Consider the following 264385-nt stretch of genomic DNA (forward strand, 5'->3'; position numbering starts at 1 on the left):
GACTTATTTGGACTCGATAATTTTGTATAAAACTAGATCTTCCTTGTGTGATTTTACCCAAAAAATCGAATGTGCGCTCCGATAGACTTCATTCGATTCCTCGAAAAGAAATCTCATAAGATTGGTATCATTTGGTACCAAATTTTCATGTTCGAACATCTCCTTCTGAACTATTTGAAAAAATGTAGGGCTATTGAGGGTAAAAATCCCATAACTCAATTTTCCGAAGCGTGCGGTGGCAAAAAACAACTTTAATTTTTATTTCTCGAAAGAAAAAAAAAAAGCACAAGGTAGGTCTTATTTGGCTCAAAACTTTAATGTCTGAAACCCTGTTTTTGCTGAAATTCAGCAATCAGCAATAACTGGATTTTTCAAAACTTGCGGCGACTAAACTTGGGTTGGTCGATCTTGGATTGATCTTTGGGGGATCGATCTTTTCAACTCAGATTTTTTATTTTTTGATCGGTTCTTTAGCATGAATTTAGGTTTATTTTCGAATCGATCTTTCCATCTTTTGGATTCTTTTTTCGCTGAGTCGAGATCTTTCTATGAAACAGCCCGTGAATACACTTGAGATTATGTTTTGGTATAAAAATCTGCACCTGTTGAGCAAAAAGGAAAATTTTGATGAGGTTTTCGGCATAACTCATTGATTAGTTTCTAAGCTGTTATCAGCTATGGAGTCCTTTACCCATTGAAGGCTCCATTGAGGCGCCGAAATTTTTAAATAATCTATTGTTTCTTCGAAAGTTTTGAAACCCAAACCTACGGAACGGTTGCTCAATTGTAGTTGATGGTGTATTATCATCATTATGGGTCAGATAACTTCGTTCCGTATTATCATCGGATGGCGAAGTTTCGGAATAAACGCTCAACATAATAGATACATGCAGCAAACTACCATTTTGGGTTCTGTTCTTTCGAGGAGAAATTCTCCCTCATGAAATCTATAGCACGGTATGTGTATGTGTGGTGCAATTTTGGCTGCTCGAAAAACGCTCCCCAGGAGCACTTTAGCACAAAGCGCACTAGCTGGTGCAATCCACCTTGGAAAGGAACCTCTTCTACACACCGGTTCAAATTGTAAATATTCTAAGTGGGGTGGAAGAGAAATTGAAAAATAAAAACAACAAACTGCAGCTTTAAGCCAATGCCGAAGCTGGTATACTTATTTTGATGGGGATGAAAAAAAAAACAAAAAACAGGAAGGACTGCAACCGGGGGGTTGAAACACAAAAAAAACTTCACCGACTTCATCCAGGGAAAAATGTTCCCCCCATGGCGAATTTCGATTAGGAACAGTCAGAACGGAACGGATTCCGCTATACTTTACTCTGAAATGTTACTCAGGAATTATGTCAGAGAAAGCGTATATATTTGTAGGGAAGCAGCCGTGGAAAGCTTCCGGCCATGGTTTGTAATTTTTTTCCGTTTTTTTACCCTATCCAGATCGCTCTTTCAGTGGGATTTCACTACTACCTACTAACTATGCATGGCAAAACTAAACCGAAGGAAGGCGAAGGCTAAAGATAGAAAGAAAGTTGAGTGGATTTGATACGAAACGTACCCCAACAGTAGGAGTAAATGGCAATAAATATTTATAATGTTTTAGCTATGCAGCTTCCGGGGAGATTACAATTTTACCCCCCTCTTCCCTTGGTTTACTGGGGGTTTTAGTGATCCTCGCCCCCTTTTGCTAACTATTTGCCATGACTTATGGGTTTATCTGGTAGTCTGCTAGTTAGCTTTTCGGGGCGGAATGAGTTTTCACAAATGATGATCATGATGATGTTGATGCTGATAGTTAAGCTCCTCCGTAGGATATGAATTCATCCCTTATTTTACAGATGCTCTAGCAAACAAAGGTCGGCAACGCTTTGAGCCAAATGACTGAAAATCACCAAAACTTTCTTCTATAACTTGTTTTAAATTGTTAAACGGCTAAATCAAGCATAAGTTTAATTTTTTGGTTGAAGCATTTGGCGTTGAGAACCAATAATATGGAAAAAATTTATGTATATATGTTTATAATAATGCTTCTTTAAACTACTTGAAAAGATAACTGGCGTTTTCTAGTTTTCTAAAGGTTGAGCTACAAAACTTTATCAAACTGCTCAATTTCTTCATTAACATTCATAAACATGACGTAAAATGATGCAACATAGATTTAAGGGTAAATTTGAATTTTTAAATAGTCAAACACTATTTCTCCAGTTTTAAATCATAGATGGCAGCACTACCTTTCTTTTAAACGGAGTTGTGACCCATTTTCGAATATCCGGGATTAATTATGGTGTGCTGGATGGTTTTGGTCAAGAAATAAGAACTTGGTACCAGCGATGCCAGAAAAAATCTAAATCATAAATGTGTCCTATTATACTCGTCCATAATAGTTCCAATGAAACAGAAAGAGATACACAAAAATATGACATCGTTGCTTGGTACCGTGTGAACGCCTTCGAAATTTTAAGATCACTAAATTAAAATATTTGAATCGCAACAAGGTCATCAAAAAGTTAATTTCTTGGACCGATAATCAAGATAATGTTATATGTACTTTCCCATAGAGCTTGATGGACCCAAAGGCGAGCAGTATTATTGGTATGATTTGCAATTGAATCGGAAGTTGAGATGAGCAGGAACTTTGGCTGTTGTATATTAGCACGAACCTAGTTTGAGAAGTCTCGCTTAACCATGTAAACATTTGTACTGTCCTCATCATCACCATCCTATTGTTCTCTGCAATCATCAATTGCGAATTGGACATATAAAGCAAGAGGAACCGAAACAAACAATATTTTGGTTCTGCTCGTGGTAGGAACCGGAAGAACCGATCGGAAATCGTAAGGTTCAACAGCTCTGAGCTTCTTCTCGCTACTAACATTTTGTTGAGTCTTCTTGAGGTTCTGCTTAACTACCGTCCAATATTTTTCGATTGGCCGAAGTTCTGGTGTGTTGCGACGGTTCTAATTCTTGGGCATAACCTTTTTTTATAAGTTGATTATCCAGGTGGTAAATCCTTTTTACGGAACTTCATTTCAAGGCACGGCGAGCCACCGCGTCTCCCCAGTACGCTATTCTGGGTTCATGGGTGTAATTGGTCGACACTAGATACTATGTACCTCTACCACCTGAGGCCTCTGGCGGTAATTCCCATCCGAACCGGTAACGAAGGCTGTAACCGTGATGGGAGACCAAGCTCGCGTTTCTGCGCTTATCGGGTTACTTGGTCTCAAGTCAAAACTTCAGCATATATACCCTGCCTCTTGTTACGATTCAAAACAAAGGACCACTGCTCTGACGACTCAAGGTCCGGCCTTTACTCGTAACTCGAGGCTCGCTTGGTTTACACGGCTATCTTGTGCTTCGCATATGTTCGAGACCACTGCAAGGGACTCTACTCTTGCCTGTCCGTGTGCCGAGAGCAGCTTAAATATCCTAGACTTGCGCCTGTCACAGCTCACGTCCGGAGCTTTACGAAAACTACTCGGAAAGCTCCCGACGAAGACGTCATCCTACACTGACTCGAGTGACTCAACCACCGACGACGTTAAGTCAGTCTACCCGAGAGTATTTGGCAGCGTGAATACTCTTCCCCCTACGAGTTCGACTGCGAAGAAGGTATAGTCTTATCCCCACAGCTTCCGTCGTAGGGAGCGCGTTCTACTCAAATACTCCGCGGCGATGGAGGTACCCTATACAACGTTCACGACGTACCCAACAGCTCGACATACGCAGAAGGTACAGTCTTATCTTTTTATGCTTAACTGCTAGGATAGGATGCACACTACTCGGATGCACCCCGCCGAAAGGGCATTCTAATCCGACCGTGGTCCGGTCTTCCTCCTTCCTTTGGCTGGCAACTTTGGGGCTAGCAACCTTAGGCTTTTTGCCCGCCGTGTGCTGAATCGGGAGCAGCTCATCCAAGACTCGCGCCTGTCACAGCACACGTGCGGGTTTTTTACGATTCACGGTGGTGTCATCCTACCCGACTTGAGTGGCTCATCCGACGGCGACGTGAGACCACTCTACCCGAGAGTATTCCTCGACGTGAATGCTCTTCCCACTAAGAGTTCGACTGCGGAGAAGGTCATGTCTTATCCCCACAGCCTCCGTCGCAGAGGACGCGTTCGTCTCGGATGCTCCGCGACGGTAACGGTGGAGATATCCTACACACACACGCGCGTCGTACCAGGCAGCTCGACATACGCAGAAGGTATAGTCATATCTTTGTATGCTTTACTGCCAGGTTCAGACGCACATTACTCAGATGCTCCCCAACGAAGGAGTCACCCTGACCGGTCGCGGACTGGTGCTGGTCCCAACAACATACATGGAATGAGAAACACTGATAAGCTGTACACATAATCAAACGAACACTGTACCGTTCAAAGCAACGTACTGAGCATAGCCGCTCTACTGCGATAGCCTCTACTGATCTCCGACTGAATTGTCACTCCCAGTTCCGCCCAAAAAGCAAGTGCAAGAAAATCCTCAACTGAAGATCACCCACCAAAACCATCTAGCAGGAGATTTCGATTCCGTCAGGCTGAAAAGAATAGTAGTGATCCAACTATTCGCTGACGAGCGTAAGTTAATCCCAGAACTAAAGATCGACGCTTTCGTAAAGAAAGAACCCTGTATTGTAGGCACAAGTAACACGAGATCAAGATATTCGTCTCACGCTGAAAAGACGAGAATCACACTGCACCCAATTGAGCTTGGAATTCAACGAACAGAACTAGCCAATTACTCCAGTTGAGGAAAAGAACTGTCGAGAAAACATCGAACTCAAGTTGAATCATCGAGTCAAAGGTAAATTGAACTACGAATCACTCGTTGGAGGTTCTTAACCTCATTCATGTATCCGCAGAGGAAAATCAATCCCGTCAATCCGGAAAACCACACCTCGGTTCAAATGTGTCGAAAATCTGCCAGCGAAGAGAGAATGAAAACAGAAAGTCTCGGAAGCATGTTTGGACTTTCGGATGACCGCAGCATAAACTGGGAGCCGTGATAGTGGTAGTGTCAATACACTCGCATGCCTGCGAAAGAAAAACGTGAGGAGTGAATGTATTCGAACATAGTAGTGTTTGATCCGAGGTCCCGTCGATGATCTGCAGCAGGGGTGAATTTGTTGACAGCGATAGAGGTTAGATGTAGCTAATAAGTATTCATAATACCAATAGAGTTTCCAGAATGAAACTAATTATTTCGTGCCATTATTCGTTGTTGAGATGTTAAGGCCAAGTGCCAAATGATTTGTAGAGCTTATTTATGCGCTTCTCAAGCAGAAAACTTAACGCTTGCCGACTGAATGTCCGGCCTATTAGGCTGAATAAAATTCTTGTTGCATCAAACACAAACACGTGTTGAGTTTTATGCACTCCGGGTAAGGCAAAAACGTTACACACTGCAGGGCAGTCATGATCCGGGTGAACCCATCGCTGATCACCAAGTATTGGCATCCTCACACATTCTCCGCACGATGATGTCGGCTGTCGTGTCTGGTCCGCAGGTGGCAAGCATGTTAGCGCGTTCCCCTTCGAACCTCGGACAGTTGAATACTACGTGCTCTGGTGTTTCAACTGTGTCACTGCAGGTTGGGCAGAATGGCTACGTGTCCAAACCGATGGTGGTACTGTGTCATGCAGAAATCCATCTCTCCATGTCTCCGATCCATCCAAAATCCGACGTTTGGGATTAAGCGATGGTTCCACCGGCCGCGTTCCGAGCTGTCCCACTGGTGTTGCCAGCTGAATATCGAGGCCTCTCTGGCATATTTCCACGCATCGGACATGTGCCTTTGCTCGTAGAAGAAGATATTTTTCTCTAACAAGACCGAAATGGGCATGACCCCCGCCACAACATCAGCTGCTACCGAGGACACCGTTCGGTATGCGCTGATAACTCGCAGGTTCATCAGCCGCTACACGCTGCAGAGCTTTTGCAGATTACACTGCCTGCTCAAGGCTGCCTTCCAGGCTGCCGCTCCGTACCGCTAGATGGACAAGGTCAATCTCGGCAGGACCCTCCCCATTGTCGCTCTTTTACAGGCGTAGTCAACGTGAATCGTTAAGCTAACCGGTTGTTCATCATCACCCCCAGGTTCTTGATTGCACGCTTGATACCGATTGCGCACGGTCTAGCTGCAATCGTCCCTGATTGTGCAGAAATCAGGTTGGTGAACAGCACCATTCGGTCTTGTGGTGAGCCAAACGCAAGCTCTTGGAGCTCATCCAACTTTCCACTTTCTATAACAGTATACGAAACGGGGGTAAATATTCAGTTTAACTACTCCACTTTGCGCCAAGCAAATGCGGGAAATCACAGTTGCATGTGGAGAAGCGTGCTGTGATATGACCGGCGAGACTCCCCAAGACGGGTCTCTGATGATTGAGTAATATACTCCCACTGATCGCTCCACGACACATCAATTCAGTATCAACCCGAAATCAAAGAACCAATGGGGCTTAGTATAAGATTCCGAATGCCCTCAATCGAACTCCTAACTTTCGTTTCACGGTTTCAAAGTTTAGCCCAAGTCCCAATTTTATGGATTTCCACCCTTGCATTTGGTTCGCTTCGGTTCAATAAAATATGTTCACCGTAGAAAAGTTCGATATCAAAGAGATAAGTAATTGGTAGATCTGAACTGCTTGTTCTCTGCGGCAGTGAAGAATTCTCTCTCGGCGGCTACTGATCCGTCGCAATCGATGGCGCCCTCGGTGTCCCGGCTACGTTGGTGCACTTGAAGGCGGCTGAATTCGAATTCTCCCTAATTCAACGGCGGCTAATTTGACACTTAGACTGTTGCTCGCGCGAGTCTTGATGTTGGCACACGTCCGGTAATTGACGACCGGTCTCGGGAACCGGGAGGATGCGGATTGACCTCCAATGACCCGTAGGTGCTCTTGGTCCGAGGGACTCTCTTAATTAGGCGGCGTAGACTTTCGCGGTCCCATTCACCTACCCTGAACAAACACCTTCACTTGAAGGATTTGTCCTTCAAGTGAAAATTTTTCGTTTTAGCACATAGTAGTTTTAAATATTGAACCAAAATTGTTTTACTAGAACCCTGTAACGATTTGTCTTGGGTGCTTGAAGTTGTATCGTAAGCACCAGTTTTCATTTTAGAACTGTAATATGTCATATAGGGTTTTATTGACCTTTTTTGGGACTAATCAGCGTGTATTTTTTTACTTACGGAGAAAACTTGAAAACTTCCGCACTGGGCCTAGCTTGACGTAGGTACCAAAAATAATATTATAGATAATATTGACGTTATTATAAAATGACCGCAACTGATCTCCACTGTAAATAAAACTCCATTTAGAATTGCATACTGCATAGGTCAGCTTAATGCTACTCACGACAACGTGTTGGTCGGCTATCTATATCTTTTAGAGTTAACACTGCAGATATCTACGTCTGCCTCATCCACCGATCAACTAGAGAAAGGAAGTTCATCTGGGTCGGTCAAGCTATCAACCAGATTCTAAAACCCGATGATTGCCTCCACACACACACACACACACACACACACACACACACACACACACACACACACACACACACACACACACACACACACACTGGTTTATGTTTTCTTTTTCAATTTTTTTTTACTTTACAAATCGGTTCTTGGACTTTTGGTAGGGTCAGAGCCGATGTGCACTGCTTCACGACCGATCAAAAATGGTCGGTTTGGAACCGACCGATGGAGGTGCTGATGTCGTCAAAATGTTGTTCCCTAAAGCTCTACACAAGTAATTGCGTTTCTCTCATATATCGATCTCGAGAGTTGAACGTGAAGTTATTCCCATTTGTAACATCGTTACAAATCGCTACTGTGGCGAATAGCTGGACCTCTCCGATGCCAGGAGAACCACGTCGTAGGCGAATCCCACAAGCCTCACTCCTGTGGGGAGACGCATGTTCCACAGTTTCAGGCTTAGTATCGATCCTTGTGGAGTTGGCGTGGTAGTTGGCGACTACGGAAGTAACACTCCACCATCCTACAGATATATGCCGGAATCCTCATACGAAAGACGTTGTTGAAAGCGTTTCTCACGTCAAGGGTAACCACTGCGCAAAACCGGTCTTCTCTCCTCTTCTTCAGCCTGGCTTCGTCTGCCCCTTCAATGACTAGTCGAATGGCATCCACCGTACTGCGGCCTTTCCGAAAACCGAACGTTTTATTGGATAGGCCGTTCTCAGTGTAGAGCTGGATCATGCTCTGTACCACCTTCTCTAGCACCTTTCCAGCAGTATTCAGGAGAGTTATCGGGCGATAAGCTGATGGGTCACCTGGTGGCTGTAGGGTTCTGATAAAAGAATGTCTGAAATTTACCGACCGTGTTTTAAAATAAGGAATGGATAATGAGTGTGTAGAAGTGGCGGGTAATCTTCCGTGAGTGTGAAAAAGAAGCGGACGTGTAAAAGTGGAGACGCCGGAAGATTTACGCAAGTGGAAAACTGAAATTGTAAGCGACGGAAACTCCCCTTCACTCTCGGAATCGGAGACTCGACAGTGGCTTACGCGGTTTTGACAGGAGCACCAGTCGCTGCCGCTTCCACACGACTGGGAATACCTTCTCATCCACGTATTGTTGCAGTGATGACCGGAACATTTCAGAATATTCCATGAGCGCGGCCTGCACTGCAACGTCATATGGACCCTCGGACATGAAACTTCCACTCTACGCTTCGCTCTCGTTGACGGGGACCTCTTTTTGTTTTTTTTCCTGTTGGGAAGAGTGTCCACTGCGAACATTAAGTTTATCTATTGTGGTATAACACCGCGTTACAATTTTTACTTTGCTATGCTACTTGACACCCCTGCACAATTGGTTGAAGTTGCAGTTGTGTACCGGTAGCACTACGAGCAAACACCCTTAACTAGGTAGGATCCCCAAGTGCAATCTAAGTTCCCTTGAACTTGGGATTCGATCTCATGAACGTTGGCTTAGAAGACAAGGATGCTATGCCCTCGGCCACGATCTGCTGGCGACGGGGACCTCGCTCTCTGCATTTATCGCCTAGCCCGTAGGCAGCTAGTACGTTGCGATTTGAAGTCGCTTCCTTCTTTTAAGTCGATAGTCCGGATCGCTTTTAAGCTTCATGCACGATTGTAGATGATATTCGCTACTTGTTTGCGACATCTCAAATGGAGAGGTTGGGGTTGCGCTTGATTGTGCTAGCCACTCTTCAGTTCGTCACTACGTCTCGGCTTTCGATTTCCCACAGATTCAGGCTTCCTAGTTGTTGACAAACGTTCCTTGAACACTTTTATTACTTTGGTAACGGGTGGTTTGGCCACATTTAACGATTTAGCTATTTATGCGTACGTTAAATTTGGATTTTCACGACGTAAGTATAATATTTTGATTCGTTGCTCCGCTTGCTTGGATGCCTTTTTGACATAGTTTATAGTGCCGTGGGAAAAATTCGATTCCGGGAAGGAATCAAATAGTATCGCGCTAGCCAATAGCCAAATCGGACCATAAAACAGGCCAAAATCCGTACTCAGCAGCTATACGACCAGGTGCCGACCAAGTTCGACGGGTGCCTTCGGATGGACGACGAAACCTGTGTCAAGGATGACTCCGGGCAAATCCCAGGTCAAAAATTGGCATTTGCAGCTGTGGCAAATAAGGAAAGTTTTCATTACAAATAAAAAAAATACGTCTGAACTATACCAAAGAAAATGTCTCCAAAAACGATTTTAGCCGTTCATTCGATGCCACGACCGTCCCCTAATGTTTTGGCCAGATTTGGCAAGCTTCCATTACAGCTAAGTCGTTCAATAATGGTATGCAGAGAAAGGGGTTCAGTTTGTTCCGAAAAACCTTAACCTATCCAACTGCCCCCCGTTCCGTCCTTTGAAAAATACTAGGCAATCATGAAGAGGGAAAGGTAAAGCCCTAAAATAAAAGTGCAGCAGACTGTCACCGCGGAGTTCCAATCGAACTGTCAAAAGTCGTTCCAATCGAGCATAACCATTTTTACCTTTTCAAGTTCGTGGGAGGTATTGCAATCTGTGTGACTGTGACTTTCAATTTTTTAATTGAAATTAATCAAGAATGCATAGAAAATTCATTGGAGCAAAACGGAAAGAAGTATTTCATTTTTATTTTAACAATTGACACAACGGAGAGCAAATAAAATAATATTCACTAAAGAAAATCAACTTCACAATCTGCGGCACAGCTGCACATCAACAAGAAGTCATGCGTATGTTTACGTTATTGGCAGGGTTGAAAGATTATAGAAGCATTTTCAGTGCTGCCAAATCGGTGAGAAATTCAGTCTGCCGCACTTTTACTGTAGGGCTTTAGGGAAAGGTTGTCAAAGACATCAATCAGATGAAGACCTGGTGGAATAAGATAGCTAAAACGATGGACAAAGAAGGTGTGCGCCGCCTAATGAGCCGTGTTACAGAAAAAAATCGAGAATTTCTTCGAAACCGTGAAAAATAATTTTATCAGCTTTTTTTCTTAAAAGAATGAAGAAAACGCTACATTTGTATAAAATAGATCTTGAATTCAATTATCAATAACTTCAATACAGGCAATTGTTTTTGTTCCAATTCTATCTGAAGCAAGCTTCAGAGTACAGGGCTAATTGCTTCAATGAAACCTCCTGACACTACTATCTTTATTGCCTTCCCCTAGTTCAACAAAAGAACAATAACAATTTTAAAGAAACATTTTTTTTTTAAATATTAGAAAAACATATACATGTGAGTAAGAACATCTTTTGCAGTTTCCTTCATATTGCGAAATAATGTCACCCATTTAAAAATTATTTTAGGTTACATTTCAAAATTTATTTTTTTCTGTGCACCATCTCGACGAATTAGCCGTAGGTTGCCGACCTCTGCTCTTTCAAAGTCAAGATATAGAATAAAATAGTCGGAAAGTGATTGAAGTTTCCTGTTCCATCTCCATCTCGTAAATGCAGCATATCAAATGCAGAAGCAAAACCTGGAGAGTGGTATCATTTTTATTAACTGCTGAATTGAGTGTGGCAGACGAATGCTAGGGCCCTGCAATATTTATTACGAATCGTAACACCAGTAAGACCAGTTTCGGCTTGAGGTATTCCGAATGATGATTAGACTTTAGTGGAGATTGCATCGTAAAGGTTTTTCTTAGCAGAGTTTCAATTTATAGAAACGAACGGTTCTTTTTTTAATTTTCATACACATTTTTCGAAATTAAAATAAAACGCTCCTTGAATATTTTTTTTTAACTTTCCAAATTTTTCATAATCGAGTACATTGAAATTCATCATCCGTTTCCCCTACTTGAGCTTCCGGAACAGACGCCGCGGGTTCTACTCCAACCGGTTCCGGAACCATCTCGCTGTCCTTTTTCTTCTCTTCGTCCGGTGGCCTGGGAGGCGTTAATGAAAGCGGGGAAATGACCTCCGGTTCCAGTTTTACTGATGACGGTGGCTCTTCTTTTGGTTCAGCACAAGCATCATTGTTCGCAGGCACCTGCTCCTGCTGATGCAATTTAGCGGGGGCCTTTTTTCGGAACACCTTTGGTTCGACCCAAAGTTGACGTATCACGGAGAACCAAAGCACCAGGAACACAACAAATCCGGCAACGGCGAGCAGCGGCCAGCAGCATGCCATGACTGAGAAGCTGCAGGTTGACGACAGATTTTTCGCCCATGATTGTAAACGTGTGTGTTTGGTTTCGGATTAGGAACACTTTGAGCACATTTGCTTCGCAAAATTGGAAACGTCAGTCAAGGTGATAACAAAAATTGGAATGGGGCCGTGGGGTTATGTTGGTGGTCAAGGTGTATTGATTTAAGGTGTATACGATACTTCATTGAACGGAACTATATAAGTGGAGCTGCTCGAGAAAATTTTTTATGATAAAATTAAACATAAAGCAAAAATCGTTTGTGATTCAAAAAATTTGATTTCAAATAACTTTCCAGATTATAACCCCAATAAAATCTGGGTAAATGCCTGGTATTATTGTAATAAAGAAAAAAAAAATATAAAAGTGAAGACAATCTTTGAAAAACATTTAGAAATTTAAGTTTTCTTGAGCTTTGCTGGAAACAAAATTGATTGAACTGGGCTATTTGGAATGCTCAGTTTATAAGCTAAGTTAGAGTATAAATTTGTTCTTACAAATTGGCTCGACACTAATTTTCATTTGAGATACTGAATTAAGGTTCTTAATAAAATCTAATTTTAAATTTTGAACTTTACTATTGAACTATCTGTATCTCCATGGAATATGAATTTGATTCTATTCATTTATACTTTGAATTTTGAATTCTTAATCTGAAATCCTTTGTTACTTCCCAATTGTCATAAGAATCATATTTATTCTAATTTCGATAAAACACATACCAACCTGTTAATTATGAAGAATGAGAAACTAATTTTAAAACAGAGCGTTTTACTTAGTTGGTGACGGAGTTATTCAATCAAATGCATATTGAGTTTTGCATTCGACAGCTCTTATGTAATATTTGCACGTTATCTATGAAAAATTATTGTTTGAAGTAACCTTCAACGCAGACATAATCATTAAGAGTTCCTTTCCAGTTCTTTTGAAAATTGAATACATTATATTTTCTCTAGGATGGCATGTGAAAACTGATTTCCATAGATCATTTCGCAAAGCCCGGAAACTTTACAAGAACAATCGACAAAAACAAATCGATTTCATCTCGTTCAGAAGCTCTGCAAAATAATGCCTTTAAACGTTACACATTAAACATCAAACGTAACGATAAGTAAGATCCATCTAGCTTTTGGAAGTTTATGAACAGCCGCCGCACACAGGGGATAATCATAAAAAAGGCGATCAAAATTATTTCGTCAAATTGGTCAGTTTTGTCAATTTTGTCAATTTTGTGAATTTTGTCAATTTTTATTCGAATTGTCAAAATTGTCAAAATTGTCAAAATTGTCAAAATTGTCAAAATTGTCAAAATTGTCAAAATTGTCAAAATTGTCAAAATTGTCAAAATTGTCAAAATTGTCAAAATTGTCAAAATTGTCAAAATTGTCAAAATTGTCAAAATTGTCAAAATTGTCAAAATTGTCAAAATTGTCAAAATTGTCAAAATTGTCAAAATTGTCAAAATTGTCAAAATTGTCAAAATTGTCAAAATTGTCAAAATTGTCAAAATTGTCAAAATTGTCAAAATTGTCAAAATTGTCAAAATTGTCAAAATTGTCAAAATTGTCAAAATAATTGTCAAAATAATTGTCAAAATTGTCAAAATTGTCAAAATTGTCAAAATTGTCAAAATTGTCAATTTTGTCAATTTTGTCAATTTTGTCAATTTTGTCAATTTTGTCAATTTTGTCAATTTTGTCAATTTTGTCAATTTTGTCAATTTTGTCAATTTTGTCAATTTTGTCAATTTTGTCAATTTTGTCAATTTTGTCAATTTTGTCAATTTTGTCAATTTTGTCAATTTTGTCAATTTTGTCAATTTTGTCAATTTTGTCAATTTTGTCAATTTTGTCAATTTTGTCAATTTTGTCAATTTTGTCAATTTTGTCAATTTTGTCAATTTTGTCAATTTTGTCAATTTTGTCAATTTTGTCAATTTTGTCAATTTTGTCAATTTTGTCAATTTTGACAATTTTGTCAATTTTGTCAATTTTGTCAATTTTGTAAATTTTGTCAATTTTGTCAATTTTGTCAATTTTGTCAATTTTGTCAATTTTGTCAATTTTGTCAATTTTGTCAATTTTGTCAATTTTGTCAATTTTGTCAATTTTGTCAATTTTGTCAATTTTGTCAATTTTGTCAATTTTGTCAATTTTGTCAATTTTGTCAATTTTGTCAATTTTGTCAATTTTGTCAATTTTGTCAATTTTGTCAATTTTGTCAATTTTGTCAATTTTGTCAATTTTGTCAATTTTGTCAATTTTGTCAATTTTGTCAATTTTGTCAATTTTGTCAATTTTGTCAATTTTGTCAATTTTGTCAATTTTGTCAATTTTGTCAATTTTGTCAATTTTGTCAATTTTGTCAATTTTGTCAATTTTGTCAATTTTGTCAATTTTGTCAATTTTGTCAATTTTGTCAATTTTGTCAATTTTGTCAATTTTGTCAATTTTGTCAATTTTGTCAATTTTGTCAATTTTGTCAATTTTGTCAATTTTGTCAATTTTGTCAATTTTGTCAATTTTGTCAATTTTGTCAATTTTGTCAATTTTGTCAATTTTGTCAATTTTGTCAATTTTGTCAATTTTGTCAATTTTGTCAATTTTGTCAATTTTGTCAATTTTGTCAATTTTGTCAATTTTGTCAATTTTGTCAATTTTGTCAATTTTGTCAATTTTGTCAATTTTGTCAATTTTGTCAATTTTGTCAATTTTGTCAATTTTGTCAATTTTGTCAATTTTGTCAATTTTGTCAATTTTGTCAATTTTGTCAATTTTGTCAATTTTGTCAATTTTGTCAATTTTGTCAATTTTGTCAATTTTGTCAATTTTGTCAATTTTGTCAATTTTGTCAATTTTGTCAATTTTGTCAATTTTGTCAATTTTGTCAATTTCTTCAATTTTTTCAACTTTGTCAATTTTGTCAATTTTGTCAATTTTGTCAATTTTGTCAATTTTGTCAATTTTGTCAATTTTGACAATTTTGTCAGTTTTGTCAATTTTGTCAATTTTGTCAATTTTGTCAATTTTGTCAATTTTGTCAATTTTGTCAATTTTGTCAATTTTGTCAATTTTGTCAATTTTGTCAATTTTGTCAATTTTGTCAATTTTGTCAATTTTGTCAATTTTGTCAATTTTGTCAATTTTGTCAATTTTGTCAATTTTGTCAATTTTGTCAATTTTGTCAATTTTGTCAATTTTGTCAATTTTGTCAATTTTGTCAATTTTGTCAATTTTGTCAATTTTGTCAATTTTGTCAATTTTGTCAATTTTGTCAATTTTGTCAATTTTGTCAATTTTGTCAATTTTGTCAATTTTGTCAATTTTGTCAATTTTGTCAATTTTGTCAATTTTGTCATTTTTGTCAATTTTGTCAATTTTGTCAATTTTGTCAATTTTGTCAATTTTGTCAATTTTGTCAATTTTGTCAATTTTGTCAATTTTGTCAATTTTGTCAATTTTGTCAATTTTGTCAATTTTGTCAATTTTGTCAATTTTGTCAATTTTGTCAATTTTGTCAATTTGTCAATTTTGTCAATTTTGTCAATTTTGGCAATTTTGTCAATTTTGTCAATTTTGTCAATTTTGTCAATTTTGTCAATTTTGTCAATTTTGTCAATTTTTTCAATTTTTTCAATTTTGTCAATTTTGTCAATTTTGTCAATTTTGTCAATTTTGTCAATTTTGTCAATTTTGTCAATTTTGTCAATTTTGACAATTTTGTCAATTTTGTCAATTTTGTCAATTTTGTCAATTTTGTCAATTTTGTCAATTTTGTCAATTTTGTCAATTTTGTCAATTTTGTCAATTTTGTCAATTTTGTCAATTTTGTCAATTTTGTCAATTTTGTCAATTTTGTCAATGTTGTCAATTTTGTCAATTTTGTCAATTTTTAAATTTTGTCAATTTTGTCAATTTTGTCAATTTTGTCAATTTTGTCAATTTTGTCAATTTTGTCAATTTTGTCAATTTTGTCAATTTTGTCAATTTTGTCAATTTTGTCAATTTTGTCAATTTTGTCAATTTTGTCAATTTTGTCAATTTTGTCAATTTTGTCAATTTTGTCATTTTGTCAATTTTGTCAATTTTGTCAATTTTGTCAATTTTGTCAATTTTGTCAATTTTGTCAATTTTGTCAATTTTGTCAATTTTGTCAATTTTGTCAATTTTGTCAATTTTGTCAATTTTGTCAATTTTGTCAATTTTGTCAATTTTGTCAATTTTGTCAATTTTGTCAATTTTGTCAATTTTGTCAATTTTGTCAATTTTGTCAATTTTGTCAATTTTTGTCAATTTTGTCAATTTTGTCAATTTTGTCAATTTTGTCAATTTTGTCAATTTTGTCAATTTTGTCAATTTTGTCAATTTTGTCAATTTTGTCAATTTTGTCAATTTTTGTCAATTTTGTCAATTTTGTCAATTTTGTCAATTTTGTCATTTTGTCAATTTTGTCAATTTTGTCAATTTTGTCAATTTTGTCAATTTTTGTCAATTTTGTCATTTTTGTCAATTTTGTCAATTTTGTCAATTTTGTCAATTTTGTCAATTTTGTCAATTTTGTCAATTTTGTCAATTTGTCATTTGTCAATTTTGTCAATTTTGTCAATTTTGTCAATTTTGTCAATTTTGTCATTTTTGTCAATTTTGTCAATTTTGTCAATTTTGTCAATTTTGTCAATTTTGTCAATTTGTCAATTTTGTCAATTTTGTCAATTTTGTCAATTTTGTCAATTTTGTCAATTTTGTCAATTTTGTCAATTTTGTCAATTTTGTCAATTTTGTCAATTTTTGTCAATTTTGTCAATTTTGTCATTTTGTCAATTTTGTCAATTTTGTCAATTTTGTCAATTTTGTCAATTTTGTCAATTTTGTCAATTTTGTCAATTTTGTCAATTTTGTCAATTTTGTCAATTTTGTCAATTTTGTCAATTTTGTCAATTTTGTCAATTTTGACAATTTTGTCAATTTTGTCAATTTTGTCAATTTTGTCAATTTTGTCAATTTTGTCAATTTTGTCAATTTGTCAATTTTGTCAATTTTGTCAATTTTGTCAATTTTGTCAATTTTGTCAATTTTGTCAATTTTGTCAATGTTGTCAATTTTGTCAATTTTGTCAATTTTTAAATTTTGTCAATTTTGTCAATTTTGTCAATTTTGTCAATTTTGTCAATTTTGTCAATTTTGTCAATTTTGTCAATTTTGTCAATTTTGTCAATTTTGTCAATTTGTCAATTTTGTCAATTTTGTCAATTTTGTCAATTTTGTCAATTTTGTCAATTTTGTCAATTTTGTCAATTTTGTCAATTTTGTCAATTTTGTCAATTTTGTCAATTTTGTCAATTTTGTCAATTTTGTCAATTTTGTCAATTTTGTCAATTTTGTCAATTTTGTCAATTTTGTCAATTTTGTCAATTTTGTCAATTTTGTCAATTTTGTCAATTTTGTCAATTTTGTCAATTTTGTCAATTTTGTCAATTTTGTCAATTTTGTCAATTTTGTCAATTTGTCAATTTTGTCAATTTTGTCAATTTTGTCAATTTTGTCAATTTTGTCAATTTTGTCAATTTTGTCAATTTTGTCAATTTTGTCAATTTTGTCAATTTTGTCAATTTTGTCAATTTTGTCAATTTTGTCAATTTTGTCAATTTTGTCAATTTTGTCAATTTTGTCAATTTTGTCAATTTTGTCAATTTTGTCAATTTGTCAATTTTGTCAATTTTGTCAATTTTGTCAATTTTGTCAATTTTGTCAATTTTGTCAATTTTGTCAATTTTGTCAATTTTGTCAATTTTGTCAATTTTGTCAATTTTGTCAATTTTGTCAATTTTGTCAATTTTTTCAATTTTTTCAATTTTGTCAATTTTGTCAATTTTGTCAATTTTGTCAATTTTGTCAATTTTGTCAATTTTGTCAATTTTGTCAATTTTGTCAATTTTGTCAATTTTGTCAATTTTGTCAATTTTGTCAATTTTGTCAATTTTGTCAATTTTGTCAATTTTGTCAATTTTGTCAATTTTGTCAATTTTGTCAATTTTGTCAATTTTGTCAATTTTGTCAATTTTGTCAATTTTGTCAATTTTGTCAATTTTGTCAATTTTGTCAATTTTGTCAATTTTGTCAATTTTGTCAATTTTGTCAATTTTGTCAATTTTGTCAATTTTGTCAATTTTGTCAATTTTGTCAATTTTGTCAATTTTGTCAATTTTGTCAATTTTGTCAATTTTGTCAATTTTGTCAATTTTGTCAATTTTGTCAATTTTGTCAATTTTGTCAATTTTGTCAATTTTGTCAATTTTGTCAATTTTGTCAATTTTGTCAATTTTGTCAATTTTGTCAATTTTGTCAATTTTGTCAATTTTGTCAATTTTGTTTTTTTTTCTGTTCTGTAAAAATTATGAAATTAATTTATTTTTGATAATTTTCCGAATTTTAAGCAAAATTTTCTTTTTTGAAAAGAAAAGTTGATAATATTGCTTTTCTCCTCATTTGAACTTTAAACAAGCTTAAATTTTCTCTCCCATTAAGCCCACACCTGTTCCTCCTTATTGTTGTTATTTTTTCCCGTCTCAATAGCAAGTTCCAGCTACGAGCAGCTAAATTAAAGGTCAATTGAGTGTACTTGGGTAGAGACTCGGGGCTCAATGTTTGCCTTCCGCTTTCTGACTGGAAAAACTGCAAACACAAACTAAGAGCCACCAACAACCGACACAGAACGATTCTAAACAATTTTAAAATGCCCCGCACGCTGCTTTCCTTCAGCGAAACCTAAGAGCCTCATTTAGTGAGGGGTGGGTGGAAGAGGGAAAAAAAATGGTTTCAAAAATGATGATAGCAGTTCTGAGCTGTGCTGCTGATGATGGTGTCAGGCTCCAGCTCCTCTTGAATGGTCCTCATGAAAGTGTCGTATTTTCCTAGTAGCACCTGGAGAGTTTTAAATGACCCTCTTCGCACAAACGACTCTCGGCTTCTGCTGGCTGGCCACCCACTTTTCCCCACCATTTACTTGGTTCCTGGTGGGGGGCCCAGCTGGATCCATTCACACACTTACAGGAGAAAAATACACACAAACATTGTTACTTTGCACCGAACCCAAACATACACACGCACACACAAACGTGAGCAAACTTTCTAAAATGCGAGAGGGCAGCCATTGAAAAAACTTTAAAAAAGAATGAAAGAAAATGCGATTTGATAAAAATATCTTTCGTTAATCGAGAATAGGTTGAGCTGTGTGCTTTTCTGACGCTCCTAATAACGCCCAATGTCGATCGATGAGGTTAAAAGCTTAAAGCAGAATTTCTGGTTCTCGTTTTCACAGACAGACAAACATTCAATTCCAAAAGAATGAAGTACATCGCTAAATGTCACCCTTGATAGGAAGTTTTTTTTTACACCCGTATCCGGAAAGCATTCTAGCATGGGATTTTTGTTTCTCGTTGGTCATAATTATTTGTGACATCCTGGGTGGGGGAGCTGGACGGTCGATGAAAGTCGAGCTTCTTTTTTGTAACCAGCTGAGCGCACTGATGGATGAGTGAGTAGACTGAATGAATGTATTTTTTCTCATTTTGTATATTTTTTTAAAGAGCAAAAGGATCAATGACGAAAGACTTGAATGGTTAGAGACTCTTCACATTATGCATTCAAAAAAGGGTTGTTGAGGAAAAAACTCGTGCCTTTGAGCAAAATGATTAAGGAGTGGTTAAGCTGGACTTCCGAGGATTTTCGAGGGTTATAACTACTTTTGTGAAGTGTAATAGTCCTTGACTGACGCTTATTACGAGTCCGGAGGAAAAGATAATACATGAATTGAATTTTCATGCACAACACAAATTTTGAATCACTAACCAGAAAAACAAACCTTATGTATACACAAAGTTTTGATAAATATTAAGTTTTTTTGTAGCAGCAACTTTAATAGACACATTTATTTGTGATACCATTACTTTGGTTGCCAGATTGCCCGGTTTCATCCAGGTTTGCCCGAAAAAAAGACCCGAACAAAATTTCGGGAACAGTTCGGCACAGCCCGATTGTTCAGATTTCATTAAAAATTACCGGATTTCGCCCGGATTTATTCACTTTATTTGCAAATCAAATAAAAAAACAAATTTTGACGTAAATTTTTTTTTATTATGCCTCCAAATCGAATTTTTTTGACCAAGTTTTATAAACTAATCATGGTAGGCGATGCTTTGTGGAGCCGCACGCGTTTTTTTCTCTCTCCGTTCGCGAAAATTTTCCTCAAGATCGAATTTTTTTTAAATTGATCCGAAAGAAAATTCCCAAATAGTGATCGGTTTATTGATTTAGTGGTGTTATGTGATTTTGATCCAGAAGAAGACAAGTTTCGAGTTTTGATTGTTGGAAAAATTAAAATTATTCCTTGTGAAAGAAGAGGAGGGGCTCGCACTGCGCCCTCCGGACCGACAAAGGATTCAAAATACCTAAGAGTAAATTTTGAGATGGAGGCCACGATTACCTGCATTTTGAGCTAAGTATTTTGTTTCATCCTTAATTAATTATTTATCCTTAATTACTTTAAACTTTTGCATATAAATAAGCAAAACTAAATTTTATCAATTTTTTTCAAAGATTTGTCATTTATAGGCAGATGTAGACAATGTTGTGTGCAAGGTTTTTCGTGAAAGGAAAGCTTTTTTGTATCGACATAATTCATTTATTTAAGCGTTTGGTTGCTGCAACATCATGAAAAATTACTATATTGAACCATTTACTATCTCACCATATCTCAATGTCTACGCATTCTAGCAAAAGTTATTCTACTTTTTTTTAATGTATTAAGTTCTCCATCTGTTTTTAGTAAAAGTTTTTTTTTAAATTATTTAAAGACGAACTGAGTGTATTAGATTTTCTATAAAAAAAATCCGTAGATGATTGTGTGAATTTAAGGAACACATTTTCAATACCTTCTGGCGGCTGATCGCCCATTCTTCGAATCAATTTTTTGATAGTCCGAAAAGCTAGGCTTTGCTTATTGTGAATGAAACTCGAAGATTTTTCGAAAAATTTCGTGAACATTACCTTTTTTACTGTCTTTTTTTTTTATAAATATACAACAACAAAGTCTGGACATTTAGTTTTATGAGGCTGAGTTCTAGGGACAAATTTTTCTGATCATTAACCTCATACTATCCACAGAGTGGACGGAAAGATACGAAGGCAAAATAGCTGATCTACAGAAACCCGAATGTAATATTCTATATTCTAATTATTATTCCGGTGAGTATAATGTTGGTAAGTATCGTCATTTCCTAATTGCTTAACAGCAGTTAATGTATCAATGCTCCATATATACTTTCCCAAATGACATAAATTCATATTTAGGTCTTTCATATTCAAAATATTATATGAAGCGTTTGGTAGGGATCTCCACGCTTCATTCCTCCCCTGTATCATGTATCTTTCGCGGTTTTCATCACATGGTTGGCCTGGCCGTAGTAATATCTGCAATGCATAGGAATATGTAACAGATATTACGCTGAAAAGAAAAATGAAAGACGCAAGTCTTTTGTAATTTTTGTAATTTTTGAAATTTTTGTAATTTTTGAAACTTTTGTCATTTTTGTCATTTTTGTCATTTTTTAAATTTTTGTTTTTTGTTATTTTTGTAATTTTTCTAATTTTTGTAATTTTTGTAATTTTTGTAATTTTTGTAATTTTTGTAATTTTTGTAATTTTTGTCATTTTTGTCATTTTTGTCATTTTTGTCATTTTTGTCATTTTTGTCATTTTTGTCATTTTTGTCATTTTTGTCATTTTTGTCATTTTTGTCATTTTTGTCATTTTTGTCATTTTTGTCATTTTTGTCATTTTTGTCATTTTTGTCATTTTTGTCATTTTTGTCATTATTGTCATTTTTGTCATTTTTGTCATTTTTGTCATTTTTGTCATTTTTGTCATTTTTGTCATTTTTGTCATTTTTGTCATTTTTGTCATTTTTGTCATTTTTGTCATTTTTGTCATTTTTGTCATTTTTGTCATTTTTGTCATTTTTGTCATTTTTGTCATTTTTGTCATTTTTGTCATTTTTGTCATTTTTGTCATTTTTGTCATTTTTGTCATTTTTGTCATTTTTGTCATTTTTGTCATTTTTGTCATTTTTGTCATTTTTGTCATTTTTGTCATTTTTGTCATTTTTGTCATTTTTGTCATTTTTGTCATTTTTGTCATTTTTGTCATTTTTGTCATTTTTGTCATTTTTGTCATTTTTGTCATTTTTGTCATTTTTGTCATTTTTGTCATTTTTGTCATTTTTGTCATTTTTGTCATTTTTGTCATTTTTGTCATTTTTGTCATTTTTGTCATTTTTGTCATTTTTGTCATTTTTGTCATTTTTGTCATTTTTGTCATTTTTGTCATTTTTGTCATTTTTGTCATTTTTGTCATTTTTGTCATTTTTGTCATTTTTGTCATTTTTGTCATTTTTGTCATTTTTGTCATTTTTGTCATTTTTGTCATTTTTGTCATTTTTGTCATTTTTGTCATTTTTGTCATTTTTGTCATTTTTGTCATTTTTGTCATTTTTGTCATTTTTGTCATTTTTGTCATTTTTGTCATTTTTGTCATTTTTGTCATTTTTGTCATTTTTGTCATTTTTGTCATTTTTGTCATTTTTGTCATTTTTGTCATTTTTGTCATTTTTGTCATTTTTGTCATTTTTGTCATTTTTGTCATTTTTGTCATTTTTGTCATTTTTGTCATTTTTGTCATTTTTGTCATTTTTTGTCATTTTTGTCATTTTTGTCATTTTTGTCATTTTTGTCATTTTTGTCATTTTTGTCATTTTTGTCATTTTTGTCATTTTTGTCATTTTTGTCATTTTTGTCATTTTTGTCATTTTTGTCATTTTTGTCATTTTTGTCATTTTTGTCATTTTTGTCATTTTTGTCATTTTTGTCATTTTTGTCATTTTTGTCATTTTTGTCATTTTTGTCATTTTTGTCATTTTTGTCATTTTTGTCATTTTTGTCATTTTTGTCATTTTTGTCATTTTTGTCATTTTTGTCATTTTTGTCATTTTTGTCATTTTTGTCATTTTTGTCATTTTTGTCATTTTTGTCATTTTTGTCATTTTTGTCATTTTTGTCATTTTTGTCATTTTTGTCATTTTTGTCATTTTTGTCATTTTTGTCATTTTTGTCATTTTTGTCATTTTTGTCATTTTTGTCATTTTTGTCATTTTTGTCATTTTTGTCATTTTTGTCATTTTTGTCATTTTTGTCATTTTTGTCATTTTTGTCATTTTTGTCATTTTTGTCATTTTTGTCATTTTTGTCATTTTTGTCATTTTTGTCATTTTTGTCATTTTTGTCATTTTTGTCATTTTTGTCATTTTTGTCATTTTTGTCATTTTTGTCATTTTTGTCATTTTTGTCATTTTTGTCATTTTTGTCATTTTTGTCATTTTTGTCATTTTTGTCATTTTTGTCATTTTTGTCATTTTTGTCATTTTTGTCATTTTTGTCATTTTTGTCATTTTTGTCATTTTTGTCATTTTTGTCATTTTTGTCATTTTTGTCATTTTTGTCATTTTTGTCATTTTTGTCATTTTTGTCATTTTTGTCATTTTTGTCATTTTTGTCATTTTTGTCATTTTTGTCATTTTTGTCATTTTTGTCATTTTTGTCATTTTTGTCATTTTGTCATTTTTGTCATTTTTGTCATTTTTGTCATTTTTGTCATTTTTGTCATTTTTGTCATTTTTGTCATTTTTGTCATTTTTGTCATTTTTGTCATTTTTGTCATTTTTGTCATTTTTGTCATTTTTGTCATTTTTGTCATTTTTGTCATTTTTGTCATTTTTGTCATTTTTGTCATTTTTGTCATTTTTGTCATTTTTGTCATTTTTGTCATTTTTGTCATTTTTGTCATTTTTGTCATTTTTGTCATTTTTGTCATTTTTGTCATTTTTGTCATTTTTGTCATTTTTGTCATTTTTGTCATTTTTGTCATTTTTGTCATTTTTGTCATTTTTGTCATTTTTGTCATTTTTGTCATTTTTGTCATTTTTGTCATTTTTGTCATTTTTGTCATTTTTGTCATTTTTGTCATTTTTGTCATTTTTGTCATTTTTGTCATTTTTGTCATTTTTGTCATTTTTGTCATTTTTGTCATTTTTGTCATTTTTGTCATTTTTTTTTGTCATTTTTGTCATTTTTGTCATTTTTGTCATTTTTGTCATTTTTGTCATTTTTGTCATTTTTGTCATTTTTGTCATTTTTGTCATTTTTGTCATTTTTGTCATTTTTGTCATTTTTGTCATTTTTGTCATTTTTGTCATTTTTGTCTTTTTTGTCATTTTTGTCATTTTTGTCATTTTTGTCATTTTTGTCATTTTTGTCATTTTTGTCATTTTTGTCATTTTTGTCATTTTTGTCATTTTTGTCATTTTTGTCATTTTTGTCATTTTTGTCATTTTTGTCATTTTTGTCATTTTTGTCATTTTTGTCATTTTTGTCATTTTTGTGATTTTTGTCATTTTTGTCATTTTTGTCATTTTTGTCATTTTTTGTCATTTTTGTCATTTTTGTCATTTTTGTCATTTTTGTCATTTTTGTCATTTTTGTCATTTTTGTCATTTTTGTCATTTTTGTCATTTTTGTCATTTTTGTCATTTTTGTCATTTTTGTCATTTTTGTCATTTTTGTCATTTTTGTCATTTTTGTCATTTTTGTCATTTTTGTCATTTTTGTCATTTTTGTCATTTTTGTCATTTTTGTCATTTTTGTCATTTTTGTCATTTTTGTCATTTTTGTCATTTTTGTCATTTTTGTCATTTTTGTCATTTTTGTCATTTTTGTCATTTTTGTCATTTTTGTCATTTTTGTCATTTTTGTCATTTTTGTCATTTTTGTCATTTTTGTCATTTTTGTCATTTTTGTCATTTTTGTCATTTTTGTCATTTTTGTCATTTTTGTCATTTTTGTCATTTTTGTCATTTTTGTCATTTTTGTCATTTTTGTCATTTTTGTCATTTTTGCCATTTTTGTCATTTTTGTCATTTTTGTCATTTTTGTCATTTTTGTCATTTTTGTCATTTTTGTCATTTTTGTCATTTTTGTCATTTTTGTCATTTTTGTCATTTTTGTCATTTTTGTCATTTTTGTCATTTTTGTCATTTTTGTCATTTTTGTCATTTTTGTCATTTTTGTCATTTTTGTCATTTTTGTCATTTTTGTCATTTTTGTCATTTTTGTCATTTTTGTCATTTTTGTCATTTTTGTCATTTTTGTCATTTTTGTCATTTTTGTCATTTGTGTCATTTGTGTCATTTTTGTCATTTTTGTCATTTTTGTCATTTTTGTCATTTTTGTCATTTTTGTCATTTTTGTCATTTTTGTCATTTTTGTCATTTTTGTCATTTTTGTCATTTTTGTCATTTTTGTCATTTTTGTCATTTTTGTCATTTTTGTCATTTTTGTCATTTTTGTCATTTTTGTCATTTTTGTCATTTTTGTCATTTTTGTCATTTTTGTCATTTTTGTCATTTTTGTCATTTTTGTCATTTTTGTCATTTTTGTCATTTTTGTCATTTTTGTCATTTTTGTCATTTTTGTCATTTTTGTCATTTTTGTCATTTTTGTCATTTTTGTCATTTTTGTCATTTTTGTCATTTTTGTCATTTTTGTCATTTTTGTCATTTTTGTCATTTTTGTCTTTGTCATTTTTGTCATTTTTGTCATTTTTGTCATTTTTGTCATTTTTGTCATTTTTGTCATTTTTGTCATTTTTGTCATTTTTGTCATTTTTGTCATTTTTGTCATTTTTGTCAAGAAAATTCAATCTTTAATTGAAAAAGTTCAACTTCTGACTGATTTTCTGATTGTAAAATTGTTCTTTTCAGTATTCCTTTGAAAATTCAATTTTCGTTTCTTGTTTTTCGTTTTGGGAATATGTACTTAAAAAAAATCCTAGAGGAAAAGATTAAATATTACAGAAATTAAGTGTTATTATCGTTATTATGTCGATATGGAAGGCTTTTAGTGGAGCAAACGATGTGTGTGGTGTGGATTACAGAACAGCCCGACTGTTATAAGCCGTTGCAGCAGTCAACAATTCCGAGCGAGCTAATCAAGCGGCATGAAGTTGTTCCTTTCTGCCGGTTGAAGTCTTGCGGTACAGCATTGATAATTTCTGCATACCATGTGGGTCCTTTCAAGCCTGGTTCAAACATGTTCTTGGAGGAGTAGTAAGAGATCCTCAAGCTAAGTATTCAGTATTTTATCTACTTTTAAATCCTTAGTTTTATCTGTTGAAATGGGTATTTTGTTTTCATTTAACCCCGATTTGAATTTAATTAATATTACTTTGCGGTTTCATCTTTATTTTGAGATTATAAAATATAATTTTAACTACTCTTGTATGAGATTAAATAATAAATTGAGGCTAGCTAGAAATTGTTCCATGAAATTTCAAATCAATTATGTAATCATAATTTTAAAGATCGAGTTTTCTACTACTTTGCTCAGGTAAACATTAAAGTTTCTGATTCATCATGAATATGTTTAGCAAAAATTGATTTGAAAATTTATGAGTTTATCAGGGAAAATAAATAATAGATTTCGATATATGTAATATATAATTATTTTTTCGGGGCTTCATTTATGTTTTCTTTGTTTTTAAAGTAAAATAGGTTGTGCGCTTTAGAACGCTTCTTTTTATCATTTTAAAATACTAATGCGTTTCATAAAATATCACTTTTTCATGTAAACGTCTCGAGATTGTTGTTCATAAGCCTCACTGTTAGTTGTAGGAGTTTCAGTAGGAAACTTTAGGTGCATAGGAGGTGTAGGACGAAATGATCACCCGCAATGCATCTCCCAGGGTTTACCTTCCCCAAATTTAACCCCTCTAAAACCTCCCCACGTTTATGGGTGGATCGTAGAGATCTCTGCATCTACCGTTTATGTAAACGTGAGTCACTTAAAGCGACTAATATACCCTTCCCTATCCTCACACAGTCCGCAGGGTTCGGCCAGGGCACCTTCAACATTCTGTGGGGGCAAGTTTTTCAATTTAAGAGATTCTATAATCTGAGGCAACGAATTGGAAGACTTTGCTTCTTTTGAAATTGCAAGTCAGGAAGTGTAACGCCATCTAGAGAAGAAGGTGATGCAATTTTTAATGACAGTAATTTCATAAAACGGAGAGTTGACGAGTAGCGCCAACCGAAGTTTTAGGCGACTGTTTCTGCGAATGCGAATGCGAATGTACTTAAAAAAAATCCTAGAGTCTTTTCTGAATTGTGTTAAATCCTTCACGGGTTCCTTCACGTTTTTTACTCCAACAACAAATTTTCATTCAGAATCTTTATAGTTGTTTCACACTTCGGTCGAGGATCAACAATATCCTAATAACGGCGCTGAATAGATCTTGCAATTGTCTTCTGAATTAAACTCAGATGTCTTGATGTCTGATGTCAGATGTCAGATGAATTCTTGACATCTTTAAGATGCCCTAAGAACTTTAGAAAATCAGAAAAAAAAACTCTTGAATTTTAGGAAGCAGAGAAGCTTCAATTGTTAGTCAGTCATCTTCCTTCGTGAAGTTCCATCGAAATCAGTTCAATACAATTTTATCAAACAATTTTTCGACTTCTCCCACTTTCTTTTTCCCATTCCCGGACACCTTCACATGCCGGAAGAATTGCGGAAAAAAGCGGGCGGATTCCGTGTCGATTCGACTGTTACAAATTGACTCAATCATCGCAGCTGGCAATCCTCCACTCAAGCATCCCGTCGTAGTTGTAATAATGTCCCGGAAAAAAACTCTGCTCCCCAAAAATTACGACTGTTGAACATTTTCTTCCCGCCCTTTAATCGTAAAATTTCTAACGAAAAGAAAGCTTGAGAAAAAACGACAGAAAGAAGGTCCCGGCCCGCGAAAAAGTTGGCTAAACCTTTTCAATCAACCCAATTTCGAACCAATTCAATTGATGAACCGGCGATGATGATGATGGTGGTGGCTTGGCGGTTCGATTGTCACCGACCCAAAAGGCAGAAAGCAAAAAAAAAAACAGGAAAAATTTGATTCAGCTTTTTCCTTCTCCCCGAGCTAAAAGACTTACCGGCATCGTGGTACTTGAGATTTCGCGCCAAATGTGTCAACTGCAGGGGAATGTAGCGGGTATCAGCTCGCGGAGGTGATCGAGGGGTCGCAGCCGGGGGTGAAGATGCTCCCGGCCCCAGGGGACACAGGAAGGCTCGCTGCAGCTCCCAGCCGACCTCGGAAATGATGCTCGCCTTCCGGAAGTAGGGTGTCACCTCGCGCAGGAATTTCACTGAAAAGATAACGGGAAAAAATCGGGAACGAACGTTAGTGAAAGTTGCTATCTGCGATTTGAAACATTCTTTAGCTTTTTCATCCTCAAATATTTCTCTAAGTCAGCTTTGCACTTTTTATCTTTATACAGAAATTGTTCGAGTCATGTCCATACAAACAATCTTTTGATTTTCTGAAAAAATCTTGCTTTTTGAAATTTTGAAAATGTATGTATGTATGTATGTATGGTTCCCCCATCGGTAGCAAGGTCCTGCCTATGTCTGTGTGGCTTGGCCTTCGAATTTCTTCTAGGGCTTCCACGGTCCTATGGTTCGTCGAAGGAAGGCATCCAACCCTCAGAAACTTACAATGGCCGGCTACCCGTGCCGCTTGCAATAATTTCTTTGAGTTATCCCCAGATGCATTCCTTCTTAAATTATTTGAATCTGGAAATGCAAGGAGCAATATAATATGAGAAATATTTATTTATATAAAAACATGGTAAAATATAATATTGAAAAAAATTGACAAAATGTAATATAATGTTAATATAATCAAATTATAGCACGAAATGATTGCGAAATGATTTTTCCTAAAGAAGAAATATTATTATTACTATTTAAAAGGATACAGCACAGAACAGTGAAGACAATAATTTATCATCTCACTACCAGCGACTCGAAGGAACATTGATTAAATTTAATGTACAGTAGAAGTATGTGAAGAAGAAATTAATTTATTTTGTTCTTGGATTTTATTGAGATAAAGGCTGAAAAGGATTTGAGTAACCAGTTCATAAAGTAACGATAGTAACCAGAAAATGTCATCTGCAAACTATGGATGAATTGTTAAGTAAACTGACACAGTACTATAACAAATTTCGCATAACAGGAATGATCTCACCGCATTTGTTCCGTCGAGTCCGCATATTATCTTTTCTGCTTGAAGTTGATTGTAGAAGTATGTTCTTGCCGATATGTCATACCACGATTTGCGTAGCGTTCCTACTGTAACCTAGAAGCAAGGCGAAGCTTTATCGCCCCAGCACGCCACCAACCGCACTCTCATCACAGGTTACACTCTCCCCCCATCGAAGTGAGAGAACTCTCAATTGCGCATGCGTAACTAGCGTAACCCACTCGCTGAGTTATATCCAACACACGCACACACATCCTGAAGCCCGCTTGCTTTGCTGGAAGCAATTTGCAGCACCAATAATAACCCGTGCGTATAAGGGCGCCATATTTAATGGATTGAAATTCACTTTACACTCCCGGAAATATCTAATATCACATTATTTTTTATATCACTTCTTTTGTTTGTTGTTCGAAACTCTGCATAAAGAGGTAAGCGTCACACCGAACGAAATTACGAAGGTAAATCGTTCTATCGCCATGTTTTCTAACAAGCGTACCGCAGACGTTTCCGTTTCGGCGTTTATTTTAGATTAGGTAATTCACTTTTTTCAATCACTGATTTGGCTGACAAGGCTAATTGTATGCATTAAGAGATGAAAATTAAGTTCGACAACCAAGCGCGAAACGACAACGACGATTCCATGACTCGCGACACGTTGCAAAACCGAAAACGAACCGCACTCGACGTTTGCTCGAACCAAACTCGTGATCTTGCTTTTTGAAATTTTGAAAATGTTCGTAAATTTATTTTTCGGCATATCTGTGAAAATTTATATTCTTGGAGAAAGATAATCAAAATTGGAAAATGTTAAAGATGGACAGAATAGTGAAGAGATAATTTACAGAATTTTTATATCTGGATAAAAAATGCTCTTTCGCTCTTTTCAACTTTATGACCGTAATTACCGTAATTTTTGTTTGTTACTTTGATTTATCGGCCCAGCGGTGAAAAGGTATGGCCTTTTTAGTAGGGACATCTATAGATTATGAAATGTTTTATATAGATGGATAGAAGGTTAGAAGAAGTAAAAGATGGTGAAAATGAGCGGGTAGAATTTGTTTAGAAGCATTACCATCACATATCAAATTTTTGTTCCTCACGAGCCTACTACTATGAAGTGGTAGATACAGATAGAGTTGCATCTACCACAACACATTAGTAGGCTTAGCGTGGTCCGCCCCACAAGTGTGAACTTGTAGTGCGGACGAACAAAAAGATGATATGTGATCGCTCAGATAAGCTCTCTTTAGCTCAGAAACGCATCTATCGATGTTTAGTCTTCTCAGTTTGTTATCTTCGCATTCGTAGTAGGCTCGTGAGGAACAAAAATTTGATATGTGATGGTAATGCTTCTAAACAAATTCTACCCGCTCATTTTCACCATCTTTCACTTCTTCTAACCTTATATCCATCTATATAAAATATTTCATAATCTTTAGATGTCCCTACTAAAAAGGACATCACTTATAAATCAAAGTACCTCTTTTCAACATCTGTTTATCTTTTCCTCACTTTTCTATCCATCTTTATCAATTTTCAATTCTGATATTCTTTCTCCTCTCTCTTACGAAAATTTTCAAAATTTTAAAAATTTCCAATTTCATTTTCGAATTTTATTATTTAGAATTGCAAAAATTGAGGAAATTGTCAAAATTTAAAAACTGTTAAAATTAAAAATAATATTCAATAGTTAAAATTGTATAAATTTAGAAAATGGTAGAATTTAGTTGTAGGTAGTTGTTTGGAATAAACCAGCAGGTTTCCAGTTTACTTTCAATAGAATGTGTGCCACGTGGAAGACGTCAAAGTTTAACTTCTGAAACGCCAAGCTCGATTCAGCAAACCGAGTCAGAAGCGTCCCCGTAAGCGTATTCACCGTTTCGTTGATGCTTTCAAATCCTGCGTGCGTACGTGCGTGAAGTTGCTTCTTGCCTTCCATCACATCAGGAAAGACAAACTTCCATCCAAAAGCTAGAAAAGAGATTCCGTAGCTCTTGCTTGCCGTATTTAATTCCGAAGAAGATCCTCCTCCCAAACGCAAGTGAAGTGATGCTGCTATGTCTGTCGGGATGAATTACGTCCCGCACCAGTGTCCTGTGGGTCCTGGAAGCCAGTTTTAGTTTGTAGCTGCCGGAAAACCGTTTCTTCCCCTCAACTTTTACTCAAATCCGTTCGAATAAATCCACACAGAACAAGTGCCGGAAAATTTCAAACAATAGTTCACCACCCACACTCATAAAGTTTCTACTCAGAGCAACGGCAGCTGGTCGAGTTGGATCGACAAAATCTAGAATGATAGACGGGCGACGGAGGAAAAGTTTTCTGCTCTGAACGGAAGTCGCAATGGATGATCGAAAAGTGCTGACAAGAAGAACAGGAACAATCCACAAGCAAAAGTGATTCATTGCATTCTAAGAGGTCATTTAGCGCGGGTGGAATTCTACTGCTGCTGAAAGCGTCCTCTGTTTGATTTGGTTTGCTGCCAGGATGAACACAGATTGCGAAAGTTTTCCGTTTGGGTGCGGAAATTGGCTAAACCTGTTTCATTGAAATAATTGAAGAGTTGAAGCTAGCAAAAATCTTAAGCGTTTCCAACGAGTGAACATATTCTATAAGATTCTGACATCGAAAATTCAGACTCTCTGGAGCCACTTTTGAATTTTCAGATTTCGATATGACGATCACAAAATAAATATTATCAACTTGAAGAACAGATAGACGACGAATATGAAAAAATTTACAAAAATGACAAAAATGACAAAAATGACAAAATCGACAAAATCGACAAAATCGACAAAAATGACAAAAATGACAAAATTGACAAAATTGACAAAATTGACAAAATTGACAAAATTGACAAAATTGACACAAAAATTATAAAAATTATAAAAAAAACCAAAAAAACCAAAAATTACAAAAATTACAAAAATGACAAAAATTTCAAAAATTACAAAAATGACTAAAATGACAAAAGTGACGAAAATAACAAAAATTACAAAAATTAAAAAATGACAAAAATTACAAAAATTACAAAAATGACAAAAATTGCAAAAATTACAAAAATTACAAAAATTACAAAAATTACAAAAATTACAAAAATTACAAAAATTACAAAAATTACAAAAATTACAAAAATTACAAAAATTACAAAAATTACAAAAATTACAAAAATTACAAAAATTACAAAAATTACAAAAATTACAAAAATTACAAAAATTACAAAAATTACAAAAATTACAAAAATTACAAAAATTACAAAAATTACAAAAATTACAAAAATTACAAAAATTACAAAAATTACAAAAATTACAAAAATTACAAAAATTACAAAACAAATTACAAAAATTACAAAAATTACAAAAATTACAAAAATTACAAAAATTACAAAATTACAAAAATTACAAAAATTACAAAAATTACAAAAATTACAAAAATTACATAAATTACAAAAATTACAAAAATTACAAAAATTACAAAAATTACAAAAATTACAAAAATTACAAAAATTACAAAAATTACAAAAATTACAAAAATTACAAAACTTAAAAAATTACAAAAATTACAAAAATTACAAAAATTACAAAAATTACAAAAATTACAAAAATTACAAAAATTACAAAAATTACAAAAATTACAAAAATTACAAAAATTACAAAAATTACAAAAATTACAAAAATTACAAAATTACAAAAATTACAAAAATTACAAAAATTACAAAAATTACAAAAATTACAAAAATTACAAAAATTACAAAAATTACAAAAATTACAAAAATTACAAAAATTACAAAAATTACAAAAATTACAAAAATTACAAAAATTACAAAAATTACAAAAATTACAAAAATTACAAAAATTACAAAAAATTACAAAAATTACAAAAATTACAAAAATTACAAAAATTACAAAAATTACAAAAATTACAAAAATTACAAAAATTACAAAAATTACAAAATTACAAAAATTACAAAAATTACAAAAATTACAAAAATTACAAAAATTACAAAAATTACAAAAATTACAAAAATTACAAAAATTACAAAAATTACAAAAATTACAAAAATTACAAAAATTACAAAAATTACAAAAATTACAAAAATTACAAAAATTACAAAAATTACAAAAATTACAAAAATTACAAAAATTACAAAAATTACAAAAATTACAAATTACAAAATTACAAAAATTACAAAAATTACAAAAATTACAAAAATTACAAAAATTACAAAAATTACAAAAATTACAAAAATTACAAAAATTACAAAAATTACAAAAATTACAAAAATTACAAAAATTACAAAAATTACAAAAATTACAAAAATTACAAAAATTACAAAAATTACAAAAATTACAAAAATTACAAAAATTACAAAAATTACAAAAATTACAAAAATTACAAAAATTACAAAAATTACAAAAATTACAAAAATTACAAAAATTACAAAAATTACAAAAATTACAAAAATTACAAAAATTACAAAAATTACAAAAATTACAAAAATTACAAAAATTACAAAAATTACAAAAATTACAAAATTACAAAAATTACAAAAATTACAAAAATTACAAAAATTACAAAAATTACAAAAATTACAAAATTACAAAAATTACAAAAATTACAAAAATTACAAAAATTACAAAAATTACAAAAATTACAAAAATTACAAAAATTACAAAAATTACAAAAATTACAAAAATTACAAAAATTACAAAAATTACAAAAATTACAAAAATTACAAAATTACAAAAATTACAAAAATTACAAAAATACAAAAATTACAAAAATTACAAAAATTACAAAAATTACAAAAATTACAAAAATTACAAAAATTACAAAAATTACAAAAATTACAAAAATTACAAAAATTACAAAAATTACAAAAATTACAAAAATTACAAAAATTACAAAAATTACAAAAATTACAAAAATTACAAAAATTACAAAAATTACAAATAAATTACAAAAATTACAAAATTACAAAAATTACAAAAATTACAAAAATTACAAAATTACAAAAATTACAAAAATTACAAAAATTACAAAAATTACAAAAATTACAAAAATTACAAAAATTACAAAAATTACAAAAATTACAAAAATTACAAAAATTACAAAAATTACAAAAATTACAAAAATTACAAAAATTACAAAAATTACAAAAATTACAAAAATTACAAAAATTACAAAAATTACAAAAATTACAAAAATTACAAAAATTACAAAATTACAAAAATTACAAAAATTACAAAAATTACAAAAATTACAAAATTACAAAAATTACAAAATTACAAAAATTACAAAAATTACAAAATTACAAAAATTACAAAAATTACAAAAATTACAAAAATTACAAAATTACAAAAATTACAAAAATTACAAAAATTACAAAAATTACAAAAATTACAAAAATTACAAAAATTACAAAAATTACAAAAATTACAAAATTACAAAAATTACAAAAATTACAAAAATTACAAAAATTACAAAAATTACAAAAATTACAAAAATTACAAAAATTACAAAAATTACAAAAATTACAAAATTACAAAAATTACAAAAATTACAAAAATACAAAAATTACAAAAATTACAAAAATTACAAAAATTACAAAAATTACAAAAATTACAAAAATTACAAAAATTACAAAAATTACAAAAATTACAAAAATTACAAAAATTACAAAAATTACAAAAATTACAAAAATTACAAAAATTACAAAAATTACAAAAATTACAAAATTACAAAAATTACAAAAATACAAAAATTACAAAAATTACAAAAATTACAAAATTACAAAAATTACAAAAATTACAAAAATTACAAAAATTACAAAATTACAAAAATTACAAAAATTACAAAAATTACAAAAATTACAAAAATTACAAAAATTACAAAAATTACAAAAATTACAAAAATTACAAAAATTACAAAAATACAAAAATTACAAAAATTACAAAAAATACAAAATTACAAAAATTACAAAAATTACAAAATGACAAAAATGACAAAAATTACAAAAACTACACAAATTACAAAAATTAAAAAATTTACAAATATTACAAAAATTACAAAAATTACAAAAATTACAAAAATTACAAAAATTACAAAAATTACAAAAATTACAAAAATTACAAAAATTACAAAAATTACAAAAATTACAAAAGTTACAAAAATTACAAAAGTTACAAAAATTACAAAAATTACAAAAATTACAAAAATTACAAAAATTACAAAAATTACAAAAATTACAAAAACTACAAAAATTACAAAAATTACAAAAATTACAAAAAGTACAAAAATTACAAAAATTACAAAAATTACAAAAATTACAAAAATTACAAAAATTACAAAAATTACAAAAATTACAAAAATTGCAAAAATTACAAAAATGTCAAAAATTACAAAAATTAAAAAAATTACAAAAATTACAAAAATTACAAATAGTACTAAAATTACAAAATTACAAAAATTACAAAAATTACAAAAATTACAAAAATTACAAAAATTACAAAAATTACTAAAATAACAAAAATTACAAAAATTTCAAAAATTTCAAAAATTACAAAAAATTTTAAAAGAACAAAAATTACAAAAATTACAAAAATTACAAAAATTACAAAAATTACAAAAATTACAAAAATTACAAAAATTACAAAAATTACAAAAATTACAAAAATTACAAAAATTACAAAAATTACAAAAATTACAAAAATTACAAAAATTACAAAAATTACAAAAATTACAAAAATTACAAAAATTACAAAAATTACAAAAATTACAAAAATTACAAAAATTACAAAAATTACAAAAATTACAAAAATTACAAAAATTACAAAAATTACAAAAATTACAAAAATTACAAAAATTACAAAAATTACAAAAATTACAAAAATTACAAAAATTACAAAAATTACAAAAATGACAAAAATGAAAATTACAAAAATAACAAAAATTACAAAAATTACAAAAACTACAAAAATTACAAAAATTACAAAAATTACAAAAATTACAAAAATTACAAAAATAACAAAAATTACAAAAATTACAAAAATTACAAAAATTACAAAAATTCCAAAAATTACAAAAATTACAAAAAAATACAAAACATACCAAAATTTTAAAAATATTAAACATTTATAAATTACAAAAATTACAAAAGTTACAAAATTACAAAGATAACAAAAATGACAAAAATGACAAAAATGACAAAACTGACACAAAAATTATACAAAAATGACACAAAAATGCCACAAAAATTACATAAACGACACAAAAATGACAAAAAAAAATGGAAGAGGTAGTTATTAAGCTGCGACCGCTAAACGTAGAATTACGCAATTCTTTTTTTCAATAATATAAGTTATGGTGTTTTTTCCGAAATGGCCAACATATGACAGTTAAAAAATGGCAATATATGACTGACAAATTTCAAACATATAACAGAATTTAACCATGTGACATAAATTTACCACCAGAAATAATCTGAGCAAGCAGTCCATGAGACATAATCGGACCATGCAACACCATTTGAATATGCAATATAATCTCGACCATGTGACATAATCCGACCATGTAACACAATCCGATCATGCAACGTAATCGACCATGTGACAATCCGACCATGCAACACAATCGACCATGTGACATAACCGACCATGTGACATAAACCGACCATGTAACATAATCCGACCATGTGACGATCCGACCATGTAACATAATCGGACTATGTTACAAAATCGATCATGTGACATAAATCGACTTTGTGACATAATCCGATCATGCAACATAATCGGGCCATATGACATAATCCGATCATGTGTAAATCGACCATGCAACATAATCAACCATGTGACATAATCGGATCATGCAACGTAACCGGATCATGTGACATAATCCGGCCATGCAACATAATCGGACTATGTGACCGGCCATGCAACATAATCGGACTATGTGACATAATCTGACCATGCATTATAATCGGAACATGTGACATAATCCGGTCATGCTACATAATCGGACTATGTGACATAATCCACCCGTGCATCATAATCGACCATGTGACATAAATCGACCGATCATGCAACATAATCGGATCATGCAACATAATCGGACCATGTGACATAATCGACCACGTGACATAAACCGAAAATGCAACATAATCGACCATGTGACATAATCCGATCATGCAACATAATCGGACCATGTGACATAAATCGCCCATGCAACATAATCGACCACGTGACATAATCGACCATGTGACATAATCCGACCATGCAACATAATCGCACCATGTGACATAATTTGATTATGCAACAAAAATGTCAAAAATGACAAAATCTACAAAAATGACAAAAATGACGAAAATGACAAAAATTACAAAAATTACAAAAATTACAAAAATGACAAAAATTACAAAAATTACAAAAATTACAAAAATTACAAAAATTACAAAAATTACAAAAATTACAAAAATGACAAAAATCTCAAAAATTACAAAAATTACAAAAACTACAAAAATTACAAAAATTACAAAAATTACAAAAATTACAAAAATGACAAAAATGACAAAAATGACAAAAATTACAAAAATTACAAAAATTACAAAAATAACAAAAATTACAAAAATTACTAAAATTACAAAAATTACAAAAATGACAAAAATGACAAAAATGACAAAAATGACAAAACTTACAAAAATTACAAAAATCACAAAAATCACAAAAATTACAAAAATTACTAAAATGACAAAAATGACAAAAATTACTAAAATTATTGAAATAACAAAAATTACTAAAATTACAAAAATTACAAAAATTACAAAAATTACAAAAATTACAAAAATTACAAAAATTACAAAAATTACAAAAATTACAAAAATTACAAAAATTACAAAAATTACAAAAATTACAAAAATTACAAAAATTACAAAAAATTACAAAAATTACAAAAATAACAAAAATTACAAAAATTACAAAAATTACAAAAATTACAAAAATTACAAAAATTACAAAAATTACAAAAATTACAAAAATTACAAAAATTACAAAAATTACAAAAATAACAAAAATTACAAAAATGACAAAAATCACAAAAATCACAAAAATCACAAAAATTACAAAAATTACAAAAACTACAAAAATTACAAAAATTACAAAAATTTAAAAAAAATTACAAAAATGACAAAAATTACAAAAATGACAAAAATTACAAAAATTACAAAAATTACAAAAATGACAAAAATTACAAAAATTACAAAAATTACAAAAATTACAAAAATTACAAAAATTACAAAAATTACAAAAATTACAAAAATTACAAAAATTACAAAAATTACAAAAATTACAAAAATTACAAAAATTACAAAAATTACAAAAATTACAAAAATTACAAAAATTACAAAAATTACAAAAATTACAAAAATGACAAAAATGACAAAAATGACAAAAATGACAAAAATTACAAAAATCACAAAAATCACAAAAATTACAAAAATGACAAAAATGACAAAAATGACAAAAATTACTAAAATTACTAAAATTATTAAAATAACAAAAATTACTAAAATTACAAAAATTACAAAAATTACAAAAATTACAAAAATTACAAAAATTACAAAAATTACAAAAATTACAAAAATTACAAAAATTACAAAAATTACAAAAATTACAAAAATTACAAAAATTACAAAAATTACAAAAATTACAAAAATTACAAAAATTACAAAAATTACAAAAATTACAAAAATTACAAATATTACAAAAATTACAAAAATTACAAAAATTACAAAAATTACAAAAATTACAAAAATTACAAAAATTACAAAAATTACAAAAATTACAAAAATTACAAAAATTACAAAAATTACAAAAATTACAAAAATTACAAAAATTACAAAAATTACAAAAATTACAAAAAATACAAAAATTACAAAAATGACAAAAAATTACAAAAATTACAAAAATTACAAAAATTACAAAAATTACAAAAATTACAAAAATTACAAAAATTACAAAAATTACAAAAATTACAAAAATTACAAAAATTACAAAAATTACAAAAATTACAAAAATTACAAAAATTACAAAAATTACAAAAATAACAAAAATTACAAAAATTACAAAAATTACAAAAATTACAAAAATTACAAAAATTACAAAAATTACAAAAATTACAAAAATTACAAAAATTACAAAAATTACAAAAATTACAAAAATTACAAAAATTACAAAAATTACAAAAATTACAAAAATTACAAAAATTACAAAAATTACAAAAATTACAAAAATTACAAAAATTACAAAAATTACAAAAATTACAAAAATTACAAAAATTACAGAAGTTACAAAAATAACAAAAATTACAAAAATTACAAAAATTACCAAAATTACAAAAATTACCAAAATTACAAAAATTGCAAAAAATACCAAAAATTACAAAAATGACAAAAATTACAAAAATTACAAAAATTACAAAAATTACAAAAATTACAAATGTTACAAAAATTACAAAAATGACAAAAATTACAAAAATTACAAAAATTACAAAAATTACAAAAATTACAAAAATGACAAAAATTACTAAAATTACAAAAATGACAAAAATTACAAAAATTACAAAAATTACAAAAATTACAAAAATTACAAAAATTACAAAAATTACAAAAATTACAAAAATTACAAAAATTACAGAAATTACAAAAATTACAAAAATGGCAAAAATTACAAAAATTACAAAAATTACAAAAATTACAAAAATTACAAAAATTACAAAAATGACAAAAATTACAAAAATTACAAAAATTACAAAAATTACAAAAATAACAAAAATTACAAAAATTACCAAAATTACAAAAATTGCAAAAAATACCAAAAATTACAAAAATGACAAAAATTACAAAAATTACAAAAATTACAAAAATTACAAATGTTACAAAAATTACAAAAATGACAAAAATTACAAAAATTACAAAAATTACAAAAATTACAAAAATTACAAAAATTACAAAAATTACAAAAATTACAAAAATTACAAAAATTACAAAAATTACAAAAATTACAAAAATTACAAAAATTACAAAAATTACAAAAATTACAAAAATTACAAAAATTACAAAAATTACAAAAATTACAAAAATTACAAAAATTACAAAAATCACAAAAATTACAAAAATTACAAAAATTACAAAAATTACAAAAATTACAAAAATTACAAAAATTACAAAAATTACAAAAATTACAAAAATTACAAAAATTACAAAAATTACAAAAATTACAAAAATTACAAAAATTACAAAAATTACAAAAATTACAAAAATTACAAAAATTACAAAAATTACAAAAATTACAAAAATTACAAAAATTACAAAAATTACAAAAATTACAAAAATTACAAAAATTGCAAAAATGAGAAAAATAGCAAAAATGACATAAAATTGACACAAAAATGACACAAAAATGACACAAAAATGACACAAAAATGACACAAAAATGACACAAAAATGACACAAAAATGACACAAAAATGACACAAAAATGACACAAAAATGACACAAAAATGACACAAAAATAACACAAAAATTATACAAAAATGATACAAAAATGACACTAAAATGACACAAAAATGGCTCAATAATGGCACAAAAATCATAAAAATGACGCAAAAATAACACAAAAATGACACCAAAATGACACAAAAATGACACTGTTATGACACAAAAATCACAAAAATGACAAAACTGATGAAAATTACTCAAACATTACACAAAAATTACACAAAAATTACACAAAAATTACACAAAAATTACACAAAAATTACACAAAAATTACACAAAAATTACCCAAAATTTACACAAAAAATACACAAAAATTTCACAAAAATGGCACAAAAATTACCCAACAACAACACAAAAATTTCACAAAAATTACACAAAAATGACACTCAAATTACACAAAAAATACACAAAAATGACACAAAAATAAAATAAAAATTACACAAAAAAGACACAAGAATTACACAACAATAACACAAAAATTACACAAAAATTACTCAAAAATGACACAAAAACTACACAAAAATAACACCTAAATTACACAAAAATTACACAAAAATTACACAAAAATAACACAAAAATTACACAAAAATAACACAAAAATAACACAAAAATAACACCTTAATTACACAAAAATTACACAAAAATAACACAAAAATTAATCGAAAATAACACAAAAATCAATCAAAAATTTCACAAAAATTTCACAAAAATAACACAAAAATTACAAAAATGATACAAATCTGACATAAAACTGACTCAAAACTGACACAAAAATGACACAAAACAAAAATTAAACTAAAATTAAACATAAATGATTCAAAAATGACACAAAAATTTAACAAAAATGATACAAAAATGGCATAAAAATGTCACAAAAATGAAGAAAATTACAAAAATCATTACAAATTACAAAAATGACAAAAATGTTAAAAATGACAAAAATGACAAAAATAACGAGGTTTGCTTCTTTTTTCAGGATTTCTGGTTGATCAATTTGACTTACAACAATATTTTCGGTTGTTTTCAATAAATTACTTATTCAAACACCCAAAGTTCCAATGTTTATCCTGACTATGCAAGCTATGTTTGTTCGCATACCTTAACGATAATAGCGTACATTTTGTTTGATATATATGGGAAGCTTTCAATATTTGATGCGGTTAGTGAGAAGATGTATTTTTCATCCGGAAGCTGGTCATTAGAATGGTTCAAAATGTTTTTAAGCTTTTCGGAAATATCAAATATTTGAAACGAATATGAAAAATGACAAAAAATTTCAAGTACTAGGTACATAAGATACGAATACTGGAAATATAAAGTGATTCATTCCTGCTGTAGTTGAACGAGGCCATTAAAGGAGAAAGCTGATCAATTTCCTTTCTCGTTTTACTCGTAGCTTCCCGGGAGTTCAGCCCGGATGTTTACGGGGCAAATCCGATGGGAACGGTCTGGGGTCCCGTGTTGATTTCTCTTCCTCGATATTCCCTTCCTTTCGGGAACAGATTCAAGATGGGTGAAACCAAAGTAAGGACGGAAGATGGCAAAGCAGTTTGGGGTAATGCGTTCCATGCTTGAGCTCCAACCGGCAAACACAATATGTATGTTGAGGTATTTTTATATCGTGGTGCGGCACATACCCACTTGAAGAACAACAACATCCATCGAACTTACTTGAGCAGAATAAGAAGAAAGTGTAACGGATAAACACGTGTAATTCAATGCCGCTTGGGTTAGAATCGCTTGGCGTTGAATCTTTTGTGGGAACAGAAAGGTATTCTGTTACTCGGGAGCTCCCTTTTCAAGTGCCAGGTCTTAAAGAGTTAAAGATTTTCCTGGATTTCCTGGAGGATTACACCTTACGGATCTGTGTTTAAATTTCACGATAAGTGGTCTATTTAAACAATTTCGGAATGAAGAGAAAAATGAGCTTCATGATCATAAATAATTTCTCTCCAGGTTGAATCGGATACACACATTCAACACCCAGTTGAAGCAAAGGTTCACATTTTCCTCAACCGGAAACGACCAAAAGCAAGCCAGTTGTGCAGCACCGGTCTCTCAACCGGAAGGTGCCAGCTTAAGCACCCGGAATGGTATCGATGATGCAATTTGAATCATTTCTGGAACGTGAGGCGTTAAAACTCGTGCTGAGCTTCCGGACTCCGCCCACGACTCAACACGGCTCGACTTTCAGCCACCCGTTCAGTCAGTTTCTGTGTTTGAGAGGAAGAAAGCAAGTGTGAATGGGAATGCTAAAGTCTTGGTTAATTCCTTTGGCAGGATTCCGTAGAAGTAAAAGCGCTGGGAGTACATATTATGATTTTTGATAGCAAGACTGGTAACATCGTTTTCAAATAAAGATATTGGAACTTTGCTTGAGAATGCCAAATGAAAACTAATCATGCAGATTCAGATATCTGTTTTTGACTGAGTAAGCGATGACTTTTGCTAATCGCACACGTTTTTCTTTCCATCCGTGTACAAAATTTTAAATTTCAATAAGTAAAACAACTGGTTCTTAACTAGATATGGCTTAAAGTGAAAGCTGGAAGAAAGTGCAAAAGTGTCCACCGGAAGATCCGAAAATTTAGAGGTTAATAAGTGTTGTTTCATCAAAAGATTTGCAAACCGGTAGCTGCAAAAACAAAGTGTGTACACATTGAATTTAGATTTCATTCTTGTGTGGAGTTGTTACAGTTTAGACAATTTTGTCAACTTTGACAATTTTGATAATTTTGACAATTTTGACAATTTTGACAATTTTGAGAATTTTGACAATTTTGATAATTTTGACAATTTTGACAAGTTTGGCAATTTTGACAATTTTGACAATTATGACAATTTTGATAATTTTGACAATTTTGACAAGCTTGACAATTTTGACAATTTTGACAATTTTGACAATTTTGACAATTTTGACAATTTTGACAATTTTGACAATTTTGACAATTTTGACAATTTTGACAATTTTGACAATTTTGACAATTTTGACAATTTTGACAATTTTGACAATTTTGACAATTTTGACAATTTTGACAATTTTGACAATTTTGACAATTTTGACAATTTTGACCAAGGCGGGTAAAGCTTCAGGTGTGTTCTTATACCAATGCACGGAATCGTCCATCTTGTGACAGGCAATCGTAATCGTAGGCATGGTAGACGAACAATTCGCTGTCAAAAAACGCTCCGTCTCCACCCCCCACCAATGAGAAACTTTTGGTACCCCTTGCCTACTTTTCCTCAATATGAACCCACCCTACTGACCCACCCTGATTTTGACAATTTTGACAATTTTGTCAACTTTGACAATTTTGATAATTTTGACAATTTTGACAATTTTGACAATTTTGACAATTTTGACAATTTTGACAATTTTGACAATTTTGACAAGTTTGGCAATTTTGACAATTTTGACAATTATGACAATTTGGATAATTTTGACAATTTTGACAATTTTGACAATTTTGACAATTTTGACAATTTTGACAATTTTGACAATTTTGACAATTTTGACAATTTTGACAATTTTGACAATTTTGACAATTTTGACAATTTTGACAATTTTGACAATTTTGACAATTTTGACAATTTTGACAATTTTGACAATTTTGACAATTTTGACAATTTTGACAATTTTGACAATTTTGACAATTTTGACAATTGTGACAATTTTGACAATTTTGACAATTTTGACAATTTTGACAATTTTGACAATTTTGACAATTTTGACAATTTTGACAATTTTGACAATTTTGACAATTTTGACAATTTTGACAATTTTGACAATTTTGACAATTTTGACAATTTTGACAATTTTGACAATTTTGACAATTTTGACAATTTTGACAATTTTGACAATTTTGACAATTTTGACAATTTTGACAATTTTGACAATTTTGACAATTTTGACAATTTTGACAATTTTGACAATTTTGACAATTTTGACAATTTTGACAATTTTGACAATTTTGACAATTTTGACAATTTTGACAATTTTGACAATTTTGACAATTTTGACAATTTTGACAATTTTGACAATTTTGACAATTTTGACAATTTTGACAATTTTGACAATTTTGACAATTTTGACAATTTTGACAATTTTGACAATTTTGACAATTTTGACAATTTTGACAATTTTGACAATTTTGACAATTTTGACAATTTTGACAATTTTGACAATTTTGACAATTTTGACAATTTTGACAATTTTGACAATTTTGACAATTTTGACAATTTTGACAATTTTGACAATTTTGACAATTTTGACAATTTTGACAATTTTGACAATTTTGAAAATTTTGATAATTTTGACAATTTTGACAATTTTGACAATTTTGACAATTTTGACAATTTTGACAATTTTGACAATTTTGACAATTTTGACAATTTTGACAATTTTGACAATTTTGACAATTTTGACAATTTTGACAATTTTGACAATTTTGACAATTTTGACATTTTTGACAATTTTGACAATTTTGACAATTTTGACAATTTTGACAATTTTGGCAATTTTGACAATTTTGACAATTTTGACAATTTTGACAATTTTGACAATTTTGACAATTTTGACAATTTTGACAATTTTGACAATTTTGACAATTTTGACAATTTTGACAATTTTGACAATTTTGACAATTTTGACAATTTTGACAATTTTGACAATTTTGACAATTTTGACAATTTTGATAATTTTGACAATTTTGACAATTTTGACAATTTTGACAATTTTGACAATTTTGACAATTTTGACAATTTTGACAATTTTGACAATTTTGACAATTTTGACAATTTTGACAATTTTGACAATTTTGACAATTTTGACAATTTTGACAATTTTGACAATTTTGACAATTTTGACAATTTTGACAATTTTGACAATTTTGACAATTTTGACATTTTTGACAATTTTGACAATTTTGACAATTTTGACAATTTTGGCAATTTTGACAATTTTGACAATTTTGACAATTTTGACAATTTTGACAATTTTGACAATTTTGACAATTTTGACAATTTTGACAATTTTGACAATTTTGACAATTTTGACAATTTTGACAATTTTGACAATTTTGACAATTTTGACAATTTTGACAATTTTGACAATTTTGACAATTTTGACAATTTTGACAATTTTGATAATTTTGACAATTTTGACAATTTTGACAATTTTGACAATTTTGACAATTTTGACAATTTTGACAATTTTGACAATTTTGACAATTTTGACAGTTTTGACAATTTTGAAAATTTTGACAATTTTGACAATTTGCACAATATTGACAATTTTGACAATTTTGACAATTTTGACAATTTTGACAATTTTGACAATTTTGACAATTTTGACAATTTTGACAATTTTGACAATTTTGACAATTTTGACAATTTTGACAATTTTGACAATTTTGACAATTTTGACAATTTTGACAATTTTGACAATTTTGACAATTTTGACAATTTTGACATTTTTGACAATTTTGACAATTTTGACAATTTTGACAATTTTAGCAATTTTGACAATTTTGACAATTTTGACAATTTTGACAATTTTGACAATTTTGACAATTTTGACAATTTTGACAATTTTGACAATTTTGACAATTTTGACAATTTTGACAATTTTGACAATTTTGACAATTTTGACAATTTTGACAATTTTGACAATTTTGACAATTTTGACAATTTTGACAATTTTGACAATTTTGATAATTTTGACAATTTTGACAATTTTGACAATTTTGACAATTTTGACAATTTTGACAATTTTGACAATTTTGACAATTTTGACAATTTTGACAATTTTGACAATTTTGACAATTTTGACAATTTTGACAATTTTGACAGTTTTGACAATTTTGAAAATTTTGACGATTTTGACAATTTGCACAATATTGACAATTTTGACAATTTTGACAATTTTGACAATTTTGACAATTTTGACAATTTTGACAATTTTGACAATTTTGACAATTTTGACAATTTTGACAATTTTGACAATTTTGACAATTTTGACAATTTTGACAATTTTGACAATTTTGACAATTTTGACAATTTTGACAATTTTGACAATTTCGGCAATTTTGACAATTTTGACAATTTTGACAATTTTGACAATTTTGACAATTTTGACAATTTTGACAATTTTGACAATTTTGACAATTTTGACAATTTTGACAATTTTGACAATTTTTACAATTTTGACAATTTTGACAATTTTGACAATTTTGACAATTTTGACAATTTTGACAATTTTGACAATTTTGACAATTTTGACAATTTTGACAATTTTGACAATTTTGACAATTTTGACAATTTTGACAATTTTGACAATTTTGACAATTTTGACAATTTTGACAATTTTGACAATTTTGACAATTTTGTCAACTTTGACAATTTTGATAATTTTGACAATTTTGACAATTTTGACAATTTTGACAATTTTGACAATTTTGACAATTTTGACAATTTTGACAATTTTGACAATTTTGACAATTTTGACAATTTTGACAATTTTGACAATTTTGACAATTTTGACAATTTTGACAATTTTAACAATTTTGACAATTTTGACAATTTTGACAATTTTGACAATTTTGACAATTTTGACAATTTTGACAATTTTGACAATTTTGACAATTTTGACAATTTTGACAATTTTGACAATTTTGACAATTTTGACAATTTTGACAAGTTTGGCAATTTTGACAATTTTGACAATTATGACAATTTTGACAATTTTGACAATTTTGACAATTTTGACAATTTTGACAATTTTGACAATTTTGACAATTTTGACAATTTTGACAATTTTGACAATTTTGACAATTTTGACAATTTTAACAATTTTGACAATTTTGACAATTTTGACAATTTTGACAATTTTGACAATTTTGACAATTTTGACAATTTTGACAATTTTGACAATTTTGACAATTTTGACAATTTTGACAATTTTGACAATTTTGACAATTTTGACAATTTTGACAATTTTGACAATTTTGACAATTTTGACAATTTTGACAATTTTGACAATTTTGACAATTTTGACAATTTTGACAATTTTGACAATTTTGACAATTTTGACAATTTTGACAATTTTGACAATTTTGACAATTTTGACAATTTTGACAATTGCGACAATTTTGACAATTTTGACAATTTTGACAATTTTGACAATTTTGACAATTTTGACAATTTTGACAATTTTGACAATTTTGACAATTTTGACAATTTTGACAATTTTGACAATTTTGACAATTTTGACAATTTTGACAATTTTGACAATTTTGACAATTTTGACAATTTTGACAATTTTGACAATTTTGACAATTTTGACAATTTTGACAATTTTGACAATTTTGACAATTTTGACAATTTTGACAATTTTGACAATTTTGACAATTTTGACAATTTTGACAATTTTGACAATTTTGACAATTTTGACAATTTTGACAATTTTGACAATTTTGACAATTTTGACAATTTTGACAATTTTGACAATTTTGACAATTTTGACAATTTTGAAAATTTTGACAATTTTGACAATTTGCACAATTTTGACAATTTTGACAATTTTGACAATTTTGACAATTTTGACAATTTTGACAATTTTGACAATTTTGACAATTTTGACAATTTTGACAATTTCGGCAATTTTGACAATTTTGACAATTTTGACAATTTTGACAATTTTGACAATTTTGACAATTTTGACAATTTTGACAATTTTGACAATTTTGACAAGTTTGACAATTTTGACAATTTTGACAATTTTGACAATTTTGACAATTTTGACAATTTTGACAATTTTGACAATTTTGACAATTTTGACAATTTTGACAATTTTGACAATTTTGACAATTTTGACAATTTTGACAATTTTGACAATTTTGACAATTTTGACAATTTTTACAATTTTGACAATTTTGACAATTTTGACAATTTTGACAATTTTGACAATTTTGACAATTTTGACAATTTTGACAATTTTGACAATTTTGACAATTTTGACAATTTTGACAATTTTGACAATTTTGACAATTTTGACAATTTTGACAATTTTGACAATTTTGACAATTTTGACAATTTTGACAATTTTGACAATTTTGACAATTTTGACAATTTTGACAATTTTGACAATTTTGACAATTTTGACAATTTTGATAATTTTATCAATTTTGACAAAATTGTACATAATCGAAGACTTCTTTGAAAATTTCAAATCTTTTGAGTTTGAAGAGGAAGTGGCTCCAGAGAGAGAATTTTTTTTCCTTTTTATTTTCCGGGCTTTTCATCCGGAGAGCTAGTTCTTCGTAGAAATATGAGGTTGGTGATAAATTATTACTCAACGACACGGCACTCAAATTGACAAAGCTACTTAAGCTGCGGATTTCAATTTCGGTGCGTACTCTATCCGATGCTTATTTACAAGTACCCAATTTTCTTCCGCCAATTGCCCGGAATATATTTCTGGGCTGAAAATTCAAACGACGACAACGACGGTTGATTATAATGTGCGTTTTCTGAAGCGGTGGTGCTGATGTGTATGATCTTCTTCGAGGCTTTTGATACGACGACGGAGACGCGTTTCCACCAAATGATAATATGCTGGAAAGACGATGTGAGACTCTATCAATCCGATTGTTGCGTCTTCAGGTCTTTGCTGGTATGTTTGTTGCTGAATGTTGTTTGCTGTTCATTCTGGTATTGAAGCTGCCTGCCGGAAATGAGAGCATTATGAGCTGTCATTAGCATTGTTGGCGCCTCTTTTTCTTTTCTTCGTGCTGCCGCGGCCTGTTGACAGTCAGTGGCTTTGTCGTTGATGTGTACACACATAATCCCGGGAGAAAATGGGGGTTTCCTCTTTTTGTCAATGGCATTTTGGGTAACTTAATCCGTTTTCGTGGAGCCCACGACGATTGCTCTTTCGCGTGTACATTTTTGAGTGCGAAATTTGTCTTTCTTTTGTTGGCGGGAAATCTGACTCCATTCAAAAGCGTTTAATGTCTAATGAAGTGAATGGACTTTGAATGAAGCAATTGTCGGGATAGACTCGGTGATTACTTTTCACTTTTTGCTCCTGTAGAAAAATTCAGAAAAAATTTAATGAAATGGAAAAAATATATAAAAATTACACTGATTGATGAACAAGTAATGTGATGATATTTTAAACAAACATTAATATTAACGTTATTCAAATTAGCTTTTTTTTGGAAACTGGAGTCAAACAAAGGTTGATTCCATTAAAAATGCGCTAAAAATTATTCAAAATACCGTAAACTGGGGGAACTTTGATCAGCGGGGTAACTTTAATCAACATGAAATTTTTGCAGATAATCATCATTAACTAGGTATAAAGTTAAAATATCTGAAAACTGTTTACTACGTTTGGAAGCCTGTAAATTGAGTTACAAATAAGCTAAATTTGGTTTGTTTAAGGAGATTTTTTATATTACTAAAAATATGATTTTAAAATCTTAAAATATCTGATTTTTTGAAGGCTCACACAAACATTTCTCCTGATCAAATTTAAGCATTTGGGAGCTAATGGGCAGTTTAATGTGAAAGTTCAACTTCTTTCTTGGTTTAGTTTTGGTTTAAATGTTGTTTTTATGGTCATTTGATGATAATTTTTCCATGAAAAAGCCCGTATAGAAAAAATGGCTAAAAACCCTATCATATGGTTAAGTTTGAAGAAAAAAAGAACATGGAAACAGTACGAGGACTTAGGGAATTGCATGAAGGTAAAATTTCATTTGTTTTTGAAGCAAAAAAATATTGAAAAATGTTCATAAATTTTGCCCCTAAATGTATTCAGCAACATTGTCCATCTTTCGAGTGTATTTGTTTTTGAAAGAAAACGTTGAAAAATTCAATTGAGTCCAAACAAAAAAATACTGTTATCGATGTTTTGAGCCTTCTGTGCTTAATGCCATCAAAATAATAAATTTGAAGATGTTGAGATACGTAAAAACCATAGTGATCAAAGTTATCTCGAAACTCGAAATCTGGTTTTGTAACAAACATTTAAATATAACCACCAATTTCGTTTGAATTTACAGCAAACAATGATCATGTTTTATACTCCTCACCTCAGTAAGGGTTTTAAAGCTTTTATGTATTACGAAAAAGCAACCCCTTCCAAAATATTGAAAAATGAATGAAAAAAGTGATCAAAGTTCCCCCAGTTTACGGTACGGAAAAAGATAATCCCAAATACCAAGCTTCTGGTGACATGTACCTAATAATCATCTGCTCTATTTGAAGCAATGCGCATTTCTAATAGGAAAAAAAACTCCCCAGCCCACTCATTCATGTTTGGCTACAATTTGTTCATCGCTGCTGTCACTTGTCAACTGTCATCGGAAACCGACAACCATTTTTCGACATTCAAATCGAACTCAAAGACTGTGCAAGGCTCTTGGCAGCAGACAGACAGCAGCAACGTGTGGGAACCCATTGATAAACAGGAGTCATTTTTCAACAAAAGCCTATTCCAGCAGCCATCTTCAGATGGTTTTGTAATAGAAAAAGAACGAATGAACGAGGGCACACACCTGCTATCTGGCCCCGAAAACATCACCATCACCATCATCATCTTCGTTGCCATCGCCATCATCATCAGCATAAATAACCCGAGAGATACCTACCGAGATACAAGGGGGAGAAAAGCTTTCTTGAATCATTAGTGAAACGAGATATCGTTTCCATCGGAATGTGTTCCGCTGAAGTCCTTTTTTTTTGTCCTTCCCTCCCCCCGAAACATTCCTCCGGATCCAACATTGAACCACAATCGAATACCTTTTTACCACTCCCTCCTCCCAAAAACCAGCAGCACCTCCTGGAACTAACGATGCGCCCCGGAAAGATAATGTCTCGATGCTCGGTTCAAATCACCCACCTTCTTCGGTGGGAAAAAACCCTAAGAAAAAAATGTATCCAGCCAGACAGCAGCGCCCCTGCCGGAACCCAAATTTCATAAATATTCAACTGAAAAGCCGATTTCATCATCAAACCAGCGAGATAGGTATCTCTACCTGTACCTACCTGAAAGGTGAATTTCAGAAAAATAAAAAATGTCGATTATTCTTCGACGAGCAGCTTCGCCAACTCAGCGCTTTCGATGGCCTGGGACTGCTAAGAAGTGAGGCTCGGTTTTGATGAGACAATTTATGAAATTATTATTGCTGATTTTTTGTTGATTTCTGTGAGAAATTTGGATTGAACTGATTTAGAGACTTTGATGAACGTTAGTAAAAAATAGAATTCATTTGTTTGCATTTAAAAACCAGTTGTGTTAAACACCATCATGTTCTTGAATTGTTTTATAAAACTCATTATTTTTAGTGTTTTAAAAAAAACCAATTATTGAAGCTAATGTTCATTTTCATCTGAAACCTTTTTTTTCATAATTATTTACATAATTTTGAACCTAAACATCATATTTGCGTCAACTTGGTTTCGATACATTTTACACAGGCTGATTTTCCAATTTCTTAGCAAGATTTATATCGTCTTCAGGGCTCAATTTTTAAGTTTAACTGAAATATTTGATAATATGACGAGCTAATGTATACCTTTTTGTATGAATTTTTATCTAAAAATTTTTATGGCGTTTTCGAATTTAATGATGCTGATTGAACAAGTTGAAAAAATTGTAAGAGACAAATAACACAAATTTCCAAGTGTATATTGTTATATGTAACTATTTAACTGAATTTTGTAAAATTTAACGCTCTAAAGTGAGGTAAGTTTATATTACATAGAGTTTGAAAACTAGTTTTTGGAACCTTTTTGTAAAACAGAGTATCGAAAAACTATTAACGTAAAGATTTTTTTACAAGTGCATTACTTTTTTTCCAACAACTCTATGGAGCCACCTTTCAACAAGTCTTTTATTCATTTATTTATTTATTTATTTATTTATTAATTTATTTTTTATTTATTTATTGTGCATAAACAGATCACATATTGATCAAAATGAATTATTAAAAATTAAAGACCCTCATCCGTCCCTGAAATGTGTACCCCTTTACAGTCCCTGGAGTGTCAATTTGTCACTCCTGACTATGACCAATAAATGTCTCTTATTTCCCAACCAGTTTTAACGAAATTTATTGTTCTGCGAACCTTGAAATGTAGCTCAAACATGTTTTTTCAGACAATATATTTACCCCTACAACACTTCAGTTTTCAGTTATTCAAACTGTAAGAAAAAAAATCTAATAAACATGCTTCAGAAAAAAAGACTGTAGGTGAGCCACGGAATGTTCTAAAATATGTGTGTCCAAGAAAGCTGAAGCTAGAAGCATAAAGATATATTTTCTGAATTTTGTTATGATCATGTCCATTTTAAATTGGTGTTAATCCGTGCTATTCAATTAATGAATCGTCAAAATTGTTTAAGTCACACCAGAAAAATCTTGAAACGACTATTGAAAAGTTGACGTAATTTGATAATTTGAAGCATTTTTGCATTTTAAGATTGTCAAAATACGAAACACCGAATTGTCAACGAATTTTCAAATGTAGCTTTTTTTGAACCTTTTATCAATTTGCAATTTCTCAGATTTTCTAGCACTTAATTTCAGCTTTCCACTGGATTTTGAGTATACAGTGACAGAAACAAGAATAGTACCACTTTGTGTTTTGCTTGTTAAATTTTGAATGATTAAAAATTTAAAAAAAAATGTTTTTAATTGTTCCACGGAATCCGCATATTTCTCAACGACTTTGTTATACGTTTCATATACATAATAAAATGATCGTATGAAACTCGAAAAAACAGCATTTACCTACCAAAGTGGAGGCAATAAACATACATACATATTTTCAACTTCTGGCTAAAGCGATAAGAGTTTACGATTTAGACGATATTCGACACCGCATTCATACGCAGTGATGTCAACCTTCCAGATTTTTTGCTGGATCTTCCAGACTTTTTGGACTTTTGTCAGACATTTTTTTTAGGTTTCCAGACTTCCAGACTTTTGTCATTTCTTCCAGGCATTTCAAGACTTTTGAATTTCGACATAAATTTTCCTGCAAAACATCAAAAATTCAAAATTTTTGTTGCAAAATGGCAGGAAATGATTCGAATTAGTAATTGAAGAGTGAGAAATGCCACAAAGATGGTAGTAAAACAGGAAGTAAAGCATAAAACGTAGTACCGCTGACATCACCACAATAAAACCGGCATTGGTATTGTTTTGGGTAAAGAAACTATAGTAAACAAAGAAGCGCAATCTGATCCATTTTGAAATAATGAGCTTGCAACCCTGCTGTAGGGCTGCCTTTAAGACTGCTTGGTTTTGCTCGATTGGAATGACACTGACAGAAAATCAAAAATTCCAATCGTGACATTTCGTCTCTTTGTTTACTATAGGCTCGTTAGTTTTGGGTAATCACCTGTGATTCCGGCTGGTGGTTCTCGATCACCTGACTACCTCCAATGTTGTTTAACGCCGACAGCTGGTTCTTCGGGACGGATGGGTTCCACTGGGCAATTTCGGATCACCTCCAGATTACTCGCTCGATAACCGCAACTTCTCACTACTTGGCTGGGATCAGTCTTCCGAAAATCACTCGGAAGAAACGCTCATGACAGGTTTCTAGTTGGAAACATTCAAAGCCGATTGCTGCTGCCTGTTGTTCCCTAGAGAATCGGCAGAGCGACAATGCGAAGTCAATGTAAACAAGATTCAAAAGCGAGAGCGGACTCGCATCTAAGTCGATCTCTCAAGCTCACTACCTGGTGTATCAGAAGTGATTGAGACACTGACTGATACAAGATCCAATTCGAAAATCCACTCACTCACTCACTCAAACTCAATCAATGCGGCCTTGCATCGGTTCATACTGCCTGCGTTCTTTCTGGCAAAGCGGCAGAAACATATGTTCATACGTACTGCCTGCGTGTTTGAATGACTATTTTAATCCTCCCCAACAACAGCAACAACAAAGCAAGATGTATCAGGCAGACAGCATTCGATCATCGATCAGTAAACGAGTGAGTGAGTGAGTGATTGAGCAAGAAAAGTTATTGACTGAAAAAAGAAACTGAAAATCAGGTAGCTCCTCACTCAGTTGAGAATTCCAACTGGAGAAGAAACGTCTCTCTTTCAAATTTTATTTCTTTGATTCTCGGAGCAGCGCTGTCGAACACAATCTTTGCCCCACTGGGAGATAAACCAACCGACAATTTAGGTTTTGCTTTCGCTGTTGAAAACGTTTCAGTGTCTCTCATGAGAATTGAGTGATATTCGGAACACTGGCTGGGATGTTGTCTCCACGAGTGCAAAAAATATTGTGTGTCATGGTTTTCCCTAACTTTGACATTTCTCATTTCAGGGATGCCAGTATGACAGAATTCATGGTAAGTACCAAAGTAAGTAGGTATTTGAGGTGTGTACACTTACCTATATGTATGTATAATGTAGGTGAAATATTAATTTTGTTCCAAGGTGAGTATAATTCTAGGTGAGGTAATGTGTAATTCAGTAATAATTCAATTTTCTTATTTTTAGGTTTAACTATTTTGTATAGGTAATGTATGCCGCAACAGGTATTGTAAATTTATTTATTTATTTATTTCACACACCGTCTTGAATTCAAATGTCCTACAGACTGATCTTAATATCTAAGGTTCTTAATCCTATCTTTAAACATCATTTTGGACATAGTAAAATCAAACAAATTGTTCACAACATTAAAACACTGAAAACAGCTGGTCAGAGGATTCTTGTGTTCGTAATTAGTGCAGTGCATGCCTAGTGCTAAAAGTTGTCTTCCTCGCAGATGTCTGGATGGTGCAAGAAAGCATACTTCATTAAATAGAGCTGCACAATCCACGTTGCCGGTAACAAGATCAAACACAAAAAGTCGTTTTGAGTTTACACGTCTGGAGGAAAGGGTTTCTAAATTGATCAACATGCACCGACTCTCATAATCCGGAAGATTGATGGGGTCGTTCCACGGAAGTGACCTGAGAGCGTAACGAATGAATGATCGCTGCATTCTTTCGATTTGCATCATTATTTCGTCTGTCGGCTTCGCTCTCTGACCAAATCATCACCCACCGTACCTACTCGGAGAGCAAAGAAACACGTTTTGCTGGACGCGGTGCTTGTAGTTCTAGAAATTCAGGAATGATTATACGTTTATAATTTTCATATTTTTGTGAAATCTCACAGCGTGAATTGTTGCATCTCACTAGAATGTAGATTAAATTTGCTTTCCAATGAATATACTTTTTATTGGTCCAAGCATAGTAAAAGCACTGAAAATCCGGGTACAACCTGACGGTGGACCACAAAAACAGATTAAATTTCAATTGTATGTATGTATGTAGGTAATCCACCATGGGTGCACGGATTCACTGCAGTTTCGCCAACGTATGCGTTTATTTGCATTCTTTAGATCAATTGTTCGGCCTATCTACAATGCAAACAACCACATACCCGACACCATGGCTTCGTATGAACTGTTATGTAATGAGTGTTACGTGTATGTGTATGTGTTATTTGTAGAACGATACAATCACTGTCGCAACCGTATAGAATTCATAACATTCTAGTGTTATGAATCTTCGACAGGTATTCCGCATACGTGTAGATACCTGCCCAGCTGGCAAATGAGTGACCGTTCAAAAATAATTTATATAATAAATGAAATGGTTGAAAAATTATGAAATCTTACCACTCCGTGAACTCTTACCTTTTCATACTCAACCTTAAATCTTACCAGTTGTGTTAAAGCTATAGCTCTATTTACCGACTTATAATCCGTTTCTAAAAATATTAATGAAAAAATCATATTATTTTGTGAATGATCAGTTAGGATACTCAACTGCACTTACAAATTTTAAGCTATTGAAAGCAATTAAACTTTATAATTCCAAGCTAAATGATGATAATTTTATTCTATTTGGTAATAAATTTCTATTTAACGGAAATTCTGGTTGTTCTTATATTTAAAAAAATTCAATGAACCTTACCATTTTATGAAACCCAAATCTTACCATTTACTGCATCTACCTTATCTAACCTTTACACATCTCAAATCACAACGCAGCTTTAAACTCAACCCCATTTGTTGACCATACTCCAACCTTTTTGGAATTTTTTTATTGTAATTAAAATTCCAAATATTATGTTGAGTTAGGGGGCAAAACAGATGTCATGGCTTCTGTAAAGAACCTCCAACTATGATGTTTAATTGTTAATTTAGGTTTTCTGATGACATTTTGGAATTTATCAATTGACGTGACGATTACTTTTTTCAAATTGATCAAAAATTTCAATAAAGGAAATTTACGAAAAAAAACTTACATATTTCATAATATTGCAACATTTAAAATATAATAAATCTTAATCGAACAATGCAATAAATAGGCAACAAATGTCGGTTTAACATATATGGTTCCAAAACAAAATCACTGAGGATCAGTGTCTTTGCTGCCAATATGTTTTAAAAAGTCATTTTTCAGGATTTCGGTTTCCTGAATACGTAGCATTTGTCAGATTTAGCATAAAATCAGTTTGAGTGATATATCGAAAAAAAATCTGTCTACCTTAGCACCAATATTTGAATAACAATTTACTCTACAATATTAAAAAAATATTTTTCTCTTATGATATGGAGAGCATAATAGCTTACTTTATCTTTGCATACTAGCTAAATTTTCAATTGTTAAAACTTAACCCTGGTAAACCTGTTAAAAACTATTTTTAGATTATGTTTCAAAATTAAAAAAAAAACTTCAGTTAATATTTTGATTCAACATGAATTAAGTAAACAAGTGAAGTTATGTTTTATGTGAAATGATGTTTTATAGTGCTTCAGTATGGTGTTCGATTATTTACACACGAAAATAAATTATATTTTGGAATTTTTCCTAAAGTATCTTTAAAATTATTTTACATTTATTCGCCTGCAATTAATTGACAAAAAAAAATGTGGAAAGAAGTTTTATACCAGGCGGAATCACCCTAGCATGAAGTGAACAATTACTCAATCCGAATGTCAAATTCGGAACTCGCAGTATCTATTCGAAGTCGTAGCAATTTTCCAACAACATATATTACGTGTCTTTTAAGCAAATTTAGTTCAAATGATTCCTAACAGCAACGTTCTATCGGGCACATGAAACCATTAGCAACCGGACGTTTAGCTAAATGAACAAAGTACCCACCTGAATAAAATGGGAAAGAACAGTAAAAAAAACCCACTAGGTATAACTGGTGATGAATTTCAAAAAATCATCGATTGCTGCGATCAAACCATCATGTGGGTGGAGTAAAGAAAAATAAAACATTGAGCGTTTAATTGGAAGGTAGCTCTTTCCGTATTCTTCGTTAAAATATTTCGTGTCCTTCTATACAAATCTTTAGAAAACACTTTTTCAGAAGCTCGAATAAGGAAATGAAAAGTGGAAAATTCCAAAAATATTAAGGAACGAGCTCAACGGATTCTCCGTTTTGTTGAATTCCGCCGCTCGCGCGCTTTTGGCTGCTGATTTGCTTGCAATCGATTGGCTTCATCATCCGATTTCTTCACAATTTTTGCACAACAACTTTGTTTCATTAATCACTACCCAGCAAACCATTAAGCACTGTCATAAGCCGCTTAAAAGCCACATAAAAGCATTTCAGTGCCTATAGGCTGTATATAGTAGTTTACAAATGCCAGTAAGCCCTGTGACATTCAGTTGACATTTTAGCCCTACATAAGCTAAGTGAGAAATATTAAAGGCTTGGCAGGATGACATTGAAAAAAAAACAGTGGGTTATATTGCAAATCCATCTTAACAACAATCGTAAACTTCTCCGGTCTAACTGCTCATCTACTCACGGTTTCTATTCGCGGAACGGAAATTAAAAAATAGAAATTGTTAGCGGTTCAGGAAGCTGGCGACCAAGCTGCACAATCTTCGATCAGCCGATGGCGCCGATGGATCCTTCGAAGCTGATGAAAATCCGTTTGAACCGTGAAGCAATCTCCCAGGTCAAATTTCTTTGCCTAAAACAAAGTGGATGGAATTTTTCAACTAAATGAAGTGCAAACCAACAGATTCGCGCCCGCTAGAAACCTAGGTTGTGGCTGACCCTTCTCCAAAGAGTGCTACCGATTGACCCTGGGGAAACTATAAGAAAACAATGGATTTTCAAGGCGAATTTTTTACAATTAGAAATAACTTTTCTGCTGCTGGTAAAATTTGTAGTTTCTTTTAAAAAGCAATTAAGTGAAAGTTGATTTGTGTTTTTGTTAAAAACTGAGAGAATCGGGGGGAAATTATTGAAATATACATATGTATATAGCTAATAAGAAACTAAAATAAATAAATAATTCATTTACAAATCATTTGAAAGTTTTCTTTCTTCTTTCGAAAAGCTGTTATGAAAAATGTTTCTAAACGAATATCAATAAAATAAGGCAAAGTAATATCAGAAGGATATCAAACCAAAATTTTAATTTAAATATGCCAAATTTACCATGGTCGGTCCATGCTTCCGAAAATCAATCATTTTCACTGAACCATGCTTGACTACATTCAGAGCCAAAAAATCAAAGCAGTCAAATTTTCCTTCTTCAACCAAATCATACAAACAATCATGCATGACAACGACGCTTCTGTATTTGAAACACTTTTGCGATACATGATGAGGTAAAAAAGGACGCAGACTATCAGCAACGAACGTCTCGATGCTGATTTTCTTCCCCTAACGACTTTCAACCTTTAGGATCATAACTGATATGTATCAGTTCTGAGCGATCTATGTAGGCTATCAGATGATTTTTTATTTTTCGTTTTGCCTAGAAGGACAAAATCATGACTAGGTAACCGCAATGAACTGTCCAGCATGTGCTACAGCTTTTTTGAACATGTGGTCCTGGTATTTATTCAGATTTTTCCTTTTGAAACATTAATGATCGTCTATCAATTACGAGCATTATCAACAATGATGCGAGGATAGACGTTCGGGAATGATTGAGGGAGCGACGTTCAAAATGTATCACCAAGTATGTCGATCACCGTCGATTAGCCACGTGATGAATAGCAACGGTAGCCTCCGGTGGGGCATGGTATATCTTCTTGGTATCAAGTTAGTGTTGATTTTCGACATATATTCAATGGGTACTTTTACCACGTGCGTATCACAGCACTCGGAGGTAGCATCATTCTAGCTAGAAACCATTCCTGATTGCTTTTCTTGAGCGATTTTCCGACCACTGGGTCGGTCTATCGGTGAAATGGTGGAAGGGGCAGGGCGGTGATGAATGTTAAGATCTGCTTGGTCAAGAGTTCGATTCCTATGTTTATACAATAAAATTCCAATCCACAAAAAAATCAACAGCCGGGAAAAGAAGGAGTGAGGGAGATAAGGGAAACAAATAGCTAAAAAAAAGACAAAACATGAACTTCTGCTTTTTTTGTTTTTTTTTCTACCAGTGGGTTGTACCCACTGGAAAAATATTTTGACAGATTTCGACAAGCAGTATATCGGCCGAAATACACGCCAAAAGTTGCTTTTGGGCAGCCCTATAGTTGAATATAGAGCTTTCAGGCTTTGTAAGCAGGTTCTATATTCGACTATAAGGCTGTCCAAGGGCAATTTTTTACGGCCTAATGGTTACTTGGGTATGCTTCTCAAATAGATTAGAAGAATAGCAATATCTTCATTTATCACATGATGAAAATAGTTTCATTCTGTTGTACTTTATTTCAATTTCACATGAGAAGCAACCATAAACGACCGAGATTTCAGCCACAAATCACACGAGTACTTTTAAATTCACTAGTACCAATTCTTCATTTTTTTTAATTTTATCCTTGAATCATTACTCAAACCACCAAGTATATCAATGAGAGAAAAAAAAATGAGAAAAACAGATTAAATTTCAATTTGTGAAAAAATCACGCAAAGTAGTTAACTTTGAAAAATTCCAGTAAATTCAATTTTCGTTGCATCAAAAATCTGAAGACAGCAGAATGTTAGAATTTTAATAAAGTTGTCATATTTTTTTTTTAAACTCTACCATCGCTCAAACAGTATTTACTAGCAATCGAATGAAAAGTAGGTTTTTTAGACCACTTATTTGAACTTTTTGTGACCATTTCATTAAAAAAAAATGTAAAAAAATATTTCTTGTCTTCATGATGTAGGCATTAACTTCAGCTTTCATTTGCATAAGAAAAATATTTTTTTGGACGTGTAATATATGAACTACAGCAGTTTTCGTGAGGCATGTTTTTTTCGGATTTTTTTTCTTTCATGCTGAATAACGAGAAAACTTGTAACTTTAGCTGTGTATAATGTTCTAAACATATTTTACTTATATTACAAGGTTTCTTTTGATGTAAGCTTTGTTTAGATCGATAAAACACGCCAAAAGTTATAACGATTTGAGCTTGTGGAGGTGTCAAACTGACACTCCTAGTGCTGACTAGGGTAATGAAATCTAATGCGGATGAGGGTTAATATTTATTTTCAAACTTCAAACTTCTGGTTTAGAATAAGGATCATAATTTTGAATAATTTATCAATAATTAATCGTATATCGCAATTATTGAAAAAATTGATTTATTGATTGATTTGAATCGTATCAGTTAAATTTATTATTTATTCTAGTCATACATGAGTCAGAAAACGGTTTTATTGAGGAATGGACACACTGGTTAAGTTTATTTTAACACATTTTTTACGGCTATCAGTCTCGGAATTTTTAAGTAAAATCGACTGTTTCTACTATAGTCGTTTTTACTTAATAAATATGAGACTGATTGTTGTTTAAAAAATCCTTAAAAAATATGGTTTTAGAAATCAATTTGCTTATTTGTTGTGCATTTTTGGTATTGTTATAATTCATAGCTGACTTTAAATTTCGAAACTGCTACCCGATCATTTTCACTTTTTTTTCTTTAAACTTTCTATCCGTCAATAAAATTTCTAATTCTTAAAATGTTCTTACAAAAAAGGGCATAACTTTTCACCGATAAGGCCGATGAATCAGGTAACATTATATACAGCGTTCATTGAGATTTGACACTATTTGGCCTATTCCGAATAATTATAACTTAAATTAATTAACTTGAATTAATAAATTAAGTGCTGTGGTGATGTGATAAATTTCTGAACTAGCGCTAGTGCTAAAACAGCCTTTCATCATCATCGCGTTGTCAGTCTTCACCATCTTCAGTCAGCCAGAAAAGCACCGGGGCACACGTGTTTCGAATTTGTCCTGATTAACATAACGACCCCAAGACGACTATTGAGCCGTACCGACTCACGCCGTACACAAACATAAACACAAATACCTAAACAACCAACGTTAGGAAGCACCCAACATAAGCGATGTTGAGCTCAAGAATCGTCCCATTTTTCGGGGGCTGGGGTTGAATTGGTGAAATGGTGGGTTCCTGGAAAATCAAAGCCCAACTCCGCCCGGGTTTCGCTTTTCGCACATTTGCACACACAATCAACCGAGAAAAGGAGCTCATTACTTCCGTCCGCTCGAACGAGTCCGCTCTTGAACCATTTCTTGGTTGGAACAATTTCAATGCGTTGTTGGGTCCTACAAGTAGCGTTTTGTAAGAAGAAACTGGAGGAGGCTCAACTTTCTAAAAAGGCTAAACTAAAGCTATGGGAAACAGAAAGAAAAAAAACAACACACAACATATCAAAACGTACTTCTGCTAGTGAAGATTCGTTTATCGTATGGCGTTTGAGCTTTCGACTGCCAGATACACACGCCATGCCGGGATCCTCTTAGCCCCTTTAGCGTTTCACTTTTTTTTTCCACCAAAATAAGCCATATTATATCCTTGAGAAAACATGACGTTTTGGTTGCTTTGCATTGCCCGAAGGCTAGTTGAGAACGAATGGACGGAAAACTGACGCAAATACTAGTCTCAATGATTTCTCATGTCTGTTCATTGGCATAATTATTTTTAATTTTTTTTTATTTAGCGTTGTAGAATTTTTTTTAAATAAGTTATTGAAAATTAATTAGAAAAAAAAGCACATAACATATACTAATTTAAGTGCAGTTCATCGTCTTTTTCATATTCAAGCTTGAAAAAAATTATAAAACAGAATATTTAAAATTTCTTTATAACCCATCTTAAGTCAGTTTGCCAAAAAGCTCCCCTTTTTTAAATTTTCCTAGCTTGTTACCCAAAGAAACAGTCGACACAAAACGCGATACGATGATTAGAGACCATTTGAAGCGTATCGAAGGGGAGCCAGGCTGGACTGGCGGAAATCGTGTGGGCTCGAGACTGGAGGACACTCCGGAAACCGAGAAAAGGATCAGAAGTTTGCGCCACCAATTCACCGCCTCAGGTCTTTGTCGGAATCTTTGTGTGTCGGTGTGTTTGTCCGAGTGCGTTTGACTGTTTGTGTGTGTGTGTGCGCACGTCTACAAAGGCACCGAAAAGTTGAATTTCCCGGGCCAAGATTTTCCGGTTGACTTAGAACGCGAGTACCAACCCTCCTTTCTCAAATCCCCAAATTTCACATCAAGAAATTGGGGGTAATGTCGGCCCAAATTGTGGAATTGGTGTGGCAGTCTGAGGCAGAAAATCAAAACTAAAGCTCGCATCGCACCGACCCCGGTTCCAATTCTCGGAAGCGAAACTGAAAAGGCAGAACTGAACACAGAACATTGGCCAAATGTTTTCGCTAACGAGCCGGAAAACTAAAGCGTCGTCGTTTACCTTCCTCCTCGCGCTAAGTTGACTTCAATTTTGCGGTTAAAGCCGTCAGCGGATCGGATGCTTCAGATATGGTCATCAGGATAAAGGCGGGTAGGAGAGGGACTGTTTGTCAAGCATTTTGGAAATTTGATTATAGCAAGTCTGAATTTGGGAAAGTGAGTTGGAATCAGAATGTAATATCTTTGGAAGTGATTTGAAATGTAGATATGCTCGAGGTTCATAGTAAAGAAAATGTTAAAAAAAATTATTATGAAGAAAAACATAAAATTTCATTTAAAAATTCAATACAGTTTGTAGAATAAAAAAATAAAGAAAAACATTTATAGAATACACTTCTGGATAATGTTTCCCAAGGTTTGAATTAAGGGAAACAAGTTCCTACGGAATAAAGTTGTCAAATCGATTAGGAAATGACTTACTGTCAAACATGAAAGCGCCAAGGTGAGAAAATTCTACTCAATATTTTTTTTTTTGTACTTACCACCAATCCACGTGTTATTAGTTGAAACAGGAAATGATTTTTCTTGGTATGGATCGTTTATTTTCAATTTTAAAAGACTGTACTTGAGTGGATCTTGAGCGTGGTTTTAGCAGAAACAGATGTTTGCGATTCTATTTTTTGATCCAAATTAAGGTTGGTCAATAGAGTGCCTCAAATGACCCGACATTTAAAAAAGTTATGCACTGCAGGCTTAAATTAGCTTAAACTAGGCCTAGTGCACGGTCGCATGCCAAATTTGGGCCAGATCGGATCACGGAAAGGGGTCGCTCAACGAGCATAAAGTTTGTATGGAATTTTGGGACATTTTATTCGGGAGGAAAAGGAAAATCCAGTTTTTCATGAACAACTTTGGTTTCGGCTCGTTGAGCGACCCTTTCCCGTGATCCGATCTGGCCCAAATTTGGCATGAAACCTTTTACTATAGCTAGGATAAATTTAAGCCTGCAGCGCATAACATTTCACAAGCTTGACATTTCTCATACAAGTTTGGGGCAGTCTAGTGGTCAAGTTACCAAAATTTATCCTTAAAGAGCTAAGGTTCGTACCATTTAGTTACAAACTTCATCTTATCTTAAATTAGTACCAAGGATTCAATGACTGCAACTCCTTACTTGTCAAAACTCAGAAACCACTAAACCTGATATACAGTGCTCCAAAACTTGATAACTCTCTGGAGCCACCCTTTATACCGGCAAAAATCGACTGACTCCTAAATTGTGTCTTTTTCAAAAATATTAAACTTATCTAAATATTAAAATATTATCTTTTAGTACTGGAACGCATTTTGAGGCAGCTCATTAATAGCATAGCGCACGAATTTACGTTGAATCGCTTAAAAACGCGCTACCCATACAGCTTAACCAAGCCACCTCACCAGGTTTGCGGATTCTAGAATTGAACGCCCCAGACAGCAATGAAGAGCTCGTAGGCCGACAGGATTTGAAAATTCTTTACTCAACATTCGTTCGGCTTTTTTAAGTGTGACCCAGCAATGCAACAACGCTGAGGTCCTTTATTTGGTTTACACGTTGTAAAACTTCGCCTTGTGTATTAAAGTCGTACAAGAAAAGATTTTTTTTTCTGCCCAAATGTTATGAAACAGCACTCCGAAACACTCAAAAATAGTAGGTTTCCAGCGCACCAATTCACTATTCATCACAATTCACCAATTCACGTATCAAGAAATTGCTGTAAAATATGACAATTGGCTAAACCAGTGGTCGGCAACCTTTTAAGTCAGAAGAGCCAAAAACTTCAAATTTTCGAAATTTCGGAGTTTGAAAGAGCCACATTGAAGATTCATTGTTTCGTAAAAAAAAACAAGATATATCAATGATTAGTGCACCGAAGTTTTACAAAAATCCCTTTAAAATCATAAAGAGTTTATTCTTACTCTTGGATATTTTTTTATTCTGTTTCTGATTACCATGGATTCTCTTAAGGATCGGCAATTCTTTGAACATGGTGTGATTTTATAGCACTTTTAATGCGTCGGCAAATATCGGGACGAGATAATTTAAAATCCATATCAAGCTTAAATGAACACTTAGCATGATGTTAAAGTGAGAGAGTTTAACATAAGGTTGCCAGAATTTTCTCAGCACGTACCCGGGCCGAAAAATCAGGGCTATTTTCATATAAAAACCTGGCAAAATCCGGGCAATTGATTCCAAAATGTCGACCAAAAATCCAGCAATATCCGGGAAAATTAGGTCCAAATCCAGGAATTACTCAACACAAATCAAGGAAAAAATATGAATTTTTTTTTCATCAGCACTTTTTAAATCATATTTTACGCTTTCAAAAAACTTCTAATGGATATTTTTATAAAACTTGATAAAAAAAATTAGTTTCAGACACATAAATAAACAAATTTACAACACAGTTTTTTTTATTGGTCCTGGCAAATAAAGTGAATAAATCCGGGAAAATCCGGGCTTCTCTAACTCAAATCGGGGCAACCGGGTCGGGCCGGACTTTTGTCAAATTTTGTGTTAAATATTCGGGTAAACCCGGGTAAAACCGGACAATCTGGCAACCTTAGTTTAACATATTTACATAATTTATAAATTCTTCGACAAAGAAAAGTTTACCATAACAAATAACAAAATAAGAGGAATAAATGTTCATAAAATTTTCAAGCTATCTTATGACGAAATTCCCCAGAATTAGTTTGTCCTTTCATAAATCCAGAAGAGTGAGGATAAATTCAACTGAAATTATTGTAGCCAAAAATTTAAACCTTCAAAATCTTGCTCCTGAAAACTGGTTTCATATGTCATTCTAAACTTAAAAATTTTGAAACTCATGACATCAAGTGAACGAGTGTTCACAATTTTATACATCTTTAAAATTCAAAAAATTCATTTTATGTCGCATGTGATATCTTCAGCATTGTTAACATTCAGCAATTTAATTAGGAATGAAATTTAATAGCCTTGGTGAAAAATCTACATTGTAGATAATTCATCAGGGCTCACTAAAGCTTAGATCATCTACTGAAAAAAATCTGTGGTTTCATCAGTATGAATCTGTAATAATGTGACATGAACCCTTCATTTAGATTCGTGACAAATAATAAAGAAACAGTACAATTTAACTGGCAAGATTAGTTACTTTTGAAGTTTCGAAACTAAAATGAATAAAAATAAATGAACGGGTAGTTCTTAATCTATAACGAAAAAAAAATCCGTTACTGAAACTTCGCTCAAAATATGTGTGCTTTCGGTAAATTTGGCTGCAGGCATCACACTTGAAATTTTAATTGTGTTGAAAAGATCAAAGGTTTACTTTTTTAAACACTTACAATTTAATTATCAAAAAAAAACTGGTACATTAAGTTATCGATTTCAAGTAATCAACCTGTGACTAAGTCTATAAATATATTCAAAAAAATGAAATTCCCATTCTTTGTTAACGCTGATTCAAGTTAAAAAAGCTGTCCAACTCTAATTTGTAGATCTGAATTCTTAGATTTAGAATTTTGTATTTTAATTTTATGCATTTTTTCACTTTCTAAAACGTTATTTATTGAATAAGCTTTCCAAATTTTATACTGTACGTATCCAGGCCGGGAAAATTCAGGCATTGGGTTTCTAAATTTTAAACTCAAAACCAGGTAATAACCGGGCAAATCTAGCCAAAATCCAGGTATTTTGCATCAAAAGCACGAGAAAAGCTGCAAAATAAACACACGAAAAAGGATTTTTACCAAGGCACATCGGCGTTATTCAAATCTTACAATTGTCTCACAATTTCGATGAATGTTTTCTTTTTTTTCTCTTAGACAGGTTTAAAATTTGGAGTTTAATAAAAATTATGTATAATCCTGGAAAAAACCGAGCCCTTATCCTCGATATTTGGGCAACTGGACCGGACCTGGCATTCTTAATTTTTTCTTTGAAGATCTGGGCAAGACCGATAAAAACCGGGCTATCTGGAATGCTAATGAGGTATCTGTACTGTATTCAGATACAATAAAATTATCATTTTCAATTGAAATAAATAAGATTAGATTGAGGTGGTTTTTCCGAAATTTGTATGTTGTTATGTGTCAAAGCTGTAAATATTTTGGCGAAACGGTTGATTAATTTTAATACGATTTTGCAAACTTCAACTAATCAAATTTCGTAGAAGGCAATTTAAGAGTGCTTAAGATATAAAATTTGATGAGGGTTACGTTGTTGGGTAACAAAACAGAGGCTGTCTCAGGACTACTTTTTGCTAAATAACAAACTTTGATTATTCCCCTCCAGCTGAACTATTTTGTTTGATTCACTCAAAAACATACACACGTTTTAAAAATAAATTAATACAAAATTTAAGTTTTTGTTGTTTAAAAAACAGTTATTCAATGCAATTACGGTTAATGATAAATTTAATCTTGATCTATGCAGTGGAAAGCAAAAAATGTAGAATTAGGCTTCGAAAAAATGCAATTTTGTAGTGCAATTGGCTTCTGGACCTATGTAAATTTGTGTGCCAGATTACAACACGCAATTATCGCTTTAGCACGATTTTCTAAATATTTTATTCAAAAATATATATTTTTTTTGCGCAGTGAGCTAAAGAGCCGCAGCTTAACATCAAAAGAGCCGCATGCGGCTCGCGAGCCGCAGGTTGCCGACCTATGGGCTAAACTGTTTGTGATCAGAAATTTTTTTTAATTTGTCCGAGTACTAATATCTTTCACATCCAACAAGCAACAAGTTTATGTCGTTACAGAGCAGTGTGAACAAAGGCGGGCCCAAGTTACTACCCTGTGGTACCCCTGAAGTTAGAATGAAATCTGCAGATTCAGAAGATCCAATTTTAACAGCTAGACTAGCTAGCTCAGTGTTCGGCAACCTTATGAGTCGAAAGAGCCAAAAACCTCAAATTTTCAAAATTTTAGAGTTTGAAAGAGCCACATTCTAAAGCCACAGTCACTGAAACTTCGTTCAAAATTTGTGTGCCTTTGGTAAATATTGGCTGCACGCATCACACTTGAAATTTTAAATATTTTCGAAGACTCAAAGGTTTACATTTTTTTTTTCAATTCATACAATTTAATTTTTAAAAAACTGCTTCGGGATGATATTGTCAATTAAGTCATTAATAACAAATATATAGCCTGTGATTAAATTTTCAAATAGATTTTCAGAATTGAAATTTTCATTCATTCTGAATGCTGATTCGAGTTTGACAAGCTTGTAATTCTCAAATCTAAGATTAGGAAAGTTGTTTTTAATTTTTTTAACCAGTTATTTATTGAGCAGGCTTTCCAGATTGTTTTGTACATATCCAGACCGGGCATTGAGTTTTTAAATTTATTTAAAACTCAAAATCGATTAATACCTGGGCAAATCCAGCCATAATCTACGTATTTTCTATAAAAACGAAAGAAAAAAGCTAAAAAATAAACACACGAAAAATAATTTTTACCAAGGCACATCAGCGGCGTTCAAATCTTATTTTACAATTTCAAAAAAATGCATGGGAATTTTTTTCGTTAAAATAGGTTAAAAATTTGGAATTTCATACAAATTGTGAATAATCCTGAAATAAACGAGCCTTTTTCCTCGATATCCGGGTCATTTTTTCTTCAAAACTCTAGGCAAGCCCAGGGTTAAACGGCAAACTAGAATGCTAATGAGGCATGGTCGTAGGAACGGGAGACGTTTTGGAGTTAAACCCTCCATCATAAGGGTCCAGGGAAAGCAAGCGAGGTTTTTTACTCTACACTCAATTTTCAATTCTCAATCAAATTTGATGATTGAGTAAGGTTATTCAAGAGTTACAAACTTGACTTAAAACTGATGCCAAAACCTCAAAAACTAATCCAAGGTTCAGAATTCTGCTATAGTTGCTTCAAGTTTTCCCACTTGTTGATTCAAGCTCAGTTCTTTTTATTGAGTTTTAATTAGATGAAATTCATTCCGGAAATTCTGGTTCCATAATGTAAAAATAATTGTAATCTGTTTTCATATTTTGGATTCTTTATCTAGTTTAAATTATTATTTTTTAAATTAGAATAATCATTTTAAATAAGGCTGGAACAAATATCAATTTCTTCTTTTGTCACCCCCCCCCCCCCCCCCTTCGAAGTTTCGAAAAACTCGAAGGGGGAAATAAATAAAGTTTGAAGTATTTTATGTTAATTTCGTAAAAAAAAAAACCGAGTATCAGAAAGATTACAAGACCAAAAAACTAAATTTTGGAAGATTATAGTTATTTCACTGTTTGTATTTTTGATTTTAGAGTATTTTTTGATTAAAAATTACTTGATTTGCAGGTTTTGTGCAATGATTTAGTTTGTAATTTTGTTGCATACAAGATTCCGTGCAATTTATTCCAATTTATTTGTTTTTCGCATTATTTTTTATTGTCCCCCCCCTCGCTATGTTCCAACTCCGAGTGACAAAAGAAGGATTTGAAATTTGTTCCGGCCTAATAGCTACTTTGATAATGTTTTGAAATCCTGGTTCAAGTGTTGTCTTGCATTTCATACAAAATTTGATCCCTGAATCTCAAAATGCATATTCATTTTCAAAATTTAAAAGATAATTTTCAGAATTTGAGAAGAAAAAAAAATTAGAAACCACCCTGAGTGTTTGTTTCGTTTTTAGATTTGAAATTCTTGAACTTAATTCTTATGCGAAATTGAGGTATAGCCAAGCTTCAAAATGGCGATCCAGAACTGAAAGCTCGGATCCAGATCTTCATTCTAAACTCATATGTAAATTCAGATTCACAAGACGTGGTTTGTGATATAGCTCAGTTGGCAAGTCTATTGTCTCCTGAGCCGATGTCCGCGAGTTTGAGCCCAAGAGTAAACATCGAACACAGTTGTACCGGATGAGTTTTTCAATAACGATCCGCCAACTGCAACGTTGATAAAGTCGCGAATGCCATAAAAATAGTAAAACGACTATAATCGAAACAAAAAAAAAAAGGATTCACTAGTCGGATTAAGAAAATTCAATTAATGATTGAACTCCAAAGCATCAAAATTTTGATTTTAGATTCATGGTTGAGGGCTCTAAAAAATATTTCACATCTTTGTTCATTATTTAATTCTGATCTGGAATTAAGATTTAGAAAAACGTATTGAAATTAGGAAACAGATTCAAAATTCAGTTTTTGAATGTGGGTGCAGAATTCAGATTTAGGATAGCTATCAAAAATTAAGTTACGATTCAGATGATAAATGAGTTTTACAATCATCATAAAACTATCAAGATAACTTTTCCATTGAGGAATTCAAACATCAAGAGATCGCAAACTTATGATGTTGATCGGTAACTTAGTTTCAAAATTTCAGCTGAAGATCACAAAAATTTTGTTTTAAGCAAAATTGGATTTTATTTGGAAGTTTGTTTTATGAAAACAAAAACTGATTTCTATTCATGAGAATCCAAGTAACAAATTTAGCTTTATTATGGTCAGCAAAATTTCGTTTGGACTATCGCATTAATCTTCATAAAAAGCTAAAGCGCATTCTATAACATCACCTGGACTCTAATAAAGCCAAAACCAGGCTATTTGGCCCTTCCCTAGAAACGTCATCAAGACATATCATTGTTGGTTATCAATGTTGGTCACCAAAGCTTTTAAAAAGCTATTATAAAACATGTTAGAAATTTTTGTTTTTTTCGGTTCTGTGAGCTCTCAGAGTTTTTTTTTTCAGCAACCATAATGGTTGATGAATGATGATTGCATTATTCAGATATGATCTGGTAAAATTAATAGCTAAAAAACCAATGTTTTAACCATATAATGAGCGTCTTTTCTACTGCCAGTCAAGATTTTAGGTAAAATGTGTATGAAATAGTATCTTAAAATAAATGCGCCTCGTCAAATCTGATGGTCAATCATGATGTAATTGATGGAAAAAAGGCCTGAAAAAATATTTTCCAATGCTTGCATTGTCAATCCATCAACATGGCGTCATTTTGTGCCCTTTGATTTTGCAACCAACATGGCGTGAGCCAATTCATAGTTTTATTATGGTTTAATGATGACCCCAAAAAAAGCTACGATTTGACGTTTCTCTCGCAAGCCAACCACACACGCTAAGGATGAGTTCCTCATTTCTGAGTTGTTAATCATTAGTACAGTAAATGAGGACAGACTATTTGAATGAAAAGGGATTGGTTGTGAATGACCCGTGGAATAAACCATGAGTTGAAGTCAAATTTCGTTGTCTGATGCCATCTTGAAATCCAAGATGGCGGCTTCCGCTGAACTTTAAAATGTTGTAAATGACTTGAATTCGCATGAAACCCCAACAAAATAGGTATCGGGTGAAAGGGTTAAACGAGTAGAAGTCGAATTTCGCTATCAGACGCCATCTTGAAATTCAAGATGGCGGCATCCGCTCAACTTTTAATGCTTTAATGCTGACAAAAAGTCGCATTAAACCACCACTATACGGGTATTAAATGAAAAGGCTAAACTAGAAGATGTCGATTTTTTTTCTTTCCGAAGACAGCTTCCTCTGAACTTTAAAATGCTGTTAATCAATAAAAATCGCATGAAAATACCACAATATGAGTATTGGGTAAAAGGATCAAACGAGTAGAAGTCGAAATTTACTATCAAACGCCATCTTGAAATCCAATATGGCGACTTCCCCTGAACTTAAACTTAACTGAACTTAAAAATGATTTAAATCACTGAAAATCGCATGAAACCACCACATTATGGGTATTGAGTGAAACGACTGAACTTGACGAAGTCGAATTTCGCTATCTGACGCCATCATCAATCCAAGATGATGGCTTTTGCTATTCCTTTCAAAGCTGTAAATAACTGAAAATCTCATGATACATCCACAATACTGAGTATTGGGTGAAAGGGCTATACAAATAAAAGTCGAGAATCGTTGTCCTATGCCATCATGGAAGCCAAGATGGCGGCTGCCGCTCAACTTTAAAATACTATAAATAACTGATAATCGCATAAAACCCCCACAATAAGGGTATTACTTCAAAGCTATCAACGAGTAGAAGTCGAATTTAACTATCTGATGCCATCTTAAATGCGAAGATTGCGGTTTCCGCTGAACTTTAAAATGCTGTAGATGAGTTTAAATCTCCACAATATTGATATTGGGTAAAGGGGTGGAACCAAGAGAAGACAATCTTGAAATACAATATGGTGGCTTCCGCTGAGCTGTTAAATACTGTTTATCGCTAAAAATCACATGAAACGCCAACAATATTTTTTTGGGTTCAAGGGTGAAACCAGTAGAATTTGAATTCCTCTTTTTTACTTTATCTTGAAATTCAAGATGGCGGCTTCCACTGAACTGCAAATGACTAAAAATCACTCGAAAGCTTTACAATAATGGTATTGAGTGAAAGGGCTAAACAAGAAGAACTAGACCCTGTTAGTTTTAGGTAACATGCCCGAACTTTTTGTGTTGCCAAAATCGAACGATTTTTTTATCAACTTTTTTTCCACATAATACAACAATAAAACTACTATTTTTAGAAAATTTAGATCATTGTAAATCACTTTCATTATTTTTTTATTATGTTTCTAATGCATTTATAAGTTTTCTTGTATTGTTTATAGTTTTTGATTTTTTTGCCATTTATGTCATTCTATTATTCCTATCATACTATTATGTCTAAATTGTATTGGTCTTATTCTAGCGAAAACTATAAGGTTATGTTGATTTTGTTAACCGTTTGATTTAGGCACATGTGCCAAATTCGATGTTGCCAAAAACGAACGGGCTCTGTATTGTGGTGGTTTTTGTAGGATTTTCAGTCACTTACAGATTTTCAGAAAAACGCGAAAAGAGATATTTGACTTCTATCATTTAGCCTTATCACCCAATACAATATATTTGGGAGTTTCATGATATTTTCATTCATTTACAGTATTTTTAAGTTCAGTTGAAGCCACCATCTTGGATTTCAAGATAGGGTCAGAATGCAAAAATAAACTTTTTATAGCTTATCCCAATTGACAAATACCCATATTTTGGAAGTTTCGTGTGATATTCAATGATTTAGAGCAGGGGTGAGCAACCTTTTTAAGCAACGGGCCACTTTTAGTTTGAAATTGTTTCGGCGGGTCGCATTGAAAATAAAATTTAGGTTATAATGGATTGCAGAGCTTTAAGTTATTTTTCATAACGATAAATTTTTGACAAAAACAAAACTGAAAAGAATAAATAAAAGAAATTCATGTTCTTGCATAAACTTTTTTTTAAGTATAAGGTGATTAAACCAGCCGAAATTGAATTAGTTTTATTCTAAATCTTGATCATTTTCAATACTGTTTTAATTTAGCGAATATTCATTTTTGTAAAAATGAAAATTATTTGCTTTCCTTCTATTTATTATAAAGGAAATTTTATGAAAGTCCATCTATGGTTTGTTAAAAGATTTGAACATTTTTCTGAGAAAAATCCTTTTTTATTGGAACCGATGAGATGGTATTTTCCGTCATCACTTCCATTTAAAATTTCCACGGAGATTCACCATAGCATTTATTCCGTGCCCATTTTTTCACAATTTGTTTAAATTTTATCTTGAAGCTTCCTTTTTTATTGAAACGGTGATTTTTTTTTATTTGAAGTTCCGTTTGAAACCGCTACATTGAGATGTTGAGCAAGGTTTCAAAATCATGATAAATTCATTATTTTACAGTTTTTAACAAGGTTTCTTAATGTTACAGCACAGACAAAGTTACAGTTAACATCTTTGATTCTATGAATGTTTCACAGATTTCATAAATTTTCTTCATTCAATTTAGATACATTTTGGATAAGCTGTCTAAGGCTAAATTATGAAAATCTCGTGACTTTAGTAATGTAGTTTGCTTGTTTTGAATTAAAATGACTAAATTTAATCAATGTTTGGCATGATTTGCATATGAAATGTCACACATGTATGAAGCATCACACATAACACTAGAAAACAAAATTTACATTTTTCTTAGGTTCAAGGAACTGATTTTAAATTATTCGGGGCGCTGAATCAAAATATTCAACTCTTATACAAAACTGTAAAATACAATTGCTTATTGGCTCAATGATCAAGTTTCCCAAAGACTACGAATAATTTTATTAATTTTTTGAAAAAAGTTAAGCAAGTTTTTTTTTGCTATTTTTCCTTAACTTGCAAAAATACCGGGAATTTTGACGACATTTTAAAGAAAAAAAAACTGAATTGAATCTTTGATATTTTTCAGATCGTAAGTCAACTCATTTGGCAGTTTCAACAAAGCTGTTGGATGAATTAAAATCTTTAATATACAATATTTAAAAATAACGGCAATTTTAACGAATTTATAAGAAAAATTAATCTTGATTTAACCTTTGATAATTTGAGGTGGTAAGTCAACTCGATGATGCCAGACGAAGTTTTAATCCTATTTTTGTAATTTCTATAAATTGTAGAATTGAATTTTTTGAAAGCGTTGTACATTTGATCCAAGAATATCTTGACAATATCTGAGTCCTTGGTAGAATGAAGAGTAGAAAATTGATTGAAAAACATTTTGTTATTTATATGCAGGTTTATTGGTTTATCAGTTGTGAAAAAATCGACTTTACACCAAAACGAATAAACTTAAAAACTATTACACACCATATCACCGAAACTAAAAGAGATATTTGAATAAAATCTGTGAATTTTGAATTCAGAACACCAAAATCACTCAAAATCAGTTATTGAAACATTAGCACCAAAAATGCTGATCCCATGAGTTAAAATTCCAAACTTTTTGGATTAAATCGCAAAATTACAGATATTGTTTTTGTTGAAAAATCAGAGTTTGGCTGAGTCATGTCGATAAGAAATCTATAATCGTTCACCCAGTCTTTATCATAAAACTTTCCTTATTTACGTCAATAAATCAAGAACAACAATATTTCACTTCATCATACATCAACTTTGCTAGAAACAAAAAAAAACTTAACTTATTCTTGTATAACGCATTTCCAATCAAATATATTTCACCCATGTATTGGAAAGAACTTAATAAAAAGCTTAAATCCTACAAAAAAGTCAACAAATTTTATGAAAATGATTATGATTACAACTGCAAACAAAGTGATGTGCATATATCATCAAGTTGTTGATGTATCCTTTTTTTTTTGGTTTAGTAGAGACTGCTTTTTTATGATAATTAACAGTCCATCGTAGAAAAAAAATCGTGGAATAAATTTAATTTGATATAAGCTTCGCGGGCCGCACAAACATGTCTCGAGGGCCGTATGCGGCCCGCGGGCCGCGGGTTGTTCATCCCTGATTTAGAGCATTTTAAAAGTTTATCGAAAGCTTTCCATCTTGGATTAAAAGATGGCGTAAGATAGCAATATTCGACTTCTACTCGTTAAGCCCTTTCACCCGATACCAATTTAGGTTTAATGTCATTTCAAGTCATTTACTACATTTTAAAGTTAAGCGGAAGCCGCCATCTTGAATTAATGATGGCGTCAAGCAACAATTTTTTTCCTACTATTTGGGCCCTTTCACTCAATACTCATATTATAAAGATTCGATGATTTCAGGTTTTCAAAGATGTATTTTTTTAATTTTAACCCAAAACCAACACGCATAACTTACCAAAAATGTGTAAAAATGGGAGTTCCAATTCAAATATGTGCTATCTAACCTGAGCGTGTCTTGTTTTGACATCTTGATCGAGAACTGTCACTAAGTTTTATGGCGGTTTAATAATCAGGCACTGAGTGCTATTATAGAACATGCAAAAAAAAGTTTGGAGCAAACTTCTAAGTTTGTGTTTTATTATAGTTTAAATAGAGCATTCATAACTCTTTCAAAATAACTAAAACAGTATGTTTAATAAAAGTTTCATTAGCGTTTTCAAAACCATCTAAAAACATATGGTCGAAAAAAAATATAAGCATTCTGCATGACCGTAATAAAACCGTCATAAAACGAGCTGCACAAAAAAAATGCCATAATTAAACCATAATAAAACTTCCTAATGCTAGTTGGCATAATCTGTGTTACTTGGGAAACCATCCTCAGGATTTGTGTTTTGGAATTGATTTTAAATGAAGAATGTTTGCTGATAAAGAAACATGTAATCTTCACGTGAAAAAATCAGCAGCGAATTTCATATTTTCTCGGTGTATTGTTGATTTTGTTTTTAAATCTTAGTTTTTAGATACTTAAATTTCGATCTAAAATTTTGAATTTGGAATGGCAAAAATCAGTCTTGAAAAGCAAAATTTTTATATTCTACTTCCACTTTTGAATATTTTATGTTTTGAACATCTACGGTTGAATCGAAATAGATGATCAATTCTATTAAGATTTTGGAAATTTCAGCTGATCAATTTTCATAAAGAGCAAAAAAAGTGATTACGTGTGCTTAAAATATAAAATTATATGAGGACTCTAGGCCATGATCTGCTGGCTTTAAGAAGCCATGGTTGTCCGCAAAAAAACATCAAAAAGAGCCCTAAACCACGTTTTATGGACCAGTGATGACTGGAAAAAGATGATTTGGTCAGATTAATCGAAAGAAATGCTAATTGGGTCTGATGGTATCACAAGAAAATAGGGGCGACCCGGTGAAAGTTGTAAAAAGGAGTGTTAGCGGCCTACTGTCAAGCATAATGGTTGATATTGATTTTTCCACCAACTGAGCATGACTTTGATTTTTCTCTGAAGGTAGAGTCATAGTGTGCGGATCTATGGCAAATCCAACGTTGGAGAACTTGAGTGTATCGATAGAATCATGACCATGGAGGTTTATATGGATATTTTGAAGCGGAAGCTACCAGCGTCTCTGGTCAAATTTAAAAATTAAGGTTCAGGAGCAAAACCCAACAAGCATCCAGCAGCGATTACGGCGGGTAATTTCAACTGAATAGTACAAAATTACCCCAGAAACAACTGCTAAGCTTGTTGAATCGATGCCACGACGATGTCAAGCTGTTGTTGAGGCCAAAGGAGGTCACACGAAGTACTAAAGCTATGCAAACCAGAGGAGTGGATTAACTTTTTTATTGCGTTATTTTTTACTTTTTTCAGGTCTTCAATGCAACAGAATATGTTTTTTCAATTTAAAGTTGGATGAATTGACTTAGATTGTACTTAAATAATGATATACTGAACAACAATTAAGCTGGTTTTAATTTTCTGGTGAGTTTTCTGGAAGAAATCTTATTTTTCACTGGGGGGTGGATTAACTTTTTTCGTGCATACTTGTAACGGCCCGTAGTAGGCAAAGTGGTAATATCCGTTGTATCTCCAATGCATAATTTGAACATGTATCATGTCAGTTTTATTGAGAGTGGATCTTTGTGTAAAATTTCGGTAGGACTACGCAATAACTTATCGTTATTCTGACAGTCATCATGAGTTACCAAAGGTGGCTTTTCTATGGGAGGATGGAAAATGAAGATTTCTTGGAGACCAAAAAGAAAACCTGGAGGTCTTGGCATTTAGATCCTGGAGTTGTTTGGTCGGTTTTTGTAAAAGAAGCTGCATTTTGAGTAAATCTTAAAGGTTTTTTTCCCAGTAAATTCGCCCTAATAGTAAGTGCCGCGCAAGTTGTGAATCGAGTCTACGACAGGGGTGAGCAACCTTTTGAAGCAACGGGCCACTCTTGATTTGAATTTTTTTCGGTGAGCCGCATTAAAACAAGATTTAGGTAAAAATAGTTTGCTAAGTTTTACGTATTTTTTCTTATAACGAAACAAAAATAATATTGAAAAAGGATAAATAAAACAAATTCATTTACTTGCATAAACATTTCTTTTCAGTATAAGGTGATTAAACCAGCCGTAATTGAATAATTACTAAATCTTGATTAGAGATCCATAATATTTTTGAACTGATTTAAAATGTTAAGCGAAAATTTTTTTCGACAAGGGGGGACAAGGGAAACACCATTTGCTTGCTTTTTATTTATGAATAACGAAAAATTTTGAAAGTCTTTCTATGGTTCGTAAAAAGATTGGAATCGTTTTCTGAGAATACCTCGTTTTTGTTCAAACAAAGACGATGGTATTTTTCGTCATCACTTCCATTTAAAAGTTTCATGAAGCTCAACCATAGCGATTTTGTTCTGTACCCACTTTCGAAAAGTTTTTTCACAATTTATATAAGCTTCAGTTTTTTTTCTATTTAGAAACGGTGAGTTTATTTTTATTTGAAGTTCCGTATGAATTCGTTGCATTGAGATATCGAGCAAGGTTTAAAAATTATGAAAAATTCATAATTTCACAAATTTTTATAACGATTTGCTTGTTAATGTAGCAATTTACATTTTTGATTTTAGAATTTTCTTGCAGATTTCATAAATTTTCTTAGATAATTGAATTTATACCTCTGAGATAGATCTTCTAAGGCTGAATCAAGAAAATCTTATAACTTTCAAATGGCTTAGTTCAATCAATGTTTGGCATGATTTGCCAATGAAATTTCTTAAAATAGCATCACAACGAGCAAGACATCGAAATTCACTTTTTTCCAAGGTGCAAGGAATCTCAGAATTGATTTTGACTTAACTGGAGGCGCTGGATATAAATATACAATGATTTTTTTGTCAGCTCTAGTTTTTGGAATAACTTAAAAAATAGGTGAAAAATAAGTGATTCAGTTTGTATACTTATTTGTTAAAACTATAAAAAAAAACAAATACTTATTGACTCAATGATCAATTTTTCCGCGAGTAATTTTTAATTCTGAGAAAAAAATTATGGAAGTTTTCTTTTTGCTATTTTTTCCAAACCTGCAAAAACGGGAGTTTTGACGAAATTTGAAAGAAAAGTTAAACTAAATTGAATCTTTTATATTTTTAGGACCTTAAGTCGAATCATTTCGCAGTCTTTATAAAAATTGTCGAATGAGTTAAAATCTTTTAAATTCAATATTCAATGACTTTCTGAAATGATGTCAGAAAAAGTTGTAACATTTTAGGAATTTCTATAAATTGTTGAATTCAATTGCGTTGTATAGTCTCTTACAACAATATTTTTTCAAAATCTGAGTCCTTGATTGAATGAAGGATAGTAGATTAATTCTTGGTTTTATGAAGGTTTATTGGTTTATCAGTTATAAGAGATCGATTTTACCCAAAACTGATCAATTTTTAAATTTCCACACGCCATATCACTAAAACCAGAAGTGATAGACAAAATCTGTGAAATGTTTTGAATTCAGGACTCCAAAGTTATTGAAACATAGGTACCAAAAATGCTGTTTCCCTGAGAAATCGTTACAAACTTTTTGGTTTGAATCACAGAACTAATATGTATATTGTTTTTTTTTCGAAAAATCATACAAAAAAGTCTACAATCTGGATGATTATGGAGCAAATGAAACTTCAAATAAGCGACGTGCATATTTGATCGAGTAAATCGTGAAATAAATTTAGTTTGAGATAAGCTTCGCGGGTCGCACAAACATGCCTCGAAGGCCGCATGCAGCCCGCGGGCCGTGTGTTGCTCATCCCTGGTCTACGACAATCTTGGGAGTTAACGGCCTGGCTATACGTTTTGGCATCCAACCTCAGCAAGGAAAGTTCTCTGGCGGTAGCTTGTGTGAAAGTGAAAGTACCGGTATGTTTGCATTTTAGTTACCTTTGTGAACCTCTTTTTTAAGCATTGTGTTCGGTCAAACTTCCCTCATTTCACCAACACCACTTTATTTAGTCTTCTTTGGAAGCTCACCCCTGGAAAGAAAGTCCGGGTTTCAAGAGAGTTCAGCACATCAACTATTTAGTTGTGGGCGTTTAACTGATGTTAAGTTGAACTACGCGATTTTGCTAGAAATTTTTTTACTTTCCTTCAGCACAAAGTGGGATCCAGTTCTGATTGAAATGAGTGACTGTTGATTTTTGAGAGTTTTTTTTTCGTCTTGTTTCAGCTTCGACATTCGAAGGAAATCGAGACGAGACATGTCGTTTTCTTGTTAAGTTTGATTCGGCTCATCTTGAACAACTATCAGCTTGGTTGGTCTGTTTACACTGGAAGGCCAAATCAAAACCAACAATCAACAGCAGCAGCAGTCTTAAAAATCGTCGTTCCCTGTGCCAAACCGTTTTTCAACCGGGAGGTCGAATCAGAAGCATGTTTTTCATAGCAGTAGCCATGACAATCTGTGCTCTCAGTGCTTATTCTACCAACTACGACGTTGTAATGGTATAACGATTCTTATGAATCTCCATTCAGAAATTCACTCAGTCACGGTAGTCGATCTGAAGAATAGATCAATGATTGACTTTGTTTTGATATTTTATTAAATTACAACAATTCTGCTTATCCTTCATCTCATCTCTACATTTGTTTTTTTTTAATTTTTTTAGACACTAACATATATTTGTGTATGTTGAGTGTAATATATCTGCATCTTTTTTTATATTCACTGATGATGTTGTTGTTTTGATGTGGCAGAATGTATTTTACTTCTATGGTGGCTCCAGAGAGTGATGCCATATTTTGTATTCAAACTTGTTCTTATAATAAGTGTCAAATGAATTTTGCAAGAGTCTACCTCTGTTTTAATTTTTAAGCAAAACATTTGTAATATTTTAACAATTTATTATTTTTCATAACAATTTCCATAAAAACATGGACATTTTTCACTTCAAATATTTTTAACCGTAGAACCAGTCAACTGAACTCGTTGATGGAAGATGTAACTCTCTTCTAAGCTAGACCAGTTGATTGATGCCTGGATTCATGCAAAACTTTGCTGTAAAACACAATGTGTATCACATCGAAAGCGGTAAGGTACGATAGTTTTCACAAACTTTAAATACCTCTAGACATCAATTTGCGAAAACACTCCACTCGTTCATTAGTATGAAAGTGTATTCAACTTTCCAAGAAATGTGTCGAACATCTCAACTTTCGAAAGGGACCAAGGTGGAAGCTTCAAGATTGTTCTGACGGTTCGGAACTTACTTGTTACAAAGTGTGTAGCCAACATGATGTTCTAAAGTAGGTTGCACTGTTGTTGGACGACGTCGGTGAAAAACTTTCAGGAGAGAGCTTTTATGATTCCGGTTCCGGTTTGCGCCCCGTCAGCTTTTATGCTCGAACATTGTTCCCAATTGTCGAACCTTAATTGCTTCTTTCCAGGCTTCTTGCTTCTGGAAGGCTTGTTTCGGTTTAGAATGGAAAATGAAAAAATGTTCATTGAATATTGCAAAAATTTAAAGTTAGTTTAAATTTAGTACGACATCAATAAAATAAATATTGAACTGTTGATATTTTGTGAATAATATTTACAAGTACGAAATCGTTTAAATTAGATCCATTTATCCCCATAAAGGGCTAAGTAGGGCAGAAATTGTTCTGGCTGCCCGCAGCCAGCAGCAGTAAGCAGTAACTAACGAATCATGTTAATTGTTCGCTCAGCCGGAAGCTCCCAGATAAGTGCGGCTGTATTTTGCGAAACCATGTAAGTCAGTATGTATGGAAAGCTCATGTGTCGTTTATATTTTTTCTCGCCGTAAATTTTCCGTCTCTAGATTCCTGGGGGCCAACTTTGGCTGACCTCGTTCTAGGGCCCACGACAAATGGTAAGCTTAACTAATATGCAAAAAAAAAAATGGATCTTCCCTCGAAGGAAGAAGATTTGAATAACGCGAAAATATTACGCTGTTTTTCATTGCTAGGAAAAGTTTTGCTGTTGGGGTTGCAAAATGAGAACGATTGGGCGAAGAATTTATTTCTATTTAGCATACGAGGTTGAAAATGTGCTTGTACATTTTGTACGTTCATATGTCATATGATATCTAAAAACAAGTAAAATAGAGAAAACTGTATAAAACTATCTCATATTTCGTTGAAATTCTACAACCATTTCTATGAGTTAATCACATTTTATTGGTTAATTCGAGAAGTAACGGAAACTGCTTATAGTCAACATTCTGGAGCCACCATAAGTGTTGTAGTTGGTGTAGCTGCGTTTCAGATTACAGCAAAACCAGTAGAAAAAGAATAACTCTGAGAAATATCTCCGAGAAAACGGTGGCTCCAGAGAGTTAAAAAAAGCTTAAATTTTGAGTGATCATTATTCATATAAATGGACACATTCCAGCAGTTTTTGGCACTCTAAATGTTGATGATTTTTATCAAAAACTATAATTTGACATTGGAAAAACTGTAATCTACGTGGTTTTTACTAGAAATTTCAAAATTCATCTAAATATACTCATTTATAAAGGAATATTCTTAGTATGTTAAAACGTCTCATTCTAAAATCCCACTCATAGGCATTTGTCTATCAATGTCAACCTGTCAGCAAATCGTTTATCACTGAGCCGGTATCGTCACTGTGATGTCATAGAATATCACAAAGTTTTCCCAAAGAAAATATTGGTTACGTTTTTTCTTCGTTTGAGAATCCTCATTTTTTTTTTGTTTTATTTTCTCTACCCTAGCCCAGGCCAAAAGTTTTTCCGGAACTGGAAACGGAAACAATTTCTCATCGTCATCGTGCGCCTAAGCTGATGCCAACTACTGGTCTTCTATTTCGAAAGAAGGTACGTGGTGAGTTTGTGAACAGCTGAGGTGCCGCTGTTAAGGCTTATGAAGTTTGAAGGCTGTGCCATCAAACTTTTGGCATTCCAGGCAGTCAGCCGGAAGTTTTCTTGCTACTCACGGAATCGATTTGAATCCAACCGCGGCGGTAGGCGCAAATCGTAATTCAATCAATCAAATCGCTGTCAGGAGCTTTCGGGAATCTAATTCGTTAGGCAATTCTATTTCCGGTTCCTCGCGATTGGTAGTTGATGAAAAACAAAGAAATAAGTTCCTATGTTCATTAGATAGAAAATTTTTTTGAAAAAAACAATTCAAAGCTTTATTAAAGGTATATGAAAGATATTTTACTCTACCAAAATCAGAAAAATTCTGATTCAAGAAGAGCAACAGAAAAAAAACAACTTGAAGATAAAATCATCGTTCCATTATTATTTTTCGCAAACTTCTCATTTTTTCATCTTTTCATCCGTTGGGTTCAAATACTGTTGAACAAAAAACAAAGAATAACAACTTGAATTATTTTTCGACGCAAAACAAACTGAACGAAAATCTTGAAGGAGAAAAAATCCAATTTCTGTCTCTATGGAGCCTACACCGATGACGATGGTGGCTCCATAGAGCAGGCAGCCAGCCGAACCGAAAGAAACTTACCCAAAGTAGACGGATGAAAATCCGGAAGGATTATTCATTCTCTTAATTTACTCTGGATTGTGTAAGAGGAAATCTTTTTTTTCCTAGGCTGCTAGTTCAGCCTCTGTTGGTAGCACAAGGTTGACTCTGTTTGGTCGAATCTTATAATTTTTGTGCGTTTTTTTTTGTATCGGTTTGATATTCTTTCCTTTGCTGGTGCTGTTGAGTGCTGGTTTCGATGGACGGGAAATTGAGCGCGGCTCAAGATAAAAAAAAATTGGACTTCCCATTCAATGAAAAGACGCAAACGGAAATTTTATCGAATGAATGCTGGAGCTTTTGCAGCTGAGTTGTTTTAAAAAGTTTATTCACCAAAAGCTGAATCTGATCTTAAAAAAAAAAATCAGATAAACCGAAAACGAATAATTTTGTAATTTTTGTAATTTTTATATTTGTAATTTTTGTAATTTTTGTAATTTTTGTAATTTTTGACATTTTTGTCATTTTTGTAATTTTTTGTAATTTTAGTAATTTTTGTAATTTTTGTAATTTTTGTCATTTTTGTAATTTTTGTAATTTTTGTAATTTTTGTAATTTTTGTAATTACTGTAATTTTTGTAATTTTTGTAATTTTTGTCATTTTTGAAATTTTTGAAATTTTTTGTCATTTTTGTCATTTTTGTCATTTTTGTCATTTTTGTCATTTTTGTCATTTTTGTCATTTTTGTCATTTTTGTAATTTTTGTAATTTTTGTAATTTTTGTCATTTTTGTCATTTTTGTCATTTTTGTCATTTTTGTCATTTTTGTCATTTTTGTCATTTTTGTCATTTTTGTCATTTTTGTCATTTTTGTCATTTTTGTCATTTTTGTGATTTTGTGATTTTTGTCATTTTTGTCATTTTTGTCATTTTTGTCATTTTTGTCATTTTTGTCATTTTTGTCATTTTTGTCATTTTTGTCATTTTTGTCATTTTTGTCATTTTTGTCATTTTTGTCATTTTTGTCATTTTTGTCATTTTTGTCATTTTTGTCATTTTTGTCATTTTTGTCATTTTTGTCATTTTTGTCATTTTTGTCATTTTTGTCATTTTTGTCATTTTTGTCATTTTTGTCATTTTTGTCATTTTTGTCATTTTTGTCATTTTTGTCATTTTTGTCATTTTTGTCATTTTTGTCATTTTTGTCATTTTTGTCATTTTTGTCATTTTTGTCATTTTTGTCATTTTTGTCATTTTTGTCATTTTTGTCATTTTTGTCATTTTTGTCATTTTTGTCATTTTTGTCATTTTTGTCATTTTTGTCATTTTTGTCATTTTTGTCACTTATGTCACTCTTGTCATTTTTGTCATTTTTGTCATTTTTGTCACTTATGTCACTCTTGTCATTTTTGTCATTTTTGTCATTTTTGTCATTTTTGTCATTTTTGTCATTTTTGTCATTTTTGTCATTTTTGTCATTTTTGTCATTTTTGTCATTTTTGTCATTTTTGTCATTTTTGTCATTTTTGTCATTTTTGTCATTTTTGTCATTTTTGTCATTTTTGTCATTTTTGTCATTTTTGTCATTTTTGTCATTTTTGTCATTTTTGTCATTTTTGTCATTTTTGTCATTTTTGTCATTTTTGTCATTTTTGTCATTTTTGTCATTTTTGTCATTTTTGTCATTTTTGTCATTTTTGTCATTTTTGTCATTTTTGTCATTTTTGTCATTTTTGTCATTTTTGTCATTTTTGTCATTTTTGTCACTTATGTCACTCTTGTCATTTTTGTCATTTTTGTCATTTTTGTCATTTTTGTCATTTTTGTCATTTTTGTCATTTTTGTCATTTTTGTCATTTTTGTCATTTTTGTCATTTTTGTCATTTTTGTCATTTTTGTCATTTTTGTCATTTTTGTCATTTTTGTCATTTTTGTCATTTTTGTCATTTTTGTCATTTTTGTCATTTTTGTCATTTTTGGCATTTTTGTCATTTTTGTCATTTTTGTCATTTTTGTCATTTTTGTCATTTTTGTCATTTTTGTCATTTTTGTCATTTTTGTCATTTTTGTCATTTTTGTCATTTTTGTCATTTTTGTCATTTTTGTCATTTTTTGTCATTTTTGTCATTTTGTCATTTTTGTCATTTTTGTCATTTTTGTCATTTTTGTCATTTTTGTCATTTTTGTCATTTTTGTCATTTTTGTCATTTTTGTCATTTTTGTCATTTTTGTCATTTTTGTCATTTTTGTCATTTTTGTCATTTTTGTCATTTTTGTCATTTTTGTCATTTTTGTCATTTTTGTCATTTTTGTCATTTTTGTCATTTTTGTCATTTTTGTCATTTTTGTCATTTTTGTCATTTTTGTCATTTTTGTCATTTTTGTCATTTTTGTCATTTTTGTCATTTTTGTCATTTTTGTCATTTTTGTCATTTTTGTAATTTTTGTCATTTTTGTCATTTTTGTCATTTTTGTCATTTTTGTCATTTTTGTCATTTTTGTCATTTTTGTCATTTTTGTCATTTTTGTCATTTTTGTCCTTTTTGTCATTTTTGTCATTTTTGTCATTTTTGTCATTTTTGTCATTTTTGTCATTTTTGTCATTTTTGTCATTTTTGTCATTTTTGTCATTTTTGTCATTTTTGTCATTTTTGTCATTTTTGTCATTTTTGTCATTTTTGTCATTTTTGTCATTTTTGTCATTTTTGTCATTTTTGTCATTTTTGTCATTTTTGTCATTTTTGTCATTTTTGTCATTTTTGTCATTTTTGTCATTTTTGTCATTTTTGTCATTTTTGTCATTTTTGTCATTTTTGTCATTTTTGTCATTTTTGTCATTTTTGTCATTTTTGTCATTTTTGTCATTTTTGTCATTTTTGTCATTTTTGTCATTTTTGTCATTTTTGTCATTTTTGTCATTTTTGTCATTTTTGTCATTTTTGTCATTTTTGTCATTTTTGTCATTTTTGTCATTTTTGTCATTTTTGTCATTTTTGTCATTTTTGTCATTTTTGTCATTTTTGTCATTTTTGTCATTTTTGTCATTTTTGTCATTTTTGTCATTTTTGTCATTTTTGTCATTTTTGTCATTTTTGTCATTTTTGTCATTTTTGTCATTTTTGTCATTTTTGTCATTTTTGTCATTTTTGTCATTTTTGTCATTTTTGTCATTTTTGTCATTTTTGTCATTTTTGTCATTTTTGTCATTTTTGTCATTTTTGTCATTTTTGTCATTTTTGTCATTTTTGTCATTTTTGTCATTTTTGTCATTTTTGTCATTTTTGTCAGTTTTGTCATTTCTGTATTTCAAAATCATGGATTTTTTTTATTCATTTGTGAAAAATTTAATCGAACTAGTTTTTTTTTTCAATATTTTTATCATGCTGAAATTGATATAGAAACATTTTTGCAAGTGAGTATTTTGGGACGAGAATTTCTTTTTTTTTTAATTTTAAAAGTTTTCAATACAACAATTCATTTTGTTATGTAAAAAAAAACTGAAAGATAATTTCGCGTGGGAAGTTTCCTCAACCAATAATGGAAGTAGAATTAATATGAATAAGATTGGTCCTTCAATCAAAATATTCTTCAGCCTTTTTGATAAGGAAATTACCATTAAGTTAAATGTTAAATCTACCAAAACTTGTATGCCAATTCAATCAATCATCTAGTTAAACACATTGAATCGATTTTTTTGAAAATCGTTCAAATTGAGATTATTATTTGATTGATTTAAATTGATGCCTCTCCTTATGAAAACTGAAAACGCCTTAAGATAAAATCTACTCCTAACACTCCATTTTGAAAATCATTCTATGTTCTGTTGACAAAAATAAATTCCAATAAAAAAAAGGAGGTTGTAAATTCAATAAAAGTCGAATGACCATCAAAATTCATAATCACTACCTATAAAAACAATCCGAAAATATTCGTTTATCTCCAACAAACAAATCTCGCCCAAGACCGTCGCTCCCAACCATCCATTCGCAGGCTACCAGCTGACGCACCACAACATGCCACTCGAAGTCCAAAGAAAACACACACACTTTCCCACCCACTGCCCCATCGAAATATATGAAGGGCAAAGAAAACCGTTAAATAAAATTTTCTCTCCCACTATCGCAACATTTCCAATGTGCTGGGCTATGACAATCGAAAACCCCCAATGTTGATTGTTATTACGAAAGCTTGCCAGGCACGCCCGGTCATAAAACGTTCTTTTTTGGTCGGTTGTTTCCAATATTTTTCTCGGTGAATTGGATTCTGATTTTTCGAATTTTCGATTATATTTATCCAGAAAAAAAAACAAAAAATATAATATCATCCCAAGTTTGGGATGGTATCTCATGGTGTGGTTGCAGCTGGAGTGATCGCCTTTTCCTTCCTACCAAAAATGCTTCACGGCATGACGGTCTGCAACATTTTTGCTGAGTTTGTGTGACGAGAATATATTTGCAATGTAGTCTTTCAATGAAAGAACAATATTTTTGGTATCGTGTCCGATTATTGAAAGGGGGGCCATCGGAGGAACATTTTGGATTATTTCAAACTTTGTCAGAGGGTTTTGTTCTTTGTTTTCGTTCTTTGATGATTAGAATGAGCTTCCATAGACACCATCTGCAGATCGCCATCAATTGAAATTTGTGAGGAAAAATCTGTGCAACCTTTAAGAAAATTCTCTAAAATAGGAGAAAACTACCATTTCCGGAAATTCAAGTATAACAGCTCCTAGGAGTCAGAAGCAGCAAAGCTAAGGTAGACAAAAAAGTAAACGAAAATAAACTCGAGCTTTCCGCTGATACACTCAATCGAGGAGAAATCACGGCGCTTTTACGAGATATGATATATTCACCTTCATGTGCAGAAGTGCATATTAAGGTGAGGGAAATTGCAGTTTCCTGGATGGAGTGGAAAAGTCTTGGGAACTTTTCAGACTATCAACCCTATGCACCATGCACACAACAGGTATATACCTGCATCTAACTTACGGGTTTGAACTTCTTAAGTCGCGAAATCTCCCGGGAGTAAAAAAGTCAAAATACTTGAACCAACTTTCTGTAACTCTTACGAGCAACTTTTCAAGGTAAGTTTCGTCAGAGACCAGGGCTCTGAATTTTTCTGCTTGGTAGTTGTTTCTTTACTTAACTCCCTTTTATGTCGAATGTTGCATCCAAAGTATAACTGTGTATTTAATTAATTTTTTTTAAGAAACTTTAGCTTCAGATTTTTAATTCAAAATTTTACATTATCAGGTTTACCTTAAAAATCAGTATGCAAAAATCGCTATAAAAGGAGTTCATATTCATGTAAAAATTATTAGATATCTTTAATGTAGATTTTTGCCTTGGTGTTGGAATTGCACTTTGGAATCTGAGATTTCATGTCGTTTTCTTGTAGGGTAACGGACTTATTTTGGATCACCTAGCAAATATTTCTTTTATAAACTAAGTTAATCATGAATCGGGATCCCCGCATTTCTTTTTTTGGAAGATATGGGAACAAAATTGTTGGCAATAGGAGACTATAAATTGCCCTACGTTTCATGGATTTTCGACGAAGAATTGAAGAGTTTTCTTCATGATACCGTTGACGTTCCCGACTTGCTCCAATCGAAGGAATAGATTTTGGTTTACATCAAATGGACAACATTTAAAACTCCAACGAGCGTATGTTGGATCTGGCCTTCACAAGCGACTCCACGTGTTTCCAGGTATTTGAATCCCCGCATCCACTTCTGCGTGGGGATTCCCACCACCCCCCGTTCGTAGTTTCATTTACTTCAAACACTTTTGAGGATGTTGACCACGCAAGTGACGTTCGGTACGATTTTAGAAACTGCGACTTCAACGAAATCGAATTTATCATACAGCAAGAAAATTGGACATCCATCCTTGATCCCAGCACGCTTGATGTAGATTCAGCAACTGAGGCTTTTTACTCACGTTTTAACGATATTCTGAGTAGAAACGTACCAGCGCGTGCCCGCCGTAACCCCAAAAATTTTGAATGGTGAAATCGTGAGCTATCGAATTTAAAAAACCGCCTGAGGAAAGCTATAAAAATGTATAAAAACACTTGGCAACAGCAAACTCGTTCAACATCAGCATTCCTGTAATAAGAGTCACCCCAAATGATGTAAGAAAGGCGCTATTAGAAATCAACGAGCGTAAGGGAGCAGGCCCCGATGGTCTGCCCCCGATTTTCATCAAGAGGTGTTGTGACTCTCTGGCACTTCCGGTAAGCATGATATTTAACAAGTCCCTGGAGACATTTACCTTCCCTAAACTATGGAAAACTGCTGCAATCACTCCCATTCACAAATCTGGGAACATACATCTCGTAGAGAAATACAGGGGTATCTCTATATTGAATTGCTTTGCAAAGGTTTTCGAACTCTTGGTTTTCAACGTAATGAGCACTGTTTCTTCACATATTATCGCAGAATGTCAGCACGGTTTTCGCAAAAAAGGTCAACTTTATCAAATTTGATGGTGTATGTTCCCTTCGTCAGCAGCTGTCTTGCAAATAAAAAGCAAGTGGATGCAATATACGTGGATTTTGCCAAGGCCTTCGATCGGCTTCCCCACATCCTTTTAATCGACAAACTTGATAGAATGGGATTCCCAACTTGGCTGGTTAAATGGCTCGAGTCATATCTTCGAGGCAGAATTGCTTTCGTCAGACAGGGCCACATCAAAACCCAACATTTCACTGTTCCTCCTGGGGTCCCCCAAGGTAGCCATCTAGGTCCTCTCCTGTTTAACCTATTCATGATTGTTGTTTATTGTTGTTTATAAAAAAAAGACCATCTGACGTAAGTGTCTTAATGGTTTACTTAAATCTAGGTCTATCTAAACTTACATTTTGAGTTTTCTAATTAGCTATTTCTCAACTGGTCACTTATGTTAGATTCGATCAAGCGTTTAAATGTTGCAGTTGAGAGATTGCAGTCAAAGAGAGCATAATTGCGTGAGAAGCTAATTTTTGCGGAACGTCGTTGCGTGGGTCGTTGCTGCCATAGCGTGTATTTCTCGATTCCAGTGAAAGCCAGTCACGGTTTCGCAGAGCTCTTTCTGGGGCATAAATATTACAGCGGGAGAGTATCCGAGAACAGTCGATTTCGTTTCTGAGAATTTTCGCCACAAATAGTGATTGACCGATGAAATGGCGATCCGACAGCGTGTGAAGGCCAAGCAGAGCGCAACGTTGTGCATAAGGTGGCAGGTTTCGAGGATTATCCCGCAGTAGATCACGCAGAGCATAACGAACGAATTTCCGTTGAACCGCTTCAAAACGCGCTACCCATGATGCTTCAAATGGCCACCACACAAGATTTGCAGATTCTAGTATTGAACGGACCAGGCAGCAATACAGAGCTCGTAGGCAAACAGGATCTGTAAATTCTTTGCTCAGACGTATGACAAATCCCAGCATTCGGTTAGCCTTTTCAAGTGTAGCACAGTAGTGACGCTTAAATGTCATATGACTATCCAAAACAACGCCAAGGTCCTTCATTTGATCAACACGATGTAGAAATTCGCCCTGGATATTGTAGTCGTATTAAAATGGAAGTTTCTTGCGTCCAAATGTTATGATACAGCACTTAGAGATGCTTAAGGCCAGTAGATTTACAGCACACCAATTTACAACCATATCGAGGAATCGCTGTAATATCAAACAATCTGCCAAGCTGTTAACGACCAAAAAAAAATTCAAATCGTCCGCATACATGAGTACTCCGCATCCAACAAGCAGCATGTTAATATCATTACAGAACAGGGTGAACAATAAAGGGCCCAAATTACTTCCTTGTGGTACCCCTGAAGTCGGAATGAAATCTGGAGATTCAGCAGATCCAATTTTTACAGCAAGACGATGATTAGTTTAGTAGCTTCTGATCAAGGCGCATAATCTCTCAGATAATCCCAGGAGTTTTAACTTCAAAAGTAAAATTAAGTGATTCACTGATTCAAATGCCGCAGTGATGTCCGTGTAATGGCGTCGACTTGTTTGACACAATCCATACTGCATATGCAGAATGATGTAAACACAGCTAGGTTTGACGTAACCGAGCATTTCGGGAAAAAACCGTGTTGATTGTCTGAAATCCAGTTCCGGCAGGCTGAAAACATAACATCGTTGACAATTCTCTCTAAGACCTTCGAACAGGCAGCTAGCGATGTGACACCTCGATAATTGCGCACCTCTTGCTTATCACCTTTTTTAAAGATTGGGCTCATGAAGGATCTTTACAAGTTGGCAGGAAACTGATGTTGTTGTAAGGACTTATTGAAAATACAAATAAGGGGCTCGACCTGATCGACCTTTGTCAATTAATTGGTTCTGAACTAGTGTTTCATGCAGACGATTTGAAAATGAGGGTGGGTGGGAGCAGGGTGAGATTACCCATCTGTACACAGCTGTTAGCGTTTCTCTTCAAAAAGTTGAGTCTATTAGGGATCTTGGTGTGATTATATGGATAAATCTCTGACATTCAAGGAAAGCGCCGATGTGGTCTAGCGGGTAGGCTGGCGCGAGTCTGGTATTGGTACGCCAGGCGTACTGGGTTCGATTCCCGGTATCGGCAATAAAAACTTTTGGGTTCGAATCCCATAAGCGGACCGACATGTAAGATGTGTTTCATTATATAACTGACTATATAATTGGAATGTTCAATCAGTTGCCAGCTGGCCAGGTATATACACGGATGCCGGAATACCTGTAAGTAAACTAGCCCACCTGATTGATTCGTTCTTCCAAAATATACCTACATCAACACACGCAATACATTCACCACATAACAGTTCATACGAAGCCATGGGGTCCGGGTATGGTGGCGCGCTGCATTGGAGATTTGTCGAACCTAATAATCTAAGGAATGCATGTGAACCCATACTTTGGCAGAAACTGCGGTGAATCCGTGCACCCATGGTGGATTACCAACATACATAGATACATAAATCTCTGATATTCAAGGAGCATTTAGCTGTAACCGTGGCCAAAGGAAAAACTGTGCTGGGATTTCTGGTAAGGAACACCAAAGGATTCGGTGACATTACCACTCTCAAAGCATTATACTGCTCACTCGTTCGCAGCGGTTTGGAGTACAATATCCAAATATGGGCACCTAATTCAATTGGAGGGCTGAAACTACTTGAGTTAGTTCAGAGGCGGTTCCTGCGATACGCGCTTCCAAATTTACCATGGAATGAACCTTAGCGACTTCCTTCCTACCATGACTTGAAATCTTGAATATCGAACCAATCGGCTCACGTGTTGTGATGCTTCGTCGTTTGTTTATATTTGACGTCATATCCGGGAATATAGATAGTGCCAGTCTCATCGAAATGATACCGTATCATGCCCCATTTCGTTCCCTTAGAAATTTCGAGCCGCTAAGATTAAACAATTATGCAAGAAATGAATTGAATAACCCATTTGACATCTCTTGTAGATTGTTCAACCTAGTGTATGTGTATTTTTATTATAATGTATAAGTAAGGATAGTTTTAAGCGTAGTTTAAGTAACCAGTCTGTATGATATCGAGTTATCTAAGACCATGAACAATAAATAAAAAATAAAATAAATAAAAATGCACGACTAAAATTTTATAATTTTTGCTAATATTTTTTTCTTTCTAAAAACATTAATTTTTTTGTTGAGCCTAGATGTGTTAAGATTCCTTCGGAAATAAATCAAAAATTTTGTGCAAAATATTGAATTCTGAAGATAATTTTAAAATATACTATAAAAATTATCTAGAGTTAGCCTCGAAACTAACTGGCAACACTATTGCAAATTAGAAATGCTCGATAAGTTTAACAGTATATTGTTGCCCCCTGGAAAACTAATGAAACTGATTCACTTACTCGATTTTTGAAGGGTCCTGAAATGTGACGATTTTCTTTGTGTCAGCCACAAGTTTGCCAAATCACAGAAAAATCATTAATTTCAAAGAATTTTAAGAAAATTTTCTTCGCAGAATCTGTGCCAAAGATCACAGAATTTTGAAAAAAAATCACTTATTTCACATATTTTGTTCGTGTTTTAAAATTTTGATGACAATATAAATTTCGTCTTTTTTACTTAAAATAGAGATATATGATAAAATTAGTAATGTTTATTGATTATTCTAAGTTCTTCTAAGTTCTAAGTTAAACACACATAAATTTAACATGTTCTTCAATTAAATCAAAGGAAAAAACATCACAGAAAAGCAGCCCAAAATTTTGGGGAAAATCACAGAAAGTCAGATTTTTTTTTCGAAAATACACAGAATTTATTTTGGCAACCTTGGTCAGCCATGACCGTTGAACATTTTGGATTCAAGACTCTCCCCATGAGGGTTCAAAAAATGACTCAAAAATAACTCAAAATTCCAAATTTTAAATCAAATTTAGATGAACGATCAAAATGATTCAAAAGTAACAATCTCGCTTTAAAAGTAAAGCAAACACCTCGAAATCTATTCCGGGTCCACAATTTTACCATAGTTTTTCGAAAATTTCCTCACTTGTTGATAGAAATTTTTTCCCAAATATTGTATTTCAATAAGATTAGGCTTGTCAGACTGCCCAGATTTTGCTCAAATTGTTTTACTTTATTTTCAGCAAAAAAAATCAAATTAAGTCATTCGAGTCATGTTTTTTCTCACAAATTTTTTGAGCAAATAACATTAGAATTAACATTAATAATTGTTGAAATCTTAAAATAAAATTTAAAGTAGGGTTGCCATACGTCCCTCAAAAGCGGGACATGTCCCGCTTTTTTAGGAAACGTCCCGCTGTCCCGCTTTTTCCTCAAAATGTCCCGCTTTTTCTTGAGAAAGTTCTTGTGGAAGACTCAACCTTCTCCGAATCTACCACTTCAAAATAGTTCGTGCTTGATGAAAACGCTTTTTATAGAATCTCTCCTCGATCATTTCAACTTCTGTAATTTTTTTCTAATATTCTATTATACTGTTATGATTTTCGAAACTAAAAATGTCCCTACTTAAAGAACCTGACCGATAAGGCTGTAAAAATTTAATAGGTACATTAGACTGCCCCAAATGACCCGACTTTTGAAAAAGTTATACGCTGCAGGCTAAAATTGATCCTGGGCCTAGTACAAGATCTCATGCCAAATTTGGGCCAGATCGGACCACGGGAAGGGGTCGCTCAACGAGCCTGAAGTTTGTATAGGATTTTGAGACATTTTGTTCGAGAGGAACATGAAAAACCAGTTTTTCGTCAACAACTTTTGTCTCCTTCGATCGATTTCTTTCAAAAACGTGTTTTCTTGAAGCCTAAACTATGACAAATATTTCATCAGAAGGTTGCATTTCAATTAAATTTAAGATAAAAAAGTTATTAGCTTCAAAAATTGGCTAACTTTTTTAAGGGTGACATTCATCAGTGTTTTGATGAGGCGACTAAATGTCCGACCAGGACACTCAATGTGAAATGCATGCCGTTTCGTCAAATAATGTCCGATTTTAACCATTGTTGTTGCGCTCGATTGCCATTTTTAATGTTTTTCTATTATTTGAGTTTGGACGATATTCACTTGATGGTTTGGAAAAAAGTGAGAGCGGAAAAATGCTTGACAATTTAAAAAAAAATGCATAACCACAGGGGCTAAGGAACATGACTGGACGAGGCTTCAAGTTATTGACGAAAAACTGGTTTTTCATGTTCCTCTCGAGCAAAACGTCTCAAAATCCCATACAAACTTCAGGCTCGTTGAGCGACCCCTTCCCGTGGTCCGATCTGGCCCAAATTTGGCATGAGATCTTGTACTAGGCCCAGGATCAATTTTAGCCCGCAGCGTATAACATTTAACAGGTTTTAAATTTCCCATACAAATTTGGGGCAGTCTAAGGTACATGTTTATTAAGTTTCACTGACTAACACTGGAAAAACCAAAATTTAGCCTGAATGTAAATTCATTGGTGTAACACAGAAAGTCATTGAAATAAAAGCAGCATATATAGCAAATATAGCATTTAAAGTTGCCATAATACCGGGCGAATCCTTGCAATATTATCTTAAAACAACGCTAAAACAACGGAATTATTCATTAAAAATAAAAATAAAACACTTAAAATTTTATTTTTACATCAAAACACATCAGCATATTTTGAATCATATTTTAAGCTTCCGAAAAACTGTTCATTATTATTCAGATTAAACTTTCTAATTCCAGATAAAATAGAACAGAACTAATGAGCGAAAAAAAACATTTTGAATCAAGCAATGAATGAATCGAAGAGCTAAATTAAATATACTTGTTAAATGATCAAAAGGAGCTGTTTAAAAAATAAAAACTTTCTTGAAATTTGTGATTTTTAATTACTCTGAACTACAGCATTTTCGACTGAAATGATTGCAGTTTACAAAAATGAAAATTTTCTTAAGAATGCAATTTTTAAAACAAATTTATTTATCCATATTTTATTACTTTCTATGCCCTATTTAAGCTGAAGGAACATATACGTATGTATGGGAATGATCATAAACATTATGTTTTTAAGAGTTTCCAGTATATCCCGCTTTTCTTTCGAAAAAAAGTTCCGGTTTTTCAAAAAGAATCTGGTAAGCCTAATTTAAAGTTTAAATTCTATTTAATAAAAACAATTTTTTTAAGCGTTTTTCTTCAAAAATTTTTATATTTGCGGATAATTAGGAAAACAGCAAAAATTTGCACAATCCGGATACTCACTGAAAATATCCGAAAAGTTTAGGTTAGAATTATTCCAGATTTTTTGGTTTCGAGCTGCTCATTAACATTAAAATTCGATCAGATTTCGGATGCAGTTTATTATTCAGTTTATTATTCGTGAATTTCAGTTTTTCATCATTGTAACAAAACCATAATTTGAATCTTGGTTTCGCATTTCAAACTGAATTATTAATTTTTTAATAAATAAAATAAGGATGCAAAAGTTATATTTACTTGGAAGTAATCCGCTTCGAGATGTCTAGAATCAGTTCTGATGGGTGAGACTGATCATCAAGAATGTTCCTAATTGATTGGATATATAGCCGATTTGTCCTCTGACCGTTCAAGAAGTGCATAACTTATTCCATAACTGTTCTTTATTTTGCCTGCCTCAGTAGTGCAAAAATAAAGAAAGCGAAATTCTGTCCAGTCAAAAGCAACTTTTATTGCATTTAACTAGCAATTAATTATGCCTTTTTTAAAAACTGGGCTCTTGGAAATTTTATCTGTAACTTTTGAACGGCGCAACAGATGGCACTGTTTCAAGTCAATTATCAACGTATTTTTTAGGTGTCAGCATTTGAAATTTTACACACTTTTTTGAAGATTTTTTGTTCGAGCTTGTACGTCTGTTCTCTGTGCAAAAACTGTTACTTTCTTCACTTAACTCTTAACCACAATCTGTCTTCGAAAAAAAAGTACAGAGTTATGAGTTATGTTATGATTTTTACTATTAAAGGGTGATACGGTCAAAATTTGGTCAAGGGAAAACGCGTGTAAATCGGTGAAATCGTTTATTTAAAAAATAAAACTAAATTTCATTTTGAAGTTTAATTAGTATAAAATTCAGGAAAAATATTCAGTTAGGCTTCCGCTTTTCCAAATCCGAATTGCCGGGCCTTACGCTTAACCCCTGCCATCAAATTTTGTACAGCCACCTTGTCCACCTTCTTCGCCGTAGAAAGCCAGTTTGCCATGAACTGCTGCTCGTCCTTAGCAGTTTTTTGGTCTTCTTTAGGTTTCGCTTGACAATAGCCCAGTATTTCCCAATTGGGCGGAGCTCTGGCCTTTTTACCGTAATGGCAAGATGCCAAATCCGGCCAAAACAGTACGGATGTTTATTCAGGAAAGGCAGCAGACGTTTATTCAAACACTCTTTCAAGTAAATTTCTTGGTTGACAGTCCCGGAAGCTATGAAAATGCTGCTTTTCAAGCCACAGGTACAGGTACAAACCAGATATTTCTTCGCGAACTTTGACAGTTTCATGTGCTTGAAAATATCTGCTACCTTTCCCCTTCCTTTTGCCGTATATAACCCCTGTCTCGGAAGCTGCTTGTACTCGGCTTTGACGTAAGTTTCGTCGTCCATTACCACGCAGTCAAACTTCGTCAGTATCGTCGTGTACAGCCTCCGGGATCGCGCTTTGGCCTTCTTTTTTTGTTTATCATCGCGATTGGAGTCACTAAATACCTTCTTGTAAGTCGATATTCCGGCTCGTTTTTTGTCTCAACGCACGGTTGTAGACGATACACCCAGCTTATTTGCGGCATCTCGGAGAGAGAGAGGTTAGGGTTTCGCTTGAAACTACCGGCAACTCTCTTTGTCGTCTCAGTGGCTTCCGGTTCTCGATTTTCCCCCGATCCAGACTTCCTGGCTGTCGACAAACTTTCCCCAAACACTTTAATTACATTTGTAACGGTTGATTTGACACATTTTAGCGATTTTGCCATCTTTGCGTGCGAGTAGCTCGGATTTTCGCGATGCGCGAGCAAAATTTTGATACGCTGCTCTTCTTCCTTGGACGGCATTTTGACAACTGAAGAGTGAATTCCAAAATCAAAATAGGAGCAACATTCTACACACACACCTTCAAAATGAGGGGTGTTCAGGTTTTTTAAATGCGAAATTGGTAGAAATACGTCAAATTGATATTGACCAAATTTTGACCGTATCACCCTTTATATTTGCATCGTCCCGGGTGACGATTCTGTTGGTTTATTCAGGAAAAGATTTGCCCCGCGCCAGTGGAGAAAACGAAAAGTTCAGTCAGTTAATTTTTTGCGATCGACGCGCACTCTAGTGCCGACATTGCCCATAAATCTTGCAAAAACTGAAAAAGAGTGTCCTGTATGTATTAGTCTGTGGTTGATGTACGATGCAAACCAAGATGTAATCCATTCAGGTTGTTCCCAGCGTCGGATTTACTCTTTAAGTAATCTGTGAGGCACTCGACGGTGAGGCACGGTGAGGCACAAACGGTGGATTAAAAACATCGAACGAGCATACATGTCACTGAAGAAAGCGAGATCAAGTAGTTTGCCATTTGCGTTATAGGGTGATTTGCCAATCGTTTCACAGCTAAGCACATGATTTTGGTTTTTATGTTGTATTTTAGTCATTTCAACCGAATTCACTCGACTTTTTGTCGTTTGCACTCATGCAGGATTGGTCAACAAGATCCAAAAGTTCAAGTGTTTGAAAAAGTGACAGAAAAATTAAAAAAAAAAATCGTTTAAAACAGCTTGTACACGCCCAATAGTTGCACACGCAAATTTTATGTCGTGCTTAACATTGTCCGATTTTTTTTCCAATGGTTGCACATTTTGAAAACTTTCCTAGTTGTCGTTGAATCGCTTTAATCCAGAACCGATATTTTTTTCAGTAAGATAGCATTTGGATTCAGTTGATGCGTTGTTCGGGATGAGAGCGTCTACATCTTCATCAAAGGTCCATATAAGGTGCGGTAGATTGTAGTCACCCAATACCAGAATGGAATCCTCACTTACTTGAAACTTTATAGAGTATTTGTTGAATGGCTTTGGCGTGTAGATTGCAGAGAACAGGACCACTTTTGGGACGCACATAAACGCAACACACACAAATAGCTCCTGACGACCAAGTACGATACGGACGACGACTTGTTCCAGTCTGTTGCAATTGACTAGGTTGACGGATTTGCAGGCAATTTCATGTTTCTCAGCTATTTACGAGGACTCCACCACCACGGGTCAGGCTGCTGGTTTCAGGATTACGGTCGCATCTAAATACTGAAAGTTGGAGGCAAATTCGGCATTATTGATTTTGGGGTGAAGCCAGGTTTGGGTCAAAACAACTATGTCATAGTCGCACCGTTTATAGAGAAGAAGATGGTTTGTTTTTGAGCGGATTCCACGGATGTTTTGATAGTATATAAGGAATTCGCGTTTTTTGGCGTGAAAGCGCGGTTCGCTGTTCGATTAAGTTGACAGGAAATGAGATTGTATATTGGGATGCTAAGCAGAGGTCATCGCACAATCTATATATTAGTAATAGCTTGCTAGAACACATCTACGAAAATTTTCAAGAAAAGTTGAGTTTTTTCACAAAAACTTTTTGCGCCCGTCAGAAACTTTCTCATATGAGTTTAAATTTGGCCAGAGTTCTTGAAATAGAATGAGGATCAACCCCTGTAAGTCCCATTGCACACTGGTATAGAACATCAATCTAGCGGAACTAAATTAATAGCGCCCAGGGATGAAAAGATAGACTTTTGATGTCTTCGACAGTATTGCATAATTTTATAAGGCGCATACTTTGAAATAAAATATAGAGTCAAGGGGTTCACCAATAGCAAGATAAAAATGCAAACTTTTTTGTTAAGCATTTTAGAGCTTTGATTTCTTCTACAAAGTTGTTTATCTTAACAAAATACATAACTTTGCTGAACAAGTCAAAGTTCTACAATTTCATTCTAAGGAGTTACAATGAAATTTAAAATAAAACCTTGAAAAAACAGTTTTTTATATCTGGATCGTTGTAGGTAAGGCAAAACCATTTTCAGTCTTCGAAACAAAGTTGAAAAAAGTTAAGATCTACAATCTTTTAGCACATGACGACGTGTTTTGAAATTGCTGAAGCGCTGTAGAAAGCATTTAGTGAAATATATTAACGATTTTCAAAGAGAAGTTTATCAAATTGCGCAAATTTTCGCACCATCAGCCAATGTGGATTTTATTTTTGGTGTTTAGAGGAATCATTATCATATAAAACTAGCGTGGAACTCGGTGGAACTCGAAGCAATTTTAAGATTCAAAATCTAGTTTTTTTTTTCACAAATATCACTTTTTTAGACACTTGTTTTTACAACATTTGCTTCGGTCAGGAGAAAATGGCGTATTTCAACGTGTTGACAGCTCTGGTTTCAAAATGGTCATAGATCTTTTACTCAAATTGAGTTTGTAATCCAACGAAAACTTATTATCTCAAAAGTGTTTTTTTCGTTAAATAGAGCAAAAATTGGACTGCCACCAGCTACTGAAAGCTGAAAGCTACTTTACTTTTGGAGTTAAATCACTTTCACGTGTTACAGATATCATTTAAATAATGATGTACTAGAACAGATTCTATTGATAAATTCGAAACGGAAAACTGGTTAAATCATCTAATTATTTCTTATTCTCAAATTCTGCAAGTTCATTGCATCAAATATACTAAGAAACTAATAAAGTTTCTAAAAAAAGTGATATTTGTGAAAAAATACTAGATTTTGAATCTTAAAATTGCTTCGAGTTCCACCGAGTTCCATGCTAGTTTTATATGATAATGATTCCTCTAAACATCAAAAATAAAATTCACATTGGCTGATGGTGCGAAAATTTGCGCAATTTGATAAACTTCTCTTTGAAAATCGTTAATATATTTCACTAAATGCTTTCTACACTAAATGCCTACAACGATCCAGATATAAAAAACTGTTTTTTCAAGGTTTTATTTTGAATTTCATTGTAACTCCTTAGAAAGAAATTGTAGAACTTTGACTTGTTCAGCAAAGTTATGTATTTTGTTAAGATAAACAACTTTGTAGAAGAAATCAAAGCTCTAAAATGCTTAACAAAAAAGTTTGCATTTTTATCTTGCTATTGGTGGACCCCTCGACTCTATATTTTATTTCAAAGTATGCGCCTTATAACATTATGCAATACTGTCGAAGACATCAAAAGTCTATCTTTTCATCCCTGGGCGCTATTAATTTAGTTCCGCTAGATTGATGTTCTATACCAGTGTGCATTGTGATCAGCGAAGAAGCCAATAACTGAACTTTTCTAGTGGGATTGACGTTAAGTCGAATGGGTTATCCGGACGAGGGTTATCCAGCCGAGGGCTGTTAGGCCGAATGGTCGTTAAGTTGGATGGATGATAGGCCGATAAGACATATAAACGCCTTTATGCATGTTAGGCCTAATGGTCGCTAATCGGCCTTATATCCATTCGTCATTATGACCATTTGGGCAAATGGCTATTTAATCTAGCGACCATTCGACCTAATATCCATTTGACCCTATATCGGCGGCATGATCAATTAGAATTCATGATTCCGAAAAATGGCCGCTATCTCTTTTGTGTACATGTTGCCGATGAAGCGTAAACTGTACTAAATACTGCATTCTTTATGTTAAGGTGAAGGTTGGAGCTCACACACACACACACACACACACACACACACACACACACACACACACACACACACACACACACACACACACACACACACACACACACACACACACACACACACACACACACACACACACACACACACACACACACACACACACACACACACACACACACACACACACACACACACACACACACACACACACACACACACACACACACACACACACAGAAAAAAATCCTTAAAAACCGTAAAAAAACCCAAAACAAGCTGCTGAAATTTTTATTTTTTTTATGGGTCATACTGTACTGCCCCTATATAAGCCCCATGTGCATTTTCATCGTTTTTGAGTTATCGATGGAAAACGCTTCTTTGTGCTCCAATTTACCTATAAAACAAGTTTTTGTTCGAAGTTTGTTCCCAAAATTTCGAAAAATATATGACCCCTGATGTGTCCCATGTGAAAAATATTCGCATATGAGTCCCATGACCAAAATTCAGCGCCAGAGTTTACAATTGAAGGAAAGTATAGATAGAAAATGAAGTAAATCAATAGTTTAATGCTTAAAACATTAATTTACATAAAAATTGAACGTATAGTAGCAAAATGATTCCGAAGAAATCTGGTAACCAAAATTATTTTTCCGACAAAAATCAACCGATGAACAACGCTCAATAGATCAGTCTTCGGTCAGCTTGGTTCCTTCGTGGGTGATTTCGACGTTCTAATGTGTGATCGGGTGGCTGGTACTTGAAGTGTTTTTTCGGTAACAAAATAACGAACTTTTTTAAATTACTTTTTTCTATATGCACAACAGTATCAATACCACTGTTTTCGTTTATTACCTAGGAAGATGTTTCCGGAAGAAATCTCCTTCTTTGTCTTGAATCCAGTAGACTCTTGGTCGGTGTTATCTACGTATCCGTAACACACATTGAGTTAAATGATGATGATATCTGATAAATTCGCAGCAATTTCACACGAACGAAAACAAAGTTTTGGAAAAACACTGGAACACACATCCCGCTTGACGAAAAAACCTTTATTGAAATCAGTTTGGAATCAAGATCTTTCGATAACTTTCTTCTGTCATCAAAAAGAATGATAAACAAATAAAAAAATTAGTTAGAAAAGTACTTATCGCTTGCCGATAACTTTAGCACCAGAGACTCATTTGCGAATAATCACTGTTCGAGGGTTAAAAATATTCGCATATGAGGCACATGAGTGTTTTTTTTTTAAATTTCTCCGTAATTATTAGTGAGTATAACCGCCAAAGTAAACAAAAGTATTCTTTGAAGTGTTTTCTATCCGAACTATTGATAGGTTTTGCCAACAAATGATGCATACGATTGTTTTTATGAAAACAAGTTTCAAACTTTACAAGCGTTTTTCTCGGTTTGCAGTTTTTACACATGGGACTCATATGCGAATAGGGGCAGTGTACTCGATAAAAACAAAAATCGCAAATCCAATTTTTATCATCAAAATGAAGAAAACTATCATTACAGTACTACATTTTTTGAATGCGTCCATGAAGCTTCAATGTCTAATATTTGTTAACAAAAGTTTTTTTTCCAGAAGATGTTTTTTTCTAAAACATCTGTAGTATACTCTTCCATTTTATCTCAGTTTTTCGTTTTATTTGTATATACATACCTACTGCAAAAAAATTGATCGAATAAATTATTTAAAAAAAGTACTCTTCTGACGACAGAAACATGTTCAATGAGCCGCACTTTGTTCATCCCTGGCAAAACTTGACATCTTAAGAATTGTTCCGACAAGGAATATGAATACTACATATTGGTTACCTTTTTAAACCATTAATCGTCTAGTTACCTGTAACGAAAAGGATAAAGAAGACTTATTATTGTTAAGTTTGTTTTTAAATTTAATGATCATTGGGTTAGGTATAAACATTCTTTTAATTTGCTGCTGCAACAAATTTTAGATGTAATGGAAAATCTTGAGAATGAGAAGGAGAAATTTAACGCCCGGATTCTAATTTTCTGACCCCTTTTTAAGCTTGAAAGCCTTCGAATATTGCCAAATCTGCTGATAACCAACCTTTTGTGAGAACTTTGAAAAAAAAAACAGTTTTTTTTTAAAAACAGTCTTAGAAAGATAAAAGAATGGCAGAATCAACAAGATAGTTCATTTTTATCGAGTTTTCAACTGAAAACGTTTTTTTTGTTTTTTTTATCTTACACAAAATTTCTAAATGATTTACGAGAATCCACTTTGAGTGACAAGAGCTTTACTCTTCCAAAATTTCGTTCATTTCCTCCTACAACGACAACGACGGAGAACGTTTAAAACAAACATAACCCCAGGCATATCGCGTGGTTACCCGGAATGGGTTTCGGTCGAAAGGTCTCTCTCTTTGGGCCAAAAACCATTCCGAAAGCGCAAGTAAGTAACCTTTTGGACGGACCTGGCCATGCCATCCTGTTGCTTCGAGCTAGTTCGTCTTTTTTTTTTCGCTTTCCTTAACTTCTTTCGTCATCTTGTTTCCCAACATTATTCATTCTGCTTTTGTGCAAGGTGATTACTTATGCCCTTTGTTGGGGTTACTTTTTTTTTGTTTGAAAGAGTGGGTGGACCATGGCCAGTTTCTGCTATCAAATATTAAGTTGGGTTCCAGCTGCCAGTCAGCCAGTCAGTGAGTGAGTGTGGTGGGAAGTAAACCAGTTGGTTTATTTTTCACGACTTGGTTGTGGGTGGCATTTTCCAGTCCGTCAGGTTTCGGATTATATTTTCCAACCCCCACCGTCAAAAAACGGACTTATCTGCGACAGGAATAAATGACCGCAAGCTGATTCCTGAATATCGTTATTACAATTTTTCCTTTATGCCATTTATTAAAGAAGGTTGTTTGATAAGAAAAAAAAAGAAAAACGTCGTTCATCTAATCTTGGACGGATTTGGAACTGTTTTATCACGAATTTTGACATGGCACCTGTTATGCTTTATTGAAGGTGTGATTTCTTCCAACCCTCCAATTATTTTCATGTCCCACATTCAAGGATGATCCAATCAGCTAAGCTGAAAAATGGAAATATATTCGATGGCGTGCGAACTAAATCAAACAAGAGTAGCAGCTGTAGAGCTTGTTTGGTATGGATCAGAATTTCTAAGTTTGTTTAACAAGTTTTATTTCAATTATTGCTGCAGAACAGGATCTTGATAGGAAAAAAATAGCAAATTCATTACTGATTTTAACTCAAAAATAAAACACAAAAAATTAGATATAATAGAAGCAAAAAAAAGATACAAAAATGACAAAAAAGCTACATGAAAATGACTTGAAAATGATGCACAAATAACACAGAAATAGCACTAAATAAAACCAAAATGACACAAAGATAACAAAAAAGAAAAAAATTACATAAAAATAATACAAGAAATCAACAAAAAAGACACACAAATGATACAAAAACGACACCAAATTCCACAAAAAACGCACAAAAAATGTACATAAAAAGAAAAGAAAAGACATGAAAGGAAAATACAGGCAAAAAATTCCATAAAATGAAAAAAAAGTGTGCATGTGGCATGAAAACGACAAAAAATAACCAAAATAATCACCAAAAAGTTAAAAATAAAAAAATGACAAAATGATGATACAAAAATGTAACAAAAAATGACACAAAAATGAAAAAAAATTGATTAAAAAATGGCAGAAAAATCAAACGAAAATGAAAACAAACTTACAAAAAAAAAAATTTAAAAAAACAAGACGAAACACACATGACAAACAAAAATGACACAGAAATGACCCAAAAAACACAAAAATCATACAAAAAAAAATGCAAAAATATTAAACCAAATTCACACCAGAATGACCAAAAATAACTGAAAAAAAAACAAATGAATTGAAAAACAAAGCAAGAAAATAACAAAAAAATTAAATAAAAAATACCAAAAAAGTAATTAAAATTAACAAGACAAAAATGACAAAAATGACAAAAATGACAAAAATGACAAAAATGACAAAAATGACAAAAATGACAAAAATGACAAAAATGACAAAAATGACAAAAATGACAAAAATGACAAAAATGACAAAAATGACAAAAATGACAAAAATGACAAAAATGACAAAAATGACAAAAATGACAAAAATGACAAAAATGACAAAAATGACAAAAATGACAAAAATGACAAAAATGACAAAAATGACAAAAATGACAAAAATTACAAAAATGACAAAAATTACAAAAATGACAAAAATTACAAAAATAACAAAAATGACAAAAATAACAAAAATGAAAAAGATTACAAAAATTACAAAAATTACAAAAATTACAAAAATTACAAAAATTACAAAAATTACAAAAATTACAAAAATTACAAAAATTACAAAAATTACAAAAATTACAAAAATTACAAAAATTACAAAAATTACAAAAATTACAAAAATTACAAAAATTACAAAAATTACAAAAATTACAAAAATTACAAAAATAACAAAAATTATAAAAATTACAAAAATTACAAAAATTACAAAAATTGAAAAAATAACAAAAATACCAAAAATTACAAAAATTACAAAAATGACAAAAATTACAAAAATTACAAAAATGACAAAAATTACAAAAATTACAAAAATTACAAAAATGACAAAAATGACAAAAATGACAAAAATGACAAAAATGACAAAAATGACAAAAATGACAAAAATGACAAAAATGACAAAAATGACAAAAATGACAAAAATGACAAAAATGACAAAAATGACAAAAATGACAAAAATGACAAAAATGACAAAAATGACAAAAATTACAAAAATGACAAAAATTACAAAAATGACAAAAATTACAAAAATAACAAAAATGACAAAAATAACAAAAATGAAAAAGATTACAAAAATTACAAAAATTACAAAAATTACAAAAATTACAAAAATTACAAAAATTACAAAAATTACAAAAATTACAAAAATTACAAAAATTACAAAAATTACAAAAATTACAAAAATTACAAAAATTACAAAAATGACAAAAATGACAAAAATGACAAAAATGACAAAAATGACAAAAATGACAAAAATGACAAAAATGACAAAAATGACAAAAATGACAAAAATGACAAAAATGACAAAAATGACAAAAATGACAAAAATGACAAAAATGACAAAAATGACAAAAATGACAAAAATGACAAAAATGACAAAAATGACAAAAATGACAAAAATGACAAAAATGACAAAAATGACAAAAATGACAAAAATGACAAAAATGACAAAAATGACAAAAATGACAAAAATGACAAAAATGACAAAAATGACAAAAATGACAAAAATGACAAAAATGACAAAAATGACAAAAATGACAAAAATGACAAAAATGACAAAAATGACAAAAATGACAAAAATGACAAAAAATGACAAAAAATGACAAAAAATGACAAAAATGACAAAAATGACAAAAATGACAAAAATGACAAAAATGACAAAAATGACAAAAATGACAAAAATGACAAAAATGACAAAAATGACACAAAAATGACAAAAATGACAAAAATGACAAAAATGACAAAAATGACAAAAATGACAAAAATGACAAAAATGACAAAAATGACAAAAATGACAAAAATGACAAAAATGACAAAAATGACAAAAATGACAAAAATGACAAAAATGACAAAAATGACAAAAATGACAAAAATGACAAAAATGACAAAAATGACAAAAATGACAAAAATGACAAAAATGACATGGCACAAAAATGGCACAAAAATGCAAAAAAAAAAATGACTCAAAAATGACACAAAATTTCATCAAAATTACACAAAAATGACACATAAATGACAAAAATAATAAAAAATGACACAAAAATTAAAAAAAAAAACCCAAAAATTGACCCGAAATAAATCACAAAAATGAGACAAAAGTGACACAAAATTGACTCAAAAATGAGAATAAAATGACACAAAAGTAAAATGACTCTAAAGTGACACAAAAATGACATAAGAATGACACAAAAATGACACAAAAATGAAACAAAAATGAAACAAAAATGACACAAAAATGACACAAAAATTACACAAAAATTACACAAAAATTACACAGTAATGACACAAAAATGACACAAAAATGACACAAAAATGTCACAAAAATGACACAAAAATGACACAAAAATGACACAAAAATGACACAAGAATGACACAAAAATGACACAAATATGACGCAAAAATGACACAAAAATGACACAAAAATGACACAAAAATGACACAAAAATGACACAAAAATGACACAAAAATGACACAAAAATGACACAAAAATGACACAAAAATGACACCAAAATGACACAAAAATGACACAAAAATGACACAAAAATGACACAAAACTGACAGAAAAATGTCACAAAAATGATACAAAAATGACACAAAATGTCACAAAAATGGCACAGTAATTACAAAAAAAAAGTTACAAAAATACACAAAAATAACAAAAAATTACACAGAAATGACACAAAAATGACAAAAAACTTCACAAATATTTCTGAAAAATGATACAAAAATATTACGAAAATGGCACAAAGATGACAAAAAATGGAACAAAAATGCCAAAAATTTATTAAAAATGTATACAAAAATGACAAATATTGACAATAAAACAAATCAGAATTGACAACGGATCAACGAAATAGAAATTTAAACCAACCAAAAACAGCAAACTTATTCTTTCCTGTTGGGCGCTCTCGCTAGTTTTACGATTTGGTGATTTATTTTAGCTCCAGACAGTTAAATCCTGTCTGTTGATCATTGCAAATGGAGTCTCACAAAACTAAACCTAGCACTTGAGGCAATAATTTTGATGATGATAAAAATTACTGAACCCTATAACAATTAACAATTTCAAAATGTCTTCAAACCTAGAGCTAAACATTTATCTCCAGGATTCAAAACACCTCAACGCAATTATTCCAGAAAAAAAACCATGTCCCTCAAATGTTCCGCCATCATCCTACTTACAGTCAGTTTTATGGAGACGCCAAAGGAACATAAACCGTCACCCTTCCTGATTTTATGATGGGACCTACCACAATCCTGACGGAGAGAACATTTCATGAGGTTCCAGCAGTTACATGGCGACCGTTATTGTTCCACCATTACCTCACCCTAGGAAGAGGAATTAATGGCGTCGTTCGTTCCTCCGTTCCTTCGTTTGTTACCCGGGGGAAGATGGCTGTCTGAGAAATGAACTGGAATCTAAGCGTGGGTCTGTGTGTGATTGTAAGTGTGTGGTGCTAAGCAATCAATTGTACAACACGGGATGGGTGCCATGTTTATGCTTTATGGCGCTTAAGGTGGTGCCAGACTGGTTTTATAGCTTCCAAGTCTCGGGACGATGCGTTTCCCTGGGTGTGATGTTTGTGTGTGCTGGAATACTGAAAATCGACAGAATTGAGTTGCTTCTAAGCTCGACATGGCTCCCCGGGGAGTTGTTTATGGGCGTTGAGATTGGATGAGCAGTTTTAAAAATGTTGATTAATCTCAAGGAACGGGATTTGGAATGGCAATCTTCAATAATTCTTGACGATGCATGGATAAAGATTTTTTTCATAAAAATATATGTATCAATTTTGTTGGATTTAAATAGGATTTCAATTTTGATTTACGCAATTTAGAATGACGAAAATTGCACACGAAAAAAAAATTAAAACAATTTCACCTATTTCAAACCTGGAGTGCAAGCGGTTTTCCGAAAAACCTCAAGAGAGGAACACAATTTGAAGCTTGTTTTCCCAGCTCCTCGAAATTCAAATTCTGGAATGGCACCCAGGCTGTGGGAAAGGTGAAAAGGGAAATTTTATTTGCATTTTACAATCACATTTTCACTCCACGGGAGGAATTTCTTTCTATTGTTTCCAAGTGTGACTAAATTGGTTGGCGACCTACGTCTACGTGTGGTTTTCCAGAGGGTGTTTATTTCTGTTCACGATGGCTTACTGTACTTAGGTAGCTCGTTTCGTTCTCGGAAAACAACTGGTAGAATTGGAATTTCGAGTTTCGATCTGGAAGGCGAACTACTGTAAAGAGAAGCCATTTGTACTCCGGCAAGGTGACAATGGGGATTTCCATTTTCCGTTCTTCTTATGTGGAGTCTTTTCTCCAACGAAAAGAACAAAAGGGCCTTTGTCTTTAACAATGGCATAGGAATGAGAATCGAGAGCTTTTAAATACCGAAATAGGGTGTTGCAGAATTTGAATAGGGTAGCTTCTTAGATTGGAGCGTTGTAAACAGGCATAGAAGAAGTACTAAATCTGAATTGAGCTGGAATATCCCAGCTAATAAAACTATTTAATCAGTGAAAAATATTCCACACCTCATTTATTCGAGCAAAATTTTAAATTTAAGAAATTCAACAAATTTTACAAATTTTACAAATTTTACAAATTTTACAAATTTTACAAATTTTACAAATTTTACAAATTTTACAAATTTTACAAATTTTACAAATTTTACAAATTTTACAAATTTTACAAATTTTACAAATTTTACAAATTTTACAAATTTTACAAATTTTACAAATTTTACAAATTTTACAAATTTTACAAATTTTACAAATTTTACAAATTTTACAAATTTTACAAATTTTACAAATTTTACAAATTTTACAAATTTTACAAATTTTACAAATTTTACAAATTTTACAAATTTTACAAATTTTACAAATTTTACAAATTTTACAAATTTTACAAATTTTACAAATTTTACAAATTTTACAAATTTTACAAATTTTACAAATTTTACAAAGTTTACAAATTTTACAAATTTTACAAATTTTACAAATTTTACAAATTTTACAAATTTTATAAATTTTACAAATTTTACAAATTTTACAAATTTTACAAATTTTACAAATTTTACAAATTTTACAAATTTTACAAATTTTACAATTTCTACAAGTTTTACCAATTTTATTAATTGTACAAATTTAACAAATTTAACAAATTTAACAAATTTTACAAATTTTAAATTTCAATTTCAAATTCAAAATTCAAATTTATATAGAAATAATTACGATACATAATTAAAAAGAAAACTGTTTTTTTACTCATGATCATTATATAAACTAAAAAAAAAATATTACGATTCAAAATAACTTCGTTATACATCAATCTTTCAAAAAGGCGTTCTTTATTTAGAACTAGAAATGTGCTTGAAATTTTTTTTTAAGCAGTCTTGTTTAAGATTATAAAATTAATATATCCACCGTCAGATTACGAAAACATATTAAAATTCCACCAAATTTTAAAGCTTCGGACATAAGAATCAGTGAACAGAAAAAAAAATTGAAATTGTGTACCAGATTACATAAGAAAGTTATTCCGAATTTAAAATCAATTTAAGAGCAGGCCAGCATTTTTACACTGAGTAAACTGAAGATCACTTTTAATGTGAAATCGAGCGCTGAATCCGAAAATTAAATTCAATAAATTTTAAGTCGAACAGTTTTGAATTGTGCTCCAAATATAAAATTTTTAAATAATAAAAAATGTTCTTGTACTTATATTCAAATATCGTGGACTGCACAGCATTAATTTGAAACCTCTTTTTTGCATATTGAAGGTGAACAAATCAAACATTTGAACTTCATTTTTACGTTTGATCATCATTATTATTGATATAAGTGAAACTGTGATAGAGAAAATTTTGTTTTATTGACAGTTTCAGATTCGATGGATTTTTAAAATAAGATTTTCAAGCAAAGAATTCAAGTGGTTATTCATCAAAATCGGTTGAAAATTGAAGAAGCTTTGGTTATTTATCAAAAACAGTAATATTTGCACTTTTGAATAATTTCTCGAGCCGCAGTGTACTAATCTTAATATTGGAAGAATTTAACATGATAACGAGCGAGGTGGTTAGACCAAGTGGAGCGTGATCTGGCGAACGTGGGGTGCCCGAGGATTTGGAGAACGGTTGCCATGGACCGAGTGAATTTTAGGAATTATGTTCGTCAAGTTATGTCGTGAGACGGAATACTATGTAAATAAAAAATAAAAAAAATAATAACATGATAACTCTTACTCGTTCCATGCTAAAATTGATGAATAATTTACCAGAAGGTCACATGTCAAATTTTAGTAAGATCTGACCATGGAGAGGGATTGCTTGAGTCTTCAGCGTGAATGGGATTTCAAGATATTTTGTCCAAGAAAAGCGAAAAATAGTGGTTTTCATGAATAACTTTTTTCTTCATTGATTGATTGCTTTTAATAATTTTTTTTCTTAAAGCCTTAATCAAGACAAATATTTCACTCAAAAACCACATCACGATTGGACTTAAAAGAACACTCAAGTGCAGTCCAAGATATTTGAATGTAAGGTAAGGTTTTTTTACACTGATATACGTACCGCGTAAAAAAACCGCGCACAAAACTTCTGAGGACGGAATTTTGCAAAATTTTGCTCAATTTTGACCTGCTAGAAATTTAGCAATCAAATTAGCAATTTTTGAAAACTAAAATTTTAGCAAACGCGAGAAAAAGTTAGCCGCCGCAATTTTTACTCAATTTTCTGGCAAAAATCGGTGGAAAAGATCACAGGGGTATAAAAATCCCGACAAAAAATGTTTTTTTCGAAATTCATGGAGAACATCTGATTATGAAAAAGAACACATAAATTCTTTCACTTAATTTATTTGAATTTCTTTTAAAATTTCAAAAAGGTTCTTATCTTTGCGCTTCAGGTAGTGGTTTGACTTCCTTCCGATCGTCCACAAGTACCGCCAGAATCGAATTTTCAATCGCACTGATTTGCACGCGTCGACTTGATTATTTTTTCTCATAGCCGGCGGCTGCTGTCTGACCAAAGCGGCTAGGTAGCTTTCATTTTTACTAAAACTAAGCAAATTTAGCTTTTTGCTAACTCAAAAGTAAAAAAATATTTTTGCTAACGGAAAGTAACAGCGAAATTTTGCTAAGTGGAGCCTCGAAAGTTTTGTGTGCGTGTAAAAAAAAACCGTGTAAAAAAACCGTGCTAATTGCGGAAACTGTGTAAAAAAAGACCATTAATAGCTGCAGCTTTGAAACTTGAGACAATAAGACAAGTATTTTGCACTTAAGACCTGAGACCTGAAACCTGAGATCGGAGACTTGAGACTTGAGACTGAGAACTTGAGACCTGAGATTTGACACTAGACACATGAGATCTGAGACTGCGAACTGGTACCTGAAACTTGGGACCTGACAATTGAGGCAACTGTTATCCAGACCTGACACCTGAAACTTTAGACCTGAAACCTGACAAGCTACTTGTGTTAGTACCCCAAGAAGTTAGTTTAGCTCCAATTTAAACTTGCGACACAATTTTTCGTCACCTACAAGTCAAACCCTTCCATTAGAGGGGTCGCAAGTTGAAATCAATATTAAACTAATTTCTCGCGGTACTATCACTAGCAGCTTGTACTAGCGAACTCGCGACACTTTTTTTGTCACCTACAAGTAAGGTGGTCGGATTTACCATTTTTTTCAAATCTGGTATTTCGGTATTTGTAATTTATAAAACCGATAAAACCGGTAAAACCGGTATTTTTCAAAGTATATCGGATTCATGAAAAGGTTTCATTCCATTGCAGTAGTAATGGCATAAAATGCTAAGAAATTTTAACGCAATAGATTCAGCAACATTTTCAATTAAAAAAGATGGTATTCTGCCGTTAAATTATCCCTTTGTTATACATCTATCATCATCCTCATGATAATTATAATATTTATCATCGTAATTTTATCATTATAACTTTGCTTTGAGGTTGCAGAAAAAATAAAAGTTTCATACAAGAATTTTGGGTTTTATACTTTGTAATATAGTATTTAGATTTAATAACAGATTTTACAGATTTAAGTAAAAGTTTTTAAGTTTTTCATGAAAATGATATAAAGTTTGATACACAAAATAATTTTTCGTTTAAAAAGATGATTTATTTAATCAATAAACAAAACTCAAAACACTATTATATAGTTTTTGGTTGACTCACAGAGTTACAGATTATTCTTGTCTAAAATACGGATGTTATTCCGCAACCGTGTTCGTGATCGCAGTTTGCTTTTCCAAAATTAAAACGGACAAATAGAAATAAAAATCTTTAAAAAACCAGTCGAAGTTCGGCAATAAGTATAATTGTTTGGATCTGATCCGTACGCTCTTTGTTGCTATTTGTATTACTGTTGCAAATTTATAAAAACTTTGTAACTGCGTAGTCTGGAAAAAAGGAAATGCTTCAACAGCGTTAAAAATATGAACAACAGAGTTCTATCAAGTAACTTGAAAATATTGATAGAGAAATTTCATACAAACATTCAAACATGTGTTAAAATGCTGACTCTGTTGAAATATCGTATGTTTAAAAACAAAGTAGGAAGTTTTTTATAATTTTTCAACATATTTGGTTTGAAATTTTAAAATGTGGAAGCCCGGCACTGCTTGAAACGATTTTGATAAGCTTGGCCTGTTTATAGATAAAACAATCTTTTCACACAATTCCAGTTTTTCTATGAAAAATGCAGTGATTATTGTGAAGAAATCTTAAATTTCTTGTAGCTGTATCTTTGCCTCAGTGATTGTACACTCGTACAGTATTTAACCCTCATCCGCAATAGGGTGTCATTTTGACACCATTTTTTTCAGAAGCTTCAAAATACAAAAATTTCTTCGGGGACCCTAAATGAATTCAAAAGTTCATCAATATTGCATCTTTACTTTATTTATGGACGAACCCTGGAAGCCTAGACAAAAAAACTCCCTTTTGCAACTTTGGGTGTCATTTGACACCACAAAAGTAAAATCTATTTAAGTCGTTTAAATTATCTTGAACTTCATATAAAACTTATATCAATAGAAACCTTGTAATGTCAGAAAAATGTGTTTAGAACATTATATACAGCTAAAGTTACAAGTTTTCTCGTTATTCAGCATGAAAGAAAAAAAATCCGAAAAAACATGCCTCACGAAAACTGCTGTAGTTCATATATTACACGTCTAAAAAAATATTTGTCTTATGCATATGAAAGCTGAAGTTAATGCCTACATAATGAAGACAAGAGATATTTTTTTTAATTTTTTTTAATGAAATGGTCACAAAAAGTTCAAAAAAGTTGTTTAAAAAACCTACTTTTCATTCGATTGCTAGTAAATACTGTTTAAGCGATGGTACAGTTTTGAAAAAATATGACTACAAAATCTATTAAAATTCCAACATTTTGCTGTTTTTAGATTTTTGATGCAACAAAAATTGAACTTACTGGAATTTTTCAAAATTCACTACTTTGCGCGATTTTTTTACAAATTGAAATTTCATCTGTTATTGTGGTCAACCGTCAGATTGTACCCGGATTTTCAGTGCTTTTACTTTGTTTGGACCAATTAAAAGTATATTCATTGGAAAGCTAATTTAATCTACATTCTAGTGAGGTGCAACAAATCACGCTGTGAGATTTCACAAAAATATGAAAATTATAAACGTAAAATCATTCCTGAATTTCTAGAACTACAAGCAGCGCGTCCAGCAAAACGTGTTTGTTTGCTCTCCGAGTAGGTACGGTTAAAGAGACTGTTAACAAAGAGGCGCCATCTGATCCCTTTCCAAATAATGAGCTTGCAACCCTGCTGTAGAGCTGCTTTTAAGACTGCTTGGTTCTGCTCGATTGGAATGACACTGACAGAAAAGGAAAAATTCCAATCGTGACATTTCGTCTCTTTGTTTACTATAGGCTCGTTAGGTACGGTGAGTGGTGATTTGGGCAGAGAGCGAAGCCGACAGACGAAGAAATGCACGACACACATCGTTCTTTCGCCTGTCAGCTGACGATACACATTCATCAATCGAAAACGTTCACTGAAGAAGGTAGTAAGTTGCTATCGAAATACTGGTATATGAACTTTTCATTTACCGTGGTTGAATTAAAAGGAATCTTTCGATTGCTTTGATTCAGGTCCTTGGTCTCATGTATCACTTTCTTAGTCTCAGAGCTAAGATTTTCTTAGTTTCAAAAAGGTTCTAAGTGTTTTCCTTTAAAAAGGACTTAGAATATTTTCTCTCAAAAACCGTGTTAATTCGCTAAATCCGAGTAAAAAAACCGTGTTAATTCCTGAAAACAGTGTAAAAAAACCTTGGTCTGTCAAGATTTGAGTTGTAACTCAATTTGAAAATATACATACAATTTAAATTAGTTTCCATTCGTTAACGTAATAGAGTTTCGTAAAATGAAATGTCCTATGCTTAGAGTGATATAGCACTGAACTCCGCCAGAGGTGAGCCAATTTTCTGAAATATATGTTAACACTTATTTTATATATTCTTAGTTCTATATTATTTTTGAAACTTTTCTCCAAGATGGTTTCTGACAAATGAATGAGAAGAATGTGTCCTCTCTATTAAGCTGTCTATACTGCCCCTACTCGCATAACAGTCCCATATGAATTTTCGTCATTTTTCAACTACCCTGACAGTTCGTCATTTTGAACATAGGGCTTCAATATAAAACAATAGAAAAAGAGATTTTTTTCTAGAAATTTTGAAAAAAATATCAACTTGTGGCTGTCCCATATGAAATATACCCGCATAACAGTCCCATATGTGAAATATCACGGATTTGGTTACTTTTCAATGCTTCTTTCGGCGAAATAGTCTTTGATTTATTGCTTCGAATCATTCAAAAAAGATTTAAACTCACTTGATGTCGAATTATGTACACTAGTTCTCGAAGGCAGGTCAGTAGAAGGAAGGAATGTCTTTCTGAGCAAAAAACTAACAAATGCAATCAAAATCGTAGATAGATTCAACTTACAATGTAGAATTCACGATTTTTTTCCAAAAGTGTGTTTCTTTTTCTGATAACTGCATTTAGAAGTTCAAAAATGATCAAATTTAAGTTTTAGAAAGTAGCTTGGTTAGCAAAACATATTCTGTATGGGACTGTTATGCGAGTAGATTTGAAAAAGGTCTCAAATATGCTCGCATAACAGTCCCATAACGAATAAAATGGTGCTCCCGCCGTTACCGATGGCCCAATTTCTAAAATTTCAGGTCTTACGATTCATTATGACAACCTAGAACACATTCCATCAAACGATTTTCGTTCATGCTGAAAGAAATGGTCATAATTGAAAAATATATTCCAAAACAGAAAAAGCTGATTTTCTCGATTGCTTGTTTTTGCATATGGGACTGTTATGAAAGTAGAGGCAGTATAGTGCCCTTCAGTATTCTATTAAATTCAATTCAAAATTAGGCCCTGAAAATTATTAGGTTGATACCAATACATTTAAATTAACCATATTTTAGGATGTTTTTTTCATTTCTAGGTAATATTAGAGTATTATTTGAATAAAACAACGTGTACCTATGTTTTTAAACGTAAATTTTAACACAAGTTGTTCTCTAATACTTACTTACTTACTTACTTAATGATCACGCGCCGATCCTCCGGTGCATAGGGCCGTGGTAAAAGACCTCCACTGTTGACGATCCGGAGCCAGCGTCTTCACTTGGTCCCAGTCAAGATTCTCTAATTACAATTTCGCTTGTGGGACGAACCACGCTAGGCCTAATATTGTGTGGTGGTTGCTACAGCTCTATCAGTACCAACCACTGCAAGGTAGTAGCACAGACTAATACAGACAGGACACTCTTTTTCAGTTTTCGCAAATGTTATGGGCAATGTCGGCACCAGAGGCGCGATGATCGCAAAAAATTAACTGACACCATCGAAGCTGGCGATTTTTTTGGTCAAATTTTTGAAATTGAAATGTAGGTTGCCATGGAATGATTGTTTTTGTTGGTTGAGTGTAAATAACTTCCAAAGAATTAAAACGCAAGAACTCATAAAGTGAAAACAAATGAGAAATATTGGAGTGGCAAACATCCTTCCTGCCGAATAGAAACACGGCAGCAAGTGTTGGAGTCTTTTTTTCGCATTACACTGATCCCACTCAAAGGCTCACTACCAATCTCTTCCTGATTGTCTCTGGCAGGGCCACACCATAACGCACCTTTTTTCCTTCGATCCGTTCCAACGGCTCTCCTAACATTGCCAAACCAATTCAAAATTGCACAGCAGAATTCAGCTGCTGCGTCGGAATCCACTCCAAATAATTCCTCGGCAGTTCTGTAATATCCGATCGGATTGAATACTCCTTCTCGTATATCTGCTGTTGTCCCAGAAACAATACCGGCTGGTAATGAGAACTGTTTGAGGAGTCCGATGGATGATGATCGGTTGTCCGATGATTGCTGGTATCCCAGTCGTAGAAAAAAACCGGGTTGAGCGCGATAAATTGACTGGTTTGGAATTTAGGTTGATTGGTACGTTGCCGACCATCAGTCGTGTCACTAGGTTCACCTAAAAAATACAAATTTTGAGCATTGGAAATGTAAGAGTTTACAATTTTGGACTACCCTCATGTATCCTTTTGCTGCGTATTCCCGGAAGATGTTTCGATGTTCCGCTGTTACGGAATCAGATAATTTGGAGTACTTTGAGAAAGGCAACGATGGAGAACATTTTCACTTTTTTCACCAAATTTGTGTTTGTTTATTTTTAGACTGATCAAAATTTTCCATGGCTACTTCGAACATTTTTGAAGTTTTCTATGGTAAGGGCAATGTCGATACCAGATGGCAGTGGAATCACTTAAGTCAACTTTTGCGAAAAATTAGAAAGAATTTTCTATGGAGAGTCATGTCTGTATTAGTCTGTGGTAGTAGGCCCGTGAGGAACAAAACGATGAAATGTGATGAAAAGTTTTCAAATTAAAATTACCCTTCTGCTCATTTTCAACATCTTTTACCTTATTATAATCTTCTATCCGTCTATATTCTTTCAATTCTAAAAATATTCTTTCTCAAAGAATATAAAATTTCACCGATATAGCCGATAAAATAGTTTCATAAAAAAAATTTCATAAATATTTTTCTGATCATTTAGTAAGTACAGAAAATATAGTAAAAGTAACTTAATCGAGTCATAAAGTTTAATTTTCTGGTAAACCAAATTTAGTTTGAAATCATTCAACCAGTTTCGTAAAGGAAAATCCCAATCTTAAAACCCCTCCTTACTACAATTGGTTAGGTTCAGAAACTCGGCAGAGTTTTGATTTTATCGCAAGGAGCGCAATAAAACCTGCCAGTTTATGGGAAATTTTCCGTTGCGGTTCGGTCTGGATTCCAGAGTTCCAGAGCCGTGTTTCTTTGTGTGTTTCTTTCTTTCGTGTTGGGTTAAGAAACCAAACCGAAGCCAAAGAACTCCATCAATGAACGGGGCCAAAGGTAAACAAAAACAGTTGGTACCTTCTCCTGCCTGGCATTTGTCGAATGGGTCCAACCCACGAAACCCTTGGGTGGAAAATTCTCCGGCTGCCAAACTAAGAAGAGAACCACACACAAAAGGTTATTTTCATAATTTCGCCAACTTTAGGATGATTGGGATTTGGAGCATGCCAGATGCCAAGATTTTGAGGCTATGCGGAGATGGGAGCGGGGAGCCAGCTCAAATCGTAAGTTTTCGGCTTGGGAATCATCGGTTATGATTAAGGCAATCGATGAAAATATAGTGTGGCTCCGGTCTTTCACCGGGACACAGACTGCGATAAACTATTGGATGACAGGTTTCGGGTGTCGTAAAACGTCCTGCAGGGTATCGCCATTTGTTATAAGCTTGTGGAACCTTCGGAATTGAACAGTTCTGTGAAAACCGAATTATTTATGTGAAATTTTGTGGAGAAGGTTTTTCTTCAAATAACATTTTAAATGTAAATGTTTTGTTTGAAATATGTTAAAACAAACAAAATAAGCGCTTGTGGAACTTCCTTAAAAAGATAAAGATAGTTTTAAAGATTTCAACATTAACAGAATATTTTTCATTTAATTTATTAATTTTTCATTAAATTTATTTTTGATTTAACTATTTATGATTAATTATTCCATCTTTATTTGACTAAAATTTTTCTCCAAATTTTTGAATATTATTGACGTTTGTTTTTGATCTTAAAATGGTTTTTTTTTTAATTTTTAAATTATTTTTATATTCATTTTTTTATTCTAGATCTTTTCTTCAATTTCTTGATAATCTGGATTTTCCGGACCTTCCTGATCTTCTTGACAAATCAAAAAAATATAAAAAACAAATCTAAAGGAAAACGAAAAAAATAACAAATTTAAGAAAATTAAAATATTGAACAAAATAAAATGCATTTCAAGGTCTTGATTTCTTGATTCATGTTTTGATTTCGTGATTTTTTTTGTTAATAATTTTCTTAGTTTTCTTTATTTTTTTGATTTTCTTGATTTTCTTGACTTTGTTATTTTTGTAATTTTTTTGGATTTTCTTGACTTTTTTGCTTTTTTTTAATTTTTGAAATTTTTGATTTTCCTGATTTTCTTGATTTTCTTGTTTTTTTTTTGATTTTCTTGATTTCCTTGACTTTCTTGATTTTCTCGATTTTCTCGATTTTCTTGATTTTCTTGATTTTTTTAATTTTCCTGATTTTCTTGATTTTCTAGATTGTCTTGATTTTCTTGATTTTCTTGATTTTCTTGATTTTCTTGATTTTCTTGATTTTCTTGATTTTCTTGATTTTCTTGATTTTCTTGATTTTCTTGATTTTCTTGATTTTCTTGATTTTCTTGATTTTCTTGATTTTCTTGATTTTCTTGATTTTCTTGATTTTCTTGATTTTCTTGATTTTCTTGATTTTCTTGATTTTCTTGATTTTCTTGATTTTCTTGATTTTCTTGATTTTCTTGATTTTCTTGATTTTCTTGATTTTCTTGATTTTCTTGATTTTCTTGATTTTCTTGATTTTCTTGATTTTCTTGACTTTCTTGATTTTCTCGACTTTCTTGATTTTCTTGATTTTTTAGTTTTTTTTGATTTACTTGATATTCTTGAATGTTTTGGTTTTCTTGATTTTCTTGATTTTCTTTATTTTTTTGTTTTTCTTGATTATCTTGATATTCTTCAAAGTTTTGGTTTTCTTGATTTTCTTGATTTTCTTGATTTTCTTGATTTTTTTGATTTTCTTGATTTTCTTGATTTTCTTGATTTTCTTGATTTTCTTGATTTTCTTGATTTTCTTGATTTTCTTGATTCTCTTGACTTTCTTTATTTTCTCAATTTTCTTGATTTTCTTGGTTTTCTTGATTTTCTTGATTTTCTTGATTTTCTTGATTTTCTTGATTTTCTTGATTTTCTTGATTTTCTTGATTTTCTTGATTTTCTTGATTTTCTTGATTTTCTTGATTTTCTTGATTTTCTTGATTTTCTTGATTTTCTTGATTTTCTTGATTTTCTTGATTTTCTTGATTTTCTTGATTTTCTTGATTTTCTTGATTTTCTTGATTTTCTTGATTTTCTTGATTTTCTTGATTTTCTTGATTTTCTTGATTTTCTTGATTTTCTTGATTTTCTTGATTTTTTTGATTTTCTTGATTTTCTTGATTTTCTTGATTTTCTTGATTTTCTTGATTTTCTTGATTTTCTTGATTTTTTTGATTTTCTTGATTTTCTTGATTTTCTTGATTTTCTTGATTTTCTTGATTTTCTTGATTTTCTTGATTCTCTTGACTTTCTTTATTTTCTCAATTTTCTTGATTTTCTTGGTTTTCTTGATTTTCTTGATTTTCTTGATTTTCTTGATTTTCTTGATTTTCTTGATTTTCTTGATTTTCTTGATTTTCTTGATTTTCTTGATTTTCTTGATTTTCTTGATTTTCTAGATTTTCAAGATTTTTGTGATTTTCTTGATTTTCTTGATTTTCTTGATTTTCTTGATTTTCTTGATTTTCTTGATTTTCTTGATTTTCTTGATTTTCTTGATTTTCTTGATTTTCTTGATTTTCTTGATTTTCTTGATTTTCTTGATTTTCTTGATTTTCTTGATTTTCTTGATTTTCTTGATTTTCTTGATTTTCTTGTTTTTCTTGACTTTCTTGATTCTCTTGATTCTTTTGATTTTCCTGATTTTCTTCATTTTTTTGGATTTCTTGATTTTCTTGATCTTTTTGATTTTCTCGATTTCTTGATATTCTTGAATTTCTCGAATTTTTTTGATTTTCTGAAGGTTCTTGGTTTTCATGATTTTTTAATTTTCATGATTTACTTCATTTTCTTGATTTTCTTGATTTTTTTTAGTTTCTTTATTTTCTTGATTTTCTTGATTTTCTTCATTTTCTTGATTTTTTTCATTTCCTTATTTTTCTTGATTTTTTTCTGAGTTTATGGTTTTTATTTTATTTTCTTGATTTTCTTAATTTTCTTGATTTTCTCGATTTTCTTGATTTCTTTAATTTTCTTGATTTTCTTGATTTTCCTGATTTTCTTGATTTTCTTGATTTTTTTGATTTTCTTGATTTTCTTGATTTTCTGGATTTTCTTGATTTTCTTGATTTTCTTGATTTTCTTGATTTTCTTGATTTTCTTGATTTTCTTGATTTTCTTGATTTTCTTGATTTTCTTGATTTTCTTGATTTTCTTGATTTTCTTGATTTTCTTGACTTTCTTTATTTTCTTGATTTTCTTGATTTCCTTGATTTTTTTGATTTTCTTGATTTTTTTGATTTTCTTGATTTTCTTGATTTTCTTGATTATCTTGATTTTCTTGATTTTCTTGATTTTCTTGATTTTCTTGATTTTCTTGATTTTCTTGATCTTCTTGATTTTCTTGATTTTTTGATTTTCTTGATTTTTTTGATTTTCTTGATTTTCTTGATTTTCTTGATTTTCTTGATTTTCTTGATTTTCTTGATTTTCTTGTTTTTCTTGATTTTCTTGATTTTCTTGATTTTCTTGATTTTCTTGATTTTCTTGATTTTCTTGATTTTCTTGATTTTCTTGATTTTCTTGATTTTCTTGATTTTCTTGATTTTTTTGATTTTCTTGATTTTCTTGATTTGCTTGATTTTCTTGATTTTCTTGATTTTATTGATATGCTTTATTTTTTTGATTTTTTTGTTTTTCTTGATTTTCTTGATATTCTTGAATGTTTAGATTTTCTTGATTTTCTTCATTTTCTTGACTTTTCTTGATTTTCTTGATTTTCTTGATTTTCTTGATTTTCTTGATTTTCTTGATTTTCTTGATTTTCTTGATTTCCTCGATTCTTTTCAAGATTTTTGATTTTCATGACTTTTTTTTATTTTCTTGAAGTTTGTGACTATCTTTACTTTCTTGACTTTCTAGACTTACTTGACTTTCTTGACTTTCTTGACTTTCTTGACTTTCTTGACTTTCTTGACTTTCTTGACATTCTTGACTTTCTTGACTTTCTTAACTTTCTTGACTTTCTTGACTTTCTTGACTTTCTTGACTTTCTTGACTTTCTTGACTTTCTTGACTTTCTTGACTTTCTTGACTTTCTTGACTTTCTTGACTTTCTTGACTTTCTTGACATTCTTGACTTTCTTAACTTTTTTGACATTCTTGACTTTCTTGACTTTCTTGACTTTCTAGACTTTCTTGACTTTCTTGACTTTCTTGACTTTCTTGACTTTCTTGACTTTCTTGACTTTCTTGACTTTCTTGACTTTCTTGACTTTCTTGACTTTCTTGACATTCTTGACTTTCTTAACTTTTTTGACATTCTTGACTTTCTTGACTTTCTTGACTTTCTTGACTTTCTTGACTTTCTTGACTTTCTTGACTTTCTTGACTTTCTTGACTTTCTTGACTATCTTGACTTTCTTGACTTTCTTGAGTTTCTTGACTTTCTTGACTTTCTTGACTTTTTTGACATTCTTGACTTTCTTGACTTTCTTAACTTTCTTGACATTCTTGACTTTCTTGACTTTCTTGACTTTCTTGACTTTCTTGACATTCTTGACTTTCTTGACTTTCTTGACTTTCTTGACTTTCTTGACTTTCTTGACTTTCTTGACTTTCTCGACTTTCTTGACTTTCTTGACTTTCTTGATTTTCTTGACATTCTTGACTTTCTTAACGTTCTAAACTTTCTTGACTTTCTGGACTTTCTTGATTTTTTCGACTTTTTGACTTTCTTAACTTTCTTAACTTTCTTGACTCTCTTGACTTTCTTGACTTTCTTGACTCACATGAACGATTTGGCTGCTGTTGTGTAATAGTAGTTTCAGAAATATTTCAAAGCTTAAACGATTTCTTGTATTTTGAATTATTTTTAGAAAATTTAGGATCTTTATGATTGCTGCCATTTTGTGTACATGTTTAAAGATGATAAGTCATAAATTAATAGAAGATAGCTTTCCAGAAACAAAATTGAAACTTGAAGAGAAAATACGAAAGATTCATTGTTTGATTTCAATCTTCAAGCATGTAAGACCAAGTATCTGCAATATTCGATCTAAATCATCGAAATGTATCCCAAACACAAGCAGTCGTCGACCGAAACTGCCACTCGAGGGTGGAAAACTACACCCCCGCAACTCCAAAGGGCATTCTCACTTCATAACTTATCAGTCTTTGTGGGCCACCGAAGGATCAGAAACAAAAGCGAAGAAGTGGACGACCAACTTTAAACTTTCTCCCTTCGAGCAGCTTCGAGTCGTTTTCCTTCTTCTTACAAGCAAACTACATGAGCAGGATAGGTAATACAGCAATATAGTCAGCCACATGTAGTCAAGTGTAGACACCTTCGTCTTCCATCTCGTTTGTCTTCCTTTTTCTTCAGGTGGGTTATCCAAGATATGTAGAGTATGATTTCCTACCTCAAGGGATTTGTTCCTCTTGGCTCAGCTCAAAAATAGATGGTAGTTGGTAAGTGACTGTTGAAAAGTTTCACCTTCGAAGGAAAGAGAATATTCCAATACCTATCGATGATTCGACCTTCCCTATACAGATGGGTACTTCAGGTCGAGGGTCGCAACACGTTCGATATATTTTTTGATCCAAGTTGGGGTTGGGAAGCTCGAGAAAGCCAAACTGGGGGAGCGGTTGGGGCGGAAATTGTCTGCAGTCAATAACAGCAACGTCTTACTAGATTGAGTTACAGGTACTGGATATTAGGAAGATAGCAAAAAGTGTTTTGTATGTCTTGTCAGTTGATTCAGTGAAAAACTTTCAAAATTCATATTTCGAAAAAAAAAAGTCGAAAGTCAACATGAAACGTTAAAAACTTAGGTTCTGATGAGCAAAAAAAACATGGAAAGTTTCAGGAAACCAACGAATTGTTTCATCCTCAGCATTTTCGGGTGTTGGAAGTGTCTGGAAGAATATGAATTTTAGAATGAAAAAACATGATTAAAATGACCAAATGTCAAAGATGCCAAAAAGCGTACCCGCATGCAACACGCATTAAGGTTCTGGTTCAGAAGGTTCTGGTTACAAAGTTATGTTACTCATTTTATTGCCAATGTCAAAAAGCAGAATCAGAAATCTTATATCGCAAAATTTGAAGTTCAACGCTTCAGGGACATTATTTTATTTTCGTTCTTTCACTCCGTTGCGTGCCATTTTCAATATATTTCGCCTAAAACAGGTTCTCGCCATCCAATCTGGGCCATCGATTTGGGTGAGGCAACAGCATCTTCATTTTAGAATCAACCGTTGGCAGTTCCACACAGCAGTTTTTCAGAACCCGTTGATCGGGAAGCGTTGTACTTTTTTTTGCTAATTCTTTTTTAAAGTGGTCCATCATGGGTGAGTTCTAAAGATTACTAGGTGACCTATTCAGACTCAAAATCATGTTTTTTTGCATCTTGCAGTTAAATTTTTCATTGCCGGAATCTTGGCTTTGGCTTTGATTGCTATCACTGAGGCGGCCTGTAAGTTTTGTTCTACTAAGGATGTTAAGACGGAAAAAAATCAATTCGATCTCGTGTTCTAGCTTTCGGTCAGTGCCCAGTGGCCTCAAATGTGCAAACCTGTACCCCGAAGTGTTTGAGCGACGTCGAATGTAGCACAATCGGTGGCCAGTGCTGTCCGAATGCGTGCAATTATAAGTCCTGCGTAAGCTCTGCCCAGTTGGCGCAAATCGAGAATAAGTGTGAGTGTTCGTATAAAGAAGCGATTTTTTAAAGTTAACTAGACAAGTTTTTTCCTCGTCTAGATCCATCGGAAGGAACCGGAACTTATTGCGGAAACGTCAAGTGTAACGCCTACGAAAAGTGCGAATTGGACCGAGCCACCAAACGCCAAAAGTGTACTCGTTCTTGAAAAGGTTTAATGGACAAAATAAACATAAAAATAAACAATAAAATAAATGGCAACCCAAGCTTGTACTCCAAACTTTTTGAGAACTTATCCTGATAAATAAAAAATGATAAAAAATAACAAAAATGAAAAATTCAGCACAGAAAAAGCACGAAAATAAAATAAAAATGGCCTAAAAATGTCACAAAAATGACAAAAATGACAAAAATGACAAAAATGACAAAAATGACAAAAATGACAAAAATGACAAAAATGACAAAAATGACAAAAATGACAAAAATGACAAAAATGACAAAAATGACAAAAATGACAAAAATGACAAAAATGACAAAAATGACAAAAATGACAAAAATGACAAAAATGACAAAAATGACAAAAATGACAAAAATGACAAAAATGACAAAAATGACAAAAATGACAAAAATGACAAAAATGACAAAAATGACAAAAATGACAAAAATGACAAAAATGACAAAAATGACAAAAATGACAAAAATGACAAAAATGACAAAAATGACAAAAATGACAAAAATGACAAAAATGACAAAAATGACAAAAATGACAAAAATGAGAAAAATGACAAAAATGACAAAAATGACAAAAATGACAAAAATGACAAAAATGACAAAAATGACAAAAATGACAAAAATGACAAAAATGACAAAAATGACAAAAATGACAAAAATGACAAAAATGACAAAAATGACAAAAATGACAAAAATGACAAAAATGACAAAAATGACAAAAATGACAAAAATGACAAAAATGACAAAAATGACAAAAATGACAAAAATGACAAAAATGACAAAAATGACAAAAATGACAAAAATGACAAAAATGACAAAAATGACAAAAATGACAAAAATGACAAAAATGACAAAAATGACAAAAATGACAAAAATGACAAAAATGACAAAAATGACAAAAATGACAAAAATGACAAAAATGACAAAAATGACAAAAATGACAAAAATGACAAAAATGACAAAAATGACAAAAATGACAAAAATGACAAAAATGACAAAAATGACAAAAATGACAAAAATGACAAAAATGACAAAAATGACAAAAATGACAAAAATGACAAAAATGACAAAAATGACAAAAATGACAAAAATGACAAAAATGACAAAAATGACAAAAATGACAAAAATGACAAAAATGACAAAAATGACAAAAATGACAAAAATGACAAAAATGACAAAAATGACAAAAATGACAAAAATGACAAAAATGACAAAAATGACAAAAATGACAAAAATGACAAAAATGACAAAAATGACAAAAATGACAAAAATGACAAAAATGACAAAAATGACAAAAATGACAAAAATGACAAAAATGACAAAAATGACAAAAATGACAAAAATGACAAAAATGACAAAAATGACAAAAATGACAAAAATGACAAAAATGACAAAAATGACAAAAATGACAAAAATGACAAAAATGACAAAAATGACAAAAATGACAAAAATGACAAAAATGACAAAAATGACAAAAATGACAAAAATGACAAAAATGACAAAAATGACAAAAATGACAAAAATGACAAAAATGACAAAAATGACAAAAATGACAAAAATGACAAAAATGACAAAAATGACAAAAATGACAAAAATGACAAAAATGACAAAAATGACAAAAATGACAAAAATGACAAAAATGACAAAAATGACAAAAATGACAAAAATGACAAAAATGACAAAAATGACAAAAATAACAAAAATGACAAAAATGACAAAAATGACAAAAATGACAAAAAAATGACAAAAAAATGACAAAAAAATGACAAAAAAATGACAAAAAAATGACAAAAAAATGACAAAAAAATGACAAAAAAATGACAAAAAAATGACAAAAAAATGACAAAAAAATGACAAAAAAATGACAAAAAATGACAAAAAAATGACAAAAAAATGACAAAAAAATGACAGAAAAATGACAAAAAAATGACAAAAAAATGACAAAAAAATGACAAAAAAATGACAAAAAAATGACAAAAAAAATGACAAAAAAATGACAAAAAAATGACAAAAAAAATGACAAAAATGACAAAAATGACAAAAATGACAAAAATGACAAAAATGACAAAAATGACAAAAATGACAAAAATGACAAAAATGACAAAAATGACAAAAAATGACAAAAATGACAAAAATGACAAAAATGACAAAAATGACAGAAATGACAAAAAATGACAAAAATGACAAAAATGACAAAAATGACAAAAATGACAGAAATGACAAAAATGACAAAAATGACAAAAATGACAAAAATGACAAAAATGACAAAAATGACAAAAATGACAAAAATGACAAAAATGACAAAAATGACAAAAATGACAAAAATGACAGAAATGACAAAAATGACAAAAAAATTACAAAAAAATGACAAAAAAATGACAAAAAAATGACAAAAATGACAAAAATGACAAAAATGACAAAAATGACAAAAATGACAAAAATGACAAAAATGACAAAAATGACAAAAATGACAAAAATGACAAAAATGACAAAAATGACAAAAATGACAAAAATGACAAAAATGACAAAAATGACAAAAATGACAAAAATGACAAAAATGACAAAAATGACAAAAATGACAAAAATGACAAAAATGACAAAAATGACAAAAATGACAAAAATGACAAAAATGACAAAAATGACAAAAATGACAAAAAAATGACAAAAAATGACAAAAAAATGACAAAAAATGACAAAAAAATGACAAAAAAATGACAAAAAAATGACAAAAAAATGACAAAAAAATGACAAAAAAATGACAAAAAAATGACAAAAAAATGACAAAAAAATGATAAAAAAATGACAAAAAAATGACAAAAAAATGACAAAAAAATGACAAAAAAATGACAAAAAAATGACAAAAAAATGACAAAAAAATGACAAAAAAATGACAAAAAAATGACAAAAAAATGACAAAAAAAATGACAAAAAAATGACAAAAAATGACAAAAAATGACAAAAAAATGACAAAAAAATGACAAAAAAATGACAAAAAAATGACAAAAAAATGACAAAAATGACAAAAATGACAAAAATGACAAAAATGACAGAAGTGACAAAAATGACAAAAATGACAAAAATGACAAAAATGACAAAAATGACAAAAATGACAAAAATGACAAAAATGACAAAAATGACAAAAATGACAAAAATGACAAAAATGACAAAAATGACAAAAATGACAAAAATGACAAAAATGACAAAAATGACAAAAATGACAAAAATGACAAAAATGAAAAAAATGACAAAAATGACAAAAATGACAGAAATGACAAAAATGACAAAAATGACAAAAATGACAAAAATGACAAAAATGACAAAAATGACAAAAATGACAAAAATGATATAAATGGCAAAAATGGCAAAAATGACAAAAATGACAAAAATGACAAAAATGACAAAAATGACAAAAATGATAAAAATGACAAAAATGACAAAAATGACAAAAATGACAAAAATGACAAAAATGACAAAAATGACAAAAATGACAAAAATGACAAAAATGACAAAAATGACAAAAATGACAAAAATTACAAAAATGACACAAAAATGACACAAAAATGACACAAAAATGACACAAAAATGACACAAAAATGACACAAAAATGACACAAAAATGACACAAAAATGACACAAAAATGTCACAAAAATGACACAAAAATGACACAAAAATGACACAAAAATGACACAAAAATGACACAAAAATGACACAAAAATGACACAAAAATGTTACAAAAATGTTACAAAAATGACAAAAATGACATAAATGACATAAATGACAAAAATGACAAAAATGACAAAAATGACAAAAATGACAAAAATGACAAAAATGACAAAAATGACAAAAAAATGGAACAAAAATGACACAAAAATGACACAAAAATGACACAAAAATGACACAAAAATGACACAAAAATGACACAAAAATGTTACAAAAATGACACAAAAATGACACAAAAATGACACAAAAATGTCACAAAAATGACACAAAAATGACACAAAAATGACACAAAAATAACACAAAAATGACACAAAAATGGCACAAAAATGACACAAAAATAAAACAAAAATAAAAAAAAAAGAAACAAAAATGACACAAAAATGATGCAAAATGGCACAGAAATGATTCAAAAGTGACACAAAATTGACTTAAAATTTACTTACAAACGACACAAAATCACAAAAATGGCATCAAATTAAAATAAATTACACGATCAAATTTATTTTAAATTTTGTGAAGGTCATGTTTTTTGAAACTTATTTGCTAATAATGTCACAAATAAAAACTATGAAGTTGCACAAATAGAATGGTTTAAAACCTCTGACTTCGATTGAAATTTTCTGGCGTTTAAATACATTGATTTGAAGTAGTTTCCTTGAACGTAACCTTCCGGGAAAATAAATCACAAAGAACGTTTAACAAAGTTTTGCACCCACTCGCAGGACAATTTTACAACCATTGTGGGTCGAAAAGACGCTTCAAAACTGTAATCAAATAACACCTACTGCTTAACATCAACCCTCGTTGCCATTTTCTTACTCCCACATACAAATCAAGGGATGCTGGAAATCTCTACTCTCTGCTGAAGGAAAAATATCTGCTGATTTGAAAACGACGGACTCGGACTGCAACTTCTGTCCAGCAGACAGAAGTCGGCCCCAAAACGAGACACTCGACTTCAAGATTAATGAAGCTGAAAAATGAACAAACAAAGATATCGACTTGTGTCCGCTGCTGGTCCTGATCCGGGGGGAGGTCCTGAAGTCCGGAAGTTTGTGGGAGGCTCGAAGAATGGTTGGCCGACAAGAATTGAGCATCAATATTCCTGCCACGTCCTTTCGCTCTGACCTTCTCTCTGTCTGTCATACTGTTTCTCGTTTCTGGTCGGTATTTATATGCGAGGTGACGTTGCAATTTGGGGCTTCTTTCTTCCTGATGATACATACATAGGAACGTATCACACCCAGCCGGCCGAAAGTTAGCGGCCAAAAGACGGAAGGCCAACCAAATGGTGCTGCAGTTTGTCCTCCCCCAAGGAAGGACTCTCACTGTTTGCGATGACACATACGGAAGAATGTAAGAACGGGGGTGAAATTCCTGGCTGCGACGACGATTGGCTAAATTTGACCCATACCGGAATAATTTAGGGTGTCTCTCTGGATTTTTTTTTTCAAAAATTTTGTTGACTCATCAGAAGGTCAATTCGGCAAAAAAAATCTCACCTAATTGGAGAAAAATAAAGAAATATCCCGGCAAATAACCTGTTTCTCAATCAGTCCTCTGAACCACCCTTTAAAAAATCGGGCACTGCGACATTCTCCGGTCATCGAAAGCAAATATGGAACAAACCAACCATCCCTCGGCCTGTGGCCACATTCGGGAGAAGATTTCAGATGATTGCAGTTTTTCGTTGGTTTTTTTTTTCTAACTTGGTTCAATCCAACCATCATCGTGACGTTGTCGCTTTAGACAAACATCGGTGCAGATTGGACGGGTTGCCCCTTTTTTTGGGAAAGAAAATTTATAACTTTAGAAAAGAGCAATAGATAGATAGCTACCTTCAAGTGGACATCCATAGCATATTGGCTGGTCGGTCGATTCTGATCGGATGTGGCATGTTGGCAGCTCCGGAGACAAACAGTTGACTAACGGTGTCGTGATGGGAATATTTATGGGATCCAACAAAACGGACTGAAATTAATTTTGAAGGCAGCCTGGGATAAAATAATTTCAAAGACGTATGTATAAAGACATTAAATACTTAATTTTTGACGGTTAAAAGTGATCTTCTAAAATCCAAGACAAAAATTTTTCTCCGAATCTAGACCTCGGAAAATTTGTGTGGGCATATTAATATCTTAAGCCTTTGCAACTGTGAGACACGCATGACACAAGGATCGTAAAGTGATTTTAAAAAAAAAAAATCTTTAACCAAAAATCATTAGTTTGATAAAAAAAAATTGAAAAAATTAATAATCGAATTTGAGACTTAAAGATTATTGTACCGATACTTTTTTTCTATTGATTAAACAACAATAAAAGATCAAGCTGCTTCAAATGTCCTAGTTTTAGCGCTTGAAAACCATTGATTTGATTGAAGGTTTTTCGGTCAAATACATTTTCAGACTAACTTTCAAAAGAAACTTATAGAAAATATTTTAAACTTGAGTAGATTAAGAGCAGTGAATGTCGATAACTATTAAACGTGTACAAATAGTAAAAATTTGTTAATAATAAGCCGCCTTAAAAAAAATTCTTGATTTCAAATTCTTAATAAACTGAATTTTCAACTGATGAGAAAATTTCAAGAACGAAGTGGATAATAGCATCCACACTGTTCCACCGTACCTGCTTCAAATATAAAACTCCATAGGAATCTATTTGGAGAACATGTAAGTAAATATGAGGATAGAGAATTTTCTTTCACCAGATATAAAACATAAGTCTGTCATCGTAGCTCTTTGTACATATAACTTAAGCAGATAGCTAAATTGTATGTTCAGTAAAATAATAATTGATTGTTTAAATACTAAATCTCGAAATATGCTGGCTATGCGTGTGGTTGTTGAATGTAGGACAAAAAATGCCTGCTTAATGCAATATTTATAAAAAAAATTCAATGAATAGGGTAACGGACTTATTTTGGACCAGGTATATATTTTGGACCACCTTGCAGATTTTTCCAATTTTTCCCTCATAAATCATGTTAATCATGAAAATTTTGAACTAGTATAGTTAAAGCTACTTCTTATGGTTCTAATCATATCTGAAATTTCATTTCAATATGCTGATAAGGAAAAGAAAATTTAAAATAGAATTTTGATTTTTTACAGTTGGGCCAAATCAAGCTCATTTCAGGAGGAGGTGCCATTATTGGAGTCAACTTCCAAGAAGTTTTTTGCCTAGCTGTGATGAATTTAACAACTACAAACATGTTCAAAGCTATGAAAAACACTTGAAAACTAGTTTGCAAAGCTCGAAGAACCGAAACATCTAGTTTTAATGCCAATTTGACGCATGTCGAAAATAGGTCCTTCTTCATTCCTCAGGGACTTATTTTGGACCACCCAACATAACCTGAGTATTGAACTAGCTGTTAAATGTTCATGAACGTAATAAACATTGTACGACGATATGAAAAGTATTATGCTTACTATTTCAATCGCTTATAATAAATAAAATTTAAAATTTTGGCATTATTTTATTTAATCAATTCGCTAAATCCCTAACCTGCCTTTAGACGGGGTTCACTTAAATTGGCATAAACCAAGCCAATCATTGTTCTACCTTTCTTTTTATGAACTATGCTTTAAACTACGTTTATCTTACAATCTACATTAATGGAAGTTTGATTAGCAGTTTAAGCTACAGCTTAAAGAAGCTTAAAAACATAAGAAAAACTGGGCATGCACCAATTTTTTATTCAGTCATTATTTCATGCTTTATGAAAAATTATTGACAGTTTGGTCTAATAATTACAACCATTCAGTGTTGATTTTCGAGAAAAAAAAACTTGGTAAGGTAGAAGAGACGAAATATAAACCCCGTCTAAATGAGGGGTCTGAAAAAAACGACAACAAATCGACTAATATGTGACGAGTTTAATTTTTGTAACGGTTATAGTATCTCAATTTCATAGTTGAACAATCTTGACAAAAAATATATATTCAACTTTAGCTCTGAGATAATGTTAATGTGTATCAAAACTTAGGAAATTTTTTTTTTGAAATGTTTAAAATTACAAGTGAAAAAGTACTGAAAGTCAAAAAATCTACTTCAACGATATTTTTTTTAAAAACAAAAGTTGTTTTTTAAAAGAAAAAACTAAACTTTGTGAATTATTCAGTGAAAAAAAAAATACTTTCAGATGGTTAAAAAGATCTGAAGCGAACCAAATGCACTAAGATTTTGGAAGTCAAAATGGATAAATTTTTGTCACGACTTCGTGATGATGTCAGACTTTCTCAACATATCATTGGGTCGCCTGAAGAAGATTGCGTTTTAAAAATTGATCCAAAAGATAAGCCAATTGCCCAGTATCCATCACTGCAGAACAAATTTCGTCGAATTTGCAGTGTGCTGTCGGGACTTGAAAACATTTGAAACACACTATATAACAGAAGAGTATTTCGGTGATTACTCTAATCATTTCGAAAATTATTGTTTTAAAGCAAGTTTTAGAAAAAGAGGTTGTAGAAAGAAATATTCAACAAACTAATTTACTACAAAAATATCAAAATCAACAATAGAAAAAATAGGCTTTGAAGTACAAAAGCGAAAAAAGATGCCTTAATAAATATCGAAAACCAATATCCATTCCAAGTGCTCCTCTTGAAGATCAGTGTGGTACCAAAATGCACACCGTGACAAGTCGATGTAATCATAGATGGGATTATCGAAAACAGCAAATTTAACTTTATAGGTGCAGAGAACTCATACAACCCATAAAGCTGTATCAGATAGGTTTAGGAAAGGATGTTAACATGCGAAATACTCCATGAGAAATATTTAGTATTGATGAGAAAAGTACATATATAAATATAAATATTTATTTAATTATATTAGAAGATCAACGATTTAAAATAAAACAATCTCACCAAAGTCCATTTAGAGGCGATGAAGTAAAAGGTCAGTCTGGGTAGACTTGAATTGGATAATCCAGTTGTTCCAGCAATGCTAATAAACGATTTTTTTTCATCCCTGCATCCTCCTGTAGTTGTTGATGTCATATGAAAAAGGAACATTTCCTTCTCCACAGAAAAACTCTATTCTATGAACACGACAAAAACAAAAATTTTTGATTTACATCAGTTTCATGTATCCGGAAAACAAATTTTGAAAATCCAGCAAGAGCCATTTTTTCGACAGTTTATGCTCATTTGTTTTCCTAAGAGACTTTGAAGGGGATAGATGATGAGAAGTATACATTTTGATTGAGCTAAATATGAAAATGTATTTTCATAGATGTTTCTGTTAACTTTAAAGGACATTGGATTGAGAATTCCAGCTGATACACTACATCAGACAAGGAAATCTGATTTTTTCAAAAGTTTTTTTCATAACTTATCACTTTCAAGGGATTTATATTCCGGGTTGATATAATTTCAGAAATTTTTGGTTAAGACAATGTTTAGATTGTTGCAAGGAATATTCATTGCTTTATCACATGATTCGAATGAAATGGTTGAGTGGAAATTTTACGGATTTTGAATGAAAACAGTGAGGTTCGTTAAAGTTAAGTTTACAATAAATTACAACGTGTTTTAGGTCGCTTTCACAAGGTTTTGTAATTAATTTTGAATCCACTTTCATCGAAAATGTCCTTCAAAGCTTCTACATAAAGTGAATCATTACGTTAGAAGCAGTCCTTTATTTTTTTTTCGATATTGGTAACTGATTCGTGATCATTCAATACCGTTAAACGGGGTATCATGCAACAGTGGGGTTAGATGCAAAATTTGTGTACCACAGCACTGATTCAATGTTAAATTCAATATAATTAAATAATAACGAAATGATGATGATGATGATGATTAATTTGAAAAATCTAGTAATAAATGTACAAATTTTAAGATATTTCGATTCCGCAAAAAACTCTATCCAGAATGACTTAAAGATATCACCTGCAAACTTTTTACTTGTTTTCATCATTCTATACCAACATTGTTGGTCTAAAAGTATTTTTCAGACAATCACCATTTTTTTTTAAATAAACGTTTTTTATGTTTCAGTTACCTGTCTGGGGTAAGATGTAACAAATTCCAAATCACACACACACATAGGATCTCAGTGAAACTTCATGTTTCTTTGAAGAGATCTTCTTTCCTTAACTCTAAGCGTACATTTTTCGAAGTTATGATGGCTAGCATTTTACAAATGCTAAAACCACCAGTCCACAGAAAATGTACTATGTATGCCATGACCGGGATTCGATCTCATGAACTTTAGCGTAGATGACTTGCACTCTAACCACTACGCCAAAGCCACTGGCCGAGGAGGCGCCTCAAATCAAAGAGGCGCCTTATAAATCTCGTGTTAGAAGCTGGAATATTATTGTTTTGCATCACGCTTTTGCCATCATTGTAATCACCAATCCAAACCTTTATTTTTTATGACTTTAACAAATAGAATTTTTTGTAGTATTTTTTACTCCTACATGTATGCAGCATCCTTATAACAGCTGAAAAGTTTAAAAATTATGTTTCAACAGAACCAAAAATTACTGCAATAGGTGTTTTATCCGTAATGGCCTTTTTGTGCCTTGTGCCAAAGATGATCGGTTTGCTTTCGCGTCAGGGGCTTAAAGACCCGAGCTATCGGTTCAAGCGAGACAAGAAAACATTGTCTGGGATTTTCAGCCTATTGGATAATTCGTTGGATAGTTCTTTGCATTATTCATAGTCGGTGAGAATCGAACTCATATCTCACCTATGTAAAAAAAACGGCTTTACAAATGTTGAAGGTCAATTGTTGAAGCATCGCTTTTTTGTGAAAATGCAAGAAACATGGTATTTATGTTTGAAATATGTTTTTCACAGAACTTAGAAAACTGAACCGAATAGTCAGATTTTGAATATATAAAGAAATGCATATTCAAAATCAGCTATTCTTTCAGAAAAATTCCTTAAATTATTTCTTATTTAAGATATTTTTTTTCGGGTAGTGGATTTTTGTTACTAGTTCTAGTACTAGTACTAGTATTAGTACTAGTTAAAAGTTTGGAGTTAACATCTTCCTTGCGTATCCAGTCTCCGATTCACCACAGATCAAACCTGACAGGATCATCCTGACTCCGTTATATCTACTGGGCCTCCAACATTAGGATGAAACGTATCAGGAACTACGGAGATCCTTGAGCCTTCGATTCAGGCGCGCTGTTTCCTGCCGGGACTGAGTTCGTTTGTGGTGAAAGGGTTTTCCAGCCTGCTCTTTCAGGCAAGTACGCTACTATCGATTGTTCTTCTCCGCGTGATGAAATTTGCATTTCCAGGAATCTTCGTTCTTGTTCTGCATCTGGTAACTTTAAGCCTATCAACGTTTCTACTAGAACGTTAGTGGAGTCAATTACGGTTTGGTTGATTACCTCCTTGTCACCTCATGTGCCTGCTACGAAATTATCGCCTTTACAGAAACATGTCTAAACGATGGCTACTTATCCAGTCAAATTATCGGCTAAGACTACGCAGTGTTTCGTTGCGATAGAAGGCCCCTGAACAGCAAAAAGTCAACAGGAGGCGGAGTTTTACTTGCTGTCAAGTCCAGACCCCAGCTGAGCATACCGGAGACAGTTTGTGGAACGATTTGGATCTTCTTTGGGTGCGCATTGATCTCGGTGACCGGAAACTGTACTTATGCGTAGTGTACGTGCCTCCGGGTCTTTCTTGATACCTGGTTGTAGCTGAGTTTTTATGGCGCTGCCTCTCGAAAGTAAGCTCAATTTGCTCTCCCGAAGATGACATACTAGTCATCAGTGACTTCAACATCCCTGGCTTGAAATGGTGCCCTTCTCAAGGTGCCTTTTTGTTCGCAGATCCAATGCGCTACTATTTTTTGGCTCCTTCCAACATATTTCTTGACTCCTTGAACACTGCGACTCTTCGCCAGAACAACATTTTCAAAATCGTAAACGGCCGTAAGCTAGACCTCTGCTTCATAAAAGGAGGCCTCAGGAATCCAACTTGAGACTAAGCTCACGCTCTTCTCGTCAAAGTTGTTTCTCATCACCCAGCATAAGTGATTTCACTCGATTTTACTAGAATTAAGGCCCCGATAGAGGATACTGCTTCCTTGTACCAGGACTCCGAAAACTTCGACTACGAAGCTAAGTATCTCCCTCGTCCTGGGATCCATCGAATGGGAGAACGATCTCGATCTCTCTAATCCTAATCGGCCGCTGCAACTTTTTCAAAAATACTGATCTACAAAATCTACTGAACTACTTCGAAACGTAGTTTACCTTCCAACCCACAAGCTCCCTAGATCACTTATCAACTGGGACAACTAAGACGTCTAAAAACCGTGCTGCTCGGTACTACAGCAAGCACAAGTCCCTCTGCACAAAAAAGAACACCGTAAGCTGAACACGACGTACAAAAAAGCAGTAGGCGTTGCTACCAGAACTGGCTCCACCGGCTTCAGCGCAATTTTAAGACTAACCCGAGATCTTTGTGGAAGTGCGTCAAAAATCAACACTAATCAACAGAAGTCGCACTTCCGTTTCAAATGTTCTTGAGCGGTTACTCAGCGAACACCTATCCCGAAAAAGGTAGATATTCAATCTTATTGCTGAGATATTTTCTAACGTTTTCACAACTGGGTCCATTTCCACAGAGCAACTGCATATGGCTGTAAGAAATATCTCACCTCCTCTGCCTTAAACGGTATTCCATTCGATGACGCTGTCATTTTAAAGGCAAGAGCTAAGTTTAAAAAATCACTTACTAACTGTCTTCTTGAAACGATTCATGCCACATTTGTCTACTCCCATGAGGCATATTTTTCGAGCTTCGCTAAACTTCGCTATGTTTCCCTCGCTTTTGAAAGAAGATTACTTGTTCGGTTCCCTGTTTACAAAAAAAAAGGAGATAAGAGCGATGTAAACAACTTCCATGGAATTTCAGCTCTCTGTTCGATATCCAAACTGTTCGAATTGGTTGTTCTGGATCCGATTTTCTCGTCCTTGAAACAATATTTTTTCAACGATAAGCACAGATTTTTGCCAAAACGATCCGCGGCAACAAATTTGCTGACTTTCACATCGATCATGCTTTGCCATGAAGTCCCAAACTGACACCATCTATACTGATCTTGCTTTCTGAGCCGATGACCGTGAGTTTGAGCCCAATAGCCCAACATCGATCACAATTGTACCGGATAAATTTTTCAATGACTGTCCGCCAATCGCTAAACTCGATTAGGATTCTGTGGATCCCTTCTGGACTGGTTTCAAAGCTACTAAACGAGATGAAAGCCATCAGTTCAAACTGGAAATAACTTTTCAAGACAATTCTCCGCTTGTTCAGGCGTGCCCCAGGGAAGCCACTTGGGACCGATAATTTTTGTCATCTATTTTAACGATGTTCTCAATCTATTGGACGGCCCAAAACTTGCGTATGCCGACGATCTCAAACTTTTCCACACTATCAATGGCCAAGACGATATCGATCTCTTGCAAAGGCAATTCAACACCTTCGCTCACTGGTGTGACACCAACTGCTTGCCTCTGAACAGCAGTAAATGAGCGGTTATTTCATTTTCTCGCAAGCGGAACCCTCGTCACGCGGAGTACACTAATAAATAGATCTGTGAACTACAGCTATGAGCTTTGACATAATAATTTAAATTTTCCTTTACTCTCAACTGATTGACTTTCTAAAAAATAACTTTTCAGCAAATATTTCAAGAGAAATTTGTGATATAAATACTTTTGCCAAATCTGACGTATCTGATTGATTTATATCTTATTTCTCGACAGAATCATGAACTGGAATGGCGACCATTAAAGATCAATTTTAAATCCTATCCAAACTTTTTGGCTTTTCCATTTTTATTTTTATAGCAATTCGTTGCAACAAATGATTAAATTGAGAATCCAGTGTAGCTCTAAGAGCATACAAAATAGAAGATCTATTAGAATTAAACCAGGACATATCAATTATTCAGGACTAGTAGCACAAAACATACGTTAGGCATACAAACTAACTGGGCACAGATGAATGGTCCAGTGAGTGACTTGATTCAACAATGGGTCGTAGACCATCGCACTTTCCAGATGACCCAACAAAAACAAAAACAACAACGGCAACAGAGAGTAGTAGAAGAAGAAAAAATGAAGGAAGGTTAATTAGCCATGAGACTAATCCGATAATTAAGTCCTCCAAACGAGCCAGTTTGGGGCAGGTTTCTTTTTAGTAGGACGATGTGCGTCCATTCGTCCTTTTCTCTTTCACTGGTCCAACGAGCCGGAAAAAAGCGTTTTGTGTATACATTTGATCTCCCTGCCTGACCTCCCCTGTTTTTTCGTCCTTCCGGCATGTGTTGTTTCGTTCTGGTGTTTATCACCCCTCTTCCCCCCGAAATTCCTCGACTTTTTTCCAGCTTTGAGCTTCGTCTCCTGGTAGTTTCATCCACATTTTGTCACTTCCGGCTATTTTAGGGGAGAAGGAGGGTCAGTTTCCTGAACACGACCATCCTCTATTAGCCAATGTTAGCATATTTTAAACCTGAGGGTGTCGTATTTCTTTCTCGTTGCTCATTTGTGAAGCTACAGTTTTTCGACCGGGCCTTCCCATTTGAGTTTCTGATGTGTTCCAAAGCATGAACAATTTTGAAGTTGGAGGCATGACTAAACTCCCCTAATAATGGGAGGCCATTTAGATGTTTATTTTTTTCACTTTTCGAATGGTTCTGGGGGTAGTCCTCATAATTTGGCAGGAACTTCATAAAAATTTATACCCCCAATTAAATGAGTCATTTTGTGGGAAAGTTTTCCACTTGAAAAATCCTATGAATCCAAATGTAATTGATTTCATCATCGAAAACTTGACAACCTGTAAATTTCCAAAAGAATTCCTCAATCCATTCCCAAATTTTCACAATCACCCAACACATCCAATCGATCTTCATCAGCAATCGACCAATCGGTAGAGAATATTGGTCGGTTTTTCCCCAATTTTACTTTTCGACACTCGATTCAACTCGACCAGGACTGAATCTGGCAATTATTTGGTCATGGATTTGTTTCGATGCTCGCTCTACTTTCAGGAACATCAGAAGGAAGAATGGAAACCAAAACTGCATGTTGATTAATTACTGCTAAATTCTCTCCAAACAGTGAAGGTATTCCGTTGAGATGAAACGGGGGATGGAGAGTTAGAATTCCTTCGGCTGAATCAGCAGAAGCAGTTGTTGAACTCTTCGATAGGTTTTACACTCGATAAGGCACGATAATTAAATTTATCGGAATGGCAAAAACCAACCTCATCAATCTTTGCCCTCCACCTGCTTTTCAAATTGATTAGTTCACGGAGGAATTTAAAGTTATTGAAGAAGGTTTTTTCGTTGGTCAGGTGGAAGTTTAGAGAGTTTTTTTAAATACTTAAATCTGCTTCGACTTCTTTTTATTACAATAATTTGTCATTTTTGTATCCTTTTTTGCGACAATATTCTAACAATTTTTTAACATTATTCAGTTATTTTTTGTAACATTTTTGTTCCTTTTTTGTGAAACGTTAGCACTTTTTTTATGATTTTGTTTGATTGTATTACCATTTTTGTAAATTTCGCCATTTTTGGGACTTGAGATTTTTTTAAATTCAAAATCTTGCGACATTTTTGTGAATTTATTCCCTTTCTACTATTTCGTGACATTTTTCATACATTTTTGTTACATGTTGAGTGACATTGTTGTAATGTAATGTTGTTTATGTAATATTTTAATTACATTTCGCGATATTTTTGTGACATTTTATAACATTTTCCTAACATTTGACTTTGTATGTTTATCATTTTGGTAACATTTTTGTAACATTAATTACACATTTTTTCTGATATTTTGCAAGATTTTTCAGACATTTTAGTAAAATATTTTTAATATTTTTTCACATTTTTGTAAAATTTTGAGTATTTTTGGGCTATTTTTGAAGATTTTTTTCACGTAGATCAATTTTCTATTTTGAAGTTGTTAAGCGTTTGAATATTTTAACTGGGTCTTAGATATAAAATCTCCACAATTCATATTCAATTATTATATTCTGTTTTTAATCGTAAATCCTTAAGTTTTCTTGTGGTGTCACAAATGTTTAAGGATAGCGAAAAGATACTATTATATTCCTTCTCGAAATTCACGTCATAATTCATTGTTGGTTCCACAATTATTTTTTTAACATCGATTTATCTCCCGGCCGGTAGCCAATTATCGTCCAAATAATGTGAGTTTGCTCCAGGACGTTTGTCTTTCTGGATGACTCTTTGGTTTGTGTTTGTGTCCTTTAAACGACCAAATGAAAAGAGCAAGAAGCAGAAGCAACAGAAGAAGCCATAAACCAACTAGCGGCGGGCTATAATCGCAAAATGTGGCACGATATTTATATCCCTACACATAGACCTAGACTAGCTGGCTATCTCCATTCAATGCAGCCGAAGGATGGGGACCCGAAAAATCCTGAATGGCTGCCGAATAAATGGTGTGAAACAGAGAAGCATCGCCAATTTTCCCCATCGATATCCGGTTTGGAAGCTTAAGGCGGGTCGAAGAAAAGCAAAGCAAGGACCAGGGAAAACGAAACCACTAAATTATAACTTCCAGGCCTTTAAAATATCCGGTCGTTTTAGCCGTGACCGTGTCGAAGAAATTATCCCAAAAAGCAAGCAAGCAAAGCCCAGAAAGGGCATTTGGGGACAAAAAATTTTGAAATAAAAAAAAAAGGAAATATATTTCATTCGATAATTATCGTTTGTGAAGCATAAATCATAAAACTCTGGGAACAAGAAAGAGGTGGATTCGTTTAAACTTAATCGACCGAGAAAATCGAAGGAAGTTTCTTCGTTGGTATCAACTTTGAATGAATTCTATGATTATATCGTATTATATTATATTTTATCGCAATAAAACTCTTTGTTTACATTTTGTTCATACGACGTAATGAAAACTCACGCGAGATATGAAAGTTTAAGAAACATGACAAAAATTCAAGAAAATTAAAACAAAAAACTTATGGAAAATTATAATTTGGGACAACTTAAGAAAAATGAAGAAACTTCTAGCAAATATTAATACATTTCGATAAATAATAAGATAATATAGGAAAACGGATGAAAATTTTAGAACAAAAGATAAAAAAAAACAAATGAAAATTTAAGAATACAAAAGACAAAAACTGATATTTTTTATGATATTACTGAGAAATCAGATATTTCAAACATATTTGAAAAATTTTTGTATCATCTATGTGACATTTTGTTAATGTTCTTTAGAAATTTGAAAATATTTTTGTAACTTTTTTTTCTTAGTTTTGTTACATTTTGTTGTATTTTTGTGAAATAGGGAAGTAGGCGACGCCTTTTGCGGGCCGCACGCGTTTATTTTTCGCTGGCAGTGAGAACCTCCTTTAAAATAAATTTTTAAAGTGATTTTCGAATGAAATTGAGGAAATAAGTTACCGAGAGTTAGCTAAGTGGAATCCCAATAGTACTTACAGAACGTTTTGAGGAGTGTTTTGTGAATTGTGGTGGAATCAGAGGATTTCATTTTTATTCTGATTAAAATGTTGTTGGATTTCTATGCATTCTAAATTTGGAGGAGTCGAAATATTTTCGTATGAGTTTTGAATGGTTGAAAAAAAAAACAAGTGTTTTTGGTTGCAGTATTGATTTGGCTACCAAGCTGTGCCGCTTTTTAGTGTTTTTTTTTATTATGAAATACGGCAGAAAGGTGCCCCCGAAATTTTTCTTGTGATGCCGTGTGAAGAGAAATGGTGAAATCGGAATCAAAGCTAAGTAGAACCATTTTCATTAGTTCATCTTGTAAGATTGAATTTTGTGTTTTTAATGTGGTTTAGATGAGAGTGTTGTTCAAGAATTTTTAAGCCGTATTATTTGCGATCCAATTATAATTTTTTGAAGTTTTCTAGAGCCTCGTAGAATGGACGCCCTCAACACTTGCCTTTTTGTGTGACTAACCTCTTTCTTGCTATTTTTTGAGCCGGTCTACTTTTATTTTTCGTATAGCAAACGGATCTTGTGTGCGTTTCATTCCGCTGACTGCTTTATTTTATACTCACAACACTTTTCATCATTATGTGAAACGTGGGTGGGTGCTCAGGAGGTGTTAAAGGAAAGTGGTTGTATTGGTTGTTTTTCGATAAACGAAAGAATAATCGTAGCCAGATTCAGAACACGGGTTAGAAACCTTACAATGGTCCAGTGTTATGCGCCAACTGACGTTGCCGATTTGCAGGAGAAAGAGCAGTTTTACAGTCAACTGAACAGCGTGGTAAAGAGAATTCCGAAGGATGACATTCAAATCCATTTGGGCGACTCCAACGCAAAGATTGGCTCCGACAATCAAGACCTTGAGCGCATCATGGGGCGCCATGGCTTAGGACAGATGAGCGAAAACGGAGAGCTGTTTGTAGAATTTTGTGGCAACAACAACATGGTGATCGGTGGATCGCTCTTCCCCCATCGACCAGCACATAAGGTCACTTGGGTATCCCGAGATGGCCGAACAGAAAATCAAATTGACCACATCTGCATCAGCCGAAAATGGAGAAGGAGCCTTCTTGATGTCCGCAACAAACGAAGCGCAGACATTGCATCTGACCATCACCTCGTCCTTGGCGAGATACGACTGAGAGTTGCACGTGTCAAACGGCGCGAGGAGAAAGTCGGGCGTCGATACGACTTCCGCCGGTTGAAGAATTCAGAGGTGAAAAGGGCATACGTTGAACAGCTGGAATCCCGAGCCTCGGAGCTGCCGACAGACGGAACAGTCGAAGAACAGTGGTGTGGAATCTAGAGTGCCATTATCACAACGAGCCTTGGTACTCTCGGTAAAGTGGAAGAAGGAGTGAATGGATGTCGGATGAAACTTGAAGAATGGTCGATGATCGAAGAAAGGCAAAAGTCGGAATTAAGCAGGCATGTACCGGGTCAGCCAAAGCAGCCGCCCGCTTACGATATGCGGAGCTGGAAAAGGCAGTTAAACGAGCTTGTAGACGAGACAAGAGAGCCTGAACAAACTCCCTAGCCGAAGAGGGAAAAAGAGCCGCCGCCAATGGAGATATCCGATTACTTTATGATATTTCTCGCCGCGTCAGTGGTGCAAGGACAAATGCTGGAATATCGCGAAAAGATCGAGCAGGTCAGCTCAAACGATGGACTGAGCACTTCGAACAACTCTTCCGAGTCACGAATAGCGATGGCCAACAGAACCCGCAGCTCGAGGCGCCAACAGTAAGTCGCATAAATGGCGTCAACTAGGAAGCGCCCTCGCTGGCTGAAATAGAAGCGGCAATCAAAAACATGAAATCCAACAAAGCACCTGGGATCGATTGCATCCCTGCTGAAATGCTGAAAGCCGACCCTGCCCTATCAGCACAAATGTTGCACCGTCTTTTCGCTGACATCTGGGATACTGCAACATTCCCGGCCGACTGGATGCAGGGTATCCTCGTAAAAGTCCCGAAGAAAGGAGACCTGACAGAGTGCGGTAACTGGCGAGGCATAACGTTGATCTGTACAACCCTCAAAGTACTCTGCAAAGTGATCCTGAACAGGATCCAGGAGAAAATCGACGCTACACTCCGACGGCAACAAGCTGGATTCCGATCCGGACGATCATGTGTGGACCACATCACAATGCTACGAATCATACAGGAATAAATCAACGAATTCCAGGACTCTCTTCTGCTGGTGTTTGTTGATTTCGAAAAAGCATTCGACCGACTTAACCATGAAAACATCTGGGCGGCTCTAAGGCGACGAGGGGTCCCAGAGAAACTAGTCCATCTCATCGAAGCACAATACGAGGCATTTTCGTGCAAGGTCTTGCACGACGGTGTCTTGTCCGAACCAATCACGGTTACTGCTGGAGTGAGACAAGGATGTATTTTATCACCGCGACTTTTTCTAATCGTAATGGATGAGATTCTGACTGGATCGATCGACTGTGCGCCGAACCAAGGATTGCCGTGGAATCCTTCGACAATGGAGCAACTGAACGACCTTGACCTGGCTGACGATATTGTTTTGCTCGCCCAAACACAACCAGATATGCAGAGCAAACTCGACGACCTCACCGGAAGTTCCAAGGCAGCAGGTCTCAAAGTCAATGTCGGAAAGACCAAGTCAATGGAGATCAACACAGGAAATCCTTCCAGTTTCATGGTAGCTGGGCAACAAGTTGAGAAAGTGGAGTGCTTCCAGTATCTTGGTAGCCAGATTACGCCTGATGGTGGTACCAGAAAAGACATCGAAACACCGATCAGAAAGGCCCGATTTGCGTTTGCGAGTCTCCGAAACATCTGGCGGTCACGCCAGATCTCCCTACGAACAAAAATCCGAATCTTCAACTCAAACGTCAAATCCGTATTGCTGTACGGGTGCGAAACTTGGTGCACATAGGCGGTGACGACGCGAAAACTGCAAGTATTTGTAAACCGCTGCACAGTGGGGATTTTCGAGCCAAAAAAGGTACCCAATTCAGGCAAGAACGCCTTGCATGAAAAAACAACCATTCTTTATGTAAAAAACACGAGGAATCGAATGGTCAACACCGCTTTTTGATTAAATGACTCTAAACGCCTCATTTTGCTCGATTTCCCCTATTTTTTTGGGTGTAAAGATATAATTCCGATTGTAGCCATCTACCTTGCAGCAAATTAGTCGTACAAACCATACTTATTTATGTAAAAATCTCAGCTGAATCGATTGGTGTACTCCAATTGTAGTTTTCACTACGACAGGTGGCTCATTTTGCCTCTTTTCCCCTAAATTAAAGATTTTTTCAAAGAAATGCAGTCAAACAAAGTGTAATCCAACAATTTTTCGTCATGAATGAATATAAATGGCCGAATATCCCCAACTGCCCCTAGCTTTTTTAAATTTATGCATAAATTTCACTGTAACAATCGAGCGATTCACATACTAAATGCAAAAACCAAGTGATTTAGTGTAAAATTTGTCGCTGAATCGAGTGGTGTACACCGCTTAGTGTTCAGCTAACGAAAATGGCTGCAATCACCCCGATTTCCCCTAAAATCGAGCGACATGTGGAAAAAAATCATTATAACAAATGACAATGCATCATAAAATGCACAAAAATGATTGAAACAGGTGTAAAACTTATTGCTAGATCGAATGTTGTACACCGCTTAACGTTCAGTTTACGAGAAGAGCTTCAATCACCCCGATTTCCCCTAAATTCATTAAATTTCTCTGAAAAATACATTGTTACAAACGAGAATTTAATTTAACAGATACAAAAAACATTGAATCGGTGTAAAACTTATTGCTCAATCAAATGATGTACACCGCTAAGAGTGAAGTTGACGAGAAAAGCCACAACCACCACGATTTCCCCTGAATTTATGCAGTTTCTTGGAAAAAAACATTGTAACAAACGAAAATGCAAATGAACATATGAGAAAAACATTGAATCAGGTGGAAAACTTATCGCTGAATCAAATGAAGAACACCGCTTAGCACTAAGTTGACAAGAAAAGTCTCATTTTCCCCAATTTATCTCAAATTCCTTCATAAACTCATACAATATGAACCAAAAAATCGTAGTTTACCATCGTATAATCGTATAAACCATTTATGAAACTAACTGTAGAATTAAATAATGGACACCGCTTAAATTCTGTTGATGAATAAAGTCCTATTTGACTCAATTTCCCCTAAATACTTGCAATTTAAGAACAAAATTCTTGTAACTTTCGAGGATGCATCAGAAAGTGCACAGCAATAACTAAACCATGTGAAAAACTATTTGTTGAACAGGATGATGTACTTTGATGAACGTTAAGATGAGGAAAAAAGCCTGGATCACCCCCTTTTCCCCTAAATTTGAAAAATATTTTGTTGAATTGATAATTGATATTGGTTTAAACGTGATGAGGCTCTTCTCATCGATTCGACAGTAATACTAAACCAATCTCATTAATTACAAGAGCTTTTCGTTTGTTACAATTTTTTGTCGAAGAAATTATATGAATTAAGGGGAAATCGTGGTGGTTGTGACTCTTCTCGTCAACTTCACTCTTAGCGGTGTACATCATTTGATTGAGCAATAAGTTTTACACCGATTCAATGTTTTTTGTATCTGTTAAATTAAATTCTCGTTTGTAACAATGTATTTTTCAGAGAAATTTAATGAATTTAGGGGAAAACGGGGTGATTGAGGCTCTTCTCGTCAACTGAACGTTAAGCGGTGTACAACATTCGATTTAGCAATAAGTTTTACACCTGTTTCAATCATTTTTGTGCATTTTATGATGCATTGTCATTTGTTATAATGATTTTTTTCCACATGTCGCTCGATTTTAGGGGAAATCGGGGTGATTGCGGCCATTTTCGTTAGCTGAGCACTAAGCGGTTTTCGATTCAGCGACAAATTTTACACTAAATCACTTGGTTTTTGCATTTAGTATGTGAATCGCTCGATTGTTACAGTGAAATTTATGCATAAATTTAAAAAAGCTAAGGGAAGTTGGGGATATTCGGCCATTTATATTCATTCTAGTACAAAAAATTACGCGATTAGCTGGAATATGAATAAATCTACCAAAAATGATCAGTCCTGATGAAAAATTGTTTGATTACACTTTGTTTGACTGCATTTCTTTGAAAAAAATCTTTAATTTAGGGGAAAAGAGGCAAAATAAGCCACTTGTCGTAGTGAAAACAAAAAGTGGAGTACACCAATCGATTCAGCTGACATTTTTACATAAATAAGTATGGTTTGTACGACTAATTTGCTGCAAGGTAGATGGCTACAACTGAAATTATAACTTTACACCCAAAAAAATAGGGTAAATCGGGCAAAATGAGACGTTAAGAGTCATTTTATCAGAAAGCGGTGTAGACAATTCGATTCCTCGTGTTTTTTTTTGCATAAGAAATGATAGTTTTCCAAAATTTAGAACAGTTTAGGCGATCGTCGCAGAAATAGGTACCTTTTTTGATCAAAAATCCCCACTGTGCGCTGCCTGCGGAATATCATCCGCGCTTGGTGGCCTGGCAACTGGATCTCAAATGAGGAACTACAGCGCCGGTGTCGTCATCAAAGGGCACTAGAAATCGAGATTCGGGAACGTTAGTGGAGATGTATTGGGCACACGCTGCGGAAAGATGAAAACGAGATTTGCAGAGAGGCGCTTGACTGGAATCCAGAAGGTCATCGAAGAAGAGGCAGGCCCAGAAACTCGTGGCGGCGAAGCCTAGCCGCTGAAATCCGAACTGTCGACGAGAATCATGACTGGGACCAAGTGAAGACGCTGGCTCCGGATCGTCAACAGTGGAGGTCTTTTACCACGGCCCTATGCACCGGAGGATCGGCGCGGGATCATTAAGTAAGTAAGTAAATAAGTTGTATTGGTTTAGAATGATTTGAGAAGCGGAAGTGTTTGAGCGAAGATGAATTAGATACCTAAGGGGAGCGATTTCTTCCGATTCTCAATTTGAATGAATTCATACAGTCGATGAAAAAATTAATTTTGACTGTATGCATAAATTTCTCATTGACATTTTCTTAGGTTTTCTTTTTAACATCACTTTTATCATACTGCCGAACAACGTGACACTTGATTTTCCAGAATTTTGCTACCTTTTATTCATCTGATAGTTCGAGTAGATGCCAATCGAATTGTATAAATATCAATACTGGAAACATAATTATGTATTGTACGCACCGCACGTTGTTTTAATCATTGTTATTAAATCTAATCATAAATAACAGTTTGTAGTATGTCATAATATGTATGTATTCCTTTTGGTGCTGAAATCTTTTGGAATGGAAAATTTGAAGGATTTCGGTGCTGTATTAATAATTTCCCTGCTCTTTCCTATCTTTTCAAAAGCGAGCAATGGCGCTATAACCATGGTCGATGACCTTAAATGAAGGTACAAGGATCCAGAATTAAACAGTGTATAATGATTAAAGAAATTTCTTTAACTATTGTATTGTTAAATTTGGGACTCTCTGTAGAAAAACCTCTTCAAATCTAAATGAGGAAATGTTTCCCAAAATTCTAAATTTAGAATGTTTAGTTTTATTTCGTGAGCAGCAGTTTTGCAAGCCTTTTCTTTAGAAGTTAGCATTGTTTTTGTTTGGACCCGAAAACTAAATTAAAAAAAAATAGATATTTAGTTTCGGAATAGTATTTTCTTCAAGATTAAAATTCTCATTATAATTACGGCAAGCCACCTGTTTTGCTACTTTACGTTCCCATCATGTCATTATTCATTAAGGAAAAAAGGATCTTCCCTGTTCTCATTCAACCCACATCGACACTTACGAGAAGACCAGGACTCTTTCCTTCATATTGCATTGTTGTTCTGAAGGAGATCCGCAAACACGAGTTCTGCTGACTGACCGGTAGCGAGACACCCTTTTTCCTGATTAGGCTGTTTTTTTCTTCATTCGCCCGGAGAAAGATGATCCATTTTTTCTCCATCTGCCTTTCTTGGGATGCTGCCAAGCCAAGCTTAGCCCGCCTGTAGTGCCATTGTCATCATCTTTGCATTTTTTTGTTTTTTTTTTTTTTCGAGCGTCTCATTTACAGGGTGCCTTAATTAGAATCCAGCAGTGTGGCACGAAATTCTGGGAAAAATTATAAAAATTCTGTAATAATTTATAAATACCTCAAAAATGGAACTTTATTTAAAAAAAAACTGTTGAATTACTTGCAGTTAAAATTTTTAAGAGAATAACCTTAGAGTAGAAAGTATTAAAAATGGTTGATATTCCAATTGAATAATGAAATAGCTGATAACGTTTAAGGGAACTTTTGGCAACACTTCTTTTCCCAGAAGTGTCCCGCTTCTCATGCTCTGTTTAATATTCATTTCACAGCTGCTTTTGTGAGGCAGGTCCAATTGTTATACAATTTTTTCTCTGTTCTTCCCTTTCCTGTGTTCTGATGATGCTGATTCCTATACTGAAACCTTTTGCTTTTCCGCCCGTTGGGTATGTTACTTGGTCATATTCTGCACCATGCTGCTAATTTGGATCCCTTTCGGTCATTTCTGATCCCATCTACGACCTTCTTCCTTCATATCATCCAGCTTGCGTTGTCCAAACATCACTGCAGGACGAATTCTCTTACCTCTTTTCTCTGGACGTGATACAAAATGTGTTGTTTCCTGGGTACTTAGAATACAACGTGTATAGTATACTCTTCACATTTCACTCGACCACGTTGATGATGATACGGTATTTGCATTTAATTATTCTTTCTATGGAGCCACTCTACTAAGTTGCTTCATCAGAAGGAAGATGAGAATTATCTTTAAGGAGGATTTTAGATTGCAGTTCGAAGGGGTAACGTTTTATTTTCCAAATATATAAAACTCAAAATTATCGATGTTTTCACACGTTGTAAATTTCCATACAAAAACAACTTTGGTAGAAACCGAAAGCAAACCACATAAACAAGTACATGAGCTGTGATTATTTCTCAACCAACTTCCAACCCTTGCTTCTCCATATTATTCTTCCTCCGACTGTTCAGAGTTCAACTTCTTTTCGAACGGGGGATGCTGCAATCTCGGCATTCGTCGTCGTTAGGTGGTGGTTTCATTAGCATTCCAAAACTTTGGGGCCCATACAATATTCATGCAACATTTTCTTACTCAAATTTTCACCCCCCGTAAACTGTGTAAGTCGGGGTGAGGTTTTTCCGAAGAAAAATAAAGGGTAGTAACCTTCTTGGCTACCTCGAAAGCCCCAGAAAGAAAGTAAGAAGGTAAGTTTGTTTTGCAACCCCGCAGCAGGCGGGGAATTCGGGTAATGGGTATGTTTTGCTTTGGATGTGGTGAAAAGGACAACTTCTTTGCATCCAATCCCACGCGTTCTTCCGAGTTTGCTGCCTCAGGCAATCGGAGAAGAGTTGAAGAAGGGCAAAAACATACAGAATTAACAACAACTGAAGTTAAAGGTAGCCCCGGAGCCAGAATGGTGTAGCTAATGAATGAGAATATGAGAATATTCTGGTGTGAACTTGCAAGGCAACATTAATCGGGTGGTGCAACGACCTAGACCTTAAAGATTTTTACAATCTTAGCTCAGCTCCCCTGGTTTAGAAAGCTTTAGTAAACGCTTGTTTTACCTTGCTATAATTTGGTCTCTGGAGCCACCAGCCAGAATTTCAACAAAGATTTTTTTCTGTTTTATGATTAGACTTGGATTTCAAAAAAGGAAAAAGCTAAATAAGACAAATCTGATTTCACGTTGTTAAGCAGAGTTATATAAACTAAATGCTGGTCGCATTTTGAATTAACATCATTTTAGTACTAACCCAAGTAACATTCAAAGTTTTATAGCAGGCTACTAGATAAAGTTTTGGCTTCATAAGGGGTTTGAGGAGTCTGATAGGGCTATTGGATAGTGCATTAGTATAAGTAAGCAGTTGGACAAACAAAAGTCATAGCTCATGTAAAATGAATACGACTCGACGGAAGAAAGATAATTTTTAGAATAATTTATGAAAACTATTGAAAAGTTTCTGTAGTAGAGCAAAGTTTAGAGAACACCGTATGTTTACTTCTATGTAAATTTGTTTTTCGATTTCGAGTGAGAACGCTGAAAAAACCGAAGATTAGGTAATGGATTCAACCAATATCAATGAAGGCAGAACAAATATTGATTAGGTTTCTTAATAAATTTCACCACGGAAGCTCTTATCATCATTTTCCTGATTGATACCTCTGCTAGATAGACCAGAGTCTACCTAAAAAGAATCTGGGGAAAACGTTCTTAGTGCCTTACATAGATGGTCGGTTTTTTTTAAATTTTGCTCTGTATGTTTCCGGACTAGTTTTCAATCAAATATCCACATAATCATTTTCATTTGATACCAGATAATTCGAAATATACCAATTTTTTTTAGAAAAAATGCGAACATATTCCCCGAAAATACAACATTTTATATACATTTTTTTCATTAGCCGCATATAAAAACCTTTGATGTGTGCCCAACAGATCAGTCCTGCTCTGTCTGGAAACTGCCAACACTACCACCATGAAGGATGTAAAAAACCGCCGAATAAAACAACTAGAACACCAAGTAGCTCAACTTATGGCCCTGCTAAACAAAAACCGAGAAAGGTCCAGGTCAACGATGGAAACCGAAGAAGATACGTCGGATTCCGATGCCACTAGGACATCTGAAACCAGCTCTGCTTCTAACACGCCCAAACGGAACAGATATTGCGGATTATCTGAAGTCCGTAGCCCAACAACATCGATAGACCAGAAAAAGATGGACCAGACCACCGTATGGACCCAAATCGACCTGCATCAAAAAATCCCGAAGCGACTACTAGCCCCAACCCTCTTCCCAGATCGGTGAGTAATAAAATCTTTCAACTATCATTAAAAATGGCTCCACTTATTGCCACTCAGGTGAACCAATCCCCAGCCAATAATACAACTTCACAAGTACTACCCCACTGGTCTTAAGTATCACCACAAATGGAATTCCGACGCCTAGAAGATAAATATGTTTTGCATTACAATGGAACTTACGAAGTCTGAGAGCCCGTACAGATGCATTGGAACTTCGAAAAAATTCTCCCCCATTATACTTGCCTTACCAGAAACACTTACTCATCAAAACCAGATTGCTCAAAACCGTATTAAAGGATAATCTCTCCATTTGAACTCCAACCACGGTCAAGATCACCTTCAAAAACTTGTTGCCATTGGAGAGAACAAAGCTGCAGATTTTATGTGAATAAAATGAATAAAGCTGCATGATCTGCCTCAAAGGTTGCCGTTCAAATCACAAAAAGAACTAGTTGGAGGGATTTTGTGGAGGAAATTAAGCCTGAAACTCCATCCGCCAAAGTTTGGAATAAAATCAAACACCTGAGTGGCACCTATCGCACAATACTCTAACGACCCTGCATTGCTCGCTGAATCATTCTGCACACACTTATCCTATGTTTCTTCTACGGACCCAAGTTCTAACAACGAAAACGCTATCGACTTTGGTAGTTTTTCGAACATCGATTACAACTCCGGTTTCACTTTACAAGAACTCGACATCGCCCTAAGTAATTCTGTTCCTGGAAATACTCAACGATATCTGGGATGTAGACGAAATCTCTACGCGGTGGAAAGAAGGCTTAATCATACCAATTCCCAAACCCCATCCAGACTTTCACCTCATAAACAGCTACCGTCCTATCACCCTCTTGGACTGTGCAGGGTAGATTCTGGTTAAACACCGTCTAGTCTCTGTAGGATAGATATGAGATAGTGGAAAATATAAAACCAAATAATTTATGTTAGAGGAAAAGAACGTAATTTAATAATTCAGAATTTCTCAACACGCACTAATGATTGACAGACAAATGAACAACATGCGGAATAAGAGAAAATCTGGCTACTTCGATTGGAAAATATGTTCATTGCGTTCATTGTTGCGCGGTAACTTTTACTTATAAATAGAATGGCACTTGTGCTAATCGGGTCATTCTTAAAACGAATTTTGGAAAGCAACATCACTCCATGGAAACGACAATCCATGGAAACGAGAAGGCGACCACGAGAAGACGGCCAACGACCAGGACCAGGAAATCCCTCAGATTACGACAGTCTCCTTTCTCGAGTCTAACAACCTCCTCGACACAAGACAGTTTGGCTTTCGCCCTGGATGCTCCACCGATGACCACCTCACCCCATTTGAAAATTTCGTTGCCAACGCCGCCATCAATAACAACTAACACGTGCAGTGATTATGTTTGGACCTCTCAAAGGCATTTGACCGGGTATCCCGTCATCAAATTTTTTCCAGGCTAAAACAATAGGGTGTTCTGGGCAGAATGGGATATTTCATCCGCAGTTTCCTAACCGAACGTAAAGCTAGAGTCTACATCGATGGCAAGCTATCGTTCTCCCACACCATTGCAAATGGAGTGCCCCAAGACTCCAACGTTGTTTCTTATTGGAATGCAATCACTCTTTGACTTAGGTCCAGAGGACGTCAATGTTCCGGCCTAAGCGGCGGGGGCGCGCCGATCGCATTAATGAAATACTGGAGCCAATATATAACCAAGCAGTTCGGCATCATCGGCGGCGCCTTTCGGAGCAGCCCAATCGTTTCTATTATGGCAGAAAGTGGACAGATCCATTTTGACTACGTCATCGCGAAGAACCTTTCCATCAAAACGATCCGTTGGTTATCCTACAACCGAAACCCGAAGTACCTATGGTCCCTACGGAAAACTACTTACAAAAGTATCAAACATCTATACCTAAAATATCAACCCGCCCTGAACCTAGACATCGCAAGTCCAATGCCGCTATCCCAAAAGTGGTTCTCAGCTTGCTTCCTGCGGTGCGAGCTGGAGGAAGCTACTGTTGCCTTGGACAACTATCATCACCTCGTCAACCGAAAATACAAGCAAGTACCCAAGTTTTTCACTGATGGTTCTAAGTTTACTGACGGCCAGGTTGGATGTGGCATATTCAGCATTACCGACAGTGTGATCCTTACTCTACCATCCAAGTGATCCGCTTTCAGCTCTGAAGCCAACATAGCAGCTGCGAAGAAAATAACACTGTGCTGGATTCCTGGTCACTCCAAGATTCTCGGCACAAAGCAGCAAATCGACTGACTTCCAACGGTGTTCAACTTGGACCCTCAACATGTCCATCAATCTCAGATGCCTTCCACTGGCTAAGAAACCATCTGCTCCTCTCTTAGGCACACAACTGGAACAACACGACCGAAAACAAGCTGAGGGAGGTCAAAAATTGCACCTATGCATGGAACGACCGGAACTCCTTCTATGAGCGGATAGTCCAAACTTGAATACGCATAGGACACACAAGATTGATCCATGGGTATCTCATTGGTAAAGAGGATGTATGTAGAAAACCGAAGCTAAATAATATTTTTCATTTTTAGCTTATTTTTTTTTAAATCTGGAGAAACATATTTTTTGACGGATTTCGACACAAACGCGCGCATCACAATTCAAAACCAAAGGTTAAATTCTGAAGAGGCGATTTTGATTTTGAGTATTTTTTGCTATGTATAATCATTGAATCTTACTACTGCTTAAACTTTTACTGAAATTTACTCCTTAAAAACACCTATTTGACTTATCTAATGTGTGCTGTTTTGAATTTAATTAATATAAAATTAAATATCTTTGAAACACCTTAGATCACCGAAAGTGGTATGAATATCCCTACAATATGAGTATTGAGTGAAAAAGTCCAACTAGAAGGAGAACAAATTGGTTGCTTGACGCCATCATTTATCCAAGATGGCGGCTTCCGCTTTTCTTTTCAAAGCTGTAAATTACTGAAAATCGTTTGAACCACCCACAATATGGGTATCAGGTGAAAGGCCAAACCAGTAGAAGTCAAATTTCGCTGTCCGACGCCATCTTGAAGTCCAAGATGGCGGCTTCCGATTAAATTTAATAGTTCTATGAATCTCTGAAAATCGCATGAAAATTCCACATTGTATATATTGAGTGAAAGGGCTCAAAGAGTAAAAGTTGAATTTCGCAATCTGACCCTATCTTGAAATCTTTTCTTTTCCAATCTGTATATTACTGATAATTGCTTGAAACCTCCATAACACGGGTATTGGATGGAGGGGCTTAACAAGAAGAAGTGGAATTGGGGGCTTCCGCTCAAGTTTAAAATGCTGTAAAACACTGAAACGAAAGCCACACTGTCACGACTGTACGTCGACACGTCTCATCTCAGCGTAAAATCATCTGCAGACCTATGACATGTCGAAATGCTGATATGTCGTACAAATAATGTTCGAAATCAAATTAGGATAATAATAATAATAATCATAAAAAGATAAAATATCAAAATCGAAAGTCATATTTTAAAAGTTAAGCGCCAATGTTCACCCAGAAATCCTATTTATTCAGTTCCATGAAATATAAAATTCACTTCGCGATCAAGTAAGGAACATAGTATTCTCCTAAGTAAGTTGCCAAAATATAACATTGGTGCATGAGCTAATTACAAAAAACCGTTGAAAACACTTACAAAAGTTCGATAGCTCGAAGTGCGAAAACCAAGTGAGCAGAATTAATAGAATCTGTAAAGACCATTTTTCGTAAGGTTGATTCTTTATATCAAAATAATATGTATTATCGTGTTTATTACCTAAGTAATATCATCACAACAAGTGCAGGGTTGATTAGACTACAGGCGATAAAAAGATTGTATTCGGGGGATTAGAATCATAATACTGATAGAGTTGGCAAGCTTAGATTGCCCGGTTTTATTCGGGTTTGCCCGAATATTTGATACAAAATTTCGAAAAAGTCCGGTCCGGCCCGGTTGCCCGGATATCGTGAAAAAAGTCCGGATATTGCCCGGATTTTTTAACAATTTTCACAAAGAAACAAAAAAAAATCAAATTTTTTGAGTTCGTTTCAGCAAAATCGAATATTGATATGGAAACTTTCAACGGTTGTTTCAAATAATTTCGCTGATTTACTTTTATAAACCTTTAAATATTTAGGTGTTCCAAAAAGTTGTTGGAAGTCTGCAATTACATTAATAAAATATTAATTTCGATTTTTTTTTGCATTTTTTCCTTGCTTTTATATATAATAACACCTAAATTTTGCCCGGTTTTTGGATTTGAAAAAATGAAATCCATGGCCCGGATGGTAGTGAAAAAAATTCTGGCAACCTTATGATAGAGGTAGAGGTTAATTGGAGGAGTAAAAGTAGAAGAAGCAGTAAACGTAAGTCATTACTATCATAATTAATTAGCAAATAAGTAAACATCCTAAATTGCTCATTGTATATTTACAGAAATATTTTAATACATCCTACGTATTTGTTTCAGATTTTTATCGCCGTTATAATTGTTGATTATAATATTTTTAATGGCATTGCGGCGAGATGAATTCTAAGTAGAAATTTAAGACTTTGTGAAATATATAGGTGGATAGATGAAGCGAGTGCGCTTCGTAGAAGAAGTGAGTAGGCCTAAGCCACTCTGGGCTGACTGTAGAGGGGGGCTGCGATTGCTTCGCCCCCTCTCCATAGTCAGTCGGTGCGCAGCAAAGGATTAACCAACAGCTTTGAGCTTTCTTCAAAAATTTGCCCTTCGCTTACATCTTCACCGCCTACTCACTTCTTCTACGAAGCGCACTCGCTTCATCTATCCACCTATATATTTCACAAAGTCTTAAATTTCTACTTAGAATTCATCTCGCCGCAATGCCATTAAAAATATTATAATCATTGAATCTACGTATATAATCTACGTATTGAAAAACATGCAATCATTTTCTTCCCGAAACTCCACACCACACAATATTCTTATAGGGTGAAAGGGCTTTACAAGTATAATTGGCATTTGGAATTCTGCCGCTATCTTGAAATCAAAGAGATTTTTGATAGTCGCTAAACGATTAGAAGTCGAATTTCGCTTTCTGCCGCCATTTTGAAACTTGAAAATGCTGTAAAAATCACTGAATATCGCAAGTTAAAGTATTTTAAAGATTAGCGGAAGTCACCATCTTGGGTGGCGTCAGATGGCTAAATTTGAGTTTTACTCGTTTTCACTCAATACCCATATTGTGGGGGTTAATTTGATTTTTAGTCGTTTTTACAGCATTTTGAAATTAATCGAGAGCCGGCATTTCGTATTTCAAAATGGCGTCAGAAAACGTACTCCGACTTCAACTCCACAACCAATCCCTTATTTTTTTCATTTGAGAAGTCTGTCTTCATTTACTGAACTAATGATTAACAACTCAGAAATGAGGAATTCATCCTACACTTTTAATTGGTTGGCTTGTGAGATGAACGTCAAATTTTAGCTATTTATATGGCTCTCATAAAACCGTTATAATACTAAAATGTGATTTTTATGACAATAATAAAGCTATTAAGCATTGAATTACCTAACGCCATGTTGGTTGCAAAATCGAAGGACACAAAATGACGCCATGTTGATGGATTTACAATAGGGCTTATTCTACGACGCAAGTGACTTGACTTACGAAATTTAAAATCGTTTTGCTGGCCTAATTAGCCTCTCTAGCCTCAAAATTTTCATTCGGATGAGCTGTTATTGGTCTGCAGAGCTCCTCGGTACACAAACTTCGTTTCTGAAACATTTTAATGCGTTTTCAAACATGCAAGCTTTTGTTCAATTTATTCCAATTGATTGAAAATTTGGATAATTTGTGATCCTTTTAACTTCAAAAGGCAAAAGAAAGTTTTCAAATTTGCTCCGGCCTCATTGGGAAATAGTTTTCGCGAAATATTTTCAATTTTATTTTTCCTCCTAAAAACAAATTCATCATTAAATTGACCATATTCTAAAGATTTGACAAGACGCGTTTATTTTGAGCTAGTATTTCATAGACATTTTTCCTTAAATCTTGACTGGCAGTAGAAAAGCTGCTCAAAATCTGATTAAAACATTGCTTTGGTTCAATCATCGTTGGTCAACTTTCATGGTTGCTGGAAAAAAAAAAATTGGTGAACTCGCGGGATTGAAAAATACAAAAATGTCTAACATGATTTATGAATGCTTCATAAAAGATTTGGTGACCAAATTTCTACAGCATTATGATTTTATCGAAGATTAAAAAATCTGTCATGATGACGTTTCTGGTGATGGTCATGTACAGAATGCGCTTAAGCTTTTTATGAAGATTAATGCTATAGTTCGAACGAAGTTGTGCTGACTATGGTAAACCTACAATTGTTACTTAGGATTTCCACCCTGATGTGTATAGGTTTGTATGCAGAAGAGTGTAAATTATTTCCGGTATGTGTCGATTGAACGGACCGTTGTTGGGAGGATTAACATCGAACAAAAGTTGAACCAGAAAGTTAAAATCCCATAAATTTGAAAAAAAAAATCGAAGTTTGCAAAATTTTAGGTGTTTAAAATAATCCAGAAACTGAATAGAAAAAATAAGCAGTAAACCGGAAAAAGAAAATTGAAGGTTCTGTCTTCAAATCCAGAAAAAAAAGTTTTATGTATGAAATTTTCAAACAAAAATGAACATCATCATCAGGACCAAGCATAAAAAACTTTTAATAGATAATCAAAAGAGTAAGAACGATAAAAACTACGAAAATTTATATAAAATTCTCCTTAAAGAAAGTGCTACCAAAGGACGATGAAACTTTTGGCAAATTTGACACAGGTATCTTTCTAGTTCGTAGTTTTTCAACGCTGTTCAAATTAACGATGCAACTGTTGATCTAGGAAGCATAAGAAGTAACCTGAATATAAAAATTTTGAAAGATAGAACACATGGATTAATTCACGTTCGTCTTAAGTGTTTATAATACAGTTATCAGGTTTTAACTCAATGTTCCGTAAACTGGGGTCAAGTTAATCAAATTTTCATTCGTTTTAACATAATTCGGGGTGCATTATTTCGTACACTTTTAATCTCCTTTGAAAATAATTTTCAATATCTTTTTTATACTGTTCATTCACTAGGACGCGAATACCATTTAAACTAAGGTTGGCAGATTGCCTGGTTTTATCTGGGTTTTCCCGGATATTTAAAACAAAATTTGGAAAACAGTCCAGTCCCACCCAGTTTCCCAGATTTCATTGGTTGTGTCGTTTAAAATTTTTCTAAAAATAACCATAAAAGGTTTTTTTGTAAGCCTAAAATACGATTAAAATTTGCTGATAAGTTCTTATGGAAAAAAATGTTTTCAAGTTATTTCTTCTTGATTATCGTTAAGTAATTCTTGGGGTTTTGTCAAATTTGCCCGGAAATTGTCCAAATTTTTGATTGACTATTTCGAAATTAAATACCCGGATTTTTCCAGGTTTTTAGGAAAAATTGCTTGGATTTTTCCGGTGCGGATATGAATTTATGGGTAACCTTAATTTAAACCAAATTAATTTCTTTAACAGTCCTAATTACCAGTAACACACGGAGTTCAATGACAAAAATATAAAAAGAACGAAACAAAATTTAATTTTACACAGTGTATTTTCAAAGATGATCTGAACAATAAATTCAATACAAACATTTACTTGATTAACTGGTTAATCGCTACGACGAATTGTTTGTTGTTTTCATCGACTTTTTTCGGCGAAAATTACTAGACGTGTTTTAAAAAGTTGGTGTGTCTTCCGGGTAGTATAGAATAGGTACAAGTTCGACCGAATCAATGAATACAGTTTTCGTTTTTTGGAAATGTCATTAACAGTAAAACCAAACATTTAAACTATGAGTTCAATTTCCGAATTTGTGGGAATATCTTGTTTCATCAAACAATCATTCAATCCTCGGCTTATAATTTTTGAATGACGCCTGAATTCAGGCAGTATTTAAAACAGCAAAGCCGACACAAGACGAGCAAACGTCCGGCACCCCAGCAACAATATCTAATCGTTCATAAATAATAGCCAGAGCTCGTAACGAATCCATTTTCATTCATTACTGCATTGGCCGCTGCTTTGCTCTGCTCTCTAGTTGTTGGTCTGGTCATCATCAGGATGAACTGTTTCTGGTCCTGTAAATCAGAGATCTAGCCTTACAACAGCAACTTTGAAAGACAAGCCGAGTCCTTTCAGACCCTACTGAACCCGACCTATTCGAGGACGGAGGCCGGATGTAAAACATGTAAATTATTTAACCTCTCATACATCACGGCTGCTGACTGAAAGGTGGAAGGGATGAATCCACAGACACAGAAGTAAACAGGCCCCCACTCAAATCCTTTCGATGATGGGGTCTCATTCTACTTAACGGGGTAGCCTAGCAGACAGTGCCCTTCCGGTCCTTCCGGGAAACCTGAATGGGCTTGATCCTTAGGCCCAGTGTGTGGGTGGGTGAATGAATTGAAACAAAGGCAACAAAAACCAAAACTTTTGACTCTTCTCCTACTAACTTCTTCTACCCAGTTAAGGTGTGTGTGTGTGGGTGGGACGTGGGAGAGAGCTTTTCATCTTACAATCACAGAAGACCGACGAATACGAAAACGCCGGAAGAGATGAGGGCTTCATTCGAGCTTCGGTCTGTCGGATGGACCGATCCCAGCCAGTCAGACAATACTTTTGAGTACGTTGTGTAAAAACGGTCCATCAATTATCTCTTTCCTGTACGGACTTTGGGCCTCAACTCGGTGCGATGGATGGATGAATGGCCGACCCCACGGAAAGCTTGGACTTTGTTGAAATTGTCAAAATTGTCTAATTTTTAAAAAAATTCAAAATTGTCAAAATTGTCAAAATTGTCAAAATCGTTAAAATTGTCAAAATTGTCAAAATTCTCAAAATTGTCAAAATTGTTAAAATTGTCAAAATTGTCAAAATTGTCAAAATTGTCAAAATTGTCAAAATTGTCAAAATTGTCAAAATTGTCAAAATTGTCAAAATTGTCAAAATTGTCAAAATTGTCAAAATTGTCAAAATTGTCAAAATTGTCAAAATTGTCAAAATTGTCAAAATTGTCAAAATTGTCAAAATTGTCAAAATTGTCAAAATTGTCAAAATTGTCAAAATTGTCAAAATTGTCAAAATTGTCAAAATTGTCAAAATTGTCAAAATTGTCAAAATTGTCAAAATTGTCAAAATTGTCAAAATTGTCAAAATTGTCAAAATTGTCAAAATTGTCAAAATTGTCAAAATTGTCAAAATTGTCAAAATTGTCAAAATTGTCAAAATTGTCAAAATTGTCAAAATTGTCAAAATTGTCAAAATTGTCAAAATTGTCAAAATTGTCAAAATTGTCAAAATTGTCAAAATTGTCAAAATTGTCAAAATTGTCAAAATTGTCAAAATTGTCAAAATTGTCAAAATTGTCAAAATTGTCAAAATTGTCAAAATTGTCAAAATTGTCAAAATTGTCAAAATTGTCAAAATTGTCAAAATTGTCAAAATTGTCAAAATTGTCGTAATTGTAAAATTGTCTAAATTGTCAAAATTGTCAATGTCGTCAAAATTGTCAAAATTGTCAAAATTTTCAAAATTGTCAAAATTGTCGAAATTGTCAAAATTTTCAAAATTGTTGGTAAAATTGTTAAAATTGTCAAAAATGTCAAAAATGACAAAAATGACAAAAATGTCAAAAATGTCAAAAATGTCAAAAATGTCAAAAATGTCAAAAATGTCAAAAATGTCAAAATTGTTGGTAAAATTGTTAAAATTGTCAAAAATGTCAAAAATGACAAAAATGTCAAAAATGTCAAAAATGTCAAAAATGTAAAAAATGTCTGTTGGAGCCGTGGACTGTATTTTGCTCTCAAAATGGGGAAATGAACCGAAAGTCCGAAAACGCAACCAACCGGGGAAGTTCGGAGATAAAAATAAAGCACTTTACGTAAACTTAACTTAAACTATATTTCTCTATAATACAACTATGTACAGATAATTTATTGTTCTTCAATTTCATTAAGCAAAGGTGGAAAAAAATTCTCTTCACTTAAGGGCGCCACGACTTTACACAAGGACGACTTGATTGAAACTGAATTCAAAACTGGCGACTCATTCATTCACACACAGTTTGTGTACGCAACGCAAAATGCTTCCCTTTCTCGCAACATCCAATGCAATTGTTGTTGTAAAAATGCCGGCCGGCATTTGTCGGCTGTCGTTATGTACATGTGTGGCCTTGAATGAACGAAGTTCATACATAAAGGAACCGGCAAAAGAAACATCCTTTCGTGGTGACGCAAATTGCGTTGCGCTGTTGCCAAATTTTCGTGCTGGCGCGAACATACTCCCCGGGGAATGATTGCACTTAACTTGTTGGTTTATGGATGTGTTCAAATTTTACAGGACTTAAACACTTTTTTGATGGATTTCAGGATCGTATTCACCGCCCACCACCCAACCTAGTTTAGTTTCACGTAAGACAGGAACATTTTCCGCCAATGACATAACACCAGGCATTAACAATTTTAGAAACAATTGATTTCCCAGTAGCATGTCAATTTTTCCAGATCTATGGAAATTCGGGTTGGCAAGTACGATATCCGGAGGCAGAGAAAAACAATTTTCAACATCAATTGGTGGAAGGTTTGCTGTTACTTGCTTGGTCAGTAAGCAATCGATGTTTGTGTTGAACGGAGTATATCTTGAACGGACTCGAACAGCAACAGTGCCAGAGGAAATTGTTTTTGTATTATTGACACATGTCACAGTTTCATGTGATGCGAATTGCTCCAAACCTAATTGTGCTGCCATTTCCTCTGTTATTAAATTAACTTGAGATCCACTGTCTAGCAACACTCTACAAGGGCGGGGAGCATCGTTTTCATCCAATGCATCTATCACGGCAGTTAACAAAAACACTTTCGAGAAATCCGATGATGTTCTGCTAAATGACTCCATTTCCGTTTTTCTTAAACCGGGATCATTGTTTGAAACGTTGCTTAAAGAACTCATAGGAACCGACTTCAAGTTTTGTTCAGCGTGGAGGAGGTTGTGATGACGTCTGTTACACTTATCACATCTTCTATTCGAACGACAATGCACACTTCGATGATTTTTCCGAAGACAGTTGAAACACAATTGTTTCTCTCTAGCCTTGGCCAACCGTTTCTGGATTGAGAGTGAATGAAAAATCGGACATGTATTGTTGGCATGATCTCGGTTACGGATGTCACACTTGAAAACTAGGCTTCCACTAGTGACGACCGCTGTATTTATATGAATTTCAGCTTTTCCAGGGAACGACTTTGGCTGTTGCCGTAAGTGGGACGGGGTTTGGGCTTCACATCTTTCGAGGACAAAGCACTGTTCTTTGAGGAACTTAATTGTGGATGGATATGAGGGAAGGCTACCGTGCTTAACTGTTCCCTCCCAATTTCGACGTGTATTTTTATCCAGTGCATTCGTCAGCAAGTGGACCAACATCAATTCTGAAATTCCAGTAAATTCTTGCTCGAGGTACTTTAAGGATTCGACGTGCCGAGTACATTCGTCCACCAGTGATCTTAATTCGGCATAACACTCTCTTGTCATGCGTTTTAAATTGAAAAGGCCAGTGATGTGAGAGTCGATAGCGTGGCGTTTGTTCTCAAATCGCTCTTCGAGAATCCGCCAAGCATGAGCGTAGTCCCCTTCATTAATGGTCTTCGCATCAATCAACCCGGCAGCATTTCCAATGAGGGATTTCTCAAGGTGGTATAACTTAACCGCTGGAGAATCAGGGGACCTATCAACCAGATCTTTAAAAATTGCCTTAAATCTCGGCCAACTTTCATATTTGCCATCAAAAGTTGGAATGGGCATTTGAAGAGGTTGGTGGATAATGTATGCTGGTGGATTATTCAAGGCAGGTGGCTCGGTCAGAGAAAATGAGGATATCTGAGTAGAGTGTTCTTCGAGAGCAATCGATACTTTCAGATAAAGCTCTTCAAACTCGTTGAACTGTTCATAGTGTGACACCACTTCATTGGCAGGAACAAGACCAATGATTTTATCTTGAATGGACTTGTATTCAAGATATGCTTCTTTAACTGATAGTTGATAAGTTTTTATCCTACCTTGAGACATCTTGAACTCTGATTTATGTTGAGGACCCAACGCTTGGAAAATACTGGCAACCTTTCCATGTTCATGCTCCCTGCGGTATATGAGCGCTGTCACTGTATCCATAACCTCCATTTTCTCCACTAAATTTGTTTGCTTCTTGGTGTTCTTCCTCTTTGGCGTGGATGATACTCCTTTCTGAGACATTTTTTCGAATGGACAACACTAGAAACACCGATCGCGATTAACACTTCAGTTGTTGTTTTTTTTACTTTTTCTATCAAACACTAGTTTTTTTTTTCTTTTTCACACTTAAGTTTGTTTCTTATAGCCTTCAATTCACTTAGTTCACTTAAATTCCGGTGCGTTCCGGGTTCTCGGCTCAATTCAAGTTTTTAATCCGGTTCGAATCGGACAAATGTTGGAGCCGTGGACTGTATTTTGCTCTCAAAATGGGGAAATGAACCGAAAGTCCGAAAACGCAACCAACCGGGAAAGTTCGGAGATAATAATAAAGCACTTTACGTAAACTTAACTTAAACTATATTTCTCTATAATACAACTATGTACAGATAATTTATTGTTCTTCAATTTCATTAAGACAAGGTGGAAAAAAATTCTCTTCACTTAAGGGCGCCACGACTTTACACAAGGACGACTTGATTGAAACTGAATTCAAAACTGGCGACTCATTCATTCACACACAGTTTGTGTACGCAACGCAAAATGCTTCCCTTTCTCGCAACATCCAATGCAATTGTTGTTGTAAAAATGCCGGCCGGCATTTGTCGGCTGTCGTTATGTACATGTGTGGCCTTGAATGAACGAAGTTCATACATAAAGGAACCGGCAAAAGAAACATCCTTTCGTGGTGACGCAAATTGCGTTGCGCTGTTGCCAAATTTTCGTGCTGGCGCGAACAATGTCAAAAATGTTAAAAATGTCCAAAATGTCAAAAATGTCAAAAATGTCAAAAATGTCAAAAATGTCAAAAATGTCAAAAATGTCAAAAATGTCAAAAATGTCAAAAATGTCAAAAATGTCAAAAATGTCAAAAATGTCAAAAATGTCAAAAATGTCAAAAATGTCAAAAATGTCAAAAATGTCAAAAATGTCAAAAATGTCAAAAATGTCAAAAATGTCAAAAATGTCAAAAATGTCAAAAATGTCAAAAATGTCAAAAATGTCAAAAATGTCCAAAATGTCAAAAATGTCAAAATTGTCAAAATTGTCCAAAATGTCAAAATTGTCAAAATTGTCAAAAATGTCAAAAATGTCAAAAATGTCAAAAATGTCAAAAATGTCAAAAATGTCAAAAATGTCAAAAATGTCAAAATTGTCAAAATTGTCAAAATTGTCAAAATTGTCAAAATTGTCAAAATTGTCAAAATTGTCAAAATTGTCAAAATTGTAAAAATTGTAAAAATTGTCAAAATTGTAAAAATTGTAAAAATTGTAAAAATTGTAAAAATTGTCAAAATTGTCAAAATTGTCAAAATTGTCAAAATTGTCAAAATTGTCAAAATTGTCAAAATTGTCAAAATTGTCAAAATTGTCAAAATTGTCAAAATTGTCAAAATTGTCAAATTGTCAAATTGTCAAAATTGTCAAAATTGTCAAAATTGTCAAAATTGTCAAAATTGTCAAAATTGTCAAAATTGTCAAAATTGTCAAAATTGTCAAAATTGTCAAAATTGTCAAAATTGTCAAAATTGTCAAAATTGTCAAAATTGTCAAAATTGTCAAAATTGTCAAAATTGTCAAAATTGTCAAAATTGTCAAAATTGTCAAAATTGTCCAAATTGTCAAAATTGTCAAAATTATCAAAATTGTCAAAGAAAAACAACCATTTTCTCTTTTCTATGGTTTCGATTATTCCGTGTGCGGTTCAGCTTGTAAGTTCTTCATTCCTTCTAGCAGGATAGACAGTTTTCAAAGCTGCCAACATTATCCCGGGCCACCCCAGCCGTAAGGATCGTAAGGAGCTTTCCGGTTTTTCAGTTGTCGGATGAACAGCAACACATCTTGTTCTTCTTCTTCTTCCGCCTGATGGCCCCAGCAAGTAAATACGCGGACGGCTGAAAATGATTTACTGAATTCGAGCCCGAGACCCGAGAACCTTAAAAGAGCTTTCTATGAACCAGACAATTCCGGTTTTAGCCTTCATCATCATCATCATCTGTCTCATCCGGAAGGCAGCTCTCGGAGGTTCTTTTTCTAACAAACGGGCTCGCTCAGCTCAATTCAGACGAGAGCTCTTTTGTAGCAATTTGGACCCCGGGGTCTTTCCGGTTTGTAAGCTGCTTCCGGATGTCGGGTCTGCTGGTCTGCTGTCTTTCGTTCTAAAAAGACTGCAGCTGAGCTCTGAACCATTGTCTTCCGCCCACTTGCTAATGATAATTGAATAGTTGCTACTGCTGGACGATTTCCAATTGTAAGAACTGAGCAAAGCACAATTGAATTTTCAATTCACCGGAAGTAGTTTGCTGATCGAATCAGATTCAGATTTGTTTATAAAAAAAAGTAGAAATTTATTTGATAACTGGATAATATATTTTCAATATCAAATTTCCAAATTTCCTTAATTTTAAATGTTTTAAGGAAAACTGATTTCTAATTTTTATGTGTTGCTTCAAATTACAAATTTTTTTTAAATTCTCAAATAATCTTGTTTCCTTTTTTCCAAATAATCCTCAATTTCCTATATTTACTTGTTTCTCTTATTTTCTCAATCAGTATTTCTTGAAATTTCAAAATTTTTCACAGTTTCCAGTTTTCCTCCATTTATAAAATTATCGAAATTTATCTTTCTTTTTTAGTTTTTCCATTTTTTTCTAAATTTCAATCCTTGACATTTTCCCAAATATTCCTAGTTTATGAAAATTTTAAAATTTAAAAAGTTGCATGAATCGACTGGAAAATTATAATGGATACTTATCTTTGCGCTGCATGTCTCCATCGAGCGTTTTGAATGAAGGCGAAAACCAGCATGCGAGATGAAAGTTTATTGAAATTTCATATGTATTACAAATGCACCTCACACAAGCACAAGGAAATTATAAAATTAACTCGTCAGCGATTCCATATCCCATTTTTATTTTCCAAGAATTTAAAATTAGCTATTGACTAAAGAAAAAAAGTCATAGCAAGCCGAAAACCGGCAACGTTTGGAACCGAAAAACATGCGTAGAAGAATGACATTACACGATGCGGGATCGAAAAAAAAAACATTCTTCAATGCCAGCATGCATCATTTTATAGATTTTTTTTTTGTTTTTATTTAATTTTTTCTAGTTTCATTTTAAAACGTTCACCAATTTCCAATAAACTGATTAACTGAAAAACACTGATATAGAGCGCCAGGCTAGTGTACATTTCAATTTTACCTAATTTGATTTTTGATTTCTGAAGATTCGGCGCGGAATTCCCACGTATCTCCTCATTAGAAACTGAATTGAACTAACATTATGCAAACAAACTTCAATTTTTTGAGTTGATTGGAATTTTGTACACCATCTTATTGCCCAGATCACCAGTCTTTTATCCGGGAAAAGACAAGATAAAACAACACATGGGAGCTGAGGAGTTCCGATTTATTTCAAGCCCTCGTAGGCGAATTCCGAAAAACACACAGTTAAGCGGCCCAGGAAACGAAAAGGAACCCTTCCTGGTACAACACATATCTTTGCTATCCGATCCAAGCTTTTTGTCAAGATTCTTAGATAACTTTCACTACAAAAACCAACAAGTTACTCAATTTCCACGGACGGAGAAAAAAACGCGTGCGCCGCTATCAAGTCAACGCCTACTTGTGCCTAGCTCTACCGCTTCATAAGAGCAAGTTCACTGGTGTTGGAAAAAAGTGGTAGAAGTTTTGACACTTATAGCACATTTTAAAAATTTTGCTATGCAAAAACATTTTCAAGATCTGTGGCCTTTTAGTTTTTTTTACAACACGTGTTGTATTTTCGCATGCTGTGATGCAAAAATAGCAATATTTCTACCACATACGGCTGAAATAGAAACAGTGTTGTAAAAAATACAACGCCCCAAGATCTTGAAAACATTTTTGCATGGTAAAATTTTCAAAATGTCAAAATTTCTACCACTTTTTCCCAACACCAGTGAACTTGCTCTAACCATAAAGTGGTTTGTACATTTCTTCAAATATTGCCCCTCTCAGGGTACTGTACTTGGACTCAAGCACTGTACCTCCATCTCCATCAAACTATGTGGACTGCCTCACTCCGGGGTCTGCCCCATAAATCAAAATATTTGGACAGCCTCACTCAGGGGTCTGCCCTATACATCCAACTATTTGGACTGCCCCCCTCAGGGGTCTGGCCCATAAATCAAACTATTTGACTACCCCCTTAGCGGTCTGGCCCATGAATCAAACTATCAGGGGTCTGTCCCAAAAACCAATCTACCCCTGGCCAGACCCTTTATTTAACTCATTTTCACTTTCGCACCGAATAGTCTTTTTGGGACAATTACAAAAAAAATTATGTTATCCCTCCTCCCATCGACGAGTCCAACCAAAACTCACTAGAGTATTTTAACACTACCTATCCTACTGCGGGACCTCTGAATGAAGCGACAAATTTACCACATCTATCCACAATATTAAGTTACTCGTTTTCACAAAAAAATTGATCGTTTTTCGGTCCAACCTCACATCAGTGTGGCCTGAATTTTACACAAACACATCCCAGCCAACATGAAATCGTAAAAGAAATCATCGTCGAACTCGTTTATGGATGCCACTTTAATCGGAATCGTAAATATGTACACTTACCATTCGACCATATCGTATATTCAACGTAAAAGATGCAACATCCCAATGAAATACGACTTATTAGTTACTGTTTTGGGACCGGAACACTTTTTCGGAACTAAATTAGAATTCGCGGCGATTTAACTTAACTCAAAAAACACCAACTTTATTTCGATTCGATTAGCGGGGGGTTTTATTGTCGCGATATGTATAGCACGGCGGATTGGTTTGGACTGTGTTACAAACTGTGGTGTGTACAAAGTGGCGAATCTAAGCACAAAGTAAACTGAAAAACCTATTGGTACATACAGTTTCATTTTGTATAAGTGTTTGTTTAATTTTGTATAAGTGTTGTGATCAGAAAACGAAAAGCTCCTGTTCGAGCAGTGAACAGAGCTTATATCCATCCGAAAGCCTTTTTAGATCACTTTCGGATGGATCTAATTTTGACGTTCTGCGATGTTTTTCTATTTCTATACTAACACTTATGAGCGGGGAGATTTTACACAAACATATGCCGCCCGCCTTGAAATATTATCATTTCAACATTTTCAAACGGTACCTACTTGTTTACATTGATAAGATGTGTGTTGGAATGGCTGTGCAAATCCGTTCTTATATTCTAACGGTAAACTTTAATTTTCTGTTCTGTTTTGCTCACTGTTCGCATATCTAATAATGCTGTTCTAGTGGTTTGTGTGCGTATGTGTTTGGAGACAACTAAATAGAATTAATTCTACTGCATGAGGAGGATGGAAGTGATGTCGTTGTTGCTGGAGCACAGGAATGGTGCCGCTCGCTGGATGGTATTTTCGCCTGTTCTTGAAGAAATTTGTTTTGCTGCCGACCGCTGCTGATGATGTGATGGAACCAGGAACTGCTGAGGTGAGTACAAAGTGTATTATAACCCGTGCAGTTTCGTGCAAAGACACAGCGATGCAAGTTTTTATCTGCCCATTCACGATAGCGAACACCTTCAGTGATGATTTTGTTTTTGCTCTCTCCCCCAGCGTGTGGAACCGCTCAAGTGCAATGGTTTGTCTGCTAAATTCGGCCTTTCCTGCAAGCCTACTGTGGCTGGATTACTACGATAGAGCCGCTGGAGCCGAAGATGTGTTCGTTCACCTGGAGAGAACGATGTTGCTGATTGCTGCTGCCCACGGGAACATATAACCGGAATATCCAAGGTAGGTATCGGATACATCGTTTGTTCAGTGCAATAGTAAACAACAACCAACCGCAGATTTGCAAACTGTTGTTTTCGTTGATGGTGTTTCTTGTTCGACTGTAGTGGCAATAACGATGAATTTTATTTTCCAGTCAGCTTTACCAGTGGGGAGATTGACCCAGTTGACCACAGGAACCATGGTGATGGAATTTAGTTGCGAAACTTCCCGTCGGACACGGAAATTCTCGATTGGGGTCGTGACTCTTGTGCTTGTTTCTTGCTGACTATTTTGACCAGGTAAGCATGAACAACATAAACTGTCGAATTCTGGATTCTGCTCAATGATGATGATTTACTCTTCTCAGGTGAATCATGCTTTCCCACCCGATTTGTGGAATAGTGGAATCGACCAACTCGGTTTTCGGTGACTTCCCACAAGTACGTCTTCCGGCTCAAGAGATGTGTTGTTGACCAAACCGGCTGCTCACAGAGTTCCTTGCGAATGTGGTACCTGGTATGGATCCTTGTTGACCTGGAGGTACAGATACGTTCGACTTAGCTTTGGGAACCGATTGTCCTGAGATTTGTACGCCGTTAACAATCGGTTGGATTAGGTGCTCGATCCGTGCAGCGATGATGGCGAAGATTGACCTGATTGAAGGAAGGTGCTTAATTTTTGGAAATCTATAAAATAGAATAGGGACTTTCCTGAATGCGGAGGCGCTGGGCCTCCGCACATGCTCCATTGGCGTCTGATGACTATTTTTGAATTATGGTGACATCCTTCAAAAGGTCTTCGTGCAGCTTTCATGAACATTAAATCTTTGCCACCTTTTGGCATACTAAGAACTGGGTGTAGCTTGTATTTCCTCTTGTACGACATACGACATTTTTCAAAGTATTATGATTTAAGGCGAACAATAAGCATGTGGACTTAACTACCCATTGATCACAGCGGAAATTTCATGTGTTCATGCATCAATGAATAAAGCATAGCAACTCTTAAAGCGTTATCGATTTTGATTGGAGTGGAAGTTTTTATTCAAATTTAGGAGCCTTGATGCGAGATGAGTTCCCAAATGAAAGATTTTTCAAAAAGCTTCAAAAGATATGATTCAGCGAACTTAAGATTACTTCAAACGATCTGATTGAGACATGATACTTCATGGACATGTTTCTTCAAAATATTGAGTACTTAATACATATGATTTTTTAAACGAAATGGAGTACTTCAGTCGATTTGGTGGAACTTCAAGCGATAAGATTATGTGTTGTTATCAGTCCTGCTGACCTGAACATATATTCCGTTGGATCCTCCATGCTCTCATTCAACACGGATAGCTTAGAGTGAATCTTAAAGTGAAATGAGGTTAGGTTCGAATTAGGGTTAGGGTTAGACTTCTTGAGAATGATCAGGGATACTTAAAGTGTTAGCAACATAAGTCTCATTCTTCGAAACCTTTTTCAATTAATTCTCAAACTCAATTCATTAATTCTGACAGCATATCTGACGCAAACTGACACATTCTTGGATAGGGTACTGACAAAACGTTCTGCTTCATTTCTGACTGTGGGTTCTTCAATTCAGTTTGTGGTCTCAACGTGACATGTTTCCAGCTCCTATAGCCATATGAGCTGCTTCTGTAGGTGCTTGACGAACAGACTGGGGTATGGGAAACTTTTTGTGGAGATTCGACCACTCGACCTGACACAATCCAACCAAAAACAGAGTTGTGAAGCATGGGACCATTCTTCGTGACTTTTCTTCGTTCATTCTTCAACAAATCCAAGTAATACTCGGCACCAATGACGACATCGACCCGCTTTGATTCGTGGAAGTAAGGATCAGCTAGCAAAGAGGAATCGGGAATCGACATGGGCGGAGGATGAAACGATGACGAAGGTAGCTGCAGCGTGAGTTTGGGCAACACAAAGAACTGCATAGTTTCTCGGAAACCAGATATTTTTGGTGAACGTGAGCAGACTTCAGAACGTATGGTTTTCGTTGACACTGACTCAGACGACCCAATACCCTGGACTGACAAAAACGTGGGTGTTTCTTCGAGCTTCAGCTTTCTGGAAAACTCTTCTGTCATTAGACAATGTTGCGAGCAAGAGTCCAGCAGGGCTCTAGCAATCAGAGCGTTACCATAGCGGTCTTTGATCTTGACAAGAGCGGTAGGAAGCAGAGTATTCGATGCAGGCTTAACAGATAGTGCTACGTAGCTTTGGCTTGTGCTTGGCATAGTTGAATTGATTTGTGTGGTTGTGTTTGGTGAATTGTGTGTTGCATTTAGTGGTTGAGTGTGTGTTTCCGTAACTATTGGCATGGTTTGCTGTCTTTGCTGTTGATATGCTTGCTGTGGATTAATATGGGTGCTTTCTTGATTAATAGGTTGTGCATTTGACAGTTGACTGAGTCTCGGATTCGACGGATTTGGAACGGAGGATCGCGTAGCATGCAACATAGTGTGATGCTTTTGTTGACACAACCGACAACTGCTACGAGTGCAGTTCGTCGCAAAATGACCTGGTTGCAGGCAATTTCTGCAGACTCGACTTCGATTGGCGGCTTCAACACGTTCTAATATCTTCAATCGAAGGAATCTTTGGCAGTGAAATGGTGAGTGCCACATTTCGCTACAGAATGGACACTGGTTTGAAGACTTAAACGTTGTGTAGCTCACTGATTGGCCTCTTGGCTGATGATGATCTGCGACATTGTAGCGGGGTTCAGTGGCTGGAACAACTGACTGAAGAACGGAACAATAGCTGCGCAGAAACTTCTTCATGTCCTCGTATCTTGGCACCTCTTTACTGTTGTGTTGAGTTTCCCAGTTTTTCAAAGTGACAGGGTCTAGTCGCGTGTGCAGCATGTGCGCTAGAATGGTGCTCCAGCCATCTGTGTCTTCGCCAACCTTCTGCAGCATCAACAGATTCTTCTCGAATTCTGTAATGAGGTTGTTGATGCTTTCGTAGCCTTCTTTTTTTATCGGTTCGAGTAAAAATAGTGCGTCTAGGTACGCTTTCACTATGAGCTTCTTGTTCTCGTATCGTTCTGTCAGAATCTCCCAAGCGACTGTAAGTATGAACCTACCACTCCCACCGGCGTTTATGGGACTCCCTTTGTTCGGCCTCAGGGCGGCACGCTTACACAAAACCAAAATCGCAGGGAATGCCACTACATCCACAGAAAAAACCCCAAAAGTTGCACTTCTCAATAATTTATATTTTTGCTATTTGCACACACCTCCCTTACTCCCACGTTCTTAAGTTTAGGCCAAACCTGGAGGGCAATGCCCTGGTGTTGCTGCTAAGCTGAAGGCTGTTGGCTTCGTTGGGTTGGTAGTAGGTCAGCCGGGTTGGAAGCTTGTGGACCCCGGGCTTGTAGGACGTCTGCTGCTTCAACGGGGAGGTTGTCGATCCGATGGGTTCGGGAATCGGAATCGACCAAACACCTTCGTCCGTCTTGTTTCCGAAGCCACGTAGCAGTTCCGGAATTCTTGCCGAAAACCAAGGGGTCCTATGATGGAACAACGGATTCATAAGCGGGCATATTCTGGCGATACCCAAAATGGCGGTTCGGCGGCTTCTTGGCTTACCTGGTGTCTGGCTTTTCACACTAACTGATACTGGGTTTTTAGCTAAGTATAGCGTTTTAGCTTTCCACACGTCTGTGGTTAATACAGAAGTGAGCCAGCACCAGGAAGCCGCCTTTGACCGGCATTGACCCGAGCGGTCAGGTCGTTGCTCTCTTCGCGCTCGTCTTTGCGTCGGGGCGTCGCTGTCGTTCGGCTTGGTTACCAACAGCCTCGGCTACTACGGTTGACCCTCTGATTGTGGAGTCGCGCTCGTCTTTGCGTTGGGGCGTCGCTGTCGTTCGGCTTGGTTACCAACAGCTTCGGCTACTACGGTTGGCCCTCTGATTGTGGAGTGCTGAAGCTTGATGTGTGCGGAGGCTTGTGACTTGTGGCGCTGTCGGCGCATTGAAGGCTTTTTTTGGGGAAAAACTTTGCACATAGTCACAATCACTGCGATATAATGCTGAAACCTACTGCTACTCGCGACAAATCTCAGAAACCTCGACGGAAGTGTTATCTGACGCTTACACGACAGAGTAATTTGCGTCTGACAGCTCGATAGAGAGAACATCCTTAAGAGCTTCGCCGGAAAGGGATGACTTCAGGTACGTAAATTTCTCCATGGACGCAAGTTGTTCGTTATTATGGATCAGGGTTCGAAAACTATCGCGGAATGAAACCCATTCGCGAAGTTTTCCACTGAAACTCGGCAATCGGATTTCTGGCAGCTTAACTCTCGACCCCATGGAGGCATGGCCTTGGTTGTGTGAAGAGTCGTTTACGTTCGGAGCTCGCTCAGGTTTGTTTTGAAGTTTTGACAGTGCACCCTTCAACTGGAAGAAACGGTCTTCAAAACTCAGCAGCAGCCTGTCGTTTTCTTCCTCACGTTGTGCTTCAGCTTCATCTTTGGCGTCACCGTAGAGCTCCTTGGCCTTCTTCTCTTCACTTTCATAAAAGATCAGCTCGATTTTACTGCGCACTTCATGAAACTCATTAAACACAGGTTCTAAGGCCTCAAGCCTAGAACTAATCTGACACTCATCACGTCCTGGTTCGTAATTCTGTATGAATCGGTCCACACTGTCCATGAGAAGCACTATGCCGTTCTCTTTTCTGCAACAACTTCAACTGAACATTTTTCGCCATTCTGACCGGAAACTTTGTCCACTTCTAACTTAAATTCAAACACTCTGACCTTTCAGAGCTGAAAAAGCAGCGATTGAACCCAACTTTCCAATTTCCAAAATATCTGACAAACTTGGACCAAATTTGTCCAAAACTGACGAATTTCTGACTCAAATACTGACGTAGGCGAATTAATTGTTGAAGTTCAGGAGTTTATTTTCAAATTTTGACAAAATATCGAACGATTTTCGATTTCTGACAAATCAGACACCCTTGGACTCGATTCGTTCAATACAGAATTACTAATAACTGACTCAGGCTTCCAATTTCTGACAAAATCAAACTTGTACCTTCAGACAAGTTCTTAAACTGACACGTTGTTTCTTACTCAAGCTTAATTTCTGATAGTTTTTCAGATGATTTGTTAACTGACTCAATTTCTGACAAGTTTCAGACCAAATTTCACTAACTCAATTTCTGACAATATTTCGGACGAGATTTCCGACAATATTCAGACAAGATTTCTGACAAAGCTTATTGTGAGACTCAGACTCCACTCTGACTAGTTTCAGAAAAGATTTCCGAAAATATTCACTTAAGAATTCCGACACAAACTGATTCAGACTTAACTCTGACAAGATTTCCGACTCAAACTTAATTTCTGACCATTCAGACTTAATTCTGACAAGTTTCAAACTCAAACTTCAATTCAGGTTCAAATTCTGAAACAATTTTAAATTCTTAAACAAACTTGTGATTTTCCGACAAATTCCAACACCTTGGACCCAATCCGTCCAGTATCGAATAGTTCTGACCAAAAAATCTGACTTGCACCTTTTGTGCTTCTGACTTGCACCTTAATGTGCTCTGACATGCACCTTATGTGCTTCTGACTTAGGGTATATGCACCTAAATTTGATCAACTCGACGTTCCATCCGATCGCGACGCGAATTTGTGAGACTAGCAACCCGATATTGACAGCAGCGAGTGGGCACAACCAATGTGTAAAGCAAAGTAAAAATGCCAATAAGAAATCCAAGACCAATTATAGTTAACGGACAGGGCACACACTTCATGCAACTTAAAACAGCAATTCAATTTCAATTCTTTATTTTTATTTGCACTATTTTGGCCTCATGCACCAAGCCTTCTTCAATACTTCCTGCTCTTAAGATTCCAAAGAACTGCTCCTTCAGACGTTGCGTCGTTGCTGGTTGTAAATCAGCTGGGTTGCTGGCCGATCAGCTGTCCTCTGCCTTGTTGCTGCTAGATCAGCTGAACTTTCGTTGCTTTAGTTCACGAGTATGCTTCTGGTATTCGCACTTCAAGGATTTCGCGATGGCTGACAACTGTTGTCCGATGCACTTAATTGCATCCAAGCCAAGCGTAAATGGCGAACGATGCACTTTTATTGTTCTTAAGTACAATCACTTCACTTTGATAGAGTTCAACTGCGATGGCGATTTTACAAGTCCAAAATGGTTCGCAGTTTGGCTGCTGTCGGTCTTCACTTAATTGTCCAAATTTATGTTCCAGAACCACTTTCCGGACGGTCATCCGGCTCGAAGGACCAAATGTTTTGGGACCGGAACACTTTTTCGGAACTAAATTAGAATTCGCGGCGATTTAACTTAACTCAAAAAACACCAACTTTATTTCGATTCGATTAGCGGGGGGTTTTATTGTCGCGATATGTATAGCACGGCGGATTGGTTTGGACTGTGTTACAAACTGTGTTGTGTACAAAGTGGCGAATCTAAGCACAAAGTAAACTGAAAAACCTATTGGTACATACAGTTTCATTTTGTATAAGTGTTTGTTTAATTTTGTATAAGTGTTGTGATCAGAAAACGAAAAGCTCCTGTTCGAGCAGTGAACAGAGCTTATATCCATCCGAAAGCCTTTTTAGATCACTTTCGGATGGATCTAACTTTGACGTTCTGCGATGTTTTTCTATTTCTATACTAACACTTATGAGCGGGGAGATTTTACACAAACAGTTACGATATGTTGAATGAAGTCGTATTTAGTTCCACCGATGTCAAATGAAATCTTATAGAGAATTCGTTTTCGTGTGGTGGTGCACCGGGGCACTACCGGTAGTGCACTTTTTGCTGTTTTCATGCTCGTTTTCAGGGATGGTGGCCCACTGGTAGTGCACCATAAAGTGGACGGTGGAACACTCTGAAAATATTCGGTGTTGCTGGCGCTCTCACCAATACTATCATGATTTTTGACAGGACGTGCTTCCCGATGTAAACAAATATCAGCTGGTCTTGTTTATTTCTATACCGCAAAAATTAAGTTCTAGCTATTTCCACATTGTGTTTTTCCTTAATTTACGGAAACTTGTTCCGGATTCAATACCAGTGCCGTTTCCAGCAGAGGCGGAGAATTTTATCCGGAGAAAACGTTCCAAAGCAAACAAACGAATCTCGGCCCTCAAGCAACTGGAGGCAGCCGGAAAGTTACCAAGAGTCACTCGTTTTCATCTTCAAGCAAAAATGGAAAATGCGGATCGGACGCTCCCAAGAAGAAATGTGCCCAGAAGGCTTGCTGCAATCGGTTCCAGGAGATACCGAAGAAGAGCAGCAAATTCGAGTGCAAAAATTGCAACCCAAAGATCTGACGGAATCGCCCAAACCGAAGAGTTCTCTTGCTCGGGCGGGTCCCTTAAGTTGGTCTCGTGCAGCAAGAAGGTTAAGCTGCTTCGAAGCTACTCTGCTACAAGTCAGCTTCGAGCGTTGAAGCCTCCGAGTGCGTGAAAATCTGGAAAGAACTGTGCTTTATTTAGGGTGACGACGCTCGGTTGCGTCAAGTCCCGGATTCCAACCCGTTGCCCTTCAAAAAAGGCAGTTCGAGACTGCACCCGCATTGGGAGCTTGAATTTCTTTTTTTATACGGGATTTTCATCCTGTGGGATGATTCATCCCTACGAGGGCTTGAATTTCGTTCATTTCGGTATGTTATTAAACTTTTCCGCGATCCGAATTCGCCGTTTTCGATTTTTTATTTGTAATCTGAAACGGAAATACTCGAACGAAGAAGATGAGATTTGCGAGGAATAAACGATACTCTCAAGACAAAATATCGGACCATCAAGCTGGGGTAACTGCAGTCCAGCAGCAGCAAACATAGACCGCCCAGAATCAGCCGGTATTGCAGTTATTATCATTAGGGCCAGAGGCGAATCTACCAAGCAAGCCTCTAATAAAATTAATCAGAAATTTTCACAATTTAACATAGTACATAAATTCATGCTAAAATTTTCATATTAATTAAAAGACAATGATCAACTAAAGTAAATTTCATTTCAATTTTCGAAGTCAAACGAAAACAAATACCAGCTGTAATGGATTTTTGACAGCTTGATGTTTTCTGTTGACACTGCCGATTTCACGCACACCAACAAAGGTGGGTGCAAAACTCAATTCATGCTCGTTTTCATCGTGGAGGGTGCAACACTTTCGGGTGGTGAAAACGAATACGGCATTATAACGATCGCATAAGATTTCTTAAGATGCATTTTATTAGTACACAAATTACTTTCGAATCGAAATCGTAAATGACTTCAAATCAATTCATAAAGAATACAAAGTAAGCATCGTCTTTCGTATCGCTTTGTATGTTTACTAGAATGGCACATAAGTAGGCAAATTAACACCGTATCTTTCCGATATAGCTACAAATATTATAACAAGTATAATTATAATCGTATAATCGGTCACTTTACCCACGATATAAATATATTCAATGCGATCGAATCAGATTCGTATTAACAGATGCCTAGCGTTCGCCCACATATCATCATGATATTAAAACTTCATCGTGTTGGATCGTGTTAAGTGGATGTGCAATTTTGCGATTGTGTTTGCAATTTTGTATCAGCATTTGAACTTTGTGTGAATTGACGACTGAAGCAAACGGATAAAATAAAATAATAAAGGTAGGTTTTGGAAAAACAACGTTGAACAAAATCCTCACAAACATTTTTCTTTCTAAAATAACAGGTTTATTCTCCCCTACTAGGCTCAGAAAAAAAACCCCCGCCAGGTGATTACTCGGCGATTGATGAGCAACCCACCTAAAAAAAGCTGAAAAGGTGTCGTGAATTGACAATCAGGGAGGAATGAAACGCGCACTTTCGTTGATTGGTATAAATCGTACATGAGTACATCCCAACTCACATAAACTATCGTTTTAAGAGTCTATCAAATGTCAAATTGGATCATATCGTACAAGCTTACAACACACATCTTATATAATGCGACTTAAGTTTTCAATCGATGTTAAAATCTCTGAACATCGCATAAGACTGCAACACATCTCGCATAAAGAGTGACATAAATCTACATTCCATCGTCAGATTTCTTCGAGTCATATAAGAGTACAAACCATCTCTCGTAAAGGGTGACTGAAATCGCCAATCCATCGATAGATTGCTTCAAGTCGTACAAGAGTTCGGCACACCTCGCATAAAGGATGACTTAAATCGCCAATTTATCATCATATCGCTTCAAGTCGTAAAAGAGTAAAATACACATCGCATTAAGTGTGGTTGGAACTGTCAATCCTCCCATCGTCGTAAATTCGCATGAATCGAATTCTCTAATGTCACGTATAAAATGAGGCCAATGCGACATAAAGCCTACCAAAGTATTTCTAACATCGTAAATGACACCGCGTATGATGTTTTCAATGTCGTTAACCGTAAATAACGAAAAGATGTACGTATATTGCCTCCACTTTTGGTAGGTATATTCTTTTTTCTAACGTCATATACGATGATTAGTGTCGACATAGACTTATGTATATCTTTTGATATACCAACCAAATTGTTGGCTGGGATACCTCCAACTCAGGCCTACAACAGGTCATCTCAATCAAATCTTATTCCAGCATCCAGTCTCTAATCCTAGAAACAACTTTAGCCACAAAATACCAATTGAAGTGTCACTCCGAACCTCAAATGCTTCGACAAGATTACAATTTCGCATCACAAGTTCATATAAAACCCCTCAGCATTTCAATGCCCAGACTATGCAGAAATTAATGGCAGTTATTCTATTCGGTTAACTTTTTGGTCCATTATTCATCGGCGATTGATTTACCCCAAAACTGATTTAGAACTCATCTTTGTAAGGCTACCTCACTCTAGCAAAGTATGTATCTATTTCACAGAATGCCTGGAGCTATATCTGGATCCTGGAAGTTGCATCCATTTCATCAAACAGTTGCATCGCGCTTAAGCGATGGGTATCAATTTTGACATTCTGTAATATGTAAAAGATTCATAGGCTATGCAACAATAAGCAAAGCTCAACATCCCAGTGACTCCAGAGACTTCTGTTTCAACAAACATATTTGCCGTATATCTTAAGGTTACCAGATTGCCCGGTTATATCCAGGTTTGTCCGGATATTTAATAATAATTTGGGAACAGTCCAGCCCAGTCCGGTTGCCTGGGATTTTCTCGTAAATTTCGCCCGGATCTATTCACTTTATTCGGCAAATCCAACAAAAAAGAAAAAAAAATTGTGCTGTAAATTTGTTTTGCCTCAATTTTTGAGCAAGTTTTATAAAGATAATCATGAAAGGTTTTTTTGGAAGCCTTGAATACAATTTAAAATCTGTCGATAAGTTTTTATGAAAAATATTTTTTTCAATTTTTTTACTTCAGTTTTACTTCTGAGTTTTGTCAAAATTTTCCCAGATATTGCCCGGAGTTTTAGTCGTTAGTTTTGAAATCAATTGCCCGGATTTTGCTAGCTTTTTATTTAAAATTCTCCAGATTTTCCGGCCCGGATACGCGCTAAAAAAATTCTGGCAACCTTAGTATATCTACAATAAACAAACTTTAGTTTACAAGGAAAAAAACGTGCGTCTTTGCTAATGCTTATGATACATACACAACCAGACTTGTCAGCATCCCGTTGACAGGCGGCGGCAACGCTATTCAAACCGTATGGAGCACATCTCTCAGATTTCCCCTTTTTTTCCCCTCGTTTTGACAGATTTAAGCTTTTTTTCTCAGATTTGAGCTTTTTCTCCTATGCTCTCAAGGCAAAAAAAGCTTAAATCTGAGGAAAAAAAAGCTTAAAAGCGAGATTCACGAGCACATATTTAAAAGATGTTGGTCACACGATACATAGACAAAACGTGTAACGTTGCAGCCGTCTGCCCGTTGAGTAGTAAAAGTACATTTACTACTCATCTTTGCTTGGTCGGGCCCACTGTGCATTATTGGACACAAAGACTACCTAGTACACAGGGAGGCAGAAATGCGAACAAAATGAAGAACAAAATTCAAAACAAACGAAAAACGTGGGCTCTTACTTTCACAGCCGCCTACTCTGTTTCTTAGGGAAAACAAAGTGCAACTTTAGTAATCTGTGAACATTGGTGTAAGTCGGCTCTGCTGATTTTTGTTGCACCTTCAGACCAGTGCAAGATTTTTAAAGTGAATTATGTGAATTTAGCGTCACAGAATTTAAACGACTTTCAATTTATTTTTCAAATCATGTTGTATCAACTGAAAAAAAAACATGAAACTAAATGAAGGTTTTATGTGTTTAGCTGTTAGAAATTGAAGAAATGATTCATGTTTTATGAATGAGGAATTAGAGTTGTCAATCAATCTAAGCTTAAAACCTAACCCAACATTGATGAATTAATTGCTTGCTTATGCTTATGCTTATGATACATACACAGCCAGATCTTGTCAGCATCCCGGTGAGTAGTAAAAGTACATTTACTACTCATCTTAACTAGGCCGGGCCCACTGTGCAGTATTGGACGCAGAGACAACTGGAACACAGGGAGGAAGAAACGTGGACAACAGTACCATACGTTTCGAAGGCTACTTATAACTATGATTTTAACGTTGGAAGCACATATGCGAAATTTTCTGTGCTCCTTGATGATGGTCCGTGTGGATTCGTCCTTCTGTGGATGGAAATGATTTTTTTTTGGCACCGATATCCAAAACCCCATGGTATAAGTAATATTTTCATCCGAATTTCCTATGATTTTTATTATTTTTAAATTACGATTTAAGTATTATATTGACGTGCATAGTAATAGTGAAAATTCAGAGTTTCGGATATCGATGCACTATCATTTCTGGTCTTTGACCTTGGATATAGCGCCTTTGCTCGCTCTTGAAAAGAAACATTAGAAGAACAAAAAAACATAATTAGTGTTCCCAAATCCCCTTCCCCCAGGAAAACTTGTTCCAAAATATTTCACCAATCCCCTTGAATAGAGTTAAGCTATTTTGTTTTACATGAATCACTTGAAAAAATACTGTTTTGAATCAAATGTAATGAAACAAAGGATACTTATCTTTAAGCCATCATGAGGCTTCAGCATTTTGTAGTAGATCCACTCCACATCACTTAGCAAAAATCTGCATGTTCTTCAGTTAGGTATCAATTTATTACCTATCGCAGCAATCTAGTATTTGATACCAGCCCGCCACCCATGCACGTGCGCGAAAACGGAAAAAAAATTGCCACGATTGACCATAAGCAATCTTCAAAGTTCGCTGCACGCCATCAAACACCACTTTAAAAAAAAACCGCATTTAATTTTCCGTTTCAGATTCCCATAGGCGAATTTGTATACACAATTTTAACGCTAATCTTCGCCTTTTAGAGTGGCTACTTTTAAGTTCAACCACTGCGTGTCACTTGGGTCATACGTTGGTATAACTTTGTTTCACATAACTTTTAATTTCCACTTGATAACACTTTTATCTCCGAAAGTGATTATTGAAACAGAAGAGAAAAATACCTGCGCGCTTAAACCGTTTTGCTTTTCACTTTAAATTCCACAAACATTTCCTGCTCTCTCCAAGAACACTGAATTCTTCAATATTAAAACTAGGAAAACTAAATCACTTTTAATATTCGCAGCATTTTAGTTATTGAGAATTTTCCCATTTGGAAGTTAATTTTACACAATTACTCAAATAATATTTCCACCGACGGAGCCCGAAAAAAAAACGCGTCCGATGCAGCCAACAAGTCATGGCCTCCTCCAAACCCAACATTGATGAATTAATTTAAAAAAAAAAAAAAAAAAAATGTGTAGGAACGTACAAAATATTCAAAAGAAGGGAGTTTAAAAAACGGTGAGGTTTTAAATGTGAGGACTACATCCATTGAACTGATAATTGCATCGCAAAGCAATTCTAAGCCAAAAAAATATCCAATTTCATCCCACTTAATGACCAACGGAAGAAAATGAGTCAATGATCCTAAGCTGTTTCAGTCCTGATAGAAACCAGAAGATGGTCAGTTTGCCCGTTTGCCGTTTTGCCAGATAACATCCTCCTCCGAATGGAAGGGGAATAAACCTTCATCATTTTTTTTGCTTGTTCTTTTAGGATGGAATTTCACCGTGGGTCCGGGATACCGATAAGCTCAGGATTCAGTTGGAGGAGATAATGGGAAAATTTGATGTCTTAATTGTCTCCGATAATTTGGCGCTAGGAGATCATCTTCCTTTCGGTGGTCCATAGTCTGTCCATTCTAGTAGGGGAAAGGTTTCCTAAATGGGCCTATCGGGTTAAATGACCCTACGGCTGTTTGATGAAATGGCTGACTGGACAGCTTATCTGACCAATGCATTTTGAGGGTGATACGCTCAGAACATAAGGCAAGAAAGAATTTTATGAATTTACAGACTCAAAAAAATTTAAAAAATCGTACAAGGTTTTGAAACATTTTGATGTAATATTTCGACTTTTAAAAATTATAGGTAAAGAAGCTTAAAACAAAAACTAGGATGGTTTTTGTTTCTTACTCAAATGAACTTAAGAAATTAAACATATTTCAGCTTTTGTGGAGGTTTAATAATGATTATATAGTGGAATAATAGAGTGTTTTTGTATGCCCCCATCATGTTTGTAAAATGCCTCCATCCTGAAATAACAGGTTAAATAGAACAAATAAATGATTTTTACCATTGAACCTTCAAATCTAAGCTCTGAATAACATCTTAAGAGAGAATTGAAGATCTAGAAACAGATTTGATAAAGTTTTTCTCATGGATGAACTGCCTCCATAGTATGACAACCCTAACTTTTATTTTATTCCATAAAATTATAATATACATAGATTTTTATAAAACTTCAGCTTCGTCGTACGGAAATTATTTCATTCTAGCAGTTTCAATGAAATTATACGGAAATATTGCCCAAAAAACAGAAATTTTGTTCAAAACATAAATAGGCGCATTTAGCCCGCACGGTTTGAGGTTCGGCATTTTAGACAACACTTATAATAAAATCATTTTCTTGGAAACAGAAGAAAATTTTAACATGAAAATTACTCCAATGTATAGAAAACAGATGCCTGCACACGTGTATATGGTTTTTGTACACATATTCGATGTGATATTTGATTAAATCAGTGTTCTTCTTAATAGGCGCATATAGCCCGCTCCTCCCCTATAACTTCAGTCCCTTCTAGGAAGGGACGATAAATTGATGACGGACAGCGGTGGCGGCGGAGAGATATTTTGGGAACTGAACGGCAAAAATTGGATTTTGATGGAACTTAATTGCGACTGCCAGTTGAATACTGATGAGAGACAGTCGATCGAATTTTCTAGCTGAATGCTTTAGCATTCCGATGAGTATAGGTACTTTAACATTTTTTATAATAATTGAAATTTGAGAAAATTTAAAGCAGGATTAAGGAGCAATAACAAATTCAAGATTCAAGATTCAAGATTCAAGATTCAAGATTCAAGATTCAAGATTCAAGATTCAAGATTCAAGATTCAAGATTCAAGATTCAAGATTCAAGATTCAAGATTCAAAATTCAAGATTCAAGATTCAAGATTCAAGATTCAAGATTCAAGATTCAAGATTCAAGATTCAAGATTCAAGATTCAAGATTCAAGATTCAAGATTCAAGATTCAAGATTCAAGATTCAAGATTCAAGATTCAAGATTCAAGATTCAAGATTCAAGATTCAAGATTCAAGATTCAAGATTCAAGATTCAAGATTCAAGATTCAAGATTCAAGATTCAAGATTCAAGATTCAAGATTCAAGATTCAATATTCAAGATTCCATATTCAAGATTCAAGATTCAAGATTCAAGATTCAAGATTCAAGATTCAAGATTCAAGATTCAAGATTCAAGATTCAAGATTCAAGATTCAAGATTCAAGATTCAAGATTCAAGATTCAAGATTCAAGATTCAAGATTCAAGATTCAAGATTCAAGATTCAAGATTCAAGATTCAAGATTCAAGATTCAAGATTCAAGATTCAAGATTCAAGATTCAAGATTCAAGATTCAAGATTCAAGATTCAAGATTCAAGATTCAAGATTCAAGATTCAAGATTCAAGATTCAAGATTCGAGATTCAAGATTCAGATTCAAGACTTTAATTTCAAGATTCAATTTTTTCCCAAAATCTGATTCAAAGCCATCAAATTTTCAAGTTCATCAATCAATCAAATGTGAGAGGGGGAGAGGTTTGACGTCAAAGCGAATTCAAAATTTAAACCTTATAAAAGAAAATCACGCGCCATGTGACCTATAAACCGTTTTCTATTCAAACAGTTTTATTGGTAAAGCCTTTTAAAAAAATCGCTTCAACAGCAAGTCGACACAAAAATTTAATACCACTGACTGCTGGAGAAATAAAAAAAAAATCCACGGAAAACTTGCCCGCACTCTGTCAACGAAACGAAACGAAACGGTTTGGTTTGGTTTTTCTTGGTTCGTGACTTTACTTTCAGGGTGACGCCGCCGCGCTGTGAAATGTTCCTTTTATTTGAATTGTGGGCCCATTCGGATGTGGTTCTGTTACTCGCCCCCTCCAGAAACTTCCAAAGGCGGCAAAAGTCAATGAAGAGTTTGAGGGGATCTTGGAATAGAGAATCAAAAAAAAATCCACTACAAAACGCAAACTTTTCCAATTCTATGAGGCAATGGAGCGCGATGGAAGCGAATTCGGTTCGGTCGTGAAAGTTGAGAATTCAGTTCAAACTTCACGTTGCTTTGTGTATGTCCTTGTCGCCCTTTTTTATGCTTCTTTAACTTTGCCCTTCCTCACTTTTTGTTCTTCCGTTTTTCCCTCCGTGCCAGTCAGTGGTGCAAATGTAGTATCAACGCGCAATGGTTCGTTCGTTCGTTCGTTCGCAGGAAATTGCAAATAGTTGGTTGCATTTTAATAAAATTTTATTTCGGTTTATTGTGTACCGACCCCGGAATGGTGGAATCGATTGAAGTAAAACGTTAACGGTGCAATACTATGGTCCATTGCTTCCAAATACCCTCGAGTCTGCTGAAAGTAACACTTTTATGCAAACATTTCAAATTATCAAATAGTTAAGTTTTTTTTTAAACATATTTTAAAAGATTCATTGAATAAGTATAATAAAAAGAATACAAAACACAAAATAAAAAGAAATTGTAAAAAAAAATTTTTTTAATGGTGAGAATACCTTATTTACCAAATCTTTGAACAGATTTCATGGGAGCATCATGATTTAAAAAAAATCATTTACAAGAACCAAAAAAGCATAGGGAAAATGATCTTCAGCGGAACTAAATGGCTCAACTCGGAAAAGTTGATCAAGTGGTATGAAAAGGAGTTATGTCCAAACGATTTTTTTTCAGTCCAGCGGATGGATCTTTGTTTCTGTTTTTTAATGATGATTTGAAGAATATTTTAGAGTAAGTTCTTATAACTCTAGAGCTGTTTTACTGAAGAAATAATTCTGATCTTGAGCGGCACCATTTTATACTGTGAACATCTTAAAAACCTCTCATTCCTAATCTATTTGTAACTGTGAAAAATTCAATTAAATTTCATCTTAAAAGATTTTAATGTTCAAAAAATGTTTTTACGTAAATAACAGAAACTTAGCCTTCCAAAGTTGTTCTCAAAATATCCGTTATTATTTATTTCATACTTCAGAAAATATATCCAATTTTCAATTTTATTCACTGTATCTTATTTTGAATGAATCGATTCTCTGAACTCAAATTTTAGTTTTTCTATCTCAAAAATTTTGAAGTAATACAAAAAAAGATGCCTTAAATTACAGCTTTCGCAAAAAAAAACTGTACATTAGTTTTAAATCAAAGTGTTTTTGAGAAAAAATCCCGATCTTTTTGTGATTTTATCGAAAAATTTTGTGATGGATTTCTGTGATAAAAATTCCTTCAATGTCATTGAAAATTTAAAAGAAAAATAGGGTTTTTTATATTTTAGTTGGGAAAAGTTTACATTGAGAATCTTACCATACTTTTCTAGTTTAAAGTTAGAAACCCTAATTTTATATTGACCAATAAAATTATAATTTTGGAAATCAATTCAAAATTCAAAATTCTTATAAATCTGTGAATATTTCAAAGTTCTGTGTTCTGTGACAGGTATTCTGTGATAAAAATTTGCTGAAAATTTTGTGATATTACAGATTTTATGTGATTCCGCAGCCTTGCACTAAACAACCCATTGATAGAATAAAGTTTATAATAAATTCCAGTTTCTTATGAATCACGATAAAATTTATTTATATTAAAAAAGGTAAGGAAATATTATATAAAAAAAAACCAGACCATCAATTGAATCGTAGTGTATTAAAAAAAGCTATCCCGGAGTGGCTCCATTAGTTTTCGAGTTATGCCAAAAAATATGTATGAAACCATTCCTCCTCCTTCCCGTCGTCGTCCCTCTGAAAGAAAGAATTTAAAAAAAAAACGTTTCTTGTACCCCAAAATGTTAAATTTTTTGTGTTCCTGGTTTGGTACTCTGTGACACCAATAAAAGTAATTTTTGGTTCTATTCGAACTTAATTTTTTCATCTTTTCTGTCCCTAAAGCTGATATAATGAGAAAAATACAAAGGTGCTGCATACATTCAGGGGTTAAAACCACGTGTGATACATAAGGCAAAAGCAGCGCACCTAGCGGTTTATTTTGGAAGCTAGTTCCGCTCAAGATCACATTTTACTTTTAAAAACTACGCCATTAATTGATATTTTATTGAAAAACTTGTTACAAAAACGCGAATAAAGCTTTTTTATGAGATTTTCTACCATTTTAGTCATTAAGAATCAGTTTATAACGTTCTAAGGTTACATAAATTGACGATCAAAATCAGCAAAGATTGAAAAAAATTGCAACAAAAATGCGTATGTTATTAAAGCTTCTGATAACATTATTTCATTTAATAAATTTTAGCAAAAATGACAAAGCTTGTATGAAAAGATCTTGAAGAAGTGTATTTTTCAACATTTCGACAAGGTTCATGAATAAACATTACCTAGTTCTTAGGCAAAGTAAATGGTTCCGCTCAAGATCATTTTCCCTATTTCTTTTTAATATAAGATAAAATAAGACTACCGAGAGGACGAAAAAAGAGTTTTTTTTATTTTCTCAAACATAAGAAAATTGTGAATATTAACAAAATCGTTGGTTTTGGTAGTAAGTTTTCGTTTTCCGTTATAGTTTTCGGTTAAAATCACTGACAACACTGACGGGAAACTTGAATTTTCCAGCATCGCACAATTAATATCGACAACACAATGTGTGTTTTCGTACGCGATCTTTTTTGTTCGCATATGTCCGGACTGTTGTATGGAAATCGTCCATTATGCGCTCTAACCGTCTACCAAAAAAGCCTCAAGTTTTATTTTATTTCATTCTCCCTTCTTAAGCCGGAACAAATTTTAGAGTTGAAACATCACGAACGAGAGGAGGGGGGGGGGAGGGGATTTGTATGCAACAAATTACATTCAATCTACACTGAAGTCAATCACAAGTCGAATTGTTTCAGAAAAAAAATCACGAATTGAATACGTAAAACAATCCCATCTTCCGCGGTTTGTTTTTGATCCTGGAATATTCTAACAATTTATCGAATTTTCAGCCTTTGCAAAGAGGTGGAATATCTCTTACTCTCTTACTCTCTCACTCTCTTACTCTCCTACGCTCTAATCAATAAAAGTAAGAGAATAAGATAGTAAGAACTTAAGAGAATTACAGAGTACGCCAGCAAGAGAGTAACAGAGTGAGAGAGTAAAAGAATAACAGAGTAAGAGAGTAAGAGAGTGAGAGAGTAAAAGAACTATCTTACTCTTTACTCTCTCACTCTCTTACTCTCTAAGAGAATAACAGAGTAAGAGAGTGAGAGAGTAAGAGAGTAAGAGAGTAAAAGAGTAAGAGAGTAAGAGAGTAAGAAAGCAATAGAGTAAAAGAGTTAGAGAGTAATAAAGTAAGAGAGTAAGGTAGTTAGAGAATAAGAGAGTAAGAGAATGAAAGAGTAAGAGAATAAGAGAGTAAGAGAGGAAGAGAGCAAGAGAGTAAGAGAGCAAGAGAGTAAGAGAGTAAAATAGAAAGGGAGTAAGAGAGTAATAGATAAGAAGAATTTGATGTTTATGCCGGCCTTAATAGATTATATCATTTATACGACCATTTCTTCAAATAAAAATTGAGACCAAAGCTTCAAAAAGACGACGAAACTGTAACTAAATTTAATTGTTTTTATTTTCATAGTTTATTAGTTCTTGCAACTTAAGATAACATATCTTTTTGTATTGTTACAATGTGGTGTAATATGCGAATAAATTAACGTTTCTATAGTGTGTAATAGAAAATCTAAACTTACTAACTCTAATTGCTGATTTTACCTTAACTTGTGAAACTTGTTAAAAGCATTCTCTCGAACTCTGACTCCGAAGCAGCTAATTTTATTGTAACAGGTAAAGAATCCCAGAGAACAATACCTCTCACGAAAAACGATTTGTTCATATAAGCTGAGCTATGTATCGGAACAAGAAGGCTATTGGTACGTGGGTTGTTAAAAGAAGTAAGAATGGATCTTAGATAGAGTGGTTTACTAATTTTAAGTAGCCTATAGATGAATAGACATGTTCTGTAATCGTAAAATCGGTTAAAAGAACACCCAATTAAACTTTTCTGGAAGTGTGTCACTCTATCATATCTAGTAAGGTTGAAAACATATCTGCAGTAGGAGTTTAGAGCAACACGAAGTCTGTTCAAATCATAACAAGCAGCGTTAGAATATAAAAAAGAACCGTAAATAAATAGAGGATACATATAGCACTTAAACAGTTTGAGTTTTGTTTGAACATCTAAATTTTTAGTGGTTAAATTTAGTTTCTTTAAAGAGCTAAAGATTTTTCCACACTGTGCTGAGATAAAACGATTCCAAGAAAGATTACTTTCGAAAATGATGCCTAAATTATTAACATAATCGTAAAAAGTTATCTCATAACTGTTAAAATATAAAACAGGCTTTGGTATAGATTTTATTAATTTACTGAATAGTATTGCTTTCGTTTTAGATGGATTTATTGGTAGTAAATTAACTGTAGACCATTGATAAATCCTTTCAAGATCAATGTTGATCTTTCTACCAAGTTCTGATACAGAAAAATTGCTCTCTGATCCTAAATATATTTGAACGTCATATGCAAACAAATGCACTGAGTAATACTCAAGCACCGAAGGTAAGTCATTTATAAAAAGTGAGAACAATATCGGACCCAGAATAGAACCTGGAGGCACACCAGACTCAATTGGGATGAACGATGACAAATCATTATCCATTGACACAGCTTGATATCTTACTCTATCGGCTTGATAGATACTCTATCGAAAGCCTTAGCAAAATCAATGAGCATCATAATAGTTATACCTTTTTTGTCAATTGATTCTGCTAAGTCGTTGTGAACTTTCATTAATGCAGTCTCGGTACTATGAAATGCTCTTAAACCTGATTGATATTTAGTTAGAAAATTAAATTCATTTAAATAATTAATTATCTGTTGTTTCAAAAGCTTTTCGAAAATTTTTGAAATCACGCATAAAATGCTGATGGGTCTAAGATTCGTAATATCAGTAGAGTTACTTTTTTTAGGAATAGGAATAACTTTCACTTTTTTCCATTTGTCTGGATAATTAGATGTTGTAATGTTTGTGTTGAAGAGATGTGACAAATCAGGTAAAAGGTATGGCGATATAGTTTTAGCTGACTTAACCCTCCAAAGCTGTTCGGGTCAAATGACCCGAAGCGCACATTTAAAACCTCTTTATAATCATTCCAATATACTGAAGATCTGGGAAATTTGACAGATCAAGTATGTTCTATGAAAAAAATGATCAAATCAACTACAACAAATTAAACTTTGAGTTTTGAAAATCAGTTCATTGGTAAATGAAAAACAGCTAAGCAAAGCCAAAACTGGATGTCATTTTTTTGAAGTAAGATTTTTATCATCCGGAAGATCTGAGATAGCGGTCAAAACATTCATTGGGCCCCAACATATCTACACATTGTCGAAAAGATGGATTCTTGACAATTTCAAACATCAATGAAACACTTAAATACTTAGAAGCTGTCAGAAGTTATGAGTATTTTAAAAATAAAATTGATTTTTTGGACTTTTTACTTTCTGAACCAGTTTCTGATATCCTGGTTATACTCATCGACTTTATTTTGAAATAGAATAAATTACCTACACAATTAATATAATATCATCAAAATCGGTTAACATTTACAACCAGGAGAACGAAATCAAAATACAACTCAAATTCCCCCGAAACGGATATTTTGCGAACGGCTTTGGAAGGTTAATAGGAACATTATCTAGTCCAATAGCATCCGAACGGATTTCAGAAACCGCATAAATTATTTCAGTGTAATGGACTGTACTGAATGAGAACCCGTTAGGGCTACCTGATAGATATCGCTCTTCAGTATTGCACAGTGACTGTGCGATTGGAATGACAAAAGTTAGCTTGATTTTTAGATAAGCCATAACTTTTAATATTTATTGTTCCAAAATTTTCTTGGGGTCAGACTTATATTAAGCTGTTTTTGATTGTTTTTCGTTTTAGCTTTCTTAATTAGACAGGTCACTCGATTTCTTAGGACTTTAAATTTATTTCTATTTTCAAGAGTTTTGGATCGTTTCCAGGCTCTATACGCTAGATCTCTATTAACCATAGCAGTTTGAATTTCAGCATTAAACCATGCATTTTTCCTCAGTTTGATAAATTTTAAAAGAGGGAAGAAGGACTCATTCAATTCAATTAGAAATGCATTGAGTATTTCAATGAGAATATGGGAATCATCAATGCTATAGTATGGTGACCAATCAACATTATCGAGATAGTCAAACAGTTCATAGTTAACATTTTTGTAATAACGATGCCAGAAACCTTCACATTCTGTAGTGCTAGAAAAATTTAACGAGGTAAAAATCAGATCACGTTTAGAAACTCCTGGTAAAGAAATTTGGATGAAAAGATAGACAGTTTCTGGCGAATCAGTTATTAAAAGATCCAACAAAGAACATCCTTGGTTGTAGAAGAAAGTTCGCTCACTGTTAATGCAGGTTAAGGAGAGACTGGTAAGAGTGTCTTTGAACTGCTTCACTCTATTTAAATTTTTCATTAAATCAGTATTAAAATCTCCGATCGACTCCGATCGAAATTTGACACGAGGTTTCACTCTAGTTTGCAGTTTTGCAACGTTGTTGAAATATAGGTTGTTCCTAATAACCTACGATGTGTATATGTAAAAAAGTTATTGTAAGCCGGATACGGAAACTGTATTTAGGGCTTGAAGCGCTCTGCATTTTTCACATCGGTCACAAAAAAAAGATGAGATTTTGTGTGAAAAGTAAGTAAAAATCTTATATCTGGCTCATTTTAATTAACTGCTAAATATCTTTTTGTTTTGTCCGATTTGAGGTTTAATCGTTTTATAGCTTTTACCGTAAATCGGTTGAACCAGCAACATTATTTTTATGAAAAAGTTAAATTCCAAAGCACCATAGTGTCTGTTGAAGCAACGTGTTGCTAAGGATCGGCCTTCAATTGACATAGGTGTACGTCTTGAAAAACATGAAACATTATCACAGAAAACTCGTGTAAGTTTAATCTGAAATGGCACTTAAAATCACTGTCAATAATGTGTAAAATTTGACGAAATCTAAAACATCGAAACAAAAATCCTTTTTGAAAGCCTTTCAGGAAAGATTGTATTAAATTGCTATTGAAAGAACTCATTATGAACTCTATGGCTGAAATATTTGTTTTAGTCAGTAATCGGAATCAGATTCGTGAATTTGAATTGAAAGTCTTTGTTTTTATTCGCATTCATATTAGAATATTAACGTGAAATCTGAAACTGAGGTTCATTTGAGAAATTTTAAACCGACCAGAATGAAATTTTGAAAATGAATACCTGAATCATTCTAGATATATATTAATGATAGGTACCTACCCAAACTAACAGTTCTACTCTTCTCTCCAGTTTTGTAACCACTTGATAATAAAAAAAAATGAATGATCTGTATTTAAAGACAAATCATTATAATCAGTTTTTGAAAATTGTTCAACAGTTAGTAAAAAAAGTGGCCAATGAAAAAAGTTTCCCCGGCCCCCCAAAGGTAAATGCGACACTGTTCAATCGAATAGACCAAGATTTTTAATTTGACGAATCTATTCATAATTTCAAAAGAAGCATGATGACAATATTTAATATTTTTGAACTATTGCAAAAACCATAATTTAAAGAAACGGTAGCTGACTCACCTTCCAGATCCACCACTCGACCGGCTCGTTTCAGCGCTCTCACAGCTTCCTCATGGGTGGCATCACGCAAATCTTCCCCATTCACCGACAGAATGGCATCCCCCACGTACAAACCCTTAACGTTGTCCGCGGCCATCCCTCGGAAGATCTTCGATATCAGAATCGGCATTCTGTTTTCGCGACCCCCTTTAATCGAAATCCCCAGGCCATTGTTATCCGATTTGATGACTCGAACCTGTTTAGGAGTAGAATGGAGAATGTTAAAAATAAGAATCCATTAAAAAAAGTTCCGTTGCGGTTTAAAAATAGAGAAAGAGAAAAATAACACTTACATGCCGCTTCTGATTGGCCACCGAGTCCGGCACGTCACAGATCTCGGCGATCCCATTATCGATACTATTATTGTTGCTTCCGTTTCCACTTCCCGCTACCCCAACAATCCCGGTGTTGTTATTCAGATTGATTCCCCCATTATTGCTTCCATTCGCACTCACAGCCCCACTGCCATTGTTGTTGTTGTTGTTGTTCAGGAAATTATCCCCATTGAGAATGGTCCCTGTTCCTGCGGCTCCACCTATTCCCCCACCACCATTCAGTACCAAACCACCACTTCCGGCCGGGGTGGTCGCACCGTTGCTGGTTGTGCCGCCTCCGGCACCTATAACACTCGGGCTCGGGCCGCCTCCACCATTGCTGCTGCTCATCAGCCCATCCGACGAGTGAATCGAGGGACCGGAAGTGCCCGCCGACGAAGGTTGCGAGGAGTTGTTCGAGCTGTTGTTGCCACTGTGGTTGCTCCTGGTGAGAAGAAATTGATATAAAAAAGTCAAATGTTAGGAAGGATCCTTGAGAAAAATTAGGAATTAAGAACTTTTCGTGGTTTTTCAAAAATAATCAAAAATGAGTATGAGAATCAACGGTTTAGATATGAACAATATCCTTAAAACCACTTTTTCAAAACAATTACTGAGAGGTTTTGCTGATTGGGGCTGTTACTCATGTGAAAAATTTCCTAAAATTGATCATTTCATTTTCAAAAATTATTAGATTTTGACTAAAAACTTCTCATACATGGCGACCGTCAAACACTGACTTGTCGAGCCATGATCAGCTGTAGGTTTTTGATTAACAACGTCCGCAGTAACAATGTCAACAGTACTAGCAAGTACATTTACTCATGAGACAAAGCAAATCTATAGTCAATTTTGCTGCAAACACACTACAAAGCACGAAAAATAGTGTCTTTACCTGCTTTGATATGTACTTTTGTTCCCATGTTGTTAGAAGCGCTGCGCTACCTGTATATGTAAGTTAGACCATTGTTTGTTTTCGATGCAAAAAAAAATTCATTGTTATTATTTCTTTCATGACTCTTAAAGGAGTTTTTAGCCCACGTTGATGTCTAAAGATGAAAATGGCATCATATATTGAGCTATAGAGAATTTTCGGTGAGGCAGATTTTACTTTTAGACACCATTTATAGCTTCTTTACAATTTTTCATGTTAAAGATCAGTACTTAAATTTTTTTCACTATTTGTATGAAAAGCTGCTAAAATTTCAATGCGTTTTGATGTGCTATTTTGTGTCTTCCGTTGAAAAACAACAAAGTTATGTTGCTTTGAAATTTGGTTTTATAATATTTTCAAAAAAAAAAATACTAACTAAATCTTACTCAAAAAATAAATATGTTATAAATCTGAAAAAATGTATGTGTTTTTAATTCGAAAAATGAACCAATTTTTAAAGTATGAGGATGAAAGAAGATTTTCGACGCAAATTGTCAGATAAAAAAAAATCCCCATAAACGAATCATTTGTGAATTCTTAATCATTTAATCATGATAAGAAAAATTCGAACACAGTAAATCCAAAATAAATTTAAAAAGAAAAGATTCGAAATTATTAAACGATGAAAGTGATTCAAGTAATCATAATTTACATATAAATGTGAAAAAAATTGTAGCTTATTATGGGTTTTTGAATGGCTGGACCCTTAAATATTCTTATGATCCTGATTCTATAATAAAAATTGAAATGAATTAAATTTTAATAAACATTTTATTTTAGACCAAAGCGCACATATTACCCAAAAAATAAACATAATAAAAAAAATAAAGAAATGCTTATTAAAATTTAAAAAAAGCTGCACATTTAAAACTTTCGAAAATTTTGCAAATTTGGGCATCATTGCTAATTTAACAAATTTCGTCAATATTGTCGAAAGACAAAAATTGGCAAAATTGACAAAATTGACAAAATTTGCCAAAATTATAAGGAAAAAACGCACGAAAATGGCAATAATGATAAAATTTACAAAATTGCCAAAATGACAAAATATGTGAATTGACTAAATTGACGAACTTTTACTAAAATTAACAAGACAAAACAAAAAAATTTAAAACTGACATCATTTACAAACTTCACAAAATTAATTTTTTTGACAAAAATGACAAAAATGACAAAAATGGCAACAATGACAAAAATGACAAAAATGACAAAAATGACAAAAATGACAAAAATGACAAAAATGACAAAATTGACAAAATTGACAAAATTGACAAAATTGACAAAATTGACAAAATTGACAAAATTGACAAAATTGACAAAATTGACAAAATTGACAAAATTGACGAAATTGACAAAATTGACAAAATTGACAAAATTGACAAAATTGACAAAATTGACAAAATTGACAAAATTGACAAAATTGACAAAATTGACAAAATTGACAAAATTGACAAAATTGACAAAATTGACAAAATTGACAAAATTGACAAAAATGACAAAAATGACAAAAATGACAAAAATGACAAAAATGACGAAAATGACAAATATGACAAAATTGATAAAATTGACAAAATTGACAAAATTGACAAAATTGATAAAATTGAAAAATTGACAAAATTGACAAAATTGACAAAATTGATAAAATTGACAAAATTGACAAAATTGACAAAATTGACAAAATTGACAAAATTGACAAAATTGACAAAATTGACAAAATTGACAAAATGGACAAAATTGACAAAATTGACAAAATTGACAAAATTGACAAAATTGACAAAATTGACAAAATTGACAAATTGACAAATTGACAAAATTGACAAAATTGACAAAATTGACAAAATTGACAAAATTGACAAAATTGACAAAATTGACAAAATTGACAAAATTGACAAAATTGACAAAATTGACAAAATTGAAAAAATTGAAAAAATTGACAAAATTGACAAAATTGACAAAATTGACAAAATTGACAAAATTGACAAAATTGACAAAATTGACAAAATTGACAAAATTGACAAAATTGACAAAATTGACAAAATTGACAAAATTGACAAAATTGACAAAATTGACAAAATTGACAAAATTGACAAAATTGACAAAATTGACAAAATTGACAAAATTGACAAATTGACAAAATTGACAAAATTGACAAAATTGACAAAATTGACAAAATTGACAAAATTGACAAAATTGACAAAATTGACAAAATTGACAAAATTGACAAAATTGACAAAATTGACAAAATTGACAAAATTGACAAAATTGACAAAATTGACAAAATTGACAAAATTGACAAAATTGACAAAATTGACAAAATTGACAAAATTGACAAAATTGACAAAATTGACAAAATTGACAAAATTGACAAAATTGACAAAATTGACAAAATTGACAAAATTGACAAAATTGACAAAATTGACAAAATTGACAAAATTGACAAAATTGACAAAATTGACAAAATTGACAAAATTGACAAAATTGACAAAATTGACAAAATTGACAAATTGACAAAATTGACAAAATTGACAAAATTGACAAAATTGACAAAATTGACAAAATGACAAAATTGACAAAATTGACAAAATTGACAAAATTGACAAAATTGACAAAATTGACAAAATTGACAAAATTGACAAAATTGACAAAATTGACAAAATTGACAAAATTGACAAAATTGACAAAATTGACAAAATTGACAAAATTGACAAAATTGACAAAATTGACAAAATTGACAAAATTGACAAAATTGACAAAATTGACAAAATTGACAAAATTGACAAAATTGACAAAATTGACAAAATTGACAAAATTGACAAAATTGACAAAATTGACAAAATTGACAAAATTGACAAAATTGACAAAATTGACAAAATTGACAAAATTGACAAAATTGACAAAATTGACAAAATTGACAAAATTGACAAAATTGACAAAATTGACAAAATTGACAAAATTGACAAAATTGACAAAATTGACAAAATTGACAAAATTGACAAAATTGACAAAATTGACAAAATTGACAAAATTGACAAAATTGACAAAATTGACAAAATTGCCAAAATTGACAAAATTGACAGAATTGACAAAATTGACAAAATTAACAAAATTAACAAAATTGACAAAATTGACAAAATTGACAAAATTGACAAAATTGACAAAATTGACAAAATTGACAAAATTGACAAAATTGACAAAATTGACAAAAATGACAAAAATGACAAAAATGACAAAAATGACAAAAATGACAAAAATGACGAAAATGACAAATATGACAAAATTGATAAAATTGACAAAATTGACAAAATTGACAAAATTGACAAAATTGACAAAATTGACAAAATTGACAAAATTTACAAAATTGACAAAATTGACAAAATTGACAAAATTGACAAAATTGACAAAATTGACAAAATTGACAAAATTGACAAAATTGACAAAATTGACAAAATTGACAAAATTGACAAAATTGACAAAATTGACAAAATTGACAAAATTGACAAAATTGACAAAATTGACAAAATTGACAAAATTGACAAAATTGACAAAATTGACAAAATTGACAAAATTGACAAAATTGACAAAATTGACAAAATTGACAAAATTGACAAAATTGACAAAATTGACAAAATTGACAAAATTGACAAAATTGACAAAATTGACAAAATTGACAAAATTGACAAAATTGACAAAATTGACAAAATTGACAAAATTGACAAAATTGACAAAATTGACAAAATTGACAAAATTGACAAAATTGACAAAATTGACAAAATTGACAAAATTGACAAAATTGACAAAATTGACAAAATTGACAAAATTGACAAAATTGACAAAATTGACAAAATTGACAAAATTGACAAAATTGACAAAATTGACAAAATTGACAAAATTGACAAAATTGACAAAATTGACAAAATTGACAAAATTGACAAAATTGACAAAATTGACAAAATTGACAAAATTGACAAAATTGACAAAATTGACAAAATTGACAAAATTGACAAAATTGACAAAATTGACAAAATTGACAAAATTGACAAAATTGACAAAATTGACAAAATTGACAAAATTGACATAATTGACAAAATTGCCAAAATTGACAAAATTGACAGAATTGACAAAATTGACAAAATTAACAAAATTAACAAAATTGACAAAATTGACAAAATTGACAAAATTGACAAAATTGACAAAATTGACAAAATTGACAAAATTGACAAAATTGACAAAATTGACAAAAATGACAAAAATGACAAAAATGACAAAAATGACAAAAATGACAAAAATGACGAAAATGACAAATATGACAAAATTGATAAAATTGACAAAATTGACAAAATTGACAAAATTGACAAAATTGACAAAATTGACAAAATTGACAAAATTGACAAAATTGACAAAATTGACAAAATTGACAAAATTGACAAAATTGACAAAATTGACAAAATTGACAAAATTGACAAAATTGACAAAATTGACAAAATTGACAAAATTGACAAAATTGACAAAATTGACAAAATTGACAAAATTGACAAAATTGACAAAATTGACAAAATTGACAAAATTGACAAAATTGACAAAATTGACAAAATTGACAAAATTGACAAAATTGACAAAATTGACAAAATTGACAACATTGACAAAATTGACAAAATTGACAAAATTGACAAAATTGACAAAATTGACAAAATTGACAAAATTGACAAAATTGACAAAATTGACAAAATTGACAAAATTGACAAAATTGACAAAATTGACAAAATTGACAAAATTGACAAAATTGACAAAATTGACAAAATTGACAAAATTGACAAAATTGACAAAATTGACAAAATTGACAAAATTGACAAATTGACAAAATTGACAAAATTGACAAAATTGACAAAATTGACAAAATTGACAAAATTGACAAAATTGACAAAATTGACAAAATTGACAAAATTGACAAAATTGACAAAATTGACAAAATTGACAAAATTGACAAAATTGACAAAATTGACAAAATTGACAAAATTGACAAAATTGATAAAATTGACAAAATTGACAAAATTGACAAAATTGACAAAATTGACAAAATTGACAAAATTGACAAAATTGACAAAATTGACAAAATTGACAAAATTGACAAAATTGACAAAATTGACAAAATTGACAAAATTGACAAAATTGACAAAATTGACAAAATTGACAAAATTGACAAAATTGACAAAATTGACAAAATTGACAAAATTGACAAAATTGACAAAATTGACAAAATTGACAAAATTGACAAAATTGACAAAATTGACAAAATTGACAAAATTGACAAAATTGACAAAATTGACAAAATTGACAAAATTGACAAAATTGACAAAATTGACAAAATTGACAAAATTGACAAAATTGACAAAATTGACAAAATTGACAAAATTGACAAAATTGACAAAATTGACAAAATTGACAAAATTGACAAAATTGACAAAATTGACAAAATTGACAAAATTGACAAAATTGACAAAATTGACAAAATTGACAAAATTGACAAAATTGACAAAATTGACAAAATTGACAAAATTGACAAAATTGACAAAATTGACAAAATTGACAAAATTGACAAAATTGACAAAATTGACAAAATTGACAAAATTGACAAAATTGACAAAATTGACAAAATTGACAAAATTGACAAAATTGACAAAATTGACAAAATTGACAAAATTGACAAAATTGACAAAATTGACAAAATTGACAAAATTGACAAAATTGACAAAATTGACAAAATTGACAAAATTGACAAAATTGACAAAATTGACAAAATTGACAAAATTGACAAAATTGACAAAATTGAAAAAATTGACAAAATTGAAAAAATTGACAAAATTGACAAAATTGACAAAATTGACAAAATTGACAAAATTGACAAAATTGACAAAATTGACAAAATTGACAAAATTGACAAAATTGACAAAATTGACAAAATTGACAAAATTGACAAAATTGACAAAATTGACAAAATTGACAAAATTGACAAAATTGACAAAATTGACAAAATTGACAAAATTGACAAAATTGACAAAATTGACAAAATTGACAAAATTGACAAAATTGACAAAATTGACAAAATTGACAAAATTGACAAAACTGACAAAATTGACAAAATTGACAAAATTGACAAAATTGACAAAATTGACAAAATTGACAAAATTGACAACATTGACAAAATTGACAAAATTGACAAAATTGACAAAATTGACAAAATTGACAAAATTGACAAAATTGACAAAATTGACAAAATTGACAAAATTGACAAAATTGACAAAATTGACAAAATTGACAAAATTGACAAAATTGACAAAATTGACAAAATTGACAAAATTGACAAAATTGACAAAATTGACAAAATTGACAAAATTGACAAAATTGACAAAATTGACAAAATTGACAAAATTGACAAAATTGACAAAATTGACAAAATTGACAAAATTGACAAAATTGACAAAATTGACAAAATTGACAAAATTGACAAAATTGACAAAATTGATAAAATTGACAAAATTGATAAAATTGATAAAATTGATAAAATTGACAAAATTGACAAAATTGACAAAATTGACAAAATTGACAAAATTGACAAAATTGACAAAATTGACAAAATTGACAAAATTGACAAAATTGACAAAATTGACAAAATTGACAAAATTGACAAAATTGACAAAATTGACAAAATTGACAAAATTGACAAAATTGACAAAATTGATAAAATTGACAAAATTGACAAAATTGACAAAATTGACAAAATTGACAAAATTGACAAAATTGACAAAATTGACAAAATTGACAAAATTGACAAAATTGAAAAAATTGACAAAATTGACAAAATTGACAAAATTGACAAAATTGACAAAATTGACAAAATTGACAAAATTGACAAAATTGACAAAATTGACAAAATTGACAAAATTGACAAAATTGACAAAATTGACAAAATTGACAAAATTGACAAAATTGACAAAATTGACAAAATTGACAAAATTGACAAAATTGACAAAATTGACAAAATTGACAAAATTGACAAAATTGACAAAATTGACAAAATTGCCAAATTTACAAAATTGACAAAATTGACAAAATTGACAAAATTGACAAAATTGACAAAATTGACAAAATTGACAAAATTGACAAAATTGACAAAATTGACAAAATTGACAAAATTGACAAAATTGACAAAATTGACAAAATTGACAAAATTGACAAAATTGACAAAATTGACAAAATTGACAAAATTGACAAAATTGACAAAATTGACAAAATTGATAAAATTGACAAAATTGATAAAATTGACAAAATTGACAAAATTGACAAAATTGACAAAATTGACAAAATTGACAAAATTGACAAAATTGACAAAATTGACAAAATTGACAAAATTGACAAAATTGACAAAATTGACAAAATTGACAAAATTGACAAAATTGACAAAATTGACAAAATTGACAAAATTGACAAAATTGACAAAATTGACAAAATTGACAAAATTGACAAAATTGACAAAATTGACAAAATTGAAAAAATTGACAAAATTGAAAAAATTGAAAAAATTGACAAAATTGACAAAATTGACAAAATTGACAAAATTGACAAAATTGACAAAATTGACAAAATTGACAAAATTGACAAAATTGACAAAATTGACAAAATTGACAAAATTGACAAAATTGACAAAATTGACAAAATTGACAAAATTGACAAAATTGACAAAATTGACAAAATTGACAAAATTGACAAAATTGACAAAATTGACAAAATTGACAAAATTGACAAAATTGACAAAATTGACAAAATTGACAAAATTGACAAAATTGACAAAATTGACAAAATTGACAAAATTGACAAAATTGACAAAATTGACAAAATTGACAAAATTGACAAAATTGACAAAATTGACAAAATTGACAAAATTGACAAAATTGACAAAATTGACAAAATTGACAAAATTGACAAAATTGACAAAATTGACAAAATTGACGAAATTGACAAAATTGACAAAATTGACAAAATTGACAAAATTGACAAAATTGACAAAATTGACAAAATTGACAAAATTGACAAAATTGACAAAATTGACAAAATTGACAAAATTGACAAAATTGACAAAATTGACAAAATTGACAAAATTGACAAAATTGACAAAATTGACAAAATTGACAAAATTGACAAAATTGACAAAATTGACAAAATTGACAAAATTGACAAAATTGACAAAATTGACAAAATTGACAAAATTGACAAAATTGACAAAATTGACAAAATTGACAAAATTGACAAAATTGACAAAATTGACAAAATTGACAAAATTGACAAAATTGACAAAATTGACAAAATTGACAAAATTGACAAAATTGACAAAATTGACAAAATTGACAAAATTGACAAAATTGACAAAATTGACAAAATTGACAAAATTGAAAATGAAAATTGACAAAATTGACAAAATTGACAAAATTGACAAAATTGACAAAATTGACAAAATTGATAAAATTGACAAAATTGATAAAATTGACAAAATTGACAAAATTGACAAAATTGACAAAATTGACAAAATTGACAAAATTGACAAAATTGACAAAATTGACAAAATTGACAAAATTGACAAAATTGACAAAATTGACAAAATTGACAAAATTGACAAAATTGACAAAATTGACAAAATTGACAAAATTGACAAAATTGACAAAATTGACAAAATTGACAAAATTGACAAAATTGACAAAATTGACAAAATTGACAAAATTGACAAAATTGACAAAATTGACAAAATTGACAAAATTGACAAAATTGACAAAATTGACAAAATTGACAAAATTGACAAAATTGACAAAATTGACAAAATTGACAAAATTGACAAAATTAACAAAATTGACAAAATTGACAAAATTGACAAAATTGACAAATTGACAAAATTGACAAAATTGACAAAATTGACAAAATTGACAAAATTGACAAAATTGACAAAATTGACAAAATTGACAAAATTGACAAAATTGACAAAATTGACAAAATTGACAAAATTGACAAAATTGACAAAATTGACAAAATTGACAAAATTGACAAAATTGACAAAATTGACAAAATTGACAAAATTGACAAAATTGACAAAATTGACAAAATTGACAAAATTGACAAAATTGACAAAATTGACAAAATTGACAAAATTGACAAAATTGACAAAATTGACAAAATTGACAAAATTGACAAAATTGACAAAATTGACAAAATTGACAAAATTGACAAAATTGACAAAATTGACAAAATTGACAAAATTGACAAAATTGACAAAATTAACAAAATTGACAAAATTGACAAAATTGACAAAATTGACAAAATTGACAAAATTGATAAAATTGACAAAATTGACAAAATTGACAAAATTGACAAAATTGACAAAATTGACAAAATTGACAAAATTGACAAAATTGACAAAATTGACAAAATTGACAAAATTGACAAAATTGACAAAATTGATAAAATTGACAAAATTGACAAAATTGACAAAATTGACAAAATTGACAAAATTGACAAAATTGACAAAATTGACAAAATTGACAAAATTGACAAAATTGACAAAATTGACAAAATTGACAAAATTGACAAAATTGACAAAATTGACAAAATTGACAAAATTGACAAAATTGACAAAATTGACAAAATTGCCAAAATTGACAAAATTGACAAAATTGACAAAATTGACAAAATTGACAAAATTGACAGAATTTACAAAATTGACAAAATTAACAAAATTAACAAAATTGACAAAATTGACAAAATTGACAAAATTGACAAAATTGACAAAATTGACAAAATTGACAAAATTGACAAAATTGACAAAATTGACAAAATTGACAAAATTGACAAAAATGACAAAAATGACAAAAATGACAAAAATGACAAAAATGACGAAAATGACAAATATGACAAAATTGATAAAATTGACAAAATTGACAAAATTGACAAAATTGATAAAATTGAAAAATTGACAAAATTAACAAAATTGATAAAATTGACAAAATTGACAAAATTGACAAAATTGACAAAATTGACAAAATTGACAAAATTGACAAAATTGACAAAATTGACAAAATGGACAAAATTGACAAAATTGACAAAATTGACAAAATTGACAAAATTGACAAAATTGACAAAATTGACAAAATTGACAAAATTGACAAAATTGACAAAATTGACAAAATTGACAAAATTGACAAAATTGACAAAATTGACAAAATTGACAAAATTGACAAAATTGACAAAATTGACAAAATTGACAAAATTGACAAAATTGACAAAATTGACAAAATTGACAAAATTGACAAAATTGACAAAATTGACAAAATTGACAAAATTGACAAAATTGACAAAATTGACAAAATTGACAAAATTGACAAAATTGACAAAATTGACAAAATTGACAAAATTGACAAAATTGACAAAATTGACAAAATTGACAAAATTGACAAAATTGACAAAATTGACAAAATTGACAAAATTGACAAAATTGACAAAATTGACAAAATTGACAAAATTGACAAAATTGACAAAATTGACAAAATTGACAAAATTGACAAAATTGACAAAATTGACAAAATTGACAAAATTGAAAAAATTGACAAAATTGAAAAAATTGACAAAATTGACAAAATTGACAAAATTGACAAAATTGACAAAATTGACAAAATTGACAAAATTGACAAAATTGACAAAATTGACAAAATTGACAAAATTGACAAAATTGACAAAATTGACAAAATTGACAAAATTGACAAAATTGACAAAATTGACAAAATTGACAAAATTGACAAAATTGACAAAATTGACAAAATTGACAAAATTGACAAAATTGACAAAATTGACAAAATTGACAAAATTGACAAAATTGACAAAATTGACAAAATTGACAAAATTGACAAAATTGACAAAATTGACAAAATTGACAAAATTGACAAAATTGACAAAATTGACAAAATTGACAAAATTGACAAAATTGACAAAATTGACAAAATTGACAAAATTGACAAAATTGACAAAATTGACAAAATTGACAAAATTGACAAAATTGACAAAATTGACAAAATTGACAAAATTGACAAAATTGACAAAATTGACAAAATTGACAAAATTGACAAAATTGACAAAATTGACAAAATTGACAAAATTGACAAAATTGACAAAATTGACAAAATTGACAAAATTGACAAAATTGACAAAATTGACAAAATTGACAAAATTGACAAAGTTGACAAAATTGACAAAATTGACAAAATTGACAAAATTGACAAAATTGACAAAATTGACAAAATTGACAAAATTGACAAAATTGACAAAATTGACAAAATTGATAAAATTGACAAAATTGACAAAATTGACAAAATTGACAAAATTGACAAAATCGACAAAATTGACAAAATTGACAAAATTGACAAAATTGACAAAATTGACAAAATTGACAAAATTGACAAAATTGACAAAATTGACAAAATTGACAAAATTGACAAAATTGACAAAATTGACAAAATTGACAAAATTGACAAAATTGACAAAATTGACAAAATTGACAAAATTGACAAAATTGACAAAATTGACAAAATTGACAAAATTGACAAAATTGACAAAATTGACAAAATTGACAAAATTGACAAAATTGACAAAATTGACAAAATTGACAAAATTGACAAAATTGACAAAATTGACAAAATTGACAAAATTGACAAAATTGACAAAATTGACAAAATTGACAAAATTGACAAAATTGACAAAATTGACAAAATTGACAAAATTGACAAAATTGACAAAATTGACAAAATTGACAAAATTGACAAAATTGACAAAATTGACAAAATTGACAAAATTGACAAAATTGACAAAATTGACAAAATTGACAAAATTGACAAAATTGACAAAATTGACAAAATTGACAAAATTGATAAAATTGACAAAATTGACAAAATTGATAAAATTGACAAAATTGACAAAATTGACAAAATTGACAAAATTGACAAAATTGACAAAATTGACAAAATTGACAAAATTGACAAAATTGACAAAATTGACAAAATTGACAAAATTGACAAAATTGACAAAATTGACAAAATTGACAAAATTGACAAAATTGACAAAATTGACAAAATTGACAAAATTGACAAAATTGACAAAATTGACAAAATTGACAAAATTGACAAAATTGACAAAATTGACAAAATTGACAAAATTGACAAAATTGACAAAATTGACAAAATTGACAAAATTGACGAAATTGACAAAATTGACAAAATTGACAAAATTGACAAAATTGACAAAATTGACAAAATTGACAAAATTGACAAAATTGACAAAATTGACAAAATTGACAAAATTGACAAAATTGACAAAATTGACAAAATTGACAAAATTGACAAAATTGACAAAATTGACAAAATTGACAAAATTGACAAAATTGACAAAATTGACAAAATTGACAAAATTGACAAAATTGACAAAATTGACAAAATTGACAAAATTGACAAAATTGACAAAATTGACAAAATTGACAAAATTGACAAAATTGACAAAATTGACAAAATTGACAAAATTGACAAAATTGACAAAATTGACAAAATTGACAAAATTGACAAAATTGACAAAATTGACAAAATTGACAAAATTGACAAAATTGACAAAATTGACAAAATTGACAAAATTGACAAAATTGACAAAATTGACAAAATTGACAAAATTGACAAAATTGACAAAATTGACAAAATTGACAAAATTGACAAAATTGACAAAATTGACAAAATTGACAAAATTGACAAAATTGACAAAATTGACAAAATTGACAAAATTGACAAAATTGACAAAATTGACAAAATTGACAAAATTGACAAAATTGACAAAATTGACAAAATTGATAAAATTGACAAAATTGATAAAATTGACAAAATTGACAAAATTGACAAAATTGACAAAATTGACAAAATTGACAAAATTGACAAAATTGACAAAATTGACAAAATTGACAAAATTGACAAAATTGACGAAATTGACAAAATTGACAAAATTGACAAAATTGACAAAATTGACAAAATTGACAAAATTGACAAAATTGAAAAAATTGCCAAAATTGACAAAATTGACAAAATTGACAAAATTGACAAAATTGACAAAATTGACAAAATTGACAAAATTGACAAAATTGACAAAATTGACAAAATTGACAAAATTGACAAAATTGACAAAATTGACAAAATTGACAAAATTGACAAAATTGACAAAATTGATAAAATTGATAAAATTGACAAAATTGATAAAATTGACAAAATTGACAAAATTGACAAAATTGACAAAATTGACAAAATTGACAAAATTGACAAAATTGACAAAATTGACAAAATTGACAAAATTGACAAAATTGACAAAATTGACAAAATTGACAAAATTGACAAAATTGACAAAATTGACAAAATTGACAAAATTGACAAAATTGACAAAATTGACAAAATTGACAAAATTGACAAAATTGACAAAATTGACAAAATTGACAAAATTGCCAAAATTGCCAAAATTGACAAAATTGACAAAATTGACAAAATTGACAAAATTGACAGAATTGACAAAATTGACAAAATTATCAAAATTAACAAAATTGACAAAATTGACAAAATTGACAAAATTGACAAAATTGACAAAATTGACAAAATTGACAAAATTGACAAAATTGACAAAATTGACAAAATTGACAAAATTGACAAAATTGACAAAATTGACAAATTATTGACATTTCTGGCTCACTGTGTCCAGTTGGTTTCCTTTTTGCATATCGTAACTTCCCACTTGTACTCTCAAAGCCGAAAATTTCCATTGAATTTTATTATTTGCAAATTTCCCCGAATTTGCAAAGTACACCAACGAGAACGCCATTGGGTGGGCCGAAAAAATCAACAAAAATCCAGACCCTCCGATAGGCGAAAGTAGACAAAACGACCTATCCCAAACAAAACGCTTTTCATGACGGGCAGACGACAGTAAATCATTCTGTTCGGGAAAAATCCGGCTCAACTTTTCTACGGAGACTGATGGTGGGGGATGTAGTAAAAACTACAGTTGGCTCTAGTTTGAGTTGAGGAGAAAAAAGGATGAACCCAAAACTAACTGAAATCAAACGCACACTCTCTTCCTCTCTGTTTTGAACGAAAACTGCAGTAAATTTTTTCTGTCTGGTGGTGAACTCGAGAAAATTTGAACACTTAAGACACAAGGGTGTGTTTTGAAAAGTTTTGACAAGTTTGAAATTATGTGACTAGCTTGTTTTATCAGTTCGTGTCTTAAGGGGGGGGGGGGGGGGTAGGGTCTAACACTTTCAAAAAATCGATTTTTTTATTTTTTTATTTTCTTATTGTAAAACATTTCAAGAATGGTATGTCAAATTTTCAAGTCAATTGAAGCAAAACTGTAGAAGTTATAGGCCTTTATCTCCTCCTATCAAATACTGCAAGAAAGCAAGAGCAGAAACTTCAAACGCGTTTTTCTCGAAAGCACATTTTTAAAGTCAGTGGACATCGTCATTTGAAAACGTCTTATCCGATTCTTTTCAAATTTGGAACATATTTTCTACATATAAAATACCAAACGCCAACGTTTTTCTTTTTTATTTTTTTTACTTTGGGGAGATTTTACAGGTGAAAAATGGCGGATTTTTTCGTGAAAAATCGTAGTTTTTACTTCAAACAGCCGCAAAAATTTCATAAATTTTTTTTTAAGTTAAATAAAAACGTTGGGATCCAGAAAAATATCTATTAAAAATATTTTGCTCTGATTTTTTGATTTCAGATGATTCTGTGCTGAGATACAGTGTCCACCGCAAATCCTGTTTTCTAAAAGGCATCCTCGAAAGAGCTCCGTCACCGGCTCATTTTTCAATATTTTTCTACGAAAAAATTACTAAATGTTCTTTTAACAATGCTTTGTATAATGCAAAAAATTTGAATACATTTGTTTGAACGATAGCTCTAGAAAAAAATCGTGAAAATGGTGTTTTTTTTATACCCGTTAGACCCTAAACCCCCCCCCCCAACCCCCCCCCCCCCTTAAGTGTCCGATTTTTTTCGTGTCCATCCATTATGAAGCCGAAAAATCCTGAAGATGGGTAGAAAATTGAATAAAAAACTGGAACGTTTGTGCCAATGACGTTCTGGTGGCGAACCCCGAAATGAAGGGCGTAGTTTTTTGGTTTCCAGACACACTCACACACTCTGGAGCCCACACACCGATTCAGAGGAATTTCTCGGCAAAAAAAGTGAACTTTCATCACACAAACAGAGACACACAAGTGTTTGGCATACATCGCGCATCAAGCTCAAACAGGGATGCTGCTGCATCTGGCAGTAAATGTGTTTACTGACTGACTGGTTTTTCGCTGGAAGTTTACATTTTTCTGCCCTTTCCTATAGCTTTGGCTTCCTGGCTGCAATGCGCTGAGCGATCTATGATATGGTGGATTTTTTTTTCGTGTAGTATCCCGCTTTACGCTCATCACTTGGGGCGATGTGGCCGTGGCTCGGGAATGTTGGGTTATCGGAAATAGGCCAACCAAAACCAACTAACCATCTATCGAAAGCCAGCAGCAGATCGACCGACCACCACCAAGTGCGGTGAGGAATGGCATGAACGGTCATTCTATGGGCAATCATGTGAAGCTGCGAATGCCATCACTTCACTTTCGCTGGATTTTTTTTAATAGTCGGATGAAATCCTCTTTAATCATTGGAAATGAGAAAATTTTATAGCAAATTTAATTGATAACAAGAAAAGAAAACTATAAAATTACATTTTAGAAATTGACCATCGAACTTCATACATATTTTCGGAAGACCTGTTCCATTTCTCTCTTGGTGTCCATAATGTTATTTACAAATTAGGTTCACAAAATACAGATATTTATTTCTTAACAATCAACTTTCTGGCACAAGAAATGTCTTCATTTTCTTGAATACTCGAAATGTTCTGTGAACAGCTCTTAAAGGGACTTAGTGAGCAATAAATGTCAATAATTTACGGGCAATGCAGCCCGCCATGATTTTTTTTGGGACAGGATTTTTTCCTCGTTAATCTTCTTCTATCAGAGTCGTAGAATTAATTCGATTTTAGCAGCCTTATACAATTACATTCTCGTTGATGTATTTGCCAAAATCATACGATCAAAATTTGGTCAATATCAACTTGTCGAATTTCTTTCAATTTTGCATTTAAAAAACCTGAACACCCCTCATTTTGAAGGTGTGTGTGTGTGTGTGTGTGTTGCTCCTATTTTCATTTTGGAATTCACTCTTCAGTTGTCAAAATGCCGTCCAAGGAAGAAGAACAGCGTATCAAAATTTTGCTCGCGCAAATCCGAGCTACTCGCACGCAAAGCTGGCAAAATTGCTAAAAGTTTCCAAATCAACCGTTACAAATGTAATTAAAGTGTTTGGAGAACGTTTGTCGACGGCCAGGAAGTCTGGATCGGGGGGAAATCGAAAACCGGAAGCCGCTGAGACGACAAAGAGAGTTGCCGGTAGTTTCAAGCGAAACCCTAACCTCTTTCTCCGAGATGCCGCAAATAAGCTGGGTGTTTCGTCTACAATCGTGCATCGAGCCAAAAAACGAGCCGGACTATCGACTTACAAGAAGGTAGTGACTCCAAATCGCGATGATAAACAAAATACGACGGCCATAGCGCGATCTCGGAGGCTGTACACGACGATGCTAACGAAGTTTGACTGCGTGGTAATGGACGACGAAACCTACGTCAAAGCCGACTACAAACAGCTTCCGGGACAGGAGTTTTATACGGCAAAATGAAGGAGAAAGGTAGCAGATATATTCAAGCACATGAAACTGTTAAAGTTCGCGAAGAAATATCCGTTTTTTTCAAGCCATTTGTACCTGTGGCTTGTAAAGCAGCATTTTCATAGCTTCCGGGAATGTCAACCAAGAAATTTACGTGAAAGAGTGTTTTAATAAACGTCTGCTGCCTTTCCTGACGAAAGACGGTTGTTCCGTACTGTTTTGGTCGGATTTGGCATCTTGCCATTACGGTAAAAAGGCCATGGAGTGGTACGCCGCCAACAACGTGCAGGTGGTTCCCAAGGACAAGAACCCTCCCAACACGCCAGAGCTCCGCCCAATTGAGAAATACTGGGCTATTGTCAAGCGGAACCTAAAGAAGACCAAAAAAACTGCTAAGAACGAGCAGCAGTTCAAGGCAAACTGGCTTTCTGCGGCGAAGAAGGTGGACAACGTGGCTGTACAAAATCCGATGGCAGGGGTTAAGCGTAAGGCCCTGCAATTCGGATTTGGAAAAGCGGAAGCCTAACTGAATATTTTTCCTGAATTTTATACTAATTAAACTCGAAAAAGAAATTTAATATGATTTTTCAAATGAACGATTTCACCGGTTTACACGCGTTATCCCTTGAACAAATTAAGATCGTATCACCCTTTGATATTATTTATAAAACTCTGATGATTCATAATTGGAAAAAATGAAATGGTTTAGTAAAACTGAACTCTAAACGCGAACTTTATTTTTATTGAGGTTATTTCTTGTGTTGGGTTTGCTCTTCGAACTTTTGCTTGTTTTAGCGATATTTGTATCGACTTTTCTTTTCTTCATGGTGTTGTCTTGCATAGTGTCGAATCCGCCAGTTCCATTTCGATTCGAATATTTTTCACACAAACAACACGCATCCGTTTATTGCAATAGTCGTAGAACAACTGATCTTGCTTTGCTCCTGTTTGCGCATTAGGATGTTTTCTCGCTCACTCTCAATATACACGATAAAACGCAAATCCTAATAACGCGTCGTTTCATGACCATCTAACATTCTTATTATATTTAAGAATTCTTTTATTCATTTCATCTATCCTCTACATTCATCTCCTCCTCTACTCTCAATCTTACTTGAGATTACGAATTGTTATACAATTTAATCAAATTTTTTTCCAATATGACCCTCGTCCCGTAAAATTTGTAAATGTAAATCATTAACTGAAATTAAAAAAAGTTCATCCAATGTATCAATTTTCATTAATCGAGCCAAAAGTCACAACGACATTAAAGAAAAAATGCAAAGATATATTCTTTCAACACTCACATCAGAGAAACATTTTTCTACTAGAAGTTTCTTACCTTCTATTTCTATCCGATTTCTGATTTATTTCTTTACTCTTCTTCTTCTTTCATGAACATTTGACAATAACGTTTAAAATTACAACTAACTTCGGATACAATTTTTGTTTTAAAAATTCTTTATTGTTCATAAAAAAATTCTCGATTTAAAAATTTTTCGGCCTTTAAATTTCCTTAGTTTTTTTTCTTTGCAAATGTCCTTAGTTTTTTTTCTTTGCAACTTGATTCCCATTCGCCAATTTGTTTTGGTAGTTGTATAATACTTTGTTAATTTTTAAGTTTATATTTTTTTTTTTGCAAAGTTCTTGCTTTTCAAAACTTCATAACTATTTCATCACAATCATTTACCTTTTTGATAATTGGATTAATTTTGTAACTTCCTATTTTACGCCTATATCATTTATTCTTTTTAATAATCTTTTATTTTAAAATTATAAGCTTGATTTAGTTTTTACTTTTAATAGCTGGATTTTTAGACCAAGCTACTATTTCAATCATTCACCATTTTTAATTTGTTATCGAATATCTCTTGTAAAAAATTCCTTTCTATTCTTACGTCAGAGTTTTTAATATTTAAAAGAGTTTTTCTTTTTATTTTATTTTCTTATTTTTTATGTACAACGTTCTTGCTTTTGAAAACTTCATAACGACCACATATTTATCATTAACCAATAACAGTTTATTTTTAACAATCAAATTTTTACGATTTTGCCAAAATTTATTTTATCATCTATTATATTTAAATTTCTTATCTTTTTTCTTGTAAATTTTACTTTTAAGCTTGATTTTCTTACTCAATATTACTATATTTCAATCATTCACTTTTTTTAACATTTACTTTTATATGAAATCTCTTTTGAAAAATCTTCATATCATATTATTCTTCATAATCGGTTTTCATTTTTTCCATTATCTATTTTGTTTATGCAAAGTTCTATACTCCATGCATAACTTCATAATTAATCCGTCTCAGTTATCTACTATTTTATTGCATTTTAAATTTATTAAAAAAAACTCACTTATTTCCTTAAAACGAAATTTGCCATAACTGCATTATTATTTATTTTTATGTTTATCTTCTATTTTTAGAATTAGCTGTATTTTTTCATTTCAAAAGATGATTTTCAAGTAAAATCTTCTCGTTTTCAAGCATTAATTTTTTTTTTAATGATCAGATTTTTTTAGTATTCTTGCTAAGTTCTTTTACTTTCCGAAGCTCAACTTTAACGTTAAAGTTATTCTGTTTCAATAATTCAACATTTTTTTAAATCTCAGATTTTTAAAAATTCAAGCTCAACCTTGTCCATATGTCAATCATTGACCATTTTGAGCGAGATTTTCTTTTAACCCACTACTTTTCTTAAAATACGTTACAACAACATTTTTAATTTTTTTAATTATCAGCTTTTCAAGTATTCTTGCGAAGTTTTTTTACTTTCCAAAGCTCAACTTTAAAGTTAAAGTTATTCTTTTTCAATAATTCATCTTTTTTAATTAAATCTCTGATTTTTAAAAATTCAAGCTCTGCCCTTGCACCAGAACCTCACCTTATTCAATCTTATTTTTGATTTCCATCTAAATATTGCCTTTTGAAACTCTGCCCCTGCGGCAGAGCCTCAATCTTCTCAAATTTCTATTTGTATTCAATCAAAAGCTCATTTTTCAAAATTTTCAATCTCATAACTCTGCCCTTGCGTCAGAATCAGTTTTTTTTTCTAGAGCTCTGCCCTTGCGTCAGTGCTCTGCCCTATTATTCGAGTTCTGCCCTTGCGTCAGAACCTCGCCTTATTCAATCCTGTTCCTGACCTCCATCCAAATATTGCATTTTGGAACTCTGCCCTTGCGGCAGAGGCTCAACCTTTTCAAAGTTCTTCTTGTTTTCCAACAATAGTTCATTTTTCAAAATTTTAAATCCAATCTCATAACTCTGCCCTTGCGTCAGAATCAGTTTTTTTTTTCTCTAGAGCTCCGCCCTTGCGTCAGTGCTCTGCCCTGGCAATCGAGCTCTGCCCTTGCGTCAGAGATCCTCCACTCCACCTTTGACCAGAGCCCCGCCCCTGCGTCAGGACTCTGCTCTATCAAAACTCACTGTTTCTACTGTCCACTTCACGAAACACCCTAGTTAGTTTCCTTTGTCTTCAATAACATCACTAACCTACCTGGCGGAGGGAGTCTCAACCACGCCATTGTCGAATCCGCCAGTTCCATTTCGATTCGAATATTTTTCACACAAACAACACGCATCCGTTTATTGCAATAGTCGTAGAACAACTGATCTTGCTTTGCTCCTGTTTGCGCATTAGGATGTTTTCTCGCTCACTCTCAATATACACGATAAAACGCAAATCCTAATAACGCGTCGTTTCATGACCATCTAACATTCTTATTATATTTACGAATTCTTTTATTCATTTCATCTATCCTCTACACATAGCACGTTTTTTACAGGATTTTTATTCTTCGTGTTTGTTTCTGGTTATTCTTCGTGTTTGGTTCTGGTTATTCTTCGTGTTTGGTTCTGGTTGAAACGGTTGGTTTTCTTTGTCATCCATTTCTTGTTCAATGTTCCTAGATGTTAGCATTTGTAATTGCTCATCTCCAACGCCATCTCCCGGTTGAATTTCCATTAAACGACGTCTTTTTGTTATAGCACGTTCTTTTATGTCGAACCTTTCTTTTTAGAGAAGTTCTACCAAATTATCAGCAAATGAACTATTGGCCTCCGATTTACCACTAAGGAATTCTTCTCAATACTGCTGACCTATCAAGTGGATAAATGCCACATGCTTTTAATCCAGCTTTCATATTTTTCTTGCTGTTTTTCTCAAGATTGTCCAGCGTTTCTTTAAACAGACCTGGAAAAACGTTTTTTGGAACAGTTCCGATGTGGAAAAGTTTCCAACCTTCGAGAGTTTTTCTCCAAATCTGCTTCAATGGTCGAAAGTAGGCTAATTGCAATGGTTGGCTCAGATGCGTAGAGTTAGGAGGCAAAAAATGAGTTTAATGTTGTTATCCAGACACAATCTCATGACTCGGAGTAAAAGATGTGAGGCTACATTATCACCAACTATAATTCTCGGTTTGTTGTTTTTCAGGCTTTTACAGTAGGGTAAAGCTACTGTTGAAAACCAGTCTTTAAAAACAACACTGTCAAACCAACCTACAAAAAGAACAATTCGCTTCGGTCCAGCTGCACTGCTGCCAACTGTGAAATTTACGAACAGAGTGAGCTCAAGTGTAAACAAAGTGAGCATATTTATGAGGTTTTTCAAACAGTTATTTCATTAGTTAAAATAGGTTTTTTGGTCCGTTTCTTCTACAAGTTTGTTGTTTAATGTAAGTAGATTCAAATTTCGTAAAGTTTGTAAAAATTTATAAAACGATCTAATGACAGATGATCAAAATAAAATGCATGTTTCATTCATTACTTTATGGAACTCCACAAAAAACATTATTTTATGATGAATTTTTGCTTGAACCCTCCCCGTTTTTTTTTCACTAGAAGTTAATAGAGATATAACTAGTTGCAAAATGATTTTTGGTAGAATTTTAAAATTTGAAAATACCGATTTTTTTTTACATAAAAAATCACTGATTTCATTGACCAAAATAAGCATTTTAGAACAAAACTAATTCACTAGCGGAACCGGTTCTGGAATGTAAATAAAGGTCAAATGACCTAGATGTGTTGTAATTTATTTACTTTAAAAGTTTTGAATGCTTAGTCAGCCAAAAATGGCAAATAAAGTGTGTTTAAGCTCAAAGATGCATGCAGTTCGATTAAGCGAATTATGACTATATGCGAATGGAAGGCTGTCTATTGACTAAGTTCATTCGGTTACAATTTGGTTATTTAAATAATGTAAAAATGATCATTTTTCCGAACACTTAATAGTTTAGAAAAAATTAAAATTGTTATTAGGAATGAAGGGAAAAAGAGTTCAGCGATTAAACATACAATTATTTAAGAACGATACTTCATCACATGATTCACACCTGGTTAATAAAGCCTCACAATATGTTTTTCAAACAATTTAAAAAAAAAATCAAACTATCGGTTTTATGTTAAATTGCTTTTAAAGTGAAATTCTTTTTTAATTTGACATCGAGTATAAATAACTAACATGTCTAAGATTTGTTGATATAATGGTTTTTTAATTATTTAATAATTTAGACATGAAAAGTACATGTTTTGAGGAAAGTAAAGTTTTATATTAAAGGAATAATAAGTTTTGCATAATGAATGCTAATTTTCGTATTGATTCACTTACCTTTGTGCATATTTTCAACTGAATCAATCCAAAAATAACAAAGAAAACCAAAAAAAAAAAAGTCAACTTTCAAGCCGATTTACCATACCATGACGACCTTACACAACCAAACCTCGCTAATATGTGATTATTCAAACATTTTTTATGAATATAAAGTTGAAAAAAATTGAAAAATGATAATTTTTCATTGATAAAATCACTATTTAAAAAAGCTTGTTTTTTAATACCATTTGAAAGCACTGATTTCAATCACATAATACTCACATTGAGAATACATTTAAAATAACAAAAAGAGCATAAATAGAATCTTGAATAGTTTCCCGAACTTTCCCTTTCACCAGTTTTTGTGAAAATTCGGCAGGTGTTTCAAATTTTCACTTTAAAAAGTGTTGTTTCCATGCAGCATTTGTTTACATTTTCCTTCACTCTGTTCAGCTGTCAAAATCCAGTGCGCCCGACCCCCATTAACATTATTTTTTGTTGATACTTACGGTTTCAGCAGAGGAAATCTGCCGCTCCGTCGGCGAAACCAAAACAGTTTGTTTTGGTTCCGCATGCTTTGAGTCAATTCGCAATTGAAACAATAGCGGTGATGATTGATGATGACAGCTGATGATGGTAAACACGGTACAAATGTTTACATCATCACACTGCTAAGCGAGACAACACAAATTGGGTTCGTGGTAGCTCAACAGTGCTGCCAGGTAGTCTGGGTAAGAATATCAGAGTACTCATTGAGAAATGACTACTTTCCCGGTTAGAGATTACGAGAAGTGGTAAGAAAAAATTAGCTATCGCTAATTAATATTGTTGTATCCTAATGACCTCACAGACGAAACATGAATAAAGATAACTCTATTCTACCACTGAAACCTGCGTTTTCAAAATTTTTAAAATACATTTACACTGTCATGAATTATTACCGGACTTGGTTAGGTTGTAGCGACATCCTTTCCTTGTAGTTGACCGTCCGCAGATCCAGCAAACATCACTGAATATGATGTTTTTGAAACATCCATGACGTTTTCGACATGCTTTTACCCGCGCATCACAATTCGTTTCATCGTAATTCACAATATTCTCCGGAGATACGTCGCACAAATTTGGATCCAAGTGATCGAAATACAGACAGATTGCTTCTTCGCTAACTTTAGCACGGTTTCGCTTAATATTTTGCGACCAACGCGTCGCCAACTTGGACTTGTTTCGAGTCAACAAACCATACAGCCAATCGTTTCCCAGGATGTTGTTTGGAAACCGGGTTTCGATATTATTGGAAGCCAATGATTGGTTTACAAGCTTCATTACGTTTTTCCCGGTTAGTGGATATCCCCATTCTCCTATGATTTTAATGACTTCTCCCGGTCAAGCGTCACACTGTAAGTTCCAGGTTTTTTCATATGCAAATCCTTGGTTTTGTTTTACAGAGTCCCATACGGGATATCGAATCGTCGAGAAGTTTCACGGATAGATAACCTATTTATTCTTACAGCCAACACCGCTTCCTCTAATTTTTCCTTGGAATAATCGGAATACTTCTTTGTTCCGAGTTTTGTGGTGAATTTTCTGGACATTTTTCAACAAATTAAACAAACAACGACAAAATAAACAAATGAAATAAACAAGGTTAGGGCTGGGAAAATGGTTGGTGTGCATTTTCTATGTTGTGTTGACTTACTGCTGTTACAGCCAAATGAAAACTTTTGCAAAAAAATACAACGTTTCAGCTTTGTGTACATATAGTTTTTACGTTACATTATGGTTATTTACACGAACTATTTGAATTTCAACTAAAAAAAACATAATTTTTGGAATTTTTCGGTTTATGTCAGCTACTGTAGCTTTCATTTGGCTTTTGGTAAGCGCACAAGATATATGATTGCATATCAGCCCTAAGAAGGTTATATCGTACATCTTTGATATCATTCCCGATTGGGATAAAATGCTTAGTCAGCAATCAACTGTTACTTCAACCCATAGTGCAGGTTAGCCTTATAGCATATATGTATTAACGCGGGGTGGGTACCACAATCCACAATAAATCAACTACTGATCGCAGTGGGCTCTCCCCTACAAGGAAAAAAAGCTAATACTATCTGTAGAAGTGTTTGTTTGTAGACCTTTTCAAAATCATAAATTTCAAGTATTCATGTTTTTTTTTATTTTAGAGAAAATAAAAACGTTTAACGATAGAAGTTTTTCTACGAAATGTACTTCAATGTTTATATTGTTTGATGAGTTTATTAGTTTAAAGGTAAATTATTCAATCAAGTCATGATTTTATAAAAACTGACTAATCTGATCACCATACTGTGACCAAAGTTCCCCCAGTTTACAGTACTTTTCAAATATAATTATTTTCACAAAAACTGTAAGAGATTTTTTCAGAAAAATTTCTCGATAGTATATAAAACAGATGTCGTCTCATGTGCATAAAGTTTTCAGACTCCTATCTATTGGAATATGGGAGAAAATGAGTACTTTCTTTAATATGCGCCTTTAGCCCGCCTCTCCTTTTCTCTATTTGATTGAAGACCAATCGTGATGGTAGGACAGCTTGAGAAAGTAATAATTTGAAACTAAGCGGGTTGAAAGGACAGCTAAAGAACAACATATAGTACTCACCGACAGCGAAAAGGACAGTTTTAATATGTAGTGAATAATAAAGCGGAATCCTTAAGCTTGAGATAAGATTGAAATTTGAAGCAAGTCGAAAGGACAGCTTGAAATTTGAAAAAAATCGGGTCGAGAGAATATTTTGAGCATTTTATCAAATTGAAAATACAGCGGATTGGGAAAACACCTTTAGAAATTATTCAACTTTGAAGCGAGTCGAGAGGACAACTTGGAATAAGGAAAAAGCGTGTGGAGTGGATAGCTTGATGATTGCTTCCAATGAGAATGAACCATATAGCGTGTCGAGAAAACAGCTCAATCAATAAGAGTTGACAGGATTGCTTAGAATTAAGAGAACAAAATTAGGAAAACAAAGTCCTGGTCTAAATTTTGAGTTGACTTGTAAGATATGAAATATGAGTTTTTAATGTGGGATAACCTCCAGTGGAAATTAAGTTGCTCGGCAATTTAAGTCAAGCACTCAAATGAGTTTAGATTCGAAATTCAAATCTGAACATCTGAGGTTCAAACTAATGGTTGAAAATTTCACTAACTTAAACTAATCCTTAGTTTTGGCTATCCTATTCCGAATCGATTCCAAAACAACAGGAATCGTTTCATGTCGAACAAGTGGCGTTGACGTGTGTACAATATAATGCTTCGCCAAGTCCTTGCCCCCCTTGAACTGGTATGGTTAGACCTAGAATCCAAAACTTGTATTAATAGTGTCGGCTTCAATGGACCAAATCCTAATTATTCTTGAGTTATCTCGCATCGTCCTGTGGGCCTGAATGAGTGTGCCTGTGTCCTCCCAAACTCAATTCAGACAGAACAGAATCGATAAATTGTTAATCTCCTCGGTGAAGGAATGTGTTGCGTGTACTTTGCGTGCGTATGTGTGAACAGGACGTAATTCTCCTACACATTCCGATATACTTAGTTAGTTCAAAAGAGGTCCACCCACGAAGATGCTTCAGCATTAGCTGTTGTGGCTTAGCGTTTGCGGGAACGCAACGAAAGTCACCCTCCATTACTTACTTAGCGAGCGAACAGTTAGAAGAGAGCATCCATAACGAGCTTTTCTTCAGCAGCCCATTCTTCATCCGGTTTCCCAGTTTTGGGCCGGAATTAAATCAAGCCTTTTGGCCTCAAAGCACCAATCCGCCTACATCCTAAGGACAGCCAGAAGCAGCCGGGACACGACGAAATTGATTAGCGTAGGTAGATTAATTATTTATTTATCGCACCATATCGATCGGAGCTGTGGGCTTTCCTGTGTTGTGCTTCCGATAAGTTAATGTTGAGGGTGGGTTAGGGTTGCATCGTTTTGGTGTGGTTTGAATTTCCGGAGGTTTCCCGTGAACTTTTGGTATTGTATCCGGATTGAAATTTGAGACAAATATAATTATTTTTTGTAAAAGTGCATATTCATAGTAATATTGGAAGTTTTGTTTCACAAGTCCTTTATATGAATTTCCATTGAATTTTTTCAAAGCCAGTGACGCCTTTGTACCAACAGATGTTTACCATCCTCCGCTTGAGTTCGATATTTTATTCCTAAGACCGATTGCTTTTGTTGAGGCTTTTGACGCATCTGCTCGCGACTTCCATCGTGCTAATTTTGATGTGATGAATCAAGTTTTATCTGAAATTGACTGGACGATTCTCCAAAGATGCACAAGTTTAGATGTAACTGTAAACACATTCTGCGCAATTATGGATGACGTTTTTGATAAATCTGTTCCTAAGGCTCGTCCTCCTCTACGGCCTCCTTGGCAAATGCTCGTTTGAAACGGCTAAAACAGCTTCGTTCAACATTGTTGCTAAAATTTACTAACTCCAGGTGTCCGTTAATTAAACTGCAACTTAACAACGCTACCAAACAATACCGGGTCTACAATCGACTGAGCTACCGTCGCTATGTGGATCGTACTCAGAGTGAGCTTCGCCGCAATCCAAAAAAGTTTTGAAAATTTGTTAATACCAAACGGACAGAATCTGGTCTGCCTGCGCAGCTGCATTTAGACGATAGAACTGCCGTATCACCTGCAGAAAAATGTAATCTGTTTGAGGAGCACTTCTCCAGTGTATTCTGAATACATTCGTCAACCACAGATCAAATTAATGCAGCCATCAGATGATTGCCCATGGATGTGCTAAACCTTGACGTGTTTGTTATAAGCAAGGAAATGGTTTCAGAGTCTATTAGAAATCTAATGTACTCTACCTCAGCTGGACAGGATGGATTACCTGCTTGCGTGTTAAAAAAATGCCTCCCTCTACTGTTGAAACCTCTAACCTATACTTTCAACCAGTCCGTTGGACTGCAGCAATTTCCTGCCATGTGGAAAAAATCTTTTATGAGCCCAATCTTCAAAAAAGGTGATAAGCAAGAGGTGCGCAATTACCGAGGTGTCACATGGCTAGCTGCCCGCTCGAAGGTCTTAGAGCGAATTGTCAACAATGTCATGTTTTCATCGTGTCTTAGTTGGATCTCAGACAATCAGCACGGATTTTTTTCCGAAACGCTCGGTAACGTCAAACTTAGCAGTGTTCACAACATTTTGTATATCCAATATGGATGCTGGCAAGCAAGTTGACGCAATCTACACGGACATTACTGCTGCATTTGATTCAGTTAATCACGTAATTCTGCTTCAAAAGTTGCAACGTTTGGGATTATCCGAAAGACTATGGGCATGGATCAGAAGCTACCTAACTAATCGTCGTCTAGCTGTTAAAATTGGATCATCTGAATCTGTAGATTTCATCCCAACTTCAGGGGTACCACAAGGTAGTAACTTGGGCCCGCTGTGGTTCACACTATTCTGCAACGACATAAATTTGCTGCTTATTGGATGCGGGGTACTCCTGTACGCAGACGATTTGAAATTTTTTCTGGTCATAAACAGTTTATCCGACTGTCACATATTACAGCAACTTTTCTAAACGGTAGTAGATTGGTGAGCCGGAAACCTACTTGTTTTGAGCATCTCTAAGTGCTGTATCATAACATTCGGACGGAAGAAAAATCCTTTCATGTACGACTATAACATGCAAGGCGAAGTTTAAGAACGTGTAAACCAAATAAAGGACCTGGGCATTGTTTTGGATAGTCACCTGACCTTTAAGAGTTATTACTGTGTCACACTTGAAAAGGCCAACCGAATGCTGAGATTTATCATACGTTTGAGTAAAGAATATACAGATCCTGTCTGCTTACGAGCTCTGTATTGCTGTCTGGTGCGTTCAATTTTAGAATCTGCAAACCTGGTGTGGTTGCCTTATGAAGCTGTATGGGTAGCGCGTTTCGAAGCGATTCAACGTTAATTCGTCCGTTATGCTCTTCGTGAGCTGCCTTGGGAGAACCCTTTGAACCTACCACCGTATGCACAACGTTGCGCTCTGCTTGGACTTCAGAGGCTGTCAAATCGTCATACCATCTGTCAATCACTGTTCGTGGCAAAGATTCTTCGCAATGAAATGGACTGTTCCTGAATATTATCTCGTGGCAATATATATGCAGGTAGAGCTCTCCGACATCGTGACTGACTTTCACTGGAAGCTTTTAACGCTTCTACGCTCTGTTTGATTTTAATGTCTCAACTGTAACCTTTAAACGCCTGATTGAATCTAACTGTTATTGAACGGAGCTACTGAACGGGTAGCACTGAACGCACTCAAGTTGATGACAGTTTTGAACAGGAAAAAAGAGCGAGAGAAAAGAAAGCGGTTTATTCGGCGGGAAAGTCGAATAACAAAACAACAATAAATTCGCGTTAGGTGTGAAGTTGTGAAGCAGATGAATCTAGTTTTTGTGAAGATTCATTCTAAAAGTACGAGCTTATGCTCAAAGTGCGAACTTAATGCAGTAGTGCGAAGTGAAGTGAGGTCGCTTGAGCAAAGGTAGGAGTATTAATAGTATTCTAATAAGAGCGCTTCGAGTAATTTGGAACCTCATAATTTAGGGCAATACTGCGGATACGCGCTTGTTAAGAAGACACCTAATTAAGTTGTTGAACCTGATGAGTAGAGGTGAGAATGTCATTGAGAAATGTTAAAAAAAGTTACTTAATTCAGCATAATTAATGTTAAAGGTGGCTAGCGGAAGGCAGCTACAGCAGATACGAATCGAGACAGCAGAAAGCGAATAGGAGAAGTTACTAAAGGTGAGATTGAAACATTGAATTTAGTACTTTTCATCAAAGCTATGTTTCTATCGTAGGTTTTTAAAACTCGCCGAACTTCGAACGAATAAAGGAGTGTTAAAAATTCGGAAACAACTTTTCTTTGTTACCCGTGAACCGCAAGTAACAAAACTTACAGTAACCTTCGTGATCAAATCAGAAACAATTGATAAGGACAAAATGTACGATTTCTGTAAACTTAGTATTAAGATAATCATTAAGAGATCTATGTCAGATGATTTAATTTGTCATTAACAATAAACAATTTAACTAAAAATCAACTTTCTGATAGACCTCAAGCTTCAGCTTTTAGAAAAGCAATCTGTCACAACCATCCGGAGTGAAGCACCTTTCACTAATAGCCACCTTGCCACTTTCCGTCAATCAGAAATTGAATCACGAAATGTGATCAAAGTAACCGCAGGTCTTTACTAACGAAAAATCAGAAGCAGAGCAAGTGTGCTAGTGAATTGTATTATATTTTTGGTGCTTTGCATCACCCGCCGAGGTGCTACTAGTCATGAAATGCAACAATCAAAATAATCGAAAATAAATGGTGAATGAAAAAAAAATCACCTCGAACAGGAATCGAACTCCAGCCTACTGATTACCTCTCCGACATCTAACCAATAGGCCAAAGTCAAGCTGTAGCTCTATTAGCTCTATTAGATGACTTCATCGAGTGAAATTTGCCGAGTGAAGATTCCACGGCAGAAAACGCTTATCGTGCCCCGATTAATGTTGCTTATACTGCCTCAGTGGGGGTTCTCTTTATGTGCTTACAGTGTCTGATTTTCAGCTTTCGGCAAAAGTTTTTAAAATGCATTTTTAAACGTTTTTATCTACTTTTTCAAGTATAATCCTGTTAGGAAATAGACTTTTTTAATGTCTGAACTCGAAACAATGATGTAAGTCACATATTAAAGTCTGTTTCACATAGAATCTAGTCGCATCTTTTCATTTACTCCTGCGCCCCTAGTTGTCACATCGCGAATCTATTGACAGTGTTTTGATCCGGATGGTTCGTTTACTTAGTGGTGAAAATTTCATCAAGATTGAAGCAGTCAGTCAAAAGTTATCGACGATGGAACGCGAAAGGCGAGAGAAAATTCTGCACACTCACGTAGAGAAACCGACGTGGTCAGGGGAAAAGATCGCGAAATTCCTGGAATATTCAAAATCGACTGTAAATTCGGTGCTGCAACGTTACCAGGAGACCCTTACGGTGGATAGAGCAAAACAAACCAGGCGTAAAAGTGAAACATATGACCGGAAGCTGCGAGCAAAGGTAATTCGATCAGTTCACAATAATTCTGGAATCTCCTTGCGTGATTTGGCGAAAAAGTTCGAGACGAACCACAGTACAGCTCGACGAATTTGTTTGCGAGAAGGCTTGCGGTCGTATCTTGCAAGCAAACACCCCAACAGGACGCTGAAACAAAACCTGGTTGCCAAAACCAGGGCAAGGAAGTTGTACGAGAATGTGTTGACCAAGTACAACGGATGCATTTTGATGGACGACGAAACTTACGTCAAAATGGATTTTAGACAAATACCCGGTAACGAATTTTACCTTGCGAAGCCTAAAGGGAATGTTGCGGGTAGATTCAAGTTTGTTTTCGCAGATAAATTTGCTCGTAAGTTGATGATTTGGCAAAGGATCTGTAGTTGTTGGAAGAAGACTAAGATTTTCATCACTGTGGACACAATGAATGGCATGTTTACAAAGAAGAATGTCTCCAGAAGAGGGTTTTGCCATTCATTCGGCCCCACAAAGGTCCAGTAAAGTTCTGGCCGGACCTGGCAAGCTGCCACTACAGCCGGGATGTCGTTAAGTGGTATGAGGAGAACAAGATCGATTTTGTTGATTAAGGTATCAATCCAAAAAACTGTCCCGATTTTCGTCCCATCGAGAAATATTGGGCAATAGTTAAGGGCAAACTAAAGAAATGTGGCAGAACCATGAAAAAATACGCTCAAATGGAAAAGTGGTGGAACAAGATGGCGAATGCGGTTACCAGCAGTACTGTGCAGAAAATGATGGGTGGTATCACAAAAAAAGTTCGAAAATTCATCCAAAAAGCTGACGAATGATTTTTATGTTTTTTCCTTAAAGTGCAATAAAAACTCTACAAAATGACATTTTTACTTTTGTTGTACGTTATTTCTTTGCGGAGAAATGATCTATTTTATCCGACCAGATCCTATGTGAAACAGACTTTATAGCTGTTTTCTATGGTTAAATAAGTGTCTTCCTTAAGGTGGCAATTATTCCCTTATCTCCCTTAGATAATAAAATGTAACATTAAGTGACAAATTGATATCATTCATTCGTTCTTTTTATGCAAAACAAAGTTAGTGAACGCCGAACTAGAGTCAAATCTGACGTTTACATCCTTTCAACCACCCTAGTGAAGGTGCGTATGAGCAGATGGATGTCTCGGGCGCCGTGTTCTTCAAGATTGTGATTTTCGGTGCTAGACAAATCGAAACGGCAAAAGCAAATGAATCCTTTGGTTGTCTTGAGCCCTGAATTATGGAACCAAGACGCCAAAGGGGGTGCTGACAGAGTGTAGTGCCCTTCGCTATGTTGAGCTTGCTTGGTGGCTTTCGACCGCGGCGCTCTGGGATTATTCGCTGTGCTCGAATTGACCTGATAAATGGCGACCGTCGTACATCGTCAGTCGGTTGTGATAAATTGTGATGCGGGCGGGGCCAATCGAACGAAGACCGGTGGCATTTTGGACTCGGTCAAAGGTTAATTATGGATTTCCGAGGACTAATCGCATCTCACTCACGAAACGATGGAATTGCCGTAATATTATTTGCACTAAAATCTCTTCATCGTTCAATGCGATAATTATAGTGGAATCCACTAATGTCAAATGATCAATCCAGGAGAAAGCAGGAAGCGTATTGTTGTAACATTCAATCAAAATGTGAAGTGTTTCTGAGCTGCTATTGGCAATGTTGTTGAGCCTCAGTTGGTTTGTTCTCTATTTAATGCTATTTAATTTGATCCCTCAATGAGAACTTATGCTTAAAGGTGGCTAACTTATGATAAGATGTGGGGTTTCATTTCGAAGCATCTCGAAATATCTCATAAATCTTCCACACTTCATCGGACTTGTCGCCTTACCGGATTTGTTAGTTCCATTTGCTCAACTCGAAGTAGCAGAGTCGTGCAAAAGGATTCGCCAAAGAGATGTGGAAGGGCGAAAAAGAAGCTTGGGTTGGGGTAAAGTGTTTCATCAATATTTTGCTCACCTGCCAGCATCAATATGTCCTCGCACCTTGAACCGAAAGCAGATATGGAGAGAGAAAGAGGCACTTGTCCGGCCGGTTTCATTAATCCCGATGATGTTGATGATGATGCTGATGATGCTGATAGGTGATAGGGATGAACGAAATGGGCAAAGAAAAAGAAAGGGAGCTGCCTGTCCGGGTTCAACAATCAATCTCCTTCGAGTGGATGAGCTTATGTTAGATGTGTGTCTGTGTGTATGCGAATCTGCCGGAAAAGGTGCTCCTTGACAAAATGTCAGTGTCAGAGAATTCTTCAACACACCTGCTGTTACCGGACCGACCAAAAATGGGGGTGCCTGGATGAGTGTCTTGCCTTGAGGGTGGCCAAAGGGTGAGAAGGCATGTAGGTAGTTACATATTGAAGTTGGCAAATGTCAACCCCCTCCAAGCCTCCACTAAAAATCCAAGAGCAATCGAGAGGGTCGAAGTTTTTTATTCTTTGGCAATGTCATTACACCCATAGGTGAACTACAAACGATAAACACTTTTTAAACAACAACAACGCAGATAGTCAAAAAATAATCCTAAATGAATATGAACGGTTTGGAAATTAAAATTTTTTGAAGTATTATGTGTTTTTGACTTTCTTATGGTGGTGGTGGTGGTACCTACCAAGAAAGGCATCGAAACCCGGCGTTTGCGAATTTCCGGAACATCTGACGGTCATGCCAGATCTCTTTACGAACGAAAATCCGAATCTTCAGCTCAAATTGTAACCGGTTGGTTACAAGTCGTTTGATTTTGGTTTTCATTTTGTAATTTTGTATATTTAGCTCTAGAAAATTCATGTTCCTTGCCTAGTCTCACAACAAGATTGCACCACAGTAGGCATGCTGGCTGCTGTAAATTCACAGAGGAGGAAAAGGAAGAAAGAAAAAAAGGAAGGCGAAAAGGAAGCTTGCTTCCGAAAAATTCGCTCTTTTCTGTACCAGGCGTCCGTGAGTGTAGTCAAGTTTCTGTATAGTGTTTGTGAACGTCCACGGAATTCACCCGAATACCGGATCGACCTCTTGACGGTTCGGCCCGCAGATCCCTTGTGGTCTGGCGCCTCAACGTAAAGGACCATCAACAGCGTTCTCGGGGTCTGAAGACCTATAAACATCAAGGAGAATTTTCCTTCCCGGCCTGTCCGGATACGGGGCACTCACGTGGGCAGACCAATTAAAAACCTATGAAGGAAGACGCCTGCAACGACCGAGTCCAGCAACGCCAGCTGGCGCCGACGGTTTCGGCACCTCGTCAATACGCCAATATATTGACGGCCCTCCTGCTTCCGGAACTACGACGTAGCAACGCAGCAGTAACAGCAGCACATCACGGTTAGTGAATCAATTACACGCCACACAAGACACAGCGCATTGTTTATACCCACAGACAACACGCCACATAAAAACATCAATAAAAATAACATACATGAAATGTCCGGTTTCTTGTATTTTATCCGTAAAGTCCTTGGTTACCCAGTAGCCAGCCGGCCCTGAGTTACCGTACTCTTAGAGTACCTTGCCTTGGCTGGTCTAGCCGCTGCTTTTCTATACGTAACAAAATAAGAACTGTTTAGAAAAGTCATTAGCAATTTTTAAAACAAGTTTACTCAAAAATGGGTGAACTTTTTTTCTGTGTGCATGCAAGCAAAACAATCATTGTGATGATTCAGAGAATCAAGGCCAGGAACTCCTTGAAGACGTACAAGAAGCGGAAGGTACCTAAGAAATCAGTAAAGCAACAATCTCGAGCAGAAACAAGGGCACGGAAACTTCACGAACGGATTCTGGACAACAGCAACAGGTGCATCTTAATGCACGATGAAACCTACGTCAAACAGGAGTCAGGAACGCTTTCCGGGCCACAATTCTACACGAAATCGACGGACGAGGGGGTGGATTATGCCGACTGCACGATTAAGATGGAAAAATTTAGGCTGAAGGTTCTAGTATAGCAAGCTATTTGTAACTGTGGTCTGCGGTCATGTATTTTCTTCACAAAAGGTACAATTAAAGCTCAAGTTTACAAAGATGAATGCTTGGAAAAAAAAATTGTTGCCCCTGTATAAAAAGCATCAGTATCCCCCTCTTTTCTGGCGGATATGGCATTTTTCGCTAAGCCTGTAATACAGTGACTTTTAGACAATATCATCCAAATGGTCGAGAAAAACATCAATCCACCAAATTGTCCAGATCTCCGACCGATTGACAATACTGGGTGATTGTGAAGAGTATCTTTAGGAAGGAGGGGACAGTTTCTCAAAGCATGGAAGAATTCGAGGACATTTTAAAGGCAACATCCAGGAAATGCACAAAAGCTACAGTGCAGAACCTGATGGAAGGAGTTTCATCGAAAGTGCGATCATTCGTTAGAACATTTTTTTTTACTTATGTTAACCAGTATATTGTTTCTATCTAATTGAGTTAAAGATTAGGATATTCGTTCGTAGAGATATCTGACGTGAGCGCCAGTTGTCTCCGCAACATCTATCGCTCACCTCAGATAGCTTAGCTTAGCTTAGCTTGATTGACTACTAACATCCACCTTCAAACATTGAACCCGAAATGCTTCACTATATTTTTTAGTAATAAATTAATATTGAACAATTCCGTTGAATTTCCTCAGTATACTTCATAAAAACTGTTTATTGGTAGTACGATTATATTGAATCAAATACATTTCGAATCCCATGATCGCAGGCGTGGCTCAGTAGAACGAATCCACATCGCCAATGCAATGGTTGCTACTCCGTGATTGACCGAGGCCACCAATTTTGTTCAAGGGTCAAAAGAATGGTGTCTGGGATTGACAGCACATTCACAATGCCCAAAACTGATGCTCTCTCTTTAATCATCAATAACGGCGCCGGCCACGTCCTAGTAGTCAATAGATATAATTGAAAAGAGAGAAAAGGATGACAGAATAACACGGAGAAAAAAGTACAGTATTTTTAACAATAACCCACTTACATTCAATCATATTTCTGATTAATTCTCGGCTTACTATAAATATCAAATTTTCAACTATATGTACAATAGACTATCGAATTGATTTTGTGTGTTCAACAATGCATATTATATATTCAACTATATTGATATGATTGATTTTGCGCGCTCAACTATAAATATCATAGATTCAACTACATATGTATGATTGAATTTCTTCATTCAACCGTAAATATAATAGATTCAACTATAAATGTATGATTGATTCTATTATATATATATATATATATATATATATATATATATATATATATATATATATATATATATATATATATATATATATATATATATATATATATATATATATATATATATATATATATATATATATATATATATATAGTTTATTCAATTATATAAAAATAGTTGATTCAATCATATTTATAATCGATTCAATTATTGTGTATTATAGAATTAAAAGTTAATTTTATTTGATTAAATTCATATATATAAATAAAGTCATCATATTTGATATTGATTAGCTGCTATAACCATGCTAGGAAATCATTTATTATTGACTGAATTTTCTATACTAACAAGAACTGGCTTGTTCAGCTTCTGCCATAGCTGCCATCGTGTAGTATGCTTTACATGTACCGGGGACCTCGCTTCGATCCAAAATTTTCCTTCCAGCTGGTGAACTGCCGCTTACTGCCCCAGCCTGAAGGTCCTCAGCAGCAGGATCAGAAAGCTGCCACACCATCGCTGCCATCGGGTGGTCCGCTTTCCATGTACAGGAACACAATCACGGGGACCTCGCTTTGATCCGATTTTTTTTCTTCCAGCTGGTGAACCACCATGCAGGAATAAACCTAGAAGAGGAGAACACTAGATTATAAAACGCTGATAATAATAAAAAATTGTTATTTTTTAAATATTACCCGCCGCATTTAATTCGCGAATTTCCTGATGACGTTCTCTGTACCCGAAGCTGGTATAGTATTCAAGAAACACAATCTATCATAGCAATATAGTTTTATTTACTATATTTATGGTTCAATACCTAGAATTAATCATACATTTGAAGTTGAATCTATCATATTGACAATTGAATCAATTATACCACTACAGTTGAATCTATCATATTTACAGTTGAATCAATTATACCACTACAGTTGAATCTATTATATTCATAGTTGAATAACTAAAATCAATCATACAATTGTAGTTGAATCTATCATATCTACAGTTGAATCAATTATACCATTGCAAATGAATCAATTATACCATTTCAATTGAATCTATTATATTCATAGTTGTTTGCATAAAGTCAATCAGCAGTTTGTAGTTGAATCTATTGTATTTATAGTAGAATGCATAAAATAAATCATACAGTTGAATGCATTACATTGATAGTTGATTGCGTAAGGACAATTAGAAGTTTGTAATTGAATCTATTATATAAGTAGTGGAATGCGAAAAAATCAACTGCATTTTGATTATTGGTATAACAAGCTGAAATAATTGGAACAACTGTCGTCTTTTTTCTCCGTGAAATCATGCTTTAGGAACGAGGTCACCTCTGCATCCTAGCAAAACAATTTTTGTTGGGAATAAGGGTTAATTTTTGTTGGGAATAAGGGTTAAGGGATATGATCATGGAGACACCTTTGACTGTTTTGTGATCTTATGTTATAGTTTTCTTCTACTGCTAGCCTCTAAATTAAATAAAATGAATCTGAGCTATGTTATTGAAGTGAAAACTATCCTTATTTTAACCAAATGAAATCTCTAAAGAGGTATTTTTTCCTTAAAGCATTGATCTTTTTTTAAAACTTTTATCAAGATAGTGAACTGACTTTCGTTGTTAATTCTTAAGCTCCATTTTAAATTGAAATGAAAATCAATTTAACTAAATTTAGTTTTTTTTCTCCATTTGGCAATCACAAGACTTGTTTGACATTGCTTAACTAAGACCAATAGATAATTAGAAATTAATTAATTTAATCAATTTTTGTTCTGCCCTTTCTCAAGTCTAAAGAATCTTTATCTCATTTTAAAAAAAATCTCAATCCAAAATTTTGATAGTGTAAATAAAAACTGTTTTTTTTTCATTATTCAGCTGGGGGTAATAGGGTAAAAAAAAAACCCAAAAATATGACAAAACGCGAGCAATAGATATGCAAGTGAAAGATACGGCCTTGATCAGGATTATTAAAGTATACTCATAGTGGAGCGATAATAACTGATAATAAAAGTAGACAAAAAATCATGGATTTCGATGTCTTGTAATTTGACATCCCTGAATCCTAAAACGACCGAAGCTACTTTTGTCGATACAAGTGGAAGATTTTCAATTAAATAGGCTTGTTGATGATTTTTGAATGAGCTTAGACTCCAATTCCTAAATGTCTCCGAAGACTGGAGCAAAACTTTTTACCTTTTTTTGGAGGAATTTTTAACTATAGGTACAATCGATGGTGAACAAGACAGTAAAATAAAGTTAACCAGAAATCTCTTTTAAGTGCAATACTTTTCACAATTGAAAAAAACTGCCTAAAAGCTTACCGATGTTTTACGACGAAATGTTGAAGAGCTTTCGCAAATTACACATACGCCAGCACCACTTGTTTTTCAAAATTGAAATTGGCTTTGATTTTCAAAAGCTCGCCTCTTCGCGGTAACAGTCTGAACTTGTAGCTTCTGATTAATGTTTTGTATAAACAAAAAAATTGTACTTAGCAGCCTGATTTACTCCGTCCATCCTCGTATCAAACACGACTTCGTTGTAGATTAAAGTTGATGGTCGGTTGAAGGGCGTCCCAAGATCAACTTTTTGAAAAAGATTCAAAATTCTCCACAAATAATCAATACACAATCTTCAGTTCCAAAAAATAAAAAAAATAAAAACCAAGCGGAAAAATCGCGACGTCAGAAAAATCACATCCGTTCCCGAGCACGGCTTGCTGTGACCTCCCATCTATGGCTCACGTCAGATATCTCTACGAACGAAAATCCGAATCTTTAACTTAAACGTCAAATTCGTATTGCTGTACGGGTGCGAAACTAGGTGCACATATGTGGTGACGACGCGAAAACTGCAAGTATTTGTAAACCGCTGCCTGCGGAATATCATCCGCGCTTGGTGGACTGGCAACTGGATCTCGATGAGGAACTGCATCGCCGGTGTCACCAAAGGGCGCTAGAAATCGAGGTTCGGGAACGTAAGTGGAGATGGATTGGGCACACGCTGCGAAGATTTGCAGGGAGGTGCTAGAATGGAATCCAGAAGAACATCGTAGAAGAGGCAAGTCCAGAAGCTCGTGACGGTGTAGTCTAGCCGCTGAATTCCGCACAGTTGACGAGAACCTGGCAGCAGGTGAAGACGCTGGCTCCGGTCGCCAGCAGTGGAGATCTTTTATCTCTAAAATTGATTTCTGCCCTAAAATGAACGAAGGACCCATAACAAAACGAAATATGCTCTCTAAGATCGCTCGATTATACGACCCTTTCGGTATTTTTGCAACAATAATAGATCGGGCAAAGGTTCATTAAAAATTGCAATTGATAGAAAATTATTCTTCGCGACAGATATGATATTCGTCTGATGGCAGATTTATAAGTCGAATCGGAAACGTTCATTGAAAAAACTCAAGTTATCAATTTTCATTCCTAGAAAATTAAACAAACCAACTGCCTTTTTATCGAAATTACACTTTGATTCAATCAAAAGAGCAATTAAAATTTTCGTTAAACTAATGGAATGGGTCCCACAAAAAGTGACCGTATTGGTGTTGGGTGCAGAAAATTGAAAATAATCGAAACCAATTAAAGGCTAATAAAACAAATGTCTGAGGCAGAAGTACATAGCTCAGCAGCATTTGATGTCTGGCTGTCTGTGTGTATTTTGTTCAAAAGTTAAATGCGTTCAAAAAATTTAATTGCCTCGTTTGGGTCACGCATTTATGGTACATTTTTTATCTTTGGCTATCTCAAATATATCGTCTCATTGTTTTTATGAATCAAGAGGGATGCAAAAGTTCCAGCAATCAATAGAATTCATGGGTACAGAAAACCAGGCTGAAAACGTTGACTGGGCCTAGGGTGTTTCTCAAAGTATTTTAATAGCCATTTCCGGTCTAGCGGAGTCTCTCTAGTTTCTCGAATTTTGGAAGGACATCATTAAAAACAACTGCCTGAATCATCCTGTGGTTGTGGTTGGAAGAAGAGAAAGAAGGGGGCCGCCTCACATGGAAACCAAAAAGATGAATTTCCGGCAATTTTACAATCGTTTAAATTACAATCCGGTGTTCGGGAAATTTATGGTCGTAGACTTGCCGGCTGCACTTTTCGATGTGAGTGTTGAAACTGAAACTGGTTTTGTTCGACTCAACTAGTTTGTGTTCAATTATTACTGGCGAATGGATTATTTGAGTTTGGCAATTGTTTAAATTAGTACCATTATTGTCCTCGGAGCACTTTGTGCTTATCATAGTTTGTTTGCCTAGAAAACAATAGAATTTATTGCCGTGTTGGTTAAAACACTTGCACCCTGCCAATTGAGAGCCTCACTAATGAGAATGATTAATGGCCTCGTTGTCATAATCCTCTAATAATGCATGCCAAATTAGACATTTGTCGAAGCATCAATTAACAGCTGAGCGCTTTCAATTACTCCCAAACTCACCCATTTAAACTTTATGAGTGTTCTCAAAGATTTATCTAAGCACTTTAATTTTGAAATATTGGAAAGTTCAGATCAAAGTTCTGCCCTCAGATAAACAATTAAAGTTACTAGAATTTAGATTTTTAAAGAGATTTTAAAGCCTTATGAAACTTTAAATTGTGCAATCCCTATTTTAAAGGTAGTAATCTACTTTTGATGAAGCTCGAAATAAAGCGCATGGACAATTTCACATTACCGCACAATTTCCTAGTATGAGAAAATGTCGATTTTCAAATAATCGCGGATCAGAGACTAATTTTCGATGGTCCCCCCTACCCAATTTCGCTGGTAATTATTTCATCTCTAACCTTTTCGTACGGGCCAGTATGGCCATTCGGTACGGCGGAACTCATTCGCTACAATCAGTATCGTCGAATGAGATCAAATGACAGTGTGGGGTGAATGGCGACCACAATTAAATTTAATGGCGTTCCGTTTAGCCCCAGAGTGGTCACATCCATCGGATAGCCTTGTTCGATGGCATCAAATTAAACCTTAGCTTGTGGAAACTTCCAAAGTTTTGACAGTTAACCGATAATTGATAAACAAGCTTTTTTATAGGAGAGCCTTCCATTTATTAGAAAAAAAAACTTATTGTATACTCAAATCAAACAAGCAAAATCTCCCAATCTATTTTGATGAAAATAAATCAAATTAAAAAAAAGTAAAAGATGATAATCATCAAATTTTCGGATTAAATTTGAATGATGCAAATTTGAAAACTCAAATCCTACTTTATGTTTGTGATTTTCAGCTAAATTGTAAATTTCAACTAATTTTGAAACAGATTTGAAATCTGGAAATTGAATTGACAAGCAATGTTAGTGTCATTTTTGTCATTTTTGGCATTTTTGTCATTTTTGTCATTTTTGTCATTTTTGTCATTTTTGTCATTTTTGTAATCTTTGTCATTTTTGTCATTTTTGTCATTTTTGTCATTTTTTGTCATTTTTATCATTTTTGTCATTTTTGTCATTTTTGAAAATTTTGTCATTTTAGCCATTTTTGTCATTTTTGTCATTTTTGTCATTTTTGTCATTTTTGTCATTTTTGTCATTTTTGTCATTTTTGTCATTTTTGTCATTTTTGTCATTTTTGTCATTTTTGTCATTTTTGTCATTTTTGTCATTTTTGTCATTTTTGTCATTTTTGTCATTTTTGTCATTTTTGTCATTTTTGTCATTTTTGTCATTTTTGTCATTTTTGTCATTTTTGTCATTTTTGTCATTTTTGTCATTTTTGTCATTTTTGTCATTTTTGTCATTTTTGTCATTTTTGTCATTTTTGTCATTTTTGTCATTTTTGTCATTTTTGTCATTTTTGTCATTTTTGTCATTTTTGTCATTTTTGTCATTTTCGTCATTATTGTCATTTTTGTAATTTTGGTAATTTTTGTAATTTTTGTAAGTTTTGTAAATTTTGTAATTTTTGTAATTTTTGTCATTTTTGTAATTTTTGTCATTTTTGTCATTTTTGTCATTTTTGTAATTTTTGTAATTTTTGTAATTTTTGTAATTTTTGTAATTTTTGTCATTTTTGTAATTTTTGTAATTTTTGTAATTTTTTTAATTTTTGTAATTTTTGTAATTTTTGTAATTTTTGTAATTTTTGTAATTTTTGTAATTTTTGTAATTTTTGTAATATTTGTAATTTTTGTAATTTTTGTAATTTTTGTAATTTTTGTAATTTTTGTAATTTTTGTAATTTTTGTAATTTTTGTAATTTTTGTAATTTTTGTAATTTTTGTAATTTTTGTAATTTTTGTAATTTTTGTAATTTTTGTAATTTTTGTAATTTTTGTAATTTTTGTAATTTTTGTAATTTTTGTAATTTTTGTAATTTTTGTAATTTTTGTAATTTTTGTAATTTTTGTAATTTTTGTAATTTTTGTAATTTTTGTAATTTTTGTAATTTTTGTAATTTTTGTAATTTTTGTAATTTTTGTAATTTTTGTAATTTTTGTAATTTTTGTAATTTTGTCATTTTTGTAATTTTTGTAATTTTTGTAATTTTTGTAATTTTTGTAATTTTTGTAATTTTTGTAATTTTTGTAATTTTTGTCATTTTTGTAATTTTTGTAATTTTTGTCATTTTTGTAATTTTTGTAATTTTTGTTATTTTTGTAATTTTTGTAATTTTTGTAATTTTTGTAATTTTTGTAACTTTTGTAATTTTTGTAATTTTTGTAATTTTTGTAATTTTTGTAATTTTTGTAATTTTTGTATTTTTTGTATTTTTTGTAATTTTTGTAATTTTTGTAATTTTTGTAATTTTTGTAATTTTTGTAATTTTTGTAATTTTTGTAATTTTTGTAATTTTTGTAATTTTTGTAATTTTTGTAATTTTTGTAATTTTTGTATATTTTGTAATTTTTGTCATTTTTGTAATTTTTGTAATTTTTGTAATTTTTGTAATTTTTGTAATTTTTGTAATTTTTGTAATTTTTGTAATTTTTGTAATTTTTGTAATTTTTGTAATTTTTGTCATTTTTGTCATTTTTGTAATTTTTGTAATTTTTGTAATTTTTGTAATTTTTGTAATTTTTGTAATTTTTGTAATTTTTGTAATTTTTGTAATTTTTGTAATTTTTGTAATTTTTGTAATTTTTGTAATTTTTGTAATTTTTGTAATTTTTGTAATTTTTGTAATTTTTGTAATTTTTGTAATTTTTGTAATTTTTGTAATTTTTGTAATTTTTGTAATTTTTGTAATTTTTGTAATTTTTGTAATTTTTGTAATTTTTATTATTTTTGTCATTTTTGTCATTTTTGTCATTTTTGTAGTTTTTGTAATTTTTGTAATTTTTGTCATTTTTGTCATTTTTGTCATTTTTGTCATTTTTGTCATTTTTGTCATTTTTGTCATTTTTGTCATTTTTGTCATTTTTGTCATTTTTATAATTTTTATAATTTTTGTCATTTTTGTCATTTTTGTTGTTTTCGTAATTTCTGTAATTTTTGTAATTTTTGTAATTTTTGTCATTTTTGTCATTTTTGTAATTTTTGTCATTTTTGTCATTTTTGTCATTTTTGTCATTTTTGTCATTTTTGTCATTTTTGTCATTTTTGTCATTTTTGTCATTTTTGTCATTTTTGTCATTTTTGTCATTTTTGTCATTTTTGTCATTTTTGTCATTTTTGTCATTTTTGTCATTTTTGTCATTTTTGTCATTTTTGTCATTTTTGTCATTTTTGTCATTTTTGTCATTTTTGTCATTTTTGTCATTTTTGTCATTTTTGTCATTTTTGTCATTTTTGTCATTTTTGTCATTTTTGTCATTTTTGTCATTTTTGTCATTTTTGTCATTTTTGTCATTTTTGTCATTTTTGTCATTTTTGTCATTTTTGTCATTTTTGTCATTTTTGTCATTTTTGTCATTTTTGTCATTTTTGTCATTTTTGTCATTTTTGTCATTTTTGTCATTTTTGTCATTTTTGTCATTTTTGTCATTTTTGTCATTTTTGTCATTTTTGTCATTTTTGTCATTTTTGTCATTTTTGTCATTTTTGTCATTTTTGTCATTTTTGTCATTTTTGTCATTTTTGTCATTTTTGTCATTTTTGTCATTTTTGTCATTTTTGTCATTTTTGTCATTTTTGTCATTTTTGTCATTTTTGTCATTTTTGTCATTTTTGTCATTTTTGTCATTTTTGTCATTTTTGTCATTTTTGTCATTTTTGTCATTTTTGTCATTTTTGTCATTTTTGTCATCTTTGTCATTTTTGTCATTTTTGTCATTTTTGTCATTTTTGTCATTTTTGTCATTTTTGTCATTTTTGTCATTTTTGTCATTTTTGTCATTTTTGTCATTTTTGTCATTTTTGTCATTTTTGTCATTTTTGTCATTTTTGTCATTTTTGTCATTTTTGTCATTTTTGTCATTTTTGTCATTTTTGTCATTTTTGTCTTTTTTGTCATTTTTGTCATTTTTGTCATTTTTGTCATTTTTGTCATTTTTGTCATTTTTGTCATTTTTGTCATTTTTGTCATTTTTGTCATTTTTGTCATTTTTGTCATTTTTGTCATTTTTGTCATTTTTGTCATTTTTGTCATTTTTGTCATTTTTGTCATTTTTGTCATTTTTGTCATTTTTGTCATTTTTGTCATTTTTGTCATTTTTGTCATTTTTGTCATTTTTGTCATTTTTGTCATTTTTGTCATTTTTGTCATTTTTGTCATTTTTGTCATTTTTGTCATTTTTGTCATTTTTGTCATTTTTGTCATTTTTATAATTTTTATAATTTTTGTCATTTTTGTCATTTTTGTTGTTTCCGTAATTTCTGTAATTTTTGTAATTTTTGTAATTTTTGTAATTTTTGTAATTTTTGTAATTTTTGTCATTTTTGTCATTTTTGTCATTTTTGTCATTTTTGTCATTTTTGTCATTTTTGTCATTTTTGTCATTTTTGTCATTTTTGTCATTTTTGTCATTTTTGTCATTTTTGTCATTTTTGTCATTTTTGTCATTTTTGTCATTTTTGTCATTTTTGTCATTTTTGTCATTTTTGTCATTTTTGTCATTTTTGTCATTTTTGTCATTTTTGTCATTTTTGTCATTTTTGTCATTTTTGTCATTTTTGTCATTTTTGTCATTTTTGTCATTTTTGTCATTTTTGTCATTTTTGTCATTTTTGTCATTTTTGTCATTTTTGTCATTTTTGTCATTTTTGTCATTTTTGTCATTTTTGTCATGTTTGTCATGTTTGTCATTTTTGTCATTTTTGTCATTTTTGTCATTTTTGTCATTTTTGTCATTTTTGTCATTTTTGTCATTTTTGTCATTTTTGTCATTTTTGTCATTTTTGTCATTTTTGTCATTTTTGTCATTTTTGTCATTTTTGTCATTTTTGTCATTTTTGTCATTTTTGTCATTTTTGTCATTTTTGTCATTTTTGTCATTTTTGTCATTTTTGTCATTTTTGTCATTTTTGTCATTTTTGTCATTTTTGTCATTTTTGTCATTTTTGTCATTTTTGTCATTTTTGTCATTTTTGTCATTTTTGTCATTTTTGTCATTTTTGTCATTTTTGTCATTTTTGTCATTTTTGTCATTTTTGTCATTTTTGTCATTTTTGTCATTTTTGTCATTTTTGTCATTTTTGTCATTTTTGTCATTTTTGTCATTTTTGTCATTTTTTTTCATTTTTTTCATTTTTGTCGTTTTTGTCATTTTTGTCATTTTTGTCATTTTTGTCATTTTTGTCATTTTTGTCATTTTTGTCATTTTTGTCATTTTTGTCATTTTTGTCATTTTTGTCATTTTTGTCATTTTTGTCATTTTTGTCATTTTTGTCATTTTTGTCATTTTTGTCATTTTTGTCATTTTTGTCATTTTTGTCATTTTTGTCATTTTTGTCATTTTTGTCATTTTTGTCATTTTTGTCATTTTTGTCATTTTTGTCATTTTTGTCATTTTTGTCATTTTTGTCATTTTTGTCATTTTTGTCATTTTTGTCATTTTTGTCATTTTTGTCATTTTTGTCATTTTTGTCATTTTTGTCATTTTTGTCATTTTTGTCATTTTTGTCATTTTTGTCATTTTTGTCATTTTTGTCATTTTTGTCATTTTTGTCATTTTTGTCATTTTTGTCATTTTTGTCATTTTTGTCATTTTTGTCATTTTTGTCATTTTTGTCATTTTTGTCATTTTTGTCATTTTTGTCATTTTTGTCATTTTTGTCATTTTTGTCATTTTTGTCATTTTTGTCATTTTTGTCATTTTTGTCATTTTTGTCATTTTTGTCATTTTTGTCATTTTTGTCATTTTTGTCATTTTTGTCATTTTTGTCATTTTTGTCATTTTTGTCATTTTTGTCATTTTTGTCATTTTTGTCATTTTTGTCATTTTTGTCATTTTTGTCATTTTTGTCATTTTTGTCATTTTTGTCATTTTTGTCATTTTTGTCATTTTTGTCATTTTTGTCATTTTTGTCATTTTTGTCATTTTTGTCATTTTTGTCATTTTTGTCATTTTTGTCATTTTTGTCATTTTTGTCATTTTTGTCATTTTTGTCATTTTTGTCATTTTTGTCATTTTTGTCATTTTTGTCATTTTTGTCATTTTTGTCATTTTTGTCATTTTTGTCATTTTTGTCATTTTTGTCATTTTTGTCATTTTTGTCATTTTTGTCATTTTTGTCATTTTTGTCATTTTTGTCATTTTTGTCATTTTTGTCATTTTTGTCATTTTTGTCATTTTTGTCATTTTTGTCATTTTTGTCATTTTTGTCATTTTTGTCATTTTTGTCATTTTTGTCATTTTTGTCATTTTTGTCATTTTTGTCATTTTTGTCATTTTTGTCATTTTTGTCATTTTTGTCATTTTTGTCATTTTTGTCATTTTTGTCATTTTTGTCATTTTTGTCATTTTTGTCATTTTTGTCATTTTTGTCATTTTTGTCATTTTTGTCATTTTTGTCATTTTTGTCATTTTTGTCATTTTTGTCATTTTTGTCATTTTTGTCATTTTTGTCATTTTTGTCATTTTTGTCATTTTTGTCATTTTTGTCATTTTTGTCATTTTTGTCATTTTTGTCATTTTTGTCATTTTTGTCATTTCTAAACATGGAAAAAATATTAAAATTCAAACCATTTTTAATATATGGACTTGAAATATTTGTTTGCAAAATTGAAACATGATAAAGCTTAAAAAGTTCGCTTTAAATTTCGCTTTTTGATTTTTATTCATAACAATTCTTATTTGGAATTCAGATTCGGATTTTGAATTAAGGCTCAAAATGCAGAACTCAGTTTAGAAATTGAAATTTTATGATTAAGAAAATTAAGAAAATACAAATATATGGATTAAGTGCCTCAGAATTGCTTAGTTTAAATCAGCTCTGGCATGTTATTTTCAATCAGCTTTAAAAATAGCACTCCCACATTCACGCACAAAAAAAAACAAGAACCATTTTCCGAGTTCCACACATCGTTTTACGAATATAAATTCCAGCCATACAGCATGGGCGCGTAGCTAAGCTCGATTTTTTTTTATCCAATTTAGGCTATTGAATTTCAATTCCCCGCCAAAGCGATTCCCACAAAATGACTGTTATTTTGAGCTCGGCTTGACTTGATCAGGGGAATTCAATCTAAAGTTGTGCGGGCGCTGTGTTTCATTTTTTCCCATTTATTTTTTTTTCGTTTTCCATAGTTTTAGTTTCCTGACTGACTATTAACAGATCCACCGACCATATTCGGTCCATATCGGTCGATTTCACTGGGAATGGGGGGATGAACTGACCTGACCTGTCCTGTCATCCTTCCCCACTTCTCAATTTAGTTACTTGGTATCGACATGATTGTCAAATGCACCGGTGACATTCGAACTTGTTGTGTGAAATTGTCGCATGTCGGCAGCTCGTGTCAGGCCACAACAACAACAAATTGATGCACTGATGCTGGATAAATGCTATTGGTATATGGAGGGTTGATTAAGTCGGTTCAATTTTGTTGTTCGAATGTTGGGCTTGAAGCAAAACAAAAACAGGACGATTAGATTAGTTCTTGTAACCAATTTGGAAAGCATGAGGAAAATGTTTCGATTGTTTTTGGGTTGATTATTTCGATCAAAATTGGATGTTTTTACTAGGATTTTAATGTACTTTTTTACGGTCCGACATAATTGAGATGAATTCAGATGAACTCACAACACATTTGCCTATCTTTAACAAACAAATTAACATCAAAGAAATTGAAATCATCTTACCCCAAGGTCCCATTAAGGGTGGTGCTGTGATCGACGGGTTCGCAGGTTTCGTCCAAGCTGACCGAAATGTAGTCGGTTTCGAGGGTCACCGAAACGCGATACCAGGCGCCTCGGACCCGTGTCTCCAGGATGCCGCTGCGAACTCCGGCCGCCACAATCGAAGACGATCCGGCCGGACTGGTCCGGCTGATGCTGCCCGATTCCACCATGGCGAGGAACGAGGAATCCGACTAGGTTTTCGAGTTAATTGTCACTCAGAGCTCACTCACAAATGTATGCATTTACACTGATTCTAATGATGAAAACTTTGGTTCACTGTTCCGTGATCATCTTCTAACTACACTCTCTAAACAGCCTGATGATGAGAGTTTTCATGTTTATTGGGATCTGTAAAAGGAAAAAAAAATTGGAAAAATTTGGTATTAATAAATCATCATGCTTAGCTAGACTTCTTAAAGATTATAAAAAAAAAATTAATAGTAGATCGAATGTTTGTAAATTTACTTAGATAGGTTAAACAACCAGAACTAGATTCGTGTTGAAAAATTTCTACACTTTGTTTATGAAATAAAATTTAACCCATTTGCTACTTCTCTTCGAAATCAACTTCAATATCATCTATAAGTAGTAAAATTACAAATTTAAAATTTTAGTTCAATTTGTTCCTCTTGGTATTCAATGAAGTCTCATACACATCTAGGTTTCTGCTGAAGACGCACGCAGGTCACAACTTCTTGTTTCGGACGAAAAGTTTTTAACTTTGAAGGCAACATCGAACAAGCAAAATTACTGTGTCCACAAATCATATTTTTGTGATATATTACCCGTTAAAAAGTGGTCGAGCATTATCAAAATCCGTCATTTGCAGGGCCGGATTAAGCCATCGGGGGGCCCGGGGCAATTTTCCTCGGAGGGCCCCTATAATTCGATTTATTTTACAAATGCTACCCAGAAAATACAAAAGCTTTTAAACGTGTTAAAAAACTGGAGATGAGTTCAGTATAGCCGTTCTCTAATTTAAAAAAAATGACCGGAGAGATGTTTTAAATGATTTTCATATAATCATAGATCGTTTGGTTTGTGCTAATTCGAGACATATTTACCTAGTGACAATTAGGAAGATCTTGAAGATTTGAAACCAAGAAAACAAAATTTAAGAAAAATAAACAAAATAACTAAATCCATATTCCATAGAGATACAGATTTAAAAGTTTAAGAATTCAAAACTTTAAATCACGTTATATTCAGAACCAAAATTCAGTGTCCCAAAACTAATTCATAATTTCAAATCAAGTTTTAAGAAACAAAATATAAATTAAAAAGTTACAATCAGAGCAAAATTTTTTTTTTTGTTTCGATTTTAGTCGTTTTACTTTTTTTATGGCATTCGCGACTTTATCAACGTTGCAGTTGGCGGATCGTTATTGAAAAACTATCCGGTACAACTGTGTTCGATGTTTACTCTTGGGCTCGAACTCGCGGACATCGGCTCAGGAGACAATAGACTTGCCAACTGAGCTATATCACAAGCCCAATCAATCAGAGCAAAAGCAAAAATTGCACCAAATGTGAATTTCAATTTTATGTCTTTGAAACTCAAAAAAAATCTTTTCATGAGATGTTTTTGAATATAATTCTCATCAGATAAAATTTTTTTTTATCAAATTGTCATTCTAAATGTGACGGAAGTTTCATTCGATGCCCTCAAAGCCAAAGTGGTATTAGTGCAAAAATGATCGGTTGAAATAAATAGAGCATAAAGATTAAATGTTTAAAACACAGAATCAGTTATCATTGAAAAAAATCAGTTCAGTACTTTGCATTTTGGTATCAAATGCCCGGATTTTGCCAGGTTTTTAGCTTAAATAGCCTGGATTTGTTCGGCCCGGGTCCGATTTTGTAGTTTTGATTTCTTTTCATGGATTTGTAGTAGTATGATTAAAGTAATGTTCAAACTTTTTTTCTCTCGGGGGGCCCTCCTGAGCCGGGGGGCCCGGGGCAATTGCCTCTTTTGCCCCCCCTTTAATCCGGCCTTGGTCATTTGTGATGGTTTTAGGAAGAATATCGACGAAAGGAAAAATATTATATAGAAATCACCTCATAGTGTCGTGAAAGTAAACGAGGAGTTTTACTTTAAGATATTTTCAAAAGCCATTTGCATCCTTGCACCATAGTACTATTTTTCAAGTGCAGTTTTTGATTTCAACATAATTCAGCACCAAGCTATAAAGCATTGATCGTTCCGAAATGTTAAAAACAGATTTTACTTGTTTCACCAGATCATCTAAATGGACTGTATCGTGACCGGATTTGAACCCACCAGACTCCAAAATCTGGGGACACATGCTAGGGAAGTTGGACGACGTCAAGCATTCAAGGTTGAACACAATTACAAAAAGTCTGGTGAAGCTTAATAATATCAAAATCTAAACTAAAGGCAAACTCACAGAAGTTAAACTTTATGATTACAAACAACTTTTGTCCTACGAAGAACTTCATCGCTAAGATCAAATTTGGATTTTGTTTTCTTCAAAAACTGCATAGCCACAGCGGCTGAAGAATTTTATTTTTATAACTTTTTAGACTGCACAATTTTTCCTTAATTTTTAAACATATTAAAGCTGCTTCACAGCTATACTTTTATATAGTTTTGGGTTTTATGCCAATTTTTAGAGGGGTTTACAGCAAGGTTGCCGAAAAAAATTCTGTGTTTTAGAGAATAAAAATTCTGACTTAAATTCTGTGATAGTTTTCTGTGATACTATTTCTTTAAATTTAATTGAAAATTCATAATAAATTGGGTATTTCTTACATTTTAGTTGGAAAAAATCAATAAACATTATCAATCTTATCAGACCTTTCTAATTCAAAGCAAGTAATTTTAATTTTATGCTGGTAAAAAAAAAAGAAATTATGAAAAAAAATCAAAAATGTTGTAAAATCTGTGAATATTTCAAAATTCTGTGTTCTATGACACACATTCTGTGATGAAAATTTGCTCAAAATTCTGTATAACTCCAAATTTTTCTGTGATTTCGGCAACCTTGGTCTACAGCTAAGGTTGGCTTGAGAGGGTTAATATGATTTCTTAATCTGAATTCAGAATCTTTGTCGTTAACATAACATCTCAATCTGAATTCTTAATCTTAATCCGGGTTCTAACTGAGAATCGGATTCTGGAATCCTGATCTGAATTTCGAATACAAATTTCAAATCTAAACTAAAAGTCTAGCTAAACTGAATCTTAAGCTCATATCTAATCTGAATTTTAAATATAATGTCAGAATTTGAATTCCGAATCATTATTTTAATCTGATTTCAAAATGCGAAAGCATCTTGATTACTATTTGAATTCAGAACACGAATACTGAATCTGAACTCTGAATTACTTTTTCAAAAAAAAAAAAAAATATATTCACATTCAGAATTTACCTACACTCATCTGAATCTGTATCTGAATCTGAATCCTGGAACTTAAAACTGAATTTCAAATCAAATTGAAATTAACTTAAATCTGAAAGGACCCATCTATGGGCACCCCCTCTCCCCCACCCAGTTTCAAAATTCAAATTCAACCAAAAAAAAACAATACAAAAAATACTCAAGAAATAAGGAAATTGATTTCTTAACTATTTTCTTATGTATAGTTATCACACAAACTCAAAAAATAAAATATTTTACCAATAAAATAAATCAACATTTTCAAAACGAACCCGAATGAATTTTTCAAATCAATGCTATTTCCGGTAAGTCATTGATAAATCATTCAAAATGATGTTCCCTATTCTGAACTAGAAATCTTCTCGAAAATGAATTCTAAGCAGTGTAGATTTCAAATTTGAAATCAATATTCCCGAATCACCAGATAATTTCGCCAGATTAAAAAGAAAATCAAAATTTTCAAATAAATGTCAGATCACGTTAAAAACTAACCATGATTAAAAATTGTGAGAAAAATGATAATGATTCTTCATTATTATTCGACTTATTTTACATTTTTTTTTTCATTTTCAATGGAAGGATTGACTAAAAAAAATCGCTGTGGTATCTCGAATTAAAAAAAAAATACCACAATTAAAATGTGAATTCTCGATTTGGAAAAAAAACATTTGGAACCTAGGAACATATTTTCAATAGATGATATCTAATTGAATTTTGTTTGATCAAAAGATGAATATATTTATTTTTACTTCAAGACTGCCAGTGATCAAAGTCAAAGAAAAACCCATTTCTATATTAAAATTCATCCATTCATTAAGATAAAATGCTTAAAATGTTTTGAAGTTCAAAATAACAACGTTATGTATTTATAAAACAACATGTTAAACTATACTTAAAAATCACAGATTGGGAAATGATCAAAAAGAAACTGATAAAATTAAAATTAAAATTATGATTGAAGATAAGGAAAATTAACGGAACTTTTCTAAATTTTCAAGGTTTTAATGTTAAAAACATCAAAATCTGAATATTTTGTCTCTATCAATTGGAATATTGGGTCCTGTAAAGGACAGGAGGTGGATATTTTGATTAAAAATTTCGGAACAAAAAAATTCGGATATGAATAACAAAGACAAACTTATGAAACATATTTCGTGAAATTCAATTTAAAATTCGGAAAATTTATTTGAAAATAAAAAAAAATATGATGATGAAAAAAAGTTAGTTTTTTAATATTTTAGAAAATTTTGTTCGATTAACTGGTCTTATCATTAAAAAAAAAAAATTAATTTAATTGATTACATAAAGAAACAGTATTTTGGTGCCTATGATTGAATGACTGATTTGGTAGATTTAAGCAGCCTGAACTCGAATCTTTTGTCAAATTTTGTCTATCACCTTGCCTTTTGGTGATAGGGAGTTTATAAGCTTTAAAATGCATCAGTTTTAAGTAAAATAAATCATTGATAACTGATGAAGTAACAAATTTACAGTTACAGAAAAAAAACCTGATTCTGAATTTGTTCATTATGCACAATTTATTCAATTAAAGAATAATATTCCAAAGATGATTTTGGAACCTAGCTGGTGCATGATTTAAAAAAGTTAAATTCTACAGTTGATAAAAATTGGAAAGATATCATGACTAGTATTTGTGAAATTTCTGATTGAAGTTTTAACAAAACTGAATTCATTTAACAAAATTTGTTCGGCCCTGCAAAACGATTAAATTTTTGCTTTAACAATATCTTGAATTCAATTTGGTTTAAAATTTTATTAAAAATGGGGAAAAATATACAAATTGAAAACCTCTTCAACTTTTTCGCAGAACTCAAAATTACTTGAAGTCTTAAGGAAAGTTGAAAATAGATTTATTTCTTTATTTTAAGATATTGTTTTTTTTTTTGTTTTAAAGTATTGTCAAAAAATGCAGAAATTTCTTTAATGATTTAAAAATATTTGCAAAAGTTATTCGAAAAGCAAAAGCTGATTGTAAAATTGCATAGTATTAAGATCCAGGGCATCCAAATTAGTCAAAATAAGCTTTTAAATTATTTGCACCTGGAAGGATTTAAATTTTGTGACCTTGTTTAATTTATCAAAACATTTTTGAATGTGATGTTGAGCATTTAGAAGAACAAGAAACACATAATATAATTGAGACTGAAATTGTTTTTTTTTAAAGAATATTTCATTTCAGCAAATTTTTATGTAAATCAAAATTTTTAGTAATAAAGTAGAGGATACAAGGTATTAGATTTTAATTCGCTTAATCTGATGACCATCGTGAGTTGTGATACAGGGCTTCCAACTTGTTTATGTTTAACATTAGTATTCGATGAATTAATTTTGAAGTTAAAATCGTTGGTTTCAAATTCAGAATTTGATTGGTTACATTCTGAATAAAAACCTATTCTAAAGACGATATAGGATTTATGTATGTCAAGTTTAGAGTTTCAATGCAATAGGTTGATGAATTGCAAATCAAAATTTATAATTAAAAATAAGATTCAAATTGTGAACAGCAAATATGTACGTAATGTCGTATGATAAAGTGTCACAAGCCTAGGATTATTTTAAACTAATTTCCGCCGGAGGCGAGAAAAATTTCTTACTTTCTTGCAAACACTTATTTAACACCTTTTAAGATTAAGTAATTTCTATTTACTGCTGCGAAAATCTTACTTGGAAAAACCTTCATGGGCCGCACGGCCTTGCCAACTCTCAATGGGAATCGGAAATCTTTTTTTAACATTCAGATGTTATTTTAAATACTTATTCTGCACTAAACTTTGTATTCTACAGATTCCAAAAATACGTAATTATATAGAATCAATTTCCAAAAAGTAATTCAGTTGAAGCGTTTATTTCATAAAAAAAGATCAATGATGAATTCCATATTTCACAAACAGCGTATTCTGGCTTAAAAATCTGACCCATTTTTAAGCTCCTGAAGGTAGGCTTATTATTATATTCTTCGAACAGAGAATGAAAAAACCGCCAAAAATTTCACATTTTTTACATTTAGCTATTTTTGTCCAGTACACATGAAATCTGGTTAGGGGAAAGGTTTCCTAAATGGGCCTATCGGGTTAAATGACCCTACGGCTGTTTGAAGAAATGGCTGACTAGACAGCTTATCTGACCAATGCATTTTGAGGGTGATACGCCTAGAACATAAGGCAAGAAAGAATTTTATGAATTTACAAACTCAAAAAAATTTAAAAAATCATACAAAGTTTTGATGCATTTTGATGTAATATTTCGACTTTTTAAAATTATACGTAAAGAAGCTGTAAACAAAAACTTGGATGGTTTTTGTTTCTTACTCAAATGAACTTAAGAAATTAAACATATTTCAGCTTTTGTGGAGGTTTAATAATGATTATATAATGGAATAATATAGTGTTTTTGTATGCCCCCATCATGTTTGTAAAATGCCTCCATCCTAAAATAACAGGTTAAATAGAATAAATAAATGATTTTTATCATTGAACCTTCAAATCTAAGCTCTGAATAACATCTTAAGAGAGAATTGAAGATCTAAAAACAGATTTGATAAAGTTTTTCTCATGGATGAACTGCCTCCATAGTATGGCAACCCTAACTTTTGTTTTATTCCATAAAATTAAAATATACATAGATTTTTATAAAACTTCAGCTTTGTCGTACGGAAATTATTACTTTCTAGCTGTTTCAATGAAATTATGCGGAAATATTGCCCAAAAAACATTAATTTTGTTCAAAACATAAATAGGCGCATTTAGCCCGCACGGTTTGAGGTTCGGCATTTTAGACAACAGTTATAATAAAAACGTTTTCTTGGAAACAGAAGAAAATTTTAACATTAAAATTACTCCAATGTATAAAAAACAGATGTCTGCACACGTGTATATAGTTTTTGTACACATATTCAATGTGATATTTGATTAAATCAGTCTTCTGCTTAATAGGCGCATATAGCCCGCTTCTCCCCTAGTTGAATCTGGCAGGGGCCCATGTGGTGATAAATAAAATCCTGGTCAAAGGAAACAAAGTTTGGTGGAAAAGTGGATGTCGGTACTGAATCCTGAATTTGTCAGTGACAAAACTTACTAGCCAAGACCAATTTCACCATTATTTTGCTTAGAGTGTCCTATCCGGGATTTCGGAACCGGAAAATCCTGGGAAAATAAGTCAATACCCGATTCCCGGGAAACGCTCAAAACTCCCGGGAATTCCGAAGCCAATAAAATTACTAGATCACTAAAAATTTACACGATCTAAATTAAAAAAATGGATCAGATTGAGCAAAGAAAATGATAGTAAGCCATAAAGACTTGGTTTTTTTTTCTAAACACCGTTAAATACATTGCAGTTGTTAAAAAATGTTTTTTCATTCGAAAACTCAGCGTAAAAGTGTAAAAAGGAACAAAAAATCTATAAAACCAATCAATTGCAATAAAAAGTACGCTATGAAAAATACTACTACGTATAAAACCTCAAAATATCATAAGTAAGATTGTCAAAATTCCAGGCTGTTTTAATAAAAAACCTGACAAAATCCGAACATTTGAATTTAAAATTAACGAGGAAAATTCTGGCAATATCCGGGCAAATTTTGTCAAAACTCAGACATAACTCAACTAATATTACTTTTGTTATTTAAAAATGGATTTATTATGATATAAACTGTGCTAACTGATACTAATTGAGTTTCTTAAGACTTAAAGTTATAGACTACCAAGTAGTATTTTTTCAACAAAGTTAATCAACAACTGTGATAGACCCATTTTATTTCATTTTTCATCAGTATGTAATGTGACGAAAGTAAATAACCGCATAAAAGAAAAGAGAAAAATTAATCAAAATTCAAAATCAAAACAGTATTATCCTTACTTTTTTTCGTTTCGATTATAGTCGTTTTAACATCTTTTTGTCATGACAAAAATGACAAAAATGACAAAAATGACAAAAATGACAAAAATGACAAAAATGACAAAAATGACAAAAATGACAAAAATGACAAAAATGACAAAAATGACAAAAATGACAAAAATGACAAAAATGACAAAAATGACAAAAATGACAAAAATGACAAAAATGACAAAAATGACAAAAATGACAAAAATGACAAAAATGACAAAAATGACAAAAATGACAAAAATGACAAAAATGACAAAAATGACAAAAATGACAAAAATGACAAAAATGACAAAAATGACAAAAATTACAAAAATGACAAAAATGACAAAAATGACAAAAATGACAAAAATGACAAAAATTACAAAAATGACAAAAATGACAAAAATGACAAAAATGACAAAAATGACAAAAATGACAAAAATGACAAAAATGACAAAAATGACAAAAATGACGACAAAAATGACAAAAATGACAAAAATGACAAAAATGACAAAAATGACAAAAATGACAAAAATGACAAAAATGACAAAAATGACAAAAATGACAAAAATGACAAAAATGACAACAATGACAAAAATGACAAAAATGACAAAAATGACGACAAAAATGACAAAAATGACAAAAATGACGACAAAAATGACAAAAATGACAAAAATGACAAAAATGACAAAAATGACAAAAATGACAAAAATGACAAAAATGACAAAAATGACAAAAATGACAAAAATGACAAAAATGACAAAAATGACAAAAATGACAAAAATGACAAAAATGACAAAAATGACAAAAATGACAAAAATGACAAAAATGACAAAAATGACAAAAATGACAAAAATGACAAAAATGACAAAAATGACAAAAATGACAAAAATGACAAAAATGACAAAAATGACAAAAATGACAAAAATGACAAAAATGACAAAAATGACAAAAATGACAAAAATGACAAAAATGACAAAAATGACAAAAATGACAAAAATGACAAAAATGACAAAAATGACAAAAATGACAAAAATTACAAAAATGACAAAAATGACAAAAATGACAAAAATGACAAAAATGACAAAAATTACAAAAATGACAAAAATGACAAAAATGACAAAAATGACAAAAATGACAAAAATGACAAAAATGACAAAAATGACAAAAATGACAAAAATGACGACAAAAATGACAAAAATGACAAAAATGACAAAAATGACAAAAATGACAAAAATGACAAAAATGACAAAAATGACAAAATGACAAAAATGACAAAAATGACAAAAATGACAACAATGACAAAAATGACAAAAATGACAAAAATGACGACAAAAATGACAAAAATGACAAAAATGACGACAAAAATGACAAAAATGACAAAAATGACAAAAATGACAAAAATGACAAAAATGACAAAAATGACAAAAATGACAAAAATGACAAAAATGACAAAAATGACAAAAATGACAAAAATGACAAAAATGACAAAAATGACAAAAATGACAAAAATGACAAAAATGACAAAAATGACAAAAATGACAAAAATGACAAAAATGACAAAAATGACAAAAATGACAAAAATGACAAAAATGACAAAAATGACAAAAATGACAAAAATGAAAAAAATGACAAAAATGACGACAAAAATGACAAAAATGACAAAAATGACAAAAATGACAAAAATGACAAAAATGACAAAAATGACAAAAATGACAAAAATGACAAAAATGACAAAAATGACAAAAATGACAAAAATGACAAAAATGACAAAAATGACAAAAATGACAAAAATGACAAAAATGACAAAAATGACAAAAATGACGACAAAAATGACAAAAATGACAAAAATGACAAAAATGACAAAAATGACAAAAATGACAAAAATGACAAAAATGACAAAAATGACAAAAATGACAAAAATGACAAAAATGACAAAAATGACAAAAATGACAAAAATGACAAAAATGACAAAAATGACAAAAATGACAAAAATGACAAAATGACAAAAATGACAAAAATGACAAAAATGACAAAAATGACAAAAATGACAAAAATGACAAAAATGACAAAAATGACAAAAATGACAAAAATGACAAAAATTACAAAAATGACAAAATGACAAAAATGACAAAAATGACAAAAATGACAAAAATTACAAAAATGACAAAAATGACAAAAATGACAAAAATGACAAAAATGACAAAAATGACAAAAATGACAAAAATGACAAAAATGACAAAAATGACGACAAAAATGACAAAAATGACAAAAATGACAAAAATGACAAAAATGACAAAAATGACAAAAATGACAAAAATGACAAAAATGACAAAAATGACAAAAATGACAAAAATGACAACAATGACAAAAATGACAAAAATGACAAAAATGACGACAAAAATGACAAAAATGACAAAAATGACGACAAAAATGACAAAAATGACAAAAATGACAAAAATGACAAAAATGACAAAAATGACAAAAATGACAAAAATGACAAAAATGACAAAAATGACAAAAATGACAAAAATGACAAAAATGACAAAAATGACAAAAATGACAAAAATGACAAAAATGACAAAAATGACAAAAATGACAAAATGACAAAAATGACAAAAATGACAAAAATGACAAAAATGACAAAAATGACAAAAATGACAAAAATGACAAAAATGACAAAAATGACAAAAATGACAAAAATGACAAAAATGACAAAAATGACAAAAATGACAAAAATGACAAAAATGACAAAAATGACAAAAATGACAAAAATGACAAAAATGACAAAAATGACAAAAATGACAAAAATGAAAAAAATGACAAAAATGACGACAAAAATGACAAAAATGACAAAAATGACAAAAATGACAAAAATGACAAAAATGACAAAAATGACAAAAATGACAAAAATGACAAAAATGACAAAAATGACAAAAATGACAAAAATGACAAAATGACAAAAATGACAAAAATGACAAAAATGACAAAAATGACAAAAATGACAAAAATGACAAAAATGACAAAAATGACAAAAATGACAAAAATGACAAAAATGACAAAATGACAAAAATGACAAAATGAAAAAAATGACAAAAATGACGACAAAATGACAAAAATGACAAAAATGACAAAAATGACAAAAATGACAAAAATGACAAAAATGACAAAAATGACAAAAATGACAAAAATGACAAAAATGACAAAAATGACAAAAATGACAAAAATGACAAAAATGACAAAAATGACAAAAATGACAAAAATGACAAAAATGACAAAAATGACAAAAATGACGACAAAATGACAAAAATGACAAAAATGACAAAAATGACAAAAATGACAAAAATGACAAAAATGACAAAAATGACAAAAATGACAAAAATGACAAAAATGACAAAAATGACAAAAATGACAAAAATGACAAAAATGACAAAAATGACAAAAATGACAAAAATGACAAAAATGACAAAAATGACAAAAATGACAAAAATGACAAAAATTACAAAAATGACAAAAATGACAAAAATGACAAAAATGACAAAAATGACAAAAATGACAAAAATGACAAAAATGACAAAAATGACAAAAATGACAAAAATGACAAAATGACAAAAATGACAAAAATGACAAAAATGACAAAAATGACAAAAATGACAAAAATGACAAAAATGACAAAAATGACAAAAATGACAAAAATGACAAAAATGACAAAAATGACAAAATGACAAAAATGACAAAAAATGACAAAAATGACAAAAATGACAAAAATGACGACAAAATGACAAAAATGACAAAAATGACAAAAATGACAAAAATGACAAAAATGACAAAAATGACAAAATGACAAAAATGACAAAAATGACAAAAATGACAAAAATGACAAAAATGACAAAAATGACAAAAATGACAAAAATGACAAAAATGACAAAAATGACAAAATGACAAAATGACAAAATGACAAAAATGACAAAAATGACAAAAATTGACAAAAATGACAAAAATGACAAAATGACAAAAATGACAAAAATGACGACAAAATGACAAAAATGACAAAAATGACGACAAAAATGACAAAAATGACAAAAATGACAAAAATGACAAAAATGACAAAAATGACAAAAATGACAAAAATGACAAAAATGACAAAAATGACAAAAATGACAAAAATGACAAAAATGACAAAAATGACAAAAATGACAAAAATGACAAAAATGACAAAAATGACAAAAATGACAAAAATGACAAAAATGACAAAATGACAAAAATGACAAAAATGACAAAAATGACAAAAATGACAAAAATGACAAAAATGACAAAAATGACAAAAATGACAAAAATGACAAAAATGACAAAAATGACAAAAATGACAAAAATGACAAAAATGACAAAAATGACAAAAATGACAAAAATGACAAAATGACAAAAATGACAAAAATGACAAAAATGACAAAAATGACAAAAATGACAAAAATGACAAAAATGACAAAAATGACAAAAAAATGACAAAAATGACAAAAATGACAAAATGACAAAAATGACAAAAATGACAAAAATGACAAAAATGACAAAAATGACGACAAAAATGACAAAAATGACAAAAATGACAAAAATGACAAAAATGACAAAAATGACAAAAATGACAAAAATGACAAAAATGACAAAAATGACAAAAATGACAAAAATGACAAAAATGACAACAATGACAAAAATGACAAAAATGACAAAAATGACGACAAAAATGACAAAAATGACAAAAATGACGACAAAAATGACAAAAATGACAAAAATGACAAAAATGACAAAAATGACAAAAATGACAAAAATGACAAAAATGACAAAAATGACAAAAATGACAAAAATGACAAAAATGACAAAAATGACAAAAATGACAAAAATGACAAAAATGACAAAAATGACAAAAATGACAAAAATGACAAAAATGACAAAAATGACAAAAATGACAAAAATGACAAAAATGACAAAAATGACAAAAATGACAAAAATGACAAAAATGACAAAAATGACAAAAATGACAAAAATGACAAAAATTACAAAAATGACAAAAATGACAAAAATGACAAAAATGACAAAAATGACAAAAATTACAAAAATGACAAAAATGACAAAAATGACAAAAATGACAAAAATGACAAAAATGACAAAAATGACAAAAATGACAAAAATGACAAAAATGACGACAAAAATGACAAAAATGACAAAAATGACAAAAATGACAAAAATGACAAAAATGACAAAAATGACAAAAATGACAAAAATGACAAAAATGACAAAAATGACAAAAATGACAACAATGACAAAAATGACAAAAATGACAAAAATGACGACAAAAATGACAAAAATGACAAAAATGACGACAAAAATGACAAAAATGACAAAAATGACAAAAATGACAAAAATGACAAAAATGACAAAAATGACAAAAATGACAAAAATGACAAAAATGACAAAAATGACAAAAATGACAAAAATGACAAAAATGACAAAAATGACAAAAATGACAAAAATGACAAAAATGACAAAAATGACAAAAATGACAAAAATGACAAAAATGACAAAAATGACAAAAATGACAAAAATGACAAAAATGACAAAAATGACAAAAATGACAAAAATGACAAAAATGACAAAAATGACAAAAATGACAAAAATGACAAAAATGACAAAAATGACAAAAATGACAAAAATGACAAAAATGACAAAAATGACAAAAATGACAAAAATGAAAAAAATGACAAAAATGACGACAAAAATGACAAAAATGACAAAAATGACAAAAATGACAAAAATGACAAAAATGACAAAAATGACAAAAATGACAAAAATGACAAAAATGACAAAAATGACAAAAATGACAAAAATGACAAAAATGACAAAAATGACAAAAATGACAAAAATGACAAAAATGACAAAAATGACAAAAATGACAAAAATGACAAAAATGACAAAAATGACAAAAATGACAAAAATGACAAAAATGACAAAAATGACAAAAATGACAAAAATGACAAAAATGACAAAAATGAAAAAAATGACAAAAATGACGACAAAAATGACAAAAATGACAAAAATGACAAAAATGACAAAAATGACAAAAATGACAAAAATGACAAAAATGACAAAAATGACAAAAATGACAAAAATGACAAAAATGACAAAAATGACAAAAATGACAAAAATGACAAAAATGACAAAAATGACAAAAATGACAAAAATGACAAAAATGACAAAAATGACAAAAATGACGACAAAAATGACAAAAATGACAAAAATGACAAAAATGACAAAAATGACAAAAATGACAAAAATGACAAAAATGACAAAAATGACAAAAATGACAAAAATGACAAAAATGACAAAAATGACAAAAATGACAAAAATGACAAAAATGACAAAAATGACAAAAATGACAAAAATGACAAAAATGACAAAAATGACAAAAATGACAAAAATGACAAAAATGACAAAAATGACAAAAATGACAAAAATGACAAAAATGACAAAAATGACAAAAATGACAAAAATGACAAAAATGACAAAAATGACAAAAATGAAAAAAATGACAAAAATGACGACAAAAATGACAAAAATGACAAAAATGACAAAAATGACAAAAATGACAAAAATGACAAAAATGACAAAAATGACAAAAATGACAAAAATGACAAAAATGACAAAAATGACAAAAATGACAAAAATGACAAAAATGACAAAAATGACAAAAATGACAAAAATGACAAAAATGACAAAAATGACAAAAATGACAAAAATGACAAAAATGACAAAAATGACAAAAATGACAAAAATGACAAAAATGACAAAAATGACAAAAATGACAAAAATGACAAAAATGAGTCTGCTAGGGTGTGCCTTGATGTGACTAACAAAATCTTTAAAAGATAAATCGTTTGTTGTTATGTTTAAAGTCTTTTTAAAATTCAAATAATCGTTTGTGTATCTGAGCTTAAAAAATATTTCAAAATTAGGTGTCAGTGCTCTATTCACAATGAACTTTTCCACGCAACCACAAAATTACCGGAAAACTTAAATTTTCTATCACCTGGAGGCAAAAAAAAATCATCACGCGCAGACTTTTCAAAGGAACTCTAGTGTACATGTACACATACACAAAAGAGCACCACCGCACACGAAACCACCCACTGACACCAGCCCACCCACCCACTCATTGAATCCCAGCCAGCCAGCAGCCGCATCACCCCCAAAAACCATTTCAAAGGAATTTCGCGCTGCTCTTATGTTATGATTTATGGAATAAATTATTTTCCCATTTTTAGTCCAACCCCACACCGTTTTATTCCAGTGTCAATTTCCATCGCTTTTCCCCGGACTTTTCCTTACTCCAGGGCACCGAAACTTGATCGTCACTTTAATCTCGAATGAGAGCCAATTGGTTGATTTTCTGGTGGATGGTGGGGAAATTTTACGCCCACTCTTCTCCTCATCAGCCCACACCGGCTGCGAAAAACGAACGCTTCTCCTGAAGAGAGGAGGTGATAGAGCTTTGGTTTTTCTTTTGCCATCATAATTTTTTCTTCTCGTTTTTTTTTTGGGTTTCACAACTCACCCGCTGGCAGTAAAAAAGCTGCTGGATGTCGTTTGCAATTTTTTTTCTTCTGTTTTGTTTTCGTTGCCTTTTCCCAATTTTTTCATACTTTTTTGGTGTCCCAAACCGTTAACTTCAGTGGGAGTTTCGAGGGAGGACAAAAGCGAAAGCAAAAAATTCACAACACAAACGAAGCAATTTTGTGTAACGGAACTTTCGGTAAGTGGGAGGAAGTAGAATAAGCAAAATTGTATGAGGAGAAAACTCGTAGGAAGGAGTAAAGAGAAAAAAAAACGATGCTGTAAATGCTGCCATCTTTTTGATGCTCTTTGATGGTGCAAACAACAATGAGGCGCGCCACGGACAACAATCGAAAGGAGTTGGTAGAGTCTAGCTGCTAGAGTCTCTAAATGAAGAGGGTCGAGGCAGTTTGACGCTGCAGCAGGGAGTCAAAAAGAGGGAAGTCATTCTTGGAAGAATGAAAACTTGCTCTGGAGACGCTTTCAGAAGTGGAAAAATGAGTTTACCTCTGGTTTGCGTTTCTGTTTGAATTATTCCCTGGAATTATTTATTACACTGGTTTGAACAATAAACTGTTAGATTGAAAAGTTATGTTGAAATCTATACTTTTTTTTAAATGTTATTCTGAATTTACCCGGCTTTATTCGGGTTTGCTAATATACATATAACTGACAATAATTTGTTTCATATCTCGTTTGTTTGAAACAACACTTAAATAGAAAAGTCCTTAGCATGATTTGACCAAAAATTTAAATTTAAGGGGATTATAAATATGAAAATTGAAAATACAGTTCCTTGAATGCTTATTGATAAAATCACGAAAAAGGTTCTTAGGTACTTGACATCGTTTGATTTTATATTTTAATCTCAGAAATAAGATAAAGCCATTATCAGCTTATAATAAGGTTGCCAGAATATTTCAGAACGCATCCAGACTGGAAAAAACCGGATATTTGATTTGAAAATCGACGACCATAAGTCCGGGCAATATTCGGGAAAATTTTGTTTAAACCCAGAAATAACATACAAAAATCAAGAAACAAAATTGAAAACTATTTTTCTCTTCATAAAAAATCATTGAAAGATTTTAAATCGTATTGTAGGCTTCCAAAATAAACCTTACGTGATAATTAATTTAAAACTTGCTGATAAAAATCAATTTTAAGGTATAAATAAAAATAAAATCAAATTTTTTTTTGGTTTGAATTGCCATTTTTATTGTGCATTTTTGTGCCATTTTTGCGCTATTTTTGTGCCATATTATCATTTTGTAATTTTTGTCATTTTTGTCATTTTTGTCATTTTTGTCATTTTTGTCATTTTTGTCATTTTTGTCATTTTTGTCATTTTTGTCATTTTTGTCATTTTTGTCATTTTTGTCATTTTTGTCATTTTTGTCATTTTTGTCATTTTTGTCATTTTTGTCATTTTTGTCATTTTTGTCATTTTTGTCATTTTTGTCATTTTTGTCATTTTGTCATTTTTGTCATTTTGTCATTTTTGTCATTTTTGTCATTTTTGTCATTTTTGTCATTTTTGTCATTTTTGTCATTTTTGTCATTTTTGTCATTTTTGTCATTTTTGTCATTTTTGTCATTTTTGTCATTTTGTCATTTTTGTCATTTTTGTCATTTTTGTCATTTTTGTCATTTTTGTCATTTTTGTCATTTTGTCATTTTTGTCATTTTTGTCATTTTTGTCATTTTTGTCATTTTTGTCATTTTTGTCATTTTTGTCATTTTTGTCATTTTTGTCATTTTTGTCATTTTTGTCATTTTTGTCATTTTTGTAATTTTGTCATTTTTGTCATTTTTGTCATTTTTGTCATTTTTGTCATTTTTGTCATTTTTGTCATTTTTGTCATTTTTGTCATTTTTGTCATTTTTGTCATTTTTGTCATTTTTGTCATTTTTGTCATTTTTGTCATTTTTGTCATTTTTGTCATTTTTGTCATTTTGTCATTTTTGTCATTTTTGTCATTTTTGTCATTTTTGTCATTTTTGTCATTTTGTCATTTTTGTCATTTTTGTCATTTTTGTCATTTTTGTCATTTTTGTCATTTTTGTCATTTTTGTCATTTTTGTCATTTTTGTCATTTTGCCATTTTTGTCATTTTTGTCATTTTTGTCATTTTTGTCATTTTTGTCATTTTTGTCATTTTTGTCATTTTTGTCATTTTTGTCATTTTTGTCATTTTTGTCATTTTTGTAATTTTTGTAATTTTTGTAATTTTTGTAATTTTTGTAATTTTTGTAATTTTTGTAATTTTTGTAATTTTTGTAATTTTTGTAATTTTTGTAATTTTTGTAATTTTTGTAATTTTTGTAATTTTTGTAATTTTTGTAATTTTTGTAATTTTTGTAATTTTTGTAATTTTTGTAATTTTTGTAATTTTTGTAATTTTTGTAATTTTTGTAATTTTTGTAATTTTTGTAATTTTTGTAATTTTTGTAATTTTTGTAATTTTTGTAATTTTTGTAATTTTTGTAATTTTTGTAATTTTTGTAATTTTTGTAATTTTTGTAATTTTTGTAATTTTTGTAATTTTTGTAATTTTTGTAATTTTTGTAATTTTTGTAATTTTTGTAATTTTTGTAATTTTGTAATTTTTGTAATTTTTGTAATTTTTGTAATTTTTGTAATTTTTGTAATTTTTGTAATTTTTGTAATTTTTGTAATTTTTGTAATTTTTGTAATTTTTGTAATTTTTGTAATTTTTGTAATTTTTGTAATTTTTGTAATTTTTGTAATTTTTGTAATTTTGTAATTTTTGTAATTTTTGTAATTTTTGTAATTTTTGTAATTTTTGTGATTTTTGTAATTTTGTAATTTTTGTAATTTTTGTAATTTTTGTAATTTTTGTAATTTTGTAATTTTTGTAATTTTTGTGATTTTTGTAATTTTGTAATTTTTGTAATTTTGTAATTTTTGTAATTTTTGTAATTTTTGTAATTTTTGTAATTTTTGTAATTTTGTAATTTTTGTAACTTTTGTAATTTTTGTAATTTTTGTAATTTTTGTAATTTTTGTAATTTTTGTAATTTTTGTAATTTTTGTAATATTTGTAATTTTTGTAATTTTTGTAATTTTTGTAATTTTTGTAATTTTGTAATTTTTGTAATTTTTGTAATTTTTGTAATTTTGTAATTTTTGTAATTTTGTAATTTTTGTAATTTTTGTAATTTTTGTAATTTTTGTAATTTTTGTAATTTTTGTAATTTTTGTAATTTTTGTAATTTTTGTAATTTTTGTAATTTTTGTAATTTTGTAATTTGGTAATTTTTGTAATTTTTGTAATTTTTGTAATTTTTGTAATTTTTGTAATTTTTGTAATTTTTGTAATTTTGTAATTTTTGTAATTTTTGTAATTTTTGTAATTTTTGTAATTTTTGTAATTTTGTTAATTTTTAATTTTGTATTTTTTGTATTTTTTGTATTTTTTGTAATTTTTGTAATTTTTGTAATTTTTGTAATTTTTGTAATTTTTGTAATTTTTGTAATTTTTGTAATTTTTGTAATTTTTGTAATTTTGTAACTTTTGTAATTTTTGTAATTTTTGTAATTTTTGTAATTTTTGTCATTTTTGTCATTTTTGTCATTTTTGTCATTTTTGTCATTTTTGTCATTTTTGTCATTTTTGTCATTTTTGTCATTTTTGTCATTTTTGTCATTTTGTCATTTTTGTAATTTTTGTAATTTTTGTAATTTTTAATTTTTGTAATTTTTGTAATTTTTGTTATTTTTGTAATTTTTGTAATTTTTGTAATTTTTGTCATTTTTGTAATTTTTGTAATTTTTGTAATTTTTGTAATTTTTGTAATTTTTGTAATTTTGTAATTTTTGTAATTTTTGTAATTTTTGTAATTTTTGCCATTTTTGTAATTTTTGTCATTTTTGTCATTTTGTAATTTTTGTAATTTTTGTAATTTTTGTAATTTTTGTAATTTTTGTAATTTTTGTAATTTTTGTAATTTTTGTAATTTTTGTAATTTTTGTAATTTTTGTAATTTTTGTAATTTTTGTAATTTTTGTAATTTTTGTAATTTTTGTAATTTTTGTAATTTTTGTAATTTTTGTAATTTTGTATTTTGTAATTTTTGTAATTTTTGTAATTTTTGTAATTTTTGTAATTTTTGTAATTTTTGTAATTTTTGTAATTTTTGTAATTTTGTAATTTTTGTAATTTTTGTAATTTTTGTAATTTTTGTAATTTTTGTAATTTTTGTAATTTTTGTAATTTTTGTAATTTTTGTAATTTTTGTAATTTTTGTAATTTTTGTAATTTTTGTAATTTTTGTAATTTTTGTAATTTTTGTAATTTTTGTAATTTTTGTAATTTTTGTAATTTTTGTAATTTTTGTAATTTTTGTAATTTTTGTAATTTTTGTAATTTTTGTAATTTTTGTAATTTTTGTAATTTTTGTAATTTTTGTTATTTTGTAATTTTTGTTATTTTTGTAATTTTTGTTATTTTTGATATTCTTTGTAATTTTTGTTATTTTTGTTTTTTTTATTATTTGTTATTTATGTTATTTTTGTAATATTGGTAATTTATGTTATTTTGGTTATTTTTAATTTTTGTAAGATTTGTAATTTATGTTATTTTTTTAAATTTTTTTTATTTTTGTCATTTTAATTTTTTTATTTTTATAAATTTTGGTCTTTTTTGTCAGTTTTATTTGTCTGTCAATGCTGTCATTTTTTTCCTATTCATCCTTTCTTTACTGTGAATTCCATAATTGGTGGAATATTATTTTAGTACTTTCAGGTTTACGAATATTTTGGATTTCAGAACTTGCAAATCATCGTTGATCCTTCTGCATATCCTAAAAAATCGTTCCTTGTACTCGTATCAGACCTCTCCTGTATTCATAAAGAAGACAACCCCATCTTAATCGAAAAACTTGAATGGGACGAGACTTTCAGCTTTTACATTCTCAAAATAACCACAAAGCACCTTTGGCGCAAAATGGATATTGAAAAAAAATGAGTACATGGGAAATTGAAATTTGGAAGGGGTCTACTGATCGAAAATTACACAACATCCAAATTTGTATACATACCTTCCTGCCTCACTTAAAAGTGAGGACAGGAATAAAAAAAAATAGGATTGTTCGTACAAAAAAGTAGGATGTTTCACTTGGCTTCTAATAATTCTAATTAAGTTTTTTTATCACAATTTGTGATTTCCATTAGATTTTAAGTTTTCAAGTTAGATATTTAATCTTTTTTTTTTATCGATTCCAGATAAGAATCATCCTAACGTTTAATCTATCC

General features: G+C 32.5%; 2 protein-coding genes across 2 annotated transcripts; one reads left to right on the top strand and one right to left on the bottom strand.

Moving 5' to 3' along the window:
• Positions 1 to 27537: 27537 nt before the first annotated feature.
• Positions 27538 to 243563, bottom strand: LOC129744512 (beta-1-syntrophin). The gene is made up of 4 exons (XM_055737076.1): positions 243181 to 243563; positions 194301 to 194766; positions 193969 to 194203; positions 27538 to 27962 (listed from the first exon to the last, which is right to left on the bottom strand). Exons 1-4 carry the CDS (start codon positions 243387 to 243389, stop codon positions 27664 to 27666), a joined length of 1209 nt encoding a protein of 402 aa, XP_055593051.1. The 5' UTR covers positions 243390 to 243563; the 3' UTR covers positions 27538 to 27663.
• LOC129744514 (uncharacterized) lies at positions 124899 to 125547 on the top strand. The gene is made up of 4 exons (XM_055737077.1): positions 124899 to 124986; positions 125052 to 125111; positions 125174 to 125332; positions 125396 to 125547. The coding sequence occupies exons 1-4, from the start codon at positions 124983 to 124985 to the stop codon at positions 125500 to 125502; spliced, it is 330 nt and encodes a 109-aa protein (XP_055593052.1). The 5' UTR covers positions 124899 to 124982; the 3' UTR covers positions 125503 to 125547.
• Positions 243564 to 264385: the final 20822 nt, after the last annotated feature.

This window comes from Uranotaenia lowii, chromosome 2 (assembly GCF_029784155.1).
Source record: "Uranotaenia lowii strain MFRU-FL chromosome 2, ASM2978415v1, whole genome shotgun sequence".
NCBI lineage: Eukaryota > Metazoa > Arthropoda > Insecta > Diptera > Culicidae > Uranotaenia > Uranotaenia lowii.

Coding starts and splice junctions, on each gene's coding strand:
- LOC129744512 (XM_055737076.1), bottom strand. CDS start 243,389: ATGGTGGAATCGGGCAGCATCAGCCGGACCAGTCCGGCCGGATCGTCT. Junction 194,767..243,180: donor ACCCTTAATGGGACCTTGGG/GTAAGATGATTT, acceptor TCTTCTCACCAG/GAGCAACCACAGTGGCAACA. Junction 27,963..193,968: donor TCGAGTGGTGGATCTGGAAG/GTGAGTCAGCTA, acceptor TTATCTTTTCAG/TGAAATTCCTGCGCGAGGTG.
- LOC129744514 (XM_055737077.1), top strand. Junction 125,112..125,173: donor TGCTATCACTGAGGCGGCCT/GTAAGTTTTGTT, acceptor CTCGTGTTCTAG/CTTTCGGTCAGTGCCCAGTG. Junction 125,333..125,395: donor GGCGCAAATCGAGAATAAGT/GTGAGTGTTCGT, acceptor TTCCTCGTCTAG/ATCCATCGGAAGGAACCGGA.